The sequence below is a fragment of the Podarcis melisellensis genome (assembly GCF_964234715.1).
Source record: "Podarcis melisellensis genome assembly, chromosome: 1".
NCBI classification, from domain to species: domain Eukaryota; kingdom Metazoa; phylum Chordata; class Lepidosauria; order Squamata; family Lacertidae; genus Podarcis; species Podarcis melisellensis.
The window spans coordinates 62,558,418-62,843,583 of NC_138528.1; the positions used below are offsets into that span (position 1 = coordinate 62,558,418).

A 285,166-nucleotide genomic window follows, 5' to 3' on the forward strand; every position below is an offset into this window, starting at 1 on the left:
CCCTAACCCCCCCAAAAAAATATATAGTCCGGCCCCCCCAAGGTCTGAGGGACAGTGGACCGGCCCCCTGCTGAAAAAGTTTGCTGACCCCTGCTCAGGACACTCTGCAAACCTCTGAACAGACCAACTTTTCTCTACCAGCCTAACAGCCTGAAAATCCTCCATTGATGGACAAATGGGAAATACCATCCCACTGCCTTTGTCATTTACCTAGCTAAGACCGTTTAGACCAGCTTTTTTAGTTCTGAAAAAGACAGCGACACCACAAGATCAGTGCTGATCTGTCCCAAAAGTTTCCTAGCCATCTCATTCCCGAAAATGCCCACATGAGCTGCAAACCAACAAAACCAAACCAAAGAGCTATTAGCTGCAATTCATTATTCAAATGCCAGGTTTTATTCACCAGATACAGTTACATCTCAGACACCACTCTGAATAGTCAGCAAACATGATGGAGAATCTGAGAACTGCCCTGTCAGGTCTCACATACCTAACCCACTCCAATGGCAGCAACAAGAGTAGTCATTACTGAAACTTAGTTTTGGACCCTGAAGACTGGAAGACTAAAGGCTGCACCCATCTAACCACCCTGTGGTTCCTGGGATCCATCTTTTAAATGGCACACCACTAATTCCCTCCCACCTGTTGTCATGATGGCAACTTTAACACAAATATAACAAACAGAGACATCACTTTGCCAACAAAGGTCTGTATAGTTAAAGCTATGGTTTTCCCAGTAGTGATGTATGGAAGTGAGAGCTGGACCATAAAGAAGGCTGATTGCCGAAGAATTGATGCTTTTGAATTATGGTGCTGGAGGAGACTCCTGAGAGTCCCATGGACTGCAAGAAGATCACATCTATCCATTCTTAAGGAAATCAGCCCTGAGTGCTCACTTGAAGGACAGATCCTGAAGCTGAGGCTCCAATACTTTGGCCACCTCATGAGAAGAAAAGACTCCCTGGAAAAGACCCTGATGTTGGGAAAGATGGAGGGCACAAGGAGAAGGGGACGACAGAGGACAAGATGGTTGGACAGTGTTCTCAAAGCTACTAGCATGAGTTTGACCAAACTGCAGGAGGCAGTGGAAGACAGGAGTGCCTGGCGTGCTCTGGTCCATAGGGTCATGAAGAGTCGGACACAACTAAATGACTAAACAAGAAACCTAAGTGAGTCTAGCTGGAAGCCTATGCATAAGAGGCCTGAGGCTTCCGGGACACGGCTGCTGCTGCTGCTGCTGCTTGCGTGAGTGTTGAGAAGACCGCTCCCTCTCTTGCCAACTCCATCCGGCCTAGGGGGCGGAGCCTGCACTCACTGCCACAGCATAAGAGGCCTGAGAGAGGCCTCCGGGACACTGCTGCTGCTGCTGCTTGCGTGAGTGTTGGGAGGACCGCTCCCTCTCTTGCCAACTCCATCCGGCCTAGGGGGCGGGGCCTGCACTCACTGACACAGCATAAGAGGCCTGAGGCTTCCGGGACACGGCTGCTGCTGCTGCTGCTTGCGTGAGTGTTGGGAAGACCGCTCCCTCTCCTGCCAACTCCATCCGGCCTAGGGGGCGGGGCCTGCACTACCACTACAGTTTAGAGGCCTGAGCAGCTACCGGCAGCAATGGACAAAATGGTTTAAAATGTTTTAATCGCTTTTAATTTGCAGCATTTTAAATGGTGGTTGTTGTTTTTTAGAATATTATATTATTTCATTATTTTATTTTTGCTTGGGGTGGGATAAGCACTGAGTCAGCACTATTGTTCCTTGCTTTGTTTTGTTTTGTTTTGTTTTGTTCTGTTTTGTTTTATTATTATTATTATTATTATTATTATTATTATTATTATTATTATTATTCTGTTAAATTATTATATAGTTTGTATTTTGCCTTTTAAGGGGAAGGGTCATGGCTGCCTGGGAGTGGGCCTCAGCCAATAGATTGGGTGGGGCAGGTTCCACAGGGGGAGATGTATTGGGATACCCGATCTCAGTGATTACGGGCAGGAGGAGGAGTTATGCTAAGACCAGACCATGTCATTACCGAGGAGGCAGGTTTAGTCGTTGTTTGAGGACTATCCCTGCCTCCAGGTCTGGTCCTGACCGGAAGGATACAGTAATCAGCAAGGGAAACCCACATGACCTGAAAGTGTTGCTGTGCAATGCCAGGTCAATGATGAATAAAACCACTGCCATCCACGACCTGATTGTGGATGGAGGATTTGACCTGGCATGTGTGACAGAGACCTGGTTGGATGAAGCAGATGGGCCTGTCCTTGCCGCTGCTTGCCCACCAGGTTTCTCTTACGCACAGCAACCCAGGTCATGTGGGCGGGGAGGGGGGGTTGCAGTGATTTTTAGGAAGTCATTAGTCTGCACCAGGCGTCCTATTGGGAAGACCCAGTTTTCTGAGTGCATGTTCTGGAAGTTGGGCAATAGGGGCAGTACAGGATTCCTACTGGTGTACCGACCTCCCCGCTGCACCAAGGATTCCCTGCCCGAGCTGCTTCAGGTCGTGGCGGATATGCTCCTGGAGACACCTAGCTTGGTTGTCCTGGGGGCTTTTAACATCCATGCCGACACGACCTTACAAGGAGCCACTCGGGACTTCGTGGAAAGCATGGCCTCCATGGGGCTGTCCCTGAATAAGTCTGGCCCAACTCATAGCCACGGACATGCCTTAGACTTGGTGTTTACCTCTACGGATGTTGGTGATCTGACATTAACTAAAAGCGAAACAAAAGAAGTGCCATGGTCAGATCACTTCCTGGTGCAACTGGACTTCTCCGCAACCCTTCCCCTCCGCAGGGAGGTGGGACCGATTCAGATGGTCCGCCCCCGCCACTTAATGGATCCAATTGGCTTCCAGAGAGTGGTAGGGGATGCTTTATCCCAAGTTGATGGCCTTTCAGCTGATTCTCTGGTGGCACGCTGGAATGCGGAGTTAACCAGGGCAATTGACTGTCTGGCTCCGAAGCACCCTCTCCGATTGCATGGAGCCCGGACAGCCCCGTGGTTTTCCCCGGAGCTGAGGGTGATGAAACAATCGTTGAGACGGCTAGAGCGCCGGTGGCGGAAAACTCATTCTGAATCAGACCGGACACGGGTTAGAGCTCAACGTCGAGCCTACCAAGTGGCAATGGCGACGGCGAAGAGGGCCTTCTTCGCCGCCTCCATTGCATCTGCAGAAAACAGCAGCAGGAGACTTTTTCAGGTGGTTCGCAGTTTATCGGAACCACCTGTACCACCGGGGCCTGGTAGGGACCCCAAGATCTCCTGCAATGCTTTTGCAAAGTTTTTTGCAGATAAAATCGCTCAGATTCAGAAGGAGGTAGACTCCACCGTGGGAGCAGGGCCAGGGCGGGAGAGTGCTAGAGTTCTGTCTGGTCCTGTTATATGGGATCAATTCCAATCTGTTACCTCCGAGGATGTGGACAGGCTGCTTGGACGAGTGAAACCGACCACCTGTCTCCTTGATCCTTGCCCATCCTGGCTGATAAAAGCGAGCCGGGAAGCGCTGGGCGATGGGCTCTGCGGGGTGGTGAATGCTTCCCTCTGTGAGGGAGCCTTCCCAGACCCGCTGAAAGAGGCGGTCAATAAAACGGCTTCTTAAAAAAACATCTTTAGACCCGGCCAATTTGGCCAACTATCGCCCAGTCTCAAATCTTCCATTCTTGGGCAAGGTGATTGAGCGGGTGGTTGCTGAACAACTCCAAGCACGCCTGGAGGAAACGGACCATTTGGATCCCTTCCAATCGGGATTCAGGCCTCACCATGGGACTGAAACTGCCTTGGTCGCGCTGGTTGATGATCTCCGGCGGGCTAGGGACAAAGGTGAGAGCTGTTTCCTAGTTCTGCTGGATCTCTCAGCGGCCTTTGACACCATCGACCATAACATCCTTCTGGACCGTCTAGAGGGGCTGGGAGCTGGGGGCACTGTCATACAGTGGTTCCGCTCCTTTCTCCTGGGCCGTGTCCAGAAAGTGGTGGGGGGGTGAGTGTTCAGACCCCTGGGCTCTCACTTGTGGGGTGCCTCAGGGTTCTGTCCTCTCCCCCATGCTTTTTAATATCTATATGAAGCCGCTGGGAGAGATCATCAGAGGGTTTGGACTGGGTGTTCATCAGTATGCAGATGACACCCAGCTCTACCTCTCCTTTAAATCAGAACCAGTGAAGGCGGTGAAGGTCCTGTGTGAGTGCCTGGAGGCGGTTGGAGGTTGGATGGCGGCTAACAGATTGAGGTTGAATCCTGACAAGACAGAAGTACTGTTTTTGGGGGACAGGAGGCGGGCAGGTGTGGAGGATTCCCTGGTCCTGAATGGGGTAACTGTGCCCCTGAAGGACCAGGTGCACAGCCTGGGAGTCATTTTGGACTCACAGCTGTCCATGGAGGCGCAGGTTAACTCTGTGTCCAGGGCAGCTGTCTACCAGCTCCACCTGGTACGCAGGCTAAGACCCTACCTCCCCGCGGACTGTCTCGCCAGAGTGGTGCATGCTCTAGTTATCTCACGCTTGGACTACTGCAACGCGCTCTACGTGGGGCTACCTTTGAAGGTGACCCGGAAACTGCAATAAATCCAGAATGCGGCAGCTAGACTGGTGACTGGGAGTGGCCGCCGGGACCACATAACACCGGTTTTGAGAGATCTGCACTGGCTCCCAGTACGTTTCCGAGCACGATTCAAAGTGTTGGTGCTGACCTTTAAAGCCCTAAATGGCCTCGGTCCTGTATACCTGAAGGAGCGTCTCCACCCCCATCGTTCAGCCCGGACACTGAGATCCAGCGCCGAGGGCCTTCTGGTGGTTCCGTCATTGCGAGAAGTGAGGCTACAGGGAACCAGACAGAGGGCCTTCTTGGTAGTGGCGCCCGCCCTGTGGAATGCCCTCCCATCAGATGTCAAAGAGATAAAGAATTACCTGACATTCAGAAAACATCTTAAGGCAGCCCTGTTCAGGGAAGTTTTTAATATGTAATGCTGTACTGTTTTTAACACTGATTGGGAGCCGCCCAGAGTGGCTGGGGAAACTCGGCCAGATGGGCGGGGTATAAATAATAAATTATTATTATTATTATTATTCTGAGCATGCTTACAGCGGTTTCCTTGAAGGCCATACCTACAACAACTCAATGCACATTATTTGTAGGTAGTCAGGAGAAGGGAATTGTTGCTAATTTGATCAGTTTGTTTTTGATTAATATTTTTTTAAGGGAGCAGAGGCACCATGTTCTGCACGGCACTGGAGGGACTCGTTGCATGCACTTGATGTCACACATGTGACACACACATGTGATGCCATTGTCAGCATCGCCCTTGAGCTAGTGCCACCAACTGGACTCATCCACTCAGCCCCGACTGGGCTAGGCAAACTGGGTAGCACTTCCAGAGACCACCTTCTGCACAGGAACAGGTCAAAGTGCTGTGGACTCAGAACTTAGAGTTGTGAGCACCGGATTCACTCCAACTGGAAGACAGTCGTCGCACAGCAGAGTATAGCAGAGTATAGCAGAGCATAAACGACTTGGAGAGCAGCTCTGTAGAATATATTCTTTATTCTATCTACAACTATAATTCACAACTATATACAGAGCTAAAAGAGGTCTAAACGAAAATGCTGAACTGCGCTGAGTGTCTGCAGCTGCTCTTAGCAGCAACCTTATCTATACACACGATCTCTCTCTAACACTCAGTCTCTCTCTCTCTCTCCGACACTTTGATGTGAGGCTGGAGCGGAATAAGTAGAGAGCAGAAAACCGCCCCCTTGTCTCTGGAGAATCAGCAGAGAACATCAGCAGATTCTTGGATATGGGAGGGGTGAAATCTCCTCAGCCATGTGCATCAGGAGGAGACCATGAGGCCCAGGGAGCAACTCTGCCATTGGAGGGAGGCCCAGTGGGGTCCAGCTCCTCAAGAGTAGTGCTTAGTAGCATACAACCCTATGGGCAGGACTCAACTAATGATTCCTGTCAGTAGAAAGCCATGCAAATACTTCCACTTGTGCAATGGGGCTTTACCCTCTTTCTTAACTCTGCATGCCCCCATGTCCCTTAAAATTGACTTTTGGATGCAGTCAGGAAATGTATATTATTATTATTATTATTATTATTATTATTATTATTATTATTATTAAAATTTGCATGCCACCCTTCATCCAAAGTTTACAGGATGGTTTACAACATAAAAACACAAAATGCATGAATTAAAATTAAAAAACCTAGTCCGTCCCCCCCCCCCGCAATATTTAAAAGGCCATAGATTGTTTAATCAGCCAAAGGCCTAGTTCAAGAGGAAACCTCCCAGCCTGTGGGGAGGAGAGGGAACCTATTCCATCTGGCAAGCTGAAATTCTTGTGCTGACAGAACTATTGACAAAGCATGAAACTGAATTCCTCCCTGTGATGTTAAACTAAACTAAGATTTTATTCAATCATTTGTACAATGAAGTAGGTGTCCAATTAAGGCATGGTTTGCAGGACTAGATTTTACTGCTATGATGTAGAATTATATCAGTACACAGTAAAGCAACTGTGCTGGCCACTGAAAATAGTGAATGATTGATTGTTTTTTGTTTCTTTTAGTACTGTGCTAAAGTCCTTCAGTTTCTCCAGATTTCTGTTCACCTGCAGATAGGGATGTTGAAGTATTTTGCTGAACTGAAGTGGAAATATTCACTCATTGTCAGAACCAGATTAACTTCATTCAAATGCAAGAAGCAATTGTTGACACCAAATTTCAAAGCTGCAAATATTTACTGCCGATTAGTACCATTTGCTGAATGCACCTGCATTGAATCTAGTGAAACTTTAAGTCCAAGTAATCATGCATAAATCAGATCAAATCAAATCCCTTATGAATACACAGTGGAAGTGAGGAACAGGTTTAAGGATTTAGATTTGCTGGACAGAGTGCCTGAAGAACTATGGATGGAGGCTCGCAACATTATACAGGAGGCAGCAACAAAAACCATCCCAATGAAAAGGAAATGCAAGAAAGCAAAGTGGCTGTCCAACAAGGCCTTACAAATAGCGGGAGACAGAAGGCAAGCAAAATGCGAGGGAGATAGTGAAAGATACAGGAAACTGAATGCAGATTTCCAAAAAATAGCAAGGAGAGTCAAGAAGGCCTTCTTAAACAGACACGACTGAATGACTAAACAATCATGCATAGGATAATCCTGTACATCTTGTTATTGGATTTTGCCTCTATTCCCTTAAAGCAGTAGTGATTTTTCTTTCTAGGTCTCTCACTGTTTCTTAAAGCAACAGCTCCTATCATCTGTAGTTTTTCTCACCCCATTTCTAAATTTGTGATGCCGTCTGGGGCTCTTCTGCTCAGTGCCACTATGCTAGAGTGTGCATGCAATTCTTGCATGTAATTGTGTCTTATATAGTCTGCTGCTGCTGCGTGCTAGGATCTATGGTGAGCAGTAGTTTACCCCATGAGCTGCTGCTCTGCCTTTGAGTCCTGGGGAGGACCGTTCCCCCTTGAAGCCCATTTTCCATCTTGAGCCCGGGGGCGGGCCCCATACTCACCACTGTAGCCTATAAGGCTCCAAGGAGGCCTTGGGTGTGTGGGGTGGGATGGATGTTTAGTCGGGTGTGGAAATTTGTTTAATTATGGTGTGTTTGTAACTTTTACTGTTTTTGGTTTTTATTGTTTTATTGTTTTGTTTTGTTTTGTTTGTTTTTTGTATAGGTTTTAATTTGATTTTAAGGGGAGGGGTCAGAGCTGCCTAGGAGTGGGTCCTAGCCAACAAAATGGCTGGGGCAGGTTCCATGGGGGGGGGGGGATGCACTAGGACAACCGATCTCAGTGATCACGGGTAGGAGGAGGAGTTACGCTAAGACCAGACCACATCATTACCGAGGAGGCAGGCTTAGTCACTGTTTGATGACTATCCCTGCCTCCTGGTCTGGTCTTGACTAGACAGATACTGGAATCAGCAAGGGATACTCACACGACCTGAAGGTGCTGCTGTGCAATGCCAGGTCAATGATTCATAAGACCACTGCCATCCATGACTTAATCATGGATGGAGGACTTGACCTGGCATGTGTAACAGAGACTTGGTTAGATGAAGCAGATGGTCCTGTCTTTGCCGCTGCTTGTCCACCAGGTTTCTCTTATGCACAGCAACCCAGGCCTTATGGGTGGGGAGGGGGGGTTGAAGTGATTTTTAGGAAGTCATTAGTTTGCACCAGGCGTCCTATTGGGAAGACCCAGTTCTCTGAGTGCATGTTCTGGAAGTTGGGCAATAGGGGCAGTACAGGATTCCTTTTGGTGTACCAACCTCCACGACCCTTCCCCTCTGCAGGGAGGTGGGACCAATTCGGATGGTCCGCCCCCACCACTTAATGGAACCAAATGGTTTCCAGAGAGTGGTAGGGGATGTTTTATCCCATGTTGATGACCTTTCAGCTGATTCCCTGGTGGCCAGCTGGAATGTGGAATTTGCCTCCGAAGTGCCCTCTCCAATTGCATGGAGCCTGGATAGCCCCGTGGTTTTCCACGGATCTGAGGGCAATGAAACAATTGCTGAGACGGCTAGAGCGCCAGTGGCGGATAACTCATTCTGAATCTGACAAGACACGGGCTAGAGCTCAATGTCAAGCCTACCAAGTGGTGATAGCGATGGCAAAGAAGACCTTCTTCACTGCCTCTATTGCATCTGCGGAAAACAGCAGCAGGAGACTCTTTCAGGTGGTTCGCAATTTAGTAGAACCACCTGCTCCATCGGGGCCCAGTACAGGCCACATGATCCCATGCAATGATTTTGCAAAGTTTTTTGCAGATAAAGTCACTCAGATTCGGGAAGAGGTAGACTCCACCGTGGGAGCAGGGCCGGGGCGGGAGAGTGCTAGAGTCCTGTCTGGTCAAGTTGCGTGGGGTAAATTCCAATCTGTTACGTCCGAGGATGTGGACAGGCTGCTTGGATGAGTGAAACCAACCACCTGTCTCCTTGATCCTTGCACACGCCAGTCACTGAATTTAGCTCCATAATCTATTTTCAGTACTAGGATTGATGCCTAGGGCCTGAAAAGCAATAACAGGACCAAACCAAAAATTATCCAATGACAATATTTGGAAGAAGAAAAAATGGTGGTGGAAGGGTGAAATGGCAGGGGAAACTGCCCATTTACAGTACCTAATTTTACCACTGCCTGTCTTTCAGCAGTGTTCCTCCATTTGTATTTGCAACAGCCCCTCCAACAATGCTACATCATTACTTAGCTTAATTCTGAGGGAAAATTGTGGTCCCCAGCTACTGACCAATCAGAAGCTCCTTTGTACAAAGGTCAAGCTATTTTTCATCTACCAGGGGTCAGCAAACTTTTTCAGCAAGGGGCCAGTCCACTGTCCCTCAGTGGGGGGCCAGACTATATATTTTTTTTGGGGGGGGGGGAGATATGAACAAATTCCTATGCTCCACAAATAACCCAGACATGCATTTTAAATAAAAGGACACATTCTACTCATGTAAAAACAGAAGGCGATTGGGCTGGATCTGGCCCCCAGGCCTTAGTTTGCCTACCCATGATAGCCCATCTACTATGCTCCCTTTCACATAATATCCCATCCCATACTCTCCAAGTGTCCTGATTTTCCAGGAACGGTCCCAAAATTACTGAAGCCATCCTGGTATCTGATTTGATCCCAGAATGTCCCCATTTTCCATTTTTCTCCCTTCCTTGTCTCGGAGAACAATTAAAAGTGGGGTATGTGCATGTGTGTTTAGGTGTAAAAATGGAGTCCTGTTTATGCTGAAAATAAAATACCTGCACCAAATGAAGGAAATGGTGAAGCCCTTCCTTTAATTTTCTTTATTCCTTCATTGTAAAGAGAGCCTTACACTTTTTACTCAGTAGTAAGTCCCACTGTATTCAATGGTGTTTACTCCAGTGAGTAAGCCAATGACAAAATTATCCCTGATCTAACATGTATCTGCTTATTTCTTTAGGTCCATATGGGTTGCCAAGTGTAGTTTTGTTTTAGTTCTGCATATTGGGGAGGTGGGAGCAGTTTAGCATGGTCAGGAAATATTATGAACCTAAAATCTTGAAATAAGTTCTAAACAAAAAAATAAGTTGAAAGAATTTTCATTGTCATATTTCAAACTTCCACAAGAGGGTAGGATATACAAGCAATTTATCTGACGAGCTAAAAGAAAAAACTAGAAGCCACTAGATTTAATGCAGAAAGTAAGCAGTAAAGGGTATGTTTTCTTTTAAAACTGAGAATAAGTAATAGTGCATATTGTCATTGACCACAAATGGCATGACAAAATATTTTAATTAATAAATTATTTGATGATAGTTAAGAGACATCAGTGGGAATGAGGGTTCAGAATGAAAAGAATGAATAAATGAAGAAAGGATAATTGTTATGATCATTCTATGCAGGGGTGTTTTTTTATTATCATCCAGTAAGCTTCCACTGGATGGCAATAAAAAATGCTGCAAAGAATTCTCACAGATGATGGGCAGTTCAATTTTCATACCTTTTGAACATATATAAGCCAGGCGGACTAGGCCATTTTAGGTGCGTTGCTCTAAGTGGTTTGTGGATTTCAGCCTGAGCCTTCCTGTGGCTGGATAGTTAGGAAGCATCAAATAATTTAATGACATCTGCAGTTGTGCATGCTAATTAAGAATGTCATTCAGTTTCTAACTGCAGGGTATTATTTAAAAACAGCCACACAGACAGGCAATATTTTACCATCCATGTATCATAGTGCAATTGGGACATAGTTTAATATTTTCTGAAGAATCAGCTCCTGACAACAGCATTTGCACCTCTTAATTCTTTATCCATCTGTGCAAATTTTTAATTTAGATGTATTTATTATACACTGTCTCTGGGAAATTAGACCCAGCTTAATATTGATGTCACTTTCCTTGATCAGACATAGCTTATTGGCTGGCTGCTTATTGGAATTAAGCAACATCACACCAAATTAAGGACCAGTAATCTAAACTCTTGAAACTGACACTTTCGAGGTGTGTGTGTGTGTGTGTGAAATGGAAAACCAGGGGGAGGGATAGAGTATTCTGGAAAGGCTGTGGTTAGCTTTCTGGAAACCTGAACTGGAACACTGGAACATTTTGTTGCAGATGCCACTTGTAATTACATATCTATGTTGATTGGATTATTATAATGCCATTGAGTGCACCCCAGAGACAATTAAGTACGCGTCACAATAATTAAAATGAAGGGAGCCTTAGGCTACAATCCTATGCACATTACTTGAGAATGGGAACACTTGAGAAATTTGATATTTGCAAATTCTAATGCAAGCTGGCTTGCTGCACCTCCTAGGCTAAAATGCAGGTCAGAATGCAACCATCCATCTGATGTTGCACTTTTCAGAATGTTGCAATGCATTTCTCACCTCAAATAAATATCAAAATGTGTTTTAAAATGTGTATTTTGAGTGAAAATAGAAATGCATATTTAGAGATATGCATTTCTAAAATGCAATTTTAGAAATGCATATTTTGGGGGGGAGCATTTTAATATATCTTTAGATGCACATTTTCTTAACAAAAATTGTAGAATAACATGGAATGCATTTATTTACATATGTGATTTTGATAAGTAGTTCCACATATTCAGTTTTTTCTCTGTGGTTCAAGTTGTGAAGTAGAGGTGGTTCTCTCTGTATTTTCAGTTGGGATGTTCCCCTGTCTGTACCTGGAAGTTTTCTTTCTCTTTTGAGGCAGACAAATTGAGTGCTACAGTACTTGCATGATGTTTGTTGGAGTAGTAACTTCAATATACTGGTATGTGTGGGACTCACTTCTGCTTTTTGGAGCAATTGTGGATATCCACAGCTTAACAAATAGAAGCAGCTCTGGTTCTTTGCCTTCTCTTTAGCAACCTTATATAGAAAACACTTGTACCTTTCTTTCAACCAATCAAAACAGCATTACAAAGTTTCTGTTTCTCAAGCAAATGATTTTTGCTACCTGCTTCCTGAGAATGTCAGCACTTCTGGTTTCTGTTCTTGGCCACCAGCCCACGCCTGTATTTCTAGGGTTTCCAAAAAAAATTATCATTTGCAGATGCAACTTCAATAGATCAGAAGAAGCAGTGCTCACCTGAGCTGTCTGCTGGAGCAGGAAGGTTCTCTGACAGAAAAATGTGGAGTCTGCGTCTGGCAGCCACTTTCAATAGGAGTGGTCTCAGAGATCACTCCAAGCCTCTTGTTGACTAGCTATGTGTATGTGTGTGATTGTGTACATTAAAATAAATATATTTAAGATTCTGAGTGGTAGTAATAGAGTAGGCATACTTTAGTGCTACAGTGGTACCTCGGGTTAAGAACTTAATTCGTTCTGGGGGTCCGTTCTTAACCTGAAACTGTTCTTAACCTGAAGCACCACTTTAGCTAATGGGGCCTCCCGCTGCCGCCACTGTGTGATTTCTGTTCTCATCCTGAAGCAAAGTTCTTAACCTGAAGCACTATTTCTGGGTTAGAGCCAGTGTGGTGTAGTGGTTAAGAGTGGTAGTCTCGTAATCTGGAGAACCGGGTTCGAGTCTCCACTCCTCCACATGCAGCTGCTGGGTGACCTTGGGCCAGTCACACATCTTTGAAGTCTCTCAGCCCCACTCACCTCACAGAGTGTTTGCTGTGGGGGAGGAAGGGAAAGGAGAATGTTAGCCGCTTTGAGACTCCTTAAAGGGAGTGAAAGGCGGGATATCAAATCCAAACTCTTCTTCTTCTCTTCTTAGCAGAGTCTGTAACCTGAAGCATCTGTAACCTGAAGCGTATGTAACCCGAGGTACCACTGTACACAGAAAACTTTATCATAAAGAATGGGGCCTAGGGCAGAAAAACAGTGCAAGTTATAGGTCAGGCTTTCAGTCCTGGAATTTAATATTTTAATGGGAAACCTGCTACAACCACTGACATATTGACTCATTGGCCCAACACTGGTAACAACGTAATGCTCCCAAGGCATTGTTGGATGTTATGCTCAAACAATGAAAGCAGATACAGAAGTGTTGCTTTTGACGGTGTTGCTATCTTTCCACAAAAATGCTCATGAAATCCAGAAATAGATGTTGATGTTCAGGTCAGTAACTATATCACTAAACATTTCCCAACATCCATACATTCATATAGATTCTCCCACAATGGGTTCTGGCCACCCCGCCGCCTTGCCTCCCCTCTCCCGCCCCCTAAGCAGCAGGGACTCTGCTGCCAGGAGGTCAGGTAAGTGCTGCTGCCCATTCTGTCATCTGCTACTGGTTAAAAGTATTGTTGTTGTTTAGTTGTTTAGTCCGACTCTTCGTGACCCTATGGAGCAGAGCATGCCAGGCATTCCTGTCTTCTGCTGCCTCCTGCAGTTTGGTCAAACTCATGTTCGTAGCTTCGAGAACACTGTCCAACCATCTCGTCCTCTGTCGTCCCCTTCTCCTTGTGCCCTCCATCTTTCCCAACATCAGGGTCTTTTCCAGGGAGTCTTCTCTTCTCATGAGGTGGCCAAAGTATTGGAGCCCCAGCTTCACAATCTGTCCTTCCAGTGAGCACTCAGGGCTGATTTCCTTAAGAATGGATAGGTTTGATCTTCTTGCAGTCCATGGGACTCTCAAGAGTCTCCTCCAGCGCCATTAATGATGACCAAAACACTTTCCACACTCCAAAGTATTCGTATGATTTATCTCCTCTGGATGTTTGTTGAAGAGTTCCCCACATACTGAACATTTATGGAGTTTCTCTCCTGCGTGAATTCTCTGGTGGGTCACAACTGTGATCTATAAAGAAAATACTTCCTGCTGTGGAAACTGCAGGAAGTATTGCTTTATGTAATAATAAAGGGTTTTCCCCTTGCGCAGAGACTCTCGTGTTTTGCAAAGACTGGGCCATCTGAAAAATGTTTCCTATGTGCTATTCGGAGAAGGAAGTCCTCACATTTTATATCCCTGCCCAATAAACTTCACATGCATTTGGTACAAATCCATATTATCCAAAGGGAGATTCCACTCATATATTTTCTCTGCTGCTTATAGCGCCTTAGTGGCTAGTGTTATATATTTAGACCCTTATTCATTTCTTATGATCAAAGCATAGATATTGGACATGCTGCTGCAATTCCCCATTCACAGAATATCTGGATAATGGTTTTGGCATTCCCACAATGAAGCAAGCTTTTTAAAGTTGATGATGAGTAGCTCCACAATTCAATATATGAAGCACCCCAAATTTATATCTGCTTTCATTATTTCATTTCCCCACTTTCAAAACACTTATTCCGTAGTTTTGTTAGTCATTGTTGGATGACTAACTCCAATGACTAAGAGAAGTTAGATTAGGCTAAAAATAATAAAATACAACAGCCGATACTGGAGCTGTAATTAACTTGAAGACAGGTTTTCCTTCTCTTTGCTTTGTTGTGGCCTATAATTTTCTTATACTTACTAAATTCTGACTGTTCTATTTGCTTCAGAGTGTTTTCTCTTCTAGAAATGACCTTACATCTGAGGACGTTCCCTGTGGAATCGAAGCCTTCTCCCAAAACTTTCATGTTTAATCTTGAACACCAAGCACAAAGCAGTAACGCAATATGAATTGGCAAAAAAATGAACAAAGAAAAACATAATTGACAGCAGTACCTGAAAATGTATTGTAGCCAATGTTAGTAAGACCTATTTAAATTAATGGACATGTCTAATTTAGGTCCTTCATTTTCAGTGCGTCTATTCTGAGTAGCTCTCGCTTGGACAAAACTCCTGGAATTGGAGCCAGACTTACAGTGCAGTCCTATCCATTTCTACTCATGAAGAGGTTCTACTGAATTCAGTGGAATGGAATTCCTCATAAATAGGATTAAGATTGTAACTTTAGTTATGCTTAGTGTAGACCCACTGAAAGCAGTGAGAACCATTGATTTCAGTGAGCCTACTCCAAGGTCCCATATGCCCTGTACATTTAAAGCAGTATCATGCTACTTTAAGCCGTCATGTCTTCCCCCAAAGAATCCTGGGAACTGTAGTTTGTTTAGGAAGACAAATGTTGTTGGAAGAACCTTATTCCCTCAGATAGGTACAATTCCCATAGTTCCCTGGGAAGAGGGATTAACTGTTAAACCACTCTGGAAATTGTAGCTTTTTGCAGGGAATAGAGTTCTCCTAACAACTCTCAGCACCCTTAACAAATTACAGGATTGTTTTTGAGGGTGGGAGGACGGATGGACCATGAATGCTTAAATTGGTCTGCTACTGCTTTAAATGTATAGTGCAGATGAGTCCTAAGTCTGACCCAAGGGGACAGCTCTTTGCTCTTTCCAGACACAGCAGCCTTCACCAACTTGGTGGCCTCCAGATGTTTTCCACCACAACTCCCATCAGCAAGTGCAGCCATGCTGGCTGAGGCAGATGGGGGTTGCAGTTAGAAACAACCAGAAGTCACTGGGTTGGTGATGGATGACATACAGAACATCACTTCTGCTGCTGAGTACCAGGCTCCTGTTTTGTGCTGCAACTGCTAAATATGTTGTTGCAGCATCTGCCGCTGCTAGGAGGTTCTGTGAAAGTATAGGTTGCACATCTCCGTTTGATCACTTGCATATTATATATGGGGACGCAGGTGGCGCTGTGGGTTAAAGCCTCAGTGCCTAGGACTTGCCGACCGAAAGGTCGGCGGTTCGAATCCCTGCGGCGGGGTGCGCTCCCGCTGCTCGGTCCCAGCGCCTGCCAACCTAGCAGTTCGAAAGCACCTCCGGGTGCAAGTAGATAAATAGGGACCGCTTTCTAGCGGGAAGGTAAACGGCGTTTCCGTGTGCAGCTCTGGCTCGCCAGAGCAGCGATGTCACGCTGGCCATGTGACCCGGAAGTGTCTTCGGACAGCGCTGGCCCCTGGCCTCTTAAGTGAGATGGGCGCACAACCCCAGAGTCTGTCAAGACTGGCCCGTACGGGCAGGGGTACCTTTACCTTTACTTTACCTTTTATATTATAAATATAGCAATGCAATAAAAGCCAAGGTGTTCCTTAATTTCTTGTCTGTAGCTGTAACTAATCAATTCAAGGTGTTCCTCTTTAGGGGTTGACCAACTGTTAGTTTCCCAAGTGAAATGCAAGGTCCTGAAGCTAGGGGCTGCAAGAGAGAAGAAAATGTTCTGTCTGTGTCAGGTAAAAAGTAGCTCCGCAAAGCAAATCAGACTCCACAATAGGTTTTAGTGGCTCCAGTAGCAATTGGCTAGTTTAGAAAGAAAGAAGTCAGAGGGAATCAGATCATACCCTATAATTAATATAATTGAGACTGTAACGCAGTAGGAGATTGATTGGCGGTTGATTCCAAGAAGTCTAGTGATAAAAGAATTGATGCTGATGGATTGGTTATTAAAGGGTTTAGGATGGAAAGCTAAAGAGGAGCTTTGGAGGAGAAAGCACTTTTTAAAGGTGAACTTTTGAAATACTGTACACAGAATAGCTGTAGGACTAGAAACTCTATGACAGATATCGCACCATCCGTGCCCCCACACCGCACCAGGCAAAATGGAAGCGGCTGTTCCCGTGGCAACCAGAACTGATGGCTCCTGTGGGTCCGCCATGAAGTAATTGTTTTATCTCCTGGTGGCATGGAAACCAGTTCAGCGGATGTCAACCTATACACAGAAGTTGCTCTTTAGGGAGCAGTCTACTACAGTAACTTTTTATAGACCAAAGAACAGCACAGCCTCTGCCACCATGGCAAATCTGTTCTGTTCTCTTGGCTCTCCAACAGAAAAAAAATATATGCTTTTATTAAGCCTGTCACTTTCTATCTTTTATTAAAGCCTCTGCTTTTTGTAAAATGTTGAAAATCATTCAAAAAAATGTTTTGAAATGTATTTCTGTGCCCACTTTTCTGCTTTCAAAGAAGAAAAAAGTCACTCATCATTAAAGCACTTTCAAAAAATAATCTTTTGGATCAGGGTAGGTAAACTTTATTATACTCTGGTCAAGCTGAAAGCCTTCGAGAACAGAAGCATTTTCTGGAAACATCAGAATAGCATCAGGGAGAGGGACAGATCTGCTATGGCAAGGAGTTCTGCAACCTTGGTGCTCAGTGGAGAATTCCCGTTAATACATTTTGTTATTTTAGATGGCTTATGTGTCTCCACTTGCAAAGCCACAGGTTTACAACAAGGCAAATAAATATATAAAATATATAATATAATATTCATACAAAATAACAGAATCCTTAAAAAACTACAACACTGAATAACAATTACTAATGGCAGCAATAGCAATCAGGTCTCTCATCCTGCAAATGTGATCCAAAAAAGGCATGTATTAATCAACAGCCTGGAATTATAAAGAGATGGGACCAGTTTCACATATGAGAAGCCACCACTGAAACCACCCTTTCCCAGTCCCTCATGCCATGTACCTCAACAGAGCCAGATTTAGGTTTGATGGGGCCCTAAGCTACTGAAGGTAATGGGGCCCTTTATATGTCCAGCTTTCCTTTGTCAACAACAAATTGCCACTGGTTTTTTGTGTTGAATACATGCTACAGTGCTACCTCAGGTTACAAATGCTTCAGGTTACAGACACCGCTAACCCAGAAATAAAACCTTGGGTTAAGAACTTTGCTTCAGGATGAGAACAGAAATTGTGTGGCGGCAGTGTGGCAGCAGCGGTAGGCCCCATTAGCTAAAGTGGTGCTTCAGGTTAAGAACAGTTTCAGATTAAGAAAGGACCTCCGGAATGAATTAAGTACGTAACCAGAGGCACCACTGTATATGGTAATTTATAGCCCTAATAGGTATATAAAGTCATTTGCCATTTGCTGTATGTAGGCTTTATTTTATTTGTTTTTTATCTTGTATTTTAGGAATGTACATCCAGGTTTTTTCCCTTTAATTTATTTTTGGGACCCCCAAGAGAGTGGGGCCCTAAGCTATAACTTGTTTAGCTTATACGTAAATCCGGCACTGTACCTCAAACTGCACAAGGAGCAACATCTACTGATTGTAGGGCATAGGAAGGTTGATATAGAAGGAGACCCCACTTTCCCAAAGCACTTCTACCTTGCCTGGATTTAGCTTCAACTCGTCTCAGGGGCTGAGGTAGACCAGAGAGGGCACAGCCAGTGCCAGACAAAACCTCACCACAAGTTGTTCTGTGCATTACAATGGGTTCAACACACTCACACCAACCCAACAACTGAACATGCCTCAGATGGTGGTGGGACTTGCCTCAGTGGGCTGTTTTGGGTCTCCCTCTTACAATATTTTTTCTATAGCCTTTTTGCATTTCCACAAACCAAAATTTCCCCAAACTGTGTCCCAAGTCTATTGGTACTTGCCTCATATGTGTGTGGATGGTTGGGGGGGGGGGTTGGGGGAGGGGCATTATCTAAATAATGCTTGACACTCAGAGAACTGAGTTTGATATTATGTATGAAACATTTGGTTTGACCGTATCTTAAAGAAAAGGGAAAATTTCTGAGGATATTTGATGCCTGTTTGTGTGCGTGTTGGGGGAATGGAAATAGAAAAGGCTAAGCAATGGGGTCAATACCCACGGGATGTGTTCGTACTTGCTATAAAACCATCGCCAAGAGCACAGGATGGAAATGGCTGGCTCCTGTTCTCACTTCTCCCGCAGTCTGTCAGAGCAGAAGGAAGCCTCTCTGCTGACCTTCCAAAGCAAGAGCATGCCAACAGCTTGCAGACCGCACGAAAAAGCACTGATTCTTTTGTACTGCCTTTGGGCAATGGTCTGCCCAAGATCATGACAGAGGTGTTTGGGGAAGGTCACTGCACTCGCTGAATGCCAGAAAACATATGCATAGCAATGCTGCCTTTTGCTCTGAACAAGCACTACACCTCGGGAAGGACGTAACCTGACCTTTAGAGCTGCGTTTTATTAAAGCCGCTGCTGTTAAAATTAAGTTCCCTTATTGCTGATAGGAGTCAGGCTGAAAGGATAGTCGTTTTCCTAAGGCATAAGCATGCATCACCATGCTGAATCCATGAATAAAATAACATTAGAAGAACTCTGCTGGGCGAGATCCCCAAACCCACCTAGTTCAGCATCCTGTTCTCCACAGTGGCCAACCTGATGCCTTTTAGGAAACCCACAAGCATTGTTGTTGGCATTTGTCTGTCCCAAGAGACAATGGAACTTTGTGTGAAGTCAAACCACAGGAGAATCACAGCGCCTGCTGTGGCTGCAGTTACTGGTAACTCTTAACTGCTACATCCCTGATGCCGTTTACCTTTGTAAAATGAATTATTCAGAGCAGTGTTTTGCACAACCTACTAAGGAAGGCAATAGCACAATAAAATTCAAAATAGTAACAATTAATTGCTCATTTACCCCAAATCCAATTAAAACAGGATGGGACAAGGCAGAGCATTCCTGCACAATCTCAGAATGCACCCAGATGAACCCTGCGTGATGTTGCAGATGGCTCTCAGGTTGTGTGAGGAGCTGAAAACAAAAGGAAAACCCGAGCTTCCACACTGCTTCTGAACTGCCCCAGTAATTGGTTCCCCCACCCCTTTGTGCCACGCAAAGTAGATCCAACAGTCTAATAGATATGTTTATTTTAAAAAAGACCATTTTTTTTTGTTAGTTGGTATTAGGGAATAAGTGGTTCATGGTGTGCAGGCATCAACTTTTGCAAATCTTGAGTTTATCCCAAGTGAAGTGGCAATAATGTCGAACCAATTGCATTATCAAGAGCCAATTTATCTACTAGTGGAACTGTAAGTGTGCATGTCAGAAAAACAAGATAATAGCTTGCTCTTCTCTCTCTCTCTCTCTCTCTCTCTCTCTCTCTCTCTCTCTCTCTCTCTCTCTCTCTCTCTTATTTTTGGTATAAACTTTTTTCTTCTGTTTCCAGCATGGAGATTCCTGCACTGCAGAGGGTTGAGGCCTCGGGGGCCCTTCCAACTCTACAATTCTATGAAGGAAACGGATAGATGAGTAAACTGGATCTTCACAAATCATAGGCGAAAAAGGAAAGTATAAAGAAAGGAGATGTATGTCTCTTGTGATCCAATACTGTTTGTGCATTAATGCTGTTTTGCTAATCTGAAAAAGCAAATGAATAAATAAAAAATATAGAAAGAAGAAAATGAAGAGACTGGCCACTCTCTTCTTCTTTTCTTACTCGTGTGTGTGTGTGTGTACACACACACACACCCCACACACATTCTCCTCTAAGCAATCTCACGCCACCAGAAATATACTGCCAATGCAAAGACGTGTCTAAGGCAGGGTTAGGAAACCTCAGACTCTTCCTAGTCTACACCAGCTCCCTGGGCCACACTCCCTCAGAGGCACTTCTTGACAAGAAGGTGATAATACTTCTTGCTTGCCTGAATGAAGGACAGACAGGAGCATGTGAGTAAATTAACATTTGTGGCTCCTCCTACTTTTGCTTCTGGCCCCTCCTACACTGGGATAGAATGCAGGCCTTGGGATGAAAAAGGCACCCAACCCTGGTTTAAGGCTTCTCAGTACCAGTTGGCTTTCTCAGCAGTAATGAGATCTTCTCTACCTGTATTACATCGATCCACCAAAAGTACGGTAATGAGGAAGAGGCCATTCATTCTAGAAGGGGTGCCAGGAGACGTCTATGCAGCGATGAATGTCTGTTGATGTCATTGGCTATGGAATGCAGCCTAGAGACTTCCACATCTCCTGCTGATCCTATCCACCCCATCCATTCAAATCCAACTCTAAATTAAAGTGGATGAAAATATGATTTGTGTGTAAGTGGCCTGCAGAGAATATTGTTTCTGCCTGGGTCTTTTCACATGCCCATAGCTGCAAGAAGGCATGAATAAGACATGAATAATTTTTAACAGTGAAATATAAAGACATATTTAAGGGGTGACAATGTTTAATGGGGATTCCACCACAAATTCTCTCTTTGGAGATAAATAAATTTGACAGGCCTATCTAACTCGTGCCTCAAGAACGATGCGCAGTCTGGAGTCACACATACGACCTTCCAACTGATGCTGGTACAAACCAGGGACAGTTTAAATGTTTGGCACATAACTCCATCAGAAATTGAGGTAGCAATTTGAGGCTCGCGTATTTGCACACGGCAAATAATAGCACACTCTATCATTTCAAATTAATGTCAACTGGCAAAATAATTTTTGCAGAGGTGAATCAAATTCACCTCTACAAAATCAATTTGGCTTAATCCAACTAGGACATATGCATACAGAAACAGACTCCTGTGCCAGTATACCTGGTGGGATGGAAAATATGGACAGGCAACAAATCCAGCAGGGGATACCTGCCAAAGTCTTCAAAGTGGGCAGAACTGAACTTACACAACAAGTTCACAAGCTCATCGAAGAAATCTGGGAGAGAGAGGAGGTCCCAGCAGACTTTAGGGATGCTGAAATTATCGATCTCTTAAAAAAAAAAAAGGGTGATAGAATGGATTGTGGAAGTTATCGAGGCATCTCTTTATTAGCTGTGGCCAGCAAAATTCTTGTAAGGATCTCAGGAGACCATCTCTTAACAATATCCTTCCGGAATCCCAACATTTTGCAAATCAGCTGATAGCATTGCTCTAGGGATGTCAACTGGCTTGCTTCAGGTTGGAACTGCAGCTTAGAGAGGATGTTTTTGCCTAATATCTAGTGTGCCCGGCTTCCTGAGGACCCAGAGAGCTGACAGTGCAGGAGGTCAAGAGCTAGAAAGAGACTGGATGTTGGAGGTAGTGGCACTTTGCACAATCATGATCACAACGTGCAGTTTTTAGACTGCAAAGTTCTCATAGAGAATCACAAAAGCACAGGTTACCTAGCACACAAAATACGATTGCCGTGCAGTAGCAGATGGCAGGGTGGTATGGTGGGGCTTACCTGACTTCCCAGCAGTAGAGTTACTGCTGCTGTACACTAGGAGGGGCAAGGTGGTGAGGAGGTGGCACTCTGCAAACATACTGACAGGAATGCATATATCAGGGTCTGCATGCTATATAGACTTCCAACAGATTGAGGTTCCCCCTCCTCTGTGAGGAGGGAAAGTGTCCAGCATGTCTAATACAATGTATTCAATTAAATTGAAATTAACTTGCATTGATCTTCTTCTTTACTTGAAAAGCTTAGCAGGGGTTTTTTTTAGGGGAAAAAAATCTTGCATGTGGACATAATGAACTCTTGCTGATATCTGCCAAAGAAAAACAAGAGAAGGTAACATTTTAAATGTTACTTGCTTTAACACATCTTTTTGAGATGGAAAAAAAAGAGAGAGAGAGGGAGAATGTTCTGCTTAGCAGGAAGGACAAATAGTTATTTCTCTCAATAAAGATAGTGGCATTGATCAAAACCAACTGAACTGTAGCCAGAGAATTTAAGAATGCATTAAGCCTAATCCATAAAGGTTCTTTAGCATGTCATATATCCATTAGCAATTGAAGCAATTTAAATTTCAAATCTATAGTAGGTTGAAGCCAAAACAAGACAAAGTAATATAACTGATCAATTACTTTAATTGAAAACCTTTAGTTGAGAATAGCTTCTCTTTAAGAACAAATGTATGTCATTTCTGGCTATTGGCAAACTTAAATGGAAAACTGTTTTGCACTGAGGTCGGGAAGGCGTGCAAGAGGAGAACTTTGAGAAGCACATTGAAAACAGACATCATTTTTGAAAAAATTAATTAAAATCGAATTCAGGAGAAGAGGGGAGCAAACATTCTTTGGATCGTTTTCCTGGTAGACAAGTAGAGACATTTCCAGGTTTGAGGGGCCCCAAGGGAAACCCCTTTCCAGGGAAACCCCACTGTGCCTGCCCTTCCTCCCTGGCTCCACTGGCACTGCAGGTAACCCATTTTAATTTTTTACTGCTGTTGATGCTCTTTTCTCATCTGCTTGGTGGCTGCCATGCCTTTGTGCCTATGCACTTGGCCAGAGAAAGGAGCATGTGGTAATGGGAATTTTTTTTATTTAAATTTACACACACACACACACACACACACACACACACACACACACACACACACACACATATATACATACACTACTTGCTAACCCTGCCCCCAGAAGGTGAAATGCTGCACTAACATCTGCCAAAGCTACAATTGAATGCCAACATTTTCCTTTTGATTATTTCTCCCATAGCAATGAAAGTGGTAGTCAGCTGAACCAATCGGATGTCACCTTTGGGGTTGCTGGGCCAATGAAAATGCTGGAGTTTCAAGGGTGTAGACTGAGGGGGCTCAGCACACCCCTTGCCACTCCTGAGCCCTCATTGCATAAGGTGTTGGGAAGGGACATGGGTGATGCCACCCCAATTTCAGTGATCATGGGTAGAGGGTGATATAGCTACAGGAAGCTGATGGGTCATCTTGGAAGATGAGAATGAAGCTATTTACAGAAGCTGATTGATCGGGTTGTGGCACAAATACTTTTGGTTGAAGCAGACTATCTTGACCCATTTCAGCCTGGGTTCAGGCCTGGTTTGAGACTGAATTGGCCTTGTTCATCCAGATAGATGACATTTTGGGGAGAAGGACAAGGGGAGTGTGGCCCTGTTTATTCTTACTTGGTGTCTCAGCAGCTTTTAATACCTTTTTAATACCTTTGACCATGTTTACCCTTATGAGCTGACTTAGGTACTATTTATAGTGGTTTGGGTCCTATTTCCAGGGTCAGGTTCAGAGAATAGTATTAGGTGATCTGCAGCACCTCTGGGTACCATTTTGTCCCTGTGTTAACCTGAAAAGGCAGGCTGGTTTGGAAGCCCAGCTTTCAGCATATTGTTGGTCAAGTTGATCCCCACCTAACTGGTAGTAGCTGTAGCACTGAGCTCATATGTGTTTCACATGCTTTGATGTAGGCCCAGGCCCCAGACGTAGATAGAGGTGAAGGTAAAGGTCAATACCATTACCATGTTGCCATGTGACGTAGCCTGCCTGGGCCTATAAAGACTGGGTGTGGACAAGCCATCTCTTTGCTGTGAGCAGCGGCAAGGAGGGAGCCATTGGACCTTTGCTGTAGGTTTGTACCATTCTTTAATAAATTGTTGGACCTGATCACTTTGGTGGTTTGGGCAATTTTCTTTGGGATCCCTGCAAATCCCAACTCCTGTGAGCCCTCCAGTGCTTTTTAACATCTACATGAAGCCATTGGGAGTGGTCATGAGGAGATTTGAGATGAGGAGTCATTGATATGCTGGTGATACCCAACTCTACTTCTCTGTAACATCTGAATCAGGAGAGGCTGTGCAAGGCCTGGACTTGGGCTTGGATGAGGGTCCCTAATTTGTTTCTGAATCCTGACAGGACAGGTGCTGTGATTGGGTGGTTTTCCTACCTGGAAGTCTCCTTGGTGACATTTCACTCATGTTGAGGCACCAGAGAAAAGAAGAACAAAGGATATAGAAGTATCACACCACAGAATTGTAGTAATGACCAAACACACTGTCAAGTCTCTTGAGCTAGTATCAGGCCTTACTAACCTTAGGCAATTGAGAGACAGTATGGTGCAGTGGTTAGTGTTGGACTAGGACTACCCTGGTTCTCCACTCAGCCACAAAGCTCACTTAATTATCTTACTACTACTACTAATAATAATAATTTTTAAATTTATATCCCACCCATCTGGCTGGGTTTCCCCAGCCTTTTGGGCAGCTTACAACATGTATAAAAACACAGCAAAACATAGGCAGTTAACAGGCCTGGATCACTTGTCGCAGTGAGGCAAATTAAAGCTTACTGGGACCAATGAATGTGAGGGCTGCTGAATTCACAGCCATTTGCACAAGGGCCATAGCTCAATGGTAGAGCATCTGTCTTATAAGCAGAAGGTCCCTGGTTCAATCCCAGGCATCTCCTGGTAGGGATGGGGAGGGACTCCTACTAGAAACCCTAGAAAGCCGCTGGCAATCAACATAGGCAATACTGAGCTAGATGCATTAGTGTCATGGCTCGATATAAGACAGTTTTCTATGTTATGTAAGAAGACTTGTCAGCAAATTCCCTTCCCTTTCTTTTCTGCTCCCCCATTTAAAACACTGCAGTGGTAGAAGTATTATCTGCAGGAATTAGATTTTTTTAAAAAGTGCAACCCCTGCAGAGAACTCAGGGCTGTTCTGTTCTGTTCCCTGTTTTAACATTGTTCAGAGGCTCCTGAATTTAAACTTCAGTGGTGCTTCACCCAGCATAGTGCTTTTGAGACTGCCTTCTCCAATTCTGAAACTGCTTTTGACTGAATGGTTTCCAGAGCTGCAATTACACCAAACTAAGTGCAATCAGGATTTCAGTTGAAGTATCCACTTTCCAGTAATGGGGAACCTTCTTGCAGGCCTTACTTCAGTTCTGGATTGGATGGATTTGGTGTTGCAGATTCACTGCAGAAATCTTAGGCACCCAAGTTTCATTCTCTTCCAACCTGAAACCATAATTTCAGTCTCAGATGTTTCAGTGCATTCAGATGGCCATCTAAATAGACTATTGAAAGTTTGAAATGCATGGCGAAGTAAAGATACAAATAGATGATAACAAGTAACCTAAATTTGATTATTGCCTGGCAGCACTGTACTTATAGCCTTGCTATACCAAATCAAAAGCATAAATCAATGCTTATGTATATTTGAACTTTTTATCTTGATGTTATGGTATCATATTGCACTCAGGACTGTAAGCACTCTAAACAGCATTTTAAGTGAATGTTCCCACTGATTGGAAGACCTGAAGGGCACTTAAAACATGCTTTCTCAATATTTGATATAAACTCTGGAATTTCTGAGTTACATTCCTGAAGCTTTCTGTTGACTTGCTGTGGAATTCAGTTGTGTTTTCTTAAACAGCACTGCATTAAACTTCTGACCAGTATATTTGTAGAGAATGTTTTCATGAAATGTGTTGCAATCGCCCATGAAGAAATATATTCAAAATAGTTAAATAATTAACATTATTATAATTTCACTGACTTTGGTTAATAGCTGACTGCATTGCCACAAGCACACCACATACATTTATTTTTTTTAAAAAATGGAAACTATGGGTTAAAAATGTATATATTCAGTGTCCAGTTTCATAATTGGGTTAGGGTTTTTTGTCTCAAATCCATAGGATAGAGTTAGAAACCATTAAGATGAACTGCCTGTCCAAAGTACTCAAATCTTACATTTTTGCAATGTCATTTGGCAAGGAAAAATTATATCCCCTCTATTTGACATGGTGCTATTATCCACAATGACAAAGCCACTTTGCAAGAGGCTGTCATTCCCATCGGCTTTCCAAAGGAGGGACACAATGTTTTCCTGTAACATCCTCTGTATCATCTTTGAACAGAAAATGTTTGACTTGGCATGCACCATGTTTGACATTGCACTGGGCATGGGTTTCTACCACAAAACTTGGCCTAAATAAATAAATAGTGTGCCTTCAGTGCTGGTGATAGTGTTCTTGCCTGCACTTCTGGAGGTGGCTCAGAAGTGTTTGGGTATGTTCTCATGTCATGGAGAACTACTTTCCTTGCTTGAACCATTGATTCCATGCAATAAGAAAGTAGCCTTCTATGCTGTTACAGTGACTCATTTGAAACCAGTGAATAATGGATGATGCAACACCGCCTGGTGACGTGGTTTGCTTGGGAAAACATGGGCCATCCCTACAGGGCAATTTAGGTGTGAGGCAAATTCCTGTGTTGAACATCGAACCCTAGCAATGCAGGCAGGCAGGCAGTGAGCAGGGTTGAGAAGACCTGTGCTGCTTCCCAGGTAGTGCCCACACCACACTGGCTCCACATATTAGCTAGCGCCTAGGGCTTGCTGATCACAAGGTCGGCGGTTCGAATCCCTGTGACGGGGTGAGCTCCTGTTGCTCGGTCCCTGCTCTTGCCAACCTAGCACTCTTGCCAACCTAGCACCTGCTCTTGCCAACCTAGCATGTCAAAGTGCAAGTAGATAAATAGGTACCACTCCGGCGGGAAGGTAAATGGTGTTTCCGTGCGCTGCTCTGGTTTCACCAGAAGCTGCTAAATCATGCTGGCCACATGATCCAGAAGCTGTACTCCGGCTCCCTCGGCCAGTAAAGCGAGATGAGCACTGCAACTCCAGAGTCGTCCACGACTGGACCTAATGGTCAGGGGTCCTTTTACCTTTACCTTGGACCTTTTTTATGTAAAAAGTGATGGATAAATTGAATAAAGAATGAATTGGCTGGCTTTCTGTGCTGAATCCAAAGCTACGGTTTTGGGCAGCTTCCAACATTAAACATTTTTTAAAAAAATTCCTTATACAAGATTGCCTTCAGACAGCCTTCAACATTTCTCCAATGAAAATAGGAACATCCTCCCGTAGCCTCCAACATTTCTCCAGTGAAAATAGGGACATCCTAAGGTAAAGTGGGACATTCCGGGTTCAAATTAGAAACTGGGACAGCTTCTTTAAATCAGGGATGTCCCTGGAAAATAGGGACACTCAGAGGGTCTGCAATTTGGCACCGTAATTGATAAGCCGGGTTTGGACATGGGGAAACTCAGTCCCAGTGCCTACTCTTGCATAATGGCAACTGGGCAATTTGGGGGCAAGTCAGTTGCACTGTGCAGGCATTCAGTGAATAGATGGGGAAGTAGGACTATGTCTATTTCCCCTGTTCTAATGTCTGTGCATGTAAAAATGTACATGTGTAGGCTCTTTTCATCTGATCAGGAACCAGAGGTTGCCAGATCGTACATATCGAGCCTATGCGGCTACCCATTGCTGTTCACACATCAGCCCTGTTCAGACCGTCAAAGGCATGAAGGTCAGTATCCCAGAGAGCAGCTAAAATCCCCATTTCCATGGACACTTTTACTGTGCGGCTGCCTCTCAGCTTAATCTACTGACAACTCTGGCCTGAAGATAAATGAGATACTAACTGCAAAGCATCTGAAACATCATCTAGTACTTAATAAGACTAATACGTCGTCATTTCAGCCCCTGTGCATGTATTTAGCTTACTACAGATTCAATCTAAGCATTCCCATAGATGCTTTTGTAACATAATCACTAGGGTAATTTAATAACATGACAAAATGGTCTAATTATTTAGGCCTTCATTTATCATCTCTTGGAAATGTTTTTGGAGAAGACTGAATAAAAATATGATTCTTTGTTCTTAACTGTTTTAATTAAGATGGAGAAATTGCAGGCAAGAAATTATGCATTGCTAGTTGCTCTTCTGTTTGATGCTCTTTTGGGGGACTGCTTCCTCTGTAGTGCTGCACAAGTCGAAGAAAAGTGCTATGAAACTATTTTCAGTTTCTTGTTGCCGAGTGGCCATTAAATTCAGCCCTGTGATCCTGTCAGAGGCAGCCTTTGAACTCAGAAAGGGAGACCAGCAAGGCTCAGTAAATCTCTCAGTTTTGCTGGTAGCCCAGAACTGCAACTATAGAATGTTTGCTTAGCCCCTGCCAATCCACAAAACATGGGTGGAGAACTAGACTAGGCGTGTTGGATCACAATTTTCCCCAGTCTATTGTAAAGTTACAATATTTATAACAAATCTCCTTTGCTACAAGGAGATCAAGACAGCACGTCTATTTCAACTCTCCCCAGTTGTATTCTGATGGGTTACTTCGTATTAGAAACAGTAAGTGGCCCAAGGTCACCCAGGACTCTGCTACATAAGGTAAAGGTAAAGGTACCCCTGCCCATAGGGGCCAGTCTTGACAGACTCTGGGGTTGTGCGCCCATCTCACTTAAGAGGCCAGGGGCCAGCGCTGTCCGGAGACACTTCCGGGTCACGTGGCCAGCGTGACATCGCTGCTCTGGCGAGCCAGAGCCGCACACGGAAACGCCGTTTACCTTCCCGCTGGTAAGCGGTCCCTATTTATCTACTTGCACCCAGAGGTGCTTTCGAACTGCTAGGTTGGCAGGCGCTGGGACCGAGCAGCGGGAGCGCACCCCGCCGCAGGGATTCGAACCGCCGACCTTTCGATCGGCAAGTCCTAGGCGCTGAGGCTTTAACCCACAGCGCCACCTGCGTCCCTTTACTCTGCTACATAGCTTCAAGTAAAAGGTTTTAAATGTGTTGTAAAGTGCAATATACAAATGAGACACTAGATGGCAAAAATGAACTATGCAAAATTCAATGTATTTTTCAAAACTTTTTTTTAAAAAAAGCATTTTCACAGCATTTTTTTATGTGTGTAAATTCCACCCCAGTGAGCTTAGGGGGAATTAAATCTGGATCATCTCAGTCCTAGGCAAACACAGTAACCACTATATCACACTGGCTTCCTCCATCCCTCACATACAAGAAGTTAGCTTTGGGGATTAAAATGAAACCATTGCCACTCATTTGAATATGGCACAGAAACATTGTATCAAAACAGCAACTCTCCCTTTTTGATCATCCATCCCCTGAAAAACGTTGCTATGATCAGCTGGATCTATGTGGCAGATTTAATATTTGTTGGTCTCCTTCAGCTGACGCATAGGGCAAATAAGTTGCAAGAGAATGAAGTGTTTGCTCTGTGTGTGGAATTGTTTTGTTGTTGCTCCCTGACACATGCTGCAAACCAGAGCTTTGGGAATTTCCAGTGCTGCAGGCAATGGCTTGAGAATTTACATCCCTTGAGAAGTGACAGTGGTTGTCAGCAGTGTGGCTTTTTGGTTGGCAGTGACAGCAGATGAAGGCTGCCCACGAGTTAAAATTAATTCAGTGTTACAAATCATGAATGCAGAAAATGCTGAGGAGGTAAAGGGATGACCGCACAGTGGTCAATGTTTCGTGTGTACTGCTGTTATCTGATGTAACAGCACCCATTGTCTTTTTTTCCTCAAAGGAGAAATCTAGAAAAGGGAATAGGGGGACATTTTGTGATTTCAAAAATAAGCTATAAATATATTGCAGAAGAGAATCAGAAGTGTGCTGCTCACAAACATCAACTTTGAATAAGGTCCTTTTCATGATATTAATTCAGGTTTGTTTGCTGTGTGTGCATTCACCACAGCATGAGATGTGCTGTACATGTATTTTAATAACATTTAATGAATTCTTATTTGTATCTATACATATCAGTGAGTATACACAAATTTCATTGGCATATGTATATTATTTTGCCCCCTTTGGGGTGATGGATTCTGCTTTTCTTTTTTCTTTTCTTTTGGTGATGCCTAGGGACCACCCTTCACCCACACAGCATCACACAAACAAACACACTGATGACTATTCTGAAACTTCCACTACCAACCATATTACTTTTCCAGGTTTGTTGCTAAAAATGCTGCAGCGGCTATTTCTTATCCCCTTTACGTTCCAGCTGTGTATTGGCCTTGGCATTGGGTAGGTATGTAAATGGATGAGTGAGGAAGGAAAAACCCCACAGCCTGCACACCAAAAAGAACCACAGGCAACTTGTTCCAACAGGCAAGTTCTAAAGGTGAAATCCTTAGAAAACTCCCTGCCTTTGTCCCTCTCTCCATGTGTCTCTCACGTCAAGTGGACCATAAAATCCTTGGGTCAGATCCCTGCAGGCTATAAATCTGGGCTGTTTGGCCACTTTCTGCAAAACACTATAGATGCTGCTTAGATTTCTCTTTTCACCGAACAAAGCAAAGCATCGGGGTACCACACTGATTCTGTTCTGCCTTCTGGTACAACGGTGCGAAGCAAAGGGATGTTCTGCCACATGTCCTGTGCAGCATTGGCATCCAGCAAATGCTCTTGCACTGATTCCATTGCTCCCTTTAAAACAAGCAGACAAAGGTGGTGCTTGAATCGGCAGGGGCTTTGTGAGCTGAAAATAAGCGCGGCTTTAAGCTTCAGCTGTGGGATGAAGCATTTCAGCATGTAATCAAGTTGTGTTATTAAGCTACAAATGTAGGGGGCTGGTAATAATAGTTTACATGTTTGCCAGCATTTTCATTTTCAGAGAGCTGATAGATACATCTCTGACAGAAGGCTCTCAGCTGCTATGACAGGCAAAAAGTACTGTGATCTGCACAGCAAAGGAAAAGCTCTTGCTACTGGAGGATTTGCATTTTCATTAGAAAAAGCTTCCCAAGTGGGGTAATTCATAATTAGGAGATTCCACAATAAAATGATATATCAGAAAGGGCCGATTTTACATTGAAGTTCCATGATCTTTACTCATCAGGAGTTTTTTTTTTTTTGCACAAGTGCTGAGCTTAAGGGACAATATTCTACAGTGGTACCTCGGGTTAAGAACTTAATTCGTTCCAGAGGTCTGTTCTTAACCTGAAACTGTTCTTAACCTGAGGTACCACTTTAGTTAATGGGGCCTCCCGCTGCCACTGCACTGCCGCCACACGATTTCTGTTCTTATCCTGAGCTAAAGTTCTTAACCCGAGGTACTACTTCCAGGTTAGCAGAGCCTGTAACCTGAAGCGTTTGTAACCCAACGCGTTTGTAACCCAAGGTACCACTGTACTAAATATTTGTCTTAACACAGGGATTCGTATTGGCACCGTGACACTTTGCTCTCCTCCCATGTGCATCAAGCACTGCCCCCAAATCTGCTCTTGGGGGTTGGGGGCAAATCCCGGAACATATTTAAGGGGTGCACAGGGACAGAGGGGATGATGTTCCACTGCCCAAGGAAAAATCATTGTTCTCCTTTGTGTTATATTGAATACAGCCCCAGATTTCTACTGCACTTTTTAAAGCAATCAATGAGAAAGAAATTGTGTTGGGAAATGATCAAAGGAGATAGAACATTTCTGTGAAATGATTGTGGGCAGGGTGCAGGGCTTTGGTTGTACTTACCTTACTGTCAATGTGGCCAAGGATTGTGCCCTTTCATTCTACAAATCATCTCTCCAGGGCTCAACACTCGACAGCCTTTTTAGGTGCCTAAGTTTCCTTTGAAAAAAACCCCATAACATCCCTATCTGAATTTCCCCCCATAAGCATAGGAAGGTGGGGATGGTGCCTGCAGTGTGCCTGGCAATGACTCTGGCTGGTGTGTTTTCTCTTACAGCACTTTGGCTTCCTTGGACGGCTAGCATCTCCCCCTGCACTTTTACTGCCCACCTCCATTCTGGCAATCATAAACATTGTAGCACTCCTCTGTCAGGAATGATTCATCCCAAAGTAGACACTCATCATCTCTCCCAGTGATCAGCTTTAAAGCTGCTCCTCTATGGCCCCAGGAATGTTGCCTGGAAGGGCTTGTGTCTCTTGGGCTGAAAAAATGTTTCCCAACCCTTCTGGATGTGATGTGCTGGTGCTGCTTGAATGTGACAAATTCAAGCACAGCTGGAAGACACCACGATGCTAGTATTGAGGAACAGCTTTCTTCCATTGGAATTTGTGTGGCTGTCAGGTACTTTATATTTCTGTTTCATTTACTTTCTTAGATTTTTTAAAAAATTAATCAGCCAAGTCTTGATTTTCTGACGTTTTTCTTTTTTTTGGGGGGGGGGGGTTCCTTTTAATCAGCCTAGCCAATAATCTATGGATTCCACATTCTACTGAATCTTCTATTGTATAGCTTATGATTCCATGCCAAGACTTGTTCATTTGGATAAAATGACCAGAAAATGTATAAACAGCAACAACAAACAAGCCTTGCCTACTTCGCCAAAACTTTATTAGGCATTGCAAGTATAGGTTATCATAAAACGTCATAAAACATACATATGTAAAATTTTAAAATACATACAAATAAACAGCCATGTAAAATATATAATGTCGAGGATTTTCACTGGGATTTCTTCCTGCTAAATAGTACCATTCACCACTCTAAGAGATGCTATTGACAAAAACTCAGTCACCCTTCCAGTTACTTCCAGGTTAATGTCAGACAGATAGAATCTGATATTTTCATTGTGCCATGATATTAGACTACTCCAAAAAGGAGATCGCACGTGTTTGTGTAGTTGGTTGTACAACAGACAGGGTATGTTCTACAGTGTTTGGCACATTCAAAGAACATCTGCAATGTCTATCGTTTCTGGGAATGTTTAAATATCTGCTCTTGACAAAAGCTGAGGGGGAAACGTTCATTTGGGCTAACATAAAGTCCCTGCGTTGGACTGGAATTATTAATTTTGAGATATAAGTGACCCTGTTATCTGTTTCATTTAAATCATAGAACTTGAGGAGCAAATTGTATTTACAGCTGACTTAATGTTTTGTTTTTCAGTGTCCCTGAATCTGGTTTGAATATTGTGAAAAATGAATTGCTCACTTGAATTGTACAAGGGTTCCAAGTCAATACCAATAGATCTGATTTTGCCATGTAAGAGTTGGAACCATCTGGATTTATGAGTCCTTAAGTAAGTCCCAGAGGAGACTCGAAGGTTGGCAACAAAAATGGCAACGTAACTAGTATTTTATAGTGCTAGCCCACACCCAATGTTCCATCGTGTATATACCTAGTTCTGCACACATTGTCTCATACCTGATTGAACTTGGGAGACCCAGGATACGTCTCAAGAAGCTTGTTTGCTTCACTCTCCTCTTGGAAACAAGCTGTTTTATAATGTGCCGAGGCTATAATAGAAAGAGAGGCATGAACCAATATGACTAGCACATAAAATTAGCCACAGAACACTAAAATGGATTCGTGCATAGCCTTATTGTTCTGGGGTTTCTCAGTCTGTGAGCGAGATCAAAACTACTGTCTCATTATTTTGACAAAGGTTGTAATGCACACAGGCAAATTTCAAAAGCTGAAATCACTCCCTTGATCAGGAGTGTAATAAATACTGTTGCTTGCTGCTTTTGGTAACCGTTGTTTAGCAGATCTCATAATGACTCCACAGCAAACACCCACTCCGAAAGCCAGATGCAGCCAGCTTGATGTATTTATGTAGCCCACATTATATAGTCAGATTGTGGTTCTTGGCTCTCATTTCTATTTAACATTTCAGCTCCCCAAGTTGCAAAGTAAACATTACCATTGTGAACCAAATGTACCCATTCCACTCTTGATTCATGCTCCTCCTCCCCCAGGCAGTTGAAAGTCTAAAGAAGCTTTTCACATAATAAATTTCCTTTGGTGGACAGAGAAGAGTCCTTTGTTCCAGCAACTTGTTGCTGGGAGGAAGTGATATGTCAGGCCTGGAGGGGACTCAGATTGGGCAAAGGTCTTCTCATGCTTTGCTATCTCTCCTCTCTGGTTCTTTTGGCCCTGTACTCATATTGACTGAGTAGGTTCTTCCCTCTCTGTTCCCCACTCAGCTCCATAGACATTTCCCTCTCCTCTCCAGCCTCTCTTCAGCTAGCTCTGCTACCTTCCATCCTACCAGGCTCCTCTCCTCTCCCTTTGTGCTCTTCACAGTATGCAGAACTTTTTCAGCATTGAGATTGCTATAATTCCTGTCCCACTCTTTAAATAAGAAGCAAGTGCAATGTTTCAAGCTCCAATCCTCTATCAGCTTGACTGGAAGTAATTTCCATTGAACTCAGTGGCACTTACTTCTGAGTTGCATGCACAGGATTTGCTCTGGATGTGCTTAAGAACATTGGAAATTGCCTTGTGGCAAGGTCAATATTAGCCCAGTTTTGCCAATTCTTAGACCACATTCACACCATACATTTAAAGCACTGTGATACCACTTTAAACTGTCATGGCTTCCCCTCAAAGAATTCTGGGAGCTGCCGTTTGTTAAGAGTGCTGATGGTTGTTAGGAGACCCTGAGAAGAGGGATAGATAGTTCTGTGACAGGAAAGGGGGTCTGACAGTTTAAAGTGGTGTCATAGTGCTTTAAATGTACACTGTGAATGTGGCCTTATTGTCACACATAATCCCTAAATAAATATTATGATGAGAATAACAGTGGGACAGCAAGCATTACATATTAATTGAGGGGACTTTACTGCTTATTAGCAATAAATCAGTGATGCACAAGAAGAACTTGGATAAACTGTGTGTGTCTACAGCTGTAACTTCTGAGACCTTGCCCTGCTTAGGCATAATTCCACTGCTATTGGTGCACAATTGAAACAAACCTTTCAAATGTTTGTTTCTACTATGTAGTCATGGTAACTGCTTCCCACGAAAGCCCTGCCTAGTTTCCTGGAGCACTGCAAATAGAACCAGCTTCATAAAGTGTGGCTTTCCTCTAAGCCTTTGCACACTCCATGCCAGCAACTTGTTCTTAGAAGCAGACACCTTTGAGCACAACAACTATTTCAGGGCAAAGATAAGAGCATCTCTCCCTTCCCCTGCCACACCCTCAGAAAAGGCATAGTAAGCAAGGAATTCATGGCACCATCCATTCGACACTATTGTGTGTCTCTCTCTGTATGTGTGCAGATGGATAAAACAGTTCCTGACAGATGGGCAACTTCATATTCCTTGTGTTCTTCCCAAATCAGAAACAAAGCTGGCATCTTTCTGTGAATTGAGATCAGTCTAAAATGGGGATGATAAAAAGGGAAAGTGACCTGAATTGGTTTTCCTAAAAAGATGACATAATTGAGGTAACTAATAATATATAGCTTTCTTTCCTCTTCTAGGGTGGGTTCATATTAAATGCTTCTCTTTTTCACAAGCTGATCAAAAGACAGATTTACCTTATCAGATTATATAGTGTCTTAATATTGCCTTGTTCATAGATGGGCAGTGAAAGGTCATAATCTGCATTGTTTGCAAAGCAAATAAAATCAGACAAAACAGACTCAGAAGTGTCATGTTCCTGACACAAAAGTACTTGAATTTGGGGTGCTATTTTTTCTAATGCAGTGGTACCTCGGGTTACATATGCTTCAGGTTACATACGCTTCAGGTTACAGACTCCGCTAACCCAGAAATAGTGCTTCAGGTTAAGAACTTTGCTTCAGGATGAGAACAGAAATCGTGCTCCGGCGGCATGGCGGCAGCTGGAGGCCCCATTAGCTAAAGTGGTGCTTCAGGTTAAGAACAGTTTCAGGTTAAGTACGGACCTCCGGAACGAATTAAGTACTTAACCTGAGGTACCACTGTAAAGCAGTTTTCCATATTTTATAATACCATAGCTCTAAATCTTCCCCATAAAGTATTTCCAATTCATTTAAAGATCTCATTGCTTCAAATGCAGACATTTGATCCAAACACTTCAACTTTCCCAGTGGTACATCAACATGAATAACACTTTGGGTCATGCGTGCTATTGTTATGTTTCATTATTTCAACATTATCAAAGTGATGTCCTACATAGCTAACTGGAACCATTATATACCTCACTTGTGCAGATTAATAAAAAATGGTAAATATATAGGTATCCAGTCAGTGGTTTAAAATGGTACATATTTAGGTATCCAGTCTGTGGGACACGGGTGGTGCTGTGGTCTAAACCACTGAGCCTCTTGGGCTTGCCGATCGGAAGGTTGGCGGTTTGAATCCACACAATGGTGGTGAGCTTCCATTGCTGTCCAAGCTTCTGCCAACCAAGCAGTTTGAAAGCACACCAGTGCAAGTAGATAAATAGGTACTGCTGTGGCAGGAAGGTAAACAGTGTTTCATGCACACTGGCACTCATCATGGTGTCCCATTGCACCAGAAGCGGTTTAGTCATGCTGGCCACATGACCCGGAAAGCTGTCTGTGGACAAAGACTGGCCTCCTTTACCCAGTTGGTCAGCCATGAGCATTGAATAGAATGCACTCCATAACCCAAAATCGTGGGCCTTCTAATGAGGGCTTATTAGCCTTTCAAAACTGGTTGACACAAAGCATTGGTGATTTTGACCATAGCTAGTGCTTATGCAATCATATAATATATTTCATAATATAAAAAGAAGGTCATACTGGAAGACATCAAATATTTTTTAAAAAATGTAGCTTCTAAAATTATAGAAATCTATGGTATGTGTTTGTAACAGAGAAACTGTAGTGCAAAAAATATCCCCCCTCTAGTTTCTAATGTTGCAATTTTCCTGGGTCTTGTACTTTGCCGCCCACGGCCTTATGATGATTTTGCTTCTCAATTATATTGATTATTCATTTTGTCAAATTCTGAAGATTTCCCCCAAAGATTCACAGCTATAGTGTTGACAGCAAATGCCAAGCAAGACCCCCACCTTTCTGGAATAAAACAAATAGAACAGATTAACTTTCCTCAGAATAAACAACCTCTCCTTTTTTTTTTCCTTCTTAAAATTTACCTCAAGGGTCTTCAGACTCTCTCTCCCTTCCAAAAGAATTCCACAATTATCATGAGAACAAGGTTTGTCATGTTGGCTTCTGTGTTTAAATGTTAAATGCCAAGTACTTAACTTCTTGTACATTGCACAGACATATATCTGCAGGCCACATTCCAGTGCACCGTTAAGCATTTGTAAGTCCCACTGAAATCAGTTGGCCTTAAATGCACATGACTCAACGCTGGATTGTGGCAATAATCTGCAAAATGTTTAAAAAAGATTACAGAGCACAGCATTTCATGAACAGATTATACTGTTCCCAATGGGAAGTCTTCCAGAGAAGATCCTTATCCTTCCTAGCGAGAAAATGAACATGAACAGTTGTCACTTTATATGTAATAAAAAAAATTAATAGCATTTCAGTTTAAATAAAGCTCCGTATTAGTGTATATAGCTCTCAATCTGGGAAACCAGGTTTTAAGGGATTCCTGAGCATGCAATTCCACTTGTAGCCACAAAGCATGCTAGTTCTACACATTGCTTGCTTCCAACAGTCTGTAAAATAGCAGGAAATATATGTCTCTGCATACATTTCCACTTATGGAATGGTATTCAACTAAATTCTTGGATTAGCACTAGTGCAATGGCATTTCCCCCCTCTTGCCTTCCTGCAAGTGCCCTATGCTGTCCTCCAAATTTGCTCCAGAGGATTGGCAGAAACCCCAGAACACCCAGAACAGGTTGTCTCTTCTGCCCTTGCCCTAATAAGCACACCAGTAAGGATGAAGCAGAAATTTCTGAAACAAGACACAACCCCAAACATGACTTTGAAATGGACGTTTCTCTGAATTTTGCAATGCAGTTCTCCAGCCCAACAATGCAGTTCTCCAGCCCAGCATAAGCTAGGGTGAAGTGTGCATAGGAATGTGTATGTTTCTGAAAACAACATACAAACACACATTATATGAGATGGTATTAATTTTATACCTATACTCTGCCCATAGGTCTGGGTTGCCCCAACCAATCTGGGCAGCTTCCAACACATATAATTACTTAATCAAACATCAAAGACTTGCTGATACAGATAAGATTGCTTTGCAGACATGTGTACATTAGGTAAAATTGCACACAATTACCCCACCATGCTGGGTGCCAATTCTGCACCTGTTATCAAGCACTGGCTTAGGAACCTTGGCACATAAATTATTTGAATTTTGCGATCAAGAAAAGGGACAGCTACCCACTATCGATAGCATGTAAATCAGGGTATATCATATAGCCTTTCCTTTGAAGCTCTGTTGAAACCCCTCATTGGTCCAACATGAACATTTAACATCAAGTCTAGTTTGACCCTATAATGGATGCAGAAGCCTGCATGCCCAGGGATTTGTTTAGCACACCATAAGCCTCTGCTTTCAGCTTTACATTTCTGAAGGCTCTCAAGTTTCTCATGAAAAATAATTCTCAGACATCCAAAAAATTTGAACATTAGTCTCTTTCAAAATACAGTGTAACCATATTCCAACACTTCTGTTTGTTTTGGGGGCGGGGGGGGGGGTGTGTGTGTTGCATTTGTACTGCCATGAGACTTTCCTTTAAGGAAAAGTCAGCCTGGCTGCTCTCTTTAACTTGAATTTTCCTTTCCTAAATTCTTTTCTCTCTCTTTTTAAATTTTGGATTAAACAATTATGCTGACTGGAAGCTGGCATGCATGAAAAGCATTGTGAGTTCAAAGTTATGCATCTTGTCTTTGTCCCTATATTTATGGTGATACAGCTAAGATAAATGGTTCCTATTTTTAGGTTGCTTACTAATCCATAGGAATCCTTTCCTTTTAAGAAGGTTCATAAGAAGGCAGTGTGCTAATGCTTTATTTTTAATTCCTTCCTATAAATGAATCATAGAGTTATTAAAAATAATGGACTTGCCTTTTTAAAAAAGTCACATGGCATGAATCCCACATCAAGGACCTTTATTCTGCTGTTACTGCTGCCTCATGAGCCATTTGAGCCACACGTTAGGGCAGGAAATATTTTAGTTAATATTATGGTGAAATATGCTCTCAGTTACATGGCTACTTGTTTGATAATGGCTGCTCTCAAAGACCTGCTCACAAACAACTGTATTGTATAGGGTTTTTGTTTTGCTATTTATCACCCACCATTCGCCCTAAGATCCCAGGATAGGTTACAATCTTTAAAAAGGTATTTTAGATCTGTAAAAGGTGCAGAAAAGAGCCACCAGGATGACCAAGTGACTGAACCAATTTCCCTATAAGGAAAGATTACAACATTGGCAGCCTTTCAGCATGGACAAAATGTAAGAGGCGACATGATATATAAATTTGGCATGGTGTGAAGAAAATGGATCGAGAGATATTTCCCCACCCCTCATAATACTAGAACCCAGGGTCATGCAATGAAACTAAACCTTTGAAGATTCAGGACAATAAACAAAGTACTTCTTCACACATTGCAGTTAAACTATGGTGTTCACTACCAAAAGATGCAATTATGACCACCAGTTTGGGTAGCTTTAAAATGGGATTAGACAAATATATGGAGAATGAAGCTATCCATGGCTACTAGTCATGATATCGGTGTGCTGTCTTCAATATCAGAAATGGTATGCCTCTGAATATCAGTTGCTGGGGAATACAAATGGGGAGAACGCCCTTATGCTAAGATTCTGCTTCTGGCTTCTCATAGGCATCTGTTTGGCAGTGATGGAGCTTCATGCTCCGGCACCGGGGGGGCGGAGAGCAGGTAGGGGCGGGGCTGGTGCTCATCCTGGGGGCGTGACACACCGCCTGCATGGGCGTGGTGCCCAGCATGGGCTGGGGGGACTGCCGTGATGGCACCCCACTGGGATCGTGCTGCGGGGGGCTGTTTGGTCACCATGAGAAAAGGCTGCTGGGTGAGATAGGTCTTCAATCTGATGCAGTAGGTCTTTTCTTACATTCAAGCAATTACTGGCCACCGGGATTATATAAGTATTACGGTACTAGAAATGTTGCTAGACTCATCCAAACCTGCCAGATTCCTTTCTGCTCCTAAGACCTGAATAGATCAGATTCTTCTACTCTGAACATAAAAAAACCTGAGATGAACTAGTAGAAAAGGTAAAAAGATGTTTTAGCCCCTGCAAATGTTGTTTTAATTTTGACATCAGATTTAATGCCCATTGAAGTCTCTGGGGGAAAACATACATAATATATTAGTCTTGGAGCAGACCCTATAGGCTACCAAACATAAACAACACTAGTCACCAGACCACACATCTCCATGTCTATAATTTGACAGAAAGTTGTTTTTCTCATGATTAATAAATAAAAAGTAGCAAAAGTTGAATTCTGCAATGTATTGCAATTTGCCATAGGTACATTTTATTTTGTATTGGTGTGTTGTTGTTGTTTTTTGCCATGCAGCACTTTCATTATGGCACTCCAATAAACGGCTGCAGAGTGATCCAGAAGTGTAATTTCTATTCCCTCTTCCATTAATATATAGTCAGCAAACCAAGAGGGAGAAAAGAATGGCTAGACTGGAAAGAACGTTTTGTATCAGAACCCAGATGGTCTCTGGAGAAAAAAACTCCATTAATGTCTGAAAGGCGTTATCATCTTCTCCTTGCACAGGCATCCTTTACAAAACAAGTTCAAAATATATAATATAAATTTGGTCAAGTAGCTCACTGAGAGATCTCTGCTCTAAGCATTTGCAGAAAATACTCTGCTGCACCTATCTATTTTAAATGCCATAATATTATCCAGGGCATTGTAGTTGGTGTGGGGTAGATAGCTCCAGCCCTAGGGGCAAATCAATCCCCCCACTTAGCTCTCTATCTTGCCTTTGCGACTCTCTGTAGGCTACCCTCCCTAGGCAGCACCTCTCCCTGGCTTGTTCTCCGCTGGCCTTGAGTATTTGTGTGTGACTGAAATGTGTCCTCGGAAGTGTAATGATGTCTCTTGCCGGCCTGCGTGTAGAGAAACATTTTACATGGCTGGAATGTAGCTTACTGGACAATGACAGAAATCACACTCATTGCCCTGCCCACTTTTTCCCATAGCCCACTACTGTTGGTGAGAATGTGTGAATCTGGCCCCAGTCTACACTAGAAGGTGGGACATGCATATTACAAGATACACAGTGCCACTGGTGAAAATGACAACCCCCTGTTTTCCTCATTCTTCTCAAATCAAGTGCAACTTGCCCCACATTCTGAAATTATTAGAGGTTACCGTCCACACGCTTTTTGCTGCACAGAAACTGGTGGTTAGATAAAACCTCGTTCTAAACTGTTCAGCAGAGTTTATGTACTTTCTCTCGCGGAAGTGGTGAACAAGGACGAAATTGTTGTAAAGATGACTCACAAACTCTGTGAAGTCTCAGTCGAGAGATTTTATTCCCAGTCCAGGTACAAGCATTAGGTAGCAAAGATATTTTCAACTGTTAAAATAAACAGCAGTTAACAGTGCACTTTCAAACAAAAGTCTCTCTTATCTCCCACACATCGTAAATTACAGGAACAGTCCTTCAGCAGGTTTTACAGGCAACACTCTTTGGACGAACATCTGCTATCAAGCATCTGCAAAAAGGAAGCCAAGTGGTCTTCTTCTTCTTATTGGCACTTCCAGCTGATGCTAATTAAACTCAGAGTGCCACTCCCATATATAAAGGGAAAACTCTGGAACCTTCTAGAAGTTTTCTACTTGTTTCTGGCAGAATGATTCCCTAGCAGAAATGTGTGTCCCTCCCACCACACTAGCAGTTATGTGATGTGAGAGGAAGAAAACATACGTTCCAAGGATGCCATGGCCCAGGATAAATTGAACTGGGATTGCAGGAAAGGGAGAGAGAGAAACAACACCGAGCTGCCATTTTCAGTTGCGGCCTGTGCAGTTATTTTACACCTTACTGATTTATTACATGGCCGTTGCTTCCCCACTTGCCAAACAAGGCTTGCTGCTTCTACTTCCTTCTTCTTGGTTCCTGCATTCTGGCTGCTTCCTCGCACTTCCACAGCACCCACCTGCTCTTGCCTCCTTGCTGTCCCCAAGAAAGCCTTTGAATCCATTTCAAACTCACCACCCACATGTAAATGGGAAAACAGACCTGTTGCAAATGTATTTTTCCATTTCAGGAGGCAGAGTTACTGCTCACTAATGTTCTGGTTATGGGGAAAACGGCTCAGCATAAATCATTTGGCATGGATACGTACATCAGTGTTCTCTCTCTCTCTCTCTCTCTCACACACACACACACACACACACACACACACACACTTACTAGATTCCAAGCCATAGAATTGTAGAGTTGAAAGGGACTTTAAGGGTCATCTGGTCCAACCCCCTGCAGTGCAGAAAACTCAGCTAAAGCATCCATGACAGATGGTCATCCAGCCTCTGGGTTTAAAACCTCCAAGGAGAGTCCACAACCTCCCGAGAGAGACCGTTCCACAGTCCAAGTCATGTTGCACCAGTTCCTTATTTCATCTTCCACTTGTCATGGCATCTTCTAAAGCATCGTGGCAGAATTGGCCCTGCTGGAAAAGCAGAGAGAAATCTTGAGTCACTCCTAAAATTATAGATCTGGAAGGGTCCCAAAGAGTCATTTAGTCCAATCCCCTGCAATGCAGGAACCATGTCCTTCATGTTACATGAGCAAAGCAGACCAGTGAAAGAAGCAGAAATAAGATAGTGTTTTGTGTTTTTCTTATAAATTCTGGTGGTCTGGTTGGCTTTCTTTTTGCATGCAGTTTGATGGCATCATTTAACTTCTGGCTGCTCCCCCTAATTTGTCTGTCCTAGCTCCTCCTGAGGCAGCATTGCCTCATGGGAGATTGCTAGCACTGAGTAAGAAGACACATTGAAAGAGTTAATTCTAGTCCTCTTTGTTTCCTTTCTGCATTCCTTCGCTGCGGGGAATGTAGCCTTACAGCCATTTATGCTGCTGCAGCAGCAACAGCAGGGATTCTGTTCGAGCGCTCTGTGTGAATGCAGGATGGAATGGTATCTTCTCCGAAAGAGCCAGCAAATTGAATTACTTGATTGGTGAAGTAAGATGAGGTAGGGGTTGGTGGGAGAGAAACATGTCCTCAAGGGTAGACAACAGAACATACCCCTTATGGAGAAAAGGAGCTGATGATATCAACAAGGACATTACATGGGAAAGAAGGCCCTGTCTTCTGCCTCATCAGTTAACCTCTGTTACAAAGCCATGCAGAGCAACTGATTGAACAGGATCACACAAACAGGTGTAAAAGCCAGCAGGGATGCCAGCACTGGTACACTGTATCTGGATTGGGGCCCCTGGATCTCTCTCCCCCCCAAAAAAAACAAGAATTGCTGCTGATATACATATATTAACTTAGCCTAGCTTACCTCACAGGGCTGTTGCAAATATTAAAAGGGGGTGGGAGAAAAACATACGCAGCCGTAAGCTCCTGGGTGGAAAATGAAGATAGAAATGTATGTCACAGAGCACATTGTTAAACTATGGGATGTGCAACGATGGCCGCCATCTTGGATGGCTTTAAAAGATTAGACAAATTTGTGATGGATAAGGCTGCCTGTGGCTACTAGCCAAAGCATTTATGTTCTGCCTCCTTGTTGGCTACCACAGAAGGAAACCACCCTGGACGGGGTTCAATGTAACCTATGGAGACTTGTTTACTTTCCATCTCCTACCACAGCTTGTCTCCTGGATGTTCATAGATAGCAGTAAGCATCTTAGACTGTGAGACAGGCTGGCCACCCAGAAATACACACCTTGCTGCTCTGAGGTACTTGGTGGAAAGTTCTGACCCCTAAACTCTCAGGCCCTGGTGAAACTCCAGAAACCCACTCCTTCCTCTTATCCTTTTTTCAGAACAGATAATTTTCTGCATTTCTTTCTTCTCACTTCTCTCTGCCTCCTCTCAGGGTTGGCTCACACATGAGGCAAGGTGAAATGACCATCCCAGGTGGCAGGATCCACAGGGGTAGCAGATCCCAATGTGGATCTTTCCGCCCCACTCATTCCTGATCTAGACCTTCATTCACCCCTTTTTTTTCCTGGGAAGGAGCGGGGGCACTATTTTGTGGTTCACCTCAAGTACCAAAATACTGGCCTTGCCTCTTCCATTTCCCAACTTTCATGATATCTCTGCTTTTGCACAGCCATTACATTCAAGTTTTCCACAGTTTGTATAGGTTTCTATTGCAGCTAGCTAGATCCCTAGCATCACTTTCCACTCCTTCTACAGGAATAGTAAATTTCCCCACCTCTACCTCTGTCACATCAACAAGTTAAGTGTCTGCTGTTGATCCCGCCAAAGTGAGTTGTGAAGCCCATGCTCAATTTTCCTCAAATGAACTCTCCAACAGTTATTGCAAAAATGATATGAAACAATAGAAAAGATATGATATCATGTCCTTTGTTACATTTCTCAGAAGCATTATATCCACATATATAAAGAATTAAGACTTGTGGTGGAGCTTTCACACAACACACCAAGCACACAAACAGCACATCTCCATTTTTCAGCATCGTTTCAGAATCATGTGACTTGACCTTTGCCCTCTGGCAAATCAAACATGTGAAGAACCAGTGTTGCTGTGTTCTGGATTTCAAAAGAGAAAGATTCAGACTTCTGACAGGCTTTGAAAGATGGAAGTGTGCTATTTCATCTACTATGAAAATTGGCTTTCAGCTACAGAAAGTATGGCATTATGTAAAATGATAGATTGCATACATTTGATGCAAGCAAACATCAAGGACATCTTGTCGTCGATGTTTATCACTTTTGCAGCAGTCTTAGTTTTGAGACACGATTCAGTACCTGCTAAAGACTAACAAATATTTACATGAACAATAAAAGGATGCTTCATAGGTCTGTTTAATGTGATGAGTGTTGAAGTGGGATGTGCATCACAAACGATTACATAATTTGAAACCTGTGCTGTATGACAACTCCAGATTCTGTTGTACTTCTTCAAGATAGCTACTGCATGGAAGGCAGTTGAAAATGTTGGAATGCCTGTTCTTACAAAACATTTGAAAACACACCATGGTGGCCCACAAGTAATCTGTGGGTTTAATGGAATGATTGCTGTAGCATCCATCACTTTATCATTTCAATTCCATGTATTTTCTCAGCAATGCTGTGATGTAGGTTGTGCTGGGAAACAGTACAGTAATTTGTCCAATAGACTTCAGAGCTGAGTTGGAATTTGTGCCTCATTTTCCCATGCCATACAGTACTTAGCACAATAGTCAATCCTGCCCTGTTAAGAATTACATTGACTTGGAACCTACAGGTATGTCTCCAGGAACTCAGCATCTGAAATGCTGCCACTCATGGAAGGAGGCTAGAAATTCCTTCTTTCTGTGCAGCCCCTTTCTGTCCTCTGAAAATTTGCTCTATAGGATGGGAAATCTTCCACAACACTGCAAGCAGTGGCGTAGCGTGGGGGGTGCAAGGGGGGCTGGTCGCACCGGGCGCAACTTCTGGGGGGGCGCGCTCGCTGCCTCCGGAGTCGCCCAGAGCCCCATGGCAGCGGCTCTCAGCGCTCGCTGCGGAAGGCGCGCCAGGCAGCCCCTCCTCACCGATGGGCAGCGTTCACCTGGGGGCTCGGCCAGCGCGCAGGGCTGGCTGCATGGAGTTGCCGGGGAGCCGCCGCCGCCTGCCATGCTGCCCTGGCTGCTTCAGCCGCGTCCGACAGCCGGCTCGAGGCTCCTTCCGGCTGGGTCTCCCGATGGGGTGCTGCGGGCGGAGGCTTCGGCACCAAGCGCCACGCCACCCACCCGCCCCGACGGGACCCGCCCACCCGCGCCGGAGGCTGGCCAACCCACTGGCCCCAGAGGCGCCCCCTCCCCGCGCCAGAAAGAAGCCGCGTCGGGGCTAGCCGGGCCGGGGAGGGAGACCGAGAAGGCTGCGCCGCGACGCCCAAAGACGTGCGTCTTGGCGCAAAGGGGCCCGCGGCACCCAGACGCGGAAGGGACCCTCTCCCCCTGACCCGCCACTGAACTGCAATTCCCAGCTCCCTTGGCAAATCCCAGTGCCCAATCCCCAAGATGCTTTATTTGAGGCAGGGGTCCTTTAATTGCAAAAACAACACCACGGAGGGCAGTAGTCACTACGAAGTTTGCCCCAGAGCCGTCAGTATTAATGACCATGGTTAGGGGTTAGGGGCGCAAATTACTTGCCTTGCCCCGGGTGCTGACTACCCACGCTACGCCGCTGACTGCAAGAGGTGGCCCCGGGGGGGGGGGGGTACAGAGAAAAAGTGGAAATGGGAGGAAATCACCTCCCCCTCTTCTGCTGGTGGTAGCTTGGTAGCTCCTGCTAGATCAGAACTCCTTGAAGGAGCTCATTCATAGATGAGCAAATCAGGATCCAAGCCACAATGTGCTGTGCTTCTGAGAACCCATATTGTGAGTTCCACAGTTCGGAAAAGGAATGCACTGTTTAATAGCCACCCCACTGCCTGTGGAGCATTTTTAAGATGAAGGGACGGAACCAACAGGTTTATTTCTATAACTAAGAGTGTCATGGTGATTGAACACGTTATTTTTGTAGGTCAGGTCATTGCACAAACTACCTTGCCGGCTTATTAGTGTAAACCAGAGGAACTGGCAGACTGCTGCACACCTCAGCACAGGATGGTGCCCAGTTCAATCTCAGAGGTTGTATTTATGCAGCAGAAAGATATAGAACTCATTAACTTGTTTCCCCTGCGCAAGGTACTCTTTTCCCCTGGAAAGAAATATTGCGCATTGACAGAACTATATTGTGAAGCGCTTCTTATATGCTGCGCCCTTCCCCCTGCAACACCCTCAATGCTCTTATGAATGAAGGTAGTGCTTTTGTGGTTTGCTGATATAAACAGGATAGCAAAAAAACAACAAGTCAACAGCTATTTTAATGATTTTATCCTGGGAAGGTGTAAGCTTTTAGAATCTGACACCATTTACAAGTAGAGCATCCTGGCAAAAATGGACCACTTGGCACTCTTTCTCCAAGGAACTTAATTCAAGCTGGTACTGAGTGTAATTGGGATAGGACGATAGGCAGGAGAAGGAACAGCAACAGTCAGAATTCATGGTTCATTAAAACGCTGTTGTTTACCATTCTCTCCGTGGCTGTCATAATCAATCACTCTTCTTAACAGTTATTTGCTAATAAATGCTTCTGCTTTTCATGCTTCAATATACACAGCACGCAGGAGCCATTTGTCACTAACGTTCAACAAAAGAGCCCCTGCTGTCAGGTCACACAGCATCAGCAAGACATTTTATATTTCAAACAGGAAAGTAAAGAAATTTTAGTGTATGGACCAAAGATTCAGCAAAGCCCAATGGCCTTCATTTCCCTCCAAACAGTATATTTTAAGACAGTTGGGGTGATTTGCAGTGTTATTAGCATTGGATAAATGCTCGTCTTCACCGGCACTGGGTAGGGCCCAAGATTGGGGGGGGTCCAGTGTGTGTCGCATGTGTGTGATGTCACATGTGTGATATGCATCACATGATGTCACACATGTCCTCCAACGCCATGCAGGCGGGACCGACATGTTCTAGCAGAAGGCTGTTTTGGCCTGCGCTGTGTGGCAGACCCTCCAAGGGCCCCTATTTTCCAGGGATGTCCCTGATTCAGAGAAGTTGTCCCTATTTCTGATTTGATCCCGGCACGTCCTGCTTTTCCTTAGGATGTCCTTATTTTCATTGGAGAAATGTTGGAAAGTATGGAGTTATCCGACCCCCGAGTCATCGGAAGGCAATCCTGTATGGGGAAGTTTTTTAAATGTTTAATGCATGGGTATGCAAACTAAGGCCCAGGGGCCGGATCTGGCCCAATCGCCTTCTAAATCTGGCCCGTGGATGGTCCAAGAATCAGCATGTTTTTATATGAATAGAATGTGTCCTTTGATTTAAAGTGCATCTCTGGGTTATTTGTGGGACCTACCTGGTATTTTTACATGAGTAGAATGTGTGCTTTTATTTAAAATGCACCCTGGGTTATTTGTGGGGCATAGGAATTCGTTCATTATTATTTTTTCCAAAATACAGTCCAGACCCCCCACAAGGTCTGAGGGACAGTGGACTGGCCCCCTGCTGAAAAAGTTTGCTGCCCCCTGGTTTCATGTTGTATTATGTTATATATATGTATATGTTGAAAGCTGCCCAGAGTACTGGGGCAAACCAATAAGATGTGTAGGGTATAAATAGTAAAATTATTGTTATGGAATGGGATGTTCCTATTTTCATTGGAGAAATGTTGGAGGGTGTGGTATCAGGAGATACTGTGATTAGATCTGTGCCTTTATTTATCTGACTTGTAGGCTGGCCCCAGCTAAGAAAATATTTTCCCAGGGAGGTTCATGAGGTATGGTAAAAAAGGTGTTCATGTGGGACACACATGGTACTGAATATAAGATCACACATGTTATCATCTTGACATTCCTAATATTTTTCAGAAACTGGTGTCTCATATTTTATTCATGTTTCATTTTTGTTTTGCCTCCCTATACAATACAGAACATGCCTTTCATTGAAAAACACCATGGAGCCCACTTGCAACTGCAGTGGGAGTCAGCAATCTGTTGCATACAGCCATGATATTATTTGACCGTATATTGTATTATATAATTTAGTTAACCAAACTGTGTCTCTGCTTAGTAGAGAAGCTTTCTTGAAAAGTGGGGTCAGTGTTTACTATGCAAATAAGTAAATTTGAATTAAATTACATAGAAATCATATGAAATATGGCATGATCCTTTTGACGTGCAGGAGTTTTTGCAAAAATGGATTTCGGGTCTTTGTGAGTCACTTGGGTTAGATGAGATCTCGTGACCATTTTTTTCTGAGAAATCCATTTGGGGGCGGTTTTTATCTTTCTTGCTATTCAAGCAATGAACAATATGAAGGAGAGTGTGATTACATAAATTCCATTTTTGTGTGAGAGAGAATGGGGGCAAGATAACACACAAAGAGACACTACAACACACACACACTTCTAAATACAAGGAATTTAGCACATAGGGGAGGCTTACTTCATAGCCACACCTTTAAAATACGTTAATATTGTCTTTCATGGTTCAGTACATCTGTTTGTTATTTCCACAATTCATCCTGCTTTCAGCGTCCATCTGATGAATTAGCTCATCTGAGGTGCCTGAACTAAAAATAGACACTACATCTGTTGAAGTGAAAAGCTTGAATGACTGGCTGTAAAAATCACTACCCAGAAATTCGCAAAGCTGATCAGGCTCTTTCCTCTGTTATGAACATGACAGAGAGCAGGGGAAAGAGAGGGAGAGAAAGACACAGAAACCTTCTTTCTGAATTAATAGACTTCTGTTTTTCTTATGCTGGCCGGTCAGAAGACGCTGCAGAAACAAATAACATCAAGAACCTGAGGAACAATTGTTGCAGAATGAATGAAAAGACCACAAAGTGGAAAGACCTCCATAATGTTTCTGTAGAGTCACAGTAAGAAATCTTACTAAGAAATGCTTTTAGCAAACTTTGGTCCCTTGATGTTGTTGGACTACAATTCCCATCATCCCTAGCTAGTAGAACCTCACCTTTTGCTTTAGGAAGCAGTAAGCTCCTTCTATATTTATGAAATTTCACACTTCCTGCCCCCACATACACACATATGCATGTGCACATACACACCAGCTGGCCTCTTGCACCTTGTTAAATACTTCCAGTGCAGCATTCCCATCCTTAGCTTGCTTAGATGCTTTCCCTCACAGAATCTGGCCTACAAGCATCCTGTTGCTGACAGCTTTATGTTCTGAGAAGTTGGAATGTTTCTGAATAATCTAAGATGCCAATCGTACCCAGGAGTTTGACTATGATTTCTTTAGGCTGCCGTCCTATCCTCACTTACCTGGGAGTAAGCCACCTGCCTGAATTCAATGGGACTTGCACCTGAGTCAGGTTGCTTTGTTAGTATTATTAATATTCACATCCAAACTCATCATGTAGAAAAAGAAATGCAAATTAACTGAAGAAACATAAAGAAGCAGAACATTAATTCTGGAAATTAATTCTCAAAGATTTATTTCTAGAAATTAATTCTTAAAAATGAACTTTCACACATTAATCTTAGGCAATCGCATAGATAAACAAGGTGTCTGAAGTAGTGCAACATAAGGCACAGTGACTCATGGAAGAATAAATAAATAAAACGGTGCAAATTTTCTCATCCACACCATGGACTGTGCCAATCCTGAATGTATTGGATTTGTGACCATTATGCTCATTTGCCTTCAGTAGCAGTGAAGCTCTGCTGGATGAAGTACAATTGCCTCTGGTCTATTTTTGGGGAACTCTGCAACGTGTTTAAGTTTTTCCCTCCTCCTCCGGACGACAGGGACAAGCCTAACTGCCTGATATGTGATGCTAATAACATTGTATCATAGATAAGAAACAATCTCTTAATAACTCACCTCACAAAAGATGCTGTCAGTGAATGCTATACTATGGGTTGCTCTACACATATTTTAGAAGTTCCTCCCATCTTTTTTGCTCTGCTTGTTTGATTATCAGTGACTTGCTACCTTGAAAACTGGATTCAGCATAATGCAATTCCACATATTTATTCAATATTTTTTCTTTCAGTCCTTTGCATCCCCCTTTCCCCCTGAAGTGGTAGAAAGCACTGTTGATTATTGTGCTTATCAATGTGCTAGGCTCAGCTCCTCAGACACGATTCAATTTCTTTACTTGTTTTGAGGCATAAGTATATGTAGGAATCCGTGAGCTGCATGAAAAGCAAAACCCACTCAGCCTCCAGTTAAAGAATGCAGCCTTCTGAACTCACAAGAGCCCTCACTAGAAACAGCAATATTTACAAGTTGTTGCCCTTGGCTGGACCTTATACTCAGAGGCACTGAGGAGCCCCTTACTGTCTGTGTTGTTTTTCTTTTTTAAAAAATTCAGTGTGGCTGTTTGCAGAACTTCAAATGCTTCAAGCCTGCTTAATCTTTCAACGACAAGCTCACCATGTTTTTGAGAATCGACATGGTACAGCCGTAGCTGGCGTCTTCCACCTCTAACTTATCTTTGTGCAGCTGTGGATTGCGTTTCTAAACCTCATAATCTTGTTCTTGTTTTCATTCTTGGTCTATTTCCCATGCACTATAAGTCCTCTGCCAGCAGCGTGTGTGGAATTCTCCTCAAAGCAAACAACTGCATTATAAACCTCACTCTTCTGTATATCTCTACTTGGGGCTAATATTGATATCAAAGTAATCAAGCCTTTGGGGGGGTTGGGGGGAATCTATTTTCCCACAGGAATGTTACAAATAATTCAGTGACTCAATCAACATGACAGATGGATTTACAAATAGCTTGAAAATGAATATCTAAGCCCAATTGTATTCTCTGCCTTGGTGAGAGGAATGAAGATAAGCTCAAGGAGTCTAGCTTGTACAAGAACAACCAAGGTCTAACATCCTTCTGGGATACTGTAGCCTGAAAGCCAATGAAATGAATATCGGTTATCTACAGAAGGCAGATATTGGTGCTTTTGACGCTTTCAAAAATAGTACAAAATGCTTGGGGTTGTACATTGCTAAGTGTGAATCCCAAATTACAAGGTAAATGAAGGTGATCCATGGAAGGTTCTTACATTTTCAAGTTGGACTGTGCCATTAATAAGGCATCTTGAGTTGAACCAGGGACTTCTTAAGATTCTGTGTGATTCTGTGGTCTTGGCTATTCTCCCCAACCCCCCCAACCCAACCCCCATAGCTGCTGCCTCCCACCCTGCAAGGAATAAAAACTAGATGACTGGGATATGTTAAGGTCTTGGTATGGGGGTAAGGGATGAGAGGTGGCGGGATACCATTCATGTTGATCCAAAACCTAAATGATATGGGACTAATCTGCACTCGTGAGCTATAACATTTTAAATGAGTTATAAAAAATGTCACATCAGAGGGCACTGTAGAGAAGAGGAGGAGGAGGAGGAGTTTGGACTTGATATCTCGCCTTTCACTCCCCTTAAGGAGTCTCAAAGTGGCTAACATTCTCCTTTCCCTTCTTCCCCCACAAGAAACACTCTGTGAGGTGAGTGGGGCTGAGAGACTTCAGAGAAGTGTGACTAGCCCAAGGTCACCCAGCAGCTGCATGTGGAGGAGCGGGGAAGCGAACCCGGTTCACCAGATTACGAGTCCACCGCTCTTAACCACTACACCTCCCGATCTGACTCCAAAGGGAAATTGCATTGGGAACTATTTTTTTTATAGCTTTTTCTAATAGTGTTTTCCAAATCAGTGTAGATCCAGCCATGAGTGGGAATTAGATGAGAACTTCACCTCAGAAATACCAGTTACCCTTGCCTCAGAAATACCAGTTGCCTCATAAATAACAGTTGTCATCTATTGATCAATGACATCCGGGTGGACCATTGTTGCTATTACTGCCCAGACGACTGGCAAAGAATGCTGCCAGTATTTTAATGCCAAAGAAATTGGCATTTCTTTAAACAGTTAACATGGTCTTTACCAGGCTTAAGGATAGCAAAAACATGGGCACCATACATTGAACTTAACAAGGGTCATAATTCCAAAGTCTCTTTATAAGCCCCGGGAAGTATAGGGACCAATCAATCAAAATATGCTTGATTCAATTCAGCAGGAAAACTCCTGGAGCTTTCCCAGCCTTTGTATTATCAATGGCATCCTATTTTTTTCTACCTCTAATGGCTTTGTGAGAATTTCCTTCTGTTGCATATCTCGCTGTAGGAGAACCAACTGTGAGGTGGGGCGAGGGAATAAATTCTCAACCCCTGGGATTCTTACCTTTCCTGTATAATTTAGAATAGTACTTTGAAACTCTAAATGTATTTCTTTCGGGTTCTATATACCATACTGTGCTCACCATTAATCAGCGGATTAAAATTCTGAGTTCTTTTTTACACAGTCTCGCTCCACTTTCCCATTGCTCTGAGGCACACATGCCAATGCAGATTCCGCTCAAATAGAATGTAGATTATTCAGTCCATATTTAGCACCTTGCAACATTCAGTGTAGAGCTCCAAGGAAATGGATGCCGCAGACTGACTTTAATGTTTTCTCCAAATTTTACTCCTGCAACATTATTATGAAAAACATATGCTATAATCCTACCTTGTATGTAAGCCTTGTATGCTTCCATTTCAGTTGCCCAAGATGTGTCCTCCTTGTTTTAAAAATATCCCCAAAGTTGTGTTACAAGTTTTCAACATTCAAAAGTGTAAAGAAAATTAATTACCATAAATCAAAGGCTTCCACCTCATTAGACAGCTGCATAGCAAGAGAGACTGGTGCATGATCTGAAAGAGCAATTGTCTCAATTTGACGTGTTGTAACGGACAGTAATAAAATAGAAGAAAGCCACACATAATCTGATCAAAAACAATTTTGATGTACTAATGGAAAAATATATAATCACACTCTCTACAATGTAATATTCTCCAAGCATCAGCCAATCCACATTCAGATATTTATGCCTTCAATGCTGACCTCACTGAAGAATGAGTTTTATAAGGGGGAGTATTCCAGGTTTAATTTAATGTCTCTCACATGCCCCTTCCTCTCTGGGTCCATCCCACTGCTGCAATCATCAAGGGAAAATAATATTTTCTTCCACAGTCTCTATGAGTTTCTGCATGCAAGATGAATTTCACATGGAATTAACTCAAATTGAAGGAGTTATGCAAATCTGAACAATGAAAGTGGCTTCTTTGTAAGAAATTTTATCTTGTGTGAAGCAGCCTTCAATTATTTCTGTAACTGCACACTTTTCAGGCTGTAAACCTACACCCACATACTTGGGAGTAAGCTTCATTGAACTTAGTTTATTTGTTTGCAGTTTACTTGGGATTTACTTCTGAGTAACAATTCATAGGGTTGCATTTTAAAAGACCTTGAGTGTGAAGCACCATCCATTCAGACTGGAATTATTCCAATTATCATATTCAGCCTTTGGATTTTATTATACATTAGTCAATAAAATTAAAGAGCCAGCTCTTATCGGGTGACATTTTCATGTGCAAATCTATCTACAGAGGGGTCTAATCACATCTCAGCCTTCTCTCTGTGGAAATGATCTGCTCTTGCTCGTTAAGTCTGCACCATTCACAGGGCCTGTTTCTAATATCTCAGTTAATTTTGTGGCTGTTACTTGGTGACCTCTGCCTAATATTTTTTCATTCTCTTCAGAACACTGCTGCAAGGCAGAACATCATTTTCTCACCACACAAGAGTGTTGTTTGTTTGTTATATAGAGCATGTAGCTAACATCTAAGCTTTGCAGTAATATTTTAAAATGGCAGTTCCTGTCCACAGACATATAGTCACAGTCAAGGAAAGCCTGTTCTGCTTTGCCATCTGAGGCAAAACAGGAATGTGTTACCCACTGCCATGACATGTTCCACTACCACTGCTGCTGCTGGAAAGCCCCCCCCCCCCCCCGTTGCTGAAGTTGGTGAGGGCTGGAGCATTCCACAAGTGTTGCCACTCACCTTCTCTGCCCCAGGGTGGGGAAGACAAGTGGCAATGCCAAACACTGGAATTGAATTGATTGAAATACTTTATTGTCACTTGTACAACTTGTATACAGTGAGATTACACGAGCACCCCCCCACTCAGCTCTCTTAGTCTTAATTCCTCTCGTTTACTGATGCACACCCACCAAAACCGAAAGTCAGTTGCCCTGTTGTTATCTTTTCATTCAGCATCATATCAGCCCACAGATAGAAGCTGTTCTTTACCCTATTGGTGCAACTAATCATGCTTCTATATCTTCTGCAGGCGATCAGGAAAGTGCCGGCCAGGGTGTGAATCATCCCTAAGAATTTTGCTCACTCTCCTGAGGCAACGTTCTTCCACGATGTCATCCAGTGGATTCACGGGACAGCCCATAATATCTTGTGCTGTATTCACCACCCTCTGTAGGCACTTCCTATCAGTTGATGTCAAACCAGCGTACCACACCATGATGCAGTATAAAAGTATGACTGCCTCTAAATGGTGAAAACAGGCGGGGGGGTTGATCTGGCAGAAGCAGAAGCTGTGGGGCTGTACTGTGGTTATTAATACTGTGCATTTGGAAGCAAGAGGATGCATACAAATGGACTCTCCCTAAAAAATAACTGTCCAGTCAAAAAATGTGGTTCAAAAGCTTTACTAACAGAACTTGCTCCAAAACAGGCTTACAACAAACATGTTACATCCAGATAGTTGCATAAAATCATGTGCTGATCCTAGCATCAGCTGGGCATCTTAGAAATGTTAATTTCTTCTAAGCAGAGCTGAGAACATAGCATTGCCTCTCCTGCAAACAGACTGTGTTAGCCTGTAGGTTGTTTCCTCCTGGAGAGAGTCATTAGCACCCCACACTCTTCAGGTGGCTTGAGAGAACAAAGACTAACTCACAAAAAAGGGATATCCACAAATTAACATATGCATAGGGCTGAAATTCCATATCTTTCATGTGACCTGAGTTAAACAGCTCATGTCAGAGTAGCAGAGATACAGTCTCAGTTAATTGTTTGATTGTTAGGCTCTCTGCTGCTCTTGCCTAGATTGAATTCAATTTTACATTGCTGTGTCTTCAGCAGTCTACATACAGAGTTATTTTCCAATGAAACTATACTTAACAGGCAGGTGGGGCACTGCCTCTTGCACTTCTGCTGCCCGAGACAGGTACTTCAGTTCACTTCATTGGTGGGCCAGCCCTGGTCACAGTGTGGGAGCCATTTGGGCAGCCATCTTCTCTGCCAGGTATTTTCAGCGGTGGGCACCACTTCTAGAATCTTCTCACTAGGGAGGCATGCTTGGTGCTGTCTTTATCTATTTGGTGGAGATGAATCAGCGTATAGGGATGAGGTTCAAAAAGTCTCGACATGGTGCCTAGAGAACAACTTGCACCTAAATATCAGTAAGACAAAGGGGATGGTATTGGACTTTTGGAGGAAGAGAGGGGAACTAGCCCTGTTGTATATCAGGGAGGGCTGTGTGGAGAGAGTCTCATCCTTCAAATTCCTGGGAGTTTACCTTAGTGAAGACCTCACTTGGAAAATCAATACAACCCAGGTGGTTAGAAAGGTCCAACAGAGACTCCATTTCCTTAGGGTCTTGTGTAAGAACAATGTCAAAAAAAAAATGATCTTCTCTTTCTACCGGTCCACAATAGAAAGTGTCCTTCCATACTGTATTACAATGTGGTATGCTGGATTGACAGCCATGGACAGGAAGTCCCTACAGAGGGTGGCGAATACAGCACATGACATCATAGGCTGTCCCCCGAGTTCGCTAGATGACATCGCAGGAGACCGCTACCTCAGGAGAGCGAGGAAAATTCTCAGGGACGACTCACACCCCAGCCAGCACCTCTTTAATCCCCTACCTTCGGGCAGGAGATACAGAACTATAGTCAGCCGCACCAACAGGTTAAAGAACAGTTTTTATCTGTGAGCTGCTGAATGGAAAAAAAATAGTGGTGAAATTGACTTCCAACAAGCACACAGAGTGCGAACAAGACTGAGTGTATGGGGGGGGCTCATTTAATTTCACTGCACACAGGTGGTGTAGTGACAATAAAGGTTTATTATTATTATTATTATTATTATTATTATTATTATTATTATTATTATTATTATTATTATTTTAGGCAGCAGGTTATGACTCTTCTTTTTACCTGGGCTTTTGGTCCGTAATTTGAAGGGTGGCGTTGTGGCCTCTTTTAGTGTGGTAGAATCAGTAAGTCCCAATCCGTTTCCTTTGTTTTGCTGTGTTTTAACAATTTTCCAACTCAGAGAAGGCATTCTCCTCACTAATCATCCCATTCGTGGGACAGAAGCACAGAAAGTTGACAGTACCTCTTACTGCAACATTCAGCCAGTTAGGAATTTGAATGGAGAATGGTGATAATTCAACAGCAATATTTGAAATTCTGGTCAGTCTGTTGTGTATTAACTAGTGTACTAACATGGGAATAGCATATAAAGAAAAGCAACCTGGAAAATCCTGCCCTCACAAAAATGGCATATTGTTAATAAGTGTCCCAACTATATGATGCTGCTGCTAAAATCAATTTATGCATCATCATGTGTCATGACCTAGAATAAACTCTTTTATTTATATTAACAGAGACTCTCCCATTTATTCCCACTGAATCTTACAAATGTAGAAACAAATAATATGCATTCAAACATTTCCCTAGCGCTTCATTACTGTTTCTCCCAAACCACTGCAGAATACATCAATTGGGCACCAGTCTGCCTTTAATTTATAAAAGGATTCAGCCCCTGCATTTATGAATGAATAAATCCCACTGAAATCTATGGAACATAATCATGAGTAAATGCATTTAGGGTAGCAACTGGGATGTCAAAGAGCAGATTATCTCTGTTAGAGGCTTACTGACCGCTTGGGCTTCTTACACATCAGGTTATAGAAAAGGCAGCTGTACTGAGAATGCCTTTTTGAATTAAACAAGTGATGTCCTACAAGAGAATGTGGTGTGTGTGTGCATGTGTGTTTGTGCGTGCGTACGTGCATGGGGTTTCTGTCCACTTACTGCTTCTCTATCTACTGTTTCTCAGCTTGGTGCCTTAGATGGCACGGCTCATGCCAGCTGTCTGTCAGCTCAGTCCACACCTTGAGAGTTCACCCTTTTCAGACAGGGGGCTGCTCACAGTGGAAAGATTTCCCTGACTGAAGAGGACATCTATTTGTGCATGTTTTCCCTCCCCACTCCTTTCTTTTATATGACACGTACAGCCCATTGTTTTTACACTTTTGCCATATTTGGGACCAGGAAGAGGCTCTGCCTCTTGGCCCCTCTCCTCCCCAGCTTCTTCTTCTGCCTCTGATTCTGGACACAGGCTCTTCCTGCCCACAAAACCCTGTTGCTTCTTCAGCTTCTAGACCTTCTCCTCCCAGTCTGCCTTGTCTCTTTCCTCTGACCATTCATTGTCATCCCACCAATCTATTGGCTCTGAACCTTCTTCCCTTGGAGGTTCCCTTGGGGTTTTCCCAGGTGGTGCCTCCCATCCCTCCTTTGCATCCAGCTATCCTGCCTGAAGTTGAGTGGGCAGGATAGTGTAGACAGTGTAGACCAGGCATCCCCAACCTGCAGCCCTCCAGCTGTTTTGGCCTACAACTCCCATGGTCCCTAGCTAACAGGACCAGTGGTCAGGGATGGTGGGAATTGTAGTCCAAAACATCTGGAGGGCCGAAGGTTGGGGATGCCTGGTGTAGATCTTACTATAGTACAGTGGTATCTTGTGTTGCATAATCTCCAGGTTACAAAACCTTCAGGTTACGGCCGTGGCAAACCCAAAAGTGTATACTTCCAGGTTTTGCAGCTGGCGCATGCGCAGAAGCTCTCTGCGCGCCATGCGTGTGCACAGAAGCAGTGCCTCTAGCTGCTGATTTTTTGGGGTCCGCACGGCACCGTGAAATGAATTAAATCTGTAACCAGAGGTACCACTGTATACTGAGTTGCCATATTTGGGGCCAGGAAGGATTTTTTTCCCTGCAGACAAATTGACTGGTCTGCAGGTTTTTGCCTACCTCATATCAAACGTCACAACTTTGGGGATTAAGGCACAGGGTTTTATCCTTAGCTGATTGGGTACCCTGGTAAAGGACTCTAGGAAGGACTGTCTCTGTTCAGGAGCTCACACAGGGGCCAAGGGGCCACTGCACTCTTCCCAGTGGCAGCCTTGGTGGGTTTGTAGCACCTGATACAAGTCAAGGGGTCACTCCTAGTCAGGGTTGATCGACACCTACTTATCAACCAACAGTCAGGGTGCTTGATACTGGTTATATACAAAATGCTTGGCCACAGCCTTCTTCCATCTGTAATCAATAAAGGTTGTGGCATATTTCAACTCAACACCAATGTCCTGTGTCTTATTCCATGCTAGGACTCTGCACTGAGCAGCAGGCACCATGCAGCTGGGTATGCAATGAAACTAACATTCTCTTTTTATATACTTTACATTGGAAAGAAGAAGTACAACTCAATACATTTTTCAACTCCTGGCAACTGACCAATCAAGTTCAAAAGAATCCATTTATCAACTTTCTGGATAGGTTTACAAGTAGGAAACTCCTGGAAATTCCTTGAAGTCGTTGTAACTAAGTTCCCTTTGTCATCATTACTTGCTTTTAATTTGAGCCATTCTACTATAACTTTCTTGCTAGGCAGTATATCATTATTCCAGGCAATTAGTTACAACACCTGGTAAAAGCTGTTCTGTCTCTAAGATTGATTCCTTTCCTAGTTTCCCCCCAGTAAGGTTCACTTTTTTTCTGGCAAACAGCTCGATGACAACTCTATCTCTTCTTTTCATTACACCCCAGGAAGGTATTAATTCGGTCCCCGAGACCTGTGATGGACTGGGTGTGGGTTATCAATGGACACTTACTCTTGTTAAAAAAAGAAATACTCTTGTGGTATGACTGATGGTGTGTGACTAGGGATACAGCCTGTTTGGAATAGAAGCACATTTCCCTTAAAGAATCAGGTCTGCATTTTTGGTAGGCTCCTGGTTCCAGCTTTGCTCCTGGGTGGTCAAGTGATGGTTGTGAGCAAGAGCAAGAAGTGTTCACAAACTTCATCTAGTGGGAAATGGAGCACTTTGAATCTTGGGGAGGCTGTATAGTTAAAGTACCATCTTCTTCTACATGATCATGCTAATCCACACAGGGCATCAGAGAAGGCCCTACACAACATTTCATCATTGGCAGAGAGGTGATTGGGTCAGTACAAAAGAGTAAGAGTGGGTCTTCCATCAAGTTATGGAACTCCCTGCCCTCTAAGATATTTCTGGCCTACTCTGTGATGGCATTTAAATGCCCAGTAAAGTCTGTGTTAAGTTTCTTATGCCCTAGTTTTAAACATGTGTTTTGTCTGCTTTATCTGTTAATGCAGGAAAGACTGCAGGGCAAGCCACAATTTAATGACCCCTGGGGGCGGGCCCAAGCATCCCCATTGACTGGTTGGGCCTGCTGCTAGGCGAACGCCCGTCCAATGGCTGCCGGCATTAGCCAATAGCCGGCAGCTGGGCAATCCAACCTGCCATTGTCAGATCACTTGTGGGTCTGGGGGCTGGCCACAACACTACCCACCGAGGGTGAGCTGAGTTCAGGTGCTTTAAAAAAAAAATATCCTAGGTGTTTTGGTTTTTTTCCATTGTTGTGAGCTGCCTTGGACATCACAGTAATGGGACAAAAAGGCAGAACGTAAGTAACACACACACACACACACACACACACACACACACACACACAGATGTATTAGGTTAACGTCATGTAGGAACATTGCCAAGGCAACAGAGGTGAGGAGGATAATTTGCCATTTGAAATACTTAAATGAAGAATATTCTTCCTGTGTGTGTGAAGACCCCCTCCCTCTTTGACTGCAAGAGCAGAAAACATGCGGTCCCAGTTGCTGAAAACCTGCCCAATTGCTTGCATTTCTGTGTACATGAAAACAAGTGAGGAAATGAAGTGGCAATCACTACCTTGAAAAAGTTTTAAAATGTACAACCATTTCCTTGCTAAATAATTACATTAAATACATCTAAACTACATGTTGCCAAGTAGTAATCAATCTGCAGCCTACCCAAAAGAGGCCACAGAAGAAATTGCTTTCAGCCTCTTTGTTTACACAGTTGAGATTAAATTGACAAATGTTACTGTTATTATGAATGATGGCTGGAACTTCCTGTGATTGCTAGATAAAACAAGAAGCCCAGGATTATAGCTGTGATTACCTGGGAAACAGAAAAAACATACTCTAATCAGGCTTGCAGTTTGAACAGTCTGACTGATCTCTCCCCTCTTCTCTCTAATGTTCAAATCCCACTTTTAGAATTTTTAATTGACTGACTTTGTCATTTGAGAGTTATACACTGTAATAAATAATCAGAACATTATGTGAAAATGGTTTGTGGGTGAAATACGATAATTGAGAGCACTGTTCCTGTCACAAATAACCAATGGTGATGATTTCCAAGCCATTGATTCTGAGCTACTTTTGCAGAAGTCAACGGGCCACTGAGAACATTAATCGTTCAACCTAGACCCACTTTCATTTGGGGAGCCATTTCTTTTTACCCTACATTTGCATGTTGGTGCTGCTGCTGTTGCAACCCACATTAGATCAAATCATGACATGGCAGAGGGTCTTAACCAGGCATAGACAACCTTCAGCCCTCCAGATATTTTGGCCTACAACTCCCATGATCCCTAACTAACAGGACCAGTGGTTAGGGATGATGGGAATTGTAGTCCAAAACATCTGGAGGGCCGAACGTTGCCTATGCCTGGTCTTAACCCACCAGCTGAAGACCAATGACATAGAAAATAGTTGTTCTAGGTGCAGTGTGCTCTGCAGGGAGAGCGCTATTCAGCACTTAGTTGCACATGATCACATCACAATAGCACACAGGTGACTCTAGATGATCAATGAATAACCCCCAAAACAGCTAGGAATGACCTTCTGGGTTCATAGATGGACTATATAAGAATGGTCTGTTTATTTGCTTCTCTGTGGACATACAATTTGGCTGCCCACTTTTAGAATCTGATGAGGAGGCCACATGGATCTTTTGTTTGATCCAGTATGGCAATTGCTATGTTCTTAGCTAATGACTTGCTAAAGGCCACATAAACATAGGAAACAGTAATGTTAGGGCTGCCATACGTCATTACCAGGATTTCAAAGGCGGAATTGACGTCCCGGGGAAATTTCCGAAATGTGGCACTTTGTCCTGGATCTTAGGCAAGTCAATAAAAAAAATTGCATTTTGGGGGCCTTTTTGTAAAAATAAAGCTCAACAACTTTCCAGTTTGTCTAAAAAAATTGGGGGGTTTCCTAAAAAAACAAGTTCAACAATTTTTGGAGTTTTCCTAAAAAATGTTCAACTTTTGGGGTGTCCTGGTTTTTACTTTTTGAAATATGGAAACCCTAAGTGATGTGAAGTTGCAGGCATTCACATATCATTAGGATGGTGATATGTGCTGATGCAACTATGTCTGCCCTTAGATGACAGTGAGTTTTCTCCTGATTTCAAAACTGCATCATTTAAGAAACTTTCAAAAATCATTTCTCTGTCTGTTCTTGGCAGATTTCTACATTACAGAGTGAGACTGCACTTTGCAAGGATTTAAATAATGCTGTGGAGAAATATGGCTAGATCAGAAGGGAAGTTATATAGACACCTTTGGGGACCGTAAACAGCAATGCCAATACAGATAAAGGCATCACTTAAAAGCTTTTTAAATTGCACTCTATGTACCCGTCTCATCGCATGGGGAATACCAGCTACTTGCAATTCCTATCTCCTTCCACTTCCATAATTTATCTAGCTCAAAGAAGCAATAATCAATTATCTAGTACATAGGCATAACCCAGGTCCCCTAAAAGAGCTGTCCTGGCACATTCCAGCGGTATGGAAGTGTGTTAATGTAGATAAGAGAGCACAGGTTGTGAGCATTTGATGAGGTTTGTGAACATTTCCTATCATGTTGTAAAATATAATCAACTGATAAAGATGTACCTTACCATGTAAGCCATTGTCAGAGACTGTCAGTAAATGTAAGCCAAATGTTAAGCTCTTCTTTCAAATCTTCTCAGATACTCTTTTGTGCCCATGCATTCACCAGAGTATAATGTTGGCTGAGCAGCTGTGGAAGTTGTACTCTTTGCATGTCTATTTAAAAAGAGAATTGTTATCAAGAAAAACAAAAGCGGAAGAGCGATAGCTCAGTGGTAGAGAACATGAGTTTAAAGCAAGTAGTCCCAAATTCAACCCCTGGCATTCCCAGTTAGGGCTGGAAAAGGCTCGTGTTTGAAACTTTGGAGAGTTGTTGCCAGTCTAAACTATGCTGATCTAGATAGATCAATATGGCAGCTTCCAATCTTCTATTTATGCTGGGATACAGCTTCAGTACCATCTCAGCCCATTCTAAGGGTTCAGACACACTTCTGCTACTCCCATGCCTAGAATGCATGGGTCTGAGCGGTTTTCTGTTTGCCCCACCACTTTCCCCTCAAAGTGGTGCAGAATCGGAGCAAACATCAGCCCACAGCGATTCTCTTTACTGCAGAATCGGAGCAAGCATCAGCCCATGGGAAACCCCATTGACATTTGCTCCGATTCAGTGGTAAAGATTGGGTTTCCACAGGGGAAAGTTGCGTGACAAGCAGAAGTCTGAACAAGCCCTCAGTCTTTGCCTGTCTTGTCCTCCTGAAGGGTGGAAGGGGAATCTAGTAAAGTAGAGGAGGAGGGAAGTTCAGGTTGAGGAACTTATAGCATTTAACTGTAGAGAGCCCTTCAAATGCCACTTCCTCCCCCCTCCCCCAAAAAATAAAAAATAAAAGGGTAGTGAGTCACAGCAGCAGCTACTCTCAGGCTAGGTGACAGGTAAGGCAAGGCTATACAGACTAGAAGAAGCTGTCCAAGTTAAGAAGTCCATGATCAGGGCAAGGAGTTTAGAACTGCAGGGAAGCAGTGGAATTATCAATGGGTTGACACCCCCATGTGCCAATCTTTTAAGGATGGGGCAGGTTGAGATTACTCGTGAGCCTATTGAGTGTGCAAACACCCACAACAGTGGGGATGATGTGTTTCTTCCCAGTGATAGGAGCACCACCAGGTTTTAGATGACCAGGTTCTGCCTTGCCCTTCTGACTCTGCTACCTCCATCCCAGTGGTTGGCTGGTGCTCAACCTGGGGAGGTGGGAGGTTGACAAAGGCAGATCTGGGGGGACACAACTGGTTTGGTAGCAGGAAGCTTCAGGGGTGCAGCAGCAAGCGCCACAACTATGACTTTGAAGGAAGAGGTGGGGGCACCAGATTTTGGCATTGCATTGGGTGCAAGTGAAAATTTAGATACCAATCTGAAGGTAGAAGCCCAGCTTCCTCATCTGGGGCAGCTATAGCCTAGATGGGAGAAGTGTCTGTCTCCTTCTTATACTGCGTCAGACCAGCACGGCTACCTACCTGAATCTGGGTACAAAGAAGTGAACTATACATACCATCAGTGTGGTACAGTATGGGTGTTACTAAATTCATATCTAAAAGCAAGATGTGAACCACATACAAATATTTTACTACCTGGTGAGCCTGGTGGTTGGGCGGCCTGTGGACTTCCCTGTGTTGACACAAAAATGGCAAGAAATTCATTATACACATCTGTTACTATTAACTGTCAAACCTTCCCAGCAAAAACTGGATTTCTATAAAGCTTTCCAATTTGTTTTCCCTTGCATGACAGAAAGGAATATAAATTTGTTCTCCTTCAGTTTCTATTTTTAGAAGAAATCAAATGGCTCACACGTTCATCTTAAGCAATGCTGACAGAAAGCTGGAGAGCCTCAGCCACAGATATACATTCTCATTATCCTGACCACATCCTGTACAACCACTTTCTTTTGGGTTGCCCTAACTAGTCACTGGGAATGATAACTTGTTGCATCTTGTTGATTTGAACAAGTAAAATAATATGTTAATTCGTGGCTTTTCTTATAACATGTGTTTCAGAATTATTGCAATAGTTGCCTAGAAAATGTGCAACATGATAATTAACATGGGTATTAGAATTTTTTTTAAAAAAATTAAACAAACCCTGCATTCTTTTCATTAAGCATGCAATCAATATATAATCTATGATATAAGGGATGTATGAGGTTTTCCTCTTGTTATGTTAGTAGATGAATGGAAGAATGGAAGAAAGGAGTTACTATCCATCAGTAAGGTTAGAAGAGTGAAACAGAGCACAACACTTCTTCCCCATTTGCCAGGTTTAAGCTGCAGCTTCAACCAATATAGTGCAAGCAATATTTAATACTTCTGGATATAAACATGACATTCAGAATTATGCTGCCATAGAATGTCTATCAATATTTTCTATGAGGAAACAGAATGGGTCAAAGTCTTCTCTGCTCATCGTCTTCTGACCACTGAAAAAGTTTCATTTATTCACCAGGAAGGCAAAACTCCATCTGGGGACTGTGTTTTATCCGCCATGATCGCCTCTTTTAATTTTGTTTGATCCCCCCCCCCATATGGTTTAAAATTAACAAGCTACCTTGAATAAAACAGAAATACTAGACACTATGGATGGGGGAGAAATTCACAAACAAAGACAGCTTTCAGCCTTTTAGTTTTAAGTAATTCAGGATGCTTTAAGGCAGACTGGATTTCCCCGGTATCTCCCCCCACCCTTAAAATACCGGTAACAATCACACAAAAAATAGTCTTGTAAGAGGTAAAAATAACATTTTACTCACTCAGAAAACTTGTTGAAGAATAACAATAATAGCAGCTTTGTTCAGGCAGGCTTAAAATGGTAATTCCGTTACAAAGACATACATAAGTTTAGCTTAAAATGGTGGTCAGACATGCAGATGTTACATTGTTGGCAGAGTGGAAAGAGATGGAAAGAACGGGAGAGGGTGTGTCCAGGCAAGTTGGAGAATATATAGCTATGCCCACTCCTAGCCCCCATCAGGGCACAGTGGGAGTGTCTCTCACAGAGTTCTCTCTAGCAAGTTTAGAGGAAAACTTTGTGATCTTCGGCTCCTATCATGTGCCTATCTAGCAAAACATGAATTGTTGGTTTGATTGCATTTTAAATACCCCATATTCCTAGGCATTGGTTTGGAACGTGATTTTTATTTCTATTTTTGAAAAATGCTTTTTTTGTAATCTTCAGTTATTTTAATTAACAGTTGATTTTGAGTGTATTTTAGCAATTGGCTTTTGAGTTTCTTTCATTTGCAACCTTGAGTAAAATAATGATTTAGAAAGGTGGTTCAAAATATATAAATAAAACACACCACACAGCAACTAGCAAAACATTCTTACGGCAGCGTTATTTTTGGAAATATTCCCTCTATCAGGGAAAAAGGAAAACAATCCACACTGAAGGACTAGTGCATGAATGCCAAAACAAAACAAATCCACTCATTATGAATAAGATTTCCATGCATTTCACACACTTGAGGCTTCCTTATATAAACCACCCTGATAGGTGCTATTCATGAGCTGAATCAATTTTTAAAGCAAAGAGGAATTTATCATATGCAGAAATAACAAAACTTAAAAGGCCAAATTACATTCTGAGCACAGGTCCTGAGAACATTGGAGAAAGCTGAAAAATCCTGTTCATTGGTGGATTGTCTATGACAATTTTCAGCTTAAGAATACACAGATACTTTGTTGTGAGGTTTGGCACACACAGTTACCAGTCCTAATAAAAACTGCCTACTACAAGAAAAATAATGGATTGGACCATTAGGCATTGCCAAAACTCTATGCTAGATATGATTCAATGACACAAAGTATGAACAAATGTTTTGCTGATGGTATTTTCTCTTTGACTAGTGTACTAAGCTTCTATAGATGTATTGGGAAAGATAACAGAAAGGAAGGACATATCATTTCTTTGCATAGTAAACTATGGCATCCACTATCCCAATATACGGTGATGGCCATATGGAATGGAATATCCGGCAGGAGGGCTCCCCCTTGAATATACCAATTATCAGTTCAAGTGCCAATCTACATTGGCTTTATAGCCGAAGAGGAGCTGCTGAGAAGGAAATGCACAACAGCATGCTCAGGGGGAACCCAAGACATGCAAAACAGGTAGAATAAAACTTGAAGAATGAGTCTCAAAATACAGTGGTACCTCGGGTTATGTACGCTTCAGGTTACATATGCTTCAGGTTACAGACTCCGCTAACCAAGAAATATTACCTCAGGTTAAGAACTTTGCTTCAGGATGAAAACAGAAATCACGCAGTGGCGGCAGCAGGAGGCCTCATTAGCTAAAGTGGTGCTTCAGGTTAAGAACAGTTTCAGGTTAAGAACAGACCTCCAGAACGAATTAAGTTCTTAACCCAAGGTACCACAATGAGGACAGGGGATGCCTTGTAGCCACAGAATGCAGAGAGAACAGAGTTTCTATTGGTTGGTGGGATAATGGAAAACTGAGATGAAGGGGAAATGGAATGGAACAAAGTAGTGTGATAGAATGCATGATTGGATGGATACTGATCAGGAATACTCCACACTGCAACATTTTATTACAGTTGAGCTGCAGGTCATAGAATTATAGAACTGTAGAGTTGGAAAGGACCCTGAGGATCATCTCGATTCTCCACATACCTTCAATGCAGGAATGTGCAGCTCTCTCATATGGGGATCAAATCTGCAACCTGGGCGTTATCAGCACCATGCTCTAAGCAACTGAGCTATCCAGCTACATGTGAATGGTTGTCTTGTACTAGAATATTGTGTACAGTGGCCTCAATATTCTGTTGTGTGCTCCTATAGCTGGAATTGCTCCAGTGATGAGTTCAGCCTAAATAAAGTCCACTGCTTTTTATAGCTGTCAAACTGGTAGCTTTCACAAAAATTAAAGTGCTTCTTTGGAAGAGTGTTTGTGTGTGTGTGTGTTTAAAAAAAGCACTATTGCAAGCAATTGGTAAGGAGTGCAGATAAAATTTGCATGCTAAAAAAAAGCTTTTAGCAAGGTATCTTGCATGAAGAAAATTAGCCATATTCCCATAGCAATCTCAGATCCCTGATCATAAGATGGAAAGTCACACTCTTCCATGCTAATCTGCAGTCACACAAGGCCTGTATTTGGTTGTTCTCTCCTTATCGGAAAGCCCAAATGCATAACATCAAGTTTATTTGCTTGCACGCAGCATCTGGCTTATGCCCTGAGAACTCCACTTTCTAAACACTTGTCTTAGAAGTAGCATTTCATTGTTAATTAAACTGATTCAACACAACCGTTAGGTATAAACACTTTATAAGCTCTTAGCAGCAAGCGTGTCAAAACAGTGTCTCAGACAATTAACTGAGCCATGCTGGCCCATACACCCTTCACAAAAGACCTCTCTTAATATGATAGTCAAATAGCATTTGAAACCCACATAGGAATCTCAAGTAATGGATCGCTTTATAGCCTAATTAGTCCATTTCAGTTTCACAACATTTTATGGCAATTTCTCTGTTGCCTAAGCAACAGGTTTTCTCATGTCCTGTAGAAATAGGAGAGAGCAAAGCTTTCGTCTCTCTCGTATTTCTTTTGTTGAGCATATTATTCATTATTCATTTGAGCAACTACATTGTAGATATTTCATCAGCCTTGAAAAGTGTAATCCCCAATATATATCTGAGAGAGCAGGGCCACATTTGTCCATTTCTCTGGCTATTCATTGTTTTAACTGAAGGTTTTATATTTCATGTCAGTGTATCCATTTTTTCTATATAAAATTAAAATCACCGTTAAGAAAAGTAAAATATATCATAATATGTAAATAGAAGAAGGGAAAAACATAGAATGTTGATCCAGAATGGGAGGTAGGATCATATCCAATCAATAATCCATACATAAACAGATTTTTAAAAAATCTAGATCACAATGAACAAGCCTCTTGAACACTAGTTCACTTGGATTTGTCATTCTGATGTGACGTAAAGAGATTCCAATCAACGAAGGATGAGGAAGTAAAGTCAGTTATGATTAAATGGGCACAAGATATAGGCCACAGTATACAATTCAAAGATTGGATAAAACTTTGGAAAGTAAATTTGAAATTTACGGATTGTATATTGCTAAAAGAGAATTACATGAAGATGATGTATAGATGGTATATTTCACCGGTTAAATTGGCAAATATATATAAAAATGAACAGAGGGAATGTTGGAGGTGCAAAGAAGTTGAAGGTACTTTTTACCATATGTGGTGGGATTGCAAAGTTGTTAAAACTTATTGGTAAATGATATATAATGAATTGAAAAAAAATGTTTAAAATAACATTTGTTAAACAGCCAGAAGCCTTCCTGTTGGACATTGTAGGCCAAGACCTGCCAAAAGAGAAAATGACATTATAGTGGTACCTCGGGTTACATACACTTCAGGTTACAGACGCTTCAGGTTACAGACTCTGCTAACCCAGAAATAGTACCTCAGGTTAAGAACTTTGCTTCAGGATGAGAACAGAAATCGTGCTCCGGTGGCGCAGCAGCAGCAGGAGGCCCCATTAGCTAAAGTGGTGCTTCAGGTTAAGAACGGGCCTCCAGAACGAATTAAGTACCTAACCTGAGGTACCACTGTAGTGACTTTGAAAAAGAGTGGGAACCTTTTATATTATATTTGCAGAAACAAAGAAAGACTATTAACTCCATGGCAGGATTTAAATAAACATTCACAATCTTATTGATAATTGACAAATAATGTAACAAAGGGAAGATATGATACATTGTAAAAAAAACAGCAGAATACAATAATGAAGATAACAAACCAGAAATGGGAGTTGAGGGAAGTCCAAAGGAAGGGAGGGGGTGATATTAGGTGACTTGTATATTATGGATATATGTATATTTGTAATGAGAAAAAAGAAAATCAATTAAAAAAATTAAAAGAGAGAGAGATTCCAATAATTAATAGTTAGGTGCTGCAACGCAACATTGTTGGGGAGGTAGAATCAGTTCCCTGACTGTTGGGGTGAGCTCTACCTCTCTTTCAAATCAGAACCAGTGAAGGCGGTGAAGGTCCTGTGTGAGTGCCTGGAGGTGGTTGGAGGATGGGTGGTGGCTAACAGATTGAGGTGGAATCCTGACAAGACAGAAGTACTGTTTTGAGGGGGAAAGGGGGTGGGCAGGTGTGGGGGACTCCCTGGTCCTGAATGAGGTAACTGTGCCCCTGAAGGACCAGCTGTGCAGCCTGGGAGTCATTTTGGACTCACAGCTGTCCATGGAGGCGCAGGTCAGAATGCGGCAGCTAGACTGGTGACTGGGAGCAGCCACAGAGACCACATAACACTGGTCTTGAAAGACCTACATTGGCTCCCAGTACGTTTCGGAGCACAATTCAAAGTGTTGGTGCTGACCTTTAATGCCCTAAGTGGCCTCAGCCCAGTATACCTGAAGGAACTTCTCCACTCCCATCGTTCAACCTGGACACTGAGGTCCAGCTCTGAGGGCCTTCTGGCGGTTCCCTCACTGTGAGAAGTGAAGTTACAGGGAACCTTGCAGAGGGCCTTTTCAGTAGTGGCACCCGCCCTGTGGAAAGCCCTCCCATCAGATGTCAAAGAAATAAACAACTATCTGACATTTAGAAGACATCTGAAGGCAGCCCTGTTTAGGGAAGTTTTTAATGACTGATGTTTTAATGCATTTTTAATCTTTTGTTGGAAGGTGCCAAGAGTGGATGGGAAAACCCAACCAGATGGGCGGGGTAGAAATAATTATTATTTGTGAATCCTTTTGATGAAAGCTGACTCTGCCATGTGCTATCTTTTTGCCATGAGAGTGAAAACAAGTTCATCCTAACAGTGAATGGGGAAGTACAAATGTGTGCAAGGGGTCCTTAGGGGATAGCTGCAAATCCCATGGATACTCATTGGGAGTCAGTTCAGTATAATGGTTAGAATGTTGGACTAGGACTGGGGAGACCAGAATTCAAATCCCCACTCAGCTATGAAGCTCAGGGGCTGACCTTGGATCAGACACTGTCTCCTAACCTAACCTACCAACAGGATTGTTGTGAGGATAAAACGGGGAGGCGGAGAACCCTTGGGAGGGGTATGTATGTAATAATAAATAAATGTAACAGAGCACCAATGCTGTGGAAAAAAGAAAAGAAATGTAGTTTTAGGTAAAGGACCCCTGACCGTTAGGTTCAGTCGTGGGGTTGCAGCGCTCATCTTGCTTTATTGGCGAAGGGAGCTGGCGTACAGCTTCCGGGTCATGTGGCCAGCATGACTAAGCCACTTCTGGCGAACCAGAGCAGCACACGGAAATGCAGTTTACCTTTTCGCTGGAGCGGTACCTATTTATCTACTTGCACTTTGATGTGCTTTCAAACTGCTAGGTTGGCAGGAGCAGAGACCGAGCAATGGGAGCTCACCCCGTCGCAGGGATTTGAACCGCTGACCTTCTGATCAGCAAGTCCTAGGCTCTGTGGTTTAACCCACAGCATGTAGTTTTAGGAAGAGGGAATTTGAATCAGAGCAGTGGTGTGGGATACTTAACCTTCACCCTGCTCATGACTTCATTTTCAAACTGAATCCTATGAAGTCGGGATGGGGAAGAAAAATGTACAATTCTGGCAATATCTATTTCAATCTCATCTTCATTAACTTGAAACAGTTTGGGGAGCACTCTTGTGCTCAGGTTCTCTTTGTGAGCTTTCCATAGGTATCTGGCTGATCACTGTGTGAATGGGATACTGGGTTTGATGGGCTTTTGGGCTGATCCATGATATGCTGTTATGAAGGACTAAGTTCTCTGGAAGTCTAACATTTTGAAAACAGAACTTACATTTGGAGCCCAATCAATCTCACACTCTTCCCGTCCATTTTTTAAGGCGTAAATTGGTTGTCCTTAGAATGCATGATGGGTAGCAGAACCTGCCTCATTAAATAGTGAGTACCTTAGTATTAAGAAGCATTTATCATGCGATAAAGTTAAGAACATGTTCACTTTTCATGTCAATACAACACACACATTGAAGTCCTACCTACAGCCATGTGGTTCAATTAAATATGCAGAGTTTTTAAAAACTGCCTGAAGGAAACCAAACGACAACATTGTACCAAGCTGATCTCAAAGGCAAATTGGACATTGATGGCACTTTGCGTTAGTTGACCAAGCACTTCACAACAAATCTGTCATTTATTGACTTCTTCTTTATCCTAGATTTATGAACCCCCAACTTTACTTCACGAATCACTTAGAAGAAACTGGCAAAAAACAGAGAAAGAGCATGAGATAATTTTAGTAAAAAGTGATGCATTTCCCTGTCAGCTTTTTCTCTTTCAGTTGGCTGTGCACATTATGCTGCAGGGAGTGTTCTGCTTGCTTACAAGAAATAATCGTCCATCAGTAAAAGATGATTTAAAAATATGTAGTGTTACATTTTGTATTCTGACTGTGTTGTCCTGCAGCTTTCATTTGCTTTTTTGCCTTGAGAAGGCTGATGCAGCCTTCATAATTGGGATGGCGTTTTCTTCACTGGTTTGCTTCTTGTTCGGAGAATGAGAGGGGTTTTTATATAAAAAGATAAAGAAGTTACAGTCACACCTTTGCAGGAAAAAATGTTAAGATATATGATTTTGATGTGGACATCTGATACATTGTCAAAAGGGGGGTGGGATGCATCACATAGAAAAAAGACTCTCCATATAGTATACATAAGCTGATGCATATTAATAGACAACAATTTATAAATAATGGGTGATGTCCAACTAATTAACACTTAGGGATGGGCAAATAAAGTGGTACCTCGGGTTACATATGCTTCAGGTTACATACGCTTCAGGTTACAGACTCCGCTAACCTAGAAATAGTACCTCAGGTTAAGAACTTTGATTCAGGATGAGAACAGAAATCGTGCTCTGGCAGTGTGGCGGCAGCAGGAGGCCCCATTAGCTAAAGTGGTGCTTCAGGTTAAGAACAGTTTCAGGTTAAGAACAGACCTCCAGAATGAATTAAGTACTTAACACGAGGTACCACTGTATGTCAATTTCAGTTTCTTCCCATTTCTCATTTTCCCAGGCTTAAATTCAGTTCACATTTTAGTGTGATTTTTCCCTAATGTACATGTTTTCCCACAGCAATTTCCCCCAATGTAACCATTTGTGTACGTTATTTTCACTAATGACATACAATTTATGCATATCTTACTGCAGCATAGGCACATTTGTGCACACTGTTTAGCTGGAGAATGGCATTGCAAAATGTGAAGAAGTGTGAATTCTGAAGCAGGGCTGTGCTTTGATTCACATATTGTTTCGGAAAGTGTGAGTTAGATAGGTTCATCCTTAAAATGAAAACATAATCATACTTTCTCTCCCCTTCCCCTGCCACATCCCTATGCATACTCAGAGCAGACCCACTGAAACCACTGGATCTTCCCCGTCCTCTCTCTTAAACTGAATTTAAGATTGGCAAAATCAGGATAATAATTTGACAGATTTGTCCGCACCTTCACCAGACCAGCGCTACTTGTCCCCAGCGAATGCAGCAGCTGCAAGATCCAATGAGGCATCGCATCAAACTCCAAGTTTAGCTTTCTTTGTCTGGCTTCGCCTGGAACCAATGATGATACCTCTCTTCCCACCTCAAAACACTCACACATCCCCAGGGCCACTGCAGATTCAATCAGCAGTCAACTGGGGAAAGTGCCATCTGGAAGCACCCAAAGGATGTTCTTCAGCTTACTATCATTTTCCAAGCTCTGGCAGTTTGCTTGGAAGGTAACAGTTAAAAAGAAATAGAAATGCAATGCTCTCATTCACAAAGAGGGTTGTTGTGACGTTCTGAAGCTGGTGTACAAAGCCCCTTGACGGGTTCCCGTATAATTTCAGATAGTCAATGCCATCATCCTAAAAAGGAAACCTCAGAAATTTCAGCTGAGAGAAGCAGCTAATGCAAACTCAAAGGGCAAAGCTCTTTTAGTGTTTGCTTTGTTCTAAGCACATTTCTGTTGACATACCACTTTCTCCTTAAATGCTTTATGATCTTTTGGTGAACCATCTAAAGGACGTAATGTTTTGGATTCTGTCCCTCAGAATCCTTTGAAGGATTAATAAATAACCTCTCTCCCAGTGTTGGAAGCACTGACCTGATGGAAAGAAGGGGGTAAAATTGATTCAGTTTACAGTTTAATGCAAAGCTACCTAGCCTTTGAAATTTGCACTTCCGTGAATTTTGTAACGCAGTTCTCCAGTCAAATAATGTGTACCATTATTTGTATATATTTAGGGGAAAGTGTACACAACACTGAATTATCACCACCACCACCATCATTAGAATTTATATACTGTCCTATACCCGCAGGTCCTAGGATAAATGTATTGATGAAAATAACAGTAAAAGTGCGTTATTAAGGACAATTGCTTGAAAAAATGTGTCAGTGAGGAGGAATGTGCACTACAACACTGGTTTCAAAACAGTTCAGAACTCAAGACTGGAGAAACTGAGGAATTAAAAAACTAGTCCTGCCCTCTCCAAGCTCTTTTTAAACTTAAAAAACCCCTCAGAGAGGAGAGTTCTCATTAGGGGTCTTCAGCTATATTGTGTAGTTTATTCCTTTGACCCTATATTTCACAGTGATACCACAATCTTCAAGCCACCTCTCTCATTGCGGGGCATTTTACAATTTTCATGAATCCCTTCAAAATAGGCGTGCAGTGGGCAGGGATGGGGTTTTGAACCTGAAGCAGAGACTAATGTATTGAATGTGGCAAACAATTTACAAATCTCGTATCTAAATCTACAAAGGAGTTATCCCATGGCAGTAGGTCATGTATTTCTCTTATTTATTTACACAAGTATTTCTATACTGCCTATCACAATCTGTCTCAAGGCAGTGTACATGTTAAAAGAATAAAACAGTGGAATCACAGTAATATAGATAAAATGCAGCTCATAACCCAAAGGGCACCATTCAGTAACTCCAGAATTAATCACAGTTACACAGACACACACACACACACACACAGAGAGAGAGAGAGGTGCCAGTAATGTGTGCCCTTGAGTACCCCCCCCAAAAAAAACACTGTCTCTCTGTGTGTGTCTTTCTTGTTGCGTTGTTTATAAACAAACAGAATGCTGAACAGACTCATTAACCCAAAGCACTCGCTTCACTAGAACAATAATCTGAAACAAAGTTTAATAAGATTTCACATGCTCTTGCTAATGACACTAAACTAGGCAATATGTTTTGAAATATCTGCTTGTGAGGAAATGCTCTTTTTAATTTATTATTAAAAATGTAAAGCTCTCCTCTTAACCTTTTCCACTCTCACGTTTGCACTCTCAGCTTGCACATTATCGGCAATATTCCTCAAGTTCTCTGGGAAACAAATGGCAGGCTCAGTAGGAAACAAGATAAGATAATCTTCCTTCTAGACCAGTAGGAGGCCCAAATACTTACTGCTGTTCATACATTAGGTTCATAATTCACTGTCATGGCAGAAGTCTAATCTTTCACTCTTGGGAACATCTCAAATTGTTCCTCTTCAAGGAAAGAGGTGCAACACGTAGGTCATGGAATCAAATGATATACCGCTCAGAAGAATGTTAATGACTAAGGACTTCTCTCTTCATTTTCAAGGTACAGCCACTACCATGCCTAGATACCACTATGCTATGAGGTATTTTGTTAAGGGAAATCAGGAGGGATTTGTTTGGAAAACAATCATATTTTCGAGTGGTTCATTATCAAATTGTACTCAGTCTATCATGGCCCAGTTTTATTCCAAGTGCGTATAGTTTTTTAGTACATTCAGTGGGAGTATCTCTCAACAGGAATGCAAAGAGGTGTGAGAACTCTGGAAAAGGCAAACATCTTTTTTCTTGCTGAGTCTCTAACCTAATCAATGCAGCCAAGGCATGTTCACTAATTTTGCCACCTCAAAGCCCTAACAGAGGACTCCATGTCTGAAATACAGTGGTGCCTTGGGTTAAGTACTTAATTCATTCTGGAGGTCTGTACTTAACCTGAAACTGTTCTTAACCTGAAGCACCACTTTAGCTAATGGGGCCTCCTGCTGCTCCTGTGCCAGCCAGAGCACAGTTTCTATTCTCATCCTGAAGCAAAGTTCTTAACCTGAAGCACTATTTCTGGGTTAGCGGAGTCTGTAACCTGAAGCGTATGTAACCCGAGGTACCACTTTACTAGGAAACCCTCTGATAAATGTATCAGAGGTACTTAGTCAAGCATCAGCACCCATTAGGTTTCATTGTTAGGAATTCCCACCCAAAAGATGCATGTGCACAGATTCACCAAAGATATCTTTATTAACTCTGATCATCTGCTGCCAAGGACAAAATGTTTTCCCCTCTGCTTGGGAGGGGAAATATTTGTGCCCCTATTTTCCCCTACTAGTCTCTTCTTCTCTCTAATCTTCAAGCAAGCTAGCTATGCTATATACAGTATAGCCAAGTGCAACCTTTCCTCTTACCCCTTTCTTTCACCCTTTTAGGGTCTCCAAATGATCATTCCACGGCTATGAAACTCTTCTCCATTTTTCGTTCTCCCCACTGCTTTAACAAAATAATTGCTGGTCCTATCATCATCATCATCATCATCATCATCATCATCATCATCATCATCGTGGTTTCCCCAGCCACTCTTGGCCACTTCCAACCAAATATTAAAAACACAATACAGCATGAAACATTAAAATCTTCTCTAAACAGGGCCGCCTTCAGATGTCTTCTAAAAGTAAGATAGTTGCTTATTGCCTTGACATCTGCTGGGAGGGCGTTCCACAGGGCAGGCGCCACTACTGAGAAGGCCCTCTGCCTGAATTCATCATTGCTTTTGGTATTAAACTGATTGATTGATTGATTGATTGATTGATTGATTGCTTGCTTGCAAATACTTTATTAAAGGCATATAATCAAGACAATATTTGAACTTCAGGAAATTATAGAAGATTTTAAAAGTCATATAAAAGTGTTAAAGGGCAAGAGTCAGCTAATGAACCCCTTCTGCTTGTGCAAAGTGTCCCCCGCCCCGCCCCATGCTCATGAAATTGGCTTGAAAGGTCAGGAAAACACCCCAGAACAGCAGAGGGGACCATTCTGATGGACAAGCTGATATGCTCATGCAGATGAAATGTTTGCAATAATGTGATGTGGGCTTTGTTTTGTTTAATAATGTGATGATGAATTCCACCCAAAATGCTTACTAGGACTGTGCACCTGAACTGAATCAAGCTGATTCAGGTAGTTCTGGGCTTCAGCTGTACCAGGTTGAGATACCCATGGATTATCATATATTCTGTCATATCAGCCAGGGCGTGCCCCTGCGTCCCCCCAGAAAAAAGCACTAAATAATAATAATAATAATAATAATAATAATAATAATAATAATAATATAATCTGACTTGGTTGCCCTAGCCACTCTGGGCAGCGCCCAACAAAATATTAAAACCACAATAAAGATGAGGCTAGCATGCATTCTTAGTAGAAATAAGCCCCCTTAATCTCACTGGGACTTCCTTTCAAGTTAGCAGGCACAATAGTGGATGGTAGGGCAACCCTGTTTACCTGGCGTCCTGACACTGTGTATTGCTGCCGGTTCACAAGAGGGAGAGGGCAGCAGCAATTGGTGGGGCAGGCAGGGTAGCATGGCTGAGCTGGTTTCCCAACATCATGTGTCACTGCTGGTTACCAAGACAGGAAGGGGCATGATAGCAGGGAAACAGGAAGGGACAAGGGAAGAAGAAGAAGAAGAGTTTGGATTTGATATCCCGCCTTTCACTCCCTTTAAGGAGACTCAAAGTGGCTAACATTCTCCTTTCCCTTCCTCCCCCACAACAAACACTCTGTGAGGTGAGTGGGGCTGAGAGACTTCACAGAAGTGTGACTGGCCCAAGGTCACCCAACAGCTGCATATGGAGGAGCGGAGACGCGAACCCGGTTCCCCAGATAACGAGACTACCGCTCTTAACCACTACACCACACTGGCTCTCAGTGTGGTGAGCGCCCAAAGGGCATGCTGAAATAAAACTGTGTAACATAGAAATGTATGTCAACCTAAGCAGAATCTGTTGGATAATGTACTTGAAGGGTGCATCCAAGGTGAATTGCAACTGTGAAAGTGAAAATGTGTAAGAAAATGCTGTGCCTTATTTCATGCATTTGTGATGTATACATTTTAAAATTTGTTTTAAACGTTTCATTGGCCCTTGCCCAGAGATCTGTTGTTAGACTGTGATGGACAGCGGAGCCAGACTAGAGTCTGGTGATGCAGTTCCTCTGAAACTCCACCAGAGTGCTGTGGCCTCTCTCTGATTGGCTACAGAGTCAGCTAGCCACAGAGAGGGGAGGAACAGCACTTGGGCGGGGGGAGAATATAAGGAGCAATTTCTGAGGGAGGGCATTAGATTGGGCTGGATTTGAGAGGAGGGATATGATTTGATTTGAGATATTAGGCAGGTTTCAGGTTGGGAGACAGGGAGTGGGATAGGGAGAACTGATTCTGAGTTAAGTTAAACATACACACTATCCATAATGAGAGGACAGAGCCTCGCAGCTTGGATAGGGAGATTGGGTTGAGGGTCTGGGAAAGGTATGCAGACAGGAGTGTCCTGGGAGGGCTGTGTCTGATCTTGTGATCTTGTGTCCTAGATCTTGTGGGAATACACAAGATCTAGGACACAGTCTCAGTATAGCCAGTAAAGGAGAGTTCTTCTAGGTACTGAAGACTCTCAAACCAGTGACAAGGGGGGGGGTGATTTCTTGGGTCTGTTATACCATTTAGAAAACCTCAGGTGTGGGATGGTTAAGGGAGTGGGCAACTGAGGAGAAGCACCCCTCACTCACAGCATGAACCAAACAAAGTATTAAGCTGTGAAGGAAGCGGTGTTGAAAGTATTTAATTGTAATATCTAAGTGACAGAAAGTGAGTCAAGCATTTTACCCTCTATTCTGGAAACCTGAATATTTACCACCTGAAGTGTAACACCTGATTTTTAGTAACTGAGGTTTAAGAAGAATTGTGCCTATAGTATTGTGTTTAAGCCTGGGACATCTTGTAGTTAGTTAAAGTAAATAAGTTAACTTCTACCTGAAAGAGCGCATTTCCTGACCCACTTTGTTTCACAAACTTCTTGTTGTTTAATAAAACTTTGTTTGTTTGTTTGGTCAACTCCTGCCTGAGACTCTAAATCATTAAGTTTTCCCTCACCCAAGTTCCCCATTAGATAATCCATGGTAAATTGTAGAAATTTGTGTAATTGGTGTACCGTGAGGTGGGTGCACTATATTTAATTGGGGGCAGTTAGCGTTGGTGGCATTAAGTGGTGGGTCCACTACATAGACAAATAAATAACCTGTATTGAACTGACTCTTCTTTTACCTTAATATCCCAGGATGGCTGCTAGTATTTTATGCTCACGCTTGCTTGTCAATATAAAATGTACCCTACTTTAAGACTTCCCAGAAGCTCAAGAGTTCACAGTGCTAAAAAGCCTTTTTCACACCATGGTTAATTCAGTCTAACTCACTATAATATAGTGTCTCTAAAGCTGGGCGGATGAAGAACTAGTCTCATTAATGAACATTCTTTATTCCCCTTACCCTAAAGAAGACATGCTCTAATTAACTACCTTGTCTTAAGCTATTCTCAAGGCATTGTAGTTACCCAGACAGTCTGACTGGAAATTAAATAGGGTGACATCGTAGTAAAATGGCAACTGCATCAGTCATTCTTTGCACTGAACAGGACCTGAATACAGAGCGAGTCATTTAATGGTTTGAATCCTATCAAATTCTCTGCAAAGCAGCACAGATCCTTTCTTTCTGGATCAGCAACTGCCCTATATTGAAGTCTGCTTGCATGTATCAGCTTGAAGATTCAAAGGGTCTTGGAAACCAGGGCTGTGCCAAAAGTTAAATTGCTTAATCTGTTTTGTGTTCTTCTTCTTTTTTTGTGACTGTGAAAGAGTGCCTCCCATTTTCAATGATTTTTCACATTTGTTAGAAGCAAACACAGATGCACCCCAGGCCATTTGTCTCAGTGCTATTTCCCGCTTCGTTTGTCTATGCAGTCTTCAGCTTCATTTGTCCACCATGCAATTTACGTACGTACATGCATCGTTTTATTTGCATGCCACCTTTCCATAGTTCCAACCATGCTCAAGGTGGCTTACAACATGAAAAATACATAATTGCGGCATAACAAAAGTAGCTGTAAACAATAGATAAAATGTAATAAATACACAACCAAACCGAACAATTTCCACATAAATCATATCTGAAATAGAGATACAAAAATTAATATCAATAGCAGTAACACCCCCCCCCCAACAACAAACAATACCTCAATACCCCTGTTTAATCCTATTGCCTGTGGTGACCAATGTGGATTTCTCAAGGAGGTCATTGTGTCATGGATGCTCATCCCAAAGCTGGAAACCTATATGTTCATACAAAGCCGAACTCCAGAAACAATCACAGCTCTTAATTATTTCTAGGCCATGGGACCTTAGAAACATTATTATTTCAGTCTAGTTTCTATTCGCTTTAGTTTGACTCAGCTATAGTCTGCCAATAGTTAGAAGTATACTAATGGGCTGACTACATGTTACACATAAAATTGTATGATGTAACCTTGAATTAGTTATGCATTTAGTTATTTATCATGACTTACTGAAAAGCTACTGCAGGAGAGGGTGGTTTGGAGTGCAGAAGCAGCAGAGGAGTGAAGGTGTGCACAGTCCTTTCCTCACCACCATATCTCTACTGCAAATTCTTCCCTAGTGATTTTACCCTCAGCAAGCATGCCTTCCCTCAGTGGCAAGGAGTTATTTAGAGTAATTTGGAGATGTGGTAGATAGTTTGAGCACATCCTCTATTGCTTGTTATTTCTCTACTCCAAGTTTCCCCTTTTCAAAGTGTTATCTGGGAACATCTCCTTGTACAATTTGAAGGGATTAAAGAGAGTTACTTATGGACATTGCTGGAGGAGACTCTTGAGAGTCCCATGGACTGCAAGAAGATCAAACCTATCCATTCTTAAGGAAATTAGCCCTGAGTGCTCACTGGAAGGACAGATCGTGAAGCTGAGGCTCCAATACTTTGGCCACCTCATGAGAAGAGAAGACTCCCTGGAAAAGACCCTGATGTTGGGAAAGATTGAGGGCACAAGGAGAAGGGGACGACAGAGGACGAGATGGTTTGACTGCGTTCTCGAAGCTACCAACATGAGTTTGACCAAACTGCGGGAGGCAGTGGAAGACAGGAGTGCCTAGCATGCTCTGGTCCATGGGGTCATGAAGAGTTGGACACGACTAAACGACTAAACAACAACAACTTATGGACATCTGGGTCCAGCAAATGGTTTAACACAATTCTTCTCAAAGTTGCTCTCTGAAGCTCACGGCGTTCATATTGCATTGTTATCCTAATACTATACCAGCAACTGATTTTACACAGCACATGATAAAACAATGTATCAGTCTAAATTGTAATTAAATGGCTCGTTGAATGTTATTGTGTTACAAGAAAGAGAATACCTTAGAAATCTTTTGAGTACAAGCTACTGATTTGGTTGTATTTAAGCCACAGATTTTTAATCCGTTCCCTTATGAGTAATGAGACTTCACATGGAGACACTCAAATACTTCAGAAATCATCATCTTCCAAGGATATGTGGAAGAGAGGGGAACAGGCCACACACATGAACCCTAAACAACCCCATTTGGGATTCTTGTGTTGGGTAGAAGGTCTAAAAGGGAAACCTATGCTAGTTTGAAGAAATGCGGATAGATAATGCTTTAATACTTACCTCCCACCTCTGGAGGCTTTTTTAAAAAATAGTGGGTTAACGGGAAGCAGGAAATGAACTATCCAATTAATGAAGCTCTTCCCTAGATGCTTTTTTAAATGTATATGTCTCATCATCTGTTCTTTTCTCCCAGTCACTCCATTCCATTATCCCTCTGGCTGTTTTCATTCCCCCACCCCCACCCCCAGTCAGCATTATGTGGGCACTGGTCATGTTTGATCATTATTGGGCTGTGTTTATGGGGGGGTACCTCCTAATTCCCCCAAGACTTTTTTTACTTCTGCAAACGTCAAGATTAGCCCAAGCTTCCTGAATCCTCTCTTATGTGTAGCTGCTGTTGTTTTGTCTGCACGCATTGTTGTTTTAGTTACATAGGACTAGTGCAGCCCTCTCCCCCAAAATGGACTCCTTTCACTGTATCAAAATGAAACCTCAAATCCTAAAAGTCCTAGAAAATATAGGACATATTCATTACATTGAACAAGGATAAAATTCAATCAGTAAAGCCATTTAGGAAAAGTGAACTAGGTAGATATAGTGCTGATTTAAGAGGTGGCAATGGAGAACCGATGTAATATAGCAGCTAAGTCTCCATTTCAAATCTCACCTCAAGAAATTAAACTACTTACTAGGTGGCCTTTGGCACACTCCTGTTCTCTTATTCTTAGCTCATTTGCAACATGCTAATAGTATGTCCTACCTTTCAGGACTGCAAGACTATGATAATATTCGTGAAGCTCTGGAATATTTGATATATACATTATATAAATACTAAATCGTCTACTGAAGAAAAGGGCAATTGCTCTCATAATGGCAGGCACTAATCTAGTCATAGCAGTCTGCTTTCCTCTACTTTCTGTGAAATGTTTCTGTGCACTGTGAATGATTAAGTTACAGTACTAAATGTAAAAAGCATGATATGGTACTCTAGCTTTTGCGATCTATGTATCCCTACCGACAATTTCATTTGATGCAGATATTTCAATTTATTTTTACTGCCAGTGTGATTTGAAACTATACTACTGAAATACATTAGTAGGAGGCCAGCTAGAGAGGCAATTGGACCACTGGATAACAAGGAAGTCAAATATGTCAACTGGTGTTCTAGGCCTAATAGACACAATAAAAACCAACAAATTGCTGATCTTTGAGAACTCAAATGTGGAATTGCTCATTCTCTAACAAAAACGTATAATTTGTCCTTAAGATCCACCTCCACATGTGAGAAATGGAAAATGGCCACTGTAACACCATTTTAAAAGGGGGGCATCGGGGTGTGTGTCTTGGAACTTACAGGCCAATTAGCTTAATTAGCTCATTGCCTGTCCCAGAAAAACTAGTGAAAAGTATAGTTAAAGATGAAATAATCAAGCATATAGAAGAACAAGCTTTGTTGAAGCAGAACCAGCATGGCTTCTGCAAAGGTAAGTCCTATCTCATGAACCTATTAGACAATTCTTTGAGAGTGTCAACAAGCATTTGTTACAGGCCACCCCAATCTCTACCAAGCAGTAGCAAGACTCCAGGAGGCTTGGCACTTAACCAGAGTTTATGTTCCTTTTGAATGAGGCACTGTGGAGACTAGTATGGTTTATTCCACACATATTTACCACTGGGTATTGATGGAGGGAGTGCAGAACATTACACCACAAGAGACTCTCTTGTTGCTTCTCTCATAGTTTCAGAAAGCCTGGTGTAGCTGGCAACACATGGAGTTATTCCCTCTCCCCCTTCCTCCAGCCCTCTGTTTTTTAAAAGGATGCATTTTTTCCTGTGTGACATCACACCCTCTGTTACCCTGGCAACCTCCCTCTCACAGCTTCCATCATCAAATCTTGAACCTGAAGTTGTCTCTGCTCACCATCCCCTCATGGGAGAAGGGGTTCGTGCTCCTCTGCTGCCCAGCACAAGGGGACTGTTTTTGTCAGCTGCCCGTTAATTTCCTTTGTACTACATGATGGTTCTTCTCCCCAGCCAATTCCTGGCCAGGTAGCTGATTCAGCCTTCATTTTTTACACTGCTAAGGTGTCTCACACCTGGTTGAAAACTTCAAGCACTTAGCTATCTCCTCCATTTACCAATTCTACAGCAGCCATATTTGATCCCTTAATATATCAAATTCTTCCTCCCCATCAGCTGGTGTTGTTTGCTTTAAAAACAAAAAACAAAACCCTGTGTGGTGATTACAAATACATATTTAACGCCATGTTTCCTTCAGCCCCAATAAACAAAGCTGGCACAGTTGATGATGATGCCATGAATATAGGGCCACATTCTAATGCTTTGTTGAACAATTTTATGAAAAATCAATGGACAACTGATAGGGTTTGAGTCCCAATTTTAAAAATTGCCTCATATCAATTATGGATGCTTTAACAGTCCTCAAGGTTATCTTTTAGCTGTAAAATGAAAAGCAATGTAGCAAAGAGCACAGTTAGACATTGTACCTTTGGCAAGTTGGAAACAAATGGTTTTTTGAAGCATGGACAGCTGCTTAGCCCATCTGTGCCTAGCCTCTATTAATTGGATTTTATGTCAAAACAACTTTTTAGTAAATTGCCTTAAAAAATATAATTGTAGCAGTTGCTGCTTCTGTGACAGGTAATGCTATCGAGCAACATGTTTTAGTTGCTTTACATATTGACCGCATGGCAGCCTCCTCCATATTGGCTCTCTGTTCACACAACTTCAGTCAGAAATGCTAAGACAAATTTAGATACTAAAATAATATAATAAGTGTTAAAATATATCAACATTTGTGATTTTCAATCTGTTTCAGTATTTTGTTTTATGTAAAAAACCATCCAAGTTCCTTTCCTACCAGCATAACTGTACTGGTGTGCACCAACTTAAAATTGTTGTATTTATCGACTGAAATTATGAGCAGTGAATTGGAAAGTAATGGAAAATGCTAAGAAAAGAAATGGATTGCTATTTACAGATTGGGGGTGGGGAGAGGTAAATCTACTTCATGATAGTTTGCCCAAGTAAGAATGGAAGGAGTTGATGAATACATAAACTCATAGAGCAAATAAATACATCTACTGTATGCTATTGCACTTTTATTTCCTCCCTAGCTTTAAAATTCAAAGGGGGAGGGGAAATCTAACCTCTGGTACATAATAGCAAACATTTTGTCTCATGAATATTTGAATGCTATTAATAACATGAATGATTTATGCTTCCTGTATTTAATCAATTAATAAAACATTGAAACAGAAAGAACTAAAGATTCACTTAGTCAAGTCATCTGAGGAGACAGAGAGGTCAGAGAGGGCCTTGAAAGAGGGATTCTACTAAAATACCTCCAGAGGCTTACAAACAGCTTCAAAAATATACACTCCTGTATTTTGTACCATTGCTTTTGAATTATGGTGCTGGAGGAGACTCTTGAGAGTCCCATGGACTGCAAGAAGATCAAACCTATCCATTCTTAAGGAAATCAGCCCTGAGTGCTCACTGGAAGGACAGATCCTGAAGTGAGGCTCCAATACTTTGGCCACCTCATGAGAAGAGAAGACTCCCTGGAAAAGACTCTGATGTTGGGAAAGATGGAGGGCACAAGGAGAAGGGGACGACAGAGGACGAGATGGTTGGATAGTGTTCTTGGAGCTACCAGCATGAGTTTGACCAAACTGCGGGAGGCAGTGGAAGACAGAAGTGCCTGACGTGCTCTGGTCCATGGGGTCATGAAGAGTCGGACACGACTAAACGACTAAACAACAACAACAATTTTGTACCATCTAATCAAGAAACTCGTATGTCTTGGAAGCCCGTTAGGAATTAAGGAGTGTAGGTTCAACCAAAGCACAGTTGTTTCCTCATTTCCTCTTTGGGGAATCAAGAGCTTATTGTGCAGATTTGGTGGCCTGTTTGCCCCCTTCTCAAGCCATCATCTTGAATGTAAAGCCATGTTAAGAAAAAAAAGGTCATCAATGAAAGTCAAAGCCCATGACTCTGGGGAATGTTTTTGTTCAGATATGTGTTGGAACAATGGTCGGGGGGGAGCCATGGTCATCAATTATTCTGGGTTTTTTATGGGATTAGTTTCCATTTTTGAGGCCTCAGGATGTGCATATGATGCTGTCATGATACAGCCTACTACTTGCTGTCCATCATAATTGATTAAAGGTAGCCATTCAGGGTTGACCAGACTCAGACTAGAAACCTTGTACAGCTCCTCAGTTGATAACACTCTAGCCTCCAATTCCACCCTGGTTCCTATTGGAATACAGGGTCATGTAGAGACATTGTAGGTCTTGTGGTGCTTTTGTTTTCTAGATTTGGTGAATTCAGTCAATGGTGTGGTAGTTGTTGTTGTTGTTTAGTCATTTAGTTGTGTCCGACTCTTCATGACCCCATGGACCAGAGCACGCCAGGCACTTCTGTCTTCCACTGCCTCCCGCAGTTTGGTCAAACTCATGCTGGTAGCTTCGAGAACACTGTCCAACCATCAGTGTGGTAGTAGCCAGAGTTTAAATATACAGAAACCGAAGACTAACTTGTTCCACCTACTTGGCCAAAGTCACTCTTAATTATGTGAGATATTCAAGTTTCTAGAGAGCTGCACCGAAGAGCTTAAATATTTTGGCAACGTGTCATAGTGTTCAAGTGAAATGCATTCATAGCAACAATTAGTAGTGAGAGATATTTTGGCTCTGGAAAATCTTTTAAATACACATTGAACTTTAATTGGAATACTTAAAATGGAAACTTAATAAGCTATTATAAAAAGGGGACAATTAAAATTTTGTCACTTTTTTTGAACCAATTAGTCCAAACAGTAATTGAAAATAGTCACAGAAACCCTCCCAAACTGGCAGGTATGTCCCTCCCGGTGCTTCTGTATGCGGACGACGCAGTCCTACTCTCCTTTTCCTGCGTTGGCTTGAGGAAGCTTTTGAGATCACTTGCTGATTATTGTCAAGTGGAACAACTATCAATAAATTACAGCAAATCTAAAATTATGGTGTTTTCAAAAAAAAGAAGGAAACACAAATGGAGAATTAATGGTCAACCTATTGACCAGGTAGCAACTTTCAAATACCTGGGAATAACTTTTCAGGAAAGGGTCTTGTGGCACCAACAGATGAAAAACGCCACTGCCAACGCAGGAAGGGCCAACAAAGCCCTTACAAGATTATTTCACGGGAAAGGGGGAAAATACGTTCCGGCAGCCTCCCAGGTTTTTGCTGCAAAAATACTCCCACAACTCACTTATGGATTCCAGGTTTGCAGTTTTAAAAATTTTGCGCCTATGGAGGCATTTCAAGCAAAATTCTACCGATGTTTATTGGGGATCCCTCCCTGTGTATCTAATATAGCTGTCCGCTTAGAAGTTGGACAACTACCTGTTAATGCGCGTTTGTGGATTCTAAAGATACACTACTGGTTAAAACTTATTTTTTTCCCGGCCGGTTTGGCTCCCTTAACACTCTTAGACACCTTTCATTCTACCTGGAAAGCTTCCCTGTTTGAAAAGATAAGAAGCTTGGGATTCTCCCCGCAGATCTTGATAGCGGCAGGATATGAGAGAGCCAGAAGTCAAGTGCTCCAGCGCATCAGGGACATAGAGCTGCAATGTCATATGGGCAAAATGGATAAACACGCCACAATTAGAGACTTTGGGAGAGGGTTCTCACCCGCAAACTATCTGGCTGATTTACAAATACCTAAGTATAGACATTCCTTTACCCTGGCCAGATTCAACGTTCTGCCCTCTGCCCTGCTGCTAGGCAGATATGAGGGCAAACCATATGAGTCACGTGTTTGCCCATGTGACTCATCGGAAGTGGAAACAAGTTTGCATGTATTGCTGCACTGTAGTTATTACGAGGATTTACGCCTGACCTTTATTGCCCCAGTTCTACGAAAGTTTAAAAATGAATCAGAACTTCAATGTATGAGAGCCTTGGTAGAAGATAAGGTTCCTGTAATCACGATCAATGTTGCTAAATTCTGTGCAGCCGCTATCAGGCGCAGAAAACAAGAGCTTTCCAATGTCAACATGCCGGCGAAGGCAAATACTTAATTTTATTCATGTTGTCCAATTTTAAATTGTTGTTATGGCCTAATTTGTATTGAAATTGTCCTTTGTTTTTTCCGGTGTTATGTTTCGCTGACTAGCTGTACGAGTCAATCTGGTCTGTGACCGTTTAATAAAATTTGATTTATTTGATAGTCACAGAAAAGTTTTATGAAAATCTAGTGATCGCTATTAGCACAAGTATTACCTCCTTTTTCAAAGTCATTTTAAAATGATGAAAAACTATTTTTGGTTTATACCTGAAACAGTTAACTCTAAATTAATTTGCTTGCATAGGATGATACCAGGCCAAGAATCTGTCTTTTATACAGAACAACCCTTCTTTTGTCTCACAAATACGTTTAAGGATATTTTTTGCGATGCTTTGTTAAAGCATATAAAACTACTAATGCTCTAAGACAAATCAGCTTAGAACAGAGCAGAGGAAACCATTTTAGAACTGCTTTTACTCAAATGTACAGTGGTATGGTCGATGGTTTCAAAAGCCGCTGAGAGATCCAGTAGAACTAGGAAACAGCTCTCACCTTTGTCCCTAGCCTGCCGGAGATCATCAACCAGTGCAACCAAGGCAGTTTCAGGCTTGAATCCCGACTGGAAGGGATCCAAATGGGCTGCTTCTTCCAGACAAATACATCAAAATGAAACAAATTCTCAAGCCCAACCAAACATCCATCTCACCCCCACATACAAAAAATTCAAAGGGAAAAAGAAAATTTTAAAACATTTTTAAAAGAACTCTGCGCCCCTCCGAGTCTTCCTGGACAGCAGCAGCTGTAGCAGCAACCGTCCTTATGAGGCTTCAGGCTCTGCCCTGGGTCAGGTGGTGAGTGGCAGGAGCGGGGCCCTTAGGCACTCACGCAGGGGAATCTTAGGCACTCACGCAGGAGATACTATTTCTGGGTTAGCGGAGCCTGTAACCTGAAGCATCTGTAACCCGAGGTACCACTGTATTGCTTACCAGAAATATAATATACAAATTAGACAATTAAAACTAATTCACTCATCAGTAGGCTTGCCAAATGATCACAAAATACTTAACCAGGCCTGTTACAGCTGCTTGGTATACACATGAATTCCTCCTCCCTGCTTGGCACAGACTTCTATCTGGAAAGAGCAGGGCAAAGGGTACGTGTGGATAAGCCCCAAATCTCCATGCACCTCCCTGTTTCACTGAAACACCTTCTGAAATCACAGAATTGTAGAGTTGGACACAACCCCAAGGATCATCTAGTCCAGCCCCCTGCAATGCAAGAATCTTTTGCCCAATGTGGGGCTTGAACCCGCGACCCTGAGATCAAGAGTCTCATGCTCTACCAACTGAGCTATCCCAGGCATAGGCAGCCTTGGAAACCGGAGGTCCTAAAAAGAGCATCAGAGGCACTCTGTATCTTGGTGGGTTGGGGGCCGCCTGCTGTATTACATGATTTGGGAGATTTGCGGTGTGCATAAAATCTGCAAGGAGGAGCTTCTGTTCTCTCTGTGCTTGAAGCAAGGAGGGCAACACCAAAGCCTAAACTATGCAAGCACATTAGTACCCAAATTTCCCAAACAGGTTGGAAGTTAATTATGTGACCCCTGATGTTTAATATATCTTTCTAGACTAAAAGTTATGCTACATAAATTATGTGTAAGATTATGTTTATTGAGATAAGCAATGGGTATGAAAACACTGCATTTTTACTGTTGGTTAAGATAAATTATGTTAGCTGCTAGCATGCGGTTTCGGAAGATTTATAGCTGCATCAGTTTTCTATTTAGAGCTGAGTACAATGCAACTGCTTTCGGTATGCTTACTCACTCTACATATTCAAATACAAATTGCATTACAAAATCAAATAAGCAGGAATATTCCTCTCAGCACTGTGATGCTAGTTGACAAAATCAATTCAGGCAATGTGGTCGCCATATTAAGGTTACCTTGTGCTCTCTGCTAGGGATGGGGAGAAATTTGGCTTGGTTTGCATTTTAACACAAACATAACTAATTCACACTCTCCCAAACAATACACCAACCACTACCCTTCAAAATTCACGTCTCTGAATTTTGCAATGCAATTCTCCAGGCAAAAAAGAAAAAAAAGTGTGCAGAAAATATATATATTACAGGTAAGTGCACTTAAAAATGTCTCAGTCTGCACCAGATCCTTTGCCTCAGGCATCATCTGAACCAAGTCTGGGGCCTGATCCTGAAGAGTTCCAGTCTGCACAGGTTCCCCTGCAACAAACACCAGCTGGGCTGAGTCAGGGGCCTGAGCATGCCCTGGCTCCACATGTGGGGATTACCTCGTTGCCTTCAGCTGGGCCATCACTTACAGCTGCTCCACTACCGGTTGGGTCAGGGGAGGCTGAGGTGGCCCCTGGGTCTAGGAACCCACTGACATCTCCTGAGCTGCAGAGACTAAGGTCTGAGAGAAAGAGAGACCTGAGTACTTACAAAGATAAAAGGATGTCGGACCCCGCCCCCAGGTTGTGGGAGCAACATTGCTGTATGTTAGATCCTGCCTGAGATCCTGTACCTGTCCTTGCCTAGTGTCTTGCCTCATGTCCTGCCTTGGCCCTGTCGGACTGACTCATAGTGGAATCTTCAGATTCTGGACAGGTCCTGGACCGCGTTTCATGGGTTACCCCCAGGCCCAGCACACTCCCATAGGCTCACACAGGCTAGCCCTGCCCACAACTGACACTAAATGTCATGCTCCCCCAAATGTCCACACACTGAATATTGGAAGCAGTTTTATGTATGCACAGTTTATATGAGCAGAGCTCCGCCATATGATGAGGACCCTGCATGAAGGATCCTTCCTGCATGGAGAAACTCCACCCACTGCATAGAACTCCTTCCAGTGTCTACTGAACATAGAGTTATCAGGGAGCATGGTGGCAGTTACTTGTTTCGGTGGCAATGGTAGACACCAGTGGAGCATGTGGCCCTGAAGACAGCTCCATGGGTTCTTTCAGTGCATGGAGGGTTTCATATGAGCAGTTACCGAAACAGAAATTGTGGGTATTCCCAGATACATAAATGTGGCTTCCTCTTTTCATTTCATTTTACTGCACACTGAGCATCACAGAGATGAAATGAAGTAAAACATATATGCAAAGTAATGTTTTAAGGTGAAGTACTTGCACTATTTCTACAAATTCTGGGAACCTTAGATTAAGGATGATAACACACCATGGAGAAAACAAATAAGTTTCAAGTCACTTGTAAATATGAACCCAAGTAAAGGGGGAGGGCGATGGATTACAATCCTATACCCACTTAGCTGGTTAGACTTACTGATGAGTAGACAAGCACTGTTAATATCACAAACTCCATGCTATAACATATACACACACACCTCAAATTGAGAACTGGAAAGTTAATGTTGTAGAATACGATCCTTGAATTCATGTTTGTTGTTAAAATGAGGGCATTGGCATTGACGAAAGATGCAAATAGCTCCACCCACCCACCCTGATGAAGTAATATAGTTTGTTGTTGTCTCATATTGCTCACTATAGTTGTGATCCATGTAGAATGATCTAACATCTATGATTCTTCACCTACCATATGTAAGTAGCTTGTGGCTTCCAACCGTAACATTTTGTAGTACAGTATTTGAGAAAGTAATTTTCAGATTCTGGCTGCACACAAAGTACATTGCAATTATTGTGTGCTACATTCCTGATTATCATGTTACTTTTTCAGCCTGACCAGAAACATCTGTCTTTTTAATGCTCTGTCAGTTTGAATTAATCCTGATCTCTAATTTAACTGTTACACAAGTACCAATAACAACGTTGGGAGGTAGACTTAGATGGAAAAGAAGAGAATCAATATTCCTTTGTGTATGACTTGAAATGTGTGTTAATGTGACAATAAGACCTCAGATTTATGTGCCTAACAAGCTCTATAAAGATTGATATATGGAGTTGTCCTATACAGAGTGGTTGATCTATGGAGAATCAAAATGGAGCTATAAATCACCGAACAACTATTGACAGGATGCCTACAACATTTTACAAATGAAAATAGGCTTACTTAGCCACTTCTTATTTTACTTAGAAACATACAGGTGTACTCTCTGGAGCCTAGTTCCGTCCCGAGATATGCACAAATATGATGCTGGATGTGCCCAGTTCCAGGAGAATGAGTTTTGGCAAGCTATGCCAAGAAGGCATGCCAATGGTTTATGAGTGTTTTTTATTTGAGCAAAACAAATGGCAAGTATACAAAAGCAAGAACTTCAAAAATATATATTTCATTTCGAACAAGAGATTATGAACGATGGTTGCATGAGAAAGAAAGAACAAAGACCATGTGGACACAAGAAGAGTCCTGTTGAATGAGACTGAAAGACCAAAGCCTTCCAGTGTTTTGAAAGAGGGGAGACAACTTGTCTATATTGATCTACTCTACACTATGCTCATTTTATATATCCAGTCCCCTGATCATTTCGGTTCACCTTTTTCTATATCTTTTCCAGCTCAACAAGTTTCTCAAACAGCATTGTTTTAATAGCAGATTGTCTGATGCCAGGAAAAATTGCAAAATTCAGGCAAATGCATATCAAACTAACTATCAGAGATTGCAAAATAGTTTGATTTATATATTTCATGATGCCATCTCATTTTGTTCATTTTTCACAAATTGTTGAGCCCATCCTGTTTCACGGCTCATTCTCCCTTGTGATTTTGATGCTCTTTCTCAAGATTCCATAACTGTTTTTGAAAACTTTGATGTATGTTTTGGAACATGAATTTCAGCCATGAAACAGATAATGCATAACATAATTTTACATAATTTTATTACAGACATCTGTATGTGGAAAGATTACTAGCATAAAGTGCAGCTAATGTAGCAGGATGGATTATTATGGAAATGGTTTTTTTAAAAAACATTTTGAAAATAACATTGCCCAGGGCATCATAATCCCACGAATGCCTGCAGAATTTCACTCAATGTGCACTCACTTCAGTGAAGGCATGAAAACAGTGAATTACGTATTTTGTAAGCAATTTTGAGAAATGTGAATTTTGTTCAAATCCCTACGCTTGAGTGCCATCGTGTTCTTACCTGTCAGACAGTCACCCCCCCCCACCCCTTGATATATATATAAAATTGCTGATCCATGAACATCCCATGACATCACAACATACCAGCTATTCAGGGGCAGGGGCTTCATCACCACATATGCAATTCAATATAGATACTGTAACCCCACAATGAATGTGCCTGTTTGTGAATTCTGAAGTGGGGGGGGGGAGAGTTTCTCGTAACTATTAACTGACTTACAATTTTCTAAACTTACGTTACCACTCATGAAAGTAAGAGGTAGCATGGATGCACAAAAGAGGGTGCTATACAAAGGTTCATGTCTTGTCAGGAATGAGCCAGGTCCCAGGGAAGGTTTGCAGCCAGCTCCCAGGGAAGGGTTGCAGCCAACTGAAGAAAGCAGCCAGGAACAGAGAGGGTTAACTGCCATGCAGGATGAGCATCGGCTAGTGCCAACTCCCCTGCCCCTTGGAATGCCAGTTGATAAAGGAATGGCTGAGAGCAGTCAAAGCTCGCCAGAAACACAAACAGGTGGGAAAGAGTTAAGAGACAGTCTCTCAGAGAATGGGGAAGGGGCGGGAGCTGACGCACTCAGTCTGAGGTCTTGGCGAATGGGAGGGCTGGAAGATAGGAAGCAAAACAAAAGAAGTATGAAGCGAAAGTTCAGTTGCTTCTCGTCACGCCAGAAGCAGTCTTCAGAAGGGTCATCTTGATTGATGATGCTGGAGGCTGTGTTAGAGCCATCCAGAGCTATCTGTTTGTTTTGACAATAAAACATCATTTTTCATTAACTACGCTCATTGTGTTATCAAGCCAGGGATGGACTCCTGGATTGTCTGTAGTTGTAGAGAGAGAAAGAGAAAGAGCAGACAAGTGTAAGCTATGCAGTGGAGAATGTAAAGGAAGGTGGACTGACAGAAGGTGATGCCCAGCAAAAACTGTGTTGCAGGAAGATGAAATAGATAGTACTTTAGGGTGCAGAGGAAGGGGAACAATGGAGAGAGAAATGTAGCAGGGGCTGGCCCTGTTCCAGTCAGTCAGCCATATTCTCTTCCTCGGTACTCTATTCCATTTCTTTCTCCCAACAATTAAAGATTTGATTTTATTTTTTCATCCTTGCAAACCTTGAGACTTTCCAAAGCCTACTGATGCTTCACTGTTGTGTGCAGCTGGTGCCATTTTGGCTATATAAAATGCCTGAACATTGGAAAGAGAGGGAATTCTACATTTAAATGAAAGTTAAAACTGTATCAAAAAACACTTTCCCACCCCTACCATAATGATGTATCTTTTTTGAATTAATAAAAATATAAAAGCGACTGCCAAAGTGATCGAGTTGTACACCCTTGGTTTAGACAGTAGGATCACCTGTAAAGCTTAATGAAAAATGATTTATCCAATTTGATGACTAGAATTGGAAATCCATTCCCCCCTCGCCCGCTCATTACAAACCCTTCACGTACAAATCAAATGCTTGAGAATATTTACAGGCTTCAGCTTTGTGAAATTAGACCTGTTTGATTTTTAATGAAGTCCCAGTTCAATTAGTGAAAGTTCACTCTTTGTTAGTTTGATTTGTTCACCACCTCATTAAGCAGTTAAACAAGGTGATAAATAAGTTTTACTTTCCTACAAATCATCTATCGCAACATTCAATTAACAAGTTTAGTTCTGTTCGGCCTGATCCATCAAAAGTACATTTACATCCCATTGATTTTAATGACAGACGCAGCCAAGGGTATGTTCAACTCTCTTATCAAAATAATTGGATTTTATAGCGCTTAACTCACAGGTAACTAACTCCTTTGTGGCAAATAAGAAGTGCAGTTCTACATCTGTCTACACAGAAGTAAGTCCCGCTGAGTTTGCTGGAGCTTTTTACTGGACAAGTGTACATAGGAGGATTGCAGACCCAAATGATTTCCCATGCCAACATTGATGGGTTACTTCAGTCTCTTTCAGACCTTTTCCATGCATGGAGGAAGGCGGCAGGATTCACTGCTGGCCTCACCCTGGACCCCACTGTGTCCCACTGGTCCTGCCTTCAAATTTCCGCACATAAAACTGAAGGTCTGAAAACAGATGCCTACATAGATATGGCTGTACATGGCGATGTGCCTTTAGGGTAGAAGCTGCTGGTTTGCAATGTAGTCCAAGCAGTAATGTGTCCAAATAAGCCACAGGTACTCAAAGGCTGTAAGCTTCAAGTCTCCCTTTCATGGCTTATAAGTCTCAGAGGGACCTATGAAAAGGAGAAGCCACCCCTTGATATGAAGGATGTTAAAGGAATTGCTGGAGAGTGATGGGGTGGATTATGTAGCCTCCCCCTGAGGAGCAGAACGCATTTGGTCTGATGGACCTGCTGTAGGTTCTTGGGCTGTGTTCAGAAGAATGGATAGATGCATGGAGATTGGGGTGGGCCCTGCCACTACTATACAGACAGTCCCCCCCCCCCCGTGTACGCGGGAGTTATGTTCCAAAGTATTGTGTGTGCCGGTGAAATCACATATAGTAATACCTCCGCAAACGTCCGCCTTGTCTAGCGTCCATTCTGGTGAACGTCTACGGCAAACTCGGAAGTACCAGAATGGGTTACTTCCGGGTTTGTCGCTAACGCATGCACAGTAGCGCAAACCGCTCCGAGCACATGCACAGACACAGCACTTTACCCTGCGTCCTTTTCGGCCCTGCTCCACCCATCCCACCCTTTTAGTTATGTTTCAGTGACATCTTTATGACGTTTCCTGGTCACTTCCAGGTTTGGTGTGCTGTGCGTATACATGCTCATACCCATATTGAATGTGCATAAATGGGGGGGGGCTGCCTGTACTGCTGCTGCCCCTCCTCCTCCTTCTGTTTGGTCATGTGACAAGGGCTATCACAGGACCCTGTAAATTATTTCTGCCTTGCAAACAATTAGCATTTGCTACAGAATCCACCTCCGCGGCTGTCGATTTTCTGCAGAAGAGCATTTCCAAAATATGTTACCTTCCACTTCAGCGTTGCCAAAGCCATACATAGAACAGGGAGCAGCTGAAAGTCAGTGAGCCTTAAGGATATGGTTTGCCTGTGCTTGCTGGAATATAGGGCACTTTACTGCAGCTCCAGTTCTCTTTGCTTCCAGGAAGCAGGAATTGGCTTTAGCTTGCCAATGTTCTCTTGTAGATTTCACAAACCCCCCTAAAGGCATCATGGTAGCTCATGAGACAAAACAGAAGCTGTTTCTATTTTTAGGATTGTCGGCTAACCGTTGTGGGTCAATTCCGATAGCTCAACTGAAAAGGGCGGCGGTGGGGGGGGGGATTACAAAAGTCCCTGAGGGCAACTGAGTTTGGCTGGGGTGGATAATCCGTGTTAGCTCAAATGTTTATATTGTCTTGTGCACCGCTTCAGCATGAGTAAGAAAAAGAGCTTTGCTTGCACATTTGAAAAGCGTTTCTTTGGTTAGAGCAGAGCCCATTGTATACTGCAATGCATGGTGTCATCAGGTACAGAACAGGTCACAGACACATTTGGCAATGGCAACGGTGTCTTTTCAAAATAAAGCAGAGGCAGGTAATTTAAAAAACCCTTTTATATATACTTTCCTTCATATAAAATGACATCTTTTGCGCCATGCCGGGTGTAGGTGGATGGTTAGATTGGGTGGACGTTCCCCTACTTCCAGCCCTGCTGGTCTCCACCAGAGTGCTGCTGGCGTCCCTCTGTCAGCACAGAGCTCCTTGTTCTGCCAGAACAGGTGAACAAACAGAAGTACATAACTGCCAGGTGTGCCAGAAAAAATGGGATGCCCCCTTTTTTTGCATGAGATTTCAGCAGCCATTTAGGGTGTTGTGATCTCATGCGCTTTTGCACTGTGCTCTCCACCCCCCCCCAAAGGTGCCTTTTTCAGGCCCACAAACTTGTGTGGCACCCAAAAACGTGTGTTTAGGGGCACCAGGCAAGATCTTGCCCTCCAAAAAGCACTTTCTTTGGGATGAGAGCAAGGCGTTGGTCACATGACTGCCTGGGAGCACATCCCAGATTTGGGTCTTTAAAAGTTGGACAGTACGGAAGTACCACTGTGATGTAGTGATTAAGAGCAGTGGACTCATAATCTGGTGTACTGGGTTCGCTTCCCCGCTCCTCCACATTCAGCTGCTGGGTGACCTTGGGCTAGTCACACTTCTCTGAAGTCTCTCAGCCTCGCTCACCTCACAGAGTGCTTGTTGTGGAAGAGGAAGGAGAAATAGATTGTTAGCCGCTTTGAGTCTCCTTAGGGTAGTGATAAAGCGGCATATCAAATCCAAACTCTTCTACCACCTGCAGGATCACTGTCAACCTGTGGCAAGTCTTAAAATCAGGTGTTCTGGGCAGGGAGGATATGTGCTATCTAGGATCCGCTGGACTCTAAGTCAGCCCAACAACCATTACCTGATGGAATCAGGTCTGATCCAGACATGATCACTTTGTCAGCCATAGGCTGGTGCAACTATAGACCTGCTCTGCTGCCTTCTGCTTCAGACTGTGGATTTGGCAGGGGATCTGCTACTTCCTCAAGCTGCACCACTCCCTGGCTGGGGTTTGGATTGTTCTGTCTGTGTAGAGTAAATGAAGATACATATGAGAAAGCTGGATATACTCAGCAGCTCGGAGCAAGTTAAATGAATATGGATAGAGCCTTTTTTTCCTGCTTGGTCTCACCTTAAATCCACATCTGTTATCATTTACTGAATTTCCACCCCTCCTTTCCTCCCAATGGAGCCCAAAATGGTAAATTAAAATAAAGACATCCATTAAAAAGTTCTCAAAACAGTCAGAATATCGACAAACACGTAAAACAGTTACATACTGTGATGGCCTGGGATTCCAGTTCTGAGAGTGAACCGGAGGAATCCCAGCCGGCACAGGAGTCCCCGCCTCCAGGGCCGGCTGAACTGGGGCAAGGCCTTGATTCTGAGGAGCCTGCACCTGGGCCGGATCCTCAGGAGCAGGCACCAGGTGAATCCATTCTGGCCCCAGAGGTGGTTGAGGACTCAGTGCCTGCAGGTGAGTCTCCCCCTGGGCCCAGTAACCCTTCAGCCTCTCCTGAACTGCAGAGGCTTAGGGCAGAGAGGCGAAGGGAACTGGTTTCTCCCAGGAGGAGTGCTCGCCTTAAGGCCAAGGGAGGCGGGGCTCCTGGGGGCCGGGACCGCCCCTGGCCTCAGAGAAGATAAAGGCCAGTCAGCCCAGTCCCAGGTTGCAGGAGCAGCGTCATCATTGAAGAGCTGTATCGGCCAGCATCCAGTCCTGTTCCTCCAGTGTTCCTGTTCCCTGCCCGGCTTCCTGCTTCTGACGTTCCAGCGTTCCTGTTCCCTGCCCGGATTCCTGCTTCTGATCTTCGAGTGTTCCTGTCCCCGCCCGGCTCCCTGTTTCGGACCTCGCCTCTCATCTTGTGGACTATTTCCAGGCTAGTGACTCAGGACTGAACCTTGACTACGGTAGCAGTAACCTTCCCCCCGGGACCAGCACACATACCCTCACAACTAATAATATCAAGGTAGCCAGGAAAAGTATTTTTCAGCCATCAGATGCCTAGGTAAGCAGACATGCTGTTTAAGTTCCCTCTGAAAGTTAATAATGAGGCAGGCAGATGGACCTCACCTGGGAGAACATTCCACAAATGAGGAACTACCATTGATAAAGTCCTGCCATGGGTCAACACCAATGGGGCAGCACCCAGCAGTGTAATGACAAAATTAAATATAATTAGATTACAGTTAATTTGTCAACTCTGTGACACAAGAATACCTCATTTGGCTTGCATTATGAGCTAGACCAGCAATGAGGCCTAAATAATATTTCTAATGGAGACATATAGAGAGGAATTCAACATCACACTATGGATATTGTGCAGACAGTGCAGGCATTTTTGCCTGCCATGCAGACTGATCTCCCCTCTCCTTCCTCTTCTTGGGGCTTCTCTTGACTCTTCTGAACAGATTTGGGAAGGTCATGGGGGTGTGGTGGGGATGGGAAGAAGTCCCTTTGTGCTAGGACTTGTATGGGCATCTACTAGTGCAACAACTTAGTTGAATCCAACCTATAATTTTTAAATCCACAATACTTCAGAGACAATAGCCTGAAGGACTGCCTCTTTCCATATGCACTTGCAAAGCAGGGTCCTTTTCAAAGTTGAGATATGGTGCATGACCACAAGAGAAAGAAAGTTCTCCACAGTGGCCCTTGAGCTTTAGAATGCCCACCCCAGAGATGTTTGCTTCACACCAAATAACTTTTTGGGAGGATAAGACTGTCATTGACTACACATCATGATGGTTGTGAAGTACCTCCAAGATCAGAGAATACTAGTGGCTGGGGAACATGACTGGGGAGAAAGTGCTGTTGGAGTCATGTCCTGCTTGAAGACTCCTCAGAGGCTTCTGATTGGTTACTGTGGTAGCAGGATGCTGAACTAGATGAGCCTTCTTATATTCAGATACTTTTGAAATGCTATTTATTCCTCTTAACTCTTAACTATCTTCATGTGATCTTAACTCCATGGACATTTTTAATTGGTGCTCATTGTGAGTTTTAAACTTTGCCTTGTTATAAAAGGTTAGAGCTGCTGCCATACATAAATTTGTTTATGTGGAAAGCTGCAGGTTTTTACCTTTATACTGTTTTTTATCTATTTTTTATCATTACCCAGCATATGATTGTTGTGATGTGACCGATAGGTAAATTTGTACACGCTGACATTTTAGAACACTCTTCAAGCTTAGGCTCATGAAGTTAAGCTTCATTGAGCTTAGATGATGTTTTCCAGATACCTGCTCTCTTGACGGGCCCCATAATTTAATGAAGCTGGGTTGTTTTGTTTTTTAAAGGCCACAGTTATCACTTGATTCTGCCTTACAAACAGTGTTTCATACAGAATTCGTCTCTGCAGCTCTGACAGTAGGGCTGCATGAACCTGTTCTTTCAAGAACACAGTTGAAGAACACAATGCCTTTGGGTCTCAGAAGCCCCAGGCATGATTACCTTCATCATTCTAGATGGAATCACATTCTTTGTGTTTCTATCTTGTTCTTGCAAAACTGTCCTGGAAGCTCTTCTGAAGGGAGATGTAGAAATCTTTTAAATAATAAATCAAACAAATATCTCTCACGATCCACTCCATTTTCAGTGGCTGTCATCTTTATTTTCCTTTTTTCCTCTTCTGATTGCCAGTATTTTCTTTCCATTCTGTAATGTATGGTGGCATAATGGTTTGGGGGTTGAGGGTAGAGAGGCATGTTTGTTTTCTGTTTCGTGGTGCTTTCTTTGAGAACTTTTAATTCTCCAGCAACAAACCATCTTCATCTCCTGACTGACAGTCATGTGGCAAGCTGTGCAACCAAAACAGCAGGTTTCGGATGGGTCAGAGCAAGACACAGTTGTGTGGCTAAAATGGATTTCTATTTGCTGTTATTTTTGATGGCATCACCACATGCCTGGGGAGGCTAGCTCTCCTTAGTATTTCATGCTCACGCTGGCATTAATTTGACAGTGTTTCACTTTGGGGTGACTTTAGCAGAAGTGTTTATTAACTCCTTTATTACTGGCTTGGGGGGCAGTGAGGTGGGGAGATTGTTTATTACCACAGAAGCTATATGTGTATATGCAAAAGGTTACACCGAAAGAAAGAGAAAGGAAATGGACTGGAAAAGGCATGACCAGCCATCAGTTTTGAGATGGTAATTCTCCAGGAACAGAATGACAACTGAGTGGAAATGTACAAATTATTCATCCAGAGGACTAAATGGTAAATTTGGTGCTAAATTATCCCAATTAAAAAATCCCATTTCATTCATGGGGGGTGGGGAGATAAGTGCTCGAGATACAATCAATTGCAGTTCCAATTACTTTTGCATTTCAGAATGGTGTCTGACTGTTCGGGTGGATATTGGCTGTTGGGTGAGGCCAGGGATAATGGGGGCTGCTTCTGAAAGGATTCTTCCATTCGAAGCAAGAAGCATTTAATGTGATAAGAATGACAGTCTGGAAGCAGTAGCCAAGGAGGTAACAGAAAAACCACCAAAGAATGAGTGCTCAGATCTTCCTGCCCTGATTTGTGAGCAGTCCAGGTGAGTAGACAAGGGTAGGTATGGACAAAAACAGGAAACTGGTGTTTAAAATTACAGTGAACCCCTAGCCAAGATGTTAAAGACTTGGAGGAAAAGCTAACAAAATATAGGTTAGGGAGAATGTGTTTGTCCCATGTTCCCAGATCAGAATGGTGTTGTTGTTTAGTCGTGTCCGACTCTTCGTGACCCCATGGACCAGAGCACGCCAGGCACTTCTGTCCTCCACTGCCTCCCGCAGTTTAGTCAAACTCATGCTGGTAGCTTCGAGAACACCATCCAAACATCTCATCCTCTGTCGCCCCCTTCTCCTTGTGCCCTCCTTTCCCCCCCCCCCCCAACATCAGGGTTTTTTTCCAGGGAGTCTTCTCTTCTCATGAGGTGGCCAAAGTATTGGAGCCTCAGCTTCACGATCTGTCCTTCCAGTGAGCAGTCAGGGCTGCTTTCCTTAAGAATGGATAGGTTTGATCTTCTTGCAGTCCATGGGACTCTCAAGAGTCTCCTCCAGCACCATAATTCAAAAGCATCAATTCTTCGGTGATCAGTCTTCTTTATGGTCCAACTCTCACTTCCATACATCACTACTGGGAAAACCATAGCTTTTACTATATGGACCTTTGTTGGCAAGGTGATGTCTCTACTTTTTAAGATGCTGTCTAGGTTTGTCATTGCTTTAGAATGGTAGGTACCCCTTATTCTCTTCAAATGGATGAAACCACAGCCAACTCAAACCTTCTCGGATTTATCAATGTATCTTTCACATCAATATATCTACAAAGGGACAGATTTGCATTCATGCTGACATAATGTTTCGACTTCCCGAGAACCTACTCAGTCTGCAATTTGGAAGAAAATCCTTCTAAATCCTTCTTTCTTTCCTTTAATTCAGCAGCCTCTACTTTTCTTCTTGATGCTTGACCTTGGATCATTGCACACAATGGAAATGCAATGATCTCAAATGGAAGTCACTTGCTTGCTTCCTCCCCACATTTGTATGTGAATTGGCATAACACTTGGCACACTGTGAATGTGATTACTGTGATCAGTGCATGATTGGCAGGCAAACAGTCGCTTCCACACAATGCAATGCATTAATAAATTCAGCAAGGAATAAACACCTTTATAGGATTCCTTTCCAGACAGACTTTTATAGGGTATAAAACAATTAGAATAGCATCACAGCAATCATGCAGAATAAAACCGAACATTCTTGTTGAAGACTAACCAGGGCATGAGAGACACAGAGAGAAGCATTCCATTATAGTTAATTCAGTGTCTATTCATAGACCCATTCATTGTGTTTTCTAAAAATATAACTTGATGTTTGTTGATAAAGCAGCTTGATTCCCCCACAGATGGTGGAATTGAAGCTACCAGAGCAGATGAGAAATTGCACAAATGTAGGTCTTTATTTGAAGAAGAGAACACACACAAACGTTTGCTGCTTATCTGTTTCCTCAAACCACACTTCTATCTCTCGACTGAACACATTCCCAAATGTCATTTTTATGAATGAAGGAAATTAAAATCATTCAAAACGTTATTGAAATATGGAGATTACTAGCATACCATGAAACCGATGCAAAGTGGTTTTAAATTTTAACAAAACATATTGCTTTTTTTAAAAAAAAAATCAGGATTGAGATAGCAATGTTTGAACACTTGTTAAAAAATGATTAAGGTTTTGCCTAGCATGGTGAATCTGTAGGAGGCCGATGGGGAAAAGGGAGGGCAAAAGCAATGGGAATAATTAATTATTACATTTATATCCTACCTATCATTTATCTATGTAAGATATTTTTAGACTGCCTTTTAGGACCAAGCTCTCACAAGATAATTTCCCCACATATGAGAACATAAAATGTCTACTCCAAACATATAAAATAGTAATGTTGGGACCATAGTCCTGGGTGCCAAGTACAGCCATCCAGGTCCTTGAGATTTTCCCCAGGCCACACCTATAATAACCCCTGATTTGCACCCACCTTGGCTTTTTTGCCTGGCTCAAATGACACCATGACTATAAAATAGAAATACCGTAATAATAGCATTCAACCCAGTATAATATCATTGAAATCAGATTAAATAATTAAACTATTGCAATATCAATTCAGAAAACAGTATCATAATATTTTCCCTACACTATATTTTATGGTGGGAGGACAACTCAGAAAATGTGGGTCTTTATTGCCTTTTATGAACCTCTCTAAGCATGGGGCATCATGCGCAATATATCTCACTTGGGATTAATAGCCACAGAGGTGGGTCTTCTTCTCCCAATGAGCTCAGTGTGATACACATTGGTTACCCCATTCTACTCTCACACCAGTTGTGTTGAGGCTGTGAAAGAGTAACTGAGCCAAAATCACCCAGTGGGCTTCATGGCTGAGTAGGGGATTGGGCCCACATCTCACCAACATAGAATTGTAGAGTTGAAAGGGATACCGAGGTTCATCTAGTCCAACCATCTAATCTCAATTAAAGCATTCATGACAGATGGCCATCCAACAGCTGCTTAAAAACATCCAGTGAAAGAGAAACCAGATGGCCATCCAACAGCTGCTTAAAAACATCCAGTGAAAGAGAAACCAACACCTTAGAGTCTGTTGCTAACTGTTGAGCCACAGTGCTTCACTAGTAATACATATGCAGATTACAGATAGAAATGTCCTGTCTGTAATCGATTGCCAAACTTGTTCAAACTATCAAAGAAATTAGTTGGGAGACTGGATAAGGCAGTCGAAGGCTGTCTGGCCCTACTGACATGCAGCAAAATACCTAAATTCCAAACACTAAACCCTATGCTTCCCCAAATTTCCCCCCTTACTAGGAAAAAGACAATTAAAAAATAACTTAAAGGGAAAGGCAACTGAAACACAAAATGCCAGTACATTTTCTGTCTGTATTTCAAAACGAGATACAATTTAGTAGAGAGACAATGTAATAGAGATGCAAATTTAGAATGATGTGAATTTTCAATAGCGTCCATTTTGCTCAATACCACAACAATCATAGGGAGCCTTATATCAAATCAGACCGTTGTTCCATCTACCTCAGTATTGTCTACACTGACCAGCGCCGGCATTCCAGTTTTTGAGATGCAAGGGAATGAACCTGGAACTTTCTTTATGCAAGGCAGCTGCTCTGCTACTGAGCTACAGCCCTTCCCCAATCTTGTGGCTCTAATGAAGGCACTTAGAATGATGTGCCTCTTTTTGTTCCTTCTCTTTAAAGGCTGGTGTGAAGGACCAGAATTCTTGGACATCTGCCTAGGCCCCCATCATGCAGTAAAGATCCAGGAACAACACTTGATATGTTATGTTGCTACTCCCTCAGATAAACATAAGAATGCCCTACTTATGGGGGAGAAGGCAATTACAGGGCAATGGAAACAAATTTTAGATACATAAAATAGAATGGGCCCAGCTCTATCGATTCTAGAAAGCTCTATTTCTCCATGGAGTTTGGATCATTTTACCTGTTTTGTATGCTATTGTTGCTGCTGTTATTATTCATATCCAGCTCTTCCAATCACAGTATCAAGGTGGCATAAAATAAAATAGCAGCTTTTCTCTTAGTCTACAACTCTGGCTGTGGCGGCTTTTCTTCCTCATAAATTGAGGTACAGTGGTCCTCAGGTTACGAACTTCATTCGTTCTGGAAGTCCATTCTTAACCTGAAACCGTTCTTAACCTGAGGTACCACTTTAGGTAATGGGGCCTCCTGCTGCCGCTGCGCCACCACCACTTTCAGGTAAAGTTCTTAACCTGAGGTACTACTTCTGGGTTAGCAGAGTCTGTAACCTGAAGTGTTTGTAACCCAAGGTGTTTGTAACCTGAGGTACCACTGTACTCTCAAATTTGATTCTAAATGATGCAGCATATCATACTTCAATTTTAAAAACCAAAACATAATACCTAAACAGAGAAAATGCTACCCATTTTTCTGTCTTTTTCCTCTTCAGGTTTTTTCCCTCACTTCCCCTTCTCCTCTCAGCATTTTTAAAATTGCAAAAAAGTTTCATGTAATATGTCATGATGTTATAATTAAATTTTATGCACTGTTAGGCCAAAGACTTGTTTTGAAAGGATATACAGTGGTACCTCAGGTTACATACACTTCAGGTTACATACGCTTCAGGTTACAGACTCCGCTAACTCAGAAATAGTGCTTCAGGTTAAGAACTTTGCTTCAGGATGAGAACAGAAATTGTGCTCCGGCGGCACGACAGCAGCAGGAGGCCCCATTAGCTAAAGTGGTGCTTGAGGTTAAGAACAGTTTCAGGTTAAGAACGGACCTTTGGAACGAATTAAGTACTTAACCCGAGGTACCACTGTGTATGACACACAAACACCGCAACTGGCCAGTTGTGCGTTGCTGATTTGCCAGCACAATGGGTTCTGCCTCTTGCACTAGCGTTCGGTGTGCTGTTGTGGGTCTTAAATGTAGATTTTCCTAAAGGGGGCCCAGCACTTCCCACACAACATGCTCTATGCCTCATGTTGCCCAGGCAACATGATTCTAAAGTGAAAGAGCTTCCCCACCAGAAAGTTGTAGATCTTAGGCAGAACTCCAAAATATACATTCCAGGGAGGGATGTGAAGAGCAAGCATTTTCTAACAACAAAATAACAATTCACTTCTATGTATGTACAGAAATTTATTCAGCCCAGGTTTCCCAGAGGCTTTAGCAGGCCAGAATCCTCCAGATGACATCAATAGCAGTCCCTCTCTGGGTGTCAATGTCAATGCTGATCCAGGAATGGTAGGTCCCATCAGAATTGGCAGCGGCATCCCTGCAGAAGGTGAGGTGCTCTATGACCTTCCCTGTCTTCCCTTAGGTGGTGTCATTCTCTTTGGGGTAGAAGCTGTGGGCCTGGCAAAAAAGCAATCCCTGGCCCTCCTGAAGTGCCTGCTATGTCACCCTCCCCACTGAGGGCTCTGCCCCTGAGTAGAACTTCCTTCCCATTGTCCAGGTATCTCAATGCAAATCTCCTTCAGGAAAGCCTTCCTCACCTACTTCTCAGCCAACTGAGCATGAAGCTTCCTCTTGCTCACTTGGGTCTCCATCCTGGCTGCTGGGACAGTCTTCTTGTCAAAGCTGATGTGGTCCTCCCATCATACCCATACTTCCAAAACCCCTCTTTGCACCAATCTTGGCCCAGCTTTCAGCTGTACATGTGCTTAACAGTGTGATACTCCTTGCTCTTGTAACAAATCCTTGCCGTCTCCAGGTCCACTTTGAGCAATTGCTCCCAACCATGCTTGATGTGGAACTCACTGTCCCAGTACTGGGCGCAATCCTTCTGTGCAGCACTGTGAGCAGCAGGTTGGCTGCTGGTACAATCCACAGCAGTGAACTGGGGCCACCCTCGGATAGGCTTTGACACCCTAGTGTAAAAATTGCACATGGAGTAGAAGGAACAGCCAGCATAGTTCTGCACCAGCTACTCAGAGGATCACCCATGGAGAGCCTCCACTTGGACAAAATGGGATATCTTACTCTCCAGTAATGTCGCTGTCATACAAGCTTGGATCCGATATTAACTATCAAATTCCTGTCTTAGAGTAGGAAATGGACAGAAAGGTCTGGGAAAGTTCCTCACACTCAGGCTATTGTATTGTTCCTGGTGCTAGACTGGATGGGAGAAGGAAGAGAATCTAACCCTATCTGGGAAAGTATAACTATCTGGCTAAGTATAAAGCCCTTAGAAAGGGGATGTGGGTGGTGCTGTGGTCTAAACCACTGAGCCTCTTGGGCTTGCTGATCAGAAGGTCAGCGGTTCGAATCCCCGCAATGGGGTGAGCTCCCACTGCTTTGTTCCAGCTCCTGTCAGCCTAACAGTTTGAAAGTACGCCAGTGCAAGTAAATAAATAGGTACCACTGCAGCGGGAAGGCAAATGGCATTTCTGTGGGCTCTGGTTCCTGTCACAGTGTTCCTTTGCACCAGAAGTGGTTTAGTCGTGCTGGCCAAATGACCCAGAAAGCTGTCTGTGGACAAATGCCAGCTCTCTCAGCCTGAAAGCAAGATGAGTACCATAACCCCATAGTCGCCTTTGACAGGACTTAACTGTCCAGGGGTCTTTTACCTTCTTAAAGCCCTTGGAGAACAAGGGAAAGAACAAGAGAGAGTTAGCTTGCTTTCATCTACTCTAGGTATGTTCATAGATTTCATGCAATCTCTGAACCCTCTTTTTCTAGTCTTATAGATTATAGAGCGGACCAGTGTGTATGTAACTCCCTGGCTTCCTACATACAAGTTTTGCCTCACTTTGCAAGCAGTTAGTTCCTAACTCAGAGATTTCACTGGATCACAAGAGTCAGAGTTTAATTCCCCACCATTGACCATTCCTTTTAAAAAGTACTATAGCACTGGCTGTTAACAACATAACACCTAGTGTGTCTTTGGATTCCAGAGGAAATGGTGACCAGAATTATCCACATTTCCCTTGAGTGAAATGGATTTAATTTCATGGGAAGGAAGGAAGGAAGGAAGGAAGGAAGGAAGGAAGGAAGGAAGGAGAGGAGGAGGAGGAGGAGGAGGAGGAGGAGGAGGAGGAGGAGGAGTTTGGATTTGATATCCTGCTTTATCACTACCCAAAGGAGTCTCAAAGCAGCTAACATTCTCCTTTTCTTTCCTCCCCCACAACAAACACTCTGTGAGGTGAGTGGGGCTGAGAGACTTCAGAGAAGTGTGACTGGCCCAAGGTCACCCAACAGCTGCATGTGGAGGAGCGGAGACGCAAACCCAGTTCCCCAGATTACGAATCTACCACTCTTAACCACTATACCACACTGGCTCTGGAAATGAAGTGAACCTTATTTAATACTTTATTCTCTGATCAGAATGTTGCTGGCTCTTGTCTTGCATTCACCAAGATTGAAAGTATTGCACCCAATACTGAAATAAACTGAAAGGATTTGATCATTGCAGGAACTATGCAAGAGTAAAATGACAGCAGAACAGATGGTTGGGACTGTGAAGACCATTTGAAAAGAAGGCCTTGTGAAAGGAGGTTGGTTAAAACTGATGTGGCACATATAGAATCGCTTGATCAAATAACACAAATTACGCTCTCTTTTTAAAGGATGGGGGTCAATTTTCAGCCCACACTTCAATCTGATTCCTAATATGACATTGATTGAAATTCATTTCTCTTTTTGATTATGATATTTTTCTCTCTTGCTACCCACAACCAAAATTATACTTACCCACCACCTACATATGCAACTGTTGAGGTTTTTATCTAGGTCCACACCACCAAGTAAACTGGCACTTAGAGATATAGCATAGGAAGGAAAACATTGGCTGGAGAAATATTTCCAAGCGGTGCCATATGTCAGCTCTGTGCTTGAGAAGTAAATGTTTGTTTGTTTGTTTGTTTGCTTGCTTGCTTGTTTAGGATTTTGAGCTATTGAATTGGGTGGGGTGGGGAGGGGCAGGATCCTTGGGTACTGAAATGCATTTTTAAATTCCTAGAGAAGTCACCATAATTCCCTGATTCAGGATATGAACCCATCCAATGTGCTTGGAAGCATTAGAAATAGAGCATCTTTTCTCCTACCCAAAGTTATTCCCTTGCGAAATTACACTGGGCACACATGTAGACAGAGATCAATCTGACTAAGCAGCTCAGATAATTCTTTTGCATATAAAGATTTTCCCTATTTGTTGTTGTTATATATATATATTCAAAGCCATACAATAGCCCTCAAAGCTGCCTGCATCCTCCCTGCCTCCACTGTCTACTGTGGTCCCCTCCTCACAGGTCTCCTCAAGCTCTTGGAGGCACTTTACTTTTCCCATTAAAAAAAAAAATCAGAAAAGAAGAATTACACAACCACTTATAATGAGTAGTTTGGCCCTTTCTTCCAAATAAAGAGACTTCCTACAGCATATACTTAACTTTCCCACTGAAGCAAATGAGACTTCAAAGTGCTGGTACTTGGGTGGAATAGTTCCCAGTGTGCATTGTGCCAGATTTATCATTACAGCCATTAAGGCACTTGAAGTACTTGCCAGCTGCTTTCTAACTTGATTTTCTGCTACACATGGGAGTGTGACAGAGAATAAACTTTTTCTTAGACCATTTATTAAGTTTGCTGGTCTAATAGTCCTGGTCAGTGAACTCTTTCACCCCATCCATGCACATTTGCTTGGAAAGTATCCCCACCTGTTTCAGCAGAAATTCCCATCAAAATCTGTAAGTACTTTGGGATGTTACCATTCTCACCAACACACCCAATAGCATCCTTATATATTTTGCAACAGAATACATAGGAAGTTGCTGAGGGGCAAACTAGACATTACAGTGACAGGCTCCATGTGTCAGAATGTAGGTTGTGCCTATTTCTTATAAGATCAAATATAATTTAAAGCACAGCATGGGCAGGTGGACAGCAAGTTATTTTCCAGTAACCATATTTACAAGTGGAGCCTCGCAAACCAACCAAAATGCCATGCATATTCATTGCTTTCTTATTTTGAATATTTTTTATCAGGCCACTCTAATCCCAAGTGAATTCAGAATTCTATGGGTGATTGTCTTTAGGGAAATTGGAAATTGGTACTTGATTAAAGATGGGCCAAAGAATGTTTCCAATCCAAATTTTAAAGTCCCTAAATTCAATATAATGAGGACAGGCAAAGCCACATAGAGCTAACACTTTTTACAAGATTACTGGAAAGAAAATGGAGGAAGGTAGACAAGGGCATTCTATTTTAGGTGAACAGTTCAAGTTTCATTGAAGGAGATATAAGGAGAACCAAAACGTCTGCTTTCTGTGCTGTTTCCCCACAACAAGCCCTTAGCAGACGTAGCAAGTATTTGACTCAAGCACTGAGTCACCATTTTGAAGTGGATAGTAACCACAATAGGGTTAAGACCCACAGGTAGGATGGTGGGTGGGTGTGCTCGTATTTCCTCACTTGTATTCAGTGTGTGGTTCACCTGACTCATGCTGGGTTTTGTGAGGGAGATTTGCTTGCATAACTCCAGAGTGACACAGGGCCCGTGGTGTCCCCTTTGTGTGTAAATAAGGGTCTTTAGTTTCCAACACTGTTGGTCTGCTGCAGTGGCGTAGCGTGGGTTGTCAGCACCCGGGGCAAGGCAAGTAATTTGCACCCCCTAACCCGTGGATTTGCGCCCCTTAACCCTAACCCCCAGGTGTTGCACCCAGTGCGGCCGGCCCCCCCTGCACACCCCACGCTACGCCACTGGTCTGCTGCATTTCAAAAGAAAGAAAGAAAGAAAGAAAGAAAGAAAGAAAGAAAGAAAGAAAGAAAGAAAGAAAGAAAGAAAGAAAGAAAGAAAGAAAGCAGGCCCTTAGCATTATTCCAACTCCCCCCCCCCCCTTTCTAGCAACCTCCTATTTCTTCTTAATGTCTTCACATGTACATTTAGACAATGCTAGGAAAAGTAAAAATAACCTTCAGGCAGCCTCTGCAGTTTAGGGGTTAGGTGGGTGGTGTAAATAGTTTTCTGAGCTACTGAACATTCCCTTTGAACTTCTGGGCTAGCAAGTACCTGGTAGTACACGTGTCTGGAATGTCAATCATGGTTTCTACTGCAAACAAGCAAACCTCAAACCACAGAAAATATAACACTGTGCCCCTGGAGTGGGCTTTAATCTGAAGCTTTAAAAAAGTCAAGGTTCTCCTGAAGCAGATTACTTGAATAACTATGGGTGTATTGATAATCATCAAATGAATCAATAATTCAAATTCATGCTTGACGTTCCATGAAAAATTGGGTTTGGTAGTTTCAAGTGAATGATACAACATGGGACGGGGGGGTTGGGGGGGTCCCTCATATATTGAAAATATTTACAGAAGTTTTAAGTACCGCTGAATTCAGTAGGAGAAAGTGAAATGGATGCTTAATTATGCCACTGAAATCAATTGCACTGAAAAAGGGGCTTAGCTTTAACTGAACCTTGCTCTCTGTATAATTTGCCTTCAAATTCATTGTGCACTTTGGCTGCGCTCTGAAGAAGATTCAGAGCGGGAGTATTGTAGTTAACCTATCTGTTTAATCCTTTAAATCTAATTTGGCTTTCTCCTACTGCTCAGGGATTGAACTCAGGTTAAAGTGATGAAAGCTAATAGACGCTGCTGTTATAACTTATCACACACGAGAGCTATAATGTCTAAATTATCAGCCTCTTTTCTCCACATCAAAATGCCAAGGGGTCATATTTCTGCTTCACATTGCCCTGTTGTCCATACTGCTAGAAGTCAAAAGTTTGTTAATTATGTAACCCTTGCTCAGAGGCTATCTATCTGTCCTGTAAATCACCTCTGGACTTAAAAGTTCCCAAATTACTGGTCTGTGCAATGAAAAAGACCATAATACTGATTCTGCTCAGTGCCATGATAGCTAGTATAAGGAGCTACAACAGACACCCCACCCAAATAGCTCATCAGTAAAAAAATAATAATTGAAAAATGGCAAATGGTGCTCATGATAAGCAAGTCAGGTGACCTATTCACCACAAGCAGCAAGCTCTTGCAAGGCATAAGGAGGTAGGGAAAGACATTCCCTGTAACCTGAGCAATTGTATACAGAGTAGACTGTCCTATCCTAACTGTTATCTCTCCAAGGGCTCTAAATAACAAGTCCTAGAGCTCTACATGAACTTTATTTCTGAAGTTTTGATCTGGCTACATTAATTCAAACCCAACTATCAATTATGCTGTGCATGAGTGTTACCTGCAGCCCGGGCCCAGGCTTGCAATTAATAAGGCTCTTATTATGGAACATAATGGCTTTGATGTCTTGAGCATGAGTGGTGAACATAGTAGGGAGTGTGTTCAGCCTGTTGGAGCTTATTGGCTAATTGCCTATGGTCCCTTTGAAAAATTCCATGTCTAAAAACAAGTCAGCAGTGGTTTTGATCACAGTGCTATGACAGTATGCTTTGTGATGTTATAATTAACCACATTGCATCCCAATTTCTTTAATTCATAACTATAGCTCCCCCCTTTTTGTCTCCCTCCCAGCCTGCTAATTGGATCACTCTGATATAAAAGAACCACAGTTACTTCAAGAGACTTCTTTTCATTTTAAGGTTGCAATTCCATTCAGCGTTAGGCATCCTTATGCCCATTGATTTCAATAGGCTCAGGCATGCCCAACTGTGCATGTCTGTTTGCACTACTGTGAGATGTAATTCTAGTTCTTTAATTCAGTACTAAAAATCCAATTAATTTCAATGGTATGGGATTAAAACCACGAACCACCCCCCAGTCCAGAAGCCTTTCCATGAAGCAGTGGTCTCTGTGTTGCTGTAGAGAAGGATCTACTTGTTGGATATATGGTTACACCCGGAATGATTAAGACGCTGGAACAAGGACCTTATGAGGAAAGGTTACTAAGGGAATTAAAACCAACAAATGGTACCCAGTTAGCTTTCCAACAGCTTGATGATTTTTAGCCTGGAGCAACAATGAGCTGAGCTTTTTCACTTGTGGCACCAGTGCTGTAGAGTCCTTTCCATTCTGAACTACAGCTGGCCACATCAGTACTATTGGTATTCTGCTGACTCTCGAATGCACACCTGTTTCAGCAGGCATTCCCCTTCTCTACGGAGCAGAATCTCCCATTTTGAGTGCTCTGTTTTAATTGTTGTGCAGTCATAATGGGATTGTTTCACTGCACATTTTAATCATGCGTGTCAGTTTCAATGTTTTGATGGAATTGTTTTATTGCATATTTTAATTATCTTTTTTGTATATATATATTTATTGAATTTCTGTTTTGCGATTTAAAGTACTCATTCTTACATCCCTAAGATATCAATGACTTCCCATCTTCTCTTTCTATGCTTCATTTCACGTATCATAAATCCCTGCTTATTTTACAAAAACGATACCATTCAGTATTCCATTATTGCATCCATCAAAACTTATTTACACTGTTGAATTTCTCTTAATGCTTCCAGCGTTTTCATCATATTATCTGGGCTGGATTAAAGTACAATCAGCAGAAGCAATGTGTAAGAAGGCTTTTCCTCCTCTTTTCCCCTGCACCCCCTAAATTTGGCTCTGGGGGTGTTGGTTAAACCACCAGAACAACAAGGGGGTAGAGGGGCATCGTTCTGCCTAGCAAGCCAAATTGCTTGCCCTTATGGAATGATCATCTTGACACAACAATGAATCCCTCCCTTGTGTGTTTATATATTTTTGTGATTGGTCTTACACCTGGAAACTACTTAGAACCAATTTTGGCAATTATGCTATATATAAATTAATAATATTAAACACGGAAGTATTCCTAAGTTTAAACAAAAAGAGGCATGATAGAGGTTTAGAAAATTCTGCATGATGTAGAGGACCAGGAAAGAGATATTTTTTTTCTCCTTTTCTCATAGCACTAGAACTTGAGGCCATCCAATAAAAGCTGAATGGTAGGAAATTTAGGACAGACAAGATAAAGTACTTCATCATACAGTGCATAGTTAAACTATAGAATTAACTACCACAATGTGCCTTGATAGCCACCAACTTGGATGACTTTAAAAAGAGATTAGACAAATTAATGGAAAATAAGGCTGTTAACACTTACTACTTAGGATTTCTATGCTGCCTAGAGATGTGGAGGCCCAGAAAAAAATCAGAATAAACTCCTCCACCCCCACCCCCATTTTTACTAACCTTGTGGGTTTTTCCTGGGGGGAAAAAAGAAAAATGATTTTTTTTATTTTAGAACAATGAGCAAAATGTTTAAGACAAGGTATTGATATATTTACTCTCCCTAAGACTGTGTAATAGGAATACTTTCATAAGAGCCAACTCCTAGGGGCCAAGGTCCTTTGCCCCCCCCCCCCCCCAATAAAATATTTATGGGAGCCGGGCCCTACCCAAGTTGATGGGCATTGCCATTCAAATGGTGTGCATGCACCACATCATATGATAAATTATGTACTTACCTGTCCCCCCACCCCCGCTCCAATGCTTTATTCAAGTTGGCACTCCTGAATATTTTTATGTTAACTATATACAGTATCACATCTTGAAATTCCTGTACACTGAGGACAAGCAAGTCCTGAGTTGTACACTGAGATTACAGTTCTCAGATACAAGGGCAATGCATTTCTGCCTTTTGGACGGTGCTGCCACTGCGACAAGAGAAGGAAGAAGGATTTGGTGCCTTCGTCACTTGTGACTGCCGCCTTCTTGGCATAACTTGAGAGGTCCAGAGGGTGGCAACATGAGAATGGGCCTTCTCTGCAGTGACTCCCCATCTATGGAATGCTCTCCCCAGGGAAGATTGCCCACGCCTTCATTATACACCTTTAGGTGCCAGGCAAAAACATTCCTTTTTTTACCAGGCCTCTGGTTGATCTTATTGACATCCAACACCCTTTTAGAATGTGATGCTTTTTGGGGAGTGTGGGTTATTGGGTTATTACTTTTGATTTGATTTTAGGCATCATATACAGAAACCCACCTAACTAGGTTAAACCTAGAGCAGCAAGAGAACACAGAACACAAAATGGCAAATTTTCTGTACCATTGATTTGTTTTCAACAAATTTTCCTTTCTTGCTTCCCCACATCTCTCACTTTTTAACTGTGTTGCTAGCAGCAGAGATAATTCCTTGTGCTTTCAATTTCATGCATCACTACCATATACATTTTCTTCATTCTGTTTGAAATTATTACTAGACACACGCCTCTCAGGTAATTTGAAGTGATATTCCAGAATATTTCAATACATTTGACTTTCAGAATATTTTGTAGTGATTTAACATATAGGGCCAAAATTCTCTCTCTCTCTCTTTCTTTCTTTCTTTCTTTCTTTCTTTCTTTCTTTCTTTCTTTCTTTCCAGAGGTTCTGGGTGCTTATCCAGGGTTCATGTTTGCTTTTGGAATAAGGCACAGCGGAGACTGTGGTATCTTTAGGATATATAGTTTATTTAAACATATATACAACCTGAGCCTACAGTGGAGGGGTTCACGGCATTAACACTCAAGAGGGCCTTGCTTCCCCCATAGCCACAGTCTTGGATTCAAACAGAAATCAAACATCACTCTGTCTCTCTCACTACTTGCTTGCTGCTTTGCTTAAAGCTCATGTCAGCGCAGCTCTCTACAGTGGTGCCCCACAAGACGAATGCCTCGCAAGACGAAAAACCCGCTAGACGAAAGGGTTTTCCGTTTTTCGATGCACTTCCCAAGACGAATTTCCCTAGACGTCTTGTGAGTCTTGCGATTTTTTTCGCTTCCCCCCCTTTTTCTAAGCCGCTAAGCCACTAATAGCCTTTTAGCCGCTAAGCCGCTAAGCCTTTAATAGCCACTAAGCCGCTAATAGGGTTGCTTCGCAAGACGAAAAAACCGCTAGACGAAGAGACTCGCGGAACGGATTATTTTCGTCTTGCGAGGCACCACTGTACTCTCAACTCTGCCTTATTCCTTCTAACTACACAGAGTTGAGGGAGAGGCCCCAAATTTTCCATCTGCCACAGAGCCCCTTCCTTTGTTCTCTTGAATGGTCTCTCTCTCAGGCTATCACTTCACCAGGAGGCTAGCCTCGCTATTCAAAGAATTAGATGCCTTGATTAAATTTAAACACTTGATGGATCCAGAGAGAAAGATCTTGACATACAACCTAACACACACATACCCCAAACTCATAACAAGAACAATTGTATAAGTAGGATGAATTTTATAAACATGATCAGATCCTCTTGAGAATAGATTAATGATCTTCCTTTATTAGATACTTAGGATGAACTATGGTTCAAATCTCAGCTGAATCATTAGCTCTTTAGTATGCTGTACTGGCCTACCTTACAATACCTCATAGATTATTTTAATAGAATTAGAAATCATACAACATGTAGTGAAGTGTGCTACAATTCCTACAAGAGGCAGAAGTGTCATTGTGCTTTGCCAATACCCTCAGCATTTTTAAGTGGTCCATGGGGTGGCTGGAGTTTGGGAAACACTGATCTTGGGCATGATGTTGATGGTTTTCACATGCAATTATCAATGATCTCTGCATTTCCTTCTGCTTGTCCCATTTTAATGAGCCAAAATAGTTTGTCATGTGCAAAAGAAGGGGTAAAATGGGGTGTTCTTTATCTCGTGTCAATCAAAGCAGTGAAGAGTGAGAGTAAAAAAAAGGTTCTCTCTAGATTGGGCACAGGGGTGATGGATGCATCTTATTGACCATAGAGAATCTATAATATCACAGTATCATTCTTTCCAATAGTTATGTTGAGCCAGTTATCATTCCTTTCCATGCAGTAGTGACCAGTGGAGTGGAGTGACTTCTGTACTGGTAAGCCAGGTGAGCAATGCCACCCCACCCTGCTCTGCCAGTCATTAACTGTCATGTGGAAGGATATTCCTTCATTCTAACTGGATGTCTTTTTTTTAATCTTGGATTTTTGGGAGTTCTGACAAGACTGACCCAGTTCTGTGGAACAAGGTAACCCTTTAGATATTACTATGTATATATTGTAACCGCATTTATAGTCAGTTCACAGATGTATGTTCATCTGTCAATGGCTTCAGTAATACTGTGGTATCTCGATTAACGTATGTGGCAGGTGGCCCTTATTTTACCAAGCGGTGACTTTTTAGCTTAAATCCTAAATTATTCTACATATAAAGAAATTATCTACCCGAGTTTCCAGCTCTGTTTCGGCAACCACTTTGCTTTGCTGTGTGTCACAAAATGCCCTTGAGGTCAGCTGGAGCTCTGGCTGGCATTCCCTGCTTGTCCTTCCTGTTGCCTTTCTGGCTTGATTACCCTTTATGCCACCTTTATGTATAGCAGATCGTACAATTCTACGCTCCATCTGGAGCCTTTGGCATTTGCCTCTGGCTTTGTTATTTCTCAATAATAAAAAGTAATTGGCTACTATTACTGGCGTGACTATGCCGTGCTTGATAACTGCCACCTTGAAATCGCTTTTTATTTTGGTGGGCCCATATGTTTTTGGGTAGATTTTGTTAGTTAGTCATCAAGGCATCTGCTTTCGCTTACACAAGTTGTTTTCCCCAAAAACAATATTGCTGAAGTTATTCAAAGTTAAACTTCAAATCCACTTAATTGGGCTACTGTGACCTCAGCCTTTTTGTTTCATTGCCTGCCATATCCGTTCCAATTTTCTAACTACGTACTTGTCTTTCTCTGCCCCTCCCTTCATTGTTCCCCTAAATATATCCACCCGCTCCTGCATAATTGGTTCAATTCTGGATGACGAGGTGTGATTCTGGGGGTCTCCAGTGAAGGAAGGGTGCTTGTCTCCAAGGTTGCCTCCATGCTGTCTCTCCTCTGCTCCTGAAACACCCCATTTTGAGGCCTACCAGCTGCAGGAACATCACCAGGGGTAGACTTGCATCAACGAAGATTTCCACAGGTATGGTGGGGGTGTCTACCTCCCTGCTGACAGAGCTCCACTCTGCAGGCAGACCAGCACTTCCACCAAATTTTAACCTGCTCCTGCCAGTACATCAGGGGGTAAGAATTGCTTTGGCCAAGGAAGCAAAAACCAGGAATTCTCCCTTTGAAATTAGGCGAAGGCCCCCTTGCTTTAGTGTTATTAATGGTTCAACAATGGGGTAGAGACAGTGCTGAGGCTTGGCAATGGACATTGGAAAACCAGACACAAGGGTTTAAAAATCAGTCTGAAAGTCCTCCCGGCAGCTTCCAGTTCCAGAAACCAAAGTAAATGTAGTTCCTAAGGTCTCTGTATTTTACTAGTCTCATTGGGAACCATAGGAGCTATATTTCTCATGTTCCATGATGCCATGGATGATGTGTGGTTTTTTTGGGGGGGGGGCAGCAGGGGGTAGATGCTTTCTGGCTACTAACATGTATGCCAGGGGTCAGCAAACCTTTTCAGCAGGGGGCCGGTCTGTTGGAAAACAAGCCCCTTTCAGGAGAAGCTTGCAATTCTCCCAGGCTCCTGGGCTTGTTTACCGGTGGATCTGCCCTGGCTGCAATCCCCACAGTCCAGGAGATTGAGATAGGCGACATCTCCCAGCGTGGAAGATGCACACCCCCTTCCCTCCTTGCATACCAGCAGGAGAAAAGAAGATAGTCAGAAAGTCTTTCTACATCTTGTTTATTTTCTGACTGTGCAACTCTACAAAAACATGTCCGAACAGTTCAGTGTTCAGTAAGCAAGAGACAAAGACTTCCTTCACATACGCAACAGGAAGGTCTCATATTACACACTGCACAAAGCTTTGTGAAGCCTGTGAACTTCCGGGAAGATTCTTTCCCACAGCTCACATCATGTGATGTAAACAAGCTACCAGTTTGCAGCTGCGTTGCTCTCATATCGTAACACAGTCCACTGTCCCTCAGACCTTGGGGGGGGGGGCGGACTATATTTTTTGGGGGTAAATGAACAAATTCCTATGCCCCACAAATAACCCAGAGATGCATTTTAAATAAAAGCACACAATCTACTCATGTAAAAACACCAGACAGGCCCCACAAATAACCCTGAGATGCATTTTAAATAAAAAGACACATTCTACTCATGTAAAAACACGCTGATTACCAGACCATCCACAGGCCAGATCCGGCCCCCGGGCCTTAGTTTGCCTACCCATGATGTATGCTATGTGAAAGAAAAGGAAATTGTTAGTAGTGGATTTGCAAATGGCAGGGAGTCTCATAAGGGGCATATTTCATGTGTAATGAAATGAATGCTTTGCGCCTCCCATGCAGTTTGAGTGGAAAACTGCATTCAGCTTAATAGCATCAGGAATTAAGCTAGTTCTCCATTGTAGTCAATGTAGAAATGAAAAACAAGCTCAACAGCAACAAGAGAAAAATGAGCTAATAATGAATGGGGAACAAAACAAATGGGGCTGCCAGAAATAAAATGAAAAATGATTCAGTTCACATCTCTAATGTGGGCCTCCAGACAATGTCACTCTCCAGATGACACCAGGAGCTTAAGAAAACCAAACTTCAGAAGATTCTGAAAACACTGTTTAAGGGGGACAGGGAATAAAGAGCCACAGCAGGGGGCGTGTCTCTCACCACCACATTGGAGTTGATTTGTTACTAAAAAAAAAAAATAGCTACACGAGTTGTTCTGAATAAACAGTGGTTTCTTATTTCATTCAATCTTGATCTTTAATCTAATCTTGATTTTATAAATATTTGGGATTGTCATACTAAAAAAACCTAAAGAATTGGCAACATGATTGCTATCACCAGCTAGGTTATCTGTAACACAAAAATACAAGACTTTGCAAGGTCTGCCAATAACCTTCTGTTATAAAAATGATGATGATCATAAAACAGATAACCCACAATATAAAGGTTTCTAAAGGCTTAGAAGATCCAGAAGATTTTTATACTGTGTGGTGGGATTTTACAATTTATACCATAATAAATAATAATAATAGTAATAGTAATAATAATAATTTATTTCTACCCTCTTAATGTTTCTACTAACAGGTGTCTTCTGATTTTGTTGACAAATTAAGACAATGGATGTGTAGCTCTGTTTGTCGTTTCTGTTATTTTTCTATGTTTACATTTGGTTTTTTGTGTTTATATTTTATGTATGAATTTAAAAAAGAAATTAAATTGGTTCTCCATTGGAGTCAGTACAGAAAAGAAACAAATGGGGGAGGTCAGATTCCACAGTCACAAAAGAAAAAGATGATTGGAGGTGGTGAAGGAGGTGCCCCAGAGGAGAATCACCTATCACTACACTGGAATTAGCTTGTGTGTGTATACACACACACACACACACACACGGGATTGTGTTATTCTGATTAAACAGTGATGTCTTCTTCATGAGCCTTCTTAAAGAAAAAATTTCAAGTGTGCAATTAAATGATACTAACATAACAATATTGGGTGCAATACAGCTATCCTTCAGAACATGCTGTTTGACATTAACTCTGTTAAAATTTTAAAGTGAGAAACACAATTCATTCTGTAGTCTCTTGAGAATGTACATTATTTTGTGAGGTAACGACAGTAAATATTGTTTTGTTTTTGTTGTTTTTTTCTTTATTTTATATTATATTTCTTATCCAACCATTATTCCAGATCTATGTAAAATACTGAGAGAGAAAATTCAATGATAAATTCAGCACTATAAATATATAGTAACTGTCACCACCAAAGGGGAGTTAAAACTTCACAGAAACTTTGTGGGAAAAGTGACCCCCCCACACACACACCTAATACGTTCAAATGTTTAATGGAATAAAATAGCCAGCAGTCTTCAAACATGCTGTAAACTTTGTGCATAAGACTACCGGTACATGTGATCATTGTGTTTAGCAATAGAGAACTGGACTGCATAATTTATTCCTATTACTACAACAAATCACCTGGCGTTAATGTTGATGCTTTAATTTCCTCCATGGCTAAGCAGCTGCTCCTGTGCACATCTTTCATCAGGAAGGATCAGTTACATTAAAGCAACAGCTGCTGAAGATGCGGAGTGGAGCACTGGGAGAAACATAAATTTAATCTTACCTAAATTTTGCGGTTTTTCCAAAATGATCCATGCGACTGCCCCGATGGAGGGCCCTCTGGGTTGTCATCAGAACAGTAGGGTACCATACATTGGCTGCTGCAACCCAGTGGCATTTCAAAACATGATGGATTGTCAGAAACTGAATGTGGCAACATGGGGAACTGGCTGAAAGCTTACTGCTTGCTCTGCTGCCAGAGCCTTACTGGCAAAATCCTGGGAAAAGCAAGGCTAGGTCTGCTTGTACAGGAGTAAACAAGGAAGCTTTGGCAGATGATGTTAATGAAACAGATAATGCAACTTCAAACATATGTGGTATCCCTGAAAGAGAGACCTAATTTCAGGATGCTTATAAATATGTATTAGTAGCACAGTGTGTTTCAGCCAAAAGGCTTTCTTCGTGGGTTTTATGTACTTGCACAGATATCTGGAAAAAATGTATCCTTCAGTACAGTGGTACATTGGTTTGCATACGTCTTGGTTTGCATACATTTTGGATTACAAACACGTCAAACCTGGAAGTGCATGTCCCAGTTTGCAACATTTTTTTGGATCACAAACCATTTTGGGGGAGATTACAAACAATTATTTTTTTGGAGGCCCCCTTGGTGAAAGCACGCCTTGGATTACAACCTGTTTTGGTTTACAAACGGACCTCCGGAACGGATTATGGTTGTAAACCAAGGTACCACTGTAATTCAAATGCAGTAACTAAAAGGAGACATGTCATGGTGGAAGCAAAGCAGCATATATACTATATTGCAGTTGTCCTCAATCTGTGGGGTGCCCCACAGGAAGTTATGAGGCACCTCAGTCAGGGCCGTCTTTACCCGGAGGTGCAAGGGGTTTGGGGCAACCAGGTCCAAATTCTGGGGGGCGCCAGGTGCCCGCCACTGAAGTCGCCTAAGCTCTTATCTACCTGTTATGAAATAATAAATAATTTTGATCAAGCTAGAAAAACAAAATACATATATACCTAGGTATTACTGAAATGTATACCTACTGTTTCACTAAAGGGCTTTCGACTTTGTGCGTTCATTGTGCACTCATTTACTACTTAAGACACGCCTCGCCAGCACTTGTCATTCTCAAAGGCGGCGCTTGTCAGACTCAACAACGGTGCTTGTCATTCTCAAATTAACTAAATTTGAGGGGCGCTGGGCGCTGATTCTTCTTACTGGATCTATGGCAAGGATGCATCCTCACTGCCCTCACATCTCAGTATGAACTGTGGTGAAAAGGAGTCAGAAAGAGCTTTCCCCTCTGCATAGCGCTGGGAAGAGCTCAGGTATATCTAGGGATGGGCAAAGTGTTAAAACAGGTGGAACTGCAAGTGAATACAGGGTGCTATGAATCAGGCCCACAATTATCATTTGCAATTAATTAATCATTTAAGGATAAACACATGAGGCAAAGCTTAAGTGAATCGTTCCCTGTCTATCTTATTTGTGGCAATTTAAAATCCAGTAAACACCTGCTAACTTTCTTTGCTTCTGTTTTCCATTCCTGGAAAATTTATTTCAAAAATATGATTCCCCCCCCCCCCCACCGTGATGCAGCTGCAGTATGAAACCTAATTTATTAAACCTGAAATTAAATTGGAGCCTCTCCTTGTCCAATGTGACATTTAGTTAATATTTTGGCCAGACTAAAATCATTTTACTCTGGTGATCTATGAAATAGTCTCACAGCAATTCTCAGTAAACATGGGAGAAAAATTCCATATGCCTGATTGAAAAATCTCCCTACGTTTCGCCACATCTAGCTCTACAGCTGTGAAGAAAGTCTTTTATCACAGCCTGAAGAAAACAATATAAATGGTATGAATGACATATCTCCCTGCTTTCCTTTAAATATGTCAACTCTGTAGATGTGCAGAGTGTCTTATGACAATTTGAAGAAATTGTAGAAATTATCATCATAAATATATATTTATATACAGTATTTGCATTCTCTATGTGTATGAGAGGAAATGATAGGCTCTTCAGGTCTGACTATCTCTGAAACAGGCCAACTTGAGGTGGAAATGGGAGTGTTTGTCAGGAGCTCATCCTACACTTGAGTAGGACCCTGGTAGAGACACATGCCTGACTGGAATGTTCCTTCCCTCCTGGTCGATCGTTCGGGAGCTTCAAAAGCTGAAGCCTGAACATCACAGCAACTGACATCAGCACACTTAGGGATCCGCAGAGTGTTCGCAGTTTGCGTGACAGACCTCAGCAACTCAGCATTTTGGCTAATCTACTTTATTTACATATAAACACACACGGAGCACTGCAACATGGCTCCCTCTCTCTCTAGCATCAGACAGCAAAGAGAAAAAAGACCCACTTCACGGAACACAGTAACACAAACATCCCGTGCCTGGAGTCATGGAGCAGGAATTCTAGAATAGTTTTCTGTAGTAAAAAAAAAAAAAAATTAATAGTGCAGAAGTATGCTCCCTGCTAATTACTAAATAGAGAGGCATTCTGGGTAAATGTTTTGATCACTGGTGGATGGTTTAGAAATTCCTTGGCCTGTGAGACATGTGGGAAGCTGAAGGAAATACATCCAAAGATTTGGAACCAGGGTATCATAGAGTTGGGTCACCTAGTCCAACCTAAAACCTTGGCATTATGAGCACCATGCCCTAACCAACTGAGCTATCTGAAGGATTTACCTTCTCCTATGCAAATTTGCCCGCTTATTAAGATCATCACGAAAGATCCTGCTGCATGTCACAGTTAATCCTGAAGTACATCTGGTTGGGACCAAGGAAAGTGTCTTTTCAGGAGCAGCACCAAGACTTTGGAACTTATTGGGGGGGGGGGTGACTCACCTTACTCCATCGTTGAGGTACTTTCCATGCATGGTAGAGACCTTTCTTTTTAGGGTTTTTTTTTTTTAATTTTAGCATTTTAACTCCACTTGAAACATTTTGCTTTAATAGTGTACTTTGAACTGCCCTTTGAACACTTCAGATTTTAATTTTTGCTTTGTCATTTTTATGTTGTTTTATCTTAATCCATCCTTTGTTATTGATCTTTGATAACAAACAACAACAACAACAATTTTATTATTTATAACCCACCCATCTGGCTGGGTTTCACCAGCCATTCTGGGCAGCTCCCAGCAGAACACTAAAAATAGAAGAAAACTTCAGGCATTAAAAACTTCCCTAAACAGGGCTGCCTTCAGATGCTTTTGAGGAAAAGTTGGCCTAAAATATATCATTATTTAATGGGGTTGCCAGTGTAGTATTACACTGCATGACATAAATAGTTTTCCCTGCACTGTTGTGCAAGTCAACACGCATAAGCACACTAAATAAGTACTCATGAAGTCAGCAGAGAACTGCATGGCTAAGTGTTTATCTTATGTGTAAACACTACAAATTCCAGAGTTCTGAATACTGAATTATAATTTGTGATGATGTGGACATTTTGTACAAAGGCGATGTTTGACAAAACATAATTGCTTCTCATAATTTATTCACAAGTATATTTAAAACGTTGCCCTCAGCTGTGGTCATGCCATTTATCCCAGAACACCATGGAAGGAGGATGGGGCTGTCCCTAAGGTGTAGCTGGTCCCATACCTATTTCGTCACCTATTAATTTAGTCCCCAGTGATCTCATCAGTGAGGGCCTTCTGCAAGTGTGCCTCTGGGCACTCTGCCTTTTCACACAACCATCAACTGATCGATGAATTATAACGATTGCTAAACATATAGTGATTGCTAAATAATGATGCCCATTACGGAAGTGTCCTTTTTCTAATCTGGGAACATTTTCCCATTAATAAAACATAGGACGGTGATCTAGATATTCTAAAATAAAAGCACATTATTTTTTTGTTTTTGCTTTGTTTTGTATTCATAGGGTTGATACTCTGTGTGAGTTCACATTAATATAAGGTGTAATTTAATTTTGATATCTATCTTCCATCTACCACCAGTTTTTCAATCTTTTGGTCATGCTTGGGATGTGACTGACAGAAAGCTACTCTGTCATTGTATGAGTCTTTATTTTCATATTTTGTTTAATGTTTTGATCACACGCCCCATCTAAAATTTGCACTTGAAAGCTGATGTGTCTGCTGTTGTGACATAAAAATTATCATTTACTTTTACAGTTGTTGCTGCAGCTAAATTTAGGAAGACAGTTTTAGGGCATGCTGCATGAGGAAATATGTCAAATAACTTTAGCAGGATGGTGGGGGAGGGGAATCAACTGTACAGATAATATATAGTACCTGGAGTTATGGAGATTTGATCACATAAAGAGTTACGTCAACAAGGTCATTATCAAAGGTTTAAGAACCATTACTTAATTGCATGTTGCCAGTGCTTTTCTTTTAGGAAAAAATGGTGCTGGTACTGTGTACCATTGAGTATCGCCAGGGAAAAAAGCACTGCATGTTGTAACTATTTAACTGTTCTTATTGAATTGGATCAATTCTACTAGTTAGCCTGGTGACTTAGGCAGGGTTAACCTGGCTTCAAGAGTTCTAGGCTCTGGTAAACTTTAGGCCATATCACTGCAATGAGTTATATGTAAGGTTTGCATATGGTTTAGAAACTGCAGCAGATACAGAATGTGGTGCTAAACTGCAGGTGGCAACTGAGCAGTTTGATCATAGAGCACTAGCTGTAGCACAACTGCACTGGCCACCTATAAATGTCCAAGTCCAATTCAAAGTGTAGTTTTTGACCTATACAATCTTATATGATTCAGGACCTAATGGTACATCTCCCCCAACATGAACCTTTTGTTCATCAGCTAAGGCCTTCACTTGGTATCCCCTCCTTGAGAATTTTGGAGTGGAGTGACACAAGAGAGGGCTATTTTGGTTGTTCCTTGTCTGTGGAATGCTGTCCCCAGTGAGATCTGCCAAAATTAATATTATTCATACCTTTCCAGCACCAGAGTAAGATCTTTCTCTTGCCACAGGCACCTGATGCAATGTGATGAATTATCTCAGGATATAGCGGTCATGTTTTACTGGTTTGGGTGCTGTTTGGCATTTTTGAGGTGGTTGTTATTTTATTGTTAATTTTTAATACTTATTATATTTTAAATTTTCACATAATTTTATTTTGATTGAATGCCATTTTGATTTTTTCCTACATTGGGCGAGTAAGCAATAAATACACATAATAACAACATATTGACTTAAAGCACGTTACTGTTTTTGTTCTGATAATATTTTTTATATTTTATATGATATAAAATTCTTATTATATGAGATCTTGTAATGGAACAAATCATAGAAGCCCAACAAAGCTCTCCCTCTACCATTCAAGGATAACCAATGCAAGTGCTCTTTAGACATTGCTGGACTCCCATCATCCATGCCCACTACCTATGCTGGCTGGGGTCTGATAGAAGTTGAATACCTGTAGGGCACCAAGATAGTCACCCCTTCCCTACATGGTGGGAGGAAGGGAATGGATGTGTTCAGCTGCTTGGCAACCAGAAGGCATTCTCTATTTTTCCATGTTGTGTCAACAGTTTCAATATTGATAAGACTTTTACCCTGATCAACCCATAGTTGTACATGATTATGAATGTTGATGGGTGATGCAGTGAAAATGTCTATCATATGCATTCAGACAGAGGGTATTTAGATGACATCCACATCCACTTTCTGCCACAACCATTGACTTCATCAGGGAAGGGACCATTGACTCCTGGTGAGGATGATGTGTTCCCTCATCTCCCGACACACCCTCTCTTAGGCACTGAGAACTGTGTATATGGAGGTTGCAAGTTGGATTTGGAGAACAATTCATCCATTCAATGCATATCCCATTGAAGAGTTCACAACTCATCTGAGGAGCCTCACATTCCATTTTTAGAAAAGGATATTCTTTTTCTAGAAGCCTTCATTTTGTAGTTGGGTATCCCTAATATCATTAAAGGCTGATCCATGTCTAAATATTGATAATGGTGCATTTTACAACTCATATATTTTGGGTTGGGGAGTCCGAAACAATGAATTAGGTTTGCAATGATAAATGAATATTCTCCCAAGGTGTAGTGCATCTCACACTTACGAACGAAAGGAATATAGCTGTGCTCCTCCTTTCCTTTTATTCTGGACCAAGACACACATTTGGTGTGGAGCTTAATTAATCTTTCTGTTTTCATTTCTCAGTTTTCATTCCTTGGATGGCACAGAACAGTGCCAAACATTAATTCTTCAGATGGCAGAAACGTATTGTTCCTCAAGAGATCCTTCATTCATTCTTGATTTAATACTATTATCTCTTTGGTGCTAGGACAGTGATTGGTCTATTATTCTCTGTCAGGTAAGAACACTGCAGCCCAGTGGACTCAACCCAGGGCTAATTTTGTGACATAGACAGATGTCAAGGATTCCACAAGAAGGAAAGGACAAGACAAGTTTGTGCGGCATCTGATGTCCCTCCCGTACCACATTCATGTGATGAAAGGAATTCAGCGTATTCCAGAGTTAGTGTTGCTGAACCTGACATTGAAACTTAAGAAGCTACCTTTTACTAATGCCACCTAGCTCAGTATTGTCTACACAGGTCGTCAGCAGCCCTTCAGGATTTCAAGCAAGAACCTCTCCCAGACCTAGCTGGAGATGCCACCTTATGAATGCAAAGCATGTGCTCAACCCCTTGAGCTATGGCCCTTAAAGCATTCCAGCATTAAAAGGACAGTGTTATAGCTGTCAGCATCTAGTTCTTACATTCCCTTCCTTGTTCTTAGGTTTGAATTCTCAAATACGTCTTTCCAGTTGCTGAAACAGATTATTTGTAATAGCCATATGTTACATTTGTATATCACCTTTCTCCCAGGAAGCATTTTAGTGTTTCTAAAATCAAGTAAGGTAGGATAGGATGAGAAGCAAGCCCTTTTTTGGATGACAACCCAGGTGGAATGGAGATCTGACAGTGGAGGGGGGGGGAGAGAAGGGACTGGGACTATGGCTGCTAACCCTAATGTCTCTGTGTTTGTCTCAACCTGTGCACCAAGCCTACATGCGTGCAAAGTGAAGGTGTACAAGGTGTGGGCTCTGCCTGGAATACTGGGCTGATACTCTGGAAAAAAATGAAATAGCACAGGCAGAGCCAAAGTGCACAAAGGATGAATATTGGGGACAGGGTTGCAGTGCAGAATCCTGACTCCTCCTATCATGCATTGTCACAAAGCTGCTCTTAAGTTGCTTTGAAGTCTCTTCAGTTTCTGTTATGCTACCTTCAAAGTTTCTTCTTTTACTAGATTTGCTCTCTTGTCCCCCTGGTATTGATTTTAGAGGGCTTCATTGACTTCTGCACACACTGTACAGGCTGCATATGGTGAGAGTGATTTATTTTTTAAAGCCAGTTATTTTAAATAGCCCCTGTGGATACATATTTATCATATGTCCTGCTGTAACCCTTGTGTTATAGGAAGGAGTTATTTGCCTTCAAAATGTTTCTATTTTAAGCCTTGTGTAATAGTGTTTAGCCTAGGATGATTTCTTACCAGCAGGATAGCCTGTCTTCCATAACATGGCTCCATCATAATGTCCATGCTTTGCATGCAGAAGGTCCTAAGTTCAACTGCAATCTCTTAACGATCTCAGATAACAGGTGACCTTGGATATCTGATGCATGTAAAAAGGTAAAGGGACCCCTGACCATTAGGTCCAGTTGTGACCAACTCTGGGGTTGCGGCGCTCGTCTTGCTTTATTGGCCGAAGTAGCCGGCGTACAGCTTCCGGGTCATGTGGCCAGCATGTCTAAGCCGCTTCTGGCAAACCAGAGCAGTGCACGGAAACGCCATTTACCTTCCCGCTGGAGCGGTACCTATTTATCTACTTGTACTTTGACGTGCTTTTGAACTGCTAGGTTGGCAGGAGCAGGGACCGAGCAACGGGAGCTCACCCCATCACAGGGTTCGAACTGCTGACCTTCTGATCAGCAAGTCCTAGGCTCTGTGGTTTAACCCACAGCGCCACCCACGTCCCATCTTATGCATGTATGAGGAGACAATTCTGGGCTAGATAGACCAAAATAAAGGGAGCTTCATATGCTCAACATTAAAAGTACAGTATTTTTGAGAACAAAAGTAGTGGTGACCAGTTACTGGTACATTTTCATAAGAATGCCCAAAAGAGCCATGTTGGATCAAGTCAAAGGCCCATCTAGTCTGGGTCTCAGTTCCCACAGTGGCCAACCAGATGTCCATGAGAACCCTCAAGCAGAACCTGGGCACAACAGCACCTTCAATGAACCCAAGGGTTGCATTTAATTATGTCTCTCGATTGATAGCAGGCTCTTTGATCCAGCAGGTGCTTCTCCAATCCAAAAAGGTGAGGGGAAGGTGATTTTTTTGGCAAAATCTCTTTCTCCTGCAGCACCCACCAACTTCACTGTTCCAACCCTCTTGAACAGAAGGGCTACATAGGGAGTGGGATATCATCAGAAGTCACCACACTTTTTACTCATGAAAACCTCCTCAGGCTTAAAGAAGCTTTATCAGGATATGACTAAGGAGGTAGAAACCTGTCGATTTTGGATTCTCTCAACATCTCATTTTCCCAATCTTCAGCTCCCCATATTTCTGCATTTGTCTGCATTTTTTTAAGTCCTCACAAAAATTCACCAACATATTAGTGCACATTTTCCCTAATATACACATATTTGTATGCAGATTTTACTATTTATTATTAGATTTATACCCCATATTTCCTCCAAGGAGTTTCTCCTTCAATTTTAGATAAATTGGAGTCTGTCCCAAATCATAGCTTTAAACTGGATTTGTTTCTGGTGGTTCGGTATGGGGCTACTGTAAGAGGACAACAGATCTAAAATTCCACCCTTCATGAATTTTTTCAAACTCATTGCATCTTGCTTCTGAGTAAATAAGCTTAAGCTCATGCTGTAACTTAAGGTAAAGGTAAAGGTACCCCTGCCCGTACGGGCCAGTCTTGACAGACTCTGGGGTTGTGCGCCCATCTCACTTAAGAGGCCAGGGGCCAGCGCTGTCCGGAGACACTTCCGGGTCACATGGCCAGTGTGACATCGCTGCTCTGGCAAGCCAGAGCTGCACACGGAAACGCCGTTTACCTTCCCGCTGGTAAGCGGTCCCTATTTATCTACTTGCACCCGGAGGTGCTTTCGAACTGCTAGGTTGGCAGGCGCTGGGACCGAGCAGCGGGAGCGCACCCCGCCGCAGGGATTCGAACCGCCGACCATGCGATCGGCAAGTCCTAGGTGCTGAGGCTTTAACCCACAGCGCCACCTGTGTCCCACTATGCTGTAACTTACATGTGCGTTAAACTGCCCTGTTGAAATCAAGAAGAGTTAAAAGTGCTGAATTTTGCCAACATGGTACCCTCCAGATGTTGGGAGCCTTGGGGTCCCGGCCAACTCTATAATTCTATGATTTTATGACTACAACTCTCATAAGCTGATGCGGACAGTGATCAGGGATGATAGGAGCTGTAGTCCAGCAACATCTGGTAACATGTTGGCTACTCCTGGGTTGGATTATTACCCTAGTGATCAGTGGGGACGTATTTCTCATTACAGACAGTACAAATGGCCCAGCCGTCCCATGCCAGGTACTATGTATAGTAGGTGATCATTTGAAGAGTCTAGCCGTCTGTCTAACAACAGGCTAAAGGCATTACATATAGTGGTGTATCCAAAGGCCAGTATGGCCACCAACTTCAACTCTGTTGTTGTTTTTTAGTCGTTTAGTCATATCTGACTCTTCGTGACCCCATGGACCAGAGCACGCCAGGCACTCCTGTCTTCCACTGCCTCCCGCAGTTTGGTCAGACTCATGTTTGTAGCTTCAAGAACACTATCCAACCATCTCGTCCTCTGTCGTCCTCTTTCTCCTTGTGCCCTCCATCTTTCCCAGCATCAGGGTCTTTTCCAGGGAGTCTTCTCTTCTCATGAGGTGGCCAAAGTATTGGAGCCTCAGCTTCACAATCTGTCCTTCCAGTGAGCACTCAGGGCTGATTTCCTTAAGAATGGATAGGTTTGATCTTCTTGCAGTCCATGGGACTCTCAACTTCAACTTGGATGGCCTTAAAAGAGGATTGGACAAATTCGTGGAGAATGAGACTATTGATGGCTACTAGCCATGATGACTGTGTTCTACCTTCAGTGTCAGAGGCATTATGCCCCTGAATATCAGTTTCTGAGATTTGCAGCCAGGGAGAGCATCTGGTTGGCCATTGTGGGAGCAGGTTCCTGATCCAGCAGGCTCTTCTTATCTTTGTATGATGGTTTAATTTACTAGGGAATACTTTTGTTTCCAGCTTGCTTTACTTCCTTTGGCCTGTTTTTCTAGGACTCTGACTGGATGGTCTGCAAACATTCAATTATACCCTGTAGCTATTTCCAGAGAAATAAACAAGGTCAGTCTCCATTGGCAGAAACTTGAAATCATACAGATTGCTTTTGGCGGTCATTATTTCCAATCAACTGTTGGAGTGAAAAAGAAAATTCAGCCAGAATAGAGCCAAAGACCATGAAGGTTTTTTGAATTAAGAATCAGAATGGCCATGGTATGTGAAAAGAAAAGAATCCTTCAGAATATAAAGCAAACTGTGGTGGATTTCCATTAACTCTTCTGTTTGAATTTGAATCAGTCAAGAAAACTCCAAGAGTTCCAGTCTATAAAATTGCCTAATTTTTCCAGGGCCTTCTTCTCCTAGATTAATAGCATTGTCTGCTTTGCTATTTACATAAAACAGCTGAGGCAAATATCATAATTCTTACAGCTAAATGAATAATTCATAAAAGGTGTTCACACACACAAAATGCCATATTATTGCCAGCAAAATTCTCAGCCAATTAATTCCCAACCAATCAATACAAATGCTGTTGTCAAACAAAGTCTGGATCCTAAACCATTTGCCAAAACATAACTTATGCAAATAAGTCTGATTTTTCACCTTGTAATTCTTCCGTCAATGCCAGCATTTGAAAGGCCACTAATTTGGGTTGAACCTGAGCCAGTCTCATAAGCGATGTGTCAGTCTTTTCTTGCATTTCTCACATCTGTTAATTGAATGAACCTTTCATTTTGTATGACCGTTGGAAAAATGCCGTTCATTAACACTCACAGCATATGCCTTGCATTAGCATGTAATCCTCTGTGCATGTTTATTCAGAACTCACTTGAATGGGAGTTGCTCCTTTATAAATATACATTTATATAGGAGCAACTGCAGCATTCCACCCAAGCTACATGTGACGATGGCCTTGGCACGCAAGTGCTTGACTCCAAAATGAGATGAAAGCTTCATGCATGCAAAGGAGCTTAATGCTCACCGTGGAGTGCATATGGGATGCTTAGTGGGGATGTTCTTGTGATTGTGAGCATGTGACCACTTTACCAGAGACAATGAGGTTGCTCCCTTATTTATGACATCTGTGTGTTAACATCATGATGGCACACCTCTGGAAAACTCATCTTTTGCACTTCTTGCAATACTACATACTGTGGGAAAGGCCATAAATCCAAGGAGGAGAGCCTGTGCATGGGATTCGTTTTACAGGAAAACTTGCTTTGGCTGGGTCATGAAACTGTGTGTTTTCAAGGGATGTTCTTTACATGCCTTCATAAAAAGCATTATTGCAGCATGTTTTAAATAGGTTTACTTGGGGTTAAGAACCACAAAATAGAATGGTGCTTTCTTCCTGGTAAGAATAATTTTTTAATATATTTTTATATTCAAAGCAGGATTAAAAATGTGGGCTAGGAATACTGTAGAGTTCATTTTTGTCTGCGTACCCAAGTGTTTTAATGAATGCACCAGGACTCTCACAGTTTTCTCTCTGAATATAGCTTCTTAGGTTAAAAGGGGTTGCAGAGGAGCTTTTCGGAGTAACAGGGGCTGCCCTGTGATGAGAGCCTCAGAACCCAGAAAAGTGAGCAAATGCGCTCACACAAAGAAGCTCCAACCATAGCTCTGTAGATCTGCACCCCCAACCATATATGAAGAGAGAAGGGTTTCCTTGATATTTTACATCTGCAAGCATCTCTGACACCATGATAAAAGATAACAGAGAATGCATTGCGTGTTGAGACCCCGAAGCCACCCCCTTGTTGATGAAAAAGACACAAGGATATAGATATTAGGTTAATGGTTATTGGGCAAATTTAGGCCAAACTTTATTGGTTACAGGAAGTGAGTGGTATTGCTTAAGCATTGGAATTGGCCCGACTATATCTGATTCCTGCCCGTCACGCAGGGAGTCCAGTAAGGGTCAACCACCAGTAGGGGGAGCCCCATCGATGCAAACCAACTCGAGCTCCCCCTGGGTTCCCAATAGGGTTGTGGCATGGCCCTAGCCCCTCCCCGGGCTTCGGACAAGATCCACACCCCCAGATTCCTTTAACAAAATACCCTTTAGTATGGAGGGGCAGGTGATGGCCACATCTCCCCTCCCCCATCACAATATCAACCAATGCCTAACCTCCAAACCTTACAAAGTTGTGATGATTGCCACGAAAACCAAATGGCCCATGCCAATTTTCCAAGTGGAAAAAAATCCTACCGGGCCCCTCAATGGTGACCAACCGAGGTCCATAGCAAGGCTAATGTCAAATCCTGAAAATAGGGAGAGAGGGCGGGAGATCGAGGAAGTGAGCCAAGAGGACATTCCCAGGCTCACGCCTTGGTTTAAATGGGTCCCGGCCACGCCCCCTCCAACCAGTGGATTGGCTGGCTGGAACAAGGACATGGCTGGGATCTCCAGGTGACGCAGGACTCTGTCCCCCACCCCTCGGAGGAGAGTGGGTGGCCACGTGGTCCACTGCAACTCCTCCCCACTGGCAAGTGGAGCGGATTTGCCAAAATGCAATATCAAGGTTCTACCTACTCTCCCGATTTCCAGAGCCAAAGAGATAGAAAGTAGATGCAAAGTCACATACATAATTTTACTGTCACAATCATACACTGCTGAAGACAAAACTCACTTGTGAAAATATCAGTAGAAATTGATGCGAATAATGTATGAAGCCAGTCAGAAAAATATCCATGGAATAATTACTTGCAGTGAGTATTGAGAAGCAGTAACACATCTTGGTAAGGTGTAAGGCCCTGAAATCTGAAATATGTGAATAACATTATATCACACCATGCATATTTCGGCTAACATGTTTTGATGTGTTCTTCCATTTAATCAAACAATTTGCATTTTCTCCTTACGTTTCCGCAATGAAGTGTCAAGATTTTCTGCTGATTCTATAGTCATGCTATAAATTTTAGACGTTTAGATGTCTCTTTAACTCCCAGCTAAACTACGGTAGAAATTGATTTTGGCTGCTAGGGATTATGAAACTATGAAATATTGAGCTTCAACACAGCGGCATTTTGAATATCAGAGCATGGCAGAGAGAAGCTAATTATGTTATAGAACAGCAGAGCATTGGAAATAAAATAGTTGCTACTGCCTGTTCACAACAGATATGCCAAAAAGCCAAAACAAACCCTCACATTTGAATAACTAGTGTTTGTATGTTTGTTTTAAATAGTTTTACCCACCATTCACACGTGAATCTGGGATGGGGTACAATAAAACATCATAAAATCAAACAAACAGAGCGATATCTAATAATCCTATAAAACAAGGGCATATAATAAATGAAAACAGCAAGCCAGTACAGCAACAACAGCAACAATTAACCAGGTACCAAAACTAGTACATTAAAAATTATCTGTATAAATGTTGTTGTTTAGTCGTTTAGTCGTGTCCGACTCAAGAGTCTCCTCCAGCACCATAATTCAAAAGCATCAATTCTTCGGCGATCAGCCTTCTTTATGGTCCAGCTCTCACTTCCATACATCACTACTGGGAAAACCATAGCTTTGACCATATGGACCTCTGTTGACAAGGTGATGTCTCTGCTTTTTAAGACGCTGTCTAGATTTATCATCGCTTTTCTCCCAAGAAGCAGGCGTCTTTTAATTTTGTGACTGCTGTCACCATCTGCAGTGATCGTGGAGCCCAAGAAAGTAAAATCTCTCACTGCCTCCATTTCTTCCCGTTCTATTTGCCAGGGGGTGATGGGGCCAGTGGCCATGATCTCCGTTTTTTTGATGTTGAGCTTCAAACCATATTGCGCTCTCCTCTTTCACCCTCATTAAGAGGTTCTTTAATTCCTCCTCACTTTCTGCCATCAAAGTTGTGTCATCTGCATATCTGAGTTTGTTGATATTTCTTCCAGCAACCTTAATTCCGGCTTGGGATTCATTCATTCCAGCTTTTCATATGATGTATTCTGCATATAAGTTAAAGAAGCAGCGAGACAATATACAGCCTTGTTGTACTGCTTTCCAATGAATGAATGAATTCGCTATGTATGAATACACAGTGGCAAAAAAAAAAGTGCTTGGAATGAACTTGTTCATTTGAACAAAGTTCATTGAACTAAGTCAAAGATCTCTGAACTGCACCTGAAAGTAGTTTCCATAATTGTTAGGTGAACTAAATGGAAATAAAGTTCATTTGGGGGGGGGGTGTCAACATTTTAATGATTTCTATTTCATTTTCATGTTAATTTCCTCCCTGCCCTGAACAAGGCCCCTGGACTCAGCTTTCATTGGGGGGTTGGGGAAGTCAATTGCAGAGAGAGAGAGAGAGAGTTAGGAAGCAAAATGTGGAGGTAAGAGTCTAAAGTTTATTGGGCAGATACAGAAGCTTAGTCATTTAATTGCTGTTGCTCAGCAATCAGAGGGAAGAAAAATGAGGCATTTCCTCTATCTTCCCTGCTGAAGAAATAACACTGTCTTCTAACAGGAGCAACTTGCCGCAAGAAGCAGGGTGTGGTGATGGTGCCTTGTGCCTTTAACAGCTTTGTGGTGGCACAAACTAAACAGAGTAAGCTGTTTCTAGAATGGAAAAACAAATATGGGGAAAGCTTCACCAGTTGACATTCTGCCTAACATCATATTACAAGTGTGTGGTCTTTGATTTACTTTTGAACCCTATGCTTCTGAAATATGGGGGGGTGGCTGCTGCTGCTGCTGCTGCTGAAGATAAACTTTAATTGAGTGAGTTTGTTTTGTAAAATGCCAAACTGGAATTGGAACTAATTCCTTTTTGGACAGGTTGGACGTGAAGTAATTCCTTTTCAAAAATAATTTTCCTAGCACTGGTAAAATCTAATAAGAGTCATTAACTCAGCTGTAACTCAGAAGGGGGGGAATGATCCATAAATGGGGGGCCGGCGTAAAGAAGGTCCTTTGCCATGTGGCATAATATGGGGGTGCCCTTTTTAGTTTTTCCAGCTTTATGGGTTTATACAAATATTTCTCAGGCAGGAGGACCACCAGTGAGCAACAAGGGCCTTTTAAATGCCCACAGCCATTTCTATTTGAATCTTCCCCTGGGTTTAAAGCAAGATTTCTGGATTGGGCAGAGAAAGAGGGAGCTGGGATAGTGTGTTCTGTGAGCTTTTTGTAAACACTCAAATTGCAACGATAAAACATTTCCTCACTTGAATCCCTAAAAAACCCAAGTCCTCGGGTTCCGAATCAAAAAGCCCAATCCTACATCCAGCACATCGCCTCATGAAATGATACTGTGAGACAGTTTACATCACAGCATCTGCCATACATTTAACAGTTCACAGGAGCAGCCCATACTCACTCCCGCAGGAAACAGAATTAAGAATGAGGCAATTGAAATGGAAACATGTTGTAAACAGCATTAACTTGCAAGGGTACTGTGCCTAAGTGGCACAGAGCCAATTTCAAGTCCCATAACAACACAACATCTGCAAATATTGAGCATAGTGTAAAATTAAAAAAATGTTGGTTTTCCTAAAAGGAGGCAAGTGAAATTACAAGATAGTCTATGTTGAGGGGTGGGGGGTTGGAGGTAAAAGGGTGCTTAAGTAGTAAAAGGAGTATAAATTAAAGGGTTTAATATATCACTGAGATTATGAGATTGCTTCTTATAACCAAAAGTCTCAAAGTGATTTACAATAATACAATAGAGTATTTAAAATACAGAAACATTAAAAACAGTCAAATATAGAAACACACCGTACTTGCCAACTAAAGATTGTCACAGTTGAATAGTGCTCATGTGACTAATGACAAATATATGTTTCTATAAGGTTTTGTGTGTTTATATTTTTTAAAGTTTGTGAGGGAAATTGGAGTGTTGCTCAGCAGAAAAAGGAAAAGGAAAAGAATGAAAAGGAATTGAATAAAGTAGTAACCTGAACAAGATCTCAGAACATTTTAGTGATTTAAACATTGGAGCCACAGCATGTAATTGAAATAGGAACTAGTGGTTATTACATTTCCTCTGATATTGAGGCAACTCTTAGAATAGTCTTATTTGTTAAGGCCATTGTGGACAGCTTGCATATCAAAGGCCCACTTTGAAAACCTGTTACAGACAAATCTGTCACTCAGAATGCCTTCAATTAGCTTTAGATCTGTGTGGCTATGGATTTAATTAGAGAGCGGAGGGGATGTACCAAATTACTGTAAATCACAATGTGACGGTAATGCCCTTGTTCGGAACAACCGAGTGCAAATAATCGCTTGGCTTTCAAGCACTCTTGTCAGAGCAAGACATTTTTTCCCCAGTTCATTTCCTTTGCTCTTGTAACAACACCAGTTTCATTGCTGTCGTCTTAATATTTACTCAGGTTTCAACATTTGCATATTCCCATCCTAGCAGCAGATGATCTGAACTGGGTACCTAAATGCTCTCGGGGTTTTTAATGGCTTTCCCTCCCTAAAGACAAAGAACAAAGTATGGAGGAAATACGTGTGCAGTAAAAGTCCCAATGTCTAGGATCAGTGCCAGTCTTCTGGAAGAGGGCAGCACTTGGCATTGGTGTCAATGATGCCCCCAACACCCCCCCCCCCGCCCCAAGAGCAGGACCACCAAGGCCGAACTCAGTCCTGCCACCACTGCTTCTTGGGTGGCAGACAATAACCAGTGTCCCCCACACCAGGGTCCCGCTTGGAATCGAGCTCTCTGAGTCTACAATTTACTTTTAATAGGCAATTCATGCATTTGCTAATTGTGAGAAAGATGGTGTTTTTAGTTTTTCCCTGACATAAGAGTGCACAGGCTTGCAGCTTTGTTGTATGTATCTAGTGGCCATCTTGGATTTTGCTGGGAATTTTTCTTCTCCTATCAGAATTTTCCTACACAGAGAAAAATCTTAGAGTACCTCTGTATGGGGGAAACAGTTGCAGCAAGTGTGGGATCCTGTTACAAGCTACATGCAACATGAAGTAGGCGCATGATCCCTTAACTACATGGCACAGTCATTGAACCACATTCATAGCATACCCATTTGGGGTTTTTTAAAAAATCAGCCTTGAATTCAGGCTTTGGGCTGGATTAACCACATCCCTGCTACTCCAATATTGGAGGTCATATAACTAGCACTAAATAAATTATGCAGCAACTTTGAGAGCCTCATTGCACCCCTTGGGCAACCTGTTTCCCTGTTTGTAATACTTCTTTAGAAGTCAGAGAGACTTTTCGTTGCTGGAACAGAACAGTCCTGAACACTCTTAGTCACAAACTGGTAATGGGAAACCTTAACTCTCCACATGTAAACTGATCATGAAGCACAGCAGTAGATGATTTACAGAAGCAATTGCTCAACACTTCAATTGGCACTTTTTTTTTCTTTTTACTGTGGTTCTCAGAAAAACTAGTGCTGGTACATGGAGAGGCTGAACTGTGTTCTAAATAACACACGAGGGAAGGCAACAAATCACCAGAAGAGAGCTAACAGGACAACAGCAGCACTATTGCATCAACCACAATATTGTGATTAATTCAGTCCCCAACTGAAATGAAGGTCGCAAACACGATGGCTGATATTTGAACAAAATGAGAAAAGTACCTGAGGAACCCTAAGGATGACAAATAAAGGAAATAAATTCTCAGGTTGGCCTTGAGAACTATTTAAGGGTGGACATAAGCCAGCGATGGCAGACACCTGGTCATTGGGAGCTCATCAAGTCACAATCTCTTCTCAGGCCACACCCTTGCCTTATCTGCTATGCATCTTCCTTAAGTGTTTTGTGCCTGGCTGGAATGTGGCCTTGGGAATCTGTTAATACCTCTTGGTTGCCTGGACAGAAGATGGAGAGGATGTGTAGAAACCAGCCTGCAGTACAAAGGTAAAATTCAACTCTTCCCATATTTGCCTCTGGCCTTGCCAACTGGCATATGACCCCAGACACTTATCACATGGGAATGTGGCCTTCAAGCAGCAAATGTAGAAAGTAAGGAAGAGGTATTTAGTCATGGCAATAGTAGTACAAGCTCAGCGGTAAACACCAAGCTCCAGGTACGTAAGCAAGGCAAGGGGTAATAATAATAATAATAATAATAATAATAATAATAATAATAATAATAATTTATTATTTATACCCCGCCCATCTGGCTGGGCCTCCCCAGCCACTCTGGGCGGCTTCCATAAAAACCAAAAATACAGTAAAATATCACACGTTAAAAACTTCCCTGAACAGGGCTGCCTTAAGATGTCTTCTGAATGTCAGGTAGTTGTTTATCGCTTTGACATCTGCTGTAAGAGTGTTCCACAGGGTGGGCGCCACTACCGAGAAGGCCCTCTGCCTGGTTCCCTGTAGCTTTGCTTCTTGCAATGAGGGAACCGCCAGAAGGCCCTCGGCGCTGGACCTCAGTGTCCGGGCAGAACAATGGGGGAGGAGACGCTCCTTCAGGTATACTGGACCGAGGCCGTTTAGGGCTTTAAAGGTCAGCACCAACACTTTGAATTGTGCTCGGAAACATACTGGGAGCCAATGTAGGTCTTTCAAGACCGGTGTTATATGGTCTCGGCGGCCGCTCCCAGTCACCAGTCTAGCTGCTGCATTCTGGATTAGTTGTAGTTTCCGAGTCACCTTCAAAGGTAGCCCCACGTAGAGTGCATTGCAGTAATCCAAGCAGGAGATAACCAGAGCATGCACCACTCTGGCAAGACAGTCCGCAAGCAGATAGGGTCTCAGCCTACGTACCAGATGGAGCTGGTAAACAGCTGCCCTGGACACAGATTTGACCTGTGCCTCCATGGACAGCTGTGAGTCCAAAATGAATGGGTTCATAACTAAATGGAAACTATAAAGATGTATCAATGTTGGCACACCCCTCTCACCCAGCGTTCAAAGGTAAGATGGGGTGAGCTCAATCATGGGACTCTCTAGCCCTGTGAATCTGCTGCATGTGGGCAGAGACCATCTTGGCTGTGAGTCCTGGAAGATGTGTTCCCTGCCTTGCAGGCCTTTTCCACCTCCCTGTCTCTAGCTACAAAAGCTGAGGCTGCTGAACAGACCCTTGGGTTGGGGTCTTGTTTATGGTTTTTTGTTGGGGGAGGGTGTTGTTGCTATTGTTGTTATTAATCTTTTCTAGCTTTAGTTTAGATCTTCTGATTTATGTGGAAATTGTGCAATTTGGTCCTGTATTTTTCCATGCTTTATTTATTGTTTTGTGATTACTTTTGTTATGTTTGTAATTGTGTGATTTTTTTCATGTTGCAGGCCACCTGGGGAATGATTTGAACTATGGAAAGGTGGCATACAAATAAAATTATGTATGCATGTATGTTTGATCTCACCAACAATGTTGTGCCTGGTCCTGTCAACAAGGTGGTGTCTTGCCCTTCTGCCTCTGTCTCCTCTGCCAGCTCCTTTCTTTCCCTCTGGCTGGTTGAAGTCCCCATCCCTGATGAGGCTCTGTGCTCTACCTAAGGGGTAGAAGAGAGAGTCAGTCTCCCTATCTGACATCTAGATTCACCAGGGAAAGACCTCTTTCCTCCATCCCTGAGTGCCAGCCTTTCCAGCCTCCATCTCCTCCTTCCTTCTGCTGTTCCTTGTCCACAAGATTCTGATGGAGCTGAGGGGCCCATGGCAATGAGTTCAAATCCTGAATATCCAGGGTCTTAAATCATGGACAGAGAGTATCCCCACTTCAGACCTTTTCCTCTAATTCATGGAAAGTGCTGCTAAGGGTGCAACAGATGAAAAAAGGCCATTGAATACAACTCTGGTGTCCACCTCACATGATTCTGAGCACCTGAGTGAGTGACTGAGTGCCCAGATAGTGTTGATGCAAGAAGCTAATTCCTTTTTGAAAAGTCATGATTCAACTCCTCTCCAAATCAGGAGTTATTAAAAGACCTAAATCTTGTCTGCTTGCACTCCACCTCTGAAGACTTTAAGACGCTTCAAAGTCATATTTTCTAGCATATGCAGTCATTGTAGAAAAATGAGACATCTAAGACTATATATGCTTGTATTCTCTAATGTAGTTGATCATATTTGCAACTTTTATGGTGCAGGTATTTGCCTATGAATTCCTCCCACCCTGTCATTGTACTGTCCTTATTAATGTTTTTAAAAATTACTAAGTCTGGCGCATAGGGTTAAAATACACCCTGGGATATTGAATGTCTCTTGCTAGCCTTCATAGAGGATGTGTGTGGTGAAAGAAACTTGTAACTTGGAATACAGCACACCCTCCAACTTATCACAGACTGCCAAGTAAGTCACGTGACCTACACAAGAGTACAGAGCTCCAAACCATGTGTTTTTGTGTGCCGTGCTGTCATGTGAGAGCATGGCACCCCAAAACAGGATACCCCACTTTAATTGGGACAGTTGAAAGGTATGATGTAGCTCCCTTTACAAATCAGTAACAACCATTGCTCCTCCCACTTTTGCTTCTGGTTATGCCCACCATGGGCATGTGACCCTGAAGGAATTGCTGCCATTGGACCAATAAAGGTTCCCTACCCCTATTTTACAGAAGGCTTCCTGTCAGCATGACAGGTTCACGATGCTATCAGGGCAGGAATTTAGAGCAAAAGTCTAGGGCCCTACTCTTCAGGTTGAGAGCCCCCTAATGCAGCAGGACTGGCTTACCTCCTTTTGAAGGAAGTGAAGCAACACACATTTCCACCCAAGGGAGGGCTGTAAAGCCATTAAGCCCGAAGTCTGAAATTACCTGCCTGCACCACTCACAGTGTAGTGAGACTAGAAATAAATAAGTAACAAGGTCAAAGGTCATGTTAGGTCAAAGCTGGGTTGATCTGTCCTGGGAAAAGCCTAGCCCCTGCTTACTGTAGTATCACAGTCCTCATAATAACTTGGGATGAGTGAAGAGGTGCAACCCTGTCAACACAACTTTTGACCAAATTTGCTTTTGGAATCCCACACCATCTATAAAAGTATAGAGTATTGACACTCCCAAAACCATAGTTTTATGTAGGGGAAGGGTTGTAGCTCAGTGGTGGAGCATCTGCTATGGATGCAGAAGGTGCGAGGTTCAATCTCCAATACTCTAGGTAGTTCTGAAACCCTGGAGAGCTGCTGCCAGTCAGTGTATAGACAGTCCTGAGCTAGATGAACCATTGGTTTGACTCAGTATAAGGCAGATTCCTAGGCTCCTTCACTATGCAGTAATTTGATAATGTGCCTGATCACGTGAATGTATCCTCTGGAGCAGTTTTGAAAACAGACTCCTTTTTATTATTATTTCCAGCCACATAACATTGTATTTAGCAGATTTGTTCTTGCCTCAGGGGCCTGAGCACAATTCATGAACCAATTAAATGAAGGAAGAGGGGGAGGAAAGAAACAAAGAGGGAGAGGTAAACTCAAACAGCCTAGAAACCCAAGGCAGAGAAGAGTGTGTGCCTTTGAGAACGCAGCCCATTTCATTAATTCACAAGTAACAGAATATCCTCTCAAGCCAGCTTTTAAAAAATAAAATAAAATCAGGAAGTCTCATACCTGCCAATCTTTCTCTGCCCTGTGTCATGTGTGTTGTAACCTTATATCTCCACAACATTATGCATATGGGAGTCAAGACAAGTTTTAAAGTACATACAGTGACTCCTGAACTTCTACACCCTTTTGGACAAGTATATGTACAATGATTTCTGTTCAGCGCATCCCCTGTCTGCCCTTTTTTCCTGGGATCATACACTGGAACTTGCCAGACTTATCACAAACACCGTAGGGACACATGTTGCATCTGATTGCTGTTGATCCGTATGCCGAGAGAAGGAAAATTCAAGGAATTGAGATCTCTCCGGTTTTCTGCTAATCTGTGCTGTTAAGGTGTATTTGTAATGAGATTTTGCCCTCCCATTCTTCATAAGTTGTGAGGTGCTCCAAAGTGAAATCTGGTAACATGACGAGTAGTGATATACTCCTTGCTTTTTGGCCATTTAACTCAGACATTTATGGGTATGAAGGTGTGTTAGTGTGAACGAGTATACACATGTGTCACAGAGAAACAGCAGAAGGAACAAAATGTAGCATCTCTGAGTCAAGAACTGAGCCAGCTGTGAGTGTTCATGCCTATTCAAAAAGACATATTAGACTTGTCTGTGAAGTGACTTCTGTGATCCTATCTTGTGAATGAGACCAACAAATCTCATAGATCTGACTCCTAAGGACGTGATGGCAAGGGAGTACAATGTGTACTGAACTAAGGAAGGCACACTCCACATGGATCTCACCCTCTGGATCTTATGATGAATGCCTCCTAAATTTCTGTCGCAGAGGTGAGAATGAAGACAATTTGTTTTAACTCAGGGAAGGGCTGTCCGATGTGGCAGAGATGCAACAACTGACAACCAGAACCATTCTCTTAGCTTCACGGCATTTGGTTTTGCCATCATTAGCAATACTGAGAGTTCAACGACATATTACATTAAATGCATAAAAAACATTGAATAATACAGGGAATCTCTTTTCATAAAGAAGGTTGCCCATGGTAAACATAATACTCAGTGTAACAGTGGTGAGCAGGAGCCTGACTTTGGAGAGTAAAGGAAAACACCAGGTCCTTTCAACATGCTTTTCCTCTACACATGAGTAGCAGGTGGAGAGGGCTAATAACTAAGGCCAATCCTAAATTATTAAGCTGAAGCCTTTTCTAATCAAGAGCAAAAATTCCTTTTGAAGATCAAATTACCCTTTTTGGAGGCTGCGGTTACAATAGCCACAAGGCTTAAGCACTGAGGTTGTCTCAAGGAAGGGAAATTACAATTTTGAAATCTCATTAGAATAATTATCCAGCGGTGCCTGCTCCTTTTGCTAGCTCCAGGCATCCATAATCCTCGGCTACTTTTGATTTTGATCTCTATGTCCTTCACTCTGTGCCCCCTCTGCCCGAAAAGGATTTGCTAAAAAGAATGAAAGTTCTTGTTGACTAATCTTCATCCAGGTATGAGTCCCTGGTGACCCTATGCAAAACATCTCTTAGGGCACACACCAAGATTTGTTTTGTAACTATGATTAAAAAGCTTACATTACGCTTCTAGCAAAAGAAACGTAAGATCACTAAAAAGAAAAAGTTAATTGGCAGTTGGAAGGGGTCTTTCTTTTTTGCATGAATGTGGTGGTTTTTTTTACCACATTACGATCATGAAATGGGTTGTAAGTAATTTCTAAGCAGAGGTAGAATTGCTGAAATTCAGTCCTATTTGATATGAAGGAAATGTTCGTTGCTGTACATCTTCTCTTTATATATTGATACCACTAAAATGTAATCTTGCTTTCAAGGATAAGCAACAAACCACAACGTATCACATCATTAGGTGTGATGAAATCCTATTACCTCATTGGCCCGAATATAAGCCGCACCTTTAAAATTGGAGGAGGGGAAAGAAAAAATGAATAAATATCTGAATATAAGCCTCTCCCTTCCCGCTGCTCCTGGCTGCATACTGGGGGGGGGGGGAGCCGTGATGCGTTGCCGGCAGCCTATCCCCTTCCTCGCTCTCTCCCTTCCCAGCCTTGGAGGAGAGGACAGGGGACTACGCACAGGGTGGGCGCTGCTTCGCCATGCTCCTGGCGCTGTTTGTCCCAAGCTCCTGGCTGCATACCCTAAGGACACAAATATAAGCTGCACTTTAACTTTACAGAATTTGAGGGGACAGTGTGGCTTATATTCGTGCCAATATGGTAATTTCAAAGTGTGCATAACTATGTACTGAACTATGGTGAATGAATACAGGCTGCCTAAACAGTCTAAACAATCACAAAAAGGAGATCCATGGAGAACAAATATGAACCAAGACATGCCCCAAAAAGCTCACGTGAGCTTTTTATTCATGCCTTGCAGAATCTCATTCAAAAGTCTCATTCATTTCAGTTCTGTTGGCAAGTCACAGAGTATGCTGCCAAACAGCTGCTCCATTGTTTTCCATAAATGGGTGCACATGTAACCAGTGAATGCTAAGCCCACTTCTGCCATTACTGAATTTCCTCCCTTTGACACTGCCTCTCTTGATATAAGATGTGAATTTATTAGCAATGTAGATTTTTAATCCAACCCACCCACTTCTGATTAGGTTTGGAGAAAGCAACAACTGCCAATCCAATGCTTTGCATGTATGCCAAAGACCACTGCTGTAGCACCCGGTACAAGTACAATCAATATTTTCTTATTCCTGGCCAAGCTATAGACCTTCAACTAAATATTCATTTTTTGTAATAAAATAAAAATATTATTTTGTGATTGCAGTCTTGCCCTGATGCAAAGAGGTTTCTTGGCCCTTTGGGCATGTAAATGAAATGAATTAACAAAAATCATTTTGCTTAACAGGCTACTCTGTTAACAGTTTTGAAAAACTTCAGGTAAGCCTAAAGAGACTCATAATTATATTGCATATACCTGTTCTTAAACTCTGTTGATTTTATCTACATTTTGATAATTTTATTTTGTCAACTTGTTTTTATACTCTGCTGATTTTATTGGTATTTCCTTATAAATATTTTATACTGTTTTACGTAAATTACTTCAGGATTTTTTTTAAATTAAGTGGTCTATAGATTCCAATAAATAAATAAGAGTAAGATGTACTCAACCACAGTGAAACCTTTCCCCTGTGTTTCTGTGTGAGTTACTGTTCTGGGTACTTTTATTGATTAGAAATAGCTCGGAGCAGTGATTTACACAGAAACGCAAAGGTAGTAATACACTTTGCCTTCCCTCAAACAAATTGAGTTGATTCAGATTTTCCAACTAAGTGCTCAGAAATGTTGAGGTTTTTAAAGTGTTCAGATGAACTTTAAATCACCCCAGAGAGGACTCCCATCATTTGCAAGCACAGATTATTAGGAAATAGTGGAAGCAGTGCATGAATCCCAATTCAAATTGGAGCAAGCTTAAAGGTTGCTTCCCCCAACTTCAATTAGATCTGCCTTGCCTGAGAAGATGCCCTCACACCACTTTCCCAACATGATTATGCTGTATCTCTACAACTGCCTGAATGATCCAAATGCACAGATGCAGGGATGTGATGGAGATACTTACCCTTGATAGAGACTGATAGGAATGGGGCAGGGCAAATGAATCACACCAAGAGCACTGAAGACAGCCTTCTTTGTGCATGGATATTTTGGGCTCCTGGGAATCTTCATTTTATTGATCAGCTGTCATACTTAGGGCCCTATGGGTTTCTTCTTCTTCTTTTACATTAGCTTAGCCGGATGGGAATTGTTAAAGTCCGTCCTGCAGTCCTCAGGAAGAGGGGAACCCCCAAACCATTCAACGTGAGTCTACATTGAAGCTCCTATTCATGAACTAGGGCTTATATCACACCAGCAAAATATCCAAATGTAGAACCTCCCCCAATGGGAATGCCCCAAAGGACACCACCAGGGAACATTCCAAAGGAAAACTCTAGTTCAAATCATGCTGTTCAGGGTAGCCATATCTGCAAAGAAGATTTGGAGAGTTTATCTTTCATTTGTAGAGTGAATGAATGGCCACCATATTGCATGTGCAATTTGTCTGATTTTTCTGTTTCTTTTATCACTTTTGATTTGGGAATAATTTCTCAGTGGTGGCCAATTGCCAAACTCCTTTGTCCTTGTAAAGCCTTCCAGATTTGAACTATAGATAGTTGAGAAGTCACTTTTTAAAAATATCCAAAAATCCTTAGTCTTAACAACAGCATTTGGGCTTTCGAAGAAGGTATCATAAACAAATCTGGGGTGAGAAATCTATAGGCTTCTAAATTATTGGATGTTTCCGAGGATACTAGTCCCCAAAATGCTTGCATTGGTGGGCAACTCCACTATAAGTGATAAATCCCCTTCATGCCACATAGCCTCCATCACCATAGTTGGAATGTGGCAATATATGGGCAAGCTGAACAAAAATCTGGTACCATCCAAAGGTATTTTCTCTAATATATGCAGAGGCAGGTTTTTCCAGGGCTTGTAGGCTTTTATTCTCCATTGTGTCTCATCAATCCCTTGTTCTAAATCTGTTTCCCATTTTTTTTTCAGGGATATCTCATGATACCAACAGAAAAAAAACGGTAAAGTTTAATACAGCAACACAATCTTTTAATACCTCAGAAGGTTAACTTCTTTCTTTTCTTCTTTTTAGGGAGGAGACAGTAGGTCAAGTGAGGATAAAGATGGACACTTCATCTGCTGGGTGATAGCAATGATAAACCTGAAAGCTTTCAGTTTCTCCAGTATATGCATCTGGAGAAAAGAAAAGCAGAAAAGAAACGAAAGCCAATTGACAATGTGATTGCCTGCAAAAAGGATTTTTGGGGAAATCATCTCCCAGTTCCATTTCTCCAGTGAACTGAACATAGCAGATGAGAAAGAGGTCACAAATTTATGAAACAGCATGGTCTTCCAGCCAGACATCAATACTCGTAGAAAGATTTGCAGTGTTAAAAGCTCAATGCCAACGTATTCAGTGGACAGGACTTTTGGACTAAGACCTAGGTTCATGATCCATTCAAATATTAAGTTGATTAATGTCTTTGGTGTCACTTCTTATTAGTTCTCTTATTTGCAAAGTGAAAACGTGCACATTTGCAAGGTTGTAATGAAGGTTAATGTTGTAATGTGTAAAAAGCATACCCACACACTGCAGAAACTCTTACTATGCAAGTTTCAGTATTTTTCTGAATAATTCATCTAACAGTTTCCCTGGAAGTGTGCAAAGGACTTCAACTTAGGCCTGGGATTTCTGACTTTCTTCCAAAAAGCTACAGATGAGTTCACATTAGGGATGGACTAATCTGTCAGTGTTGGTTTCTCTCAATTTATCATTTTTCCAGTCTTAAATTCAGTTTGCCACATTTCTGCATCAGTCTTATTTTCGTGAACCTTTCTCCTAATCTATACACATTTTTAAGCAATTTTGTTTAACATATTTTGCAAAAAGGTTGAATATTATTTTCACAACCATGTGCAATAACGACTATTATATTCACAACTATGTGCATTTTTATGCACACTTTCCCTTAACATGTACACTTTTTGTGGTTGGAGATCTTCATCACAACTTTCAGAGAAGTGCAACTATTGAGCAACATGCAAACACATGAACCTTTACTTCATTGATTTTTTGGAAGCCACTCCGAGGGCACATTTCTGTGTAACTTCCACCCACATCCTCTTCATTGTTTGACTGCTGAACTGAAATTTGTAGGAAGTGCTTTGTGAAGCAAGGGGAACATCTCCTATACAGCTGTATAAAGGGAGGAGAGTGTCAGGGGAGCGGGCAAGAGGGAAAGTGTCAGTTTTATTTTCCTCCCTGAAACAACCCTGTATAGTGTTGAGAGGAGAGGTTAACTTCATAACACATATCCTCCCAACCATGGGTACTCAGTGTTGAGCTGGCCATGGAAAACAATTGAGAAATCCAGGATTTTATCATGACTGTGATTGGCCAACAGCATGTATTTTGCATTCAATGTGATGCCGAAAGCAATGGGATGAGTTGATGTCAGGGACTGTGCGGAGGAGGGCGGCACTGAAGAGGAATGGGAAGAGCCTCCCCCTGCTCCTAATCAGGATCCTGACTCTTCCCAGGAGCAGTGGGACAGTATAGATTATGAACAATGGTTTGCAGAGGGACATAGTTCAGAAGACAGAAGTTGGGAAGAACTGGGGGGGAAAGAGAGTTAACAGACTCAGTGCCACTGGAAAGCGTCAATCTGCTCAGCCCAAGCTCAAGGAGAGCAGATAAGGTGGCAGCACAGAAAGCACAGTGGTTGGTCAGGTTGCAAGACACGGAAGTGACATGAAGAGGGGAAGTGGGGGGAATCCTTAATTGGGAGCACCTGACAGTTACTATAGATAAGCTCATCTTCCATCAATATTCTGTAAGTCTTGGAAGTCCCTAGGTCCTTTTGAAGATGTTTAAGGGTCTTGTCTTATCTTAAGCCTATATTCCTCTGCATGCTTAGAGAATCCCCACAGTGTATAGAAACCCCAGTCTTGTTTTTAGGTGGCCCCTATTTTCACTGATAGGGACTAAACTGGCCACATTCACTATCAGAAAGGATGATTCCACAAGTGCCCCTGCATTTTTCCCCTCTACCCCCCCAACACACACAAATACAGAACTGTGTGTGTGAGCCGCTTTCACATGGCTCTATCCAATGAGACAGAGACAGATATGTGATTACCACAATCTGAAAGGTGAGAACAGTCACAAAGATTTTGGGGTTTGGCTAGGTCCAAGAGCTTTACTTTTAGATACACTACGGGTGCTTCTGTGATCACTTTCAGGTTCAACTGTGTCTGTGATGACACCACAACAAGAGTAAGATTAATTATCCCCTCCTAGATCTGCCTCACCAGTCCTGACAACGATATTGGCAAGCGTATGCTGGCTGTCAGGCTCTTGTGGCTCCACTACCCCTCCAGTTCCTCAACCAGAAAATGAATGATCTTCACTGTGCTTCTAACAAAAAATAAAATGCACACTTCCATATGCTGCTATTTCGACTAACTGCTTCAACGTAAACATTCTATTTTTGAATCTGGAAGTGCCGTGCACTTTTGCAAAGGGAGAGCACCCCAATGGTTGATATTTCAAGTGTTTTCATACCAATTAAATTGGTATGAAACTCTCCTCCCATGAGATCAGCAAAGATGACAGGAATAAGCAGAAGGCAAAATAAGTTCTCTCAACCTACAGTGACAAAACGTAGCTGCTTTGCGTGAGTGAGATTTAAAGAGGAATAAGAAAACTGGGAGTGTTTAACTTATAGCTAGACCGGGATCAGGTCAGAGGCTTCCAAAGAGGGATTGGGGAATGGGACTAAAGAAGGTGCCTACAGTCAATAAGAAAGAGTCCCACAGAACTCAAGGCAGTTCTGGACTGTTGCCATTTCCAGGTGACATTCACTCACATACCAGCATGTGCGCAGGGTTCTGCCCAACATTGTGTGTGCCCAGCATGCATGCGTGATGTCATACATGCTGGGCATGACATCACATAGTGGGAAGACCCCCGGCATGCCCTCTGAAAGGCCCAGTGGAGCCTGCTGCAGCTGCCATGTGCTCTGACGGGCCCTTCCACTACTGTGATGAGCTCGGACAGAACCCGCTGTTGCAATGGGAGGGCCCAACGGACCCCGCCACAGCCAGGGGTGAGCCTGACGGAGTTTGCCCGGCTGTGAAATATTGAGGGGGCCCAGCCTCCACACTGAAAATTTTTGTAGGTGCCTGGCCTAGAAGGCATGTGTGGGAGCCAATTGCACCTGGGCTGCATCTAAAAAGGTAAAGGGACCCCTGACCATTAGGTCCAGTCGTGGCCGACTCTGGGGTTGCGGCACTCATCTCGCTTTATTGGCTGAGGGAGCCAGTGTACAGCTTCCAGGTCATGTGGCCAGCATGACTAAGCCGCTTCTGGCGAACCAGAGCAGTGCACGGAAACGCCGTTTTCCTACCCGCCAGAGCGGTACCTATTTATCTACTTGCACTTTGACGTGCTTTCGAACTGCTAGGTTGACAGGAGCAGGGACCGAGCAACGGGAGCTCACCCCGTTGTGGGGATTCGAACCGCTGACCTTCTGATCGGCAAGCCCTAGGCTCTGTGGTTTAACCCACAGCGCCACCCGCGTCCCTTGGGCTGCATCTACTCAGCTATACAAAAAAGCTCTGAAAATGCTCGGGGGGAGGGGAACCCCATTTTAAAGCTCACAATGGAAAATTTCATAGAGCTTTTATTTCAGCTCTATAGCACCATCTGGTGTCAGAGTGTTATAACACATTTATAACTATATTAATGTAGCTGAGTCCCTACTCTCAAATGTTGTCTCAGAGGCCACTTCAACTTTTATAAAAACCATGGGGTGGGTTTGGAAATTATGCAATGAAACATCTCATATAGTTTGAGCCCAAGGCTTGGATCCAATCTAACGAGCTAACTTGGAGTTTGTGAGCTGCAGCATCCTAGCCCTCTTTAAGGGGAAGAGGATAAAAGCAGCAACAGGGTCCCCGCAATTAATAAGTCTGAACCCTCTGGTTTAATTGAGCATTCCACACAGTTTGAGCATGAAGCTTGCACAGGACCTAGTGAGCTACTATGAACTTGGTCTATAAGTGCTAAGTGCCTTGCCTTCTGCTCTTGCCTAGGGTGACCATGTCTGCTTCTTTCCTGAATGAGGCCTCTGTTTGAAGGGCCATCTGGTTTAAATCTAGTCCAAGTCTGGATAAAGGGCCATATGAAGGGAGACCAGGTGACTTAAACTTGCCCAGGTTAGTAAACAGACAGACAGCTGAGCAGGGACCAACAGCAGAGTAAACAAATCTAGGATGATGCTGTAAAAATTATAAATCACACACACACACCCCAAAGCGCATTCCATCCTGAGTCACTCCTCTGTCACAGAACTTTTTGTGTGTCACTCTCATGGAGGGAGAAAAATAGTCACATTTCTATGCACCATTCTCAAGCCGTCAACTCCAGCCTGCGGAGACCATAATACAATGTCAAAACAAAAATGATGCTAATTCAATACTGTGGCAGCACCATTACGCCTGTCAAGGTGGGATGAGGCAAACTGATGTCAATTCAGAATTCTGAAGGCCAGGATAACAGTGTCATGGTGAAATTGTATCAGAATGAGTTATTCAAACAATTGGATAGGGGAGTAGAAGTGTCCCAAGGGGTGCTGGTTTCGCAGCTTGTATGAAATTCATAATTTTACTGACCTCAAACTGTCCCATCAAAGCCAGCCAGGGACACTGGGGATTGAGATCTTTGAAAAGCATCCGTTTGCATGGCATTTAAAGGTTCTTGTTAATAATATGGATGCATAATCTGCTCTTCAAGAATATTCCTCACCAAGTAGCCTGCAAACATGAATACAATGCAATCCATAACATATAAAATCATTAAAACACACACACACGTTTAAATGTTGGCTTACACTGCAAGGCACTTGGGCTCATGATGCATGAAATGTCAAGAATCTTTACCCAGAAGAACCATGCAATTCTGGCAAAGGTTTTATGTGGGCCATTTCATACATCACTCAGCAAGAAACGGGTCTGATCTGTGAACATATACTTAGGAGAGGTTCTGACTAGTATACTTGGTTGAACCAATACACATAGTCCAAGGCAGAACTTAAAGATTAGATAGCATACGATAGGAAAAACGTGTCCAAGAGACTGCAGAGCTGCTGCCAATCTTACAATGCTGAACCACATAGACCAGTGGTATGACTCAGTATGAGTCAGCTTTCTGTGTTCATCAGTGGCGTAGCATGGGGGGTGCAGGGGGGGCTGGCCGCACCGGGCGCAACATCTGGGGGTTAGGGTTAGGGGGCGCAAATTACTTGCCTTGCCCCGGGTGCTGACAACCCACGCTACGCCACTGGTGTTCATATGGGATGCAACTCCAGCAGGTGTCTTTTCCCCTATTTCAGGGACCCATCATATGAAGCCTCTCTGATCCAGATGTAGGCAGAAGCAGTGAGAGGTGGGAGAGACTCATACATACACAGATAATAGAGGAAGCCAGCAGGACTTGCAATCATGTGCCAGCTCTGGAGGAAAGCTGCCTGAATGTGAGGCAGAGGACAAGTTCATTGGGGCTCACACCATTCTCTGACACCCAGAAAGGGTACCTGAGGAAGCAAAAGAGAGAGAGGTGGCATCCATTTGACTCCAGTACAATCCATCAGCACAAGACAAACAACCTTTGTATCCAATCAACATGTACACAAACTATGATGGGAGAATAACTGGGGAGGCACTTGTATCTTGCTTGTACCTCGTTAGGAAGTCCAGTCCCTGTCTGGAGAACTCTTTGAGTCTCTGGGTTTATTTTCTTACTCAGAAGCTAACCCACTGATTTTCCTTAGGCATACTGGTGTGTCTGGAGAGCTGAGCAATCCTTGGGCTGAATCTGAAGCTTTCAAACAAAGAAGTCTGACACTATCATGAAAAATTCATGCCGCTCTAATCACCACAGGGCATTTTCTTTAGTTCGTTGGATCAATAGCATGGCATCTTTTCAGGTATCTCGATGCATGCTTTCATCTCTTTGGGGCAAAGAGAGCAACAACGGCTTCTGAGTCACTGAGTTGGGCTGAAGAGAAGCACTGGAGCCAACTTGGCTCTGAGATAAGCAGTCACTATCTGTTTAGCCTTTTCAATATGGGATACAGACCACGAGGGGAGAGTTACCGAAAGATTGCACCAATGGGCACCAGCATCAGTCGGCCAAGTGGCACCATCCACAAGCTGTCTTCACTCTCATCTGGGCACCGCAGCAAGGCACTCTTCCAACAACTTATTTTATTTACAAACCAAAACACAGCATTGCTGTTCTCAGCCACCAGTGGGCCATACTAGTGAGTGACCTGGGTTTTTTTACCTAAACAGTCTCTTAAGTGATGGGCAAAATGTTTGCAAAGTACTTGACTTTAATTCCAGTCTGCTCCATGAAAGGTTCTTTGGAATGCAGATCCTAATCACTCTCCCACCAAGTAAGTTTTATCCAGTGAAATGTATATCTAAGTACCAATTCAAAGATTCTTGATATGATGTGGTGCAGCCCTCTCACAAGACTCCACCGGAATACGCCTAATGTCACCCACCTGTCACATTTACCTCAGGAAAATATAGATCTGCAACACATGGGAACTTCAGAATACTCCACAGGGCTTGCAAATAGCCCTGTGCAGTGCTTGGAAATACTGCTGAGGCCAGGAGTGACCGCCTAGGCCTCTGAGATTGCTGGCCTTCCCATTAATGTTCCAGTTCTCAGCACCCCTCTCCTGAAATGTCCTTCATAAGGACATCAAGCAGACATGACATAATGCCACAGCTCTTGATATTTCCTGTGAAGAGTTACCTCATCCACAGTTCCAATGGCTGACAGCTAGTTTATTAGCTTAAATAAAGGAGCAAATCAATAAATTAGATTGGAAAGGATGGCCAAGCAGGTGTTGCGATAATAGCACAATGAAGATCTTTCTAAGAATCATCATTGAAGTTTATGGAGAATGGCTGGTGACATTCACTAGCCTTTTCATCTCCTCAAAGGTCAGGACTGAAAATTGCTTCATGAGTTCTTTAACTAATTTCTGCAACAAACACAGCAGATTCCAGCTCTGACTTGCTTCCATCCTTCTTTTGCAGGGGCATGTCAATGGGTACTGTGATGCATCCCATCACAGCATTCAATGATGACAGTTCTGCACCCCAGTTCTGGGAATCAGCCCCTGTACCTGTGGCAGGTATCACAAAATAAATGCATATGCCACGATAGTGCAATCAGTCCTTAATTAGGCTCACTAATGAAGCATTATGAATAACATTATTGTTAATTTGTAGTCCTTGCACTTTAAATGAAGAGTTTCCCTTGGGGTTTTGCTCTCCAAGCACTTTATACTCTTGCTAAGTGGGACTCTCTCACATTTATCCATGAATATGGGATAGGTGGGTGTATTTGGGGCTCTTCTGTATGCAAATGTGTGGTTGGCTTGTGGGGAGGGTATTTAAAATCATGTGTATGGGTGAAAGAGGACAGGAGTGGAAGGTTCAGGGGGACGCTCTTGCTAGGGTCCTGGGGAGGGGATGGTATGGAATGGGAGGCAGGCAGTGTAATCACAGGAGACATTTTGCATCTCTCTCCCCTGATCAGCTGCTACCTAGTCAAACCTTGGGCAGTGATGTTGATTTCCCCTTCCATCTGGTGGTGGTGGTGTTACTCAACACCTGATCAGTCGACATTAAAACAATTAGATGCATAGCTGTCAACTTTATTCCAAATAGGATTTTCCTTAAAAAAGGGGGAAAGTTGACAGCTATGATTAGATGAGGTGGCTCACTGGATGCACATTAGATCTGGGCAGATGAACTGAGGGTCCCTAACATTTCTTATATTTGCCTGGCTGTTTTGTACAGCAACAGTCCAGGTTGAATAGTTAGCAGGAAGGCAGGGCAGATGTCTACAGAGATCCCATCATTTTCACCAGGAAACAAATCCAACAGATTTGCTGTATATTTTACACGGGCTGCAGATGTAGACAGGGATCTTAGTGGTGTATCATTCACCTCACAGTCTGAACTGGTGGAGGCAATTTACTGACATGGCACTGGAGAACTGCAGACATTAGTCTCAAGAAGACTTCAGTGTCTGTATTGATTCTGCCCAGTCTGGGCCTGTTCAGGCCTTCACAGCCCATATGACAGCCATGGGGCTATCAAAGCACATATTGAAGATCACAGCCATGTATTGGAGGTATTCATTACAGAGATCAGTGTGAGTGATCTGGTGGTTTGGAGGGCAGGGGGTAACTATTGTCCTATTATCATGGATAGAACTCTCTGGTGAAATTTGGACTTGCTCTTACTGAGCCTCGCTGCAGGAGCGGGGGACAAGTTAAGAAGTTCTGCCCCTAGAGGCTAATGGAAATTGGTGGATTCCTTAAAGTTGTAGAAGATTTCCTATACAGAATAGCTGGTGTTGTATACATATAAACTGTCAGCTTCTAAATATATGCTAATCCTCTCTTTCCTCTTGTTGCCAACCCAAATATGGCAGTCCCTTTTACACTGTGGTACCAATGGAGCTCTCCCTTCCCTCCTACATATGGTTGGAGTTTAGAACTGGAAATAGACCAGGCCAAAACCCAACCTGAATATTTTATCTTGCCAACAATTCTTTTTGTACTATTGGTTAGTGGTGACCAAGCCATAAAACATTTATTGTACATGTACGAAAATATGGTGTGGTATGGAAACTATAGTAGGAAATTCTCCTCTTTCATGCACTTATGGGACTCTTTCACAAAGGAGATTATTTACAACTAATAATATCAGGTGAAAGGAACAAATAAACCTGAGGACTGCTTGCCACCTCAATGACCCACATTTTTGGCACAGTGGCCCGGTAGGAATAACACAACTAGCAAGCCCGCCCCACAAGCTTTCACCCGCTTGGATTTTAAAACCAGTAAGTTGGTCTTTTCAGTGGGAACTGGGCATCTCTGACTATGCCAAGAAGTCTCCCAGAGAGTGAGTTAATGGCCTTGAATTAGGCAACCTGGTGCCCTCCAGATCTTTTGGACCACAACTCAGCCCCAGCAGGCATGGCCATTGATAAGGGATGAGGGGAATTGTAGGCCAGCACACCTGGAGAGTATCAGGTAGCTTCCCCTGGACCAAACACAAGTATACTGCATATATCTTCCCAAAGTAGTCATCTAACATGGCAACAGAGACACAACTTATCCTGAGGTGACCCTTCATCAACCAGAATTAAAGGATAAGGTCCAGGATCAACCAAAGAGGAATAGTTTCTTCTTCCTCTTCAAAGACAAAAGTAATCATGCTGCCCTGAATGTAGACATTTATAAGGAGCAACTGAATCTCTTGGGCAATCTGTGATGGAAAACGTATATGAGGTAACCATTTTGGAAATGCTGATCTTGAAATAAAAGCTTACATCAGTGCACTTTACTATGCATTATGAAGACTGGATTAGACATCTTAGATTATCCTGTGTTTAAAATTCATAGCACATTTTCCTGAAGTGAGAAGGTAATTCAATATGTAAGCTTACAAACTACAGCAGAAGGAGAAGAATCAGCATAATAACCACAATACCCCTGGCAGTGGGTATTATGTGTTTTCCTATCGGAGTAAACAGACAAATTTAAAACCAGAAACCAAAAGACAGTAATTAAAATATTCATAAGCTTTTATTTAAAACAAACATGGCATATGAGGATTCTTGTACATTTCCTTGTCCCTATAACAGGAGCAAATGTTACATCATTTGCTTAAGCTTTCAGAAGTGTAAACGATTATTTATCTATTCTCTTTTCATGTACCTTGCAAGATAGGTTCGGTTGAGATAAAGAGAGGGCTCAAGGTCATGCAGTAAGCTTCAGAGCTGAAGATGAAGTCTGGAAACCAAGCCTTATGAGGAACTGTTGACAGAGTTAGGTATATAGCCTGGAAAGAGGAGACTGAGAGGAAATATGATAGCCATCTTCAAATATCTAAAAGGCTGCCACGCAGAAGATGGAACTGTAATTATCTGAATGGTTTAATTGATTTTATATATGTATATAGTTATAATTCTAACAATGTTTAATTGTTTTTAACGAGTTACTGTTCTTGTTTATCTCTGTCTTGAGTCCCTGTCAGGGGGGAAAGATGGGGGAAGAAGAAGAAGAAGAAGAAGAAGAAGAAGAAGAAGAAGAAGAAGAAGAAGAAGAAGAAGAAGAAGAAGAAGAAGAATGCTGCTGCTGCTGCTGCTGCTGCTGCTGCAGGGGAGCAATTTCCATCAGGACACCATACATCGGAAGGAAAAGTTTAACCCTTCATTACCAACTACTGTCATGATGTAAATACACATACACAGCAATAGAAAAAAGCTCCCATTGGTGCGTAGGTTTAACTTTTGTAAAACTCTGATGAGTTTACAAGTAACTCAACTAGTGTAATGTGCATTTAGGCCCTTAGAGGGCAGAAAATACTGGGCTTGAAACAGAAAACCCCTATAAAGGCAGGTAGATCCCTAGGATAGAGGGATCACTGGTGACTTTTTATGTAATTATTGTATATATTACTCACCTATAGTTAAGTATGCCTCCGGGTAGGCAGAAGTGTTTTGCAGTTTGCTTTTGCAGTTTATGCTACTGTGGGAAGGTGTCACGACCACAGGCGGCTAAACTGAAAAAGCAGAACCAACATCTGCATGTGTGGGGGTTTGAGGGAACAGTAAGAGTGACACTGAAAATAATGCAATAAAAACCAAATAGATCAGGTTGGAGTGGATGGGTATTCCAAATTAAATAAGGATGCCTGCTCAAATAGAGAAATTATGGTCTGATATCGAAAGGTCGGCGGTTCGAATCCCTGCGGCGGGGTGCGCTCCCGCTGCTCGGTCCCAGCGCCTGCCAACCTAGCAGTTCGAAAGCACCTCCGGGTGCAAGTAGATAAATAGGGACCGCTTACCAGCGGGAAGGTAAACGGCGTTTCCGTGTGCGGCTCTGGCTCGCCAGAGCAGCTTCGTCACGCTGGCCACGTGACCCGGAAGTGTCTCCGGACAGCGCTGGCCCCTGGCCTCTTAAGTGAGATGGGCGCACAACCCCAGAGTCTGTCAAGACTGGCCTGTACGGGCAGGGGTACCTTTACCTTTTACCTAATGAAACCAAGGGAAAGCAAGCGTGGCTACTGCTTGAATTATGGGAGAAATCTGTGTCCAGATGCAGTGCCTTTGCCCTGTGTCACATTTCCACATAATAATTTTTTAACAAAAATCATCCATAAAGATGCGGTAGAATCAGAAGGACACACAAATGGGAGGCGCAGGGGCAAGTGGTTGAGGTAACACCCCTTGATCCTGCAAGGATCATTTATCTGAAAATATAAACTTCAGTGGACTGCTTCTCATGCATAGAGAATTGTTCTGCATGGGGCAAGCCCCCTAAAAATGGAATCAAAAGAAACCTGCACTCTGGTTTGTCATGTTTGTGGGGTGTATTACAGGGGCACACTGGCTATGTGGACAGTAGGAATTACGGGTGAATAGGGGTAATTTGAGTGAATTTTTCACATGTCCAGGTCAGATTGCCCTGTTACCCAAGTGTTTCAGGGGGTCGTACAAATTATTGGCAAACTTCTTTTCCTGTAAATAGCCATGCAGCATCTTAGAGATGCTGTATTTAGCACCCCCTTAGGAAAAGATGCTTTTGGAGACTGGGTATATAAAAAAGAAAGAACTGTTTCTGTGTCCAGTTATGGGGCTAGGGAAGCATGAAATACGTCAGTCACATTTTGGCCCAAATGCTTATGCTAAATTAACTCTATAGGGTAATCCAAATTTTAAAATAGAGAGGCAGGGGATTTTTAGTTTTTAGTTTTATGTGAGCAAAAATAATGCAGGGGTGCCATCATTGCCAAAGCAGCCAGGTCAAGCTCTCCATTTTCTCCACAGTTCCCCAGGTAATCGGCATGCATCCCATTCCTCAGTCAAGTCCCATTAGAATGAGGGCAGAACTTTGCATTCATTTGTCCTTGGTGATATCATCACTTTTCCACCTGTGATAGGCTATGTGATGCCTTGACATCATAGCATGCTCAAGTGGTCCCTAATAGGTTGGGATCACTTTGGAAACACACAAAAAGACAATGTCATTGAAGTAGCAATGGAAGGGGAAAACAGAGCTTCAGAAGCTGTAGACAGCTCCCCCCCCCCCAAAAAAAATCACTTTTATGAGGGTTTTGGGAAGTATTTCACATAGCCCTGAAAACCACCCCTTTACCTTGAAAATGTGCAGAGATGAACATTCAGTGGAACCCTAATCCTGGGTGTCAACAATCCCCAGGGTTGTTAAATCCTCACCCAGAAAGATTGCCTACAGTTTAAAATTCTCTTAAATAACAAGGGAAGTTGAAGCTGCTGTAGTTCTTGTCCTATTTCATCAGCCATCCTCCTCTGACTGCTGCGGCCAGCAGGACTCCAATTTTGCTGCATAGCAGGCAGGAGAGATGTGTGGATGACAGGGTCAAGGCAGCAGCAGGAGGAGGAGAAACAACAAGAGGAGATGCAATAATTGCATCCTCACATGATGCCTTTGAGCATCTAAAGGTATGTGAACAGGCCCCTAGTGAGGATCAAGCAACTCAAACATAGCCAACCCCCTGGAAAGTCCCACTCAGCAAACTGGCCTTAAGCACACAATACAGTATAGCTCTATGCTATATCATCATCATCATCATCATCATCATCATCATGGTTTACAACATAAAAATACAAAATACATACCATAATAACAAACAAAAACAATAACCCTCCACCAATAGTCAAAACAAAACAAAAAATTCCTTCCAGTAGCACCTTAAAGACCAACTAAGTTAGTTCTTGGTATGAGCTTTCGTGTGCATGCACACTTCTTCAGATACCTGAAGATACTTCTTCAGATACTTCAGATACTTCTTCTATCTGAAGAAGTGTGCATGCACACGAAAGCTCATACCAAGAACTAACTTAGTTGGTCTTTAAGGTGCTACTGGAAGGAATTTTTTTTTTGTTTTGACTATGGCAGACCAACACAGCTACCTATCTGTAACCTCCACCAATAGTTGTTGTTGTTTAGTCATTTCACGTGTCCGACTCTTCGTGACCCCATGGACCAGAGCACGCCAGCCACTCCTGTCTTCCACTGCCTCCCACAGTTTAGTCAAACTCATGTTAGTAGCTTCGAGAACACTATCCAACCATCTTGTCCTCTGTCGTCCCCTTCTCCTTGTGCCCTCAGTCTTTCCCAGCATCAGGGTCTTTTCCAGGGAGTCTTCTCTTCTCATGAGGTGGCCAAAGTATTGGAGTCTCAGCTTCAGGATCTGTCCTTCCAGTGAGCACTCAGGGCTGATTTCCTTAAGAATGAACAAAAAAAATTCCTTCCAGTAGCACCTTAAAGACCAACTAAGTTAGTTCTTGGTATGAGCTTTCGTGTGCATGCACACTTCTTCAGATACACTGAAACTGCAATTGCAGTCGTTAAGAGTCGTCAACAGGCTCATCACAGCTATCTGCCAATCACCCATTCCCACCACCCTTCTGAGTAATACCCCTCCCCACCTTCTCACTATATAGAAGGGTCTGGTGACTTCTGTTTCAGTGTATCTGAAGAAGTGTGCATGCACACGAAAGCTCATACCAAGAACTAACTTAGTTGGTCTTTAAGGTGCTACTGGAAGGAATTTTTTTTTTTTTTTGACTATGGCAGACCAACACGGCTACCTATCTGTAACTGTTCCTTAAGAATGGATAGGTTTGATCTTCTTGCAGTCCATGGGACTCTCAAGAGTGTCCTCCAGCACCATAATTCAAAAGCATCAATTCTTTGGTATTCAGCCTTTCTTTTGGTCCAGCTCTCCCCACTAATGTTGTTGTTGTTTAGTCATTTAGTCGTGTCCAACTCTTCGTGACCCCATGGACCAGAGCACGCCAGGCACTCCTGTCTTCCACTGCCTCCCGCAGTTTGGTCACCACTAATAGTAGTGCTTAATTAAGTTATTTCTATTAACTTGATTAATAAGTGCAGTTGAAATCCAAAACTTAAACACCCCTCATATGTTGAAAGGAGAACAGAATGGTACCCAACATCTGTGCTGGCAGGAGCACTGGACATACCTTCTGGCAGTCATGTGCCTGCCATTGGTATGAAAGGATGTTTATGTAAGGCCTTTTTTTGGCCCATAGTTCCCCTTTGCATGGAGGAGCCTCATACATGTTGTTACATGCCACCCCAATCTCTGCCAAGCAGTTACCCACAATTCCTGGGGTTCCGGGTGCTCACCCAGTGCTACTTTATCACTCTGCTATCACTGCCTCCTGCTTGGGCCTAACCTCCTAAACTAGATATGGAAGGTGACTCTAAAGGTGTAGTCACATTTATCCGTACACTGCCCCATCCCAATCCCATCTACGTAAACTGTAGTGAGGGTGGTGTCAAGAGGGGTGCTCCACAGATATTCCATGGCCCCCCTAGAAACATATTTGGGGAATACACGAGGAGAGGTTTTTAAACACCTCTCTAGCCATTCAATTTTCAGACACTGTGGTGTGACCTAAAACTGTGATGTGTTAAAGTGCAAAGAGAAGTCCTAAAGCATTTATTGAATGCAAATATATTGAGTAGGCTGAGAGGACTGTTTAGTCAATTTATATATTTGTTTTATATATATATATATATATAATTTTTTTTTTTCATTTAACAATATATACCGGTAATTACATCATTATTATCCACTTTACCTCTCTGGCTCATTAGAGCCTATCGACTTCCCTCCCTCCTGCCTCAAGACTTTCAGAATTAACCTTTATATCATAGCATTTTATACATTTTCCAATTCTAAATATACGGTACTCATTATGAAATACCTCAAAATTTAAATAAATATAGAAAGGGAGAAAATTTCTCCTTACAAGTCTTCAGACAACCCTGCTGATGGTGTCAACTGCTTACAATAATCTTTCAAATATCATATAAATTTACTCCAATTCTTTTGGAATACTTGATCATGCTGGTTTCAAATTTCGCCGCCAGCTTCGCCAATTCCGCAAAGTCCATCATTTTCATCTGCCACTCTTCTTTCATTGGTACTTCTTGTTGTTTCCATTTTGGGGCTAAAAGAATTCTTACTACTGTTGTTGCATACATAAGTACTTTTAAACAATTTATATATTTGAGACATTTATATATGGCTTAGATTTCTGCATTTCAAAGCAGTGTATGGCTAATCATTGGTCTAGATCCAATTTTAACCTTGTGCATTTCATACCAATACTGGCCCCAGGTGGAATGACACCCTTGCATTGCAATGGGACCTGGATGGGCACATCTGGGCAGGTGTGCATCATCATTGGGCTCCAAACCTAAGCCTGTACCAGCTGCACAAGGATCCCCATTGCTGGTTCCAGAAATGGAAAGAAAGAAAAAGCTTTGGAACCCCCTTAGCCTTGAAAGAGTTTGAAATGACGGTATACAAATGAGAACAATATTTTGTGCTCCGCAAAACATTAAAAAAATGAAGATGATGGCAAGGCTGACCGGGAAGATCAGGCACCAAGAAGACAACAAATTTAATAGATAAAGGCATAACTTTATTGACTATATGAAAGAACATTGTAAAAGTTTAAAAACATTAGCAGGACTTATATAACACTTGTGACTTAAAATCAACAAAGGATAAAAATGAAATATAACAATTTGGATAAATGTAATTATATGCAGGTAAAAAGAAAGATGAAACAAGGCAGGGGTGAAGGGAAGTCCAGGGGTTCAGGGAACCCCATCAAGGTACAGTATTGTTATGACTACGGTTTTATGAAAATTTGTGTGTTTGTGTGTGTGTGTAAAACTGTCTTTTGCTTTTTGAAACTATGAAAATAAAAGAAAATAAAAGAAAAGAAAAAAGAAAATGTAGGTGGACTAGAAAGCCACATGTTCCCTCTGATCATTTAAAAGTTCACAGTCATGAAGTGAGTGCCCATCAATATTTTTGTGTCAAGCCATTTGGCTCTCAGCCGTTTTGCCAAAGGTGAACTGGCTCGCTTTCAAATTTACTGCCATGGTTGGAAACCCACCTTCTATTCTGTACAAAGCCTTGGCATGTCCACATGGTGTTGCTTTCCATTGCTGTTGCCAGCATGTCGAGAGAGGAGGAACTGGCTGGGTAAACAAATAAGAAGCAGCTTTAGACCCAGCTACAGGCCAGTGATTCTGAAAGCAGCTTCATTGTAGATATGCTGGCATTTTAATATGAGGAAATGTATTGTTTTGAGTTGTGGAAGAGTGGGGTGGTGGCAGATTGGACAAAAGAGGACCAAAAGGTCAGAACGACTCGGAATAAGGGAGAAATTCGGTTCATCTTGCATTTAAAGACAAACACACATGTTCCAAAAGAATATCCCAACTTAAACAGAGGAATCCTTCAACATTATCCCTTCTTTTAATTTCGCAATGCAGATCTCTGGCCATTGTTTCATTAGTGGGCTTGTTTCCTTGGAGAAAAACTGTGAGCTTATGCCATTGAACTAGGATTAAAAGAGTGGCAACTATACTCCTTGAGCAATTCAAACTGTTCCAACAACTGTTGGTACAATCAAACGCAGACCAGTTTAACAATAACCCTGAGTCAAGTAACCAACAGCAGATAAAAAATTCTCAGTTTCAGTGTGATCAGATTAAAGCTTTGCTTGTTGAACTACTGCTAGGCCTAGGGCAAAGTGTGAATGGGAAATTTGTGTCCTTTAAATACCTGGTGAGCAGTGGTAAGCCATAGATGTTTTGTACAAATGAATCTCTTTCCACTTGGTATGGGATTTGGAGAGGGGACGGAAGTGAGAAAGACAGGGTCTTGTAAATATCAGGGCACTAGACTGTTACACATGCTGTCATTTATTTTACATATATTTCTCATAAAGATAGCCACTTTTAGTTGCATGTGAAATTTAGATCCCACAATTTTTCCAAAGTATTGGCATTGTTTTTTGTCTTGTCTTTGTCTTTTCAGACATGGTGGCATCCTTCTCTGTTGTCCCTGCTTCCCTGCTTCTCTGTCAAGATCGCTTTGTCTAGAGAAAATGTTAAACAGTTGAAGTACTTTAGGTAAATGCTACTGCATGCATATCTTATTTTTCACCTAAGTGTCTTTTCCTGCTTTTCTTTTACTGAGAACATTCTGCTCTTTGGTAGGCTACTGAGGTTAATTTACATTTTTCAAGCTGTTTAGTGTCTGGATTTTTGAGAATGCCAGCCACTGCTTTTAAATTAATTGTTCACTCTAACATTTTAAAAAATGCAGATTAGAGATAGAGATAGAGATGATAGAGATAGAGATAGATATAATGCACTTTGTAAGATTTCTTTTATTTTCTTCCATTTCTTCCAAAAATAGCTAACATGCAGGTTTTAAGTCCCAGAGAAAAATCCACTTGTTGACTTTGAAGAAAACAACAATCCATAGCTGAATGAGAAGAGTATCTAGTTCTTTCTCACTGACCCATTCTTACACCCAAAAATTTTAGTGTGTTGTCTGTAATTGGCCATCCTTGACTCTGCCCGTCTCCCAGCCTAAAGCATAGTATTTATCTACTACACCAGGAAAACTGTTTCAAGTAGTTGAGCATGCAGTGCAGAACAGCATTTTTTACCTATTGCTGCTCACAACAGCAGGTCTATGACTGGATCCTGAAAATTGTACAATTTTTGCCCTGCGACCCCAAAGTCCAATATTATTGTGCCACCACTGATGATAATCTAGTCCTCACTGAGTAGTTGCTACTTACCAGCTCATGAAAAAAAAAACAACCTGGGAGTTTTGTCCTTACATATTATATTGATGGTGTTATTTAGTACTTTGTCACTTGTAGGTGTATTTCAGGGGACATAAGAGTTTCCTCTTTCTCTTTTGTTTTTTAAAGACAATACGTTCATGCCTATTGTAAAGCCCATGAATGGGCTGGTTTAGCTCTGTGCGGTCAGAGTCACTCTGTCGAGAGTCAGATGTTTCCGAGAGAGGTTTCTAGGCTCTTACTACCTTGAATAAAGTAGACTGAGCTGATGTATATTAATGGTTAATTAGCAATGGGATGGGGAATACATATACAGTGGTACCTCGGTTTATGAACTTAATCAGTTCCAGAAGTCTGTTCTTAAACCGAAACCATTCTTAAACCAAGGTGCGCTTTCCCTGATGAGGCCTCCCATCGCCAGTGCCCTTCCACCATTTGGATTCCATTCTTAGACCGAGGTAAAGTTGGCAAACCAATACACTACTTCCGGTTTTGCGGAATTCGTAAACCGAATCGTTCGTAAACAGGACTGTTCTTAAACCGAGGTCCCACTATATAGTATTTTTATATATAATTACATTATATTTGCAGAGCTATGCCCTCTAAAGTGTAACCTTACATTTGCTGCAGTTGGTGCTGAAGCCACTTATTGAGAAGCAGCTCTGAATTGCCCAACTTCTTGACATTGGTTCTCAAGGGACTGTTTAAATTGGCCGACTACAAAGTTTGCACGGGGGGATTGACTAAATTTTCTCTTTCCAGTTGGTTGCATGGCTCTTGCTCAATCGGTTCCTTGTACTAGTGTTTCTCAAAGTGTGTGCCACAGAAACTGCAAAACACTCCAGAGGGTTCCACAAAGAAAAAGGTTGTAGTGGCAGACACACACACACACGATGTGGGATGCGCATTAAGACACCACCATGGAAATTCAATGCAATCCCTTTCCCTTTCCCCCCCTTCCTTCGCCACAGTTTCTAAGGGTTAAATAAGTAGCAGCTGTGGGGTGGCACAGGAAGGGCAGTGCTGCAGGAAGGGCCTGGCTTGCCAATTCTGTGCCTTGCTTTCACTTGCCAAGGCAGCGAGGGGTAAGGCAGTAACAAGTTTGGTGTGCAGTGCCAGCACAGAAGCAGAAGCAATCTGTAATTTTTCCCACTAGCCACTGCCACCCACAGTCCTTCTCTGTTAGTAACCAGCAGTAACATGCTGTTTTGGGCAGCCAGATGAGCATCATGACCACTCTGCCCACACAGCACCACTACTGGGTATAATGTGCTGTTCAAGTACTTGTTTTCCCTCGTAGCACATTCCACTGAGCTACAGCCTGATGGCAAGGGTTAAATGTGCTGCTCCTTTGTCACTGATGGAAGGATAATAACTTTCTCTGGTAAGAGCCAAAAGCTTAAGAATGACAAAGACTTCTCCCATCAGAGGAGATCAGGAGATCAACAACCATTTTTATCTCTCTCTTGAATAGTCTTCCAATAATCAACCCCCTCCAATTCTTCAGAAAAATAATTTTAAAAAAATTGTAAGGGTCCACCAAAGTTTTGTTTAAAGTGAAACATTTGTATGAGACCCACTGCCTTATACATTTCTCCCTATGTGGGCAATTGCTGTATTGTTCTGTATAATTGTGATTCCGGGGGGGGGGGGGATTTTGTTCACTTTACATCTTTGTAGGTTTTTATTCCTGCTAACCCCACAGTCGGAGATTATACCAGCTCCCTCTAAACCTTCCATGACAGACATCCCATAAAACAATTTAGATATTTTTAGGCACTCTGCTCAATTAAGAAGTCAACTAGAGATATCACTCCTTTTGCTTTTAGCAAACACTGTAAGACAAAATAATCTGCCTTTCTTGGTATAAAGGGCACGAGTTATTTGCTGGCAGATTTGCATCTAAATTGGGTCAGACACAGGCATAAGAGAATATAATCTATGGCATGCTTGAGATTGGTGAGGATTAGCACCAGCAGCCCAAGAGTACAATAGCCGTATGAAATCCAGGTCAGTAAGACAAAGCAGCAGCAAAAGGGTCTTAAAAGTGCAAGGCCAACGCAAGTAGCAATTGACTTTATAGAGGATAATGGAGATTATTTAAAGAGGCGTGTGTTCTGTCTCTGGAAACTAAGTAATAAATATGTGTCATGTCTGCAAATTCGGGAGACCAATCTCATATGCAATATAAGTAATCAGGTGCCTAATTATTTGTTCTTAAACGCTGCTGCCTGATGTTTCCAAAGCATCAGATTATCTTCACAAGATTATGTATACGAACCTGTTTCAGACAACTTTGTATTGATTTACAAGTTTATAATATTAATGAAATATAATTTTGAAAAAGACAGTACGCAGTCATCTGAAGCTAGGATTCAAAGAAAGAAGAAGAAGAAGAAGAAGAAGAAGAAGAAGAAGAAGAAGAAGAAGAAGAAGAAGAAGAAGAAGAAGAAGAAGAAGAAGAAGAAGAATTACTACCCTGGGTTACCCAAGCCACTCTGGGTGGCTTCCAAGACATAAACACATAATAAAACAGCAAACATTAATACAGTGGTACCTCAGGTTACATACGCTTCAGGTTACAGACTCCGCTAACCCAGAAATAGTGCTCCAGGTTAAGAACTCTGCTTCAGGATGAGAACAGAAATCATGCTCCGCGGCACGGCAGCAGCAGGAGGCCCCATTAGCTAAAGTGGTGCTTCGGGTTAAGAACAGTTTCAGGTTAAATACGGACCTCCGGAACGAATTAAGTACTTAACCCGAGGTACCACTGTTGTAACAATCTGATCCAATATAAAAGTCACAATAACTTTAAAATAAACAACTTATATCGAACAAAGCAACATTCAACAATCCATCAGACTCTAATAGTAAACAGTAAAATTAAACATCAGCACATAATAATTAAACAGTTCAACTACAATAAAGAATTACCAATCTATAATCAATAAAAGTAACAGCAAATCACAATGCATAAAATACCACAAAACATACAAAACAATGTATAGCAGAAGGAGATCAACATGAAATACAGAGGGAGCACAAGAAGGACATTTACAGCCAGGTCCCCCAGAGCTCTGGTAGACTCTAATGATAAACACACCATTAGACCTGCCCTTCATAGTGGCCAGATAGCCAATCAGCCAATTGACTTTAGGGAGAGTCTGTCCCCACGCACTCCATCACTCAAAATCATGGAAGACGGACAAGTGTAGGGAGCTGCCTCATGCCCAACTCTATAAAGACCAAGCACAAGTGTACATATTTATAAAGCTTTATAATGTACACAAAGAGTGATGGCTCCACCCTTGGCTTATCGTACTCTGTGGAAAGACATGCCCTTCTAGCAGTGGCGTAGCGTGGGGGGTGCAGGGGGGGCCGGCCGCAATGAGCGCAACATCTGGGGGTTAGAGTTAGGGGGCGCAAATCCACGGGTTAGGGGGCACAAATTACTTGTCTTGCCCCGGGTGCTGACAACCCACGCTACGCCACTGCCTTCTAGGGAGATGGGCAAAGCAAGGTGAAAACTATCCAATTCCAATGTTACCTGAGTACTGCTTTAGTCACTTTTGCATGGCAGTTTCTGATGCTGCTCTGGTAACATCTGCACCAAGCAAACGCATAGGTTGGCCAGCTGACATGGTGTTAATTTCCACGGTGTTGCTTCCCACCCCCTGGCTGTTGCTAATGTTGCTAATGTATGTCATTTACACCTCATATAGCCACTGCAGTATTCTTCCTATGAATGGGAGATGAGTTCTTAGACATGTTCACATTGACTGCAGTGGCATTTCCCCCCAGAGTGCTCTTACTATCATCCAGAAATGAGCACAGCACATGGAAATGGACAATTACAACTGCCAACTGGAGGCTTTCTGCTGAGTGTAATGTGAATTCTTCCCAGGGCTTGTGTCTCTCGTAACTCAAGGGACTGTCATTATATCCTGTCAACAAGATTCTTTTTAACCCTTATGGTTTTTCTGCCTTGAATTTGCTTTACAGTAGCTTGTTACCTCTGTTAGTTGTATCATGATTTGTGTGCCTTTTAGCTATCATATTCATTTACATGCTAATTTTCAATGGTGGCAGTGTGCACAGTGTTACCTTCACAAAGCTCTTCTAAGTGTGATTTGGCCAGGGCTAACCTGTTTCAGAGGACTTTCCATTTTAATCTATTTGCAGCTCAAAAAAGAACTAATGATTGCAACAGAACCAGTGATAGTAGTATAGTAGTCATGGTAGTTGTAGCAGTAATTTGCATTTCAGAGAGTGTTCATGTAAGTTAAGTATCTATGTGATAGCCCTACAAGACAGCTAATATTATCATCAACATATCATACATATGAAGGTTAATGCAAGCTTTTTAAACATAACATATATATAAATGAAGACATTAATATATCAGCTTTTTCGTCCTTGCTCAAAACTTTTTGCCATTATTTATTCACCATTAAAACAAACATTTAAGCATACATTTGACTTTGCGTTATAGACTGACCATCCAACTGACTAACTTCAGATGCTCTGTTCTTAAACTTTATACTTCAACATTCATCAAATAGGCGTTTGACCCTGAGTGATAGGGTTTTAATTCAACATTCTTTGATTGTTTATAGAAATCATCTAGACCTTGTGAATTAAATGTACAGTGGTACCTTGGTTCTCGAACTTAATCTGTTCCGGGAGTCCGTTCGAATCCTGAAACCATTCAAAAACCAAGGTGCGGCCTCCGATTGTCTGCAGGAGCTTCCGGCACTCAAGTGGAAGCTGCGTCAGACATTCGGCTTCCGAAAAACATTCCCAAACCAGAACATTTACTTCCGGGTTTGCAGCATTTGGGAGCCAAGCTGTTTGAGAACCAAAGTACCACTGTATGGTACTGAACTTGCTTCGTGTCTGCATTTCTTTCCTTAGTACAATCAGTACTTTTTAATTATTCACTTCAAAATTCTTAACTATTTCTCAAGAACCATTCCCTTTGGACGGTGGCTTGCTGATGGCTTGCTGATGGGGAAGGTGTTAGAGCCTTACATGCAGAAGGCCCAGTATCACTCCCTGGCATCTCCAGGTAGGACTGGGAATGTCTCCTGTCTGAAACACTGAAGAGCCACTGCCAGACAGAGCTAGATAGACCAATGGCTTGACTTCTTATGTTCCTGTGTTCTTTTCACACTAAGATATACTATGTTCCTTGTTTTGGAGATAAATTAGCATCATCCTCAGTAGCTCTTCCCAGCAATTCCAGAGCAGATAAAGCAACTGTCCTCCGAAATTCATGAGAGGACCACTCATCTGTAGCACCACTTCCTAGACTGTTATAGAGAGTTTTCAGCACAATCTAAAGAAGCTATGCTCAAAATAGCATTTTGGTGGCATTATATCCCCAGTCAATTAGCTCATATATTCAGACTCTCTTTCCTAAAATGTTGTGATGTGGGCAGCATAAAGGAATGTATTTCCACTTTGGTGGAATGTCCTAAGGCAACTTCCTTTTGTGAATCTGTGTTTACTGAAATTAACAAAATAACATCACAAGACTTGTTGCCACTGGCACTGCTGAGTATTTGGGACAACCAAAACAAAGTTGGGGGAAGTAAAATGTTAGCCGGATCTTTGATGATGTCTATAAGGCTATTAATCTCTGGATAGTGGAAATATTTGGAGGGCTTCTCTATAGAATTGCTGCATGAAAAGCTGTTGTTTTGGACAGTTTCAAAAAAGTTGACCACTAAGTGAGATTATTTAGGGGACCAATCCAAAATGGCAAATTTCACTCCTTTTGGTCTGAATTCATTGATAGCAAAATTGCAAGATCCTATTAGAATACCAGCACAATTTGCATTTCATTCAGCTACCTTTTCTCTTCAAAATTCTGGTATAGTTGATGGCTATAGTGAATGGTGATTTATTATATATTTCTGTGAAGCAATAGGCAGATTAACAATCACATTTTAATTTGACTAATATTTGCAGTTATGATTAATTAATTTACTTATTATGGAATGTAGTTCCAAAATAATTCCTCCTTAGATGTTATATGTTTATTTTGAAAATTCTTTTGAGTTCCACTACCTTCCAGAGCAGGTTTTCAGTGATCCCAGGAGACTTCAGGGAACAGGAAGAATCAGCAAAAATTGCCTACCCTTCCAGGGGCAGATTTAGGGCTGTGTGAGTGGTGTGTACATGGTGAGTGCTGGGTTGAGGTGGTGCTGGCTCAAAGGCCAGTAAGCAAGGTCTGGGCTTTGTGAAGGAGGCATGAGCCTCTCACCGTACCTTGAGTCCTCCCACCTCCTTCCCAAGCCCTGGAGTCTCCTCATTTGTCTTTGGGAAGACAGTATGAGGGCTGGAATGGGTACCAAATTTTGCCCTTGCACAGGGGACCAGAGTACCCAAGTCCGCCACTGACACTCCTTCATCCATAAGCAGATTTTTCAACATGCAAACTCTGGTTCCAATCCTTTGTTTTCCTTTCTGAAATGCTTCTGACATTTTAAAAATTTTTTGGTTAAATATATTCTCTCTCACACACCCAAAAAAGTATTCATTTGACCTTGCAGCACATAAATGTTATGAACAGGTATTTAGAAGCTCATTATATTTATTTTGTAATTGTTTATTTATCTTAAAAACAAAAAAACAAAAAGTCTACCCTGCCTTTCAGCCCAAATCAGCCTCCAAGGTTTCTGACAATAAATAATGTATTGCAATATAAATGCCAGGATAAATATCAATGGTCGCAAAACAAAACAAAACTGAGAGCTGTAAAAACATAGAGCCAAGATCAAATGAGATCACTGAACGTTCTAAAACTGCCCAATTAATTTAGTACACAGGGCAAAGAAAAATGTGTTAGGATCCCGTTTACTCTCCAACAGAGTTGCCAGTATAAAGAGTGTCATATTTAAAAATGGCTGCAACCCAGAGGACAGGTTGTGTTCTTGAATTTCATAATTTCCACAGGGACATCTTACACCTGTCTTCTCACAGCTTTATTCAGCAAATTAACAAGATACCCTAGGATCCCTCTGGGATATTGCTGTGGGATATCCAGCCTTATTGGCAGTACAAACAGTTCAACCTGTCTGAAGTGAAATGGGAGTTGGGATATTGTCTCCTGATGATAGTGTTAAGTTACAATAATAAGACATGAAACCTATTCATGGAGACAGAGTCAAAGGTAAGCCAAGTAGGCTAATGTGCACACATGTACTCTACAATTTCACCATGGATGAAAGAGAGGTCTGCAGTGCATTTATGATGTACTAATGTTGCTGCATTTGCTCGGCTGTCACTGCCATTTCCTTCAAAACAGTTTTAGAATGTGTGATGATTCCTGGGGGAGCTAAAGCCATACCTGAAATTAAAACTTGTCAAAAAGGTATTTTTAGAGCAGGCCTTTTGCTCGATTAGAGTTAAGAACATGGCACTTTTGCAACATGTGTTATTGATGACTATCAAAACAACCGGGCTTATGAGAGTTCGGTTCATGAGTTGAACATGCCACTGGGCTTTGAACAATCTGAAGAGTCAAGACTTCAGCAGGAATACAGGTTGGTTTCATGGCTTAGCCTTAATGACAAGGTAGGCTGCTTAGAAGCTCACCTGTTTCAAATATTTATAGCATTTAAATTTGACCTACTGACACCAAAGGGTTTCTTTCCTGCAGTGGAAAGTTGTAGAATGCCCATACAAAATTTTGCATGGACCTGAATATCCTTTAGCCAAGGATACTGCAGTGAGCTCACATCCTCCATATTTAACTTCCATGTGCCTTGCTCAGATGATTCAGCTTAGAATGTGCCACTATCAGAGTGTACAAAAGGATTCATGAGAAGCACATTCTGCCATCCATTGCTCTAGTCTTGAAAGGGAAGCACTGCAATTAACAAATCGAGATATGTTTGAACTGCCATTCACTCCTTTTATCCAAGATCCTATTGACACAGCTATAGTTACAATTGATAAAGGATGAAGGAGCTGAGAGCAATGCCATGGCTGCATCTGGAAGGGGAGAAATGTATGCAGAGCCATAATGAAAGGGAAGAAATGGATGCAGATTTAAGGTGTTGCTCCCAATAGCCTAAGGTTACCAGACGTCCATGTTTCCTGGGACAGCCCCCAGATTTACAAATCAGTGCCCATACAAAATCCATTGAAGCTGAAAGGTGTCCCCGGATTCACTGAAAAAAATCTGGTAAGCTTACTATAGCCAGACTGTATCTGAAGTACCCTGCAGATTAGGAACAGCTGTAACCATGGTGTGCCATTATCAGGGATGGCCAAATCTGTCAGTTTCGATTTCTTATTTGTTCATTCTTAAATTCAGTTTGCCACATTTCCACATCAGCTTGTCGTTGTTTTTAAAGTGTCCTCGCGAAAATTTACATTTCTCCTTTTTGTATAAAACGTTGCCCAATATACACATTTTTGCAAGCAATGACCTCTAATTCTACACATTTTGTATGTTATTTTCATGAATATATACATTTTATGCACTCTCCTCTAATATACACATTTTGTACACTTTTTTTGAATGGAGAACTGCATTGCGAAATTCAGAGAAGTGTGTGGCTTCCAAAAGATGGCTGAATTTCATTTCATATATTGTTTTAGAAAGTGCAAATTGGGCAGGTTGACATTAAAATGTTAACTAAATTGAATGTATCCCTCATTCCTACCAATAAATAATGTTTTGGAAATTGTAATTTGTACATACATACTGAACTAAGTCCACAGTCTTTGTCTTATTTAACCAGAAGTCTCACTTCCCCCTGGACAGGTGTGCATAGGATTGCAGTGTTCTTCACATGTTCACCTTTGAAGTGAACCCTAACCTCTATATGATTTAGGTACAACTGGATTTAAGCACATCATGCGCAGCGCACTATGGGCCTAAGGTTCTGGGGCTGGAGATAGATATGTCTTCCTACTGTTAGATTCCAAAGAACAACTGTGGATAAAAGAGAGACATATTGCAGTCCCATTTTTACCAAACCAATGTATCTGCATTTTAATACACAAGCCTTGGGAACAAAAACGATTTCTTTCTGCTGTAGAATTAATTGGCAGCTAATTGCATAATCCTTATTTTTTTTAAAAGCAGCAACAGCTCTGAAGTATCTTGCTTGTGGCATAGCAATTTTCTTTCCTGCATCTTAAGTAACAATTTGCAAATGAACTAGTTTTACTGGTACACTTCTGTTGCCTGAATTTGAGTGGCATCTTTCCTTTCATCTGGGTGTTTGGTAAGTAAATACTAAGATAGCAACATCTTGACTCGAAAACACATCCTTAGAATTTTAGCACAGATTGCATTGTGTTACACATTAAAAAATAGAAGATTGCTAATTGTTAACCTTGATGCTTCCCTGCGTGCTTTTCTACATGCAACATCTCTGTTTTACAGTCAGCACACAGTTTTAGTATCTACCATCTCTTGCATTCCAAGAAGTCAGAGAGTAGTATTCTTACTGCTAGCAAACTGGATTTTGTTTTCCTCCATAGTGAAGTAGCATATATATGTATATATGATTGCCCTTCAAACAACCTTCTCTTTTCAAAACTTGCACTCAGGTTCACAGAATTTTTAAAAAATGCAAGTCTATTTGTGCATGGATCAATTATTAAATTTGTCTTCTTTCACCAAGAAATTCAGAGTGAAATTTTAGACTGACGACAAAACTGCGAAGTAGGTTGGGTTGAGAGACAGTGGTGTGCTCAGGTTCACCCAATGAACTTCATGGCAGTCCATGGATCCATACCTAGATTTTACATATTTCAATCCAATGCTCTGGCCACTATTTAGTTGTCAAATCATATACTTGTCTACATAATATTATTGTCTCCAGAAATGGAGACAGATATTACCGTACTTTTCCGTGTATAAGACACCCCCTATTTGGGGAGGGGCTATAGTTTAAGAAAATGACCCAGAGTTGTGGAGCTTCTTGGGGGGAGGCTGGCCCAAAGTTTCTGACCTTTTTGGGGGGGGTTCCAGAGGTTGTTTAGGGGTGGTTTTTTTGGGGAGGGGATACAGTAAATCACTGACGGTTGCAATTGCTCACTGCAGAGAGCAGCTCTCTGCGATTGCCTCTCAAGGTCAAACTAGACATAATGTTAATTGACTGGATGCAATTAATGTACACTTTTTTCGTATGCAAGTACTAGCCACAAGAAAGCCTGGGAAGTGGGCTGGAATGTAAGGTAGGGGATGTGAGTGGGGAAGGAAGGTTCAACTCTTTGTTTCCCTGCCACGGTCCTGACAAAAATTGTCTCTTGTTAGTTGCTATTGGCATGTCATTGTTGCAAATGGGGGACTCCTTAAAAATGTGAACAGCATGTTCATACAAGACTCTGGCTGGAAGCCAAAGAATTATGTTTCCAGTGCCCACACGTATATGTGTGTGCGTGCACACACACACACACCCAGGTTCTGAGATTGCTGATGATTATCTGTGGCTGCTATTTACATTTTTTAACGCACCTTAATTGCATTCATTCAACTAATGTCACGTCAAATTTGGCCCTCAGAAACACAGTGCAGTGCTGATCCCTTAAGACAACTGCACAGCTACTGCAGGAAAAGGCAGCAACGTGGAATCTCACAGAAAGAAACTGATTTGTCATAACTTTGCTCAACTATTCCTGAAACAGTTTTACCTGGAAAATGCTGTGGCCACCAATTAGAATTAACTAAGGGCTCTACCGGACATGGGAACCCTTGTTCTGTCACCAAGCTATCTTTGGCCACCTCTTCCTTCCTTCCTTGGGTTATTATGGCAAGATGGCCTGCTTTTGCACAGAGGGAGGAACTGTCATGACTGATCTTGTCCTTTCTTCTCCCTTGTCACATTCGCTCACCTCCCGTTATCAGTGAGACCAAACTGACAATGTGTGCTAGAATAGCTGTGAAAGCTTTTTCAATGCTGATTTAAGAGAAGCAAGCACCTGCCTGGAAGTTGAAGAGCGGTAGTAGTCATGTAAGAATAATCATTGTCCTAGTAGGAAAAAATGTTGCTATGATTGTAGCTTCATGAGGACATTTGTGAGTGATGTAATTGTGCATGTAAGTAAAGGTGTTCTGAATTTACTTCCCAGACCCTGCAAGTGTTCCTATTTTCCTGGGATGTCCCTGATTCAGAGAAGTTGTCCTTCTTTCTGATTTGATTCCAGAATGTCCCGCTTTTCCTTTGGATGTCCCTATTTTCACTTGAGAAATGTTGGAGTGTATGGAGTTATCCAATCCCTGAGCCACCTGAAGATAATCCTGTATAGGGAAGTTTTTTAAAAAAATGTTTAACATTTTCTTATGTTTTTGTATATGTTGGAAGCTGCCCAGAGTGGCTGGGGCAACCCAAGAAGATGTGTAGGGTATAAATAGTAAAATTATCATTATGGAATGGGACACCCTAATTATTATCGGAGAAATGTTGAAGGGTATGGCATCCCTATGATCAGTATTGCCCCAAAATAAAGGTATGGAGAATAAGGCTTGCCTGTGAAGGACATATCCTGTGAACTACAGGTTTATCTCCCAACTAAATAACACTCTGCACCCTCTTTATTATGATACCACCCTTTGTTGTGACTTCAGTTTCACTGGCTTGTGGTTCACATTAAACCTGTACATAATGGCAGAGTATTCTTTGAAATAAAACATGTGGGGGAAAACATTAAATCAAAGTATAGAATCCCCGTGGGTTTTGAAAGTAGGCTTCACAATCAGGCATCGACAGAAGTCCACAGGTATGCTTCTGCAGAAGAACATTATTTTAGAATTGGTTCTGATTTTAGGGGTCACATGAAGTAAAGGACATCAGTATAAAGCTCCTCATTGTCTGTTAGGTCAATGTTCCAATCATTCCATTTTTTATTCATCCCTCTTATGCTCAAAGCAGGAGAACAGAAGCAAGGACAGTCACAATGCTAGTCTATTAACCTCTAGCCAGACTGTTGCCTTGGGAGCTGATTGTAAATTCAGTGGGTTGTATATCCAACAGTTTTGTTCAGTAGACAGTAAGGTTTCTGTCAACAGAATGGGAGCAATTTTCAGCTATTTCCCTCTCTACTCTGCTGCCCCACTACACCCCTAAATTTGCTCTTAGAGATCCCTCAAAGCTCTGGAGCAGATTTAGGGGTGGCCTGTACGGCTGTAGTTTCTGGAAATTACTTATCTGAAGATTATTTATCTCCTCATTCTGCCGATGGAAGCCATACTGTCAGTTGAGAGACACTGTTGGATACAAGCCGGTATAAATGTCAGAGAACTAAAAAGATAAAGATTAGGGTCTTGCATAAGCTTCAAAAGAACAATGTACACTGCATCAATGAATGAGATTCTCTAATCCCTGTGTCAAAGAGCTTCCGAAAGAATCACAAAACCAAAGTAGACTACCAAATTATAATTTGAAGCATACAATCTCATGGGAATAAACATGTTTAAGGTTGGATTATTATTAAGTTAAAAGTGATCTTACTTTACCTCATGATAAAATGTATTATTGTTTTGTTAATCATATTTTTTGTTACTACATTTATAGCTTATCATGCTAAAACTGCCCCAGCTTCTGCTCCCTCCATTTCCTTAGCAGTGAAATAGCAATGATGGCACCGAACCATTAAACTGACCACTCAAGTGAATTTGACACCATTTATGGAGGAGAATATAATACCAATGTTGATATACATAGGTGTGAACTATGCAAATAATAATTCACTAATAAGATTTAACTATGCCATTATTGCAAAAGTTCTAGCAGGATGCAATTTCTGATGCTCAGCCTCCCAATCCTAAGCAGAAATAAAGCCTCCACATCACTCTCCCCATACCCTAGCCACAAAGCAGGGGTGGGTGGGGGTGGAATAGCTTCTTACAGAGTAATTGTAGCCAGGGCTGGCCCAAGACATTTTACTGCCTGAGCCAAAGGGCAAGTTGTCTCCCCCACCCATCCACATATAGAAGCCAACTAGATTGGCAGTTCACTCTTATTTCCACATTAGCAATGAGATAGGGTTCTCCATGCCACCTGAGGGCAACATTCTAGTTTAGAAGGTTCAGGAGGATACTGTGTTTTCCAACAGAGGGAGGGTCTGCCCCCTATCAACTGCTACCTGAGGTTGACTCACTCAATTTAATGGTAGAACCTGTCTGCCTTTGAACCTCTACTGAATGCTGGGTACAGCAATCCACCCCAGTGCCACCCTAAAGCTCCACAGGTAGAGATCTACTGCCATCAGTGTTCCCACTGGCATTAGCAACCAAAGCAGAGTGCTGAGTCTTCAAAAGCAGCCCGTCCCATTTTGCCACCTGAGGAGAAATGGGGTTGTGCCAGCCCCTCGCCAAAGCTTTGCTTACTGGGGTCATGTGGTAATGTCAGGGGTGGGCAAGGTGCCCTTGGGGGTGCTGCCCCACAGGATTCTGCTGCCCAAGGTAGCAGCTTCAGTCCACCTCATGGGCAGGCTGGCCCTGTCAGCCTTAGCTGTGCTGAATCCAAAGTCATTCACCTGGCATGCCCATGGATATGACTCTTGACCAAAACCAGTGTGGAACTAATTTAGTAATTTTCTGTACGATTCATGCCAAAAAAGGTAGAGAACACTAATGAACACAATGTGACCATTCTAGAATCATAGAATAAAATCATAGAATCATAGAGTTGGAAGAGACCACAAGGGCCATCGAGTCCAACCCCCTGCCAAGCAGGAAACACCATCAGAGCACTCCTGGCATATGGTTGTCAAGCCTCTGCTTAAAGACCTCCAAAGAAGGAGACTCCACCACACTCCTTGGCAGCAAATTCCACTGTCGAACAGCTCTTACTGTCAGGAAGTTCTTCCTAATGTTTAGGTGGAATCTTCTTTCTTGTAGTTTGGATCCATTGCTCCGTGTCCGCTTCTCTGGAGCAGCACAAAACAACCTTTCTCCCTCCTCTATGTGACATCCTTTTATATATTTGAACATGGCTATCATATCACCCCTTAACCTCCTCTTCTCCAGGCTAAACATGCCCAGCTCCCTTAACCGTCCCTCATAAGGCATCGTTTCCAGGCCTTTGACCATTTTGGTTGCCCTCCTCTGGACACGTTCCAGTTTGTCAGTGTCCTTCTTGAGCTGTGGTGCCCAGAACTGGACACAGTACTCCAGGTGAGGTCTGACCAGAGCAGAATACAGTGGCACTATTACTTCCCTTGATCTAGATGCTATACTCCTATTGATGCAGCCCAGAATTGCATTGGCTTTTTTAGCTGCCGCGTCACACTGTTGGCTCATGTCAAGTTTGTGGTCAAACTTCTAGTGTAAAATATCATTTATACTAAGCTAAAAACAAGCCAAATGCTTCTCCAAATAAAGGTATTTATTTGATGCAAAACCATTTAGGAAGGGGCAAATCAGGCCTACCCTTGATAGGAACTTCCACAGCCACAGACACAGCCATCTCTCACAGCCAAGTGTGCCTCAGACATTTAGGACAAAGAGATGAGCCTGCTTAGGGACATTTGTTGCATGTGAGGCTTAAACCTGTCTGTGTTGAAATCTCTTTGTATTATAAATGCAAAGCCTGCATTGACTGGAATTTAGCTACATTCAGCTTTGTTGTTGTTGTTTTTTAAAAAATGGATCTCTCCTACTTCCCATCTCACATTGCCAGCACTCACACATGGCACAAACAGCTCTTATCACGATTGTTTGTGTGTGAAAAATGCCCTTCATGCACTCTGTAAGGATTTGAGATATAATCAGATGTTATCTTCCCACTCAGGCTTGTCAGCATCTCTGCTAGTCCTAGCTTTTTGCCCTTGCAATGTTCCTTTTTCACTCCTCCTTGCCTTCATCTTTAGAGAGGGCCAGCCCTTTCATTTGACAGAGTAAGGCAGCTACCCCAGATAGCCAATGCAGTGTGAGAGCAAGTAATACTTGCACAATGTTGGAGGACAGAGCTGTCTACCCCAGTGCCAGCTAGCATGAAGTCTTATTCAGCTGCCAGTCTGGTCAGCTTCTGTATGTGGATTTTTTGTGTGTGGCGGCAGAAAGACTACTGTCCTTCACTTCAGGCAGCAAAATGTATTGGGCCAGGCCTGCCTTCTTTTCATTTTCTTACTACTATATTTAGTTCTGGCCCTCAGCTGTTAATTCTTGAGCAGAACTACATTAAAGGAAATATTGGTTGCTGCTGAAAATGGAGGCCTTTTGCCAAGACTGAGGGGGAAAACCCCACAAAAAAACATGCAATATATTTTATTAGTTGGTGGAGGCATAGAAATGCTCAGCCTTCTGATGTCAGGAGATGAGGAAAGCGGTCCAACACTTGACCTAGGGCTACCATTTTTGACAGACTTACTGTGTTACCTCTCATACATAATCCACTCCTGAGCTGTGGTTTCCCAGTGCCCAGTATTTCAACATTAATGTAGCCTATTTCTTAGAGTCACTGGCACATGTAACTTGGAATTTGTGAAAAACATCTGTATGGATGATGGATGCTTTATTAACCACTTTTCTGATCTTATCCTTCCTCCAAGAAACTAAACAGTAGCAATCTTCCTCCAGGGCAAAACTAAACAGTAATATGAAATATGTGTCCGATTTTAGCATACAAATTGCTTCAATGCAATTATAATCGGGGGGTGGGGTGGCTTATAATTATCAGTTTACAGCAGACATGGAGTGGGAATGTAACCCTTTCTTTCCTTTATCATTATTATTTATTAAATTTCCAAACTGTTGTTCATCGAGGATCACAGGGAGGTTTACAGTGTGTGTGTGTGTGTGTGTGTGTGTGTGTGTGTGTGTGTGTACAAAAAATAACATAGTAACAAATGGAAGTTTTTCTAACCCCATTAAGAAACCTGTCCTAAGGTTAGAGAAATGTCCCAAGACAACATTACATGGCTTGTGCCAACCTATTGACACCCCAAACCTTTCTTAACCGTACCCTGACCACTTTCCTATGCCAATTCACTAACATTGGCTGGGGTAGGAAATGCACTCCAATGGCAATACTCAATGCTTTTCTGGGACATTTTAGGCCAAAGGTAAAAAGATTTGTTTCCAGGAGGAAAATGGTAACTACACTGTAGTAATTGACTGAAATCTGGGTACATTGTACAGGCTACATTTATGTGAGGAGCACCCTGTAGTCTACTTATGTACTTCAGCCCTGAGGATAACCCTTCTTCGGAAGATACTATTTACACCGGGAGGAAATTGTTCCATTGGTGGAGTTGCTGTGCCATTTTTTTCTTTCAAACAATGCTATGAGGTAGTTTTGGCTGAGACAGAAGTTTCCTTCACTTGTTGCTCCTGTGAAGGAGGTAAAGTGTGTAAAAAGGGAATGAGGCTTCTCTGGGGCGTGCCTTCACCATGCAAATCTGAGGGGGGGGACTTTGTTGCTCAGGGCTCCAACATCTAGGGGAAGCCAACAGGGGTGCATTGGCAGGGCAGGGAAGTAGAGAAAGCTGCTAGACAGTGCAAGTCTTCGCAAGTCTACTTAGTGGTATTTCCCCTTGAATTCAATGGGGCTAACTCCTTGGTAAGCGATTGCATGATTGCAGATTTAAATGTCTGATCAGAAAGACAAGATAGGGGAATTGTGCAGATGCAGGAGAAAATGAGTCCTCTGTTCGCCAACAGTGCAATTTTGCAACAGTGCAAAATTAAGTTCCATGCAGTTCGGTGGGATTTACTCCCAGGTAAGTAGACAAATGATAGCAGCCCCCCTTTTTTGAGGGGGTAAGATGTAAGAGAGAAGAAAAACTGGAAAGATAATCATATTGTGCAAATTTCAAATATATGTGGAACTTACACATATCTCTCCACAAGCTTTGTATGCAAGTTCTCACATTTATAGCTTAAAGGAAGAAGGTGTGAGTTTTTTCTGCATCATCTTATCACTTTTTGATTATAATATGCAGTCTCTTTACATTTTTGCTTGATCCTTGTCTGTTTTCCTGAATTTTAATCTTACTTGTTTGAAAAAGTGTGCCTCATTAAGCTCTAACAGAAAAACAAAGTCATTTGGAACAGCACCACCTATTGCCTGGAGGTGTTAGCTATATAATAATTACACAATTTGTTGTGTTTTAAAATTGATATCTCTAGCCTTCCCATTCAGAGGAGACCTAGAGACTCAGAAAGAAATCCATTTTGATTTAATGCAAGCAATATATTTGGGAGGCAGAAGAGAAGTAACTGGTGTGTGTGTGTGTGTTATGACATTTTTAATATATAAAAAGAAGCACAGAACCATGAAAAAGCCTAAGAAACATGACTGAAAAGAGTGACTCATTATGCAGGATAAGATATGTGCTGAAAGAAAAACAAATCTGGATATTTATTTTATTTATTGAATTTATATACCACCCTTCATTCATAGATCTCAGAGTGGTTCACAACATAAAAATAAGAGATACAAACACAAAATACATAATAAAAACAAGAACAAAAAAGCACAAACTAATAACCCTACCCCAGCCCATCTCACAAACACATTTAAAAGGGTATAGGATATTAATCAGCCTAAGGCCTGGTGGAAGAGAAACATTTTTCACCTGCCACCTAAAGATATGTAATGAGGGTGCCAGGTGTCCTTTCCTGGGGAGAGCACTCCACAAATGGGGAGCCACTGCAGAAAAGGCCCCTTCTTGTGTTGCTACCCTCTGGATCTCTTGTGACTGGGGCACATAAAGGAAGGCATTAGATGATGATCGCTGGGTCCAGGTCAGTTCATATGGGGAGAGTCAGCCCTTTAGGTACTGTGGTCCTGAGCCACTTAAGGATTTATAAGTCAAACCCAGCACTTTGAATTGAGGCCAGAAACTAGTTAGCAGCCAGTGCAGTTGAACCAAGATTGGTGCAATACAGTATGTCCAAACCAGTCATTTTTTTCTTTTAAAAAAAAGTTTGGGGGTACTCTCATTTTCCTACTCATATTGAAAGAGGCCAAACTTAGATTCACAAAATGTTAAGGGGTATGCATACCCTAGGAAAAAAGCACCGGTTCAAACAATCTTGCCCTGGTGATATGCAGTGTATCCACAGACACAAAAAGGATGATATGTCATGTCCGTGTTCACAACTCTGAAGAGAGGGTGGGAGAAATAAAAAAAGAATATATACCAAATCCTTAAAACTGAGAAACAGAAGAAATACCAAGGATCAGACCCAACTACTTAATTCTATGGATCAAAAGTTATAGATGAATAACAGTGACATATACCAAATGGAGTTTCAAGATAGAGTGTTTTTCAGGGAGGGCCATGAAAGATAGAAATATCTGGCGGTGATATATCAGCTGGGGTAGGCAACCTGTGTTCCTCTAGGTATTATTGGACCCCAACTCTCACCATCCCTGACCATCGTTCAGGCTGGCTGGGACTGATCAGAGTTGAAGTCCAACAATACCTGGAGAACCACAGTGTCCCCACCCCTGATATATCTGTTTCTATAGACCCATGAGGAAAAAGAGGGCACACCTGTACAGCATTTCCCTTTCCAATGACTCTTTGCTAGTTGATCAGCTCTGGAATGAAGAAGAAAATCCATAGCAGTACAGTCCTAAAAGCATTGACTCAGAAGTCCGTGTCACTCTGTTCAATAAGGTTTCTGTGCACAAAATTGCAGCCTAACAGTATAATTCTATAAGTATCTACCCAGAAGCAAGCCCCATCAAGTCCACTGGGGCTTACTCCCAGGTAAGCAACCACAGGTTTACAATCTCACATGAAATTTCCTGTGCAAGCACAGCATATTCTGGATCTCCTGGATTGCCTGGCGATCTCCTTTTGCAAGCTAGCATAGCTAGTCCACATGGCACTATGTTCACTTGACTGGAAATGTACATGTCTAGGATCGTGTCATTAGGCTACCTTCTCTTCTAGTGTCACTTTTACAGTCAAACATGCACTGGAGTCACTAGCCATCTCTAGGTGTGCCCTCTTGCATCTTCTTATTTCCATCCTTAGGTGAGGACACAGATAGTCTAAGAAACAGTGAGGGTTTCACACAGCACTGGAAAAAGATGGCGCACTCACACACTCTTGCTTCAGCAGATGGCATTTGTGGTACTCCCAAAAAGCTTTCACAAAATAAAAGGAATGATTAATAAAGCAAGAAAGATAGGCAGCTCCATAATGCAATGCAACTTGAGTCAGGCAGTTGGAAGCTAGAAAGGGAAAGAACAGGAGTCTTCAGACTGGAAAAGCCTGAGAGAAAAGACAAATGAAGCTAAATATACTAGCAAGAAAGGCATCCAGATTTCACTCCAGCAACAGATCTTAAAGCAGATTAGTATATTCAGTCCATAAAGGAGCCAGACAATTGTAAGACATGTGCTAGTAACTCACTCTTATAAAATTGCAAACATCACTGTTTCTGTGAGCCCTAAGCTGTGAAATGTTGAGCTACACCAGCCTTCCCCAACCTGGTGCCCTTGAAACGCTTTTGGACTGCAACCCCCATCATCCCTGAGTACTGTAAGAAAGAAGGCAGAACATCTGGAGGTCACCAAGTTGGATAAAGTTAAGCTAGGTTCTGAAGCCAGGCCACTGCTATGCAGAAAGGGTACTAGCTAGATTTGGACAGAGGAGTTTCTGAGTTTCTTTGTGTCATACTTCCTCCAATTTTGCATTGTAGTTCCCAAACAAATAATAAGTGCTAGTCAATATGTGTCTATTGGGCTAGATTGCATACAAAAATGTAGCTGTTAGATGTCCATTAAAATGCTGGCAAATTTTCCTGGTGGTTTCTTTCTTTCTTTCTTTCTTTCTTTCTTTCAATGCAAACTGATGTGAAAATGTGGAGAACTGAACATAAGAGTGGAAAACTTAAAGAGACTGAAATTGGCAGATTCAGCCATTCGTACCCTCTGGCATGTTTAGAGTAGGTATATTTAGAAGTCTTCTAAAATCAGGCTTTCAATTTAATTTAAAAGAGTTTTTTTTTTAATCCTTAAACCCTGCTCAGCTGGGTGGAAATAGGTAGCCCTTTTCAAAATGCTCCGGTAATGAAAGAATTGCAATTTCCACAAGGCATATAAGTTGACCTGTTGCAGCAAAAGAGACAACGGGTCTTGTAGCATCTTTAAGACTAACACAATTAGTATGGCATAAGATTTAGCAGTGTAGAGCCCACTTCATCAGATTCATGAAGTGTAATCCTAAACTGGCAAGTATATATACATAAGGTTCTGGGGAGGCAGAATGCAGAGGAGTCAGAGAGAAATTACATGCACATTGAACACATAATAACAATTATGTAAATAGAAAATAGTTACAGTTAGCAATGACCGTTAAGAAAGTATTGTTGGTGATAGCACAAAGCGTCTGACATTGGTGAACTTATTGACACATGTAGCAGGAGAAAAACTTGTCATGTCATCTGAGCCACAGGTGATAGAATTGAATTTCTGTAAAAATTATAATTGGGCAACTTCATGCTTGTGCTTCCCTTTGAAGTTCCTTCAATCCAGAGTGGCTATTTCAATGTGACCAACGAGTGTGTTGTGTGGGGCCAAAACACTCTTCTACTGTTTTATGAATATTGCCCTTCCATGCCCATTTATTCATTGATGCGGAAGCTGGCTTGTTTCCACCAAGGCAGACTGCAGAAGGGCATTGTGGAAGTCTCCCAAAGAGCAGAGCTAAAGGTGAGATTTTGGTCAGGCTTGTGGTCCCCAAGCATTGGGAAGCTAAGATAAACAGTGAAAAAAGTAATGTGTGAACAGAATGAAAGTTATCCTAGAGCTCTCTTGTGGGGTAATTCAAAAGGGAGAAAGAATGCAGTTGACATTGATGAAGTGGTGAAAGAGTACATTCACACTTTCCAGAACACCCTTCAAAGAGCTTTTCAGTCCTACTGAAGGGAAGGAGGTGTTAATATTTTAAAAGAAGCATGGGCAACTGTTCCTGTGTCTGCTCATAGCTCATTATATTTTCTCTCCCTTTCTCTACTGCTGAAAGAAGTGGTGCATATTTTAAATCATGAATAGAGCAGTAAATACAAAACCCATGAATGCTCTATCCATTCTGTGTTATAAATTTCTCTACCGTTTATCAGCAATGGGTAACTGTAAAATTGGAGCATGAACCATAATTAGAAACACAGCTCCTGGTTATATTTTAACCCCAGGAAGAAAGAGAATAGTCATAGTTGTCAATGAAGAATAAGCAGAGATTCATGAATTTTAGGGTTCTGCCCTAGCAAATTCCTGATTTAATTTCTACTTCATTCATTCATTGTATTCATACATTAATGTATATATTTCATATACGTTATATTTCATTACAACTCTTTTACATCTAAGACGCGTTGCTGTTATTGGCAAGCGGAAAGTACACACTCGAAGAATTACTTTTAAGCAGCTGTACGTATTCTTCACATTATACTTTTTTGTGGAGAATGCTTAAACATACCCACAGGCAATTTCCTGGGCATGTAAGTGGTGACTTGTGAATCAGTCTCAATTTTTAGACAAAAATCCTGCAAGGATTGCCTAGAGCAGCATTTTCTTTTTGGAAAAAAAGATAAACATCTGAGGGTCACAGTATTCTAAAATGAGACAGTGTGCATTCCATTGCTAAATGGTTCTTCTAGTTAAGATATTCTCAGTAATGTTTAACCCACTAAATACCAGAGTGTATGTCTGTTAGCATGCCACACAAATTTACAAGATTCGAGAAAACTGGGGCTTACAGTATCCATCGACTGGCTACTGTGTTTCTGCTTGATTCCTGCCAATCCGTCCCTTTGAGGGATGGAGTAACATGGTTGTGGCTCTTCATCACATATGGTAGTCAACAGTGCCCCTCCTGATGCATGACAATTCCCATCATCATTGACCATTGACCATGCTGGCTGAGATTGATGGGAGTTGTACTTTACCAACACCTGGAGGGCACAAAGTTGACTACCCCAATGGATAGGCTTATTCATTCACTCCTAGTACCGAAAACCCAACAAAATTACTTACCCTTAGATAAGGTTTTATGTTTATGGGTCATAGCCTTGAGCATGCCTCCTTCCAATCAACATGCTTTTAGCATTATCATACAAATGCATATATAATTTGTCCTTCTCTGTATATCTTCATTACATACATGAGCCTCTTCCCATGATACATTTGACTTACCTGACCGGTCTCCCATTGTCTCTGCAGGCTTGTTACCAACCTTCCTAAATTCTGGGGGTATTGAACACTCAGATCATCCCTTGCCCATCAAAAGCAAAGAGTTCCATGTCCTATAATCCCAAGTGAGCATCTAAGAATGATTCCATTTCTTTGGCATGGAGTGTGTGTGTGTGTGTGTGTGTGTGTGCATATGTTTGTATGTAGAGCATTTACCCAGCTAGTGAAATTACAACTTACACTTTTCAGTTCTGCAATATGCAGGCAGCTCTCATTTTGCAATCTGCTGTGCTGCTTCAACAATCTCTCTTTTTCTTTTTACAACAAACCTTCGCAATTGAACGCAGCTATTTTTCACTCCTACCCATATGCTCTTTAGTGAGGGAGGAGGGAAATCTGTGCTTTTCTAAAGCAAAACCCATAACACTGATTATGGAAAGTCTAAGACCTTTTCAGTTCTTCAGCTATGAAGAACAACTGTGTGTAGGCAGGGATGGTAGCAGCACCATAGCAGGCTCCACCCACCCAACCTACGCATATTATTGTGAATGTCTGAAACAAGCCTATTTACACTGAAGCCAATTTCTAGGTTGGGGGTGAGGAGCCTTCCGCTGCAGTGCCACCAGGACTTTGCCTGCACGTATTCATTTGACACACCCAAATGACTCATTTACCTAGACTCACTTACCTGGAATTCAGTGGGACTTGCTTTTGAGTCATGGTTTGTTCTGTGAAAGGAGCTATATTCTGAACTGAATACCTGTCAAAGTGCTTATCCCTTTTGGAGCAACCTTCCTCTCCACTTTTACAGGGCTCCTACCATGCAGTGATTGCAAACTTGGGAAATTGGGTCACCTGAAGTCCTCTTCAGAAGCCCTCAGTTTTTCAGTCACCTCTTCTCTACCTCTAATCTATATTTTGAAAGTGTAAGCTCAGAACCTCTTACTGTTCAGATGACCTATAAAAAAGTGGAGGGGAGCTGCTATCACAAAGAGGTTATTATGTGCATTTATAAATACTGTAGCATAAAATGGTCCTGCTTCTGCATGAGAAGGAAGAATGCTATTAATGAAGCATTTATTTTCCTTCTGGGAAGAAGAGGGCAGCTTTAGGAAGGGATGGTGAATTTTTTTTTTAAGCAGGTAAAAAAATGTTTTCTGATAAAGAACATAGAATGGAAGCATCACTTCTGATCACGAGTTCTATTTCTTGCCTGTTTCCCATTAACACCTTTCCTTCTAATTAGGTTTTGCTGAATACCTAGGAAAACTAAACAAGATGCTAAGTCATTGAACATTTTATTCAGCAAAATCTTCAATCACACTTAGTTTTTATATATCCTACCTTCATTTGCATGGCTTTGTACCTTACCGCTTGAGTGTTTCATAGCAAGTCATTCATTAAGCAAGCATTTTATTTCTGTTCACAGAAAAGCTACACACCCTTCCCCCAACACACACACACACACAAGCTTTATTATAGTGATATATATTTTGAAACAAATTGACTTCCCAGAAGCCGAATGTGTGTGTGTGTGTGTGTGTGTGAGAGAGAGAGAGAGAGAGAGAGAGCGCATGTGTGCATGCATGTGCCCTGACAGAGGTGCACACATGCATGCACATACATTTTAACAGAGGAATGGGAGCAATAAGTTCCTTTTTTGCACATTACACAATCACAATTTGTGTCCCTCCTTATCTCCACAGCATGGGAACTGCTGCAGTGCAACTCCTTCCTGAACCACAGAAATAGCATAAATGGATGCTCACAAGGTAACTTCCCCAGCATAGCATTGTTACCCATGAAAGCCGGGAAAATATTGGCATGGAAACAAGGTGCACATTTTCCATTTTGAGAAAGTATTGTCGGTGCTATTTATATAATGACTGCCATGATGGGTTGGCATAACAGGAAATAGCTCCCATGGGTGGATGGCATAACACAAAATGGCTGTCATGTTTACAAGAACAGGAGAAGGGCCACAAAATAGTGCAGACTTCACCTTCCATCACTCCTCACCCCCCGCAAACAATGTGGAGGGGAACCAACTACATCAGCCACTGCTGTTATGGCTTGGTCTCTCCCACAAACGCGAGACGACAACAAACTAGGATGGCGCTCCTCTACTCATCATCCTCCCCAGAAGATGGAGTTGCCCGGGCTGAGCTCCACCCCGTTCGGCCACTTTTGAGATCCTATGAGATTAGGGAGAGAATGCTTCCTGCATTCCAACATCTGACTCACTATTGGAGCTTTCACACAACCGCCTGTCACTATGGCCCTGTCTTTCGTCTCCCCTTTGTTCAGAGCTCAGATTACAGCTGCTCTCCCCATCTTCTCTGCCTTCCACTGTTAACTGTTCTCTCTCTATGCCTGCTTCTTCTTCTCCTTTGCTGACAACTGCTTATAGAGACAAGGTCTTTGCAGGGGGGGGGTTGGGTTGGGTTGGGTGTCCAGTCATTAATTCCAAAGAAATGTGGACATGTTTAAGGGGGTATGTTCCATGTAGCAGAGGTTGAGCCAGTTCAAACAGGAGCTGAGCAGGAAGAGCAAGCATCCTTACATACATTGTGGATTTTTGAGGGGATATTTACTGAGACTGCTCACAAGTGCCATAGGAGGTACTTGAGGGACCACTGCCACCCACCGGTGCCACTTATAAGGATAAGTCTCAAGTAGGTTCACCTTGAACTAGGCAGATTTTTAAATTGCCTGGCCTGATTTCATCTGAGGTGCTAAAGATCAAAACCTTTGGATCTCAAACTGAAACAAAGCAGAACAAGATATTTTTAATTTGCCCAGATTGCTGGTCTTGGGTAACTGAACTGGAAAGTTCATTATAAACATTTGCGCAACAGACAATTAATGATATAACAAAACACACTTAGTGTGATGCAAATATTTTGTGTCTATTTGCATTTAATTTCATCTCAAGTGTTTGTTTTAGCAATATGTTTTTCATTAACGGTCCTCCTTGAGACAGATCAATGATACCATCTGTCTTAAAAACCTACTTACCAAGCTGTCTTCGTTCAAGGCAGAATCACTTAGATTCAGAAGAAGGAATGCAGTTACATCTGAAGGAGAGGGGGGAATAGTCAAGCACATTTCATAACTAAAAATTGCTTGCAAAAAATAAATATCAGTTTATCTTATTCTAGTTACAGTTAGAAGGCCGTAGCTCAGTGATCATCCACAGACTTTGCCCAGAAAGAATCCCAAACTCAGTCCCTAGACTCTGCAGGAAAAGGCACCCTTCCTCAACCTGGTGCCCTCTGATATCTGAATTACAGCTGGATTTTGTGTTATCTGTTTTGGAACAGGGAAACACCCTTGCTGTGGGATGCATGCTTACTGAGGTGCTATATGTTAGTGTGAATCTTTTGGGAATTTTTGGTTGGTTCCGTGATCCATGGCACTGTCCATCACTTCAGTTTTCATTTTGTTTAAACAATTAAACTGAATATAATTTAAAATAATAAATGGTCTCTGAATCCCTATTTCTGGGTCAGCCTAAAAATGATTTATTCAGTTCTGACATCTCCAGGCCTCTCTTATTATATTATTTTAATTCTGACCTGAAATAATATATTTATGTACCAGTTCTTCATCTTCACAGTTAAATGCATATATGTGTATGTATCCATTCATTCTCTTCTGCTATGAATGTTTTAGGTCACTACTGCACAATTCTAGTATAAAGCATTCTCTGCTCATTGAGTCTCTCAATCTTGAGACTTCATGATCTGTTGTTGTTGTCTTTAATGGCAGAGACCTCTGCCATTATCCAGGGCAGCCAGCTGCCAGTGTCATCTGCAGCAGCTGTTCCTTTTTTCTGCTCATCCTTTCTGAATGGATATTGCTTTGCCATACTGGAAATATGCTCATCCTTTTTTTCCTATCAGTACTGAACCAAATCCCACCCTTTTTTTTCTAGAAGGGCAAGAGCTTTGAAACTCATTGAACTAGGGGGAGCAGAACTTCAGTGATTGGTGGAAGAAACAAATATGCTAAGATTGCCAGCAATCCATTTTGTGCCTTCATACCTTTTCATTCTTTGCCCTTCAGTGTTTCGGTGCTTTGGCAAATTTCCACTGCACAAGTGAATTCATTAGGATCCCCACAGAAACTTAGGTTAAATGATAAAATACCTTTAAACTATTCAAACTATCAGATCCATCCCATCAAAATACCAATCAAACCACAAAAGCTGTCAATGAGAATATGCAGATACCCAGCATTTGCAACCCACACATACCTTCAAATGGCTTACAGAAAGCTCTCTAAACACAATTGATTTCTGTTGGATTCAGTGAGAAAAATCTAGGAAAAGAACTTTTATTTTTGAAATATACTCGGAGTCTTGTAGTGATTTCATGCTCTTTATTGCAGCTTGTAAAGAACTTTTCTCAAGTCAGTGAGTGGCTATTACCTATTTAATATAGGTTTTGGCCGCATTTTAATGTTCAGCTGATTTTTTCTTGAAAGCACTTTCCTTCAAGTTCACATAGGGCATTTTATTTTAGAAGAACATTGGATGCAATTCAGTCAAAACGTTAAGCACTTTAAAGGCCAAAGTGCACCAGAATTCAACCAAATTCAAGTCTAGAGTTATATCAGTGGGACTTAATTTCAGCTGGGACTGACGTCTGGTGGCAGGAGGTAGCAGCTGGTGAAGACCCACTGCTACTGACACCACTGCCCTGGGCTGCTTCTTCGGGCATTCCAGTGAGCTACAGGCAGCTGCTGCTGTAAGTCTTCACAATATCTTGTAGTGACAATAAGTCAGCCCAGAGCATTCTCAGAAACTACAAGTGCTAAGTAGAGTAGCTTTCCTCCTCCCTTGCCATCATCTGTCTATATTGGTAAGACCTCTTACCCACTCCTGTTCTCCAGGGAACAATGGCCACATTCACGCCATACACTGAAAGCTCTATGATACCTCTTTAAATTGTTGGCTTTACTTTGTTAAAGGCCCTGAGAATCGTTAGCGGACTCCTATTTCCTTCACAGAGCTACAATTCTCAGAGTTCCCTGGGAAGAGGGGTTGATGTTAGCAGATAGCTAACTCCTTAAGGCATGAGATTCTTCATCTCATGGTTGTAGGTTCAAGACCCATGTTAGGCAAAAGATTCCTGCATTGCAGGGGTTGGACCCTTTCAACTCGATGATTCTATAAATGTTAAACCAATGCATATATTATATAAAGATTGTTTTGGTGGAACCAAGGAATTACTCGCTTCTCATTGAGAACAAGGAAAGGGACAGGAATTAGAGGGGGGAAATCTACCCAGATAAGACTGACATTGAGATTTAAAAAAAAAATTCAATTCCTAAATATTGCTCCTTGTAAAATCACCACTGCTCTTTGTTTTGTTTTGTTTTGTTTTAAAAAATGATTGAATAATAAAATGTTGAACTTTAGGAAAGAGGAGAGGATATATTGTAAAAGCCACCTTTCTTTTGAAATTGTAAAGCAGTCACGACAGGTGATTCATGCTGGCCAGCACGAATAATGTTGCGGTACGTTTGATAACTGGAGGACAGTTTGACAGAACAGGACATGACATGGAGAGATGTGGCTTGTCAGCCAAGATGCATTTAATTCTAAGGCTCTTGAGAAGATGTGTTTTGCCCTTTAGCAACATCACGTTGGGGAGAAAGAGGGGCAAGTAGAGATGGCGTGAAAAGTTCTTTAAGAGCGGCATTTTGATGGGAACAGTTATTTAACATTCTACTCAGATAGTACAATTGATCATATTTGGAATCCTCATTTGGGCAAGTGAGCAATTGGGTATACAAGGAATCTCATTTAACTCAAGGCACACCAATGTCAATAATGAAATTATAGCTGACACTCAATCCGAGGAAGCCTTAATCAGCAGACTGTTGGTGCTCAAAATCAAATAGGTAGCAACGCAGCTTTTAAACTGATTGCTGGAGGAAAGCTGATGGGAGTTGAGGAGCATGTGATTCAGGATGAATCATACCCAGTGCTCTTTTTTTCTAAAAAAAATGTTTCGGGGTGCTCTCATTTTCCTACTCATATTGAAATACTGACCCTCAATGAGGCCAAACTTAGATTCACAAAATGTTTATGGGTATGCATACCCCTGCGTACCCCCTGAAAAAAGCACTGATCGTACCTAAGGAATGAGAATGACTACTTTGGTTGTATTTTTGCTTTCTAAATAATCTTCATTAGATTTCTAATAAGCAAGCAAGCAAGAAAAATTATTACAGCTGTCAAAACAATCTTCATACAAACAGAACAATATCAGATTGTCAGCCATCCATGAAAAGAAACTAAAAGGGGGTGGGGACATGAAACAAAACTGACAATAATTATAGGGGAAAGGACCCAAACCAATTAAACAATACTACTGCACTGTACACCTTATCCAAAACATCAAGCAGGTATTAATTTCTCTCAAAGTTGACTGAGTGCAAATATATTACAAAATTTATACATAAAAATAAAAATCCTTTTATCACGTGAAAAGGAAAGGAGAACCTACATCAACCAAAAGCTACTATACACTGTTCATGGAGATCGTCCATGCTCTTTTTCCATATTAGAAAATATTATAAAATCAGACCACACCACTTTCTTTGACTTCAAAAGAGGGATCTTTTTTAAAAGGAAGGTTTTGGAGTTTTTTTAAAAAAAAGGAAACTGAAAGGGGAAGTCATATGGGTCAAATCTCTCTAAAATGTTCGGATGTTATTCAACATCACAATAATAGAAGCTATAATGCGTACTGCAGATCAGGAAAAAAAACCACTGAGGTGAAGAGAATGTCAGGACCATAACTGTCAACGTTTCCCTTTTTTAAAGGGAAATCCCCTTATTCCGAATAGGATTCCTCGCAAGAAAAGGGGAAAGTTGACAGCTATGGTCAGGACAGGTAACATCGAGAAGAGTACAGGAAACTATTAGACCCTAGAAAGCTTCCTTTAACTCCTGCCCAAATGAGAATGAAACGGAACAAAAACTGCGGCAAAAGAAATGCAGGTGGGTAATAAAGGATGCAAAAATAATCATAATTGAGGAGCATATCACTAAAGCATTAACGCCACAGCAGTGAAAATAACGTTAAATATATTTGAAATGGGAAACTGGCTAGGCAGGCAGTTCAATTTTTGGACAACAAGGGAGTCAAAGGTGCGCTAAAGGAGGGAAAGAAATAAGATTGCAGTGCAGCTGGGTGAAATCTTTGCATCTGTCTGCACAGTGGAAGATCCAAGACTCTGCCTGAGCTAACTTTCAGAGAAAGGGAGTGTGAGAAACTGAGGCATTTAGAGGCGACAAGAGAAAAAGTTCCCTTTTTGACAAACCAAAAACTGGCAATTCATCAGGTCTGCATGGCATCCACTCTCGAGTTCTTCAAGAACTCAAATGTGAAATTGCTTATCTGCTAAGAAAAATATGTAATTTGTTCCTAGGTTCAGCTTCTATACATAAGGATTTGAAAGTAACCAGTTTAAAACCAATTTTGGGGGAAAGGATCCAGGGAGGATCCAGGAAATTCCAGGCTACTCCACTTAAAGTCTTCTTGGCAACCCTTGTTGAAGCAGAACCAGCATGGCTACTGTAAAACTCAAGTCCTGTTTCACTAACCTTTTATAGTGCCAACAAGCATATAGCTAGTGGTGACCCAGCTGACACTGTGTACATAGACTTTCAAAAAGCTTTGGATGCAGTCGCTCACCAAAAGCTTCCGAGTAAGTTTAGCAATCAGGAGATGAGAGGAAAGTCCCTCTTATGGATCAGTAACTGGCTAAACAACAGGAAGGAGAGCGTAGGAATAAATGGACACTGCTCACAATGGAAAGATGTAACTATATCTATATATCTATATTTAGATATCTATATATCTATATCTATATTGGGGCCAGTGATTTTTTTACTTTTTGTTAACTGCTTTAAGGTTTGTTTTGTTTTACAATCAAGCAGTGCATAAACTGGTGTATGTCAATGGCTGCTAGCCATGAAAGCTGAATACTATCTCCATTATGAGAGGCACTGCACACATTTGCTGGCTTTGGGATTCCCACAGGCACCTGATTGGCTCCTGAAAACAGGATGCTGAATTATTTTTATCTTGGTCAATTGATTTAGGCAAGTTGGAATTCGAAAAGAAAGGTTGTGCATCTTGATTGTTAGTTTGATCTGAAATATATAAATGAACAAAGAAATCCTTAGGCTATTCGATTACAGGCAGCAATACCCTTTTCTCTCTTTTTTAAACCCCTGGAAGAATTTCCTCCCTTGCATTTGTTGTTTAGTCATTTAGTCATGTCCGACTCTTCGTGACCCCATGGACCAGAGCACGCCAGGCACTCCTGTCTTCCACTGCCTCCCACTGCAGTTTGGTCAAACGCGTGTTAGTGGCTTCAAGAACACTGTCCAACCATCTTGTCCTCTGTCGTCCCCTTCTCCTTGTGCCCTCAGTCTTTCCCAGCATCAGGGTCTTTTCCAGGGAGTCTTCTCTTCTCATGAGGTGGCCAAAGTATTGGAGCTTCAGCTTCAGGATCTGTCCTTCCAGTGAGCACCCAGGGTTCCCTTGCATACTAACAACTTCTTCTATGACTAAAAGAAAAAGAAAAAAGTTGAAGCCACCCCCAATCTGGTGCCCTCCAGTTTTTTTGGAATGACAACACCTCAGCCCCAGCCAACACTTTTTCCCAGGTCTATTAGTTTTTTGTCCAAAACATATAGAGGGCAACCGGTTTGAAAGGCTACTATATGGTGTATCTTTTCACACTCTGTTTGTCTCTTTTAGTTGCCATCATTTTGTAGACTTCCACGTGCCCTGTATCTTTCTGCCACGTTCCCAAGCCTATTATTCTCACTTTGATTTATGTACAAGTATAACACAAAAAATTAAGAGAATCAAGCCTGCTGCTAATGGTATGGTCCTATCCTGGATTTTGTTGTGTGCTAGTATGTATGGACACAGCTTTTATATACATAAGAGAATGGACATGGTGAAAACAGGGCTTTCCTCCGATAGTTTAACTATGACGAATTTAGAAACAAAAATATGGGTAATATTATGGATTTGAATTGCTAACAAGGAGGGCCCTGCTGGATCAGACCAAAGGCCAGTTCAGTCCATTATGCTGTTCTCACAGTGCTAAGCCAGATGCTCAAGGGGAGCCCACAAGTGGGACCATAGTGCAACTGTAACTAATATTTGAAGGTGCCCTGCCTCTAATGCTGGAAGTAGAATACAATTAGAGTGACTTTTAGCCAACTTCCCCTTAAGCAGTGCCAAAAGCATTCTCTGTGTTGTGAAATGGACATTTCAAGGTCGTCATGGTGAGCATAATATTGCCAATAGGAAGTGGTGTTAATTTCTGAATAGTTAAGTGAACCTATGGTATACATGCCTGTTGCCTTACATTGTCCCCGTTCGATAGAAGAAAGTTTTGACTGAATTGGGTAGCGTTTGTTTGTTTTAATGCATTTCTCCTTGAACTTGCAGCAATAGGTGCATATGCTAAGGGAAATGGATGTGTTTTCATTCGGCTCATGCATGAATGAAGAGTAATGCAATTAGAACAGATTATGATATACCCCATTTGCAAAACATACAGACTCTAAGTTCCCAACCAACAGCAATTATATTCCTTCTTAATTATCCTCTTGCAGTATATTTCCCAGAAGGAAATGTGTGGACGTGAGTACATGTATGTGGTGGCAAATGAGGCAGCAGATCTCTCTGCTTCAGCAAAGCCAAGCCGGTGGAATCCTGTTTAACTGCTCTTTGATCATTCTTATGTTCACATTGCAGTCAAGACATTGTGTCAGCTATATTCTTTCGTGTTGAAACAGAAGCACCAAAGGGGAGGGGGGGCTTTTACTTCACTGTCATCATGTCACCTGTCTGTAGGATGGTGGGCCTTCCTAAACCAACAGCAATACTACTTCATGTCTGTCAGGAGAATGCCACCATAGCAGCAACAGATTGCACTGTGATTTGGTTCAGACAAGCTCCTTTCCCAGATTTCCTCTATCCACCTCCCACCATTGTGAGAAAAATAATAATTCCATCTTCTTGTCTGAATTTTAGCCTTCACGTGTGTCAAATCTTGTATGCTAGATCAATCTAGAAAAGCATCCATGTAGCCTTTCCTCGGCTGAAACTCTCAATTTTTGAATTTCTTTAAAAAGAGGAGTGGGGAAATGATCTTGTTCCCGCTTACATGGCATCATGGCTGTTGTAGTTTGCATTCTACTTTGTGGAAGTGAAACATGCTAAACCTCTGCTGGCCCTACCACCTTTCATTGAGGGAGTGGCTGTCAATGAGTGACACTTGTATCCATTAAGCATTACAGAGCCATTGTGCCATGTTTCTTATAGCAGAATAATATCACATTGCTCAAAATAGTTCATCAGCTGTTTATTATTTTGCTTTGAACACCAGCTTGCTATGTTCCATGACATCAGTTTTAGCCCCAATTCCTTTAAGGCTCTGTGCTTGTCATTTCCACTTTGTCCAGCTCCCTAATTTCATCTTATCAGTGGGAACCGATTCAGTGGTGTTAGTATCCTTTCTGATTCTCTGGAGAGGACTGCGTATTTCACTTGGAGCTAAATTCCAGTAGCTCAGCCAGGAATTCATAGTCACACGATCAGGATTGTCCCTCACCATATCATATTCCAAGGGGGGGTTGAGTTTGCAGCTCTGCATCTATGCACTTAAACGTTCCTCTGGCAACTTTCTTTTTAACCATACATTTTGGAGAAACAGCTTGTGGGTGAAAGGCTTGATTATCAATTGTTTCACCAACGTTTTGTTGTCCATGCTGTTGTATTTGGGTCAACCTGGACTGTAACTTAGCTAGTTTGGTGAGAATATCACTTTGCTTTTCATCTGGTAAAGGTAAAGGGACCCCTGACCATTAGGTCCAGTCGTGACCTACTCTGGGGTTGTGGCGCTCATCTCGCTTTATTGGCCAAGGGAGCAAGCGTACAGCTTCTGGGTCATGTGGCCAGCATGACTAAGCTGCTTCTGGCGAACCAGAGCAGCACACGGAAATGCAGTTTACCTTCCCGCCAGAGCGGTACCTATTTATCTACTTGCACTTTGACATGCTTTCGAACTGCTAGGTGGGCAGGAGCAGGGACCGAGCAACGGGAGCTCACCCCGTCGCGGGGATTCAAAACGCCAACCTTCCGATCGGCAAGTCCTAGGCTCTGTGGTTTAACCCATAGCACCACCCGTGTTCCTTTTTATCTGGTAGGTTAATATAATTACTCAACAAATCCTCTTCTTCTGGGACTGTCCAGTCTGCTGAATCTGGATGGTAATTTTTATTTGGAACTGCAGTAGATTGATTAGACCTCTTGAATTTTCCTTGCACCATCTCTGCAGTTGCTAGTGGTGCCATAATTATTCCCATTGACTGTGATCTTCTTCATCAATAGGACAAATGTAAGCTTTAGTTGAGGTGACTTTGTTCCTCCTTTGTTCCCATTCTGGGCTGAAGGCTCTATCTGGCACACATGATTGTTGAACAATAGCATACATTTTCTGCCATCTTTGCAAGAGGGGAGAGCAACTGGGTCGTTCCTGGGGGAGGACTCACTACCCACTGGTTTTCAACAGCTGGCCTTCTCAGGCAAGTGGGGCTGTTTTCAGTGACAAGAAAGGGTGAGCAGCCAGAAGAACTCCCAAGCTTTTGCCATGTCTCCCTGCTCTGCATTTGCTGCTGCTATTTCTGTCAGACGGGAGGGGAGAGCCCTTGGCAATATCCGCCACTGCACCTGGCGCAGCAAGTAGCTTGGGGTATGCCAGCCCATGCAACCCACACTGCTCTGTCCTCTAACACCTTTGTGGTCTCTACCTGAACTACCATCTCATTCTGCCTGATGATGAAACCAAACCTCTAGCATCCCCAAATGGATGCCCACAGGTATTTTAAAATACCGTATTTTTCACCCTATAGGACGCACCAGCCCATAGGACGCACCTAGTTTTTTTGGGGGGGGAATTTAACACCCCTCCCTGCTCTCCGGGCAGCAGGCTGCTATCCGCAGCCTAGGGAGCCCTGCGGGAACTCCCGTAGGGCTCCGTACGCTACAGATGTCTGCCCTAAGCGCTGGGCGCTCTGCTTCAGCGCGCCCCCGCGTTCCGGCCAGCAGGCTGCTATCCGCAGCCTAGGGGGCCCTGTGAGAACTCCCATGGGCTCCCCAGGCTTGCTGATAGCTTCCTGAAGCCTGGAGAGCGAGAGGGGTCGTTGCACACCGACCCCTCTCACTCTCCAAGCTTCAGCGAAAGCCTGCATTCGCCCCATAGGACGCACAAAGGTTTCCCCTTCATTTTTGGAGGGGGGAAATGCGTCCTATAGCGCGAAAAATACGGTACATGTGCATGTTTGCTGTTGGGAAGAAGGTGTACAACATGCAATCACATATGCCACAGCAAGTGTGGAGTTACCTTGGAAATTTAAATTTGATAAAAGTAGCCATAGTCTGCAGATTCTGGAACTACCTGCCCAGGCAGTAATGCTTCCAAATACCAACTGCTGGAAACAGGGCTGAATTTAGGTTTGATGAGGCCCTAAGCTACTGAAGGTAATGCGGCCCTTTATATGTCCAGTTGTCCTTTGCCAGCAACAAATTGTCACTGTTTTTTTGTGTTGAACATATGCTATATGGCAATTTATGGACTTAACAAACACTGTTGCTATATGTAGGTTTTATTTTATTTGTTTTTTATCTTATATTTATATTTAGAGATATTTATATTTAGAGATGGAGAGTACTTTTGTCCTCAGGTCCTGCTTCTGGGTTTCACATGGTCATCTGGTTGGCCACTGTGAGAACAAGATGCTGGGCTAGATGAGCCATTGGCCTGATCCAGAAGGAAGAAAGAAAGAAAGAAAGAAAGAAAGAAAGAAAGAAAGAAAGAAAGAAAGAAAGAAAGAAAGAAAGAAAGAAAGAAAGAAAGAAAGAAAGACATGGGCATCCATATATCTTGAACCATGCGCCAACAATTGATGTTCATAGTTCTTCCAAAGAGCATATGGTGACTGACTTGCACACTGTCACATACTGTTCAACAGAGCAAGAGAACAAAAATAATCTGGAGCAAAATTATGTCATGCTCACATAAGCCTTTTAAAATTCATTTTTAAGATTAAGAGAGGCGAGAAACACAGGGCAAGGGGGAAGGGGCACTGGTTCTCTATTTTCATTCCTGATCTTTTATTGTTATGTTTCCCATATCAAAAGGGGTGGGGGGAGTGACTGCAATGTGGTTTGCCCAACCTAAGGGCAATGTCTGTTTTGCTCATCAGGCTATATTTAGAACTGTCACTTGTTAAGAACACTGTCAGCCAAAATTAATTCATAGAGAAGCTTTGCATTACGCACTCCCCCTTGAACAGCGATACTGTAATATCACAAGCAACCAAAATAAAAGGAATGTGTGATCATACAATCTAAACATTGGTTAATTCATAACAGTTTCGTCCCCATTTTAACATTTCGTCTTAATAAGAGCTGTTGCTAGGGAACTCCCCTGGCACATTCCTCTCTAATCCCCATAGGTTTGCACTGCTAGGACTGGTTCAGTGCTGCCTTGCAACACAAAGCAGTCGTCACCAGTCAGGTCTAGCTAACATAATACCCATGCTTAAATTCCGATGTTTGGCAGCCAAAGCAGAAAATCCGTTCTATAAAGGTGTCACACTGCACTACACATCACTGTATTTTCAGAAATAATGGTTTGATCCATCAGAATTCAGCTTTGAGACTTGTTATAACTTAACCATTGCAGATGCAGTTGTTTGTCTCATGAGGTTTTTCTTTTCAAGAGTAAACCTATTCGTGCATATGTCCCAATGTGTAGCCCCACCCCTGACACTGTATGTGCCAACTAGCCCCACCTTCAGGTGTACTGCCACACACAGGGCACCACCATGCAGATGTTTGTGGCACATGAGCAGACTGGTTCTGTCTGCGATGTGCAATGAGGGGCTGCATGCCATGGCCTGCTCCCTGATGCCCTGTTGCTCTACATCAGACTGGTTACAATACCTTCACCATAAATGATGTGCATGCACCATGGCTAGTGAAATCATACTAGTGCAATCCTTTGCTCCTGGATCAGCTGGCACAATCATTATGTTTGGACATAATGCTAAACAACTGTATAGTTTTAGGAGAATAAGAGTCAGCAAGGCTCACTTTCTTTCTATGCTGTGGCCATGAGAAGGATCTAAAGCTTCTCATTTAGATTAACAGCTGTTTAGTGTGTCATCCCAACCAAAACAGGGTTCATGTTAAGTATGCCTGTCAGGACTGCCTCCAGGTCCCAGCTCACAGAGGACCAACGCCCAGTTGATTTAATGTACAAAAGTCTTTATTGAAGCTTAGTTTCCATTTCAAACCCCAGAGCGTGCAATCCTACGTCTTGACTTCAGACCGGCGAAGTCCCCTCTGACTCACTACCCCTTCCGCACCAGTTTAAGATCCTAGCCCGGCTCCACCTCCTGCGCTGTTCCTTTCTTCACTGGGTCCTTCTGCCCCCTGGGGTTTCCTCCTTCCTGGACTCTTCTGACGCTGACCCTCCTGAGTCTTGCCCTTCCTTCCGGCGGGCTTTAGGACCTGGCTCCTCATCCGGGCTACCTGCTGTGCCGCTCGCCTGTACATTTGAACTTGGCGCGCGCGCCCAGCCGGTAACCTTCCTCCTGACCGTTCCCCCGCTCTCTGATGTGGGCGTGGTCAACCCTGACTCATCTCCTCTCGCTGGTGGCGAGAACACTGTTCCCGATTCCTGGGACTCCTCCCCCCTACTGTGCTCTGGTGGGGAAGCTGGTCCTGATTTCCAGCTGCTGCTCAATGAGTCCCCGCTGGCCCCTTGTTTCTGGTGCTTCCCCTTTGGCACCCCCCTCGCCCTGGCCACGGGCGCTCCCTTCTGCGAGTCTTCCGATTCGCTGGTGAGACTCGAGGAATCTCTCTGACCACTGTCACTGCCTACTCCCCCCTCGGATTCCTCCTCCTCGCTCTCCATTTGCTCCCCCTCTTGTGTCTCTGCTCCTGAACCCCTGACAATGCCTGATTAAAACAATCTGACTCCATCAATTATGGTTGGAAGGCGGAGCCGTTTCAGCCAAACATGGTTTATTTAAGTTTAGATTAAATGGCAGTTAATATAAATAGCAGTGAGAACTTCCGAACTTTTCCTCGTGGTGCATCAAAAGGGGAAGGGAGAACATATGAGTTCAAGATGAATTGTTTCTGGTTTTCAAAACATGAAATGTTTAACATGAAATATGAATGAGAGCAGTGTGTCATAATCAAACACATGTGCAACTGCACACCCAACAGACAAATCTCAAGAAGATAGTTCCTGAATATGCAGACCAGAAAATCATCTTAATGGGTGATATGAATGGAGTGATCTCATCAGAAATGGACAGACTCAGGGAAGGAACAAGTAAAGACGGAAAATTACCAAAATCTTTTTTTTCAATGATAAAAAGTTGTAATTTGATAGACATCTGGCGATTCAAGCACCCACTAGAAAAACAATTCACGTACTACTCCGAACCGAATCAGTCAATGTCTAGGATAGACCAGATCTGGATCTCGAGCGAGGTGACAGTAAGAACACAGCAGATAGAAATTCAACCGAAAGTAATTTCTGATCACAACCCAATAGAATTTGAATTAAGAAGCCTTGAAGAAAGAACTTTCAGATGGAGAATGAAAGATTACCTCTTAGATGACCAGAAAATAGTTGAAAAAGGACAAAAAAAACTAACAGAATATTTTGTAGACAACTGTGACAAAGGCACAAAGGCTAAAGTAGTGTGGGACGCCAGCAAGGCAGTAATGAGAGGATTCTTCATTCAGCAAAATACAATTAAAAATAAAAATAGAGAAAAAGGAATAAAAGAAATATTGGAACAAATAATGGTAAATGAACAAAAACTAATTAAAAAACCAAACAATGGGAAGATAAAAGAAAAGATCAAAGCCCTACAAGCACAGTTTGCTATCATAATTAATAGAGAAGTAGAATGGAATATAAAGAAATTGAGACAGAAAAATTTTGAATTTGCGAATAAATCAGGAAAATGGCTTGCATGGCAAATAAAGAAAAGGAAAGAACGGAGCACAATAAACAAGATTATAGTAGAAGGAGAAGAGGTAACCAACCCGAAGGGAATCAGAAAGGGGTTTTTAGATTACTATAGAAGACTTTACAAAAAAGGAGAAAGAAATAATCTGAGGAAGATAGAGAGATATCTAAGAGATAAAAAGGTGCAAAAGATCCCGACTAGAAAAAAAGAGCAAGTGAATACCCCAATTGAGATAGAGGAGATAAGAGAGGCGATTAAGGAATTAAAAAGGGGGAAAGCTCCAGGACCGGATGGATTCACCGCTTGCTATTATAAAGAAATGGAATCTATTTTAGTAACGCCACTGAAAGAAGTGATGAACAACATCTTAAGAGAAGGAGAAATCCCGGAAACATGGAAAGAGGCATTTATCACTTTTATCCCAAAACAGGATTCAGACTCAACCCAAGTCAAAAACTACAGGCCGATCTCACTCCTCAATTTAGACTACAAGATATTTGCTGCGATCCTTGCAAAGAGGATGAAAAAGACTTTATCAGAAATCATACACAAAGATCAGGCGGGCTTCCTTCCAAACAGACAGATGAAAGACAATATAAGAAATATAATCAATATGATGGAATATCTGTCTGTTAGGATTGATAAACAAGCTACAATGATGTTTGTCGATGCCGAAAAGGCATTCGACAACATATCATGGGACTTCATGTTGAGAAATCTGGAATATATGGAAATTGGTAAAGAGTTTTTTAACGGAATAAAAGCAATTTACACAGAACAAAAAGCCAAATTGATTATAAACAATGTAGTCACAGAAGAAATAAGGATACAAAAGGGAACAAGACAGGGGTGCCCGCTTTCACCGCTACTTTTTATAACGGTATTAGAAGTTCTTTTGAACTCGATTAGACAAAACAAGGAAATAAAGGGGGTGACACTTGGCCAGAACGAATATAAGATCAAAGCATTCGCAGATGACTTGGTAATAATGATTGAAGAGCCAATAAGTACGGTAAAAGAGGTTTTGGAGGAAATGGAACAGTTTGGAAGTGTGACAGGTTTCAAATTAAATAGGGAAAAAACAAAAATGATTGTGAAGAATATGGATCAAGGTCAAATAGAAATAATGCAACAACAAACACAAATAGAGGTGGTTAAAAAGGTGAAATACCTGGGAATATGGATAACCCCCAAAAATATAGACTTATTTAAAAACAATTACGAACCAGCGTGGAAGGAAATAAAAACGGACATGGAGGTGTGGGGGAGGCTGAAATTGTCATTTTGGGGAAGGATCTCTACAATCAAAATGAATGTCCTTCCAAAGATATTATTTTTATTTCAGAGTATCCCTATAATTAAGGGGAATAAGATCTTTAAAGAGTGGCAGAGAGCGATCTCTAGATACATCTGACAGGGCAAAAAACCGAGAATCCAATTTAAATTATTAACAGACTTAAAAGAAAGAGGAGGCTTTGCCCTGCCAGATTTGAAACTGTATTATGAGGCATCATGTCTCTGCTGGGTGAAGGAGTGGATTAAGTTAGAAAACAACAAATTGCTGGACTTAGAGGGATACGAAAACAGATTTGGATGGCATGCCTATCTATGGCAGGAGAAAAAGAGAGTCCATAAAGGCTTTGAGAACCACATCTTCCGAGGTCCCTTAATAGAGGTTTGGGACAGGTATAAAAATCTATTAGAACCTAGAACACCACACTGGCTATCACCTTTAGAAGTCATGAGCGTAAAGGGAATCAATATGAGAAGTAATTGGATAACATACGGCCAACTGCTATTTAAAGAAGGGGGAAAGTGGAAAATAAAACCGTATGAGCAGGTAAAAGAACATGTATACGATTGGCTGCACTACTTCCAAATAAATGAGATGTTTAAGAAAGATAGTAAAGAACGAGGCTATGCGGATAAGGAATCAAAATTTCAAAGTGAGGTTATTGATAATGATGGCAAAAATTTATCTAAAATGTATAAACTGTTGTTATATTGGAATTTGGAAGACGAAGAAGTTAAGTCAGTGATGATCAGCTGGGCCAGGGATGTGGGTCATAATATACAATTCGAAGATTGGGAGAAACTGTGGAATGAGGGATTAAAATTCACTGCTTGTATGACGTTAAAAGAAAACACGATGAAGATGTTTTATAGATGGTACATGACGCCGGTAAAACTGGCAAAAATGTACAAGACATGCAATCGGTGCTGGAAATGCAGGGATAAAGAGGGCACTTTCTTCCATTTGTGGTGGGATTGTAAGAAAGTGAAAGACTTCTGGGAGAAAATATACAATGAGTTAAAGTAGATTTTAAAATACACATTTACGAAAAAACCAGAAGTCTTTCTGTTGGGAATGGTAGGAAATGAGATAAAAAGGGAAGACTGCAAATTCTTTAGATATGCAATCACAGCCGCAAGAGTGTTACTGGCCCAGAGTTGGAAACAGCAAGAAATACCGGCCATAGAAGAATGGAGAATAAAATTGTTAGATTACGCAGAGCTAGACAAATTGACAGGAAAGATTAGATACTTAAGAGACCAAAAGTTCATCGAGAACTGGGGGAAATTTGTGGAATATCTGGAATGTCTAAGTGAAGGACAGATGACGCTTAAGGGATTTAAAGAAGCTCTGTAAGAAAAGTAAGAAGTATTGTCTAAAGGGAATAAGAAAAAAAGAGATAAATAATGTCAATACAAATTTGAGAAATGTGTAATTATAACTACGACTATGAATGATTTACGGAACAGTTGAGGGAAGTCCAAAAGAGAAATAAGTAATGGAAAAGATGTGAAACTTATGCATTTTGTTTTGTATTATTTGTGGATTAATAAAAATTATATGCAAAAAAAAAAAAGAAGATAGTTCCTAGGAGATGAAGAGTGTCTTATTTGTTCCCAAGTGACTATGTTCTCATGGGTTACTTGGTTAATATAAGAAATAGTGACACTGCAAAATCTCTTATGATGATAGTGCTATTTTTCTAGAAAATGAGGTGCCAGAACTCACTATGAATGCCCCCCTCATTCTCTTTGAATGGCAAATGGAGCCCTCCTGAAAGGTGCTGGAACTGAGTTCTGGCAAGTTCTGGCTGAAAAAAAGCCCTGAATTGATAGTATTGTGACTGTAGGCTGAAATATATGTACTATTCATTTTGCTTGCCTTTGCTTTTGTGATCTAAAGAATCCTTGCAATGTGGCTCAGATACCATTTGTTTAAAACATGCAGTCGGTTTTGTGAGAGAACCAGTGACACTGAGAAAATTCTGTCATGCTGGAAAAGGCATTTCCAAATACATCTATTATGGACTATTCCAGCTGTAGATTGGTTAGTTATATTGGGTACTTGCTACAGTAGTCTTTTGTCAAAAGTAGGCTGGCATTGGGCCTTCCTGAAATATTTACATTTATGGGAACTCTGAGCTCATTTAAGGGAAAAAAATAGAATGAATGATTCAGTGCTTTACAAAAAAAACCAAGTTTTACACCATGGTGGAGTTAAAGGTGAACAGCAGTGCCAAAAAAAAGAACATGGAATTAAGTTGCAGTCATGAATAGCTATTCACAAGCATATAAATTCATGGTTGTATAGTGAGTTCCAAACTACCATCTGGAATTACTTGCTTGGCTTCAATGAGAGAGCTGCAATTTGTTCCAAACACCTCATTTTGGGATTTCCTTAATGTACCAGAAAATAGCAATAAAGTATTTCAGAGCTAGGGGAGGTAGTAAGCAACACTTTCCTCGGTCTTGATTAAAACAAAACCTCTACAGAAGGAACAGCTTGGTTTTAAATCAGCACCTGGATTTTGCTCCATTACTTCCAGATATTTCAAACTACAAGTGGAGGTAGTATGACAGTATAAGAGCAATTTTAAATGTACCACACCTTAAAACAACTATTAAGTTCAGAGATATTTAGGCTGCAATCCTAAGCACACTTGCCACAAGGGAGTAAGCTCCAACTCCATGAGATCTACTTCTGGTTAAACATGTTTAGGAGTTTGCTGAACATGTAAACTGATTCCACTGAAAAAGCATTTTGTTTGAAGTCAGACAAAAGTCCCATCTGCATGTGTGAACTCTTTGCCCCATGTGCAGGAGTGTGACATGGCAAGCCTATTCCCTTCTGCATATACTGAAACCCATCACCAGGCCCTATGGGTCTAGCCAATACTAGCCCTGCTCAAAACAGACCCACTGAAATTAATGGGCCTAAGTTACTTGTGTCTATTAATTTCAATGGGTCTATTCTGATTAAGGCTAGCACTGGACAGAACCCTATGCTCTGCTACTACTATACAGTAGAACATAACATCAGACTGATATTGGTAGTTCCCCCTGCACATTATAATCGGTACTTCCCAAATGCTCAATTTTCATTTATTCATTTATTTGTGGTATTTCTAAGTCAACTGATTACAAAACCTCTCATGTCAGCATTACAGGAAGTTAAAAATCAGTAACTCTACCATAGCAATACAATAAATGTGATGCAGCATAGAAACAAGCTTTAAAAAAACTAAATCAATATCAAAGAATGTTGAACAGAACACCAAATTTAAAAGCCCTTGGAAAATAAATAGGGTTTCTATTGGCTCTGAACGGACATTAAATTAGGCACTAGGCAAGCCATTCAAAGGAGGGCATTTGATAATGGGATGCCATCAGAGAAGAGCACTTGGTTATTTGGAGCATTTGTACCCTGCTTTTCAGGCAAAAGGGCTTCCAGAACAGCTTACATACAAAACAAGACAGTCCCTAACTGCAGGCTTACCATCTAAAAAACATGACACACCTGGGTGAGGGACCTGGAAAAAAACCTCCAGGAAAGTTCTAAGGCTTGGGGTTGGTACACGTGGGAAGAGATGAACCTTCATAAACATGTCCCCAAACAATGGAATGTTTTAAACTTTAAAGGTCAGATTTAGCATCAGATAAAATGTAAGCATATAAAATAGCTTCTTACTGAAATTTTAAAAATGTACTAGGTTGAAACTGTCGCTGGTAGATCATCATATTTTTGCAGGCATGCTGTCTTATGCAAAGCAGTTCTCCCAGTAGACTCGGACATGGCTTGATCATCCATAATGGTCATTGATAGCTTATTAAACTGACCATCTGCTCCTCAAAGTATCTTGAATGCAAGTCACATCTACCTGTCAGAGCGAGATCTAAAACTAGTTTTCCATCTGGGAAGGTGTATGACTTCCAGGGTATATCAAATAGCAATTTGAGAAAGAAAATACAGCTGTGATTTGTTTGAGATGGGAAGAAGCAGATCTGGGATTTCCTTGTTGCTTTTGTTTTTTCTACATACTGTTTTAGAACAGCATTTTAAAAAAATAAATTCTCCAGGATTAACTAGATCATCTGCACGCATCCTTTAACTGAAAATTGGGACCTCAAATCGCCATATCATTTTCTTTTGGAAGGGCATCTGAGCATCACAGTTAATTAGAGAGTGTGACATAAGTGGCTGACAACCCCTTGAACTGCAACGAGTTGCTGACAGTCCACAAGGCTGAAATAGAAATAGCTGTCATTGATGTTTTAATTAGGATCAAAAGACATTTTGCTAATGCATCCCCGCCCCCAGAATTCTGATGACACAGGTCAAATTATTCTTGTAACCAAACAAGTGAAACTTGGGGTGGGTGAGGGAATTTACCACCTCTGAGAGAAGCCTCGGTTGCTTCACAAAAGACAGAAAATTCCATTCATCAGGAACATGTGGTGGTGTGTTTTTTCTTGCAGATTTGGGTTACCATTGTTTCACCTTGACTATTATTTTCCCCCTCCCACAATATTATTTATTGTTTGTAATGCACAACTTTCTATACATTAAGAAAAAAATATCATGACAATGAGCAGAATAAAATCAATGGTAAAGTTACATTCATAAAACAACCACAAAATGCGCCACAAATCAGTAGATTAATGTAGTACAGCAACACAGCTGGACCACCCTACAGAGAAAGCCTCAGGTGCCGAAATGTTGATACTTGCCTGATGTTCATTGGAAGCAACATTCCAAAATCCCTAGTCTTAGTGGACATAGCACAGATCTTGAGAGCATATGGCACTGCTAAATATGTCTCTCCCAAGTCCATGGTGATCCCTGCACTCATTAGCCGCAAAAGACAGCTTATTGTTTAATCTGATTCTAGCTGCATGGCTCTTTTGTATGCCATTGAGAATAAACATGTTCAATAGCAATAGTCGTGACAATGGGTGGTATCTGGTTAATTGTATTCAGAGTAGACCCACTGACATAAATGGACTTAAAGTAGTCCAGAGTATGTTCATGTCAATAGGTCTACCTCTGAGTATAATTTAGTCAGGTGTCATCCAATAAATTTCTATCCCCATACCAAGAATTTCTCTGTCTAGATGACTCCCTTAGGTATCTGGGGCATGTATGAGTACAAGATGGTGGAACATAATTCACTCATTGTAAATGCATGCTCATTCTCCTTCACTAACCCAATACTACTTGAACCTTGAAGATAGAAACAAGGTTGCTTTTCTCTATAAAACTGCTAATTTTGTAAACATGGTTCTATGCAGGGCAACCTTACAAACAGGATCTCTCCCATTTCTCTGCCATTTTTGGAGCTTCTCCCAGAGTTAATGTTTCATTGCCATCTCTGTAACCAGAACTCTCCTGGAGGGGGAAGGCTATGAGGAGCTGTGATGCTAAACTCCTGCACTTCAAAATTTGCCACTACTCCTTTGTTATTTTAGCAAGCCGATGTGTAACCAAGAAGCCAAAAATGTGTTGTTGTTTTTCAAATGACCAGTTTGCATCAACAATTTCCCCAAATATAGCTGTACTGAAATTACACAATTGGAAATCGGTCGAGCTGATGGGTATATTTTTATCTCAAAATTTATTATTTGGGTCAGGCAGTCATCTAGCAGCCCTGTGTGTGATCGTAATTATTGATTTCAGTGCTCCAAACGGCTGAGCAAATGGCATATCTAACAGCAAGTGTGTGTGCAGCAGTGAAAGCCAAGGACAGAATAGAATTCAGCATTCACTTACCAAGTTCTGAAAATATGGTTTCAACTTGCCAAAGTTTTTGCAGTTACATAAAATTCTAATTTTTATTTTTTAAAAAAAAAAAAAACCTCACTTGATATATTAAATAAAATCTATTATCAAGTAAAAAATGCTAATGTTGCTTTTTAAAATACTGGAAATCATACATATACCCACTGAAGGACAATTCACCTGATAGTTCCCAGAAATGGTAGGTGGGTATATGATATTTTACCACAGAACATTTAAATTACTAATCACCTTTGTACAATCAAACTTTAGCTTATTTTGCTGAGAGGTGGACATTTAAAATTACCATTTCTAATGCATGCAAAATCCTGATCACATGCTAATTTGACTTTTTGACTTTAAAGAGACTAGAATTTCCCCCACAATTTCATGTTTTCCTTTTCTTTTCGTTTTCTCATACTATGTCTCTTTTTCTCTCTCCTTCATACTGACAACTCCAGGACACATTCACCCTAGATCTCTAATAGTGGTGTAGGATGGAACTACACTTACAGCAACTGTGGTAATATCTGTAACATCGCGTCTTGGGCTTAGAAATTGCTTACAGATCAGTCAGTGGGGTTCTTTACACTTTAAAGTACATAGATGCCATATACAACCTCTGGAATCATAAGCATTTCAAAGTACAGTGCCCCAATTAGGGCTATAGACATTTGAGGTGTGGGTTGTTGGAATTCTGCCTTGGTCAGAGGTATGTGCCACAGCATAGGCACCGGCAGATATTCCTTGGCGACCTCCCCGCTGCTACACTGCTGATAAGCAGCTGAGGTCTCGGCGATTCTTCTCAGATGTGTGAGAGGAACACACCGTTCTTCCTCTCTCCCCTTTGGTGTCCCCCAGGGAGGGGAAAGAAGCAGACAGAAATCTATTTACATCTTTATTTCTGTCTCTTATATCAGTACAGAGAAACATGTCTGCACTCAACAGCAGTAAGAAAAAACTCCACCCATGTACTTCCAGTATGGGTCATATGACACACACACACTGAGCTAACATCCGGTGCTCAGTACAGAATGGACTGCCCCTTTGTTCCCATGGCAACAGTCACAAACATCCTGTCTGGCTTTCCAGCCACAAGCAGCTGGCTTGGCTGCTAGAGCCTTTGCTTGCTGCAGCATTGGTGCTTTATGGGTGGGTGGGCGTTTAATATATGATTATTAGTTTTTTAGAATATAGCTATAGAAAGTCAATAAGATGTACAAATCAATCTAAGGAAAATCTGGGGTGTATGAGCAGAGGGCTCTGCCTCCTCCGAATTATCCCATTTTTTATAAGTAAATGTTGCCATTATAATTAAGATATATAGGGGAAGGTCATTTGTGTTGCTCTGGTTCTGCAGAAAATCCCACGGGGCAAAAGAGATCCATAGTTACAGGACCACGGACAGCTCCAAGTGTATAGCTTGCTCCAACAAAGGTCAAAAGCAAGCTGAGCCTTAATCCTCTGTCCCCAGATCACTTCTCCCAGGCTTCATCCCTTGTGGAGAATTTAGCTTGTCTCTGGCCTGAATAAAGGTACTCCTCTGATCTATGGCCTTCTGTTTGGTGTGTTCTCTGCATCACTGGACCACCAAATGTGGAAGGCATTTGGTTCCTCAGGCTCAGGAGAAGGTCCTGATCCTGTATACCCCAGTGCTATGGGAGGTTTTCTGTGGCCCCTGTATGCCAACCTCAGGCTCAGTAGTCTTCTGACCAGCAGCTGACTCAGAGCCCTGAACCAGGCAGGCCTAGTCCCTCAGCAGGTAGCTCTGCAGCCTCAGACTCTGTGTCCAATTCACTGTTGTATGCCAGGGTCGTGGCAGTATTCTGCTCAAGAGCTCCATAAAATGTAAAGCTGCTCTGTGCTTCCAGTATTCTGGCAATTAAGTGCAACATCACTGGGATGATTGATAAGGAAGGGAAGCACTGATGTCATGTTTTGTTTCTTCTGTTCTTTGTTCCGACCAAAGAAAGTGGGAGCACCGTCCCTGAACTTCCTCCCCTCGTCAATTCTAGCGATTATTATACTTCCATTGATCTCAATATTTTCCCGGCTTGTGAACAGATTGGCAGCCGCTTAACCTTTCATTTTCTAATTTTTGTAACACTGTCTCTTATTTAAATTATTTATGACATTCAAAAACCATCAAAAACATTGCATGATTTCTATGTAAATGCTTCACTTTCACTTCACAGTCCTCCCAACACACATAGTACTTCTAGAGCCCGTTACCACTGCCACATTTCTGAAGACAGGCATGTGTTAATTTGATAAGGGGGACATTTCATTTCAATGCTAAATGCAGTTTCTTGAAGGTGTGAACCATGTACATCACCTTGATCTCCTCAGATAAAAAGGTAGAATATAAATGCAATACAGAAAGAAATGTCTTGCATCAGAGAAAACCAGGAAAGAGATACACAAAAAGAGGACCTAATAAGGAATCTGGGATTTTATATCCTAGTGATGAGAGAGAACTGGGAGGGAAAGAGGGCTGAAGGATAGTGAAAGGAAGAAATCAAATAACACATCAATATAGTGGGTTCTTTGATGACACAGGTGTCTAAGTTCTCAGAGTAAGGATCCCAGCAGGTTCTCTCTGAAATGAAGAGGACACCTGGGAAACTCAGGATCCTCATCTCCAAGGACAGGAAGAAGTTTAAGAAGGGCTTTATACACCAGAGTGAGATCTTCATTTCAGCCCAGTAGCAAATAGATGACAGCTTTGTTGTATATTCCCTAATAAGATTGTGTCTTCTGGGATGGAGTTTTATGTGGGGAAGTGGACTCTGTGTTTGTTCTTTCCTGCACAAGCAGCTGTAAATTACAGTTTAATGTATACTCTAGCTGATCTGATGTCATGAAAGCTGGCATTCAGGAGCTCACAGCAGCAAGTCATTTGATTAGCTATAATTGGAATGAGACCACAAAGTACACAGAGAATAATTTTGCCAAAGCTCTTCGCAAGATTCCCATTTAAGAATGGTGGACTTTGCATCGCACCGACGTCAGCACCTCCCTCCATTCCATCCCCCAAGTGAGCCAAACTGTGAAATAATTTTTAAAACTTTAATTGTGTCCTAATAATTAAATGATGTTAGAAGAACAGTGTTCCTGGGGGAGGGTGAAAAATACAGCACTTTGTGTAAGAATTGTGTTTGATTTAAAATTAATTGTGCAGCATGTGTTTTTTTAATATATAAAAAATCTTTGATTAGATACATTCTGCTGAATAGAGTGTAACAATGGGATAATTAGTTCTGCAATTCTTTCTTGTAATCACATGGAAACAATAAATTGGGATGCAAAGAGCTTAATTAAACTGATTAACTTAGCTGTTTTGTTCTTATTGGTTTTACAGGACACAAGGTAAAATCTGCCAAAAAGTACAAAGATACGTTTTCTAGGATGCTGTATTAACTCTTATAATGGTTATAATTAATGGATTTCCAATAATCTCGTTGTCAAGTCTTTTGTTCCTGTTATAATGAGAAATGCATTGTTCACGTATATCTGAGACAAGTTCCAACCAATCCAAGGAGGATATGACCCTCTTATTCCAAATCAAATGGCATTCTGATAGGCATCATTCCATCTCTCTGTAAACCAGCAAACACAAAATAAACCCTCAGGAATCAGCTCATTCATCAAATAATTAAGAGACTTCTACTTATGACAGTTTACCCTGAATTGTGACTTGTAATGCAAACAGGAATGCAAAGTCCTTTCTTTGCCTCAGAGAACATACTCAAAATAAAGCCATCAGAATCTAGATTCTTGGGCAACAATGCAGAAAAACTCTGCTCAGTTTAAATTCCATCAATATCAGCAGCATGTTAGTCATTATTAACTATTGTCCCACTGATTTTAATCACACAAGATGGCACAATCCTAAACATGTTTAAAAGTCAGACGGTTTCAAAGAAAACAAATTATAAAATATTTCTGATCTCCACGCACTGCTTCAGCTTTGATGAAGATATGCAGAATTTGATTCTAAAGCAGGAATGGGGTCCTTCAGATGTCGTTGGACCACAACCTCTATCAGCCCCAGTCACCAAGGGATGATGAGTGTTGGAGCTCAGTAACATCTGGAGGGCCATAGGCTACCCCTCCAGGCTTTAAAGCATCAACATACATTGGATTACAAGTAATACATTTACAGTGGTACCTTGGTTTTCACACACCTTGGTTCTCAAACGCTGGAAAACGAGAAATAAGTGTTCCAGTTCTCTAACGTTTTTCAGAAGCTGAATGTCTGATGCGGCTTTCGGCTATTGTTTCTGGGGCATCTGCACCAATCAGAAGCTGAGCCTTGGTTTTCAAATTTCCGGAGTCAAACGTACTTCCAGAATGAATTAAGTTTGCCATTTTTGTTTCTGCTATTTATTTTGCATTTTTGTTTTTGAGGCTTTTTCGGTTAATTTGTTTTTGTGACTGTGTGGAACCCAGTTCAGCGATTGAGTGAGTGAGTGAGTGAGTGAGTGAGTGAGTGAGTGAGTGAGTGATTGTGTGATGTGGAAATTGATAAAAGACCCACATCCAAACAATGACTATCATCAGTGCAGGTAAGAAAAAAATTAATTTTAATTTTTATCATCTGCAATACTGTCTTATTTATTTTATAGTACAGTGCATTGATTATTGCTTTCATTTTATGGATCAGTGGTCTCGTTAGATAATAAAATTCATATTAAATTGCTGTCTTAGGGGTTGTTTTTAAAAGTCTGGAACAGATTAATCCATTTTGCATTACTTTCTATGCATGCCTTGGTTTTGGAATGGACTTCTGGAACGGATTAAATTTGAGAACCAAAGTACCACTCTATATGTGCTGAGATATGCAGGGTATTTTGAGGGATCTAAATATCAGCACAATGGACAGCAACTTTCCTCTCCCCCCCCCTTTTTTTTTTAAAAAAAAAGCTGCCTTGGAAGAGTTTCCTGTTTTTGTTTAGCTTCGGAAAGTGTGTGTGTGAGAGAGAGTGAAAATATGGGTTGGATCCATATGTGTGCGAGCAGAACTCTGTTCATACAAAAGTTTTCCTGGTTCCACTGCAGCCACCTCCACGCCCTGGAAAGCCAAGGACACGGGTCTGTAGCAGAATGAGGGAAATTGGGAACCTGCCTTATATTGAATTAGAATTTTGGTTTAACTAGCGTAGTATAGCCTAGTATTGTCTACAGTACACACCGACTGGTGGCAGATGCCCATGTCTTCAGACAGAGACTTTCTTCAGCCCTTCCTGGAAATCCCAGGAAATGCACCTGGGACTTTTTGCTTGAAAACCATTTTCTCTACCATTGAGCTTTCACGGGACTGTCTTATGCAAGGATTTTATTTATCTATCATCTATCTATCTATCTATCTATCTGTCTGTCTATCTATCAATCTATCATCTATCTATCTATCATCTATCTATCTATCTATCTATATATCTATCATCTATCTATCTATCATCTATCATTCTATCTATCTATCTATCATCTATCTATCATCTATCTATCATCTATCTATCTATCTATCTATCTATCTATCTATCTATCTATCATCTGTTTATACATACATACATACATACATACATCCATGCCCCGGCCATGCGGCTGGGTTTCTCTAGCCACTCTGGACAGCTCCCAACAGAATAGTAAAAATACGCTAAAATATTAAAAACTTCCCTAAACAGGGCTGCTTTTAGATGTGTTCTAAATGTCAGATAGTTGTTTATTTCCTTGACATGCAGTAGGAGGGCGTTCCACAGGGCGGGTGCCACTACCGAGAAGATTCTCTGCCTGGTTCCCTGTAACTTCACTTCTCACAGTGATGGAACTTCCAGAAGGCCCTCAGAGCTGGCTCTCAGTGTCCGGGCTGAATAATGGGAGTGGAGATGCTCCTTCAGGTATACTGGGCTGAGGCCATTTAGGGCTTTAAAGGTCAGTATCAACACTTTGAATTGTGCTCGGAAACGTACTGGGAGCCAATGTAGGACTTTCAGGACCAGTGTTATATGGTCTCGGCAGCCACTCCCAGTCACCAGTCTAGCTTCCACATTCTGGATTAGTTTCTTCCCACTCACATAAGATATCTGTGAACCCAAGTCTTATATCAAAGTACAGAAACATGCAAAGCCCCCTTTGAGAGGGTTAGTAGGGGCTGAACAATTACAAGAATGGATGGTGGTAGTAAGTTTGGCTAAGTTTGAGAGCCTGTGCTTCAAAGATAATACATGTATTAGGGTCTAATTTCCCAGCTGCGATATATTAGCAAAGCTCCACTGAAGTAGCACAATTTAATCCAATAGAGCGCTGTCAGTTTATGTCAGAGGATTAGTCTTTATCTGTTACCTATCAATGTGTTACATCTGAATGCCTCCCATTAAAAGAAACTGTCTAATCACATTCAAGATGCCATCCTCTTATTTATTAAACACTGGTTTAATGGGTTTTCCAAATTAACGGGTAGAGCTGTGTCCTTTTAAATGTAATGGTAATATGAATTTTAGTTTATGTTAGTAATTGTAAAATCAAAGAAATCCTATCATAATTAATTCTCATTCTCTGGCTTCCCAGAAAAATAATAATGTTCATTCAATGGAACTGTTTAAGATGTAGTTTACATTTCAAAAAGAAATTAGGCGGGGGCAGAGTAAAAAAGCTGGAGTGTCATAGACCTCACAGAATCCATGGTCTACTGCTTTGCAGAACTGGGCCATGCCATGTTTTGGGGAGCTCTTGTGAGTTCAGTGAGGGCAAGTCTCAGAAGATATGATTGGGGGAAAATAATGTTCAGTTCCTCAACAACTGGCCTATGGGGTGCTGCAGAATTCCATATGCTCCTGCCCCCACCATACTTTTAAACATCTATAGTGGTACCTCAGGTTACATACGCTTCAGGTTACATACGCTTCAGATTACAGACTCCACTAACCCAGAAATATTACCTCAGGTTAAGAACTTTGCTTCAGGATGAGAACAGAAATCGCATGGTGGCGGCGCAGCGGCAGCGGGAGGCCCCATTAGCTAAAGTGGTGCTTCAGATTAAGAACAGTTTCAGGTTAAGAACGGACCTCCGGAAAGAGTTAAGTACTTAACCCGAGGTACCACTGTACTGGGTGAAAGGTTTTGGGTGAAGAGGCATCAAAATGCTAAGGAAACCCAGCTCCAGCTCTCATTATCAACTCATCCTAGGAAACTAGTTACAAGTTCCTGAAGTGCTGTCTGATGGCAATAAGAAACTGGATGTGGTAGGACAAACTGAAACTTAATTCAGGCCATATGAAAATAATAATAATGATGATGATGATGATGATTATGATGATGATGCAAGAATGCTGGGGATGTGGGCTTGGGAGAGCCCATCTTTGTTTGAAACTCTTTCTTGCCATATGATGTCCAAAATTTTCCTTAGTGTTACAGTGCATGTAACACTAAATCACCCCCTGAAAATGTGTGAGCGTGAAAATATGTGAGTGTGTGGATCTCATAATGTGAGAGCTACTCTGGTCCTGCTGCTGCATTGCTGTGAGCTAAGACATGGTTTGGTTTAACATACTGTTCAAGCTTAAGCTTGTGGTTTACATTTTTCCAAACCACAAGCTGCTACCAAAGCTTATGCTTGGGTTTACGACTCATTGTTTGTCTGGAGCAAGACAAACCATGTACCCAGGTTCACACAACATGGCTGGCTCTGATTTCCTCTGCAGGAAACTTCACTCTTATGAATTCACACTAAGCTATGGTTAGCTTTGGCTTCATGTGCAAACTAGCTCATAGCCTTTTTTTGATTGCCATTTTATGCATAAAATGATTCTCTTTAATAGATGAACCCCTAACCTGATTGTAGACTTCCAGCCCTGTGTGGTGGCTTGCTAGGGTGTCAACAAAGCTCTTGGTTTTGCTTCCTCTTTGTGAAGTTGCAGATATATTGGTGGTGGGCTGCTTTTGCCTTGGTTGATCACAAGTTTGTGCGGGCCTGATTTTTAAGGGTTTCTTTTTATCAAAGTATTTTATAAATGAAAGCATTGGTTAGAATCATTTCCCAACTACAGCACTCTCTTCATAGCCTGAGTGGTGGATCATGTGTACAAGCAGCCCCACTTCCCATTAGAAGTTCAGTATAAAGCTCAGAGTGTTAATTAACACTACCTCCTCCTGGAAGATATTGTATGATATTGTAGCAAAACAAACCAGAGACTGAGAGAGAGACACAGAGGAGAGCTAGAATGGGGCTGGAATGCACAGAGAGGTCATTAAATCCAAACCAAATTAATCAAATCGAAAGACTTTTTGTATTTCTGCTGTTAATATCACCTTGCCTGTTTGGCTACCTCTTTCCCCTCCCTACCCAATCCAGCCCACAGAGTCCCAGCAGCCAATGTTAGAGTAAAAGAGGAACAGACCATTGAGCTTAGTCTTCCCAATACAGGGATAGAATGTGTCATTTCTACTCTTTTTGTCTTGAAGAGCTACTTAACGAAAATCAGTAGGGTGTTCTGCTTCAGAACTGATTGCACATCCTTGGCCTTTGTGATTGCTGAAATATGAAATCATTTCACTTGACTCAACAAATAAATTAGTGGGTGGCACTTACATTATAAGCTTCAAGCAGCTACGTGACTCAGGAAAGAAAATGTTATTAATCAGAGTTCTTGGGGAGAAGATTCCACCATAAAGAAATTCAGGTCTGTGCTGCTTTTTTAAAAAAGATGGAATCATGTTGTAAGAAACTATCATCATATATACCAATTGTGAACTCAGGTGTTGGGTTTGTGACTGCTCTGCGGCAAATGTGGTTGGTAGAAACAAGACAGGGGAACACCTGAGTTTGCAAAAGAATAAGAATATTTAGGCAAAACCCCTAAAAATCCCCCTCAAAAAAACCCACCCCAAAATAGCCTAATGATCTGTGGCCACAGATTGTTGAGTGTCTGCTTGTGGGGGGTGTATGAGTGAGAGAGAGAGAGAGAGAGAGAGGGAGGGAGAGAGAAGTCCGTTCGACTTCCAAAACATTCAAAAACCAAACCGTAGCTTCTGATTGGCTGTAGGAAGCTCCTGCAGCCAATCAGAAGCCGCAGGAACCCCATCGGACATTCGGTTCCAAAAGAACATTTGCATGACAGAATTTCTGAACAGGAGGTTGAAGGTGCCATTAAGAACCTGCAACTTGGCAAGTCTCCAGGCCCGGATGGGCTTTCCTCCAAATATTACAAAGTAATGAAGGACTATCTAATTCAACCATTAATGGAGGTTTGCAATGGAATCATGAAGGGGAAAAGAGCGCCGGAGTCGTGGAAAGATGCTTATATCACGCTTATACCGAAAAATGAATCAGAAAAGACACAACTCAAGAACTACCGCCCCGTATCCCTACTTAACGTGGATTGTAAAATCTTTGCGGACATTTTAGCTAAAAGATTAAGAAAAGTTCTAGCAGGAATTATACATAAAGACCAAACAGGCTTTCTCCCAGGCAGACATATGTCAAATAATACAAGGAATCTAATTGACATTTTGGAAAAACTACAAGTTAACATTAACACAAAAGCAGTACTGATATTCATTGATGCATAGAAAGCCTTTGATAATATTTCTTGGAGTTTTATGAAGAAAAACCTGCATGGGATGGGGGTGGGAGAAAGGTTTGGAAACGGTATAGGGGCGATTTACTCAGAACAAAAGGCAAAATTGATAGTGATTAGGGGCGATTTACTCAGAACAAAAGGCAAAATTGATAGTGAACAATGCGGTTACAGAAGAAGTTAAGATAGAGAAAGGGACACAACAAGGCTGCCCAATTTCCCCTTTGCTTTTTATTTTAGTCCTGGAGGTCCTGCTGAACATGATTAGAAGGGACCAACAGATTCAGGGTATATAGGTCGGAGCCAAACATTACAAATTGAAAGCTTATGCAGATGACCTAGTCTTGACATTACAGGAGCCAATCCCTAGTACTAGAAGAGCTTTGGAAATAATACAAGAATTTGGTCATCTGGCAGGGTTTAAACTTAATAAATTAAAAACTATGGTTTTGGAGAAGAATTTAACACCAATGGAGAAGGATAGGTTTCAGGAAGAAACAGGTCTAACAGTGATGAAAAAAGTAAAATACCTAGGGGTGAATATGACTTCAAAGAATGTTAATTTATTTAAAGACAACTACGAAAAGTGTTGGTGTGAAGTGAAAAAAGATCTTGAAACGTGGACAAATCTAAAGCTTTCCTTACTGGGTAGAATTGCAGTTATTAAAATGAATGTATTTCCAAGATTGTTGTTTTTGTTTCAAACCTTACAAATAATTGACAAGATGGACTGTTTCAAGAAGTGGCAAAAAGAAATTTCTAGATTTGTCTGGCAGGGCAAAAAGCCCAGAATTAAATATAAAATTCTTACTGATGCAAAGGATAGAGGGGGGTTTGCCCTACCGGACTTTAAACTATATTATGAGGCCGCAGCTTTTTGCTGGCTGAAGGAATGGCTATTTCTTGAGAATACAGACATCCTTGATTTGGAAGGACATGATAATGTTTTTTGATGGCATGCATACTTGTGGTATGGTAAGGACAAAGCTCATAAGGCGTTTAAAAACCATATTGTCAGGAAAGCATTGTTTAATGTCTGGGTCAGATATAAAGATTTCTTGGAGAATAAAACCCCAAGGTGGCTCTCACCAATGGAGGCTAAGGCCTTGAAAAAACTTAATATGAGATCGAACTGGCCAAAATATTGGGAAATTTTGGAACAGGATGGGGACGAACTGAAATTGCAGAGTTATGAGAAACTTAAAGATAAGGTGCAGGATTGGTTACATTATTTCCAACAGAAATAATATAATTCGGACAGGAAAAATGGCTTCCAGGTGGAAAAATCGAAGTTGAAAACAGAATTGTTAGAACCCAGTGCTAAGGTATTGTCGAGAATGTATAATCTGCTGTTGAAATGGAATACTGAAGATGAAACGGTTAAATCTGCTATGATAAAATGGGCACAAGATGTTGGTCATAACATTATGTTTGCTGACTGGGAACGGTTGTGGACCACCGGTATGAAATTCACGGCATGTAATGCCTTAAGAGAAAATATTATGAAAATGATTTACAGGTGGTACATGACCCCAGTCAAGCTAGCAAAAAATTTACCATTTGCCCGATAATAAATGTTGGAAATGTAAAGAAACGGAAAGAACATTCTTTCACCTTTGGTGGGCCTGCCCAAGGATCAAGGCTTTCTGGGAAATGATCTATAATGAACTGAAAAAAGTATTTAAGTATACTTTCCTAAAGAAACCAGAGGCCTTTCTCCTGGGCATGGTCGGCCAATTGGTGCCAAAGAAGGATAGAACCTTTTTTATGTATGCCACAGCAGCAGCAAGAATACTCATCGCAAAGCACTGGAAGACACAAGACCTACCCACCTTGGAAGAATGGCAGATGCAAGTTATAGACTATATGGAACTGGCAGAAATGACCGGCAGAATCCGAGATCAAGGAGAAGAGCAGGTGGAAGAGGACTGGAAGAAGTTCAAAGTTTATCTACAAAAACATTGTAAAATTTATGAATGTTAAGGGCATTGTAAATGAAACGAAGGGGTTCTAGTGATTAAGATAAATAAGAGTATAAAGGGAAGGATAAAGGATGAACTTGAATAATATGATAATTGCTGAACTAATTTTAAAGTGGAATACATGAAAGGAAGGCGGGTGGAAGCAAGGAAAATAAGATTTGGAAGGGTATTAACTTGAAACTGAGGGTTTTTTAATGCTGAATTTTCTTTTTTATGTTTTTATTTTCTTTTTATTCTGTCCTTTTGTTTGTATTTTTGATGTGTGTGTTTGTTGGTTTTTGGTGATTTTAGTTAATTTTTATTGTTGTTGTTGTTAACTTTTGTGAAACTTAATAAAATATTACTTTAAAAAAACAACAAAAGAACGTTTGCAAACCAGAACAATCACTTCAGGTTTGTGGCGTTTGGGAGCCAAAATGTCCGAGTTCCAGGGTGTTCGGGATCCAAGGTACGACTGTACCAGGACTAGGCATTGGAGGGGAGTGTGGAGTGTTGGACTCTGGAATTTGTCTTGACCATCAAGATACCAAAGTCAGTGCCAGAACAATGATGGAGGATGCACATGCACACATGGTTTTGGTTTTGTTTTGGTTTTTGAGGAGGGTGCAGAGAATCAGCTGGACATGTTGATAAGCATTTCTGTCCTCTATGGTCAGCCCTGGAGACCCTGTTCCTCTCCATCCAATTGTGAGATCAGAAGGACGGGTATAATAGTAGCGATGCCAAGATTATCAAATTCCCTCCTGGGTGAGGACCACTCTTTGCCCAACTTAAAAGAGTTTACCTTTTTATTCCAGTGACCCAAAATTTACTGTTTTCAGCTCATTATGCTACCCGCTAGAGTTTTTAGTTTTGTGCTGCTGTTTATTAATACTTCAAAGGCTGCTATTTGATTGTTATTCTTGATTTGTTGTTATAAAATTTGCTTTTAATTTTTGACCTATTATATTTTGTCCTATTGTGTTTTTACTATAAAGACTCCATGAGAATTTTTACAGAAACTGGGGTATTAAATTCAAGTTATGCTAAATTAAACTATTAAATAGTGTAACACAAAAGCTTCAAAGAACAAAAGCTGCTCATCTTAATCAGGTTCTTGACTATATCAACATCTCACATCCAAATATTCTCGATCGTGGGGTTCTGGAAAGGAACACACAAATCTGAAAGTTGCAGTTTTGTTTCACACAATTGAGTCACATGAGGTTGGTTCAGGTACACATATTCACGAATGCAACGCAGTCATTTCACTGTTGGGCGTTTATATCCATTCACATCAATTCAGATGAAATGCTTTTCAATTCACACACTGAATTCAGACATTTTAGCTGCTAGCCATCTAGTGTACTATAATCAGGTATGGAGAAAACAAGTAATACAAATTGATGTGTGAACAAATCCATGATTGCATTTAAATCCCATTGAAATTAAGAGTGTTCAAAGCTGGTTGATTTAAAAGTGAAAGGTCCTAATTCCAATCCACTTTCTAAACTTGTTTTGCACCCTGGCAGTACTTTTGTTAATTGACATAATGTGAATTTACTCTAAAAATAATAATGTAATGAGCAATTATCTATGACAGGAGTGCCTTTGAGTCAGTAGACTGCTTTAACTTTATTAATGTGGAAAAAATTAATCTTTCATGCTGTTGATCTATGATATTTGTTTGTTTTCATTAACATTGCACGGTGGAAGTAAAACATTGTTTGCCTAAGTTTGTGAACTGCTTAATATCATTGCAGATGACTATTATTAATTTCTGTATTTGGACTTTCTAATAAAAAGAGAAAGGGGCTTAGTCTGCCAATGAAACAACAATGATTAGATTAGAAGTCAAATTTTAAAAATAGATTTGCTTCTTTCATACTGTAGTTAGAAAGGAATGGAGTATGAAAGCCCTTTCAATGTCAAGTGGATGAGTGTTAAAGATTACAGATTCCTCAGGCCAGGCATTGCCTTTTGTACATGGAATTTATGCCTTTGCCTAAGCTATATCAAGCTTCTAATATGTCATCTCAAGGAGCCTTCTCTTCTATTCCCCACACCCCCAGCAATGGGCACTAGACAGGCATTACATTTTATTCACATCTCTGCAGGGCCAGCCCTAAACATTTTTCCGTCTGATACAAAGGATGAGGTGACATTGTGCTTCCCCCATTCCACATACAGAAGCTGGTCAGATTGGTGGTTGAATCATACCAGAACAGCCGCCTCTTCTGTTGGCTAGCTCAGGGGATTTGCGAAGCCCACCCATCACTTAAGAGGTAAGAAGGCATCGTCTTCCACTCTGCCCTGTATTCATCATACAGCATTGTTTGCATTCTGCTGTGGTTTGTCTTGCACCGAAACCTACCTTATTCGTTTTGCTGTCTGCTGTGGCAAAATGATGTAACTTATGTAATAAATTACATAAATAGCATCGCTATGTTGCCTTTATGTAAATTGCATAGTTACATTGTCATTACGTTATCCCACCCCATTCATTTCAATGCAAAGCAAACAGAATGCAGATGGTGGGAGAGGACACTATCAATTAAATATCATTTGTGGATTTGTTGATCTTCATGTATAGGTGCTGCACACAGAGTATCTTCAGAGTTCATTACAAGCGGCTCAAGAGTTTATACGAGGACAAGTGGAGGTCTTTATTTAGATAAGCACCCATTGCTTTCCCACCTTTTCTCAAACAGCAGGGTGGTTTTGTAAGAGCCCAGTCATTCTTTTTGTATAGCTGCCTTCATTGGAACTATTGGAAGCATATTTCTTTGAAAGCCTGGCTGTAGATCACATCTCTTCAGACAAGAAATATGTTTCTGATGCTAGGGTGTGTTTTTCCCCAGGAGGTTTTGACCTTTGTTCGCTAATGCTGACTTTGCCACTGTGATTTATGCTCTTGCAACTTCTAGACCGAGCTACCGCTGTGCATTTCACCCAGGTTCACATCTCAAATCCTTTCAGAAGATTACACTGCTGAATAAAGCAAGCGCTTGCTGGAAAATGAAATATTTTGGTGAAGCATATGTACGCTCCAGTGTGCAAGGTATGCCTGCTTTATGGTTCCTGCTAGGTTTGCTTGCTTGCTTGCTTGAGACTGAGAAAGTCTTGAGAGGCAGGAGGCAGAATTCACCTAACTAGCCGCATCGGTGGAAGCCCTTCCCTTGTGCAATGGGGCTTCCCCTGTCTCCTCCCCCTGTGCACTCTGAAATGGGCTCGGGGGGATGTCAGGAGAACCCCCAGAACAGCACTCAGGAAGAGAGGAGGGGTATCATTCTGTTTGGCAAGCTAAAATGCTTGCACTGGTGGAACTATTGGGAAAGTGTGGCACTGAATTCCATCCAGAGCATCTTTTTCTTTCTTGATTCAGGTAGATAGCCATGTTGGTCTGATGCAGTCAAAACGTATATAAAATTATATAAAAATAATATAAATAAATAAATGTATATGAAGAAGTGTGCATGCACACAAAAGCTTATACCAAGAACAAACTTAGTTGGTCTCTAAGCTGCTACTAGACAATTTATTTTAGTTTATTTTTTATTTTTCTTTCTTGGTTCAGGAACTTCAAAAATCTCCCACCTGAGATTTATCGCTCTCCTTTCTCAATGTGGCTTTTACTGAAGAGTGCCAAAAAATATGACAGAGTCATAAAGACTCAAAAGCATGAATGCAAACATTAGAAGACCTACCCACACCCTAGTTATGGATTTACATTGATGCCGTCCAACAGCTTAAATGGTTCTTCCTCTTGTGGATCCGAGAGCACTGTAGGAATGCAATCTTGGGCTGCAAACCATTGGATATGGGCCATGCCACTTTGAGGTCACATAGCATGTGTATGCATCAGGCTGTAATCTTGCTGAGTTCAACAGCAAGCAGACATAGAAAGTATTACACTGTAATTCATACTAAGGAGTGATTTGCATGTGCTTGCACATGGCTTCATTTATTTGCACTTGTTTGCTGGCAACTGAAGATGTGAACTGATTCTACTGAAAATTATTGTGCAACAGATGGTGTAAAGTGATATGTAAGCTCGATGGTGTTATATCTTTGGTGGCTCATTTTTTTAATATGCACTTGTTGATACTGTGGTCGTCAGCCTAATAGAAGGGCGCTGCCACATACCAACATTTTCTTGTAACAGATAGTGTATCACATCTATAAGCACCTTAGAGAAACAGTCCAGTTGATATATCTTAAAGAAGGTTCCCCAATAGAGATAATACTCAAAACCCAAGGAGTCTAACAATAGCTTAAAACCAAAACTACTAAATCATTCACACAATAAAAGCAGAATGTGAAGGCAATAAAATGTACTGTGCATCACATTATAACACAAATTTCAAAACAGAGCAGGAGATTAAAGCCATCCATACCCAGTTATCACTGTTATTCTAAATATGCCCCAATATTTATAAAGTACAACCCTCCATTTAGAGTCTTCATTAGTGGTTTTTATTTCAATCTACTTTTTACTGTTTTTGTGACTTGCTCATGGATATTTTCACTTTCCGTTTTAAAGGACTGCATTTCTAGTTTTTTAGTTGTGAATTGTTTGCATTTCATCTGATTTTTTTGGTGCTCTATCGCTGAGCTACAACTCTTCCCTAGAGAACCCAGGCAGTACTCCAGCATGATATTTGATGAGAACAAATGTATCAACATATTGAAAACATTTACATTCCACCTCTCTTGCACTCAGTAATTAAAACCGTAGAACATCATCAGTAAATTAAACAATTATAAACACCTAAAGCAATCAAATTGCAGCAGTAGTAATGTGGCTCCTGCAGAAAGCAAATTCAGAGAACAGTGCTAGTGCAAAATCCTGCTCTACCACAGTGTGCCTGTCCCTTGATTATCGACACATATAATGGTCCTTTCTCCTGCTTTTGGGCATAGGGATACATATTTCCAGTTCTGGAGTCTGTACAGGCCTATTATTATTATTATTATTATTATTATTATTATTATTATTATTATTATTGCCACAGGTCTGGAACACCTGGTAGAATACCAGAATTGCCCTGAGTCATCTCCCGATAGTACCCTTTGTTAGTTTTGCTGTTAGAACCTGTCTGCTTAATTAGCCTTTGGAACTCCAAGCACTGTATCTGGAAAATCTTGCTGTGACTGAGGAAACTTATTGGCTTTCTACACCATTAGATTTACCTTGATGACCTTGATTGCCGTTTCCTTTGCCTGTGTTTGAACAGAGCATAAAGAACACAATCTTTTAGAACTTTTCTTTTCTCACTGCAGTCTCATTCTTCCCTCTGCCACCTCTGAAGCTGAAGTTGCACAGCGCAGCTGAGCCATTCACTGAATGCTCTCTTCCCCTCTCTCCTGGAAAGCTTTCAACAGTTCCCTATTCATTTGCTCTTTCGTTATACTTTCTAAATAAAACTCAATTTCCTGGAAGAGCTCTTGTCTCTGTTGCTCCCTGCATATATATCTCTCCTGTAACTCAGCTGCTGAAGCAACAGGACATTCTGCGACCTTGGCTAAACACTTGCCGTGTGAGTGCCTGTTTGCATGCTAGCTCTACTGGGCAAACAGCCACGGCAGGACGCAGCCTGGGTCACAATGGGGAAACACTTGCCCTAGCACACTTGAGCCCTGCCATCCATGTTCTGAAAGGGCATATGCCTCAAATATGGTGAGGTAGTCTCCAGTCATGTTTAAAGGTGTGTTTTATTTTTAGCATTTATTTTATTTTTACATCCCTATCCAAGAAGCTCAAAGTGGTGTTCACAGTTCTCCTCCTTCCCATTTTATCCTCACAACAGCCCTGTGGGGTAGAGGTTAGGCTGAAACCAAGCGACTGGCCCAATGTCACCCAGTGAACTTCATGGCTGAGTGGGTATTTCAGCCATGGTCTCCCAGGTCTTAGTACTGTCACAGAAGAAGAAGAAGAAGAAGAAGAAGAAGAAGAAGAAGAAGAAGAAGAAGAAGAAGAAGAAGAAGAAGAAGAAGAAGAGTAGTAGTAGTAGTAGTAGTAGTTTGGATTTGATATCCTGCTTTATCACTACCTGAAGGAGTCTCAAAATGGCTAACATTCTCCTTTCCCTCCCCCCCCCCCAACAAACACTCTGTGAGGTGAGTGGGGCTGAGAGACTTCAAAGAAGTATGACTAGCCCAAGGTCACCCAGCAGCTGCATGTGGAGGAGCGGGGAAGCGAACCTGGTTCACCAGATTACAAGTCTACCACTCTTAACTACTATACCACACTGGCTCTCACCAGGTTTTCCCTTGGAAAGGAGTGAGACAAAGGGGAAGCTGTTCAGACCTGTGCCTAGGAAGTGTGGGCCAAGTGTTGATGAACCCTCTGTCTATACAGGCAGCTAGCCAATCTCCCATGCACAGGAACTACCCACCCTCACTGACTCCATCTTTCCATGGGTTTGAACTAAGTTTAGTAGCCCTCATTCAATCTACCACTGTGTCCAGACAATGGTTCAGATCTTACACATCCTCTCAGATGTTATGGAGAATTAAGAGTTGCACGTCATCAGTGTATTGATGACATTTTGCCCTCTAGCTCCTAATGGCAGCATATAGCTGTTAAATGATATTGGGGTCAAGACCATAGTGCAAGGACCATGGGCTGAAACAAATCTCCCAGTGCTATTTTCTGTCCATGACCCTAGAGTGGTCCCAATACCCATCCCAAGGAGTTGGTCAAGGAGCATATCATAGTCAATGGTACCAAAGGTTGTCGAGAAGTTCAGGAGCAGAGTCACCCATCCCACTCTCAATACAGGTCATCCATCAGAGCAACCTAGGCTGATTCAGTCCCAGTGTTGAAAAAGTTGACTTTCTGGGCATGAAGAAAAGAAAAGAAAAGCCAACTGCAGGTCATTTGAGGTAGCCGTGACTTTTGTTTGGGGGAGAATTCAAGCTGTAGGAGGTGCTGATTTGCAGTAATTTCCACTACTGTGTCACGAAATCATAGCAAAGATGGAGCTGCAGAGTGAACACGCCTTTATTTTCTATTTCATTCCAACCTATGGAGCGGCATTATAAATAGCCTAAGTAATTGTAAGCAGGAAAAGCTGACAGTCATGATCCTGGTATAAAATGAGCACCACCCTCCACCTACAGGCAGTCATATAGAAGAAATAAAATACAGTTTAATTTTATCTTTCCAAGTCCAGCCCACATATGAAAGGCTGTGACTACAACAGTTTTTATTTATTTCCATTTAGGCAAAACAAGTCTTGCAAAACTGAAACTGTGGATAGCTCACTGTTTAAGTCAAATGGGCATAATATATCTCAGGATATAACTTGCTCTTTTAAAATAAAAATAGTCTGAGATTCTGCTTAATTTAATGCAAGTATTATTATTTTTAGGAACTCTAGTCCCTTATGGACATTTTTTAGTCCAAGCAACAATGCCATATGCATTCAAATAATCTACATGTATTGATGCCTATTGAACTTAGCCATGGATTTTTGAAAAATCTTTTTTAAAGTTAAGTTCCTGATTTTATTTTTCTGCCCTCTTTTTCTATATAGGTATGTATATAGGTAAGCAGATATTAATTCACCAACAAAAAGTCACCCTGTGCCTCCAGCTGTTTTTCTCTATTTTGCACCTCACATCATAATTTCCAGAAGGGTATATTAAAAATATTGATGTTAACTATTAATGAATAATAATAATCTAAAATAAGCATTATTAATCATTGCATAATTATGTGGATATTATTAAAATACACAAAGTAATATTCCTTGAATATTCCTAATGGACTTGGCAGTCTTCATATTGGTTTGGAGATTAATAGTTCCAGGTTTGGAGGATTGATTGATGTATGCATGCTGTACCCAGATTTCACTGTGATCTTTCATGCCAGATGCGCAGAAGTGAGCTCTTGAATCCTATTTTTTAACCTGCGTGGAAGATTAGAAAGCAGTTTTGTCAGGTCACACAAATGAAGTGTTCTGGCAACTTCTCCCCAGAGAGTTTACGGAAAGACTTAAAGCTCCATGTGTGATTGTGGGCTTGGACTTTTAGCATCGTCGTCTGTTTCACAGACTCAACAAACCAAATCAGAGAACTAGAGGCAAACAAAACAAGGAAAGAGAGGGTAAGCATGCTTTGAATCAATTGAACTGTTTATACAAGTTCAAATTACCATTTGGTTAACAAGGCAGGTAATCAGCTATGCAATATTAGCTTGAAGGACAGGGTCAAAGGTGTAGGGAGGCCTATGATCCTGTGTTTTCATAGATATTACACCACCTCACAGTGCAAGTAAGGGGCTGCTTCTTTGAAGCCCTGTCTTAGACCTACTTCTGACTGAACTGTAGCCTCAGCTATACTACTTTGGGCAAGAGGCATGGACTCATATTTCAGGGAGGAAACTAAGCTAGAGCCCTTGTTTGCAATACTCATCCTATCTCTATGAAGGGAATTTCCATTCCACACACACGTGTGTGTGTGTGTGTGTGTGTGTGTGTGTGAGAGAGAGAGAGAGAGAGAGAGAGAGAGAGAGAGAGAGAAGATGTATAGTCAGTACAGACTGAACACTTTATGCAGTATCCATTAATGCCTTCTGGCTGCAATCCTGTGGTCCCTGGAAAGGTCATATGCTGTGAACATGTATTAAATGGAGAAATGGGTTGTTTTTTTTGTTTAAAATATGATTAAATGAAATCTGGAGTAGTCTCACTGACTTCTGTGAAGTCGAAGTAGTTAAAGAATTGCAACTAATAAAACACATTTTAGGTGTATAGTATGGTTCACGGGGAGGGGGGGACACAAAACAAAGGTCATATGATCTGTCAGATCTGTCAAATTCCAGGGGCCATAAGATCCATTAGCTCTCCCTCTCTGGGGTGGCATGAGGAAGAAACAATACCAGCCATGGATATGGTGTGCTTTCTTTCCCTGTCAATGATTCCATTGGGAAAGAAACTGTATACAGAAGAAGAAGAAAAACTGAATCAGAAAATAACAAGCACCATTTGACATTGCTAACATGAGCCCAGGAGGGCACAGGGAAAGGCAGTTTGTCCCTCTATGTCTGTCCCTTCCTCCCAACACACATTTTCTGGATTACTCTGTATGCTTTCACCCTCCCCCACCCCCTTTTTTAAGTGAGAGGAGCTTTGGGTAGTTGGAATATATAGAGGGAGACAGTTTACATGCCTGGTCCGAAATGTTTGTGCAGGGTTCAGATGTGCTTCTGCAAGGACAGACACGCATGTGGGAAAACTGGAGCAAAGACAGGACAGAGCTATAAATATCCTAAGTAACAAAAAATAATCATGCACGAAAGCTCTTGGTTCCATAAAAAGTGCCCTTAGTCCTGTTCTGAGGGTGACAGCTATTGAAAAAGTAATTGGCAGCAGTGTGAGCTTCTTATCTAGCTGTGTGGGGTGGAGGTTAAAAGAATGAGATAAAAGATAACCCAAATGCTTAGATAGATGATCCAAATTGTATGGTGATTTGTGGCCAATTTCAAAAGCAGCTTCAAACAGAGGAAGGAGGCAAAAATTCATCATAACTGCTAAATTTTACATACAGATTCATATTGGATAACTCCAAACATGAGATACAAAGGGCACTCACATTTGACAGACATCCGTTCAGCTATTTTGCTTTCCACAGCTTGGCTATATATGTTGTTGAGAGAGAGAGAGATGAATGTCCTTGAAAGGGCTACTTGATCATGCATAAAGTAGGAGGAAGGATATATGTTTGGCCATATTAAACCACTGGCAATGCCCCCAGCATCCATTATGCGTTGGTCGACCAAGGTCAAAAAGTCAAACCCCCCCCGCGCCCCACACAAATACAGAGTGTTATTTATTTCTACAGAGCCTAACCTGCAGATTATAAATTCTCATTAAACCCAGGCATTCAGCAGAATTTATTTATTAAATTTATATCCCACCTTTTCTCCAAAAGGAGCATAATGGTGTGATAATGCATGAGACTTAAAATTTCACAGCTCTCAATCTGTATTTGCTCTAAGATAGAACATGTCATTTATATTTGACACATTTAAATATCAGAGATGAAACCTAAAGGGGAGAATATTACATCCAATATCATAAAAGGGGGGAATCTGAAACACATAGAGAAGTGTGTTATAAACAATTTGTACAACTCAGGATATACATTTTTAAAATAGTTAAATATAATGTAATAAAGTTACCAAGCAACAGAAAGAAATCAAACTGTGCAGTAAAGCAGGGGATGACTCCTTGTATGCAGATAATTGACAATATATTGCATATTATTGCTTTACAGTGTGAACAGTCTGAAGATGTGCTTTACCAAATGGCTTGAACAGCATTAACAAAGGAAAGCTGTTTTGTACAGGTCTGAAATCCAGCAAGCAAGAAACCCCTATGATAACAAACTTCGCTTAGAGTACAGATGTCTCTCCCAAGTTCAAAAGCATCACAGTTGCTCTTGGAGGGCACAACAAGAGCCTGGCATTACTTAAACAGATGAAGATAAAGCAGTATCAACATAAAGAGAGAGCCAAGGAAGTTCTGTAAGCTTTTAGAAAGAAAGAAAAAAATTGTCATCGGAAGATGTGCATAAGGCAGAATGTATTTCTTCGTTTCATAATTTTTCTGTAGCATCCTGTGTCCCAAACGCCTAGAGGCTAATCTGCCCTCGGTAGAATTAAAGATCTGGCGCAGGACATTTAACTTCTGGCTTTGCCTAAACTCAAATCCCCCTGGCCTAATATCCCTAGTGCTACAAGACTGTCACAAGAGTGCCTGGGCATCCAACGAAGCTGAACAATGGAAGGTAGGACAGACAGAAGAAGCTACAATTCCTGGAGGATAAGGCTATCGGTGTCATGATGGCTGTGTTCTGCCTCCACTGTCTGAAGCCTTGTGCTTCTGAATGGCAATTGCTAAGAATTACAAGTGAGGAGAGTGCTGCTGTGCCCATGTCCTTCTTCCAAGCTTCCCCTAGACATGTGGTTAGCCACTGTGTGAACAGGATGCTGAACTACATGGGCCAATGGCCTGATCCAGCGGGCTCTTCTTATGGTGCTAAGTTCTTATATAATACTCCCCACTCAAAAACAAAAAGCCACCCTCCAGACTAGCTGTATTTTAAACAGTGCTCAGGACTTGCTTAGTATGACTTATGAGAAAAGTGTATAGTGACAAATGCTGGGTACCACATGGAAGGGAATTAATATTTTGATATATTGTCCTGCTACAGAATCTCATATCCCTGCTGGGAATGTCATTAAAAGATTAAAAGAGGAGAAGACACCATCATTCATAAAACTATGTTTATACTTAAGGGCAGAATACTTATAACACTATTAATCATTCCACTGGACCTGTTGGTATCCCCCCCCCCCCGCCTTCTGTGCCTGTGATCCAAAAATGGCACTTGCAGTGTCCTGTTGAGTTATAAGGCACCATCTCCTTCTGCACTTTTATTTCCATTTCTGAAGTGTGTGACTATGGATCTAAGCAAGAGTCAATTGCCTGCCAAAAGAAGCACTCCAGAAGTAGCTCTTGTCTGAAGAATATACAAGGCTCAATTTGCACCGGGGTTCCCCGGGACTCAGCTTCTATGTTCAAGTGCCAAGGCTTACCCTGGGACATATTAAACAATTATACTCTTGAACAAGTGTAAAGTGCATTTCCTTCACCACTGAAAGTCCCCACACACTGAACATTCAGAGTAGCGCTGTGCCAAAATTTCCCCCTGATTTCTTTCAACCCTTTTCCATCAATTAATGAGGAAAGAAAAGAGTGGATCCAGGTGCAGCAGAGCAGCCCACTGCTGTCTTGTTCCCCAAGCTGGCATTTGTATCTGCATCTGCATCCTAATGTCTGAATATCTACCCTTTTTCTAGGGCCAAATGCAATGCCGCCTTCGCCCAACGCCCTTTGTATTGGATAGATGAAGTGCTATCCCTGGAAAGTGAACACTGGGATGCAAAGATGACAGGAGATCTTAACATATGTAACTAATTATTGACAGTCTTAGGAAGCAAAACAAATGTTGAAGCAATTGCACCTGCGGGTGGGTGGGTGGATAGGTGTCTTTACACACAGACACAACCTATTTCAGTCGCATTTAGGCATGTATTTAACCAAGCAGCCACAAATAATATGATTACCACAAAATTTGATTATGGAACATTTTCAATTGCAACACAACAAACAGCACTAGAAAGGTCAATCTTGGAAGTGGGAAGTATGGGGGGGACATAATAGAATATTCATTAGAACACAAAGCTGGTGGGATGGGTTTTCCACCTGGCCTCTTCGTTTTTTCAAGATAAAACATAAACTCTTGTTATTTAGCTTTGTGAACCACGGCAAAGACATCAATCACTGTTTTCTAAACAACTCTGCAGCAAATCACTTCATTTTAATTATACTTAACATTCCAGATTAGTTTCCTAATTAATAATGTTCTTCAATCTCGGCATTATTAAAGCATAGCTCTGTTGCAGATCATTCACATTGTCAATTTAAATGCACATCTTCTTCCCACAATAGCTCCGACACTTATTGCCAGACAAATTAAATGGGGTGGGGAGAGGGAGAGTTATTTTCTAGGAGAGTTAGTGCTTGAAAGACAAAAGATAACTTGATCAACACAATGCACAAGTCGAGAGGAAGGATTCATAAAGAGATGCTACCCAGTTTGATAGCTGCTGTTCAGGCTAGTTTCTTATGATTTATCATGTTATTTAGTACATTGAGAGCCCACCCTTTCTTCCATCATGGTACATGAGGGTACCCAAGTTGCCTCCTACTCAGAGAATGACCAGCCCCGGAGTCCTGATTATTAGCTTTATCAAGGTGGCTGTCCCATGTGTCATCAGACCATGGTTAATTGTCAGGGTGCTGTCAGTGGCTCCCAGTTGGTTACCCAGGAAAGTCTAAAGACAAGAAAAAAATTCTTATAGTCCTTTTTTTTATTTCAAACTTTACAGAGAGAAGCCATAGAACCCAGCCTCTTCGATAATGGCATTGCCCCCAGTGAATCTCCACCACCGCCTTCTCTCCCACTTCCTCATTTGTCATCCTCATCACGTCCTCTATGGGTGCCACTAAATGCCCTCTGTCTTCAAGCTCTTTGCTCTCCCATTTTTAAAGCTCGCTGGGTTCTGGAAGATGGTGGGTCTGGAATGCTTTTTAGTGACAATGTGTCAGTCAGCTGCTGTTCCAGCTCTGCCTGCTCCTCCTCTCCCATTATTTCCCAACTTTCCCCCTCATCTGCCTCTGAGCTGTGACCTCCCACAAACCACTTTCGTAAATCTATACTGACTTCCTCTTTCTCCTCCCTGGAAGGTTCAGGATAGGGAGGTGGTCTCCACCACTCCTCCTCTGCCCAGCCCCTAACATTAATGCACATAGATTCATCACTTGATCACTGTGCCATCAAGTGATGACTTGTATGTGCACAAGACTTGCATCACTTCGAATTCTGTGTTCTTAAAGTTATCTTCAGGGCATCTTACTCCAGAAGAATCCAATGGGCTTTAATTTTAGCTTACATTTCCACATCAGTTTGGAATTATTTCTAAGTCCTCACGAATATCCATCAATATTTTAGTACAAATGTATCCTTATATAAACATATTTGTATGCGATTCTGCCCATCTTGGCTGGTTTTTTAAAAAACAAATATATGAGACTTTATACACACGTCATCCTAGTGCATGTATTTTTCTATACATTATTTGACTGGAGAACCGCCATGTAAAATTTTGAGAAGTGTGAATTTTGAAGGAGGGCTGTGTTTTGTTTCAGAATGTGTGAACTGGGTAGGTTCACCTTTAAATGCAAACTGAAGCAAATTTCTCCCCCATCGCTAATTCCATCTGCTTCTTCTCTCCTGTAAATACCCTTGATTTGCATGTCAGAAGCTATCACTGCATTTGTTGTCAAACATATAGCTTTGCCCTGAAGCAGTTAGATTCGCACAGATGAAGGGCAGCAATCTTTGCAGCTTTCCATGGATAGCTCATCTTTGGTAAATCAGGGTCCATATCCTAAATGAGGGCACTTTCTTGCCATACATAACCAAGGTGCTTTGCAAATATTTTATATCCTGGTCCTTCCTTTTCAAAGATGTTGAGACATGTGTAATGCAGTTTGGCCATTTTCAAAGTGATTTGGAAAAAAATGTGGTTTTGCTTGCATCTAAAATGTTGTTGGGACTACCCCTGGGTCTGGCATTGTATCAACACCATTGAGAGGTTTTGCAGAAATTTTGTATTGAAATTAGTGCTGGTCTGCAGATCCTTTCCCCCTCCTTGCACCCCCCCCCACTCTTTCACATGACTGCTTATCTCCCACATAAGGAGGGGGCATGTTGGTAGCAATTGACTGACTGATTGACTGACTGACTGATTGATTTAAAATATTTCTTTACCACTGATTCTTTCCAGAGAAAATACCAAATCATTTCACACCATAAACAATAAATTTTACTCAATACATAGGAGCCAACACCTAGGGATCAAGGTGCCTATAATCCCCAAAAAAAATATTTGAGGGGGTCTGGGCGCCCCCAAAGTTTATGGGCATTGCCTTTCAAATGGAGTGTGTGTGTGTCATGTCTTGTCACTAACCTGTCCCCACCCAAGTATTTTATTCAAGTTAGCAGCCCTGACTCAATAAAAATCCAACTCATAGAACTTCACAGTAATCAAGACACTAGAGACTGGTACTAGTGGATAAGAAAACAGTGGGTAAGCAAATATATATTTGATGGCAGAAACCCACCACAGTTGGTGCCTGCCTGAGGGAGATCACTCCATCTGATAGGCTTCACAACTGAGAAGGCCTTCTTCAACTTTAGGGAAGGTTCAGAGAACTACTTCTTTTCTTTTTTTGAGGATAAGACACAAGGCAGAGGGTTACACATGTACCCCTGTAAAGAAAGCTTTACCCCTGTTGTAAACTGTAGTGAAGTTATAAGAAGGAGCAGCCTGAGAGCATTTCTCATTGAGTATTGTTCCGTGACAAATGATACTATAAAACAACGGTAGCCTCCAGGTGTTGTTGGACTACCGTACTCATCAGCCCCTATTCCATGGCCAATTGGTCAGGGATATACTCTAATATAGGTATTAGTTCTTCTAATATATACAGTGCTAATATATACAAGGCTGTGGCATTGGTTATCTCTATGATGGTAGGCCACCCCACCCCAAAGAACAAGAGAATTTCTCCCAACTCTTCAGATCATAAAACAACAACCTTTCAGGGCCTTTTTGCCCCACCCCCAAAATACACACACACACACACACACACACACACACACACACACAAAAGCTGAGCCAATACTCTGGCGCAACACTAATTGAATTGGTAGAAAATTACTGCCAGGAAAGACCTCTGCTTTTGCCACAACCAGATGCATAAGAGATGTATATTGTTAGTTCTGTGAAACCTGCAGCTTGTGAGTGGACACTGGATCCAAAATGTAGAACATAGTGGAGGACTTTTCTTCTCTCCCTTGTCTTTTATGTTGTTTGCAATTGTTGGCCCACGAATTATTAGTCAATCTATTTGAAGTGAATAAAAGTTTCCTTAACAAAGGGTTTCATTTATTATCTCAGAAATGAGAGATGTCTATTCTGTTAATTCATAGAAATTTTCTCCTTGGCTCCTTGCCCAGAATGCTTCTCAGAATCCTGAATTTTATTTATCCTAACAGAGCTAACACTCTATCTCGGAAGAGATTTCAGACCACAGATGTGGTAACCCCGTTGATGCCTTTCCTCCCATAATCAAGTTGAAGTGCAAGTAAATTGCTTACTTGAAAAACTTCCAAACACGCACACATGCAGAGATACACACACACAACAACACCATCAAGTTATATGAGTGCAATAATTGTGATATGTAAGGGTGGAAAACAAAGGCTGTTAACAAATAGATATTTTTATTAGTCTTCCATTCATTTTTAAATTACTGGCTATATAATGTCCCATCAAAGGGAAGGGATATTGAAGACCTGAGTTTAGTAATTTAGGGATAGTGGCCAATGGGTTTTTATTTGTAATTTTATCTATATATTTCTATGATGGGCTTAATCTGCAGCCACCCAAGTAGTGATCAGAATGGATGTTGTCCGGCTCTATTCTGCCTTGGTCAGACCACACCTAGAATACTGTGCCCAGTTCTGGGTGTCACAATTTAAGAAGGATATTGACAAGGTGCAGAGGAGGGCAACCAAGATGGTCAAGGGTGTGGAAACCAAACCTTATGAGGAAGTAGGGTATGTTTGGCCTGGAAAAGAGGAGAGAGGGAGGAGATATGATATATCTCAAGGGCTGTCACATGGAGGATGGAACAAGCTTGTTTTCTCCTGCTTGGGAAGCTGGGATCCGAACCAAGTTACAAGAAAGGAGATTCCGACTAAACATCAGGAAGAACTTTCTGACAGTAAGAACTGTTCCACAGTGTAATAGACTCCCACGAGAGGTGGTGGACTCTCCTTCCTTGGAGGTTTTTTAAGCAGAAGTTGGATGGACCTCTGTCATGGATGCTTTTGTTGACTGCAGGAGGTTGGACTAGATGGGCCCCAGGGTCTCTTCCAGCTCTACAATTCTAGGATTCTATGGCACAAGTTTCTCTTCCAGACACATAGTCTCCGTTGACCCCAGGTGTCATATGTGTCTCACTTGTGTGATTTATTAATTTATGTATTAAATGTGTATCCTGCACTTCCCCTCAAAGGACCTATACTTATTGCATAATGCTGAACATCATTAAACATGCCTAAATGGCTAATTAAACAATCCATATCCTTTTAAACCGGGGGGGGAGGGTATTGCCTCATTTATTATTATGCTATGTCTTTATGTGTTTTTATATTGTAAACTGTCCTGTGTTCCTCAGATGAAGGATGGTATAGAAATTAATTGATGATGATGACATCTGGAGGGCCACAGATTCTCCACCTCTGTAGTACAGGAACCTTAGGGGTGGGATGTTTCAGACAGACCTCCCCAATTACAAACCATGGAAATAGCCACACAACCACATAATCAAATACCAAAGGTAGAAGACTTGTCTCACACATAAACCCTGCCATTTTACAAGGTAGGATAGCTCTCTCCTCTTACCAAGGATGAGTATTTAGGTAACTAAATTGATGGTATGTTGCAGTGGAATTTCCTGAGCTGTTTGAAACAGAGTTGTGGCTAATGTTGCATGCTGTATTTTAAGAATGAGATCCTAGAGATTCTTTAGTGTGACATTTCGGAAATTGAGAGTGGCAGTCCTGAATTTATTCCAAGGAATTCTATCTAACACCTGGAGGCTTTTAGATTAAGAGTCAAAAGGCCGAAGGTTTACCACACCATACCTACTTTGGACAGAGAAACATCACCATGGAAATTAATTGTCAGTTTTATGTGATTATTCTGGTTAGATTAACAACTACTTGCGTTGAATGCAAAATCCCCTTGAAGAACAGTTAAAATGGATTCCTTCAGGGAAGTTTGTAGTTACAGCATATATCTTCTGAGATGTTTCAGGCTATATTTTAATAATGCATCTCTAGTCCAAGAGAAGAGACACTTTTTTAAAAAGTGACTACTGTATTGTGATCTTGCAAAGTTGTGGGTTTGAATGTGTAATATCTGCAGCAGTTACAACAAACACATAATCTATGACAATTTCAATAAGACAAGTACATGACAGTGCCAAATTGGTTAGTGTTGTGGGAGAAAGCACTGCAATGGTCCCACATAATGCACGTTTCATTTATTTTCTGTATGTGCAAATTGGAACTAAGAAATGTCAGTACTCTGAGTAATATTTGATCAACCTTAAATCTCTTGGGCTTCAAGAAAACCATGCTGAGAACAGAACAAGTGAAAAATGTTTATATCCTATTGAGTTTAAAAAATAGTCATCCTACTGAATAATCCTATTGTGGCTGAGAGCAACAACAAGTTGTTACCTTAGAGATTCTTTAATTACACTTGATAGCACAAGTAGAGTGATGAATGTTCTAATGCTTGGTGTTCAGTGCCAGAAGGATATATAAAGTTAAGCATTTGATTGCATTGTTGGTTTGGCCTATGATTCTGCTTGTAAGATGGTGGAACTTTGAGTATGATTGATCTGAGATGGATTTGGCCATGAATGCCACCCTAAACATCAGAGCTGTTCTACTGTCTTTCTATGTATTCTTCTTACATAGTCCACAATGATCCCAAATGAGCTCAGGTGGCTCTGCTCCCAGAATAGCACCATCAGCCTCCAGGATGGCGGCAGGCTATTCTGAGTCCCATTGCCTACCACACCCAACAATAGCCAAGAAAGGGCTCCGTTCACCCATGGATTTCTTCTCAGCATTCCAAATGCTGTTTTCATAACCCTCAGCAAACTGGTTTCCCCTTCTTGCCAGTGCCACCTTATGATGACATTGCCAGCCGGCTTGTTCTTGGCTTCAGTCACCCTCCTATCATGCTCCCCAGGGGTCGCTGATTGCCATGCTCAACTGGGATGTTCTAAAGAACACGTCCAATGGGGAAGATGGCTTTTTCAGGAGTTGCTTGACGTGTCACCTTGGCGCTGAAATTCACAGATCTCCCACATACAGAATGTTTAGCTGATTTTCCTCAGAAGAAGAAGAGTTTGGACTTGATATCTCACCTTTCACTCCCTTTAAGGAGTCTCTAACTAACAATCTCCTTTCCCTTCCTCCCCCACAACAAACACTCTGTGAGATGAGTGGGGCTGAGAGACTTCAGAGAAGTGTGACTACCCAGCAGCTGCATGTGGGGGAGCGGGGAAGCGAACCCGGTTCACCAGATTACGAGTCCACCACTCTTAACCACTATACCACGTTGGCATCTCAGCATTGCTGGACGACAAAGGAGACTTAAGCAGCATCATAGACTGGCCAACAGCAGATTCAGCTGCTATTCAACCCACTCTCCCCAATTCTCTGAACCCTGTGTGACATCGGTAAAGGGTGATGACATCATCCATGTTTCAGTGCAGAAGTCCATGGCCCTGCAGCTCAGGGGGCTTCCAAATGACTACCCACAGAGTAGCAGCTGATGGGGACAGTGACCAGTAGCCCTGGTGCTAGTCATTTTTATAATTATAATTATAATTATTATTTGAAGGGGGAAAATTTGGGGGGTAGCCAACCAGTACATTTACATGACTACAGATGTTCATTTTATTTTATTGTTTTTACAGATATATTATCCTTTTCTACTGCAAAACATTGCTTATTCATTGTTTATTGTTTATTACCAGGACTGCAGAAGCAAACCTCATGTTATTTCTGTAGCTCCAATGGGCTAAAAATTAAGGGAGTTTTAAACAACTGCACACGCTCAGAGCATTTTCTTTATTTTAATATATCGGAAATGTAGAAGCAATTGGAAAGCATGGGGAAGAGAAATTGTTAATTGTAATAACTGAAATATTACCTGTCCTCTAAAGGAGCCCTCCATTACTCCATTAAGTCCAGAGTCCCAAATTACTTAGCTGCACCACTGCACCCAAGATATGTTGATCTTTCCCCAACTGACCACTTCGCTTTCTTTTGGTAACAGTTCCCCTGCAGACATATCATTCTGAATAAGACTCACCTTGCCTTAAAAGTGTCTCCCCCCCAAAAAAAATAATCCTTCTTTCCAAACTTTTAATAGGAACCTGTGTTTCTGTGTTCAAAAACTCTCCTCTGCAGAGGTCTGCCAGTAAATGCAGAAAATAATGTAATCATCAATACAGTGTAATGAAACCTACCCAAACCGGATGGCATTTTTAGTCAATAAATGCAATAATTATACCCATAGCAAGATCTATCCTAAATGTTAACAGTTGAAAATAATAAATATGCTTTAGGGCTCTCCTGGAAATGAGCATATATTTTGATATAAAAAAATGGAACTAATACTGTATAATTTCCCAAACTATATTAAAACTTTGGTGCTGGCTGCCAGTTGTTAAAACGTACACCCTCCAGGCGTTATAACCTTTCCATTTAAAATGGATTTAGATAAATTATAATGGTGCTTAAATGGGCCAAGTATTGGAAAAGGTATATATTGTTCATCATGAAGTCCTTGCACTTGGCAGATGACCTTGTTGCTGATGACCATAAGTGCAATGTCATTTATTAAAGCTGTGTTGTGAGATTAATAGAACCAGAACTGTTTAATATGCTAGGGATAGTGTGGAATGGATCCAGACCCCTCAACAGCGCATTTTCTGCCTTTACAACCAGTCACATGCTTCCTCTCCCAATGCATTAAGCAGATGTTCCTTTACAATTAAGAGGCGGATGTCCTGGATGTGCTACTGAGCATGTGTGAAGGGCTCAGCCATTAAAAGGCAGCCATTCAAAAAAGCAAATGGAAAGCTGCAGGCAGGCAAGCTGTTCTGGCAGAATCCCAAACAGCCGGTTTAAAAGGAAGAAATAAAAACCCGGCTGCTATTGAGATCCAAGCACAAAGACCATACTTAATTCAGAAACAGAAAAGGAGGCAGGGTATGCAGTCTGCTTGGAAACTGCACGAGAAGCCCTAAGTGTCCTGGTGGCAATAAGACTCTGTACGCACTGTACCTTTGAAGCACATTTGAAGCAGATTCTCTCCCTCAAAGCACTCTGGGAACTGTAGTTTCTTAAAGGTTGCTGGGAATTATAACTCTGTGAGGGGTGAAGTACAGTGTCCAGAATTCTTTGAGTGAAAGAAATCCTTTCAAATGAGCTTTAAAAGTCTTGTGCACAGCTTGAGTCAGACTTGGCGGTAACGGGATACGTATTGTATATGCTCAAAAAGACAGTCCCCTCACCTCACTGTTATCTGGAAATTTCAGCAAAAGGGTAACTTGGAAATCTGAGGAGTCAAGTTCAGAAGCACCAGATTATGAAATGGATTCAAGGTGCAGAAGTCAGTGATGCTCTGTTCAACTAAAGATGGGTAAACTCTCCAGGTTCATAGCACCTTAATTCAGAAATGATCCAAAATCTGCCCTATGACAAGATTTGGGAAGATTTTCCTGAGCAATTCCAAGACACAGGAAAATGTCCCACCTCTCGGTATATTAATTACCGGAAAGGGTTACTTCTGGGTTTCGCCACTCGCGTATGCGCAGATGCACAAAATGATGTCGCGCGCAAATCACAACCCATGCGTGTGTAGACGCGCAGCTGCGGGTTGTGCTCTTTTCATGTTGTGAACGGGTCTCCGGAATGGATCCCATTCGCAACCAGAGGTACCACTGTAGATAAATAGGTACCGCTCCTGTGGGAAGGTAAACAGCATTTCCATGCGCTGCTCTGGTTTCACCAGAAGCGGCTTCATCATACTGGCCACATGACCCAGAAGCTGTACACCGGCTCCCTCGGCCAATAAAGCGAGATAAGTACACAACCCCAGAGTCGTTCGTGACTGGACTTAACTGTCAGGGGTCCTTTACCTTTTAAAATGTAATGGAGTAATGTGACTCCATTGCAATCAATATGTGGAGAATTAAAAGGCCACAAAGGCCAAAATGAAAGGTAAGAGGAAAACACCCAGCTTCCACGGGGATCCCCACTCCACCCTAGTGAAGGTGGCAGAGCAGCTCAGGCCCACAGTGAGCAGGTGCGGAGGGAGGGAGTTGGGCAAGGGGCAACCAGTACTCCTCTCTGTGGGCATTGTTGGCCAGCCGGGCTCCACACTGCATGGACAGGCAGGCAGACAGACAGTGCAGTGTGGTCCTGCTTGGCTCAGGGTGGGTGCCTCCGGTGGTGTCAGTAGCTTGCCTGCCCTGGGCACTGGAACCCCTTGCTATGCCACTGTTCAGGACCCCTGGACTGTGCAATTACTGTATATGCTTAAATAAGGAATGTGCTTAGTTAAGGAATGCAGTTTTCGTGTAGAAATGAATTAAATGCACCTGTCTCCAAAAACCGTAATATGAACTTCTCTTAAACCATCTCATCTTTAAGAATTTCAATGTAACTCAGCTGAAGCGGCTAGTTTTAATAGAGGATAGAAAACCCCCATTGCACTAGTGGGAGTCCTTGTGCTGGCTTCTACTAGCACACCATGCTAATAGCATTTGGACCATGAAGTGCAAGTCAAAAATATATTCAGAGATCTTTTAATATTAGTTTTATGTTTTTTCTAATTTTATCTGTATTTTAATTCTTTTTGAGGCATGCTGCATTATTAATTTGCTTTTATTATAAATGATAGCCACCTGAAGGGTTTTTCCAACAGAAGGAGTATGAAATTATTTTAAATAAATACTCTTGGACTGTCAATGAACTTGTGTTTTTCTCATCCTTCACCAGTAAAAAAAGGTAAAGCACCCCTGGGTGGTTACGTCCAGTCAAAGGCGACTATGGGGTTGCGGCACTCATCTCGCTTTTAGGCTGAGGGAGCCAGTGTTTGTCCCCAGACAGCTTTCTGGGTCATGTGGCCAGCATGACTAAACCACTTCTAGTGCAACGGGACACCGTGACGGAAGCCAAAGCGCATGGAAACGCCATTCACCTTCCCTCCACAGCGGTACCTATTTATCTACTTGCACTAGCATGCTTTAAAACTGCTAGGTTGGCAGGAGCTGGGACAGAGCAACGGGAGCTCACTCCATCACAGGGATTTGAACTGCCAACCTTCTTATCGGCAAGCCCAAGAGGTTCAGTGGTTTAGACCACAGTGCCACCCACATCCTATATATAATCATAGAATTGTAGAATCAGAAGGGACCTTGAGGGTCATCTAAATCAACCCTCTGCAATCCAGAAATCTCAACTAGATCGTACATGACAGGTCGCCATCCAACCTCTGCTTAAAAACCTGCAACGAAGGAGAGTCCACCCCTCTTGTGGGAGTCTGGTCCACTGTTGAACAGCTCTGACTCTCAGAAAGTTTTTCCTATGTCTAGTTGGGATATTCTTTCTTGTAACCTGAATCCATTGGTTCAGGTTCTAGCCTGTGGAGCATGAAAAAAGAAGCTTGCTCCATCCTCCATGTGACAGCTCTTGCAAGTACTTTATATGGCACTGCAGAAATTGCAAGGGAAGTGTAAAAAATAATCATAATAACAGCTACTGGTAGCTGTTTCATAATGTTTAGCAGAAGCTAAGGACTGTGAAATAACACAGTATGTAATCTTTATGTTTATGAGGCTGCAATGTCCTAAAAATAAGGGATGAACCATTTTTAAAAGGGGCACGTGACATTCACACTCCCACAAGGCATATCTGTTCTATGAATCCAGCTCCCCCCAAAAAATTCCCTAACCGGAGAGTTATTTCCTGCTCCTCTCAAAAGCTGGAAATGTTGCTTGTAGAGCACATGGACATGGGTGACACTGTCAAAAGATCTGCATGAAATGCAAATGCTTCAAAATGACAGACTTCAACATTGGGGAAGAAACAGTTTGCCAAATTATTTTGGCAACGTCTGTAACATCCCAGGAATTGTAAAAAGTGATAGGCCAGCAACAGGGTGGCTATCTGCAGATTTATAAACCAGCACCTGAATATCAAGAAGCTAAGAGCTCATTAAATGAGTCATTACACGAGTCTTTCCAAATGATAAAAGCAGACAACTCATCATTTGAAAGCAGGGTCTTGGTATCGGTACCTCTGGCAAATGATGAAAGACTTGGTGCTTGATTTTTGAAGTCATGGGGCTGGTGTAAATTAGCATAATAGTCAGTATCATTGTATTCATTTAAAACTGCGCCCAGCCTCCAAATTTTCACTAACCATAAATACTGCTGACCCATGAATTGCTTTGTCTTCCAAGTTCTTTATCAATTACTAACCTCCAATAGTCCAGTCCAGATTTCTTTTCTTGTCTTTTCTCCACAAATGCAGGAGGCTGTCTTGTTTTAATCTTGGAGAACAAGACAATGGGATAAAATAAAACACAGTGACGCTAATTTGTTTTCTGCTGCAAAAATTGCTTTTGTCAACCGACCAAGGAGGTATCATAGGAGTCAAATTCAATTGAATGGTTTGTTGTTGTTGTTTTTTAAAAAAAGAAAACTGGTTTCAGATGGGACTTTTCCAGACCTCCTTGGAGATGCCAGAGATTGAATCTACATATAAAGCAGATATAGTTGTGCCTTGGTTTTCGAACAGAATGTGTTCCGGAAATCCGTTCAACTTCTGAAATGTTTGGAAATGAAGGCGCGGCTTCTGATTGGCTTCCGATTGTGCATTGGACATTCGGCTTCCAAAAAAAGTTTGAGAATCGGAACACTCATGTCTGGAGCCAAAACATACCGGAACACTCACGTTCAGGAGCCGAAACATACGAGTACCAAGGCGTTCGACAACCAAGGTACAACTGTACTGCCACTGAGCTACGGCCCTTCATGGCAAAAATGTTTGCTTCTGGGGTTTAGAACTATCAGTATTCTTCTGGAATGTGATCCACACCATCTGGAATCACTACTGCAGCCAGGGATAGACTTTGGACTTTCAAATTTCAGTGGCACCTGTGCAAGCCCAAAATTTGGTGCCTCCCACACACCTTCCTTTCTGCTCATTTCACTATCTCATAGTTGTAATGTCTTGTGGCACCCCCAGGATCCGTGAGGTGGAACTGGCTGTGCCACCCTCAATCTGCCTCTGCTGCAACCTCAGAAGAGAGAAGGAAGCCTGTATTTTTAAAAGGAAGATTTTTTTTGTCTCTCGTTCCCACAGCAGCAGTTGTGGGTGGGGGGATGACGAAGAAGAGAAAATATTTTCTTCCATTTATTCCCCATTCAAGTGACAAGATGTGAAGGGAAAGAGAGGGGCTGGTGGGATGTAAAGAGAGGGGTATTTGGGGCAAGCTGTGAGGGGAATGGCTTTTTGGGATGTACGTTGTAAAGGGAAGGGGGTTGACAAGGGAGTAGGGGCTGGTGGGGCTGGTGAGTGAGTGGGTTTGGTGAGCAAGACAGCCAGGGGTGCAGCCCATAATCATTTCAAATTATTTTAAAAGACAGCAGCAGATAAATCCCCAAACTAAAGCAGCATTAGCCAATTTCTGAGCTATTTGAATTGCTCATCTCCCCAGGGCTCTGGATTAAAAAGGTATTTTACTCTAAGCACGCAAACATGTACATACTCTGATCTTCTGACTTTGCCTGTGTTTTGGTCGCCGCTGGATTTCCCTCAACAATACCCTCAGCAGTTAAACTATCCGAGTGCAGAATTTCCTAGGTCAAATGAAATACCATTTTGCCACACAGCTTAGCTCCTTTGCAAACCAATGTGTGGCAAAGTGGTTTGCTCTGATCTCACAAAGTGACTTCAGGGACAGTTGGGTATTCCTCAATCCATGTGCCACAGGTCTTGGGAAAGGCCTTACTTATGTCAATTTTACATGTGGGGAGCTTCATGCTTTAAATATTGCATGTGCTGTGTGCACTGTTGTGCAGCAGAGCATTGGCATGCCAGTTGCGCACACCTGCTGGCAACAGAATTGAAGTGCAACTGATGTGTGCTCTGGGATGTGCTCACAGGGTAAAGGGCTTCTGAATACTGTGCTTCCTATGTGTCCATGTGGTATCTGCACAAGAACTGGCTGACCTATGGCCAGAAATGTCTCTCTACCACAACCTCTAGCTAGCTTTTTTGAGCAAGAACTGGCTCAAAAGATCAAAGCAAACCTCTTAAGGTTGCATCTAGTTAGTTCCCTTGCATAAGAACTAGGGCATTTGATATAGTGGAAAGAGTCCACTAACAGGGATGGGGGGTCTTTTATCATTTTTCTCTTGTCCCTGCAGCCCTTCATGCACCCCTGAAAATTTGTTTTAGAGGTCCTCCCAAACCTTCCCCAAAAGACTTTTCAGGTGCCACTAAATGCTGCTGTATTCCTTCAACTGATGATAGCTCTATATTTGAATGAGCCCTTTCTTTAAGGATCTTCTGGTCCACATCTGGGCTGATACAAAAGGAGAGCAGGACACTTGGGTTACCCATCAATACTTTTAACACCCAGCTAGACTGAGAAGGCACACAGGTCACCTGGTGACAGACTTCCCCTCTTTTGTGAGATGTACATTCTATTTCTATTTTAATTGTAGCAATTATTTCTTAATTTGCATCTATACATGGTAGGTGGTATTCAATTATGTTTTATTCAGAGTACATCCATGAAACTTAATGCAGATATATATGGGAAAGGTGATGTGTAAGTCAGTGATGGCCAAACTCAGCCCACCAGCTGTTTTGGGGCTACAGTTCCCATCATCCCTGACCACTGGTCCTGTTAGCTAGGGATGATGGGAGTTGTAGTCCCAAAACAGCTGGAGGGCCAAGTTTGGCCATCACTGGCATAAGTGGTTGCCCTACAGGTGAGTCCCAATGACAGGAGTCATTTTATCTTTTTCTTTTTGAATGGAACACCACCATTGTGTCATAAACACACAATGCTTGAATACTTTAACATTATGAATTGTTAGTGAGCAGAACAAAAATCCATTGCACTTGTTGTTTGGCCCACTCTGAATATTTATTTATCATCTCTTCACACACACATCATTACCATCTTGTCTTCTTCTTCTTCTTCTTTACTGAATGAATACAACTTTCACAGTCTTTCTGTCTCTTCTGTACTTGCTGTAACAGCAAGAATTGTTGTATGTTGGTGTGTGTGTGGAAGTGTCCCATGCTGTTCAAAAGTTCTTATGAACGACTGGAATTCAGGAATGGTGTCAGAGGTTGCAGTCCCAAAATCCTCCTTTCAACGTTTTCACTGTACATGTGATGTCACCTGCACAGGGCTTCTGTGGTCATGAGCATCTGAAGCTGCTTCCTGGTCAGACTTAAAACATTCTGGAATGTTCTACTTAGTAGTTCATTCCCGTGTAGGCCACCTTCTTACCCTGAGTGTTATCGGTATTTATATAACAACAAAACAGTTAGATGAAAGCAGTCTATGTACATCGGCAAATGTATGGTAGCTTTCTCTGTGAGAGGCCACAGTCCGAACATCATGTGGAGAAACAGAATGCCAGACTTCAGGGGCTGCTGTCAGGATAAGTGAAATATTCCCTCTTGAGAAGGAAAGAACCTAAAGGCAGATGAGGGTGACAACTTGGCGAGTGGAAGATTGAAGTGAGCTGTGTGTTGTGACAGCCTACATAGTTCTACTTTTCTTCGTCATGTTTATTCCTGAGGCTTTGCTTTTTATTTATTTTTGGCACAAATCTGCAGAGATCTCTCAAATGGCTAACTAAAACGCTTTAAAAGTCATCGCAAGGCCCTAGGGGTAAGGAATGTGAGAGATATTTGAGCCTTTCCAGATGATGAAAAACAAAAGGATTTGGTATTTGATGTTTTACTAGCACCAGCTCTGTTCCTCCACCAGTGACGAAATAATCCATCCCCACACCAGTGCATGAAGGGGTACCTTTAGGAAGAATCAGGATAAACAATATCTTATCTACTTTTTTTAAAAAAAATCTCTCTAATGCTAATATAGGAAGGACATGCCCTAGAAAGGATTACATAAACAAAGGGTCACTGAGGTGGAGGGAGAAAAAACGCCCATAAAATGGTGAGTCCATTGCATGGAAAAAGTAAGAAGCCTTATTGTTGCCAAAGTGATCAGTGGGTCAGTGCCAGTGAGGGGTAAGGCAGTGGGTCCATCAGTCCATTGCAAGAACAGCAGCAGGATCAATGGATTGTGTCCAATGTAGTGCTAAGTAAGCCTCCTGTTAGTGCAAGGATTTCCACTTGCATGGTGGGATTTCCCCCCTTTTGTTCTGAGTTCCCCCCCCAACCCTCTGGAGCAGATTTGGGGAGGGCACAGGATGCAGAAAGAGGAAGAGGAAGCAGGAAGTCCCTTGCGCAGGTGGAAATCCTTGCACTAACATGGAAAGGGAGTTATATATCACCTACAGAGCAGGTTATGCCCTCAATGTGGTCTCTGTCCAAGGTACTGAAAGTGATCTGAATATGGGGATTGTCATGGTCAAACCATTTCATGGTGGAACTTAGAATTACAGATTTTAACCCTCTACCTCCAACCCCATGGAAAAATGGGGGCCTAGATGGCCCTCCCTCAGCCACTGATGAAATCAGGTGGATTCCTGAAGTTCTGGGGTGTCTTTTTGGTGGATAGAGCTGGTGATCCTGTTGAAGCTCTAGTCTTGCTATGGAATGGTGAGATGAAGCAGACTACTGACAAGATAGCTCCTGAGCACCCTGACATGGTGGAGCCTGTACAGCCATCATTGGATCCTCATGTAGCTGTCCAGCCTAGCTTTTAAAGGTTGTCTCAGGTTTTTTGACATCCCACGGTGAGAGCTTTGCAATACACTTTGTGAGTAAAATTGCTCAACTTTATGATGCTGCTATTCTAGCAAGTGCAGATAAGGTGTCAGTATTCAGGCAGTAGTCTAACAGAGTTTTAAGGTGTCAGTATTCAGGCAGTAGTCTAACAGAGTTTGTTTGGGTTGATGTGGCCCATTGACAAGGGGCTTGCTAGCATTTGTCTATTCACATAGTCTCTTCGCCACTGGCCATCTTGGCTGATTAAAGCTAGCTGGGGAGGTTTGGCCATGGGTTCAGGGCATATTGAATATCTTATTATGAAGAATTATTCTTCCGGCTTTCAAAGAAGCTATTATACAACTGCTCCAAAGGACTGTTTTGGATCAAACTGCTTGTCAATCAGTCACCTACAAATACACCTTTCCTGAGCAAAGTGATTGAGGGAGTAATTGTAGCACAACTACAGGCATCCTTGGAAGATACTTGACCCATTTCAGTCTAAGTCTGGTTCTGGGACCAAATGAGCCTTGGTCATCCTGATGGATGAACTTTATCAGGAAAAGGCCAGAGAGTGTAACCCTGCTGTTACTTGACTGCTCAATGGTGTTTAATACCATCAACCATTGTATCCTCCTGGACCAGAGCTGTGGGATGGGAATTGGCGGCACTGTACTTCACTTCTTACCTGCAGGACCATTCAGAGACTTGGGCTTTGGGTGACTATCTGCTGGCCTTCCAGCATTTGTACTATCTTGTCTCCAGACATTTTTAGTCATAGAAGACTTAGAGCAAGGTATTGCCAGGAAGCCGATAGCTCTACTTCTCTGTAACACCTGAATCAAGTGAGGCTGTGAAAGTCCTGGACCAGTGTCTGGAATCAATGATGGACTGGATGAGGGCCAATGCACTCAATCTGAAACTTGGTAAGACAGAAGCCCTATAGGTGAGTGGTTTCCAAGTTTGAAGGTTGCCTGTTTTAATGGGGCTGCACTCTAACTGAGGAAGCAGGCACATAGCTTGAAAGTAACCTTAGACCATCCTAGTCACTGGAGGCACAGGTGTCCTCAGTGGCTAACAGTCCCCATCCCCAGCTTTGGCTTGTACATCACCTCCAGCCATTTCTCAACAGGGGTAGCTAGGTCACAGTGGTGCAGACCTTGGTAACCTCTACACTGGTTACTGCAACATACTTTAGGTGGGGCTACCCTTGAGGTAAGTTAATAAATTTGCAGATAGTACAGACTGCTAAGGCCTGGCTTTCAGTTGGATCAGCTCTGTATGAGCATATTATTCCAACACTAAAATCTCTGCATTGACTGTCAGTACATTACCAATCTAGGGTCAAAGTATTGAGGTTTTGTGTATGAAGCCCTAAATGGCTTAGGACCAGGTTACCTGATAGACTGTCTTGTCCCTTAAACACGGATCACTGCAATCTTCCAGAGAAGTCCTCCTGTCTGTTCCACAGTTATCTCATATTTGTTTAGTTTCTACATCATCCAAGGTCTTTAGCATAGTGGCACCAATAATTTGCAGCACTATTCCCATTGGAATCAAACAGTCGCCTACAATGTAGATATTTCGTTGCCTGCTGAAAATGTATTTGTTTTTTCATGTATTTTTGAAGAACTAATTTGATTTCTCAGTGGTCAGTAGTTCTATATTTTATTATTTTTTTCTTTTATGATGTTGAAAGTTGGTGGTTTATAAATAATTCTTATAATAAATTTAAATATGCCCGAACTCACAAACTGTATCAGAATGCAAAAGGAGACAATGATGACACCTTTTTAGAAAATAGGTTCCTGTATATCATCGTTTGGTATGAGCAGTACGCTGTTAATATTTATCTGTACCAATTTGCATTCCAGCACTTTATACTGATTTATGTGAGGCTTGTTCATCTGTATTCATTGAATTTGAAGCTCTTAATAACTAAATGCTCACAAGAGGCAAGCGACTGAAAAGTGCTCACTGGCATTTCCTGTCTTTAGTGATATCACAGATACTGTCCACTCTTAGGTCCACCAAAGCTACATTCCCCACAGCACTCCAAATTGGAATAGACACAGTGGCTGGAGGAAGAATCACAATTTATATGGAGAAACTTGACATGACATGAAGTTGTGTGAGTCTTTCCCCTAACATTTTTTTTAAATTAAGAGACCAGCCTTGGGAGTTTGAGCACTGGAGGAAGCAGCAGAAGAGCCGAGTCTTTTTCCCTCTGGCCATTTTCCCACTCATAATTATTTATCTCTGGTTGTGTAGATGCCATACATTTGAAGCATATTCCCCACCCCATATAGTATCCTGGGAATTGTAGTTTGTTAACAATGCTGGGAATTGTAGCTCTGTGAGGTTCTCTTTCTCCCCCACATGCACACCTTACTCTCTCACCTTTTGTCCCTGTGGAGGAGACAATACCTACCTTTCCCCCATGGAAAGAAAAGCAGCATGGGGCATTTTGAGGTGGAAAATGGCCAGAAAAAGTAGAGTTAAAGCAGTGCCCCTTCTCAATCACCCCTATATTCAAAGGCTGCTTTTTGGTTTAAAGAAAATGAGGACATGATGCATACCTCTCCCTGTCACTTCTAGTTTAAACATCAATGACATTACAGTGTACTGCTATTTAAGTGCTGTAAAACTAATATTTATGCAACAAAAGCTGGACACGTTGGAAGTTGGCATGGACTAATTGAGTTGGCTTGGACCTATCTAGCTTAATACTCTCTGGACCAGAAGTCCTCATTGTTTCTGGAACTATGGGCACATTCGGAACTTTCAGAAAGTGTTGTGTGCATGACCATAGTATTGCTACCCTAGGGAGTCTCTACCAGTCACAAGATGGGCACTGTAGGAAGCATGCCCTGTTGCAAATTATGTGCTCACACAAAGGCTGTGTACACATTACTGGCTTAAAATGCATCTTGGCCATTGCTTTACTCAACTGAAGCTGGTTTGGGGGGCAATGCATCAGAATACTGTATTTCATATGAAACTACAGTGGTACCTCAGGTTAAGTACTTAATTCGTTCTGGAGGTCCGTACTTAACCTGAAACTGTTCTTAACCTGAAGCACCACTTAAGCTAATGGGGCCTCCTGCTGCTGCCGCACCGCCGGTGCACGATTTCTGTTCTCATCCTGAAGCAAAGTTCTTAACCCGAGGTATTATTTCTGGGTTAGCGGAGTCTGTAACCTGAAGCATATGTAACCCAAGGTACCACAGGGAAGTTACATAATAGTCTATGTACACATTACCATTTACTCCAGACCCAGTACACACACACTGCTGGGGTTTGAAGGTGAGTGCAGATGACACTAGCCACAATTCATACGAAACTTGAGGTTCCTTGAGTAATACTGATGTTTGATGTGATTTCTCTGAAACCACCTTCCACCTGATTTGAAAAAGCATGTCACAATTAAGTTAAGGTGTGTACAGTTCAGGCAGCCATGGCACTTGTGCAGATGACAGATTCACTGAATAGGAGTTTGGTAGAGGAAAACAAATCTGGTAATGTGCATCAGGTGAAGACATTGTCTCCCCCTCTCTGATGTGCAGATCAAAGTAATAAGAAGAAGAAGAAACTTGAAACATAGCAAGGGAGAAATGACCTCAAGGCATTTTAAGCTGCTGTGTACATATCCTCAAATATGGATTGTGGCTACCATGTGTGTATAGTGCTTCCCAAACCAGTGGAAGGTGCACACTGGATGCAGAATAAACAGGACTGTGTACACAGCCTGTGTGTGTGTATTTCTCGGGTGCTGGGAGGGAGGCTGGCCTGGAGGAGGGAGAAAATGAACAAACGGACTCCACAGAGAGGGAAGAGGAGGGAAAGCAAAAGAAACAACCATCCGCCAAAGGGGGGGGGACAAACACAATCACCCCCAGAGGGGGAGGAAAAAAGAACAAGACATCCAGAGAGAACAACCACACTCACCCATAGAGGAGGATGGGTTCGAAAACAAACACAATCTGCCAAACCCAGAAAAGGAGAATACAGAAGCAGTTTCTTCCCTTCCCTTCTCTCCCTGGTCAACTAATTCCATTAGTTGGTGGCCCTGCTACAAGCCCAGTGCCACCCAGTGCCTATACCATATACCCATATTTTTCTGGGTGGATACCAGAAAAGATGGACTATGCCAGAAAAATCGGAACTGTCAGAAGTTGTGCATTAAGACCGTGTTAAGTTGAAGAAACTGCCCATGGGAACATGACCTCAGACAGATGTGTTGGCATCTGTCTGTCTCAAGAGAAAATGCAGTGTGCCCTCTGGTGGGGAGAGTCAAACCACTGCTTTAGCAGCACTGAAGTGACCTCCCCAGGGTGGAAGCCTGAGCAGTGTGTATTGAGGTCCTGGGCTGCCCAGATGAGACCTCCCTCTCAGCCCCACTGATGTGGTCCAAAGGAAAGCAGAACAATGCATTTAGCACCAGCTTGGCTGCAGGAGTTCCTGAAAGGGACTCTACTCCAGATTTTTGTGGGGTTTATTGCTTAGTCGTTTCTTCTCCCAAAGATATCCCACAAAGCAGTGGAGATTTAGGATCAGAGTTTTCCATCTCCTAGATGGGCTACCTTTCCAGGTCGATGAGCCCCATCTGCTCCTCCCTTGCCTCTACAGCACATGCAGAAACCACCTTCTTGACCATTGGACCCACTGCTCAATCCACTGGAGCCTGTCTTCATATGCAGGGGAAGCCCTTAACTCACCTATGGTTTGAGATAAATCCAGCTACCCTTACAAGCTTTAGCTGGCCAGTCAAAGCTGTTCCCAGGATGTGGCTGCTGTCGCTTGTTGACAGTTTCTAGGAGCCACAGATGAGAAGTGTGTGCGTGGGAACCAAAGGTAGACATGCTACCCAAGACAAATGTAAAGACATACATCCAGTATGATGAATTCCTATAATGTCTTTAGTGTAACAATTTTTTTTTAAATCACTAAATGCTTTGCAAACATGCCTGTCTCTGAGCTCCACAAAGCTTTACAGTCTGGTCCAGTTTGCATTTGAAATGTTGCTCGCAGCCATATCACCGCGATCCAGCATTGGGAAAAAAGTAGAGGTGGTCACATGACTGTGCAGTCACATGCTCTTTGGCTTTACCATTGCTTAGGCATGGTGGTGATTAAACAGTAAATGAATTGTTGAAACAAATAAATAATACTGGCTACATTGCAGAAAGATACTTTAAATGGGACAATAAGCCAATAAGAGGCTGGCTGGGTTCCACCTCCAATACCACAGGCGGTATGTTTGAATACTGGTTGCTAGGGAGCACAGGTAAGGAGAGGGCTGTTGCTCTCAGGTCTTACTTTGGCTTTCCATAGGCATCTGGTCATAAGAACATAAAAATACCTTGACTGGATCAGGAAAGTGACCTGTCTAGTCCAGCGTCCTTTTCTCACAGCAGCCAGTCAGATACCTGTGGGAAGCCTGCAAGCGGGAACTGAGTGAAACAGCAAGCTCCCCTCTTGAAATTTCCAGCAACTTTCAAAATATAACCATTGATAGACTTATCCTCTATTAAATTGCCAATCCTCTTTTGAAGCCATTCAAGGTGGCCATTACTGGCTCTTGTGGGAGAGAATGCCATTGTTTAATTAAGCACTGTTGGAAGAAGTACTTTCTTTTAAATGCTCCGAATCTTCCAACAATCAGCTTCATTGGATGTCCACAAGTTCCAGTTTATGAGAGAGGGAGAAAAACTTTCCCCCATCCACTCACTCCTTGTCATCAGTAATTTTATACACTTTCATCATGTTGCCTCTTGCCTTTTCTCTAAACTAAAAATGCCCAAATGCTGTACCCTTTCCTTATGAGGGAGGCATTTCACCCCCTTGAACATTTTGTTTATGTTTTCCTGAACTTTTTCCAACTTTACAATATCCTTTTGGCGGTAAGGAAACCATAGCTGTACACAGTATTGCAAATGTAGCTCATTACAATCTCTTTCTGTTTTAATGACCCTGAGCTGATTGGCTTCGGCAGCAACCTTTGCCATCAGAGTGCGCACCCCTGTTTCTAGATCATTTATAAACAAGTTAAAAAGCACAGGTCCCAAAACCAGTCACTCGGGCACTCCACTTTCTGCAACAGAATTTGAGCCCTGTGCATTCACAAAATTGAGGCAGGTTGGAGTTAGCTGAGCTAGTAGCCATTTCTGATTATTGAGCATCTTTCCTAAAGAACTGCCATTCTGATATTTAAACTCTTTGAACAGGGACCGAAAGCTTTCTGAGCAGGGTATCTGTCATTCTGCATTCTTCCAATGCTTTATTAGAGGATGGGGGCAGTATATCTGGAGTGGCAGAGCCTGGCAGCCATCATCTAAAAATATACATATGTAATGACATAATCAAATAATGTCCACAGTTTGCAATTCAGATTTGAAGGCTTGTGCAGCCCCTACCTACCCCTAGCCTCACAGCAACTGAGATAATTGAGGCTGGACGAGAAAGGAAGAAGAGGAAAATGTAAATCAAAGAGCAGGAGGAACCACTATATACCACTTTTCCTAGAAGAGATGAATTGCTGCCATCTTCAAGGAATTCTGATAACTGCAAAAGCTAGGCCCAAATCCCATGCAGGTCTGTACAACTGGTTTAAGCTTACACAGCTTGCCTTGTCAAACGCAACTCACCAGCCACCTATTGTGCCCTACAGGGTGCTTGGCAATTTTTCACAATACCAGGTAGGGAAAACAGCCACAAACAAAAAAATTGGCTATATTGCATATTCCTGATGGGTGATCCATAGCTAGTGGATTAACTAGCAACAATATAGACACACACACCAGTTAGTGAATAAGATTTCTCCGCTTTCAAAGCATGCTTGCTGTTGTGGTCTGCAAAGTGTTTTTGATCCAGGATGGTAATGTTATTATTTGCATTACAAATTGATAGCAATGCTCCTAGAATATGGCCAATCAGCAGTCTGCCGGGTTAACTTTTGTGTCTTAAATGTGGATTAGTGTTTCTTGCAGAATATTTATGGCTGGCAATGGCTTCCTACAAAATCTGCATTTTCATTATACTACAGGCACCTCCTGATTTCCATGGGGGTAATCGCGCAACAACAGTAAAGTGTGTATAAGCTTGTCCTGCCCCATCCTGCTACTTCTGGGTTCACAGCGATGCATATGTGCACAGTCACACATGCTTTGAACGCATGCAAAATTGTTGTTGCCTGTAATGCGAGGTCCACACAGATGCACATCAGCAAAAAGAAGAATGAGATTTGTTTTGGGATGTTCTGATCGGGGGGGGGGGGTTGAGTATGGAGAAAATGCCAGGGAATAATCTAACATGCTTAACTCTTAGTTCATGTTCCATATTAATTCAAAGATAAGTAACATCAGTTTGATTCGCTTCATCTCAGCTTTTGAGCAAAGCCCAGGCTTCTCTTGGCAATCTAGAAAATACTTATAAACTATATGCGATTCTAACTCCAAAGGGTTGAAAGGAAGCTATACTGAAATGCAGGTAATGCTTCCAAGTAATGAATGCAATGCATAGGAAGTTAAGACTATGTTTAGACTTAACTAGATGTTACATGCATATGCTTTATATCCCCACACCTTCTTTTCATGGGAAAAGGTAGCTTCACAGGAGAGTGATTGTCAGTTGCGAAGTGGAAGCAGGGAGGTACTTAAGCATTTCCCTGCTTGCCATTTTTCCATTGCATTTCCCTTCCCACGACAGGGTTTCGGACGCACTTTTTAACTTTCCAAATAGACATGTAGAACACCAAAGAGGAAAGAAATTTGAGAGGGGATTTGAAAATTGGTGAAGGGGCTAAGCATCCCGCTCAATACTTGTCTATTGAAAAATCATCCCCCTCAATTGTTTTTTTCTTATTAAAAGTAGTAACCAGCATACAGATAGATGCATATGTGTGTTTTGGATCCCATCATGTGTGGAATATGGCAACACATCTCGTTTCATCCCATTCTGAAGATGGTCATAGGAAGATACCTCAAAACCAAGTCAGGCTTAGGGTTCATCTAGCTCAGTATTTTCTATAGTGACTGACAGTAACTCTCTGGGGTTTTGGTCCTTCCCAGCCCTACTTGAGGATGTGGAGGATTAGATTGAATTTGGGACCTTTGCCTCTAAAGCATGTGCTCTTACACTGAGCCACAGCCCTTCCCACAGGTTAAGGTGAAGTGACAGCTGTTAGAAGTACGTCATGCAGAATGGCAAGAGGGAAACATGGAAACCTGAGACTATGGACTACTTCTTGGGGAGGAGAGACACATTTTCTAGTACGTTATTATTGTTGTTGTTGTTAATATTATTATTATTTCAACAGGGGCTGGTGGGATTATCCTGGGATTATTCATATATGAAAAAGTGCTTTTCATGAAATGTTCCTAAGACTCAACATGAAGTCAGTAGTGACTCTGCTGTCTTCTCTAACCAGAACAAGGGTGCTTTTAATGTAAAACGGTTTTGTGTATATAAACCATCGCTGATTGAATGTAGGATCAGACCACCTCCGTCACATGCATCCATTAGACTGCACATTTCTGTGTCTAGAGAAATAATGAAAACTCGATGGCTTAAAAGATTGAAATCTAGACTGGAACTCATACTGATTTATTGTAGCAATTTTTCAGCAAAGGACAAACTATTAAACATTACCAAAAATCATATAAAATTCAGCACTTATTACATTATGACAGTTAAGTGCTGCAGGGGATTTATGGACTAGCTGTACAGGTGAAAAATGAATATGGGCTTGGTGGGTGGAGTCTTATTACTACAGTGGTACCTCTGGCTGCGAACGGGATCCGTTCCAGAGCCCCATTCGCATCCAGAAGCAAACGCAACCCACGTCCACGCCTCTGCGAGTCGCGATTTGCCACTTCAGCGCATGCGTGTGACGTCATTTTGACCGTCTGCGCATGTGCAAGTGGCGAAACCCGGAAGTAACACGCTCCCTTACTTCTAGATCGCAACCCAAAAATACTTATCCTGAAGCTACTTCAACCCGAGGTATGACTGTACTGAACTTTAGTCCCAACCCATCCAACCCACCCATAATAATATCTAAGCCATGTTTAGTATTGCTCCAGGGAAAACTTGAGAAGCACTGCCAGTTACCAGGTGATGTGGGAGAGGTGGGGCCCCACTCTCTGGCCCTGGCTGTCCTTATCATGGGCCCACAGTAATGGGGTATACCTGTAATGGGGAGCCTGCTCTGTACACATAGGTTTCCTCAAAAATTTAGAACCTGAGTACAACATATTCTAAATCACAGGGGGAGCCAAAATGCATATAGAGGCTGCACCCTATAGGCGAACACCAAACACATAGCGGGGAGGCGGGACTGATGAGGATGTAATGGCAAGGGCAGGGCTAATGGCTATAGAGAATTACACCCCAATAGGGTTCGTGTTATTTAGTACATGTCCAGCCTGAGCCTATGCCTGTTTATTCAAAAGTAAATCCACTGAGTTCATTGGTGAGTGTGAATGGCAATGCAGTTTTAAGCTTTTATCTCAAGCATACTTCCTCTGAACTCAGTGAATCTCACTATGGCTTACCTCTCAACAAATAGCTTTATAACTGGGCTGCTAGTACATGTTCCTGTTGCTGTCATGAAACATTTCCTGCGCAATTCTCAATGAAATGAACAGGCATCACTCAATGGCTCTTGGTAATACCATTTCGTTCCAATGGGTCTTACCCAATATGTATTCCTGAGAGTTATGTCCTCTGTCAACAAACTCATCTGACATAAAATCAAAACTATAACTATACCCAGAGTGACTGGAACAATCCAGTCAGATGGGTGGGGTACAAGAGAAGAAGGAGAAGAAGGAGAAGAAGGAGAAGAAGAAGAAGAAGAAGAAGAAGAAGAAGAAGAAGAAGAAGAAGAAGAAGAAGAAGAAGAAGAAGAAGAAGAAGCCAGCACAATTCAAAATCCTTTCAACATCCAGATACCACTTTGTTGTTGCCACCATTATTTTTAAAGCAAATTTCTTGTCCTTATAGATCCTGGTTTGTTTTCACTATCCAGAGTTTAAACAAACCACAGTTTTTTCAAGTTCATCTGACACAAGGAACTATGGTTAGTTTAAACATGAAATCTTCCACTTTTTAGTTCTTCCTCTGACACTAAAAGGCACCCATAACCCTCAGCTCATGTTTCACTTTTTGGGAAGCTAAGGTTTCCCATTACATCTAAACCAGGCCATAAACTAGGTGGATTATGTCTTACAGACATGGAGTTTTAGAAGACAATAGAAAAGTATAAGCTGTGTTTAAAAATTGTATGACTTAGCATTCATTAAAGAAAAGAGACCTGTGGCTACAATTCCAAATGATGCTCCCTGACCAGAGTTTCAGTGATTGCTGTAACCAGTGAAGAGAACTATGTCATCACTACAAATTGAGAGTTGTAGTAAACCTAATATGGAACATGATAATGATAGTCTAATCTAGCCAATTCAGGATTCTTCTAATTCTAGATGAGTCACAGTTGGCTTAAGATTGGCTCCTTTGAGAATCAAGTAACTGGAGCCTACAGCTGGCTGTAATGTGATTTGAAGGAAATGGAAAATCGCTCATTAGACATCTCCCTTGCCTAGTTTCATTATGCATTGGAACATGCAACTACATTTGAGCACAGTAGTAAATAAATCATTACCTACAGGCAACTCCAAACACAAGCAATATGGAGAGCTTTAAGAATAGGCTAAAACACGTTTTCCCCAATTTTCCTAGAAATTGGCTGTATTAAGAGTCAACACAGAATTCTATCAACCACCCTATGGATTCTGATAACAAAGAAGGGCAATGACTTGATACACATTCCATCACTTGGACATTTGCCTTGTGTACTGCTTCCTATTGTGGTGAACTCAGCTTCTTGCATCATGCTTGGCATTCTGATGCCACTTGCTATGATGAAGGCTACCAATGGTTGGCCATGGAAATGCATGCAGGTTGGAGAGGCATTGACGGTTCATAGAATTACAGAATTTTAGAGTTGAAAGGTTTCCCCAGGGTCATATAGTCCAACTCGCTGTAATGCAGGGGTTGGACTCATCAAATATCAGATTTGCTGCTGAGAATGGTGTTGCCCTAGGAACATAATGCGGGAAAAGGGTGGGACGACAAAGAGTAATGGGAGTCATGGTGTTGCAGAGGTTACAGTGTTGGACTAGAGTGTTCAAATCCCCATTCAGCCATGAAGCTCACTGGGTAACCCTGGACCAGTGGCAGCCTACCCTGCCTCACATGGTTAGTGAGAAGAAAAGAAAGAAGCATCTTGGAAAGAACGAACCTTCTACACAGCCTTGAGCTCCCTGAAGGAAGGGAAGGATATAAATGTAGTAGACTGCCCCAAAACTTAGACTATTCCCCAGGATTCTTGGTGGAGTTGTGTTTTAAATATCTGGTATGTACCTCATATGCCAACAGCATCACAGGATTACTTATAGCTCAGATTATCCTGTTCTTTCTTTATCAGTTCCTTAAAACAATCTCTGCTGTAGTTTCCTTGGGGCATGTGGGAATAATTCCCCTCCTCCTCCAGCAACAGCTAGCAGCTGTGACTCTTAACACACAAAGGATATCTGCATAATGAATGATTCTGAATAAAAGGTACTTACATATTAAAGTGCTGTAGCAATTTGTTTTCTAAATTAAGGCAATGTTACTCATCCTTAAAGGTTGTAATCTTAAATACAGTTGTGCAGTGGTGAAAGAAATGCAGTTCTATGTTTCAAGTTTGCACTTTAAAAAAAAAGTTAAATAAGGCTATGTACACACCATTCATTTCAAGCACATTTGTCACCTGGAGAATCCTGGGAGCTGTAGTTTACTCCTCACAGAGCTATGAACTACAGTTCCCAGGATTCAGGAAGGGGGGTGTTTTGAAATGTATGGTGTGTAAGTCACTTGCAATTCCCAAAGTTCCACAAATGGATCTGAGCTGCATGAAATCTCTGTTCATTTCAAAGAAGGTAGGCCAAGGAAGACATAGGGCCCAAGAAAGAAAAGATACTGTACATATTGAAAGGAAGAATCCACATCATCCTTCCCCACCCCTACTCAACATTGTTTCTCAGAGTTAAATTAATAGAACGCCTTCCGGGGGGGGGGACCCTTAAATTTTAATCCATTTAATATAAGGATATGAGTCATCCACAGACCCTGTGGCATTTGTAGGCAGTGTGGGCTTGTTCTATAAGTGATCGACTCCAGTGTAGATTTCAGGGGCAGGATTCACCTAAAGAGTCCCATCAGTGCTAGGGCTTCTACTTGTGCTTCTTCTCCCCACTGCATCCCCCAGCATCCCAAAAATTGATTCAGGGAAGGGGTTGGAAGAGCACCCAGAACAGCATGTGCGGGAGGAGATGGAGGGTTCTTCTGTCTGGCAAGCTGCAGTGCTTAAATGTTCCACAGTGTGATGTTGAATTCCACCCATCTTTATCTTTACGTTGTCAAAATACAATTTGCACCCAAGTAGCCATCTCAATAGGGACGCAGGTGGCACTGTGGTCTAAACCACTGAACCTTGGGCTTGCTGATCAGAAGGTTGGTGGTTCGAATCCCCGCAATGGAGTGAGCTCCTGTTGCTCGGTCCCTGCTCCTGCCAACCTAGCAGTTCGAAAGCACGTCAAAGTGCAAGTAGATAAATAGGTACTGCTCCGGTGGGAAGGTAAACAGCATTTCCGTAGGCTGCTCTGGTTCGCCAGAAGCGGCTTAGTCATGCTGGCCACAATGACCCGGAAGCTGTACGCCGCCTCCCTCGGCCAGTAAAGTGAGATGAGCGCCGCAAGCCCAGAGTCCATCACAACTGGACCTAATGGTCAGGGGTCCCTTTACCTTTACCTAGCCATCTCAATACTCTGGCAGGCTATATGACTGACATACTTTGGGGAGGATTCACAGCTCAGCCGATGAGCTCGTTCTTTGTCACTGGAAGGTTCTAGTTTCAATTCTTGGCACCCAAAGAGAGAAGGCTCTCAAGTAACAAGAATAGGTAAATTCTGCACTGCTCCTGGACAGGGTAAACCGAGATGGACCAAATGGATTGAGAGTCTGACTGCATCCAAGTAAACGTCATATGTACAAGTTTAATTAAAGCTTGTGAAGTAAAGCAGTGTTTTGGGGTTGCATCCTATTCAGCTCAACTCAGAGCAGACCCAATGAAAGTAATAAGGGAGCCGTGTCCACTCATTTCAGTGGTTTACTCTGAGTAGGACTGATGCTGAATACAACCCCCTTATAAATTACAAAGGCTTGGGTCGGATGTACTAACAAAAAACATTATTTACTCTCACAAACATGAGCCTTGGGCTCCCCTCTCCCTTTCACACACAAGAAGGTGAGATCTAAAGCTTCCACTCCTGATTTGTTCTAAACCACAGTTCCCCTGTTGTGGCCAGACTTGGGAAATGGTGGTTTGTACAAACCACAAGAAGTCAAGGCATCAAGCCAGAATATGAATAAATAATCATAATAAATAATTTGAAAGCCTGTTATGAGCTGTATGGATTTTACTTTTCCATTCCTTGTTGCCTTGAATTGAAGCAGTATTTGTAGTCCTCCTAATGCATTACTCACCATTAAGGGGCAAAGCACCTTGAAAGTGGCTGTGAGGTTTTAACACTAGTTTCTCTCCCCCCCCCCCAATGTTGCCCAGTTCCTCCCAACCCGTTCTCAATGCTGCCCATGTGTTGGGGAAATGTCTGAAGGGAAGAATCCAGGCTATGCATATTAAGTTGGCCTCACTCTTCCAACAGTGGGGGTGGGATTAACATCTCACACAATGCCTGAATGGGGCTTGCTTATGTGTTTTGAAACAGTAATAATTAAACACTCAAACAAGCATAGGCCCAACACCAACCTTTACTCAGATTGTATGCCTTATGCATGAGAAACCTAAAAAGGGAATAAAATCCCAATGTTAATAGCATTCAGATTTGTAATTAAGTCACATGGGGTTGTTGTTGAATAAGTCCTTGAACAAGAATTCTCTCAGTGCTGGACCATCTGGCTCATACTTTGCCCAACAATGCAAGGAGAAATGGCTTGAAAATGAGGTAAACACCATCCTAAAGTCTTCCCATAGGCATCTCAAAAAAAGCAGGAAGGAATTTGGCACCAGTGAAGTGCAGAAGACATTTTTTTTCCAAAACACACAATTTTCTGGAACTTTCTCCAATGCTTTATTTTTCGGTTCTTTTTGTAAATTCATTAGTAACACTGAATAGACGCCAACTGCAGATACAGTATGAGGCAAGGTTAGTTTTTACCTTTGTTAACTAAATAAAAGTAAAATAAGCATATATATATATCCCAGTGCGAATTAATTTGCATGGAACTTTTTCCTCCTTGGTAAATTTTCCAGAAAAATGTTCCAAATCAGTTCCCTCTTAACACACACACACACACACACACACACCAAAAAAAACCCCACACATCACTGCCTGGCACATGGGGTTAATTACCAACAAACATTAGAAAACCAATTTCTCCTGAATGGTCCTTACTTTTTCCAAAAAAGAAACTAGCAGCAGCAGCATTTGTAATTAGGTGACAGAATTTTGCAACCTATCAGATTATATTTACCATACAAAACTATCATGGGACATAAAGCAATAATTAGGCATTTATTAGGTAGTAAGCCCCATTGAACACCATGAGACTTACTTGCAAGTAAGCATGCATGGGATTGTGTTGCCTGTCATAGATCCCAACCCAAATAACCACAGCTACAGTGGAAGAATGAATATGCATGTGGCTCCTCCAGAGGAATCATTTCATAGGAATTATTTAAAAAGTTTGCAAATGCTACTGGCATTTTCGAAGCTTGCCCGTCTGCCTGGATATGTATTCATGCAAAGCAGATGCTCTACCACTGAGCTGTGGCCTTCCTCCCTCAAAATACAAAGTAGCCTAGAAGGCAAAAGGAACCAAGGGCTGTTTCCATCAATGCACAAGGAGGGTTCTGATTATGCACTGAGATCTTCCACTTCTCTCCCTGCACACCCCAAAGATCTGCTCCAGAGGGTCCCCCAATCCTGGTTTTTAGGGTGTGGGGGAACTGAGGAGGAAGAGTTCCCTTTGTGCAAGCAGAGGTCTGCTGTGCAGGAGGAACAGCAATACTGGATAAAAAGCAAAGCTTCCCAACCCAGGCTGTGTAAATAAAATCTACTAACATATAAAATGCAATATATACCATCAAAACCTCAAAGCTGACATTGCTGTATGTGGTTTGGAAAGGGTAATTGCCACGTTTATTCAATTAAATGAAGCATCCACAGTGAAGCAATTAATATTATTAATTCATATTTCTGGGATCTCATGCAATCTGCTACTCTTACTGAGGTTCTGCCCACATAACTGGCTTATTTGCACGGCAGCTGCGAGAAGAAATCGTGTTTAGCACAAAACACGCATCAATATTTGTAGAATTAAACAAATGTCAAGAGAGTAAGATTCTTGGTGGGTCCTTTCTTCCCCCCCCCCCCCAAATTCTACAAAAGATTTCAACGAAACCCTGGGGAGGCAGAAATGTCACAATGCTACCAATATCAAGTAACTTTAGAAGCATGCAATTAGGCACAGAAATTCCCCGTGAGCTGCAGGATATGTGTTCCTTCATCTTGCTTGGCCAGGAGCAAGCATTAAATGCAGGTAAAAGCCGTTTTGTATAGAAACTTTCCCTTGAGAAAGAAAATGTAGCACTGACCCACTTGCCAAAGGCTTGGCTCATTTTAACAGAATGTTGTGTTTGCCATATGAACAGTCCTTTCCATGACTAAATTACCTCCGAAAGAGAACACTTCCATGCAGCAAAGACTCATGAATCCAGAAATCTTTGTATTTTCCTCTGGTGATGCAGACCACTTAAAGTGTATGTGCTAATTGCAGACACCTACATTAGCTTACCAAATAGAACATGCCAGATAGCTCATTTCTCCAGCCTACAATGGAGCTACTGCCTATAGCCCCCACTTCTTTTATCGGACAAAAGGAGGGATGGCTCCCCGTGACCCTGAAAATGTGCACTGGTGATGTTGCTGGGAAAGCAATGAGACAGTTGCATAAAACCATATCTGCGAAATAACCGAAATGGTCCATCTTCCCTTTTCAAGGTTTGTGCGCAGCTCCACAGGCATGGAGACTTACAGCACACCCACAATGCACACGGCCACCTCAATGGCAGGACCAGTGGCCTCAGCAACTTCTGAAGCTGTGACGTGACAGATGTTAAGTGGCAATTGATCTTGTGTACCCAGTGGCGTAGCGTGGGTTGTCAGCACCCAGGGCAAGGCAAGTAATTTGCGCCCCCTAACCCTAACCCCCAGATGTTGCGCCCAGTGCGGCTGGCCCCCCCTGCACCCCCCACGCTACGCCACTGTGTGTACCACCATCAAGTTCTAGCCAAAGAAAATAAATACAGGGAAACTAACAAGTTCAGAAAGGCAGACTCTTCACAATACTAACCTGGGGTTGTAAATATGATGATGATGATGATGATGATGATGATAAAAATAAATAATATTTATACCCCACCCTCCCCAGCCAAAACCAGGCTCAGAGCAGCTAACATCAAATATATAACATATTAACATAAAATCAGGCAATCAATCAAAATACATCCTAAAATCAAATCAGAATCAAAGTGAAATCCAATCAGATGGCAACCCACAGATTAGGGTTGGGGACCTTAAATGCTCGCCGGCCTGTTTGTACTGATTTTATATGAGCCTGTGAGAAAAGTTGGGGGGCCACTTCCATACAAGGAGGGTAGGGGAGTCAGACTGGACCCCGGCCAAAGGCCTGGCGGAACATCTTTCCGTCTTGCAGGCCCTGCGGAAAGATGTAAGACCCCGCAGGGCCCTGGTCTCTTGTAGCAGAATGTTCCACCAGGTAGGGGACACGGCCAAAAAGGCCTTGGCTCTGGTCGAGGCCAGTCTAATCTCCTTGAGGCCCGGGACCCCCCAATATGTTATTATTTGTGGGCCGTAAGGTCCTCCGTGGGGCATACCACTATATATATATATATAAAAACATTTTGGTTAGTCTTGCTTCACAGTCTGAGCAAGAAGGAGGCATCAGTCCTGGTTTTCCTCCACACTGTGACAGGGTCACCTTAGCATCTGTTTCACTGTCTCCACTGCCACTTGTCAGCAGCTCAGTCTGATAGGATCTATTCAGGTCCCTTAACCTTCCATATCCATGTGTCTTTCTGTCCTAGGCCTATTTGAGGGCCTAGAACGAAAGAGTAGCATGTTGTGGCACTAGATGGACCACACAGCTTTTTAACACTTCCCTCTGTTAAAAGCTCTGTGGAATTAAAAAACCAAAACATCAAGCAACCACTGTGCCAGAAGCTGCCTCCAGACATATTAGTTTTCTATTTGCAATGAGTTTTTCAGGGAGTTGTTTTTGGTGTTTTGCATATGAAACATTCTGATACAACATCCTTCACCTGTAGATGGAAGTGGTACGGTCAATCCTACCACATCAGCATTCTATCTTATCTATTTGATAGTGTTGTGAGTTTTTTGGGAAGTGGTCTGTATGATTCATGAGTCTTTTATAATCCCCTAGATCCAGCGAGGGTTAAAATCTAATGGAGGATTATTGAACTTGCCGGGCCAGCTAATTTGTAACGGTACTAAATATGGGGTCATAACTATAACAAAGGAAGTGGCCTTGTGCCAGAGAACAAATGGGGAGGGGGCTTCCCTTATCTGGTTGGTAGTGAGAAAGACAATGGCTAGAGTAGAGTTGTGTGTGTGAGCTGGTCTGGAAACAGGCTGAAACTAGAAAGATGCTTGATTTCTGCTTAAATCCAAGGCTGTGACAATGGGAAAAGCAAGACCTCTTAGGGTGTTAATGCTGTGAGCTCGTCCATCTAAGACTCAGGTTGTACATATGTGTAAATAAACTACGTATCATAAAAACACCACAGTCTCTGCTGTCCCTCATTCTAAGAAAATAGGACCCTGGGTGATTTCCTGGGTCCCCTGGAATATCACACAGCTCAGAGATTGTGGTGGCATGCCACAATATATTTATACTAAATTGGGGGAGGGGGACCAATAGTTCAAAAATAATTTAAATACAAGACACTAAAACTGAGGGTGAGGGTGGCTAAACCCCAGTTCAGGGGCCCACCCCCTGGCCCACCCCCCACAAACAATTTTTTTCTGGCCCCCAAAGACCCCCACTGGTTTTGCTGAGAGCAGCAAAAAGGGAAAGCAATATAGTCGTACCTTAGATCCCAAACACCTTGGTACTCAGACGTTTTGGTTCCCAAACACCGCAAACCTGGAAGAGAGTATTCTGGTTTGCGAACGTTCTTTGGAACCCGAACGTCCAATGGGGCCTCCGATTGGCTGCAGAAGCTTCCTGCAGCCAATCAGAAGCTGCACTTTGGATTCCATTTGACTTCAAGGTACGACTGTATAAAGAAAAACACAATGCCAGGATGGGCAAGGCCCAGGGCCCTGATGAGGAAAAGCAAAGTGATTCTTCTCCAGTCATCACTTCAATCATTTGATGAGTGAAGAAGAGATGATATCGTATTTCCTCGGCTGATTTGGCATAGACAAGCTGAAGGTGTAGAGACTTTGTGACTTAACGTGTTTTACTAGTCCCATTCATCCTTGGAAAATCTTGGACTGCTTGCCAGGGGCCAAAAGTTAGTGTAGCCACCCCAGATTCTGGCACACAAGGCCACACAGGCCATTGGCATGCATCCCCTGGGGGGGGGAGTCAAATGTGAATGTAGCCCTCAAGCAAAAGAAAAAGGTCCAGCCACCCCATTCTTTCACACACACACTCTCTCTCTCATACCCACAGAGAGAAAGACACAGGATGCTGGCAGGCACAAAGTGTGTTTTTCTAAGGGAAAAAGCAGCTCAGATAGCTGTGACTGCTAAAAGATATTGTAGAGAATACCTCCTGCTGGCTGCAAACAGCTGCAAAGAGATCTAATCCACACTCTACTGAGCTCTACCCAGAACACAGGAAAACTCACTGCATGGGTGCTAACAGCCAGCATTCTGTCTGCCTACCTTTTCTGCTGGCGCAACCAGAGATGTAAGGACTTGGTTTGCAGAGTTTGTGGTTAGGGGAAAAGCCACAACGATCTATGATCAAAGGTGAACTGTAGTGGGCGCCATTCTGGCTGCAGGTCAGATGCGGCTACAAATCTTGCAAAAGCAGAAGAAGCCTGAGGGTGGGAACAGCTTACATTTTTACTAATTCCTAAAAGCTACCCAAATTGCTAAAGCAGGTCACATCTTTCACACTCGCACAAATACTTATCAAGGAGAACAAGGCAGTCTCAAAGCAGAGGAATGGTACACAGTTTAGCGAACATCATGACTTCAACCGTGACTCTGGAATTTAGTGGAAGAAACCATACTAGTAAGACTAAATAAATATCTCTTCTCTGAGACCATTGCACAATTTAGCCTACAGTGTCACCACTGTATATCAAATCTGTCGTCTTCCCAATTATATATACAGTATTCCTCTTGCTAAAATCCTCCTCCCCTTGCTCAGTTTTGTTCCTCAACTGAAAATCCCTTCAGTTCAGGGATGTGGGTTTTTTGTGGGGGCACAAATCTAGTTTTACAGCAGGTGCAGTAAGAAAGCTCTCAAGTTACCAAAAGAATTAACTTGTTGATGGATAAATAGATGATAGATAGATAAGTCTAAAAGGTAGAAAGGTATAATCAGAGGGTAATATCTTAGGAACAGTTTGGTTTTCATAATAGGACATTGCATTAGATGATGATGATGATGATGATGATGATGATATTTACCTCGCCCACTCTGAGTGGCATTGTCTCACATATATGGGTTTTTTTGTTTTCTGTTAGATAATTTTAGCCAGCATATTTCCAGGTCCAGTTCAAGGTGCTCACATTAGTGTTTAAAGTGCTAAACAACCTATGCCTCAAATATATAAGACAGCCTCCTTCCCTACAGACCTTCCCAGATGCTAAAATCAGCAGAGGAGCCCCTCTTGGTAGTTCCACCACCCTCAGAAGTTTAGTGGGCAGTGGCTTCTCTGTGGTAGTCCCTAAATTGTGGAATTCCCTTCTCACAGAGCTGCATCCGGTGCTTCCATTATGTGATTTTTATCATAAGCCAAAGATACACCGCTTTGCCTTTGACACCTGAGATATGTATTTTAGGACCCATCCTGTTTTATTGTAATCTGTTTTAGCTGTTTTAATATTGCATTTTTAAATTGCTGTAACCTGCCTGGGATCTTATGGTAAAGGACAGGTAAACAATCTAGTAAACAACAACAATTTCTGCTAAGTATGGAATATCACAAAAGGAGAGCTGGTTCTCTATATTTTATCTCTTATTTAACACCATGGAAATTGGTGTCATTAAAAAAGAGTTCCAGCATAATCCTTCCTTAACTCCCAGGTGTGTAAAACATAGCGGCAATAGCAGGCAGGTTACCATTTGGCCTGATCTTCTGCAGCTACAGAAATCAAACCCAAGGTGTTCTCAACTGCCATTCACAAAATACCTGGCAGAAATTCCTAGCTCACAGATGTTGCATAGAGCTGAGCAATGCAACAGCCACAACCCTCTGCGATGTGTCTGAACTAGGCAATGGCATCTGCAAAAACAAGCTGCAAGCTGCGAACAGTATCAACAAGCTATACTCCTTTGCTGTATTGCATCCTTTGACTCTTAAATAGGACTGCAGGCATGTGTTTTTGAGCACCAATGCATCATGCAGTGTCGCATTAATGACAAGCAAACACGTGAGCTGAGCCAACTCCTTGATGAAAGAGTGTATGTAATCAAAACAAAGAGGTCTGAGTTCTTTACATTACAAAAGATCAGCCCTTCAAAATTTAAAGTCCCAGGCTGTCACATTTCATGGAGTTCAGGAGAACAAGAGAACAAGCTGCACTTGAAAAAATGGAGGGGAAAGTTCTGATCCATGCCTTTGCTGACAGCCCCCTAGCCCAACCTGCTACTATGACAGACACTAACACAGATTAATTGCTCTTCCCCTCAAAATTCTGCCACCTCCATCTGCTTTCATATTTTGGCTATTAGATTTGACATGGGCACACTTGCTAATATATGAGGCCTTAGGTTAAACACACAGAGCAGGCCTCTTAACTTAAGTATTTAGGACTAAACTAAGTCAATGACACAGTCAGAGAATGTGAGAGACCACTTCTGAAATTAAGTTGTCCCTAAAACCAATGAATTTTCTAAAACAAAATCATTTCCCCTCTATAGGATAAATGTCACCTAGACAAAAGAACAAAAAATAAACAGCTCCACATTTCCAAATCCCAATCATTGACAGAGAGCCAAACAAGATATGATGGCCACAGGCCTGAAGGTCAGAACCATATCTCAGCCAAATCCCTATATAAGCAGAGGGGTCTGACAGCCCAGTCCAAACTCCAGATCCGCAGAATGAGAGAGCTGGATTCAACTTATCTTAGCCCTTCCCAGCTAAGCTAAGGCTATGCCAACCTAAACCCTTCATCCCAACTGAGACAGGGATGTGCTGCCATAACTTGTGTCAGTGTAATTTAAGCTGTGGTATGGCAGGGACAGGATAAGGGAAGGACCAACTTGGGACTATTTCAAACTTCCTTCACCTCAGACTCATGATCTAGCAACCTGAGGAAGTTACACTGACATTCTGTAGTTTGGGTTGCTGTGCTTAAGTGCATTCTGGGTAGGAAAGGCATTGTCTATGCTTTGCCCTTGAGGTGGCCACCACACAACTGTCTTTCCTCTTGTGGGGAATAAATGGAGGCAGGGAGAAGTGGTCTCGGGGGTGAGGGAGCAAGAGCAGTTGAAGACTATCACTAATGTATTATAAATCCCCCATACATGGCACAGGAAATTGTCACCATCAGGTCACACTGCCATCAAGGCTAGCCTGGCCTTCAAATACACAGCTCAGCAACAGCCTTCGAAACCTATAGTTCATATATAGCAATTGCCATATGAATTCCTGGCTCATAAAAATTATCTTTGCACCACATGTTACTGTCTCACAACACTAATTCACACATTTTCAAAGAATAGCCTTGTTAATTGCTAGCATTCAAAAAATGGCACTTTGCAGACCATGAAGATTTATATTTATAAGAGTGACACTGCATTTCTCCCTGCAGCCTCTACTCCTTCTGTGTTTTGCATGCAAATAACAGCTGAATTAATGAGCAAATCAAATGCTAATTCAGCTGATTGTCTTTCCTCTCCTTCCCTCCCCTCCCCCCAGCACACTTGAGGTGGGCTGCCTGCCTTTTTATTTTTTAATTTGCTGCATGTATGCTTACATTCATTCATCCACTTAATTTATTTTTGAAAAAGCTCAATTAGGTTTCAAACAGTTGAAAAACTATTCTGGGGAAGGGGGCAGATGGTTTCAAGCCAAGCAAATCTGTGCGTAGCCTGCTTTGCTGTCAACATTCAGAACTGGTTTCTCTGAGCCTGTTCTCAGAGAAAAGATGGTACATTTAGACTAAACACAGTGAGTGGGTGCCAATTATGTGCATTCCCGTTTTCTGTAAGGCAACTACTATAAGGGGGAAAATATTTGGAGGTAAAGTACTATGGCAATCAATGAGATTACCCCTGAGTAAATATAATTAGGGTTGAGCTGCATAATGGGTTTATTTCATAAGTTACAGCCTACTTCATTAGATGAAGGAAGACGACTGGGAAAGTAGTGAATATATATATCCATATGGTCTGCAATGCACTGCATGATCAACTGCTATAACCCAGCAGGGAGAGAACTGAACCTTGAGCAATTTGGTGGGATGTTCAAGATATCGTTCCTAACCACCTCTCTTCTTCCAGCCTTTTGTCATTCATTGTTTGCAAGATTTCCAAGTACAAATTGTAGCATTTGTGAATCATGATCTTAATCTCTAAGCAACAGAAACCTGTTTTGCCTTGTGGCATATCATTACAGTGTTCCAAACAAACTGCAACAAATCATGAAGAACTTTCATGACTACACAATCCTTGACACAAACAGGCTTATCCAAAGATAAATGGATACCACCAGGGGAACAAAGAAAGGCTCAAATAAAATATTATCCAGGAGCCACTGGCTGCAATCCCACCATACATTTAAAACACTATGAAACTACTTTAAACAGTCATTGGCTTTCTCACCCCCCTGTAAAACATAGCTTGTTAAACGTGCTGAGAGTTGTTGGAATACCCGTTTCCCTCACAGAGCTACAATTTGCCAAATCAATCCCTCTTCACAGGGAATTGTAGATCTCTGAGAGGAATAGGGGTCACCCAGCTCTCAGCACCCTTAACAGAATTGTTTGGAAGAATTTGTTTAAAGTGGAATCTCAGCACAAATGTATAGTGTGAATGTGACCCTTTAGACTCCCCAAAGCTGCATCGATAGAAAATATCAGTGCGGTTTTTAAACGTTAATCAAGGATAGACTTAACCTCATACATGTGAAAATTTACATCAGAACTTTGGACAGGTACACGGAGATTTCAAAGCACTACTAAGGAAGGCTCCGTCTAGCGTTTCACAGTATTGGAATGTAGCAATAGTTTCAAAAGCATATGATATTCCACTTACACATCCATAGGTGGAAGGTCTGAATGGGGTTTCAGCTTAGAAAGCCACTTCAGATCTTCATGTGGTCTAAAGTGAGACCTTACAGGACACAGGAGTCGGGGCTGGCGCAAATATCCCTGTACATGTTGCATAATATGTAAATAGGGCTAACACATACAAGGCCAAGCAGTTCTCAGCTGGCCCAAGATGAAAGTTATTTAAGCCAGGCATTAGAGAACAAAGGGCACATTATACAATGTTGGCATGCATTTTGTTCCCTTGTTTCTATTTGGGCCGTCTAGTCAACACTGTTAAATCCCATTATTTGAACATTAGGACAAAAGCCAAAGTTGCCAAGTAAGTTCCAAGAATGCTGAAAAATCAGACATGAGGCCAAGAACTGGACTGCCTTCTTCAAGGTCTCTGAATCTGGCACCAAGGCTTAAAGACTATTTCTGTAGCCTTAAGGTTTTCAATCAGCAAGCATGGCTAATGGATATTACTGTAGTTCAGTAATATATTGCAGGTTAGCTCAGTTGGTTAGAGCATGGTGCTGATAACACCAAGGTCACGGGTTGAGCCTCGTATGGGTACATATTCCTGCATTGCAGGAAGTTGGACTAGATGATCCATGGCGTCCCTTCCATATCTAGGATTCTATCATTCATTCAATCAAAGGTTCCATCCACCTATGTAAGCTTCTGCAGTTAAAACAGCTTGGAGATTTCTGGTTTCTTTCTTTCTTATTTCCAATAAGTTTTATTATTTTTTTCCAAATATCTTAAACACAATACAGCTTAACAATATTATTCTCCTTTCAATCTATATCATATCTGAGTTAACTTCCCTCCACCCCTCTTCTGGCTTCTCTACATTGCTCTTACTTAAGCGTGATTACTATGTATACATTCTACAAATGTCTATAATTCCTTAATAAATTTTTGTATTATACTTTAGACATGCATACCTTATTATATCACAGCATTACATCTTGTGGTCTAACCAAATGTTTACAATAAACGTTATGAGTTTTATCTCAGTCCTGTGAGTTTACTAGTTTCGTTTTCTTATCTTACATTTTTTCCAACATATTTGCTCAGTTGTTTATTTTGGGGGGAAATGCAGCACAGCTGCATTTGATATTAATTGGACCTACAAAATGCTATAGTGTTAGCCACACCACAGGAAAAACAACCAAGAGTCCTGTGGCATCTTAAAGGCCAAACATTGTTCTATTTGTCTCATAAGCTTTTGTGGAGCACTTTTTCAATGCATTCCCATAGGCATCTGGCTGGCCACTGTGAGAACAGGATGTTGGACTAGATGGGCCACTGGCCTCATCCAGCAGGCTCTTCTGATGCATTCTTGTGTTCTTAGGATGAAGTTCAACATAAAATGTTCACCTTCTGATGGGTGGCATTCTTTCACTTCCAATGTTCATTCATTCATTGGGCCTGACATTCAATATTCTACAATGATCCTATGAATTTAAAATATTAAGAGTGGCATTCATCGAAAGACTTCCATTTGCACCATAGGGCTTCCCCGCCTCTCTCTGTACAATGCACCCCAAAATTGCTCTGGAGTGTGTGGGTGAAACTCTGGAACAGCACATGGTAGGAAGAGGGGGGGCGTCATTCAGTCTGGCAACCTGGAATGCTGGCACACACGGAACATTCACCACAGCGCAATGTTGAAATCCACCCTAAGGCTGCAAGCCAGAGCGCTGCGATTAGGAGAAATAAAATCTGATTCTGCCATTTCTGCTCAGGGAACCAAAGCCCAGGATCCTAGCTATGTGCACAATCAGCAGTGTTGTCTGCCTTCCATGTTTTGATTTTCCACAGGAAAGCCTCCTTTGACTGAGGTGATTGCATGGGGAAAATAGCTGTTCCACATACAGAAACTGTTTGTACATGCAGAAGAGGAATGCCATGTCCCAGCCTTAAATCGTGAATGGCCTCTATTTAGTTGCAATTTTTGTGGCTTTTAGTCTTTAGTGGCCTCTGAGCCATATATCATAATAATGTCTAGAAACAGCTAATGGAAGTAAATGGATGCAGAATTAAATCTTAAATTGCTCCATAATACCTAAACCGTACAACTTGAAATGAGACAGAAGGATTATTGCCATAATAATATTTGTCAGAAGCATTATATTTTTTTATTTGGGACATAATAAAATATGGCACACACTCCTTAAATAGGCTATCAGCCATCTTTTTCTGCATCAATCCAGGTTATCTTGCACATTTTCTGACTATAGAAATGTGCAGTTCGTATGTCATGAATGCAAAAAGAACAAATAGATTATACTTTTCAGCTCATTTCAACCCTTAGATATAAAATATGCAAAATTCAGCCTTCTTATGCAGAACAGACACAGTAATCTCAGAGAAGGCCCAGTTCTTCTGCTGCAAAATTCTTATAATCTTAAACTCCTTTGCTTTTCAGTACGGAGCAAAATGTCACAGCACCATTCAGGATGAAGACCATAAAAAGCATAAAATGAGGCCCTGGTTCACTGAACTCACTAGAAACTCAGATCTCATTTCTACAGCTTATTATTTAATCTGCAGCTACACATCTCTGAACCACGCTACCCTTCTGGAACCTTTCCTTCTGACAAGAATATCCTTTCTTTGACCAGCAAAATGAAAAGTGCCTTGGTTCAAATCACTTGTCCTTTGTGGGTATCTTTAATGCATGCTTCTCTATATTGGTGGAAAACTGCCACTGGTTGACATTCTGATTTCATTAGAAGCTGTATTAACATGAAGAAAACAACAAATGGAGGGGATTAAACTTCATGCTTGCTGGTCCTGCTATATCCCAAGGAAGAATCCCACTGGCACCTATGGTAAATGCACACACAGCATCTTTCAAACGGGCTTCACAGCTGCCATTTTGATAATCTGAACATGCTACACTGCTTTCACGGAGATGTCACAGTTTATTGCTTTTTTGCTTATCACAGCAGGTAACTGCCTAACAATGGGAGGCACAACACAAAGTGATACGCATCTCACTTTTGATATTGGTGTAACTCTATGAATGCACTTACACTCTCACTTTCACATGCTCGCTCCCATATAGCTTTAATTTGAAGTGATGTTTCAGAACAGTGGTGTTTTCAGAATCCTTACCAATATGAATCCTAATAAAACAGTTTCTTCCTCACATTCTGCAATGTGGAATCTCAGCCTCTTGGAAGCTAATGAGGAGCTTGGCAGTTCAATCCACTTTCTTCCTCTTGGATCCCGAGAAACTGTGGCCAAATAAAGGGCGACTTCTCATACTGGTTTTATCCAATGCAATTAATGCAAAGACTTCCGCCTGCATAGTGAGACTCCCTCTCCCTCTCCTCTTCCCACATGTTCCCACACCTTCCCAAAATCTGCTCTGAAGGGTAGGGGGGCGAATCCATTCATCTGGAGCTCCAGTTGGGGGTGGCATTTGCCACCCAGCACAGCTCCCCATCTGGGAAGGCCATCATCTTCCTGTGTGGTGGGGGGGAGAGAGATGGCTACTTGTTGACACCCACCTCTGGCCGTACTGAACTTTCCATTTGGGGCTGGTCTTGCCCCCAAGGCCAATCAGGGACAATTGCATGGGGCTGCACCCTGCCCACCCAAATCTGCTCTGAAAGGGAGGAAGAAACCCAAAAGAGACTTTGGGGGTGTTGGGGACATGGGAAGAGGAGAACGTACCACTGCGCAGGCAGATGTCCTGGCACTAACAGGATGACTTCATTGAATACAAACTATTATATTTGAAATTCAAGAGTTCATTCCTAAGAAACCCACCTGTGTCTAAAATATAGTGAAGCGATAGGGTAACACCCACTGCTGTTTCTCCATTAACGGTAAGCTCTTTGATCCAATGGAGGAGGGGGAAGGCCATTTTTGCACATTCCCCATTTTTTCTGCAGTGCCCCGCACACCACTTCTTTCCCAAACCCCTAATAGAGTTGAGGGCACAAGTAGCTGCAGGGTGGGCAGGGTGAGAGAAAGCATTGATGAAAACCTCCACTGGATCAAAAAGGCTTCCGTGAACAGAAGACCATCCCTGTATATAAAGCTTAGTAGCAAAACTATAGCACACCTTCCTTTAAAAATACATGCACAACCTGAGAACACTCTTCTGGATTTTTAATCCTCCAAGTCAAATGAGTCCTCACAATTCATTTTAAACATGGAAGAAATTCCCAAGGCACCCACCTCATAAAGCTAAAAGAAAGCAAGTCCTAGTTACCATATTTTCTCTATTTGTAACGCTACAGAATAGCTTCTTGTGCAAATAATGCAGTCTAAATGTTTGAAAATATGGCAACCCTCTTACATCTGGTCATAGAATTATTCAGGTCTTCAAAATATGTGCTGCTTTTCCATTGCTGCTGCTAAGTCACCCTCCTCATCCTCATCTCCTCTAGTCATCACTCACAACTTTCCAGCCATAACGCGATTGCATATTTCTTCCTGCAGCTGTTTGCTGGCTATTAGAGCACACTCTGCACTAAACATTACTAAGAGCATACTGTTAGGCACTGATATATCATCATAATATAATGGCAACAAGCAGTTATGACTGCCACATGGCAATGTATTTATTGAAATTGTATCCCACCACTATGGGCAAACAGACACGCACCACAGTCACAGCAAAATATAAATGAATATACAAAAACAATCTAAACACTGTATATTTAAAAAATCCAATTAAAAAGCAAACTAATTCTAATCAGTATAGAATAGCATCCATTTTAATAAGTCAAATGCCAGGATCCAAGCGCCAAAAACAGCATGGTCAGGAAAATCAACATGCACAGATTTATCTTCATCCCAAACTTCATTTTGCCACTTTAAATACAAAATATTGTATAGATTCATTAATGATAAAATATTAGCTATTGGACATGTTTTTTAAAAATCCAAAATGCTAAATGGAAGGCTTTTCCAGCTCATTTCGCATTGTAACTTACAAATACAGGGCATTTCCATTCACTTTAATAGGGCTGTTCTCTTGCCTTGTGATATAGATAAGAAGTCATTAAAATCAAATCCCATTCAACATTCAGCAGCACCCTAATCTGCAATAAATTAGTGCAAGATAAAATAAGTAAATTAAAATCTATGGGTGATCTCCACTGCTAGTCATACTCTCAGCATGACTAACATTGGCTATAGCCCAAAGGAACTATCCCACTAAGTATAAACTATTTAACTTCCCATTCATTTCACTTGGAGCTCTTAACCCTAATGTACCTTTGCAACTTTCAAGCATAAGTACAATGAGAAAGGGGGACAAAAGAAAAATCATACTTACCTAGTTTTCTTCAACCAGAACGCTTTACCAGATTCTAAACAGAAACTCAACAGGTTTCTTTTCCAGTAAGTTTTATGTAGCAGTTTCTAGCCAAGAATCTGCAGATAAAGCCCCCGGGGTGTGTTCTAATTTCAGAAGAAAAGAGTTACAAATAATCGTTAATGCAAGCATCAAAATAAACAGTGTTTTAATTACCTTAAAAAAATAAAAAAGCAATGAACGTCTGATCAGAAAGCACAGTAAGTGTAGCAAGGAAAATGTAAGACTTTGTATTTGCTCCTGATACCACAAAGACCGAACTACAAACATTTTAATTACCATTCCCTGTAGTAGTAATAATAATGTAGTATCATTATCAGCTGATTTGTGTACATGAAGAAGTAGTCATTTTATGCATATAGTCACAAGTAATGGCTGTGCAAGAGTGGAAAGTATTAAAGCTGCTCTCTAATCCAATAATCCTTAGAAACTATGTGTTTCCTGTGATGGAGGATAAGGCTATCAATGGCCACTAACCATGATGGCTATGTTCCACCTTCACTGTTGGAGGGAGTAGGCCTCTGAATGCTAGTTGCTGGGAATTGCAGGTGAGGAAAGTGCAGTTGTGCTCTGGTCATGCTCCCCATAGGTATCTGGTTGGCCCCGGTGAGAACAGGATTCTGGACTTTGTTTACATTCCCAATGTGAGTTCAAGTGCGACATTAACGACCCGTTACTTCAATAGATCAAGAATAGCAAGAATGAGGTAAAAAATGGTATGGCTAGCAGGTTTGCTGGGTAAAATGTAACAGGCATTCTTCTCCACAGAAGAATATAGATCGGAGGCACCCTTTCCCCATTCTTTCTTTAAAACTTCAAATAAAAGCAAAGCACAAGTAATGCTTTCTGCAGCTAGTAGGCTTTATGTGTTGAATCATTCAAAGGCAACAGATCTAAATGCAAGCTCTCATAAACACAACATTCATTTCAGTATAAAAAATGGGATGGGGTGGGTTGTTGAGGGAAGGAAACTTAGATATTTATTTCCATAAACCAACAAATGTTGAATTCCAGCATAATTGTTACAAAGAAGGGGAGGACTTTCTCCATAAGGAACTGGAGAACCTGTCCTTTCAGCCCATTTGTAAAACACTGGTAACCAAACATACAGGAAACTATTGTCTTCCAAAGATACTATTTACTGAATGCACTTCTGTTGAAATCAAAAGATTGGTGCTCAAATTGCCGTATGTGGAGGCAGATGTGGGACATTCTGGTTGTACATTTTGTATGGCCCCCTTTGCTTTTGTGTGATAAGGCTACTGGGATGGGCAATTTAGTGGGGAAATTGCTTGTGGGTTTCATTAAGGCTCCCTGTATCTTTCCCCCATAAATCGAGCCCTGTAGGACCAGGTGGCCAATATGGTGCCAGGGGTGGTGGGATTTCTAATCTAACAATAGCTGGAGGGCACCATGTTGGCTATCCTGGCTACAGAACATGAGACAATCCAGCCAAAATTCAGTACTCTTCAACCCCTGGGATATCAGTGTCGAAGTTAAGCATGTGCTGAATTGTCATCCATTCAGGAGGTCTTTAAGAAGTGCTTAACTTTGACTAGAATGTTAACAAAAAAATAAATAAATGTCATTTTATATTGGCAGAGGATCGCGCTTTTGTAGTGGAGCAACTCTCAGTTTACACCACCCGTTTATTAAACCATGACACTTTCTGTCCCCCATAGCAGGAATGCATGCCATCACCCATGTTAAATAACATTGAGAAAGAATGTTTTAATAACAGTTTTAATGAAGACGACCTAAATCGGTATTTCTGAACAGTTTGGGCCAAGTGAAGCAAGGGAGGCTTCATCCCCTGTTACCCTGACAACCAAAATAATTCCACATAAAGTCATTTATTTGTATGCAGGAAATAGTCATAGGAAAAACACCTTGCTACTCAGCAGCTAAATGTATACTATTTTTGAGAGATATAGAAAGCAATCTGGTGGTTGGCCAGATCATAGCCCCACCCGTACTGGTTTTTGGTCACACATCATGCGTGAAGCATGTCATCATAGTTGTTGTACAGTCTTGGGCCAGCTGAGCATCAGAACGCCTTCCCATACCAATGAGTGACTTAGGAGTGGTTTACACCAGGGATGGAGAATCTATGGGCCCCCAGATGTTTAGGTTCCAATTCCTATCAGCTTCATCCAGACAGCCAAGGCTGAAGGTTGATGGGAACATCCCACCTACATCTAAAGAGCCATAGGCTCCCCTTCCCTGATTTGTATATCACTGATTTGTATATCACTGAACAGCCCTTTTCAGACATTCAGACAGGACTCAGTGAATGTGGGTTTGAAGGAGTGGCATTAGAATAGCAGGCTCTTCTCACTCTCTATGCATGTTCATTCTAATGTTTGCTGGGAGCGACTCACATTCAGCTGCATACTCAGCTGATCCCCCCCTCCCAAGTGTTAACTGAGTCCTGATCAAACATCTAAATGTGTGTGTGTATGGCAATCCCTATCAAGGCCAATACTTAAAACGCAATCTCTTATAATAATGATGTTAAAACAGCTGAACACACCTATAATTGAAACAAAAAACCTTTTAGTAAAATTATACATAGGGGTCCAGTAATAAGATCATTAAAAAAACTGGTGGAATAGAGGTGCTTATGGGTTTCTTAAAGGCCACAAGAGAGGGGCCCCAAGGAGAGTTTTCAGGAAATAGAATTCCACGGGTGTAGAGCCACCAGTGCAAAGGCCCTGTCCTGTTACCTAGCAAATTGAGCAGCCTAAGTGGTGGACCAAAGAACAGGGCCTCTGAGAACAATCTTAGGTCCCAAGCAGATTCATATGGGTGATTGCAACATTTGTCTCTTTGAAACAGCTATCACAGATCAAACACTGTAGGCACAGCTTTCATATCACTTCACATCACCTCAAATCACAATACTTTTCAAAGAAAGCAACCCACACTTTCAGCTGCAAGTCAGTGAGAGCTGATGTACATAGTCAGAAACTGTCCTGCCATCCTTGGGACGATGCCTCTTCAGAATGCAGATAGAGCTCACATATTTGGTAAAGTTTAGTTTATGTGCCCATTCTCTGCACTCAGGGGATTTTTAAAATAATTGAGTATTCAGACACGAAGTCTCTCCCCTGTGTTCTGAAGTAGTGCTGTCCCAGGTGGGTTTTACCTGATTTTTTTCTGGATGTGTAGCCAGCTCTCAGTTATAGTAAGTTAACTAGTGTTGAGCTATTAAGTGGTACCACATGCAGGCATGAATCAGCTCCTATGCTGTTTGCATCGGTGAGGGATGCTTAGTTCAGGAAACACCTGTATGGTTCTTGATTATTTGTCACACCAAAGCGTTTTGTTTTGTTCTCCCCTTGAATTTTCAGTTGCAACACGCCAATGACAGACTGTGTTTAGCTGAACTTGTCCTACAGGTACCCACAGCATGGTGCTTTGCACTTGCTCTTCTTATGCCCCATAATCCATTCAGTTTTCTTTTTCAGGGAAGGGGTATGGATGAATAGTTAAGCTTCACATCCCTTCTAGCCACACAACAATTATATGAATCCAATTATCACACGTTCATTGACAAGTCCAACTTTTTAAATAAGTTTTCAGTTGTCTGCTTCCTTATCCTGAAAGGTTAACAGATTTCCTACTGCAAGTTGTATCTCAATGTTACTCATACTCAAGAGCAGACCCACTGAAATTAATGGACATTACTAACTCACCTCCTTTACCTTCAATAAATCTACTCTGTGTGGAAATTAATTGGATACAACTCTGTGTCCTTGGACATTATGAAGGTTATGGGGATTTTTGATTATTTCCTCCTTTGCAGTTTTACATCCAAACTTTCAATTAGATCTCACACCCTACTTTTCACGATATAATTTCTTTTGACATTGATTTTCCACTTCTCTCTACATTCAACCTACAACATACACTGACTGCAGAGGCCAATAAACTCTCTCAATTTCCTGCAAATGCTAAATCTAACTTTACTGATCACTTCCCAGAGTGTCTCCCTGTGTATGTTATCTTCCATGTACCCAGTATGCACTACTGGTGCCCAGATTGACACTTTCTTGATTGATTGTTCCATGATTTAGCACTAAAACTGCAAGCATGAGAAGCAATACCATTTTTTTTAAACAAAAGTTACAAGATTGTATAGAATTTTCCACAACAATTCTGCAGCAGACTGTACTTCATTTGTACTACATCATCCATGACAGCCTTGCAAATCCCTCAGTTGGGCATTGTTGACAGGAATCAGTAAACCCTGAAACCCAAGAAAGTCTGCACATTAAAGAGCTATCATGCAGCATTTATCTATAAAAGCAATATAAAACATGGCATGGGTAGTGTTAAAATTCTGTTTCCGAAAGCTACAAGAAAAATCAATCCATACACGCCCTTTATCCTCCCTGTCTATACAACAATGCTCAAAATTATGACTGCCACTTTAGTGGAATAATTGTCTGATTCAGAACTAGGGTGATGAAACGGAATTGGGTATAAAATTTATCAACTAGAGAGTTGGATCCAGTCACCATCTCCCAGGCTAACCTGCCTCCAAGAGACTTTGTGAGGAGAAAATTAAATGCTATCATAAGTGGGGGGGGGAAACACATCACACTACCTTCTCAGCAGGTAGGCCACTGTCCCTTACTAGGAAGGAGAGGGAGATGACAGGGAGGTCAGAAAGGTGCAAGTGGGACGGCAGGAGTGGCGAATTGGCTATGCCAGCGCATTTGCACTACACTGACCTGCCTGTTGCCTCACACCTCCTTGACTCAGCAAGCCACTGCTAAATGTTATTATGTACACCACTCTGCATGAGCTCTTTCAAGGAAAGGTGGGGTCAAAATAGTATAAGCAAATGAGCCATCAAAAAGAAAAGCAATCTTGTTTTCTGCTTGCATCAAGACATGGATGAGATGTCACAAAATCAGGACCGCAAGGACTAAAGCAACTTCAAAAAGGAGTCCCACCTGAGTGCCCAGGAATTGTTTGCTGCTCTTTCTAACACTTGTTTTGCATGGTGAAAACGTTGCATTGAGAGAAAGAGCTTAGTTTCACCAGCACATGCTGCAAAGCCAAACTACAGGTTATACCAGCTAACTGGATGCTTGCTGAAACAGTTTATATTTCATGATACAGGAACAATCTGTTGAGCAGCCTGCCGTGGAGATGCTTTGCATTGCAAAGGGAGTTTGCACACCGTCCCCAGTAGTTGCCAGTGACACAGAAATTCTCAACACAATGCAGAGGGCAGTCTATGAGGTGAGCGAACATTCAGTTGGCAACATGCAACACTCAGATGTTTCAGGCAGCATCCATGTGGCTGAAACAGGAAGTAAACCTATGGGTCGTAGCTAATGCTATCTTTCTGCTTAAGCGACAGATTTCTGCTTGCATCATGGAACTTCCTCCTTACCTGCAGCCTGACTCCCACCCTAACAATCTCCTCTGAAGGGTTGTGGAACCCTGGAGCAGATTTTGCTGCATGAGCAGAACTCTCATGTTTTAATTTTGGGAGCACTGGCCACTCCGCTTGCTCCCACAATTTCTTCTCAGAATTCTCCTTGGTGAATGTTGAAGTAATGCATGTACAGTGCAATTCTAAGGCGGGGATGAAACAAATGGATATATCCTATACCCTCCTAAGCTGGAAGGTAAGAGGAATGCTATTCATTTCCTGCTTAATTTAAAAAAAAAAACTTTTCCAGATTTTTCAAAGGGGAAACGAAAGGAGAGATGTTGTCAAGCTCAGAAGCATGTCTAGATTTCTTCCTTGTTTGGGGGCTTGTCAGGGGACTGGGGTGGCTTTGGGTCCATTGAGCCCAATATGCTTCCTAATACTCCGCTGCTGCAACATTCCCCTTTTTATCATCTCAAAGTCAGAACTGCAAGATCAGCTGGACCAGAGTGGCTGAGGAGCTGATGGCAGCAAAAAGAAGGGGTGGTTTTTTCCCCCTGCAAACTTATGCAGACACATAATTTAGTTACCTATATTTGTTTTGAAAGTTTAATCTTTATTTTTAATTATGGTAGTTTTATGTATATATAGTGAATTTTATCTGTGTTTGATTAACAATTTAATTTGTACAGCAATTGGACAGCTCCTCTAAATAAATAAATAAGTTCCAATGTCAGATCTCTGTCTCTGACATCAGAGGAATAGATCCAATCTACCATCACTGAAGGACTACAGGTTTAAACCCTACCTGGATATTCTTTTAATATTTGCCAAACATTGATTATTTGATATTCATATTCAACATCTACTGCTATTTGATCTTGGCATTTGATATCTGACAGTACTGAACAGTGGACATGCAATAGTTTGTATCTGGCAGAATTTGATAGCTGGCATATACATGGCATTTCGCAGTTTGTAGTAAGTGATAGCTGACATGCAGTGGCATTTGGTATTCGACAGTATCTGTTAGATGACATAAAGTGGTGATTAGTATCAGATATGATTTGATAGATAACATGCAATGATGTTTAGTAACTGATGAGTGGCAACTTATGGCATTCCACATTTGATATGGGCAAAAATATACCTGGACCAGAGATGCTATATCGAGAGTACTCAAACGTTAAATTTTGCAGTAACATTTCATATTCAGAATATGAGAATATGAGTTCAAATTTTATGAATATTTATTTTAGTTCTTCATGCCACCATGTCTTAGCATCAGACACAATGCACTAGTACTAAAAATTGTTCCAGATTTGCATAATGCAGAATGGGATATGGGAAAATGTAGTAAATCTTTATTTCAGTTCTTTTTAGGATTAATGAACAAATCTGCAAAGATTCAAAGCAGAGGATCTGTCCCAAGCTGAATGAAATTCATTATCATCATCATCATCATCTTGAATAAACCTTACTTGATTAACTGCAGAGTTTTAAGTGATCACTTATAATTTACATATAACTAAAACAGTGGTTCCACAGAGAGGAGCATATGCTTTTAGACCATGACATTAGGCACCATATTAAAAGATGCAATTCGCTCCTATGTGAGGAAAAAAAACAAATAATTTCACTTCTAAGGTGGCACCTGTACCCATGGTAAATGCTTGAATCAAAAAAACCAATTAATTAACTAACTAAGTAATTACAGGTTGAAACCTCAATTATA

The 285,166-nt window shown here is 42.0% G+C and overlaps 1 long non-coding RNA gene across 2 annotated transcripts; it reads right to left on the reverse strand.

Moving 5' to 3' along the window:
* Positions 1–41,394: 41,394 nt before the first annotated feature.
* LOC309353754 lies at positions 41,395–226,360 on the reverse strand. Of its 2 annotated transcripts, XR_014161998.1 has the most exons (5): positions 226,050–226,360; positions 189,168–189,226; positions 64,094–64,130; positions 62,539–62,686; positions 41,395–42,520 (listed from the first exon to the last, which is right to left on the reverse strand). It is a non-coding gene; the product is annotated as an uncharacterized lncRNA (long non-coding RNA). The 2 variants fall into 2 exon arrangements; XR_014161999.1 differs by lacking the exons at positions 41,395–42,520; positions 62,539–62,686; positions 64,094–64,130; positions 189,168–189,226 and adding an exon at positions 212,449–212,919.
* Between the last annotated feature and the right edge of the window lie 58,806 nt (positions 226,361–285,166).